Source organism: Spea bombifrons, chromosome 4 (genome assembly GCF_027358695.1).
Source record: "Spea bombifrons isolate aSpeBom1 chromosome 4, aSpeBom1.2.pri, whole genome shotgun sequence".
NCBI classification, from domain to species: domain Eukaryota; kingdom Metazoa; phylum Chordata; class Amphibia; order Anura; family Pelobatidae; genus Spea; species Spea bombifrons.
This window is the reverse complement of record NC_071090.1, coordinates 100,954,111-101,240,785: the sequence shown is the minus strand read 5'-3', so window position 1 is coordinate 101,240,785 and position 286,675 is coordinate 100,954,111. Positions and strand designations below refer to the sequence as shown.

General features: G+C 44.2%; 17 protein-coding genes and 1 non-coding gene across 30 annotated transcripts; 5 read left to right on the top strand and 13 right to left on the bottom strand.

The window, feature by feature from the left end:
- Positions 1–15,566: 15,566 nt before the first annotated feature.
- PDLIM2 (PDZ and LIM domain 2) lies at positions 15,567–19,117 on the bottom strand. Its single transcript, XM_053463086.1, has 4 exons — positions 18,971–19,117; positions 18,617–18,776; positions 17,350–17,461; positions 15,567–16,717 (listed from the first exon to the last, which is right to left on the bottom strand). Exons 2-4 carry the CDS (start codon positions 18,741–18,743, stop codon positions 16,552–16,554), a joined length of 405 nt encoding a protein of 134 aa, XP_053319061.1. The 5' UTR covers positions 18,744–18,776; positions 18,971–19,117; the 3' UTR covers positions 15,567–16,551.
- A 7,042-nt stretch (positions 19,118–26,159) lies between these two features.
- Positions 26,160–42,213, bottom strand: SORBS3 (sorbin and SH3 domain containing 3). 4 transcript variants are annotated; one of them, XM_053463051.1, is made up of 16 exons: positions 41,954–42,213; positions 39,195–39,299; positions 38,880–39,029; positions 38,740–38,800; positions 38,265–38,349; positions 37,649–38,126; positions 36,857–36,949; positions 35,588–35,621; positions 35,126–35,202; positions 32,163–32,209; positions 31,598–31,712; positions 29,766–29,870; positions 29,050–29,217; positions 26,916–26,983; positions 26,399–26,505; positions 26,160–26,307 (listed from the first exon to the last, which is right to left on the bottom strand). In XM_053463051.1, exons 2-16 carry the CDS (start codon positions 39,297–39,299, stop codon positions 26,204–26,206), a joined length of 1,797 nt encoding a protein of 598 aa, XP_053319026.1. In that variant the 5' UTR covers positions 41,954–42,213; the 3' UTR covers positions 26,160–26,203. The 4 variants fall into 4 exon arrangements, with proteins under 4 accessions (XP_053319026.1, XP_053319025.1, XP_053319027.1 ...); XM_053463050.1 differs by lacking the exon at positions 41,954–42,213 and adding an exon at positions 39,587–39,699; XM_053463052.1 differs by lacking the exon at positions 41,954–42,213 and adding an exon at positions 39,419–39,561.
- Positions 42,214–47,771: 5,558 nt separating this feature from the next.
- Positions 47,772–63,970, bottom strand: PPP3CC (protein phosphatase 3 catalytic subunit gamma). The gene is made up of 14 exons (XM_053463054.1): positions 63,219–63,970; positions 56,651–56,848; positions 56,388–56,512; positions 56,074–56,185; positions 54,867–55,012; positions 54,509–54,648; positions 54,142–54,219; positions 53,498–53,592; positions 52,808–52,933; positions 51,732–51,809; positions 51,173–51,254; positions 50,380–50,477; positions 49,506–49,535; positions 47,772–48,609 (listed from the first exon to the last, which is right to left on the bottom strand). Exons 1-14 carry the CDS (start codon positions 63,271–63,273, stop codon positions 48,443–48,445), a joined length of 1,530 nt encoding a protein of 509 aa, XP_053319029.1. The 5' UTR covers positions 63,274–63,970; the 3' UTR covers positions 47,772–48,442.
- A 3,225-nt stretch (positions 63,971–67,195) lies between these two features.
- SLC39A14 (solute carrier family 39 member 14) lies at positions 67,196–79,369 on the bottom strand. 2 transcript variants are annotated; one of them, XM_053463059.1, is made up of 9 exons: positions 79,239–79,369; positions 77,185–77,435; positions 75,832–76,012; positions 74,413–74,582; positions 71,381–71,503; positions 70,651–70,827; positions 70,160–70,367; positions 69,109–69,293; positions 67,196–68,137 (listed from the first exon to the last, which is right to left on the bottom strand). In XM_053463059.1, the coding sequence occupies exons 2-9, from the start codon at positions 77,425–77,427 to the stop codon at positions 67,991–67,993; spliced, it is 1,434 nt and encodes a 477-aa protein (XP_053319034.1). In that variant the 5' UTR covers positions 77,428–77,435; positions 79,239–79,369; the 3' UTR covers positions 67,196–67,990. The 2 variants fall into 2 exon arrangements, with proteins under 2 accessions (XP_053319034.1, XP_053319035.1); XM_053463060.1 differs by lacking the exon at positions 74,413–74,582 and adding an exon at positions 72,441–72,610.
- Positions 79,370–89,432: 10,063 nt separating this feature from the next.
- On the bottom strand, positions 89,433–115,817 carry PIWIL2 (piwi like RNA-mediated gene silencing 2). The gene is made up of 22 exons (XM_053463842.1): positions 115,662–115,817; positions 115,461–115,560; positions 114,477–114,618; positions 112,970–113,119; positions 107,297–107,407; positions 106,915–107,032; positions 106,655–106,779; positions 105,987–106,067; positions 105,225–105,338; positions 104,779–104,967; positions 103,278–103,362; positions 102,244–102,330; positions 100,162–100,302; positions 99,716–99,829; positions 97,828–98,016; positions 94,209–94,310; positions 93,749–93,865; positions 93,174–93,262; positions 92,179–92,284; positions 91,820–92,073; positions 91,092–91,199; positions 89,433–89,634 (listed from the first exon to the last, which is right to left on the bottom strand). The coding sequence occupies exons 1-22, from the start codon at positions 115,815–115,817 to the stop codon at positions 89,478–89,480; spliced, it is 2,835 nt and encodes a 944-aa protein (XP_053319817.1). The 3' UTR covers positions 89,433–89,477.
- A 3,588-nt stretch (positions 115,818–119,405) lies between these two features.
- On the bottom strand, positions 119,406–119,597 carry LOC128492997 (U2 spliceosomal RNA). Its single transcript, XR_008354198.1, has one exon. It is a non-coding gene; the product is annotated as a U2 spliceosomal RNA (small nuclear RNA).
- Positions 119,598–122,086: 2,489 nt separating this feature from the next.
- POLR3D (RNA polymerase III subunit D) lies at positions 122,087–127,778 on the bottom strand. Its single transcript, XM_053462626.1, has 9 exons — positions 127,692–127,778; positions 127,208–127,364; positions 125,260–125,303; positions 124,696–124,847; positions 124,459–124,583; positions 124,154–124,334; positions 123,791–124,062; positions 123,013–123,165; positions 122,087–122,753 (listed from the first exon to the last, which is right to left on the bottom strand). Exons 2-9 carry the CDS (start codon positions 127,361–127,363, stop codon positions 122,631–122,633), a joined length of 1,206 nt encoding a protein of 401 aa, XP_053318601.1. The 5' UTR covers position 127,364; positions 127,692–127,778; the 3' UTR covers positions 122,087–122,630.
- A 2,873-nt stretch (positions 127,779–130,651) lies between these two features.
- Positions 130,652–136,132, top strand: PHYHIP (phytanoyl-CoA 2-hydroxylase interacting protein). The gene is made up of 5 exons (XM_053464638.1): positions 130,652–130,748; positions 131,889–132,094; positions 132,800–132,974; positions 134,247–134,364; positions 135,473–136,132. The coding sequence occupies exons 2-5, from the start codon at positions 131,927–131,929 to the stop codon at positions 135,996–135,998; spliced, it is 987 nt and encodes a 328-aa protein (XP_053320613.1). The 5' UTR covers positions 130,652–130,748; positions 131,889–131,926; the 3' UTR covers positions 135,999–136,132.
- A 4,306-nt stretch (positions 136,133–140,438) lies between these two features.
- On the bottom strand, positions 140,439–170,014 carry BMP1 (bone morphogenetic protein 1). Its single transcript, XM_053462168.1, has 20 exons — positions 169,626–170,014; positions 160,842–160,937; positions 155,172–155,321; positions 154,632–154,749; positions 154,293–154,471; positions 153,758–153,863; positions 153,409–153,533; positions 150,206–150,321; positions 149,658–149,760; positions 149,055–149,171; positions 148,670–148,815; positions 148,331–148,526; positions 147,512–147,637; positions 147,029–147,189; positions 146,338–146,518; positions 143,896–144,021; positions 143,363–143,490; positions 142,965–143,178; positions 142,208–142,458; positions 140,439–141,452 (listed from the first exon to the last, which is right to left on the bottom strand). Exons 1-20 carry the CDS (start codon positions 169,783–169,785, stop codon positions 141,318–141,320), a joined length of 2,934 nt encoding a protein of 977 aa, XP_053318143.1. The 5' UTR covers positions 169,786–170,014; the 3' UTR covers positions 140,439–141,317.
- A 3,387-nt stretch (positions 170,015–173,401) lies between these two features.
- SFTPC (surfactant protein C) lies at positions 173,402–175,861 on the bottom strand. The gene is made up of 5 exons (XM_053463252.1): positions 175,819–175,861; positions 175,503–175,655; positions 174,751–174,870; positions 174,530–174,637; positions 173,402–174,094 (listed from the first exon to the last, which is right to left on the bottom strand). The coding sequence occupies exons 1-5, from the start codon at positions 175,855–175,857 to the stop codon at positions 173,990–173,992; spliced, it is 525 nt and encodes a 174-aa protein (XP_053319227.1). The 5' UTR covers positions 175,858–175,861; the 3' UTR covers positions 173,402–173,989.
- Positions 175,862–186,621: 10,760 nt separating this feature from the next.
- REEP4 (receptor accessory protein 4) lies at positions 186,622–194,400 on the top strand. The gene is made up of 8 exons (XM_053463194.1): positions 186,622–186,713; positions 188,497–188,569; positions 189,111–189,187; positions 189,399–189,519; positions 191,215–191,328; positions 192,745–192,877; positions 193,144–193,313; positions 193,655–194,400. Exons 1-8 carry the CDS (start codon positions 186,682–186,684, stop codon positions 193,718–193,720), a joined length of 786 nt encoding a protein of 261 aa, XP_053319169.1. The 5' UTR covers positions 186,622–186,681; the 3' UTR covers positions 193,721–194,400.
- Positions 194,401–198,256: 3,856 nt separating this feature from the next.
- Positions 198,257–200,847, top strand: NUDT18 (nudix hydrolase 18). Its single transcript, XM_053464180.1, has 5 exons — positions 198,257–198,292; positions 198,522–198,589; positions 199,202–199,359; positions 199,458–199,671; positions 199,993–200,847. The coding sequence occupies exons 3-5, from the start codon at positions 199,204–199,206 to the stop codon at positions 200,535–200,537; spliced, it is 915 nt and encodes a 304-aa protein (XP_053320155.1). The 5' UTR covers positions 198,257–198,292; positions 198,522–198,589; positions 199,202–199,203; the 3' UTR covers positions 200,538–200,847.
- Positions 200,848–203,618: 2,771 nt separating this feature from the next.
- FHIP2B (FHF complex subunit HOOK interacting protein 2B) lies at positions 203,619–212,056 on the bottom strand. Its single transcript, XM_053465520.1, has 17 exons — positions 211,827–212,056; positions 210,474–210,552; positions 210,076–210,275; positions 209,357–209,461; positions 209,103–209,222; positions 208,496–208,615; positions 207,751–207,953; positions 207,539–207,647; positions 207,123–207,199; positions 206,686–206,875; positions 206,187–206,347; positions 205,983–206,099; positions 205,730–205,808; positions 205,498–205,641; positions 205,216–205,356; positions 204,028–204,128; positions 203,619–203,799 (listed from the first exon to the last, which is right to left on the bottom strand). Exons 1-17 carry the CDS (start codon positions 211,869–211,871, stop codon positions 203,697–203,699), a joined length of 2,094 nt encoding a protein of 697 aa, XP_053321495.1. The 5' UTR covers positions 211,872–212,056; the 3' UTR covers positions 203,619–203,696.
- Positions 212,057–213,812: 1,756 nt separating this feature from the next.
- DMTN (dematin actin binding protein) lies at positions 213,813–231,180 on the bottom strand. 6 transcript variants are annotated; one of them, XM_053465527.1, is made up of 16 exons: positions 228,427–228,573; positions 226,684–226,780; positions 224,589–224,647; positions 224,085–224,159; positions 223,829–223,984; positions 220,528–220,572; positions 220,331–220,442; positions 218,812–218,862; positions 218,001–218,141; positions 217,532–217,638; positions 217,300–217,405; positions 216,882–216,919; positions 216,745–216,793; positions 215,362–215,523; positions 215,199–215,279; positions 213,813–215,117 (listed from the first exon to the last, which is right to left on the bottom strand). In XM_053465527.1, the coding sequence occupies exons 3-15, from the start codon at positions 224,604–224,606 to the stop codon at positions 215,212–215,214; spliced, it is 1,128 nt and encodes a 375-aa protein (XP_053321502.1). In that variant the 5' UTR covers positions 224,607–224,647; positions 226,684–226,780; positions 228,427–228,573; the 3' UTR covers positions 213,813–215,117; positions 215,199–215,211. The 6 variants fall into 6 exon arrangements, with proteins under 6 accessions (XP_053321502.1, XP_053321507.1, XP_053321504.1 ...); XM_053465532.1 differs by having other exon boundaries at positions 215,362–215,427; positions 228,427–228,445; XM_053465529.1 differs by lacking the exons at positions 226,684–226,780; positions 228,427–228,573 and adding an exon at positions 231,161–231,180.
- Positions 231,181–234,043: 2,863 nt separating this feature from the next.
- On the bottom strand, positions 234,044–236,827 carry NPM2 (nucleophosmin/nucleoplasmin 2). The gene is made up of 9 exons (XM_053465533.1): positions 236,770–236,827; positions 236,313–236,398; positions 235,524–235,643; positions 235,354–235,447; positions 234,905–235,044; positions 234,761–234,786; positions 234,631–234,661; positions 234,461–234,516; positions 234,044–234,291 (listed from the first exon to the last, which is right to left on the bottom strand). Exons 1-8 carry the CDS (start codon positions 236,825–236,827, stop codon positions 234,472–234,474), a joined length of 600 nt encoding a protein of 199 aa, XP_053321508.1. The 3' UTR covers positions 234,044–234,291; positions 234,461–234,471.
- A 2,166-nt stretch (positions 236,828–238,993) lies between these two features.
- PBDC1 (polysaccharide biosynthesis domain containing 1) lies at positions 238,994–242,098 on the top strand. The gene is made up of 6 exons (XM_053465534.1): positions 238,994–239,117; positions 239,689–239,754; positions 240,273–240,332; positions 240,457–240,597; positions 240,821–240,932; positions 241,737–242,098. Exons 1-6 carry the CDS (start codon positions 239,058–239,060, stop codon positions 241,829–241,831), a joined length of 534 nt encoding a protein of 177 aa, XP_053321509.1. The 5' UTR covers positions 238,994–239,057; the 3' UTR covers positions 241,832–242,098.
- Positions 242,099–244,212: 2,114 nt separating this feature from the next.
- On the bottom strand, positions 244,213–261,987 carry XPO7 (exportin 7). The gene is made up of 28 exons (XM_053465535.1): positions 261,949–261,987; positions 256,686–256,832; positions 256,218–256,311; positions 255,042–255,208; positions 254,702–254,767; positions 253,842–253,946; positions 253,415–253,580; positions 253,201–253,274; positions 252,832–252,951; positions 252,165–252,311; positions 251,728–251,900; positions 251,410–251,603; positions 251,063–251,168; positions 250,679–250,814; positions 249,833–249,906; positions 249,507–249,587; positions 249,181–249,244; positions 248,635–248,743; positions 248,430–248,536; positions 248,200–248,288; positions 247,899–248,006; positions 247,716–247,798; positions 246,901–247,115; positions 246,115–246,253; positions 245,850–246,010; positions 245,471–245,569; positions 245,239–245,366; positions 244,213–244,736 (listed from the first exon to the last, which is right to left on the bottom strand). Exons 1-28 carry the CDS (start codon positions 261,964–261,966, stop codon positions 244,643–244,645), a joined length of 3,264 nt encoding a protein of 1,087 aa, XP_053321510.1. The 5' UTR covers positions 261,967–261,987; the 3' UTR covers positions 244,213–244,642.
- A 6,901-nt stretch (positions 261,988–268,888) lies between these two features.
- DOK2 (docking protein 2) lies at positions 268,889–276,074 on the top strand. Of its 4 annotated transcripts, none has more exons than XM_053465526.1 (6): positions 268,889–268,984; positions 269,584–269,713; positions 271,744–272,031; positions 273,590–273,692; positions 274,208–274,380; positions 275,024–276,074. In XM_053465526.1, the coding sequence occupies exons 2-6, from the start codon at positions 269,651–269,653 to the stop codon at positions 275,684–275,686; spliced, it is 1,290 nt and encodes a 429-aa protein (XP_053321501.1). In that variant the 5' UTR covers positions 268,889–268,984; positions 269,584–269,650; the 3' UTR covers positions 275,687–276,074. The 4 variants fall into 4 exon arrangements, with proteins under 4 accessions (XP_053321501.1, XP_053321499.1, XP_053321497.1 ...); XM_053465524.1 differs by having other exon boundaries at positions 268,889–269,068; XM_053465522.1 differs by having other exon boundaries at positions 268,889–269,072.
- The last annotated feature ends 10,601 nt before the right edge of the window (positions 276,075–286,675 follow it).

The window sequence follows — 286,675 nt, the reverse complement described above, 5'->3', positions numbered from 1 at the left end:
TGAGACTAAGATCCAGATCCCCCGCACCGCTGCAGGGGACCTGGATCCTCCTGCCCCCCCCCATTTAACACCCCCCCAAACACACACACTTACCGGTGCTTCCTGCTGTATTGCCGGGGCAGCGGGTTGACGTCTACGCGATCCGCGTAGACAACGTCCGCTGCAGCCGGAAGGAGGTGTGGCTAGCAGCGGGGGTTGTCTGCGTCCGTCGCGCATACCTTCCCGGACTGTCAGAGATCAGAGTTTCGGTGCGGCACCGGTGCGGGGAACTCTGATCTCTGACAGCCGGGGAAAGTATGCGCAGTACGGACGCAGACAAACCCCCGCTGCCAACTCCACCTGACGTTTTATACATAAATGTAACGTAATATAATGTATTAGTGGTTTATTAGAACAATATATAGCGAGGACTCCATTGCATTGTATTCATAGATGGAACAAAGAATATGCCGCTACTGAAACAGGGACACGCGACTGGTCCGACCAGGGCCTGGATGTTAATGCGATCCCCACCTATATTTGTCAGCCGTGGGTCCATTAGCATACGTTTTGCCCCTATGTCAGGGTGAAGGGACAGATCACAGTCTGGAACCGACTCCTTCCTATTCTACGCCCATGGGATCATAATGAAAAACTTGCTTGAGGAGTCCCAGTTTCAGGGAAGTTGCAGTGAGATGAAACTCACTCAATTGGCTAATCTCTGCTTCTTCGCAATGCAAAATAAAGCGCCAGAGTCCTTTCCCCTTCCTCGTCTGAGCATAGACGCAGTTTAACCTCACATCCGGGCACCAGAGCCGTGTTGTATGGAGTGATATGGTGGGAGCTCCTTGCAGTGGACCTATCTTCACCAGGCCTAGACTGGCCACCTGGCCAACATTACTCCATACCCACCTAGCGTGCAGCCGATGTCTGTAAATGTCGGCCACACGCTATATGAGCATAAACACACATAGCCGCCAGCTACACTAATGGCACCAGGAGGCAGCTGGCCTTAAAGCGCCAGCGCCAACTCGTCATCTCCAGTCTGACCCTGATCTGCATGGTGGAGACAGAGTCGGCATCCGTACCACCATGTAGATAAGTTACCTCACATACGGATGGCATTTAACCCCTTCACGGCCAAGCCCGCACATGTAAGGGCTCACAATGCATTGTCATTAATGGGTTTAGGGACAACCCATTGTCCTTAAGGGGTTAATGCAATTATTGCGAGTCTGGATCTATATGGGGTGAGCCGACACATCTGATCATCTTGTACCATTCCGTTGTTTGCCTAACATTTCGCAATCTATTTCTTACGCTATTCTGTAAGAATCTAAATTATGATAATAATTTAAGGTGCTGACAAAAAAAAACAGAAAACACAACCCAAACTGCTATTTTTAGCAAGCGTTCCAAGCGGAATATTTTTGTTGTCAAAGCCCAGTCTGCCTTGAATTCTTTGCTCCGAGAGCACGTAGCCAGCTGTCTGCATATCGAGGGAATGTTTACAGAATGTAGTATTTTTTATAATATTGGTGTCTTTTCTAGGGCATATAAAAGTCATGTAACATGGAGGACTCGTGGTAAACCTTTGTTAACCACAGGGTCGTCCTCTTGTGGGGTTATACCCCAAGTGGAAAAAATAAAATAAAAATGGAAGAAAAAAAACCCACTGAGGTTGGGAGGTTTGATATAGCGACCTCATGGCTGGGTGAAAGGAGGTGTGAGAGAAGGAGCCTTAATGTGTATGTGTGTATGTAAGTGTGTATGTTAGTGTGTGTGTTAGTGTGTGTGTTAATATGAATATGTATGTGTGAGTGTGTGTATGTGAGCGTGTGTGTATGAGTGTGTAAGTGAGCGTGTGTGTTTGCGTGTGTAGCCAAGTGAGTGTGTATGTTACATGGTGGAGGCAAGGGGCCATAGGGCCACAAGGTGCCAGCCGTCCGCTGTCCAAATGCCAACCTCCAGGTATGAAGTCCCATAAGAGCTGGAGGAAGCAGTGCTGTGAAACAACCATAAATCTGCTTTTCCGAGTCTAATTACCCTGCTGCAATTTGTTACGCCGCGATTTAAAGTGGCCTTTCCACAAGTAGCTCTTTAATGAAAGCCTTTTCTCCTAAATCTCCCCTCCGCGTTTCTGTAGCTCGCAGGAAAAACGTACGTTAACGATAATTAGGTCGTTGCTTTGCAGGCCATAAAATGCCAATTACATGTTTCACGGCAAGCTCTCCACATAAGAAGTCACGCTACGATCATTTCAGAAATGAATGCGGTGAAAACATTCCTTAGATCCGGGCTGATAGCAAAACGTTTCATCTGAAATATAGATATTTAGTACGCGTCACTATAGTCTTTTTTTTTAGAATAATATTTCTGCTGGGCTGGGACATGCCAGGAGATACGGTATACCATAACCACCAGGCCCGGACTGGCCATCGGGCACACCGGGCATTTGCCCGGTGGGCCGGGCCACGGCAGGGCTGCATTGATTTAGGGGCTGATGGAGCTGCAGCTCCAGGCCCCTACCCTACCTACCGGGTCCGCCACTCTAAGGGGCCGGGAAGTCCCCACCAAGGCCGGCCTTACAGGTCTGCGGCCGCACAGGGTATAAATTAAAACATCGGGTTTTTTTTTTTTACTTTATTTAACATCCTCCATGTTATATAAAGTTTTTTTTTTTACTTTATTTAACATGGAGGATGTTAAATAAAGTTGAAAAAAAACCCCGATGTTTTAATTTAAACCCTGTGCGGCCGCAGACCCCTAAGGCCGGCCCTGGTGGGGGCTTCCCGGCCCCTTAGAGCAGGACCGGCCTTTGGGGTGTGCGACCGCACAGGGCGTCACACTCTAGGGGGCAGGGGGCGGTCCGCACCGGGTGCCGCTCATCAGAGGGTGCCAACTTGCGGCACCCGGCACCCCTCCAGAGACGGACAGTAATGTCCGCCGCTGGAGGAGCAGGTTCGCAAGGGAGCGGTATCGGAGGTCTTTAACAGACCTCCCGTTCCCTTGAGTGATTTTAAGCCGGGTTCAACCCGGCTTAAAATCACTCAAGGGAGCCGGAGGTCTGTTAAAGACCTCCGATACCGCTCCCTTGTGATCTGCACGGCAACAGCTGCTGTGCGCCGGGATCTGACAACAAACCCCGGCGCACAGCAGCTGTTGCCCTCTGAACCGGAAGAAGACAGAGAAGACAGAAGAACTGAAGAAGAGGAGCGAAGAGGAGGAAAATGAGCTGTAAGGAGAAAAGAGGAAAGGTAGGAAAATATTCAGTGAGAGTGGATTGGTATATATGTGTGGATTGGTGTATGTGTGGATTGGTATATATGTGTGGATTGGTGTATATGTGGATTGGTATATATGTGTGGATTGGTATATATGTGTGGCTTGGTATATATGTGTGGATTGGTATATATGTGTGGATTGGTGTATGTGGGGATTGGTATATATGTGTGGATTGGTATACATGTGGATTGGTATACGTGTGGATTGGCATACGTGTGGATTGGCATACGTGTGGATTGGTATACGTGTGGATTGGTATACGTGTGGATTGGTATATATGTGTGGATTGGTATAGGTGTGGATTGGTATACGTGTGGATTGGTATATATGTGTGGATTGGTATATATGTGTGGATTGGTAAGTGTGTGAGAGTGATGGGTGTTATGCTGTACCATTTCCAATGTCTTTTTCATGATCTAATTATGCTCTAAAAGTACATCATAACTCCCATCACTCTATACTGTTCCATACAGTGGCAGAGCTGGGAGGCAGAGGCCTTGCACCCCCACCGCAGGACTCCTGAAAGGTAAGTGAACTTCAAAGAGGGAGAGGGTAGATAGTTAGGAGGGGGTAGATAGGGAAAAGGGCGTGAGACGGGGGAAAGAGGGTAGATAGGGAGAAGGGGTAGATAGGGGAGAAGGGAGTGAGAAGGGGTAGATGGGGCAGAAGGGAGTGAGAAGGGGTAGATAGGGCAATCATACTCCTATCATGCCAAGTCTGCGAGTACATCCTGGAATCTGGGTATGCCTGGGCATGATAGGAATGTGATTGCTGTTAACAATCATATATATATACATATAATATTGTTTTTTAATTGTTTTGTCCTATTTTGGTGTGTTACTTACTTTAAATAAAAGTGTTAGATTTTTTTATGGTGTGGGGAGGTCATATTCGGTTTCGGACAGGTAAATGCTGCATTTTCGGTTTCAGTCCAGAATTCGTTTCGGTGCATCCCTACTACTAAGCCAGACAATGAAGTGGTAGGCCTACACCACATCAATGTTTGGCGTAGTATATAGTGATTGGTGTTATGCTGCACTATTGTCAATGTCTGGCTCAATGTATAGTGATAGGGATTACGCTGTACCACTGTCAATGTGTGCCTCAGTATATAGTGATAGGTGTTACGCTGTACCACCGTCATTGTCTGCCTCAGTATATAGTGGTAGGTGTTATGCTGTACCACCGTCAATTTCTGCCTCAGTATATAGTGATAAGTATTATGCTGTACCACCGTCAATGTCTGCCTCAGTATATAATGATAACAGTGAGAAGAGGCAGAGGTGGTAGATAGTGATACAGGGGGATAGATAGTGAGAAAGGGGAGTTTTGTTACAAGTTTTTATTCCTTTCTTTTTTTGGGATGGGGGGCACCAGAGGAGTAGTCCGCACAGGGCGCCAGAACACCTAAGGCCGGCTCTGCCTTAGAGTGGCGGACCCGGTTGCAGTTGCGGCGGGCTTAAGGGGCTCTGCCTTAATGCGGCCATATTTTAAGGTACTAGCCTGGAGCTGCAGCTCCATCAGCCCCTAAGTCAATCCTGCCCTGCCACAGGCGCGGTCGCAGTTGCTGCTTGCTCTGGCAACAAGGTAAGTAGGGTGAGGGAGGGGGCTGCAGTGAGAAGGGGCAGAGGGGGGGTTAGGTAGTGAGAAAGGGGGAGAGGGGATAGATAGAGGCGGTACATATTGATAAGTGGGGAAGGGGGTTACATAGTGAAAAGGGGGAACATAGTGAGAAGGGGCAGATAAGATGATGAGAGGGGGTAGTGTGAATGCGTATGAGAATGAATGAATAAATGTGTGGATGAATTGTGTGAATGCGTATGACAATTAATGAATTCATGTGTGGATGAATTGCTTGAATGATTTGTGAGACTGCATTAATGAATGTGTTAATGATTTGTGTGAATGATTAAATGCAAAGATGGTACATGAAGGGTGGGCTTCAACAATAAATAAATAAATAAATAAATATGGGCTGCTCAGGCTTAAATGCCCGGGCCTATTTTTTGTCCCAGTCCGGGCCTGATAACCACTAATGTTATCCCATTGTACAGCGCCGCGGAATATGATGGCGATATACAAATCAATCAGTAAGTAATAATACACACCAGAGCCACTTCTCTATTGGTCTTTAGTTGTCTGATCTAGAACACCAACAGATCTACAAAGCCTGGCCTTGTTTTGATCTAGAATCCAGAACTCTCTGATCTTCTCTTAATCAGACAGTGGCCCTCAAAGGGAGCAAAGTGCCCTCACCTCCCTCCGGGTGACATGAAGTATCATACTTGGTATCTTCACCCTTAGCATTGTGATGGCTGAATTGACGAGGGGAGGGTTGACAGGGCCTGAGGACCTCATCCTAGAATTCCCGGTTCCACCGGTGTCTTCGCCACCATTCCTGCGACTTCTCGACCCGAGGGTCACGCGGAAAATGAGCGACCTCAGGGCAATTGGTAATTGCACTTTATAAACTGGTAATGCCACTTTCAGAAAGCCTTCATTCCCAAGAACTGCTACTCCGATTCCACAGCTTCCAGGAGGGGTTTGAATAAACAACAAGGGGGTAGCCTGCAGCGGGGATTTAAAGGAACCGGCCATTTGTTTACAGTAATTTAATGTGAAAAAAAAAAGAATAATGAGCGCTCAGTGCATGGCAGGAGGTTTGGATGAGACGGGGAGGGCATGGATTCATTACTGAACTCTGCGCATGCGCAGATGACATCATATACTGGTACTCTGATGCGTGGTGACATGACGCGGTAGGGTGGGGTTAGGGAGCTGCTGCCCTGGGTCAGGCTTTAATAAATGACATCACAATGGATGGATGGATGAATGGAAGATCTTTAGTCTCTTTTTTAACCCAGGGCTTAGGGTTTCGGCACTGTATCCCCTGTTGTGGTAAAATATATATTGCTTTAATATTTAAATAAAAGAGCAAGCTATCTGAGAGTGTTAGATAAGTGGAACAGCTTCCCAGCAGAGGTACTAGAGGCTAAAACAGTAAGGGAACTTAAACATGCATGGGCCAAGCATTAATCTATCCTGAATCTTAAAGGAGACCAAGGATTGATTAAGGTCCCAACATCAAGAATATTGGGCAGACTAGATGGACCAAATGGGTCTGAACTGCCTTCAGCTATTTGCTGCCCTCTACTGGTAAATTACAATCACTGCAGCTTCTTGATTGTCCTGTCTTTCCATGCAACAACCAAGTGACAAACCCGACCCTCCTGCTGATTATAGGATTTCTTCGAAACATCATCTGTTAATAACTGGGGCATTAATTACAGGTCTTAAGGGAGGAGAGTATTTAAACATGCTCAGCCATGCAATGAATGCACGCTAATCTCCTTATTATTTGTAAGGGTCTCCTTTAAACCGACTCACTAAATCCTGACTCACGTCTCACTGCACTGATATAAAAACTCAATATATGACTTTTATTAAATTACAAATGACAAGAAACCAAAAATAATGAAAATAGCAAAAAGATGGTCCAGTATACTATATAGGTGATGACGGGACTCGCTACTTTTTCAAGACCTAAATTATATATTGCCCCTTACATGCATTGCTTTAGGCATCTGAACTATTATCACGCTGCATTTATGTATATAGCGCCCGCAGATTCCGTAGTGCTGTTACAATAGGGGATAATAACGCAACCTGAAACTTAATCTACCCAAAACTGAACTCATCTTCTCCTCTCCTTCCATCTCCACCCCAATACCTGAATTCTCTACCTCCATTAACAAAGCGACTACCTCTCCTACTAACCAGGCCGATGCCTTTGGGTCATCTTTAACTCAACCCTCCCAGATCCTCCCATCTCCCCGACCTCCTCACCCCAGAAGCCACAGGACCCCTGGTTCATTTCCTTATCATTCCCCGCTTTGACTATTGCAACACTCTTCCGCTTGGCCTTCCTCTGTCTAGGCTCTCTCCTCTCGAGGTTACTGCCCTCCATACATTTCTCCCCTTATCACAAAATACTCTTGCTGTAGGGTAAGGCTTTCCTCCTCGCTTATCACCTCTTCCTTTTCCCTCTTTACTCGTGCTGCCCCGTACCTCTAGGACTCACTTCCACCCAACCTCCAGCTTCCCCTCTCCCTAAAAAAAATCTCAAAACCCACTTCTTCAGAGAAGCCAATACAATCCCACACTACTTCTCTTTCTAAAGGGTAAGCTTTACAGTGACCACATAAGCCACGTTTCCCAGGACGTATATAACCTATTGCTGACCAGCACAGGAAAAGTGCTGCCCCCTACAGTACGCGGGATTATTACAGTAACTCATGGAGGGGAATTACATAGTTATACATCCCACATACTGCAGGGGGCAGCACTGTGCGGGTCAGCAACACCTGAAAATTACATGTGGAACTTTCTCCTGCAGGAGGGTTAAACTGGCCCTACATAATGCATAGCTTAATATATGTCCTTCCAGAAATCCCCTGATATTACACAGCACCCATTCAACCCAAACTCACTGGGGGCCCTTCACAATGCATAACAACATAAAAAACAATCCATCTTACTTTTAATCATAGTTTAGTAAACAAGGCCCTTACAGTCATTACATTAGGGAGAAATTATCGAGGCGTTGGAGGTTCTCACCTGGAAAGGGATATTATCCGAGTTAAAGGAACACTTCAGCCATCAAAGTGCGTGATAACTGAGACTCCCATTTCCATGGGACTTTTAACCACCTTGGGGTGTATGAACTTCGCTGAAGTTAGCGCCAACTTGGAGCAAATGAGGTTTCCCTGCAAGAAGACCTTTTTTCCTGTAGGAGCTCATAGTATCCCCTCCTGTATTGGGCCACATTCCGCGCTTTAAGAACTGATCAGGCCAGTTTTGATGTCCGGCCAATAACATTATTTATTCCAGCCCATACCGGACATTCATCAAAAGGCTCGGTACTGAACTTCTGGAACGGACCAGAGGCCAGACCAGTTATCTAGTGTCGGCCAGCTATTTGGAGGTCAGAGACATTTATATTTAGCATCACAAACATTCCTCCCCTATGAAGTCTGTCGCTCTGGAACAGTCCGGGCTGATTCCTTTATATGGTAAATTTAAAACTAAAGGGAAAACACGCATTTGCTCCAACGTTGCACTTATATGTTCAGATGTCCGTGTGAAACGTGATTGAATATCGTACGTGTCACTGAATCTCATTGTAATGTTTAAACAGGTACTTAACAGGTGATGGAAGCTGCCTTTTGGAATTCTGACACACGTGGGTGTAAGCTGATTGCGAAACCACCATTTTTCAAAGATGTATAGAGAACACTGGAGTTAAAAGAGCAAGAGATAAACTGTACAAATAGAAAGAAAACTCAAAGAACTGAGAGTGGCTGTGCATCAGAATTCCAGTGGTCAGTGGCAGCTGCATTACCTAACAGTCTGTGATTTTGTGCTTGCTTGTATTAAACAAAAAAAAAAAACAGATAAAGCATATTTGTTTTTTGTTTTTTTTTACTCCTTTCTTGTCTCGCACCCCAGGAGAAACAGTATATTTGGTACGGTTGCCATAGCAGCATAAATGTTTTTGACCTTTTCTTTGTGTTGAAGACTACTAGAGCTGGGTGGAAAGTTCAGATATACAGGTATACAGATACCTGCTGCTCTCGCTTGCTTCTGCCGCAACTCCTACAGGAGCAAAGACCAGAGCGAGAGCTGGTGACCAAATTACGCCTGCTGATGTCACGATTCGCACAACCTTTTCTGAAACGACACGGTGCTTAAAGGTAAATAAAGTTATAGGCGGCCATACAGACCAACGCCGATCACTGAGCCATGTCCGTGAACCACGTGTTCACCATACAGCCAGACGCGGAGGGACATGTCTTTAAATTGAGTTTATCTCTGGGCAGTAGGGGGCGCTCCAGCACCTACACAACTTTGCTATTGAGAACCTACAGCTGGTGGTTGGTTTCAGTAACGTAATCCATGAAATGATTGGTTATTTGGTGTGCCCGGCGCTTGTGTGAATTTGTATAATACCATCAGATAAGTGCAGCTCTGGGTTATGATGATGCTGCAGTTCCACTTACTCTGCAGAATTTCACAAACTAAACTCTACACTGTAAGCTCGTTTTGGAGCAGGGCCCTCCTCCCTTGTTGTAAGTGTAAGTCATATTGTTATATACTACTTGTTATGTCCTGTCTACGGAATATGATGGTGCTTTATTAAATTATAACTAATCATAATAAATTCCACATTAAAAATCATTGCTAGTGCATCTAAATGCCCAACCTCTTCCCAAAATGTTTTCTTAAAAAAGTAAAATGTTTTGTTTACAACTTTTTTCCAATGCAGTTCTTAAAAGTTTATTTGCGCAGTGCACTAAAGTTTTTTTTAATTATTTCATGTCTAAGTGGAACAGCAGCTTTAAGAAAGGTCTTTACATTATATACAGACTCTATGACTCTTTAGATGTTACGGAGCACCTGTCACCATACAGGAGACATGGGGTCACTCGATTCCACCAATACATTACTACAGCAACTTTGCTTGCAAATGTATAGGTGAAATGTTCTCTCACCTAAAAGTTTCCAGCCTTTATCTCTACGCTGTCTTCTGAAATGCTGGCAAAGACGTTGATCAAAGCTACAAATACACAACTGGGTGGACTGCCAGCAAGCATGCGCGCGGACACAACCCTTTCTATACAGCATGCTATGAGAGAGTGTTATCTACCCCTAGGCGCGCTCCCCATCACTCCGCAGCTCACCAAAAAGTCTTCAAATCCATACCTAAGAGTGGGAAAAGCTACATTTGGGATTCTTAAACAACATCAATCAGAAAGAGTATGAAGGACCCAGAGAATCTGCTTGTGCTCCATGAGACGCGGGGCTCAAAAACTAAAAACGCTATCAATTTCCAGGAACGGTTTTATACATTTGGTGCTGCAACTGGCATCCAGCAATGTATCTATGGAGGTCACTGCCCTGGATCCATTGGGGTCCAAAGACAGCCCCTACAGACCTTTACCAAATTACCTGTAAGCCACAACAGGTTAAACCCCTTCAGAACTACCCTAGTCCTTCTCCACGTGCTGAGTTAGCAGAAGATGCTATGGAGGACTTCTCAGACCTGGGGAGTACAACTGATCTCCCCAACCATCCCATTGAGAGGTGCGGCACCCTAGTGAGTCCAATAGGGATACGATTCCCTAATGAACTGGCCCAGGGGCCAGCAATGTGACACTTAAAGCCTTAACAAAAAACCCAGCACCAATGGTATTTCTGTGTTATTTACTCTGGAGATAGATGTCTATTTAAGTTACATTGTATTTAAGTTACGTTGTATTTAAGTTACATTGTATTTAAGTAACATTGTATTTAAGTAACATTGTATTTAAGTTACATTGTATTTAAGTTACATTGTATTTAAGTTACATTGTCATGTTAACTTGTGTTAAATATGCTGACACAAGCGTGGAAAATGTTTAAAAACCAAAACATTTCCTTCCAAACTTCCTGTCTGAATCATGAATGTGTGATTTAAAAGTCTTTCCAGTTAGAAGGAAACTCCAACCAACGGACAGAATGTTCCACTTAAAAACAGCACCCTGGACCCAACCCCTCATCCTCCGCAAAAAAACCCCCCCAATGTTATTATTACCCCTTCCAGAGTAAAACATCATTAAAACGCGAGCCTTTATTCCCCAACATTGTTAAAGGGACGCTCCAGCCACTTTATTGCTTACGATAGCCCAGTGGCCCCTTTCTCCCGGGTTTTTGGAGGGCAGGAGATGCGTTGGGCCAAACATCTTCTCCATGTGGTCCATGGAGTTAATCCTGGAGTTCCAGAAGTTGTACAATGCATTGCTTGTTCCATCATACAATTATCAGGCTAATTGGAATTGTCCCTTTTTTAAACCCAAAAGTGGCAATCATATTTAGGATGGTCCTTCTTTCCCTCTTTTAACATCCCTCTTTAGTAGGAGCTTAGAATGTTTGCTGGGGTTTAGGAGCCCTAAAAGTCACCTTAATGCGTACACATAGTAAACAACATGGTCAAAATGTTCAACGCATTTACAAACTACCAGCAGAGCAAATAAACCCTATAGACACGGCCAATCTGTCTTGCTGGGACCTTAAATGACACTTTTTTGTTTTTTTTTTCACTTTGTACACCGCACTATTTTGTTTTCACTTCATTTATTGACAAAACCCGCATATGCTGAAAATGCCACAGTGGAGTCAGGTCCCTGAATACTTTTTGGTGTGGGGTGTGCAGGTTGACCTTCTGGATCACATGTGTCATTGAGAACTTCAGTAGTTCTCCTCTTCAGAGGGGGTTCAAGAGGATCTAGCCCTCCCTTGGTTTTTAATAGGAAGGGGCTACATATCCATTTGAGTGTGGCCTCAGAAGAATACGATTGAGGACCCGGTGCTCTTCTGTGACCCTACAACATCATCTTCACCATCTTCACTGACGTGGTCACTTAAATCACATTTTGCTTGGCAGTGTTATTTATTGATTGAACGGCACATAGCAAGTAATGCATAACATATGAAAAATGGTAAGGAGGGCCCTGCTCAAACCAGGTATGATAGCCCAGGTCTGAACTGGCCACCTGGCAGCCCAGGCAAATGCTGGATATACCAGGTCCCAAGCCACGCTAGCAGAAAAAAGTAGCCTGACCACCTCCATTTCTGTCCTGGATAGGTATGTCTTGCGTTGCTATCACTAGAACATTTGACTGGGTTTGCCACCTGGATGGAAGTTGACAGGCCTCCCGAGACAAAGTCATCACTGAATCGACACTGGTAGTATCCAGGTTAATACTTTCCAACGCTCCAACTTCCTACTTGGTGCTCATGTGATAACATGCATGACTTTGCCCGCTACACACGACTCTCCATCTCCACCCATTTCCCAGCATGCACCAGATCTGCCGACAGTCCCGATAAACAGGACATAATCCCAGCAGTGGTACTTTCTAGTTGGTGAGCAGGGGCTCATTTTCATTTTGGTGGCCAGGTTTGCCTTGAAGGATCATCTTGGCTGTCAGTCTAAGCGTTAGTTAAGTGGACCCCATTGTGTTGTGCTACAACGACTCTGGGGTTCTGATGCTAGGGGCAAAAAAGAACATCCCTGGGGGGCCAAAAATGTTGCACCTGGCTGCTGTTGGGATTCTAGAAGTAAGAATTCCAACATTCTCTGACCTGTAGGCTAAAATCAGACTCTCAAGAGACCATTTCTCTGCGAGTCTTCATTCTTCTAAGACAGCTCCTGCTCACAGAGCCCTAATAGCAATAAATCTGTAATCAAGTCAAGGAGCATGCTATGGAATTAACCCTTTCTGCAATACTAATGCGGAAGGAAGTAGTTCCTTAAACCATCCCTTGAGATATAGCATGGGTTTCTATTAACATAAATTATTTATACCCAATATTACTTTCACCATGAAATCGATTTAATGTGGGATTAAGGACTGAGCTGAAACAACGGTAACTCCCCACCCCATATAAAAACACAAAGTGCGAAATACGAACTATATAAACAAACAAGTACGATTTTCCCCACTGAAAATAAATATCACAATGGAATGTCACTTGCTAAGCAGGAAGTGGGTCTGGGTGAAAGTGTGTGTCACTGACCTACTACATACCCCGGAATGTCATCTGATCCTAAAACGATGTCAAAATGTAAAAAACATACGTTTTTAGAATCTTGCCTCTCCCTCGCTGATCGCCTCACTTGGAACTGGGTCAGTAACAGCTGGGATCTCACCAGTCTCAAAGCACACAGATTCTGCCTTAGCTTTGGCCCACAGCCTGGTGTCCTGTCCTTTCTTTCCAAATTCCATGTGGTTTTAGGACAAATGCTCGTGGTCACTATCATTATCTAAGAACGTATTATTCTGTATGATAACAACATAAGTTTGGTAATTGGAGAGTTTTGTTTCTGGAATCCTAAATATCTTATTTATGGAATAGTAACCCTTAACAGCAATATACGTTTAGCCAAAATATATTTTTCATTATTTTATTAAATGTCTAAATGTTGGTGTCCCGCCTTGTGATCTGACTCGTGTTTCTATGAAAAATATATAATATTGGCTTCAATGGATTGGCAGCGTGTGACTGATGGTGACTCAAACAGGACAGGTCGACCTGAGAAAGCAGCCTAAAGTACGAGCTTTCCCCCCTTTCCCCTGTCCCTGCCCAATTCCTGCCTACTAAGGGATTTTTGAAGCTAGCCCCACCCTATACATGGATAGCCCCACCCATATCCAAAGCCACTCCCCCAAGGAAGAGGGAGAGCTCTGTGTAGCCTAATCCAATCCACCACTGAGGTCTGACCCCAGACAGAAAGCTTATACAGGGCTCCATGATACTTCATTTTGGCCTTTAAAGACGGGTCATTGCCCAACCCCGCACTAGGGGACAATGCCATGGGACCACCTAGGAACTCCCTGCCTATGGCCACCTGTAGCCCCCCTTGCGGGATGGGGGTAGGAGGGCCCCCTGATGTTGCAGGACATGACCCATAGTTTCCCCACAGTGACCAGGATATATATAAATATCTTTCAATATATTCATCTAATGCATACATTGAGGATGTGTTTTCTGTGGGATTTAGGTGTCAATGTATGACATATAAATGTATATATTTTAGCACAAGCCTGTAAGTTAGAGACCTTCGCACATTCGCCACATTTCCAGAACTTTCTGTTTTTCTATCTTTTTGGACGTGCTCTGCGTTGGGCCCCTGCCACTCGGAAACCTCAGTGCCGGAGCAGACTGCATTCCTGAGCGGTGGAACGCGAGGTCAGTCTCGCGGCTCCATTCATGTTCACGGCTCCATTGCTGGCACAGGCAGCCCTTAATACCCCAGCTGCTGCCAGCAGCCACTCCCATGATGCTTAGCCAGCAGAGGGTGGCGGCAGCATTGTTGGCGTTGAAGTCTGCAGCAGCTTGTGGGCCGAACGTTTTCCGTCCCAACCACGGGGGCCTCTTGCAGAAACATGAGTGTGACGGGACGAATTGGTTATTACCGACATGCTGATACAAACATTCTTTTCAAATACCATTCAAGGCTGTTATTTATCCAACATGACAAACATCCGTGACGCGCGGCTTCTGAAATGAGGTCGGCTTGTCCCTGCTTCATGTGGCTTCTGTCAGAATTGGGTCCTGCAGACCCCAGCTACGTCCCCCCCGTTCAGCCCCTCATCAGAAGCTTTGCTCATTAGGATACCTTAATCAGTTCTTGGTCTCGTCAGGACCCAAATCCCTACCCCATGCATGTTTCAATTCCCTTACTGTAATAGCCTCTACCACATCTGCTGGCAAGCTGTTTCACTTATCTACCACCCTCTCAGTCAAGTAAAAACAGCACTTAGAGGCTAGATTCTAGCACTGCTTTCTCATTCAGTTTCAGAGCCAGCTGGTATGCATAAATCTTGTAGGGTGGTCAGTCTTATGGAGATAAGAGTGGGGCACTATATGACCAAAAGTATGTGGACGCCCCTCCTAATTATTGAGTTTCGGTATTTCTGCCGGACCCTCTGCTAACAGGCGTATAAAATCAAGCACATAGGCAGCCATCTCCTGAGACGTCGGCAGTAAAACGCGTCGTACTGAGGAGCTCAGTGGCTTTATACGTGGCACTGTTATGGGATGCCACCACTGCCACAAATCCCGTTGGTGAAAGTTCTGCCCTGCTGGGTATGCCCGTTCACTATAAGTGCTATTATTAAGAGGTGGAAGCATCTAGGAGTCATAACAGCGGCGCCACCGCCGAGTGCTGAAGTGCAGAAAATCACCTGTCCTCTGTGGTGTGGAAGAGGTTGACCGGCCGCACAGAGCCCCGACCTCAACCCCATCGAGCACCTTCGGGATGAATTGGAATGGAGGTTTTCGTCCAACATCAGTGTCTGACCTCAAAAACGCTCTACTGGATGACTGGGCTACAGAAGAGTGGAGGCTGCCACAAGGGGGGCAACTCCACATTAAAGTCCATGGTTTTGGAATGGGATGTCCAACAATCTCATAAAGGTGTGATGGTCAGGTGTCCACATACTTTTGGTGATATAGTTTATAGTATAGTATCCAATAAGACGTTTAAGACATTTAAAAATTGTTCTCCTACAGAAGGTGACGACGGATACTTCAGGCGTTGTGGAACTACAACTCCCGCAACGTTCCGGCTAGCATATCCACAGCCATTGTCTTTTATGGTGCTGGCTGAGAGCCGCTGAGGTTGTGCTTCTGCATTAGTTGGCGAGGTTCTCCTCGTTGTAGCTCACACCCCTTTCATAATAATCATCACACCAGTAGATAATGTAAATATAACTTTAATGACATAGAAAATATTTATAAAACACACTTTGGCAATAAGAGCTGGAGGGAGCTCTGTGACGCCCTAGGAACACCATGTAGTGCAAAGAAAGGATAAGAGGGTTTTCGGAAAGGCCACACGTTGACCGCATCTGCTCCTTAAGTGCGGCTTCATGCACTTAATAGTAGGCGATGGGTGAGGGCTGTTTCTATCACAAGATGTTCCCATGAGAGGGTAAGAGAGGGTTACAGGAGCTGTGAGGAACATGTCTAGAGGCACACTCCAGAATGCTGAAACACTTCTTGATGGCAGACAAGAGCAAACTAATGTCATCTGCCCGTTCCTTTCCTAAAAAGCACAAACCTTCATCTCTCCAGCCTACAACAGCAACCTTCCAGAACTCTCCCCGCCATCTTCAGCAAAATTCCATGTATAAAATAAAAAAAGGAATCTCAGATTGTTATCCTTAACTCACACTCCTCAAACTTTGGACTTGGCCTCATGTCTTGCCCACCCTTTTTTGTGCCAAAGGGTTTCCATCTAAGTTGCTTTCATGGAGATGATGAGATATAACAGCAGTGGTTGAAGGTGTCTGCATGGTGGGTTATGATGTCATTGTCACTCTGGATGAAGTATTATCATGGAGGTGTCTGTTACCATGGCAATAGTATAACTGCTTTAACAATCGGATAGAACACACGGCGGTCACCAAACTAACTGCTTTAACAATCGGATAGAACACACGGCGGTCACCAAACTAACTGCTGTTCTAACCACATCCTGCCTTCCGGATAGAGGTCCCTGACACACACCCGGCAGAAGCCACCACCTTTACAAGCAGCGTTACTGAAGCCGTCTAGAGACCTGCCCTGTATAGATATGGAGAGGTGGATTGTGGGGGCAATAATATAATATGAGGGGGAAAGATATGCCCCCCCCCCACCCCCTGCAGAGTTTTGGGTGGAATGTCCTTCCATGGTTCCTCATGAGCGCGGGGATCCGGTGTGGCGCGCACGAGCATGCTTTTCGCACACCAGTTCATCCCCCGCCCAAAAGTGTCCCCTCATGCGCAAGTTGAGGCCGCAGTCTGTGCAGATGTAGCACGCTGGGTGGCGGTACCGTCCCTCCGTGATCTTCACTGCCACGTCACTGCACGGAAGACAGGAAATAGCGTGTCACATACATGTAATGCACAGATCACACACAGAATGTCCCCGTAACATGCAAGTGTGACATAACTCAATGGAACTTATATGTGACACACATGGTCACTACGACATCACGGGAGCAAAACAAAGTGACAGAGGAGTAAATCACTCGATATTGGAAGTGAAGCGCATGACTTAGAGATCTCAATATGTCCAATATTTATTTAAAAAGAGGAAAAATGTTTGCACAAAAGGCTATAATCTAAAACTGGGGGATCAGGTTGTGATGTTTTACTTTACTGAGGGTGGTAGATAAATGGAACAGCCACCCAGCAGAAGTGGCAGAGGCTAACACAATTTAAACATGCATTGGATAAGCATAGAGTCTGGTGAAGGTCTGATTTGTTACATCAGGAAAAGAATGGATCTTATCTGCCGTCTACGTTTCTGTATTAACCCCTTAAGCACAATGGGGGTCCCTAAACCCATTGAAAACAATGCATTTTGAGCTCGTACATGTACGGCTTTGTCATTAAGGGGTTAAGTTCCTCTGTTATGCTATATGAAGTCTCAGACACACGCATTACTGCGACTAGTCACGCTAATCACACACGTGACCCAGGCCACACTCACCAGATGCCCGCGTGACACCTTTCACACTCTCGCAGTGGAGGTGGCGGACTTTTTGCAACAGGTTTCTGGATGTTGGGAGACAATCTGCTGGGCAGAGCCGCAGGAATGGCAGCTATAACACAAGAAGCACATCAGACAGTTTTTTATTCTCCAGGACACGTATGCATTAATCATCAACACATGTAAAGTTTAGCCATCGACTTTACTGAGAGGGTGGTAGATACATGGAGCAGCCTCCCAGCAGAAACAGTAAAAGCTAATGCTAGCGAGAGATTTTTAACATGCATGGGACCGGCATATGGCTCCTGACCAAGGACCAGGTGGGCTGAACGGATCTGATCTGGTGAAGCCAGTTTATATACATCGCATTGTAACGTATATTATAGATGTTCCTCCAGCAGGAAAGGGCTGAGCTGGCCCTGCATAATGTATATTTTAAGGCAAATGAAGTAATCTCAATGATTTAGCTATACATTACACAGGGCCAGCCGAGCCCCTTCTGCAGAAGAGTCCAATTGGCATTGGCTCTTCATGATCTATAGTGAGGAAAGGAAGCTCTCCTGCCAACTCTGCCAAAAGGCATTCTATGTAAATAAGGACATGTTCACGGAAGTATTACGAACAAATCACATGACACAAATCTTAAAATTTCAGGGCACTCTGGAATCCGTACCACCCTATCAGGGCGAGAGCTGGAGAAATCTCCACCCGTAATTGCACAGGAGCTTACGTTCACCCGAGTGATAACCTATGTAGGTGTGACTGCCAGAAATCAGGACATGAGACCGAGACGGGGCCGTGTCTACTCAGCGGCACCCTCCTCCAGTACGGGCTCATCTCTACGGTGCCGGCCCGAACTGCCACCATATGTAGGGCGCCCAGCCCATCCCGACCACAAAACTCAATTAGGTGTGAACTTTAAACGTTGGATTTTAACCCTTCAGTGCCCACGCTATCACATGCTCAATGCCCTGGTGTTCTGAAATCACGACCCCAACTCGCTAGGACTTTACAGATATAATGAGTTGGGTCACCGAGAATTCATCCGGCGGACGCCTTTTGGCCGCAGAGCAGAATATTTGCCCTGGAATCCATCAAATGGCTGATGTGGCCCCCAAGTGTGCACCAGTCCTCCCCGCTCCGTGCCAGTCTCCAATACTATGGTGTCATCGTCCATCCTAACGGTGGTCTATGCCGGTGGTCTGGTTCTACCTGCCCCCCTCCCCCCGGTTCTGGAGCCAGGTCCAGTATGTGCTCCAAGCCATACCTCCGGAGCTGCCCTCCAGGGCCTCCTGCAGGAGTCGGAAGCTGTTGGACTGCCTTGGGGGGGTCTTTGTCTCCTGGTTCCCCTGCAGCATCTTATACACCTCGGAGTCTTCGTGCAGCCAGCTCATCGTGCAGGACTAGTGCTTCCCAGACCTCTAGGACTGAAAACAGGCAGACTTTAGGACTCAAGCATCAGAAACCCCCCTCTTGTCGCTCTTCCCATTATCTGCTTCTCTTTTTATCGTCGCCCCTTCCTTCTCTGACTTTTTCACTTTCCTCCCTTCCTCTGCGCTCTCACTTCCCCAATGACCTCTCTCTCTTTCTACCCCACTCCCTGCCCCAGATCCTCACTCACTTGCCGTCAGACGTCTCTCAGCTGCTGGCACTCGCTGACAGAGTCTTCTGCGCTCCTCACGATCTATCCCTCTGTCCCTTCTGTCTTAAGGACACACCTGTCTCTGTCTTTGCCCCGCCTGTCTCTTTCCCCTCCTCTTATAATAGGCACACCTCTCTGTCTCTTCACACTCATCCTCTCCACCCCTCCGTCTCTCCCTCTCTCTGTCATCTGTATCTGCCATCAGCCCCGTGTTTGTTTGTAGCTCTTGTTGCCTGGGGAACGAGGCACTTCAGGAGTTGGGTTGTTTTCCATCCAGATCTGTCTCGCCCGCTCTCGCTCTCTGCCTCAGGTCTCCCCCGTGTACGCCTCTCACATCTGCTTGTAGTTAGAGTCCCAAAGACTGCCTCGAGACTGCTATGGTTTGGATGTAATGAGACAGAGACAACAATAAAGAGAGAGAGAGAGACATGCAGGGTCTTGTGACGGTCCTAATCATATGGCTGACTGTCATGGGTACACAGACATTCTAAAAGAGACCCATTAGGAATATCCAGAGAGACAGACAGAAAAAAAGAGACAGACAGAGAAAGAGACAGACAGAGAAAGAGACAGGCTGCACTGGAGGCAGCAGGATTTCACGGGACTGCAGCAGCAATCTTGTAATTTTTAACCCTTTAGCTGCTGTGAACTACAACACCCATCATACAGGTCCTACTGTGCCTGAGCATGATATGAGTTACAGGTGACAGCAAATTTGTCAAATTACCGCTGGCACCAGGGAACTCTTAGAACTTTCTGAGCATAATGGGAGTTGTAGTTCCGCTGATGAGCCAGAATACTCCATTACCGGCCCTCATTGGATCTGGGAACCGTTCAAATTCCTGCGGCTGGAGGCCATGGGAGTCGCAGTCCCTGGCAGTGCTAAAGGTTGTGTTTGTCTATCTGCTCACACGGTTCTCCCTGTCCCGGCAGCGTGTAGGCAAACATATCACCGACACACTGGAGATCCGACACATTCTTTCCCAAGCACACATCAGTGGGAGACTCGCATGGTTCTCATCTGAAACCGAGGGGCTGAAGGAGCATCCTCCATGGATGTCACAGTCCCTGAGAACAAGCAGGGCCGCCCCATGGGGGAGAAGGAATGCGCCAGGGAAGCAGAGGAGACGCGGGATCTGGTGCTTGGAATGAATCCAAAGTGATGGATTTTGGGCCACCGTCTCAAAACTATACATATTTATATATACAGTATATATACACACAGTATATACACACTACCGTTCAAAAGCTACTCAGAAATGTCTTTGTTTGTGAAAGAAAAGCCCATTTTGTCCATTAAAATAATATGAAATGGATGAGAAATCCAGCACAGACGGGGTTAATGTTGTAAATGATTATTGTAGCTGGAAACGACTGATTTTTAATGGAATCTCTTCATAGGCGTACAGAGGCCCTTTATCACTCCCATCACTCCCATCACTCCTGTGTTCCAATGACCCTCTATCACTCCCATCACTCCTGTGTTCCAATGACCCTTTATCACTCCCATCACGCCTTTATCACTCCCATCACTCCTGTGTTCCAATGGCCCTTTATCACTCCCATCACGCCTTTATCACTCCCATCACTCCTTTATCACTCCCATCATGCCTTTATCACTCCCATCATGCCCTTATCACTCCTTTATCACTCCCATCACTCCTTTATCACTCCCATCATGCCTTTATCACTCCTTTATCACTCCCATCACTCCTGTGTTCCAATGGCCCTTTATCACTCCCATCACGCCTTTATCACTCCTTTATCACTCCCATCACTCCTTTATCACTCCCATCATGCCTTTATCACTCTCATCACTCCTGTGTTCCAATGGCCCTTTATCACTCCCATCACACCTTTATCACTCCCATCACTCCTTTATCACTCTCATCACTCTTTTATCACTCCCATCACTCCTGTGTTCCAATGGCACGTTGGGTTCGCTGATCCAAGATTATGCTTAAAAGGCTGCCGTCTGGCAGCTAATGTTTTGGAAGGACGATCAAAAGGAAGATGGGATTTCTCCCAAGATTCGCCGGGGGTTTGGACTCTCGGACTCTACTGTTTGGCTTAATGTGTTATACAGATTAACCAAACCGCCAAACAACAGCTTTCTGTGTCGCACAGAGGGATTTATTCACTAATGCACCGAATCCACTAAGCATTAGAAAGACCCGATACCCGGCAGTATCACATACAAGGGGCATTCACAAAACCTCACCAACTCACATTATGCAGGGCCGACTCTCCCCGCTGGGAAAATCCATCTGACCAGGTGGGGCGGATTCAGTAAATGAAAGGCTCCAGCTCTCCGGCATTCATATGCGAACGCGATTTAGTGAATAAAGCCCTTAGTTATTCTAACAAGCTTGCGGGTCCGTGTATAGCCAAATACGGTTTCAGAGACCTCAGAGGTCCCTTTCTCAGATGGTAGAGACTTCTTCTATACTTTTCTAGATTGCCCCAATAAAAGGTATCAACTTTGACTTAAGTGAAAGTATATGCTGCGGAATGAGAGTATCTGCAATAAAAGAACGGTAACCAGATCTAAACCTGTTCTGAGATGAAAGCATAACTTACATTTTTTAGCACATTTGGCTTCCCGACATTATTCTTATAATAGCAGCCGGTAAAATAAATCGGCTGATGGGGATTTCTAGAATGCAGCTTTAATGGTATTTAAAGCAAAAACAAAGTTCCCTTTGATCTATAATTTATCTCAACTGAAGAAGAAGATTATTCCGGGGATAATAATAATGATCCAGCGAGAGAAGGACTGTCCCCTGAAACTGTCATCCGATCACCCTAATATATATATATAAATAAATGTACTGTATATACGGTATATATAAATGTACAGTATATATATATATATATATAAATATAGAGTCCCTATGTATATATATCTATACAGTATATATACGTACGTGGATACATGTTTTATTGTTAAAAATTGTTAGTTATTCATTTAAAACAATAGTCCAAGTTACTTTATCATAGAAAGATAAGAAACACCAGCAGGTAAGACCCATTGGCCCGTCTGGAACACAGGAGTGATGGGAGTGATAAAGGGCCATTGGAACACAGGAGTGATGGGAGTGATAAAGGGCCATTGGAACACAGGAGTGATGGGAGTGATAAAGGGCCATTGGAACACAGGAGTGATGGGAGTGATAAAGGAGTGATGGGAGTGATAAAGGGCCTCTGTACGCCTATGAAGATATTCCATTAAAAATCAGCTGTTTCCAGCTACAATAGTCATTAACAACATTAACCCCGTCTGCGCTGGATTTCTGATCCATTTCATGTTCTTTTAGTGGACAAAATGAGGGTTTCTTTCACAAACAAGTACATTCCTTAGTGACCCCAAACTTTTGAACGGTAGTGTATATAATGATGTAACTGCATAAAAAGCTCATCAGATCTCCTTTACACAAAGAGTTAAAACAAATACTCAAGAGAGGTTCCAGTGACCCTTCCTGACCCAAAGAGACAACTGTGGCAGAAGTCTCTGGGCTGCCGTGTCCTGGAACTGCGGCCGCCGTAAAGATTCTTCCAGTTTTTGTAATAAAAGCCCCCAAAAATGCGCCAGGTAACAAAGGGGGAAAACCGGTAAACCTTACCGGTAAACCTTATGGCATAAAACACCCTGTACTTAAAGGATGGACATTCCTTCCGTTGTATGAATAAGGGAGGGACCGCCGTACTTAAACACAATTCTTTCACACATACTCACCTGTGTACACTCACATTACACACAGCCGCCAGGAATTCTAATCCAAATGTTGTCATTCAGCGGGACCACCCTCGCTAGGCAACCAGTGCTTAACCCACTGAGCACCAGAACGCATGCTGTATGCGGTAGGGGTTAATACAGTAAGGGGATTTAATCACGCACGGGACGGGCATAAAGCTATCCTGAATCTAAGACGAGACCGAGAACTGATCAGGGTCCGAGGCTTCACAGCAGGGAAAATGGGCCGAATAGCTGGCCGAATGGGGCTGATCTGCCGTCAGACTCCATGTTTTTTAATCAGCCACAGTGTTTTTTGTATTAATCTCCCCATCTAGGTTTCGGTGTGCGGGGTGTGACCTGGCGGTGACGTTACCCGCAGAATCTCAAGGTTCATACTCCACGGTTGTAAAAATACCTGTTACTGGATCACCGAAACTGCCGTTTTTGGACACTTTACAGTTTTATGTAGATAAAAGGAGGGCAGATTCCGTTAAACAAAAGGTAGCAGCTCACCCTTTCTTTATTGCATAGACCTAAGTTCGCTGCTCGCTTATTCATGTCCTATGTACAGTGAGGCAGCGGCATATTCACCCCTAGGCCTACAGCGATGGTTTCAGCTGGACGGCAGTACCTCCGGCACATAACCTACTGGGCAATCCGGCTCCCCGCCGCTCCACTTCTCCGTGGGCCCTTTGGGGAGATCAGAGATCTCCCTTATAATCAATCCATATACACTATATAGCTCAGCACAGCCTCCATAGTGACCCTACTCCATGCCACTTGGGATCTGCTGGTGAAGTGGTGGGGGGCCGCTGGGTCAGGTCTAGGGCAGTGCCCCAGCCAAGCTACGTCTCTGCAGAAGGATCTGATGTCTTTTGAGGGGGTCACACATGGATTTCTATCTGGGTGGAAGACAAAGGAACTGAGATCCTTCAACCGCAGCCCATGCCGGTTGTCCCTGTTGGAAACCAGGTTGTCATCATGGAGTGACCAGTGGAGTTACCTTCAGAAACAGGTCACCCAAATCAAAGATCTCAAAGGGTCAGGGAGTAGGGGGATGTGTATGAAGATATTTTATAATAAGAGGGCTAAATCATTCTATTATATTGCATATATATATATAGTGGACAGCCTCTACACTGGGCCCATAACACCTTAGGGTGCTGCTTAGCTAAAGACAACATCTACCCACTCACTGTCCTTAAGGGTCTTGCTGAATTTCTAATGTTTCTCTTTCCTTCACGTGTTTCCAGCCCCCCCCCCCCGTCAGCCGCACTCCAACTCTCAGGCCACTCTCTGTTTGCAGACACAGCCGTGCAGAGTACAAAGATGCGTAAAGAACAAAGAAATAATAAAAACCTACATGTCATAAAGCGAGACCTTGGAGGGGCAAAGGGTGCGGACACCGTACTGTATATATATATATATATATATATATATCCACTCATACATACACACATATAGGCATATTATATACAATGATACATGCATTAAATATGGGGAGCCTGTAAATTATTTCATTTATTTAACAGCCCTGGCATTGGGGTAGCTTTAATAATGATTCTACCTGTAGAAGGATACTCTCCAGACATTAAGATTACACGTTTTGATATAATTAAAATAAGTGTATATAAATTCTACATAGTACTGGGTTTTAAACATTAATTATGGTCATTAGCATGCCTAGCAAATAAATGTTACCAATCTGGATTCTGGAAGGGACTCGTGACTTGGTCACCTATTTTAAGCCACCCATCCATTAAGCCTGCTCTTAACTGGTCAACGGTGGGGAACGTTACAATGTTGCAGGCCAGCAGTGTGCTCCGGCTTGTCCACCCATGGAACCTTGCTTGTTCTTTTGTATTTTATGTGGTCACGGCTACAGAGGGGTGTACCTGGGCAACGTTCCTTGGTTGTCTTAGATGCTTTGGAGATCCAAGTTCTGGAAGTGGTTGAAGGCATCTCAGAATAAGGGCTTGATATGGTGTAAGCATCTGCTTGTGGGATATAAGCCCTGCATCCGGCGGGATGTGTATACATTATAGCTTTCTGTTATACTAAATAGAACAGTTCATAATTATCAAGATGAGGCCGCTGTCCTCAAATCCCCACTTGGTGTTTGTGTCATATGGCGTAGGTCAATCATGATTCACAGAAGCCATGGGCTGAAGTCGCCATGATGTTCCTAATGGTGCTGCCCAAACCAGATGACAGACTGTCATAAACTCGGAGAACTTGTTTTTAATTGATATCATTTTCATAGAAACAAATATATTTATATACATTGTGTATGTACACGCACGCTTACACGATGATTATTCTCACGCTTACTAACTTTAAGGTTCCGATGCCTGGATCCTCAAACACTTGTCATGTCAAAGCTAGTAATGGGAGGTTGTCGTGGAACACATTGTCCGGGGCATCTGGGACATCATTTTAATTGTCGGGATTCTTGGTAGCTATACAATTTGAGGTGTTTGAACAACATCTTGCTAAGCATTCAGAAACGCTAGTCCACACGGGATGAAAAAAGTTGACCAACACTAACAAATACATGCACATAGGCCACGGTTTCTTGATATGCTTGCTTGACCACAGATCAAGGCATCTGTGCTCAAGCACAGGTCGGTTTGGAGTCCAATATTTCTGCATTGGAAGTAGAAGGGGGGGGTGAAATCTATCTAATGATGTCACGCAGCAAGGCTGGGGCAGATGCCTCAGGCATGGAAAGGATCAATACGTCTGCACAACGTCACTGCCCTGTCCCCAAATCAAGGAGCAGCTATTTGATTCATTCTGCCGAGGATATGGAATGTAGGCAGACATCTAGATTATTACCACCTCTCCCCACAACTCAGCCCCGGGGCGACGGGCGACGTTCCAGGTATAGACAGAGCGGTTATATAAGGATCAGCAGTGGCACCACACCCAGGGGAGGGCACGGGGAACGAGAAGAGGGAGAGAGAAGTGTGACAAGTAAACGAGACCAGGTCCATCAGGGAAAGTAAACACAGGACAAGGCACGGGGGCGAGGAAAAGTAACTAGAAAATAAAGAACAGAAGTGAAAGGGAAAAGAACATTGGAAAAAAGGAAAAGAGGGAGATAAGCGAGCCGAGCCGTGTAGTGTCTGGACGGTCACTGACCGATCCTGGCCTCGGAAACATCCTTATGTGAAACTATACTGAGATATTGCTTTCTCCTACACAAAGAGCGTTCTGATACGCTAATTATAATGCATTATGCGGCTGACTGGAGGAAGCCGTTTTCCCGCTCACCCCGTTTCCCAGTATATCTTAGGAAGTGGAAAATCCTTATTTCTTGGAAAAAAAAAACTGGGCGGCTTTGGTAGGAAAATAAATCTAATGTCAAGTCCTGCCGGGTTTCTTAGGGCCCACCAGGCTTTACTCATAACACTTCCGGAAGCTTTAGCATTTTTCTTTGATGGGGGAGGTACATTTGTTTTTAATTATTCTTGCTACAATATCCTTTTTAAAGCAAGCATTGGGTCGGCAGAGCTCTTGGCGGGGACTACAAAATTTCCCGGGAAGGTTCCGAATTTCTGGGTCCTCCAGCAGACACCTGCGAGATACATGGAAAGGATGTCATCACGCGTGCGTCAGGAACTCTTTCCCACCCTGTTTACTGTAACCTCGCCCCTTGGGTCACTTACCTACATACCAGCCGTCATCACAGCGCTGAGTTACCGTCACGGTGTCTCCTGTGATCAGTTCCAGCTCGTCGAAGTTCTTGGGAGAGAAGTCAAAAAGAACTCGGTACCTGTGGGCATGGATCGAAACAGTTAGAGAGAACAAGACTTCCCCCTGCAATAGTTGAGTTGTGTTTACTGTCTTTATAAAAAAAAGAAGATAATAATAATAATTAGTCTAAGCTTTAAATAGAGGCGATTGTGAAATTCTAACAAGACCGAGCGGTAGATGTCTTGCTGACACAGCAGAAAGAGTCCCAGACGTATTAGGAAATCATTAGGAGAGTCGAGAGATAGGAAAGCGAGATAAGAGCAGCATTTCACCCGCTTATTATCCAGATTATTGCACTGAATGCAATGTTATTGTAATTGGGTGAAATTTACCATTTTTCCTGTTAAAGAAGTGAAAGTTTATTCCTAAACTCACCCTAAAGGCACGTGTTTTCTCTAGCCCTAATCACAGGTGCGCTCCTATACTCACACAGCGCCTGCCGGGTCACATAGTTTCACAGGTTCAGATGCCTCTGGGTTAGATTTGTTCCCCGGGACCTGCGAAGGAAAGTGTCGGGTTACAGGAGTTTAATGGTGCTGGGAATACTGGAAAGCAGTCTATGAGTGGGTTCTGGGATGTGTTAGGTCAGAGTGCTGGGTTCTTGGATGTGTTAGGCCAGAGCGCTGGGTTCTGGGATGTGTTAGGCCAGAGCGCTGGGTTCTAGGATGTGTTAGGCAAGAGCGCTGGGTTCTTGGATGTGTTAGGCCAGAGCGCTGGGTTCTTGGATGTGTTAGGCCAGAGCGCTGGGTTCTGGGATGTGTTAGGCAAGAGCGCTGGGTTCTTGGATGTGTTAGGCCAGAGCGCTGGGTTCTGGGATGTGTTAGGCCAGAGCGCTGGGTTCTAGGATGTGTTAGGCAAGAGTGCTGGGTTCTTGGATGTGTTAGGCCAGAGTGCTGGGTTCTGGGATGTGTTAGGCCAGAGTGCTGGGTTCTGGGATGTGTTAGGCCAGAGCACTGGGTTCTAGGATGTGTTAGGCAAGAGTGCTGGGTTCTTGGATGTGTTAGGCCAGGGCGCTGGGTTCTGGGATGTGTTAGGTCAGAGCGCTGGGTTCTTGGATAAGCTAGGCCAGAGCGCTCAGTTGTTGGATGTGTTAGGTTAGAGTGCTGGGTTCTGGATGAGTTAGCTCAGAGTGCTGGGTTCTTTGATGTGTTAGGTTAGAGTGCTGGGTTCTGGATGAGTTAGCTCAGAGTGCTGGGTTCTTTGATGTGTTAGGTTAGAGTGTTGGGTTCTTGGATGTGCTTGGTCATAGTGCTGGGTTCTTGGATGAGGTAGCTCAGAGTTCTGGGTTCTTGGATGTGCTAGGTCAGAGTGTTGGGTTCTTACGTGAACTAGGCCAGAGCACTGGGTTCTGGGATGTGTTAGGTCAGAGCACTGGGTTCTTGGATGTGTTAGGTCAGAGCGCTGGGTTCTTGGATGTGTTAGGTCAGAGCGCTGGGTTCTTGGATATGTTAGGCAAGAGTGCTGGGTTCTTGGATGTGTTAGGCCAGAGCGCTGGGTTCTGGGATGTGTTAGGCCAGAGCGCTGGGTTCTTGGATATGTTAGGCAAGAGTGCTGGGTTCTTGGATGTGTTAGGCCAGAGCGCTGGGTTCTAGGATGTGTTCGCCAAGAGTGCTGGGTTCTTGGATGTGTTAGGCCAGAGCGCCGGGTTCTGGGATGTGTTAGGCCAGAGCGCTGGGTTCTAGGATGTGTTAGGCAAGAGTGCTGGGTTCTTGGATGTGTTAGGCCAGAGCGCTGGGTTCTGGGATGTGTTAGTCCAGAGCGCTGGGTTCTTGGATGAGGTAGCTCAGAGTTCTGGGTTCTTGGATGTGCTAGGTCAGAGTGTTGGGTTCTTACGTGAACTAGGTTAGAGTGCTGGGTTCTTGGATGAGGTAGCTCACAGTACTGAGTTCTTGGATGTGCTAGGTTGGAGTGGTGGGTTCTTGGATGTGCTAGGTCAGAGTGCTGGGGTCTTATATGAGCTAGGTTAGAGTGCTCAGTTCTTAGATGGGCTAGGCCCAAACATTGGGCTCTTGGGTGAGCTAGATCAGGGCACTGAGTTCATGGATGAGCTAGGCAAGAGTCCCAGGGCCTTAGGTGACCTCTGTCAGGTTCCTGAGTTTTCAAGGGTTAAGCATCGTCACAGCTCCTGGCTGAGTATGGCCACCAGCCGCTGACAAGAGATCATTAGTATCAGATCGGTGTGGGTTAGGTGTGTAAAGATCATACAACCTCAATATAAAAGTAATAAGTGATGAATGCAATGTAATGAGGTGGAAGTAGAGGGGGAGATGAGTGTCTGTTCTCAATTATCAAAAAATCTCAGTGCACCCTTTAAATCAAATATAAAATTGGTTATTCCTATAATACCGGTATTTGTCTCGAGGAAGACCAAACAAGCCAAAGCATTGGTTTGTTATTAATGGTGTGGAAATATAACCAGGATTCTAGTCACGTGGAACGGTGTTAGACAGTTGTCAGGTATCGTCATGTGTTAGTGAAAGCCGTGTGGGGTACAGTCGTGCAAATACTGTGGGCCGATTGTTACAAAATACATAGTAAGGGGAAGGGGGTTGTTAGCACTGACCTGCTCGGCAGGGGTTCCGCCGGTTTTGGGTAAACCTTTAATTTCTTGCATAGTCTCGCCTCCGACCTGCACATAACTTGCCGGAAACAGCGCAAGACGCTCAGAACCTTCGACTCGACCCTCAAACCAATTGCCACCAACCCTCCGAGTAATGAGAACACGCTGACCCTGAGACAATGCAACAAAGACACAGCGACAAACATTGTGACGTGGAGACCGCAAGGCAACACAATGACACAACAGCTCCATTTATAAAAGAGAATATCACCTGGAGACTCCATTAGAAGGTGAGTGGAAGACTAAGACATGAAGATACCATGTCTCCAGATACACACACCTTCTATATGGCGTCTACACATGGAAACTGTGGTTGTATGTAACACAGTAATCCCGTGCACACGGTAACTGCACTGCATTTCATCGGGCGGTAGGACCAGAAACCCAGATGATCACCGCTTGGCCAAACCAACGGAAACTCAAAGCATTAAAAACGTACACAAAGACAAAGAAAATCCTCACTTTTCTTAAACCGATATAGTCCAAACTTGTTCCGTCTTGTTTCCATGGACACGGGTGCGTTAGTTTGGAAGTACACCAAAGATTTGGCAAATATACTAATAAAAAACCCATGGATGAAACACAGAATTTCACAGTCTACAGTTGTTCCCAGAGGAGGGGGGTTTTAGATTTATTTTAATTATCCTATAAGGGCTCACCTTACACAGAGACAGTTCAGCATCGGAGTCCGCCTTAAAGTCATAGAGAGCGACTCCTGACATCTGAGAGGTGGGATTAGGAGCAGCCTGGCCAGGGGGCAGAACCTGCAGAAACAGGTACGCAGATGTCACGCTGGGGGCTCACAACATGCTTTGAGAGACAAACTAGAATTTCGTTTTATATATTAGCACATTCTTCACGGTTATTAACTATAGACTGTATGGACAAATAGTATTGGGACACCTGACCGTAACACCAACAGGGACTTTGATGACATCACATTCTAAATACATAGACATTAATATGAAGTTGGTCCCACAACCCAGCAGTTATAACGGCTTCCACTCTTCTGGGAAGGATTTCCACAAGATTTTGGAGAGTTTCTGTGGGATTTTTTGCCCATTCATCCGGTAGAGCATTTGTGAGGTCAGACACTGATGTTGGAGGAGAAGGCCAGGCTCCAGTTCATCCCAAAGGTGTTGGATGGGGTTGAGGTCAGGGCTCTGTGCGGCCGGTCAGGTTCTTCCACACCAAACTCACCCAGCCATGTCTTTATGGAGCTTGCTTTGTGCGCTGGGGCAGAGTCATGCTGGAATAGAGAAGAGTCTTCCCCAAACTGGAGCCACAAAGTTGGAAGCAGAGGATCGTCCAAAATGTCTTGGTATGTCCTCACAAATGCTCTACTGGATGAATGGGCGGAAAATCTCCAAAATCTTGTGTTAAGCCTTCCCAGAAGAGTAAAGCTGTTATAGCTGCAAAGGGGGGCCAACTTCTTATTAATGCCTATGTGTTTAGAATGTGATGTCATCAAAGTCCCTGTTGGTGTCCCAATACTTTTGTCCATATAATGTATATTGGAACCTAAGATATCTAGCAGGAGACATTTGGTTTTCTGCCGCCCGGCGATCTTCCTCTTCTATCGCAGAACTTCCCCAATACAGAGGTTGCTCCAAAAACCCACCAGCATTTATATATATTTATATACGGTATATATATTCCTGAGACCGTTTCCATGAATAAAGCACAGACAGCTTGTGGGTTCTTTTGATGTTTGTAGCCGGAATGTTTTGTTAAGTACAAAGTCTTAAATAGTTTTAGTTTCTAGCAGACGGCAACCAAGTTATTTTAAATCAGGTAATCTCGTTTGGGAATCCTCGTTAAGCGCTGTATAAACACGAGAGATGTGAGTATTAACCCGGAACGCACACATAACCAGCGAGCGTGGATTTACCTTCAAAGAAAGGATTCACCGTTACTGTATTATCAAAGCACTGCCGCGTTCCATAACATAAATACGTTACGAATACCCAAATTAAGGCAAGAAAGAAGAAAACGCCATTACTGCGATACACAAAAATAAGTTCAGAAATATATTAACAAAAAAAAAAAGGTTCATGTGCAAGAGCAACTTTACTGAAAAGGTGGTAGATAAGTGTAACAGCCTCCCAGCAGAGGTGGTAGAGGCTAAACAGTGAGGAAATTTAAACATGCATGGGGCAGGCATATGGCTCCTGAATTGAAGACGATACCAACGACTGATTATGGTTCGAGTCAGGCTGATTAAACGGTGTTATGTGCCGTCATATTCTATGTTTCTATGTATAAAGAGCATTTCATCACAGTGATGATGTCATGCACACGCTGACTGCACCATTCCATTGGTTGCTAGCATTGGACCACCTTTTAAACTTTGCCCCATAATCACTCCTTCTGCACACAGCTACCAAGAGCCCTGGTTTTGCCAGAACAGTCCCGGCAGCAGAAATGTTCTGTAGTGGAGAGATATTTAAACAGATAGAAGATGTGCTGCGCTGGCGCTCTGATGACAGACCTTGACATAGCTGTCCGGGAACAGGCCCCTCTGGCCAGCGTGCTCTCCCAGAAGCCAGTTCTTGTCGACTCTCTTCAGTATGCTGACAGCGCCTCCCCGCTGTAGTGATAATTCTCTGCAACAGATGAAAGGGTTAAATGTCACATGGGGGGAGACTGTAACGGACAAGTAAGTTGTTGGGGTCTTAAATGGGGGGGTTATAGTGATGGAGGGTTTTAGGAGACGGCGATACTCTAGTGCAGAAAGATCAATACACAGCTAACATACCTCCCAAGTGTCCCTTTTTAGGGACACAGTCCCTATTTTCGGGATCCGAATCCTAATGCCTCTCCATGCCAGTGCCTTTATATGAATATTCTTATAATAGTAAAAAAAGAGGCTTTCTGTCTGAATATATTAGTGATCGGCGATGACAGTTCCAGTGTACGACCATCGATTAGCTCTGTTGGTATTAGCGCTAAAGAGGTACCCATACCGGGGCCGGGTTTAGGCAGAGGCTTTAGTGATTTAAGTTGAATATAAAGAAGAAGGGAACGTGTAATATAGAGGTAGACGGAATACTCACTTTGGTGATTCAGCCTGAAAATCAAACTTTGCCACAGCTCGGGCTATCTGAAAGAGAGCGAGACAGTGATAGTCAGCGAGACTCAGACAGTCAGCTAAGAGACCGCTGGGGGTATGAGAGAGACCCCTGGGGTATGAGAGAGACCGCTGGGGGTATGAGAGAGACCGCTGGAGGTATAACCGCTCTCTTAGTTCAAATAAGTCAGGGAAGTGAAACGTTTGTATTATTAGGTGGCGCAGAGACTCCACCTGCTGGTTAGGAGACGCCATAGAATCCCGCAAAGAAAATAAATGTCACTCAGCCGCGTCCTGCAGCCTCCTCTTATGGGAGAACGCACTGCTGTCTCAGATTTAGAGAGAGGAGTAACTTCCATAAAACAGGTAAAAATACAAAGTAACGGCTAGATGAGGTTTAGGGGTTTCACGTTCTTTGATTTTTCTTAAGGCTTAATCTGAAATCTCATACGGCTTCCCAAAAACGTCCGGTGGAATATGATGGCGCTATATAAAACAATAAATAATAATAATAAACTGCACACTAAATCTATTATCATTTTTAGCTGTAAAAGGGAACTGCAGCCCACGGCATACACTCAAGGAGGGCTGGCCTAAGGGTTATGTAAAGTCTATTGGCCCCTTTACAGACGCGTTGGCACACATATGTACACACTTTCACACTAATGCTAACACACAATTACACTCATACATACATACACACTCACGCTAATACACGCTCCCTCACACATACCTACACATTCATGCTCACATACACATTCATGCTCACACACACATTCATGTTAACGTACAACGTGCACTCATACGTGTTAGGTGACCACGCTGCGTTCCCTCTTACCTGGGACGGTCCAAAATTGATCACAAAAGGCTGGTCCTAGCTGAATTGCCCCCTGCTCACTGGGCCGGCCCAGCCCTGCACCCTGCGATGATGTTTGCTACAAGCAAATTTACTCCCTGGGTGTAGCTGCCTCCTGTTACTGTTTGTATCACGCAACATATTGTTAAGAAATACAAAATCATTTAAGGCTTAATTGCATTTTAATTTATGCTTATGTTTCGGAATGACACTTTACCGAAAGAAAGCTATAGAGGTGGATAGTGGGGAGAGGTGGAGCAGCCGATCTGATTCTCTCCTGTGTAAGCAGATGGATGCATAGGGGGCTCTGAAGACACAGTTTGCCTAGGGAGCTAGAAACGTTAGTGCTGGTCGCTGCAGTCCCTGTGAAGGAGTAGTGGGAGCAGTGCATGCCTCTGGGACTGAAGTGGTACTTAAACCATGGCAGATACTCAAGAGAGGTGCAGGGGTGAGATGGGTGCCCAAGGGGCATGTAGCGAAGATACTTTAAAACTGGTGACCCAAGTTGGATAATAACAAACCAGTATTTCTGCTGATTAAAAGCTTTATATTTTATTTACTGTTGTGCCGAGAGATGCGCATCGCCCTCCTGCCATTTCACTTTTAAAGAGAGAGTTATGCACCAAATCTCTCTGTTTTCTAGGCATTTAGAATGTTTTTAAGATGTATCGATGTTCTTCACAATTAGGTGCATAGAAACCCCAATGGGACATAAAGTCACCGCGCATGCATCCACACACACACACATCCACACACACATCCACACATACACACACATCTACAAACACATCCACCCACACACATCCACGCACACATCCACACACACACACACACACACATCCACACATACATCCACACACACACATCCACGCACACATCCACACACACATCCACACATCCACACACACATCCACGCACACATACACATCCACGCACACATCTACACACACACACATCCACACACACATCCACACACACACATCCACACACACACATCCACACACACACACATCCACACACACACACATCCACGCACACATCTACACACACACATCCACACACACATCCGCACACACACATCCACACATCCTCACACACATACACATCCACACACACACATCCACACACATTTCTCCCTTTGCAGCTGGCGTCCATTGGCTTAAGCAGTGGGGTTTGTTCACTAAAGGGAGCGTTGTCAGGAGAGTTCTGGCTCCTTCCCTTCACTATTCATTATGAAGGGCCTCAGCCGGTCCTGAAGAACGTTTGAAGAACTCGCTGGATTACCTATACATAATACAGGGCCAGCCAGGCGCTCCCTGCTGCAGAAGCTCACTAGGGTTGGTTATTGATCATATTTAGTCAAGTGAATGAGCTGAAACCCAGCTCTCCCGTAAACTCGTAATTATTAAGAAATAAAATTTATAAATATAAACGTTAACAGTCTCTTGAAGGAGACAGCAGCATTGGCGTGTTAAAGTCCCTTTATCTAATTGCTCTGTAACGCTGTTTCTTCCTACGTTTACGAGCCCCGCTGACTCATCTCCCTGGGAAGTTTATTTCTTTTGATTTCTGGTTTTACAGTCTGGGATCCTGTGATCCGTAATAATAATTCCTGGAAAGAACGGCTATTTATTGGAGTGAAAAGATGGAGCGACCATGAGAGTAATGGCCACACAGGCTGGAAGGACCAACCTAGTACTCAGTGCTAGACCAAGCGAACATGCCTATGATCTGGCTTTAATGGGCAAAGCAGATGTTTCCAGCCCCATTCAGGGGGGGCAATTTATCAGAACCACCTGCATGGGGTAGCCAAATATTTACCCTTTAAAGGGAAAGCCCCCTTACCCTTACGCTTTTAATTTATAGGCTACCTGCTCATCTCTTTTAAATGCCATAAAGGTATTCAGAGACATAGAATTTGATGGCGTCATCAGACGGCTGCCGGCCTTAAAGTGCCAGAGCAGCCTCATCATTGCCAGTCCGGCCCTGCAGGGTTAGTGAATGAATATCAGGGGTGGATGGGTGAGAGTTGGGTCCAGATATAGACGGGAGACTTTTTAGACAAGACGGACGAAAGACTCGGCCCCACTCACCTCTCTCAGCTGTGTCTGACCTTTGGCGGGTGCTTTATTGGGGGGATCTGCCTCATGGCCGCCATCTGCTGGAGAGACTGAGACAGTGCAAGTAAATGCCACCCTGGCGCTTCCAACACGGCGCAACCTCCCTCTGCACTAATGTGCCGCAGTGCGTGATAATGTTACTGTCCATTTTCACTTGTCTTTTGCCAAATATTTTCAGTGTCTCCCATGGCAACAGCGCTACGGAATCTGGGGGCACTATATAAATAAAAGTAATTTTTTTACCACGTTTTTTCCCTTTCATTGCTTTTATTTACCCGCCGCACGCCTGCTGGGAAGGCTCCAGCGCATTGTACCGGGCTGGATATCGGGTCTGTTTGACTTGGCCGCCAGCCTGCCCTGCCTGACAATATACCTTTGTACCGCGGACATCCTCATTTCTATTAACCCTTGGCGCGGGCACACATTTTTACTTACCCGGCCGCGGGGACGTTCTGTACGTTGGGGCGTCCTGTTGGGACATTAAAAGGTTTTGTGAGAGACGTATTGTGACATTACCCAGTATTTATGCACACAGTGGGATTTATCAATTTAGGTATTTAGTGGATTTATGATTATAGCAACATGATGACCCCCGTAAAGGGGTAGAGAATAGAGAAAGATTAAAATCTTTCTGTGGAAGATGCATACCACCCAACTGTCCTTTTGACAGGACTGTCGCCCATTGACACCTCTGTTCCTCTATCCTTCCCTAATGTTTTATTGCCTTAAAAGCCAGAAATGTATAAGTTTATACTTTATACTTTTTTAAACGGTGTGTATAAAATGCCTTCATTTATAGTCAGTTTGGTAGATTTATTGTCAGAGCGTCACATTGTTTTAGAGCTTCGTGTGTATACTCCAAATATCCAGAGCCTCTACAATGTGTTCATCAATAGCAATAAAGAAACCAGGGACTGGGGTGAAAAAAACTGACACATGGGAGGTATGTGTTTGCAGCTACATGCCCACAGTTCTGCTTACTGAGCAGATCAGGCCCAGGGTTTCACTATGACATCATCTAAATGAATGCCAGGATAAGACATGTTATTTGCCCTGGAATTCTGTCTTTTTCATGTTTTTCATCGCCATCAGCGTCCTATAACATGATGTCACTCTGTATAAATCATGCTGCTTTTATTCCATTCTTCGGAAAGAGAATCATCGCTGGAAATGGCATAATTATTACCTCTACACTAAAATCCATACAATTTGGAAAGTTTGGAAAGGAAATGGACGATATATGTGATATCTGATACGCTGCTGCTATAAAAGCGCATATTCACTAAACGGTAAATGGGTGCTTTGTAGTAAGATGAGACGTCCCACCTGTTTGTATGAACTATGCATTATGAAGGGCTTGTCTCGGTGAGTTTATTTCGTGAGACGGACAAGGTTGGGCTTCATAAAGTGCGATCAATGCGGTGGATAAACCTCACGGAGGTGTGATAACGGTGCTGCGGTCACCGGATGAACCATCCTCTGTCCATGGTGCTGACCGGTGGGATGGGACATCCATGTCCAGATGCTTTACTCCACCCAAAGACGCGTGAGATTCCATGAATCCCTCCCGTTTATATGTAACACGCTACATGTCCAGGATTACTAGTCATGGGTTTCATAAAATACTTAATATTATACCCAGACCTCCGTATGCTGCAGTATTTTTCTTGGCGGAACCGGTATTAGGAAGCGTTCCATACTCACTGCATGTAGCAGATTCTCGGATGTCTCCGTCTGAACCCGCAGGTCTCTGTCCAGCTCCTCGGTGAATTCTCGGATTTCTGTCTCCAACTGCTCCTGTAGTTATAATGTGCATACGTTATTTCTGACATATATACTGTGCCTATGTATACTGTACTTTAGTAAAAGGGTGGTAGGTAAGTGGGGCAGCCTTCCAGCAGAAGTGGTAGATAATAATACAGTATGGGGAATGTATACATGCATAGGCATATGGCTGCCATCTGAAGAAGCTTTCTCTGTTTCTGTGGCAAGAACCTATCTGTAGCCGCCTTTGTGTCACATGACAATAAAACATTCCCAGAAAAAAATATGGATGAGGTGGCATTTCCCCAGAATTCTTTCAACGGTAGCAGAGACGATGTTTGTAAAGCTGTATTTAATTACACAAATGTTACGTCCTCTTTAAAGGTGGGACTGCAGCTTTAAGAGGATAAGAGGATATCTGGTTCAATTTAAGGAACAGCTAGTAAAATGTGCCAAATTTAACCTAAAAACATACATTTGTCTCGACCTGCATTCCAAATAAATATAAAGGAATTCATACGCATACATACATTACATGCTATAAATATTCAAGATTTGATGAAAAATATAATATTAAATAACCACAAGCTGGGCTCATATATATTCACCGGATTCACACAAATACTATATGGAGAAGTGCCAGTGACTGTTGCTGGAACGCTGTCTCCACTACTAACATATACATGTAAGCAGAAGTCCATTCAATATGTATTTCTTTTCTCTGTTACTTACCAAGACCTTGGAAGTAAATCCATGTTTATGATGATGTTGCTCCTCGGAACCTGAAGAGCTTGTATCTTTCAGAGGGCTTACATTCTGAACCAGACCTGGGGCTTCTTCTGGTTGGCGCGGTGGTCCATTGGTGCCGTTGGTTAGTACTGGGGATCTCTCCATTGGAAAAGTGCTTGATGATGACTTTGAGACGCTATAGGATGAGCCCAAAGTACGGTCCGATCGTTTAGAAGAAGGGCTGCCATTTAGTCGATATTCTGTCGATCCCCTACGAGGAGACGAGCCGGTTGCATATAGGTGTGATGTGTTGCTGGTTTTGCTTGGTGGCGGGTTGTGTCCTTTAAGGTTGTGGGTTAGAGTGCTTTGAGGACTGGCGGAGGTCCTGGTTAGGGATTGTTCTGGCTCCTTAGGGGTAGGACTGGCACTCAGTGACATTCCCTTCAGCTTATAATGTTTGGGCTGTGGATTCTCCAGAACCCTTAAAAGAAGAGAGCAAAGTCTTTTTAATATCTTTAGAAGGTATCTAGATTTCATGGTTATGGAACACAACGGGTGATATACTGAAAGACAGGGCAGGAGGAACGGAAGCATGGACTATCCCCATGCAGGTACTCACCCTGACTTACTTGGTGATGCGGGAGTCTCAGTTTTTTGGTTTGGATGCCGCAGGTCGTCATCCTCTTTATCGCTGTCATCCGAATCTAGAATACAAAGAAAATCATTATTATAGGATCCTCTCCAGTCACTACCTTTACTACACTGGGTGAGATTAATAAAGATGGACACAGTTCTAGATCCCTCTTCCTGCTACATGTCTACATGTCATTTTTTATTGTGTAAGATTCTTTTGTTATTATTTTATAATTTTGATTATAGTTCTATTAAGCCACCTGCAACATGGTACATTTTGGTGAATACATAGATCACTGAGCAATTTCTTAATCGGGATTTTGGGGTCACACTTCTATGTCTAGTTTTTCTTCTGTATACCCCCAAAGTGACCACCCCGCCGAAGTGACCTCCTCCCTCCTTAGGCTAGTTGCCCCATGACCTTTAATTCCCACCATGTGTTTAGGAACGGGATGACTGACCTGTCTGTCGGTGCAGGACTCTAAACATGTTCTTGTACCACTCTCGAGGTTTGTCCACACTCTGCAAACACAGAGAAGAACGACCATCATCCAGTGACATCATAATGGAACTCATTTTGGGTGCCTTATTGCAGACTTACAGATCTAGAAGCAAAGGGCATCCCATTTTCATCTGTGGGCCCAATGCCATTGTAGCGAATCCAGAACCTCTCCTTGCGGCCACCTGGGCTGTCCCATGGGTCCTCTTCAGGAGGGAGTTCAGGGGTCCTGGTGGGAGGCAGCATCCAGTGCTGAAATAACGCAGGGAGGCATTAGACGACAATGTGAAGGGGAGTAAAGCTGGTGTGACAATGATCTGCAGCTTGTCATACCATAAGATGCCACAGGATGAATAAACCGCGGGGTCCTAGCACTGGTTGGGGGCATTTAAAGCATTCCATTCATAGAAGTCTTACCGCGTCATCCAAATGGTTCTGTGCCGGTGACCTTTTCTGCAGGTGGGGGGGGATAAAGTCATCTAGAGACAAGTCCAGGTCTATCTTCAGACCCTGCGGCTCCATCTGCATGAAGTGACACGGTGCATAAGTCAATGTCTTGCTTAACCCTCAGTCCATAGAACAGCGGCAAACAGATCATCATGGCTCAGCGGAGGCGTAGAGTGTCAGCTCCCATGTCTCACCTGCGCTGGGCAAGTCCCCTTCCTTGATAGCCTCAGTAGCCTCTCTCACCCAGCACTCATACACCAATAAATGAAGTCACCAAGGCACGCAAGAGGCAATCGATTTAGGCGTACAGCGCTGAGTATACACCTTCACAATCCTACAGATCTATGCTACACAACACATACCTACTGGTGCCCACGACCAATACAGTCACCCAACTTCTACAATCCCGAGGCAGAAAATGACGGCACTTCTGCACATTTATGCTGAACAAGTCTATTCTTCCAAGGCTCGGCACACACCCTGCATCAGTACAGCGAACACACACACACACAGACACACACGCACACACCCCTTCTGCTTTTTCCATGGCTAATACACATACACACCCTGCTCCACATGCCCCGCGTGTGACACACACCCAGCCACCTTCTGAACTCTGCCCTTCAAACCCAGATAAATGTTTAACAGCAGAACAGCTCATCCAACAAAAGGACTGCAAGATAAAAGCCGGAGGAAAGTGAAGAAAGTATGTGAGCAGAGTCTGGGAACGTAGATAGAGAAAAGAGGGGAGGGTGGAAAAAAAGGGGCAAGGGTGGAGAAAAAATGGGGATAAAAGAAAGTCAGAGGCAGAAGGGAAGCAGTGAAAGGGTAAAGAAGCCATGGGCAATGGGGCAAGGGAGGGCAGGGAGGGATGGAGAGACAGGAGTGGGAGAGTGACGGAATGTGAGAGAGGAGGAGGAAAGGAAAGTATGAGACAGGCAGACACAGTAATGCCAGAGAGAAAGAATGAGCGACTCTGCGAAGCCAAAGCACAGCCTACGACTTCATAAATATATTAATGGAGAAAAAAGGGAACCCATTCTAATGTAATAATCTCCTAATCTACTAATTCAACCCCCCCCCCCGACGTCGCTCTTCTCTATTATCTCAGAATGCTGGGTACGAGGGCATTGCGATGTTCTACAGCCATAAAAGTAATGTGCTGAGAAAAAAGTAAATTGTGCCCGTACCTTCTTCTTCTCAGCTGAATAACGTAAATAGCCGTTAATATCTTGCAAAGTCATAGAAAAAATCTTCAAAAGTCCCCCAAACTCACCTCTATCCACAGCCCCTAAACCACGAGAGTCCCTCCTCAGCCATTTGAAATGTTGGAATGATTTTAATGCTAGGAGCAACGAATGAGCGTCACATAAAGAGTCCTGAACAGCCCTACCTCTAGCCTCACCACAACCCATACAAAGGAACTTTCTAAATGAGCGGACACTTCAAGTATTAACCCTTTCATAGTCCGTCACGGAAATGGCTTTTTAATGTTGGCATCCAAATGGTTCTATTAATGGTCCTCATAAAAACCCAACTGTATGGATACCGGGATCAGCTGGGGTTATATATAAAGGAGTCAGCTCCGGACTGTGTGACCCTGAGGATCTGCCCCTTCACCCTGAGATGGAGGCAGAAATGGTGAGACTCCCACTTTGGCCATTTGGAATGGTGGGAAGTTGCCTTGGGCCAACTCGGCGTATAAAACCATCAGTCACTGATCCATATGGTTATATTCTAAGGTGGCGATTGCCACATCCCATGGGCATAAACCCCAGCACTGTATAGAGTAATATAGGTCGGCATTGACAATAACCTGGTTTTCTCTCCTTTTGTTCCAATGAACTTTCTTTATCTGCAGATCTGGAGGCCGCCATTGTTGTTGGTTGTTATATTCTGAGTAATTCGCCCGGAATATAACGACTGACAACAATTCCTGCTCAAACACAACACTGAGCCGATTCTTTATGGCAACGCAAATTAAGTCCAACCCTCCATAGACTTCCATTACTCCAGCCAGGTGGTTAACACCGAGCCATTCTACCACAAGGCACCACTTCACTAAACTTCACACCAATGGTGGGAGCTCCGCATTAATACATAGGTAGGGGGTTGGTAATTGGAATCCTGCCACGTATTCCACTTTGTAGGAAAAGTGGTAACCAGTCATTATTATAATCATTTCGTGATATTTTGTACTTTGAGTCTAGTGCTGGCCGCTCCTGGTCGATCCCGTGTGATTTAATGCTGGATTTCCAATATGTAGCACGATGGCCACCTAGCGGCGATTTACAACAGCAATACATATATATCAGTGTCTTTTAATTATTGAATGTGTAATACACCAGGATGAAAATATACAAGGGTGAAGCAATCGATTCATTTTCACAGATTTTTCCAATGCCAACATAGGTTTAAGCAGCCTGATACCAAGGACATTGCGTGCGGTCTTTGTAACGATAGACGCACTTTAATGACCCCAGAATACGAGAGTTTAGAGGGGGGGGTGAGAGGAAAGAAAAGAGATGGAGGGAAAGGAGGAAAGAGGCAATAAAAAGAAAGGGATTAAAAGAGTGAATGAGGAGAGGAGAACAGAGGAAAGGAACAGGAGTGAAAACCACAAAAAATACAGTGAAAGGAACCGAACAGATAAAAAACACGCATATCAAAAGAATCCAGGATACAAACACTTGTGTGCTGCCTGTGTGAGATGGGAGTTATAACCTCACCTGTAAGGAGGCAGCTGCACAGAAGAAGGTAAAAGGAAACCTGTAGAAAAGCGAGACTGCATGTGGTGTGACATCGGAGATGTGGAAACAGAGACGCACCGCACAACACGCAGACAGGTACCGGACACGGGACACACTTACTGTCACACCGCACAACACGCAGACAGGTACCGTACACGGGACACACTTACTGTCACACCGCACAACACGCAGACAGGTACCGGACACGGGACACACTTACTGTCACACCGTAGCGCACACACACACAGGTACCGGACATGGGATACATACCTAGAAAAATATGCGTGCTCCTTGAGGAAGAGCAGAAGAACCACTAGAGATCTCCCTGATGCTGAGACGTCATCCACACCGATCCACACCGATCCACACCGATCCACACCGATCCACGCCGATCCACGCCGATCCACGCCGATCCACACCGATCCACGCCGATCCACTCCGATCCACACCGATCCACGACTACACATCAACTAAACACAGCAGCGATACACAGCTCCCGCTGAACGTTGTTTCCTCCAAACTCTTCCATCTGCCGGGGTTCGTTGTCCTTTTTGTTTTGCCCTAAACATCTAAGCATTGGAGACACGGAGGCATTACATGGAGACATTACACGGAGGCATTACACGGAGGCATTACATGGAGACATTACACGGAGGCATTACACGGAGACATTACACGGAGGCGTTACATGGAGGCATTACATGGAGACATTACATGGAGGCGTTACACGGAGACATTACACGGAAGCATTACATGGAGGCATTACATGGAGACATTACATGGAGGCGTTACACGGAGACATTACACGGAAGCATTACATGGAGGCATTACATGGAGACATTACATGGAGGCGTTACACGGAGACATTACACGGAGGCATTACACGGAGGCATTACATGGAGACATTACACGGAGGCATTACACGGAGACATTACACGGAGGCATTACATGGAGGCATTACACGGAGACATTACACGGAAGCATTACATGGAGACATTACATGGAGGCGTTACATGGAGATATTACATGGAGACATTACATGGAGACATTACATGGAGACATTACATGGAGGCATTACATGGAGACATTACACGGAGACATTACACGGAGACATTACATGGAGGCATTACATGGAGATATTACATGGAGACATCGTGTGACGGGTAACCGTGTGCAGGGTACGCTGCGTGTCGCCTCCTCCCTCTCCGGTGACTCCACGTTGTTAAAGCAGCACAGTGAAGCGTGTAACCGGCTGCCCTCCTTCCCGTTACCCGTCACAAGCCGGGCGGTTCTGGATTCTCCGCACTTCTCGGTATTTCCCGGAATAAACGTTTCTGTTATTGCGTAACTTTTACTATTAGCTGGAACGTCAGAAGCGACCCCAAGAAGCGGGGGGGGGGGTGTATTGGGGGGGTTAGTAGATTGGAATATCCCGTTTTACGTCAAACCTCTCCCCTCTTTCTGGCGGCCCAAGAAAAATTTACAATCTTGGAACTCCTTAAATAAGCTGATTCTGAGACTCTTGGAACATTAACCCTTTAACAGCCCATTGTGAACATTCTATGTAGTGAATACACCAAATGTGTTACCCAAACGGCTCCAATACCGGTCGGTCCTCATGGAGACTCTGACTTGTCATTATTTAAAGATACACTTGATTCAGTCACCTGCATTCAAGCAGGAATATCGACCATAACATGCTGGTAGCAAAAGCACCAAGTATTATGTAAGCTCACTGCAGCGTCAGATTGTGTGAACCTGGTGTGCCTATGGGAAAAACAGTCCTGAAAACATATACATTAAAGTAAGCATTGCATGTGGTATAGAAGCTGCCCTACACATCAGTATACCGGTAGGAGCTTTAACTCCCTGTCCACATGATTTACATAATTATTCCTCCCTACTAGTTTGTAACACTCCTTTGGTAACGGAAAATGGGTTACATTGTGACCTGAAACAATGATTGTAAACGACGCATTGAAATTGATGCTAATTGTTAAGATGAGTGCAGACATTACAGGGTTTGTATATATATATATATATATATATATATATATATATATATATACTATACCCATATACTAGATCCATATACTATATACATATACTATATCCATGTACTATATCCATATACTATATCCATGTACTATATACATGTACTATATACATATACTATATGCATATACTATATACATATACTAAATACATGTACTATATACATGCACTATATCCATATACTATATACATGTACTATGTACATGTACTATATACATGCACTATATCCATATACTATATACATGTACTATATCCATATACTATATACATATACTATATCCATATACTATATCCATAAACTATGTACATGTACTATATACATATACTATATACATGTACTATATCCATATACTATATCCATATACTATACATGTACTATATACATATGATATACTATATACATGTACTATATATATATATATATATATATATATTCATTGACTTTATTATAAGGGACTGACCTTTAACCAGCTAATCACGTCCCTGTCATTAAGAGACTGTTGTATTTTGTACTAAAAGCCATTAGTGTCACTTCGTTGGGGCTAATCTTTTAACCCGTTCCGCGTCTCCCTGTCACAGTCTGTGTGCACTCAGGTAGAACCAGCCCTTTAAACAGTTTCAAAGGAACCAGCCATACGGCCACACTGTCCCTACACCAGCCTGAAAGTCACGCTGCCACTTATATATGGTAAGGACCAGTGACTCTTTAACCCATTAAGTAAATATTAGTACACCTTACTTGTAAACAGGAATGACCCTAGGCAGGGCCACAAGGTCGCTTTGTCCCAATGGAGGGCTGACAGCTGGGGGTTTAACCAGTAGAGCCAAGCAGCCATTAGGGCCGATCATTTAAATGGTTAGCCAAGGAAACTTAGTGCAGAAGATGAGACATATCATGCTTACAGCATTTTTTCATTCACACACACACACACATACGCACTCACACACACTCTCATTCACACGCACTCACAGACAAAACTACGATGATTCCAACATAATTCCTGCCAACGGGAAGACATAAGGTCTGCAGACTATCTCATCTCTGGTCACTGTAACTGTTTATTAGTGTAGCAGATCTCGGTAACACTACAGTAACTGCTACAATAAAACAGCCTCAACACAAATATATATATATACATCAGAACGAGAGAGTTTGGGCAATTTCAGTTCTGTTCGGAATAGGCAGCCAGTCAGTAGCAAGAATAGTTTTATTTGTTTGCTTTATTTGTATTTTGTTTGTTTTGGAAGCATGTAAAAGTATTCATAAAGTACGTTAATATGCAGTCTTCGCTAGACGGGGTTTCAGGGACGTTAGACTGTCTCTTTAAGAGCCTCTCTACGGATTTGGGTAACAATAGGATCGCTCCATGCCGGAACAGCGAATTACTGTTGGCAACTGGGTCAGCGCTGGAGAAAACTGCCCGTTCCGTCCAGCGTCCGCGCTGCCTTCTCATCATTTTGGGGGGATATTGAAAAAAAACACACTTTTAGCTGCTTTTAAAGTTTCCACTTTATCGAGAGCTGTCATCATCATTAATAATGCACGACTAATAGAAAAATGGCAGCTTGGATTGTTTTCGCAGAGAACAGACCTTTGTGTTTTGTGCGCATTCTTTATACAAACACTAATTATGAACGGACAATGGGGGTCATTGTGAAGGTCGGCCCAGCATGCATTCTTTCTGTTGATTTAACGTATAAATGTATTGTAATATAATAAAGTATACGCTTTAGGAGTTAATGAATGTGATCCGTAGGTGTGCACACATTATAGAAAACAGCAGGGGTGGTAATCAGAACCAGCAGAGGAATTTATAAAACATCTGCTTTCTATTGAATGGAACCAGTGTGGTGGTTGACGGCTCGGCATGAATTACCCTGCTTGAGAGCAGGTTATTGTTGGACAGTAAATCCCAGCACAGATGATTAATTCCACCAGTGCCCTGACGTGGGCAATTACGCGCATGCCGGGGAACTTCCCAGGGAAAGCTACCGGGAGATCTCCCCTTCTGGATGAGTGGCTTTGGATAGGACTACATCTCCCATAATGCTCTTTCAGCTAAGGGGCTGGCTGAGGAGTTGTAGTCAGACGTAGAACCTGTTCATAGACATCGGGTTCCGGGTAATAGCGGGGGGACTGGGGTAGTAAGAGGCATCGAGCTCCAATCATCCCTTGACTCGTGGGGGGTTTCTTTGTGTATTTTGGGGAATCTTTTATACCTTTTATTATTAGTATAGACACTATGTGACCCCAAAGCCACCCCTATACACAGGATAGCGCTGCTTGGCAAAATCTTTTCATAGCTGAAAGGGGTGCCACCCAAGGGCCTGGTGACCTAAACATGGCTATCACGATGACCTATATGAAACGTAATGGGGTAATCGTCTGCCCAAAGACTCATGGAAGCAGGCTAGAACAAAAAAAAACCCCAAAGCTTGCAATCTCATGCTCCGGTCCCAAGAACGTGACATCTTTCACGAACGCTGCCCTCCTGGCATAGTGCGATTCTCCATATTTACCCCACTCGACGACAGAGCTTTCTCTCCCTGCTGAAATCAGGACTGCTCCTCAAAATCAGGAAATTTGGGAGGTATGCTATGTCCATAGTAGGCACTGATGTTTACCCCCTCAGCCCCATGAGCCGCTAAATCCCCTGCAAGCCGCAGCGCCCACCCCATTCAGAATGATAACGCCACGGACACACGCTTTAACTATTTTCATGTTTAATCTGAACAGTTGTTTTTCCATTTTCTTGTGGAAAAGAAGTTTATATATTTTTTTTAAAAACATTTTTCTTTTTTTAATACAAGACAACTCAGCAAATAATTCAATGAAGGGGGTGGGGGAGGAGAGGAGAGAGAGAGATGGGGGGCATAAAATATGCAAATCAGTGTGTCAAAGGAAACAGGGCAATGAAAAGGTTAATTATTGTGCTATTTCTCACTAGAAAGCCCCCCCAGGAGATGCGTTTCCATTACAAAGCCGGCGCCCCCTTCTCCTTCGGTGGCTTCAGTCTGCTGAAATGGGAAGATTGTCAGAAGGTAACCCACCTCCCGAGTGCCTTTATCTTCATGGCAGAACTAGTCCTTCAGCCATAAAGGGGTAGATAATACCGATCGGTAACCCGGTATTTGTGCCGTGACAACGTAACAGCTGTGTGTCGCCCCAAGCCCTTGTTTCACAAAGGGTTTCTGGATAGATAGCCCTAAAAACAACCCCCCGATACCGACTGATGCCGTATGATTGCGGGTCCGACACCGGGGTAGGAGGAGGTCGGTCATATTGCAAGTCTACCCTCCAGCGGCCCAAAAAATATAAAGCGGGGGCAAAAAGGGATCTGAGCCCACTTTATCTTGGAGCGATAGTCACCGAATCGCCCAGACCAAGGACAGCTCAGCGGCCAGCGGTGGGCTTGTAAAGTAACCCCACGGCATCAGAGCACTGTGTTTATAACCAGAGCGCTTTCCGCGCATGCGCACCGCATAGCACCCCGCAGAGCTAGCGAGGGGAGTCTATCACACGCAGGGGAGGGATGTGTTTGGCCAAACACGGCTCCTGCACGGGACACTGCTTGGGGGGGCGCACAAAGGAGCAAACGCATACGGTGGCATTCTGCAGAATCCCCCCCCCGCGCAATTCAAAGGAGCGAAACACAAACAGTTAAAAGGGCCCACACGGCTATCGTATGCAATAAAGTGCACAGGATGGCACGAGTGCCCCTTCAAGATATGGACGCCAGTAAATTGTTATATATATATATACGTATGCAATCAGCAATTCCTGACAGAAACAGATTGTTTTTCTTTTTTAACCGTTTCCATGCAGGGCTGCGTACCACAGAAGTACAGAGAAGGGGGCAAAACATCCGCCCCACGTTATGGTACAATACTGCAGCTGCTGCGGCGGCAGCGGCTAGACGAACCCTACATTAAAAAAACAGGTTCTTTATATTACACATGTATAAATATATATATATGTATATAGAACGCAAATAACATTTACAAAGAGAATACAAACTGCAGGACACACCAGCCCTGTGTGTGTGTTGTGTTGCTGAGTGTGAGTGTGTGCTCACAGTGCTTGCATGGGGTGGACGTGTGGTTGCAATGAGCGTGCGCAGTTATTTCCTCAGCTCTGGGTGATAATGTCAATTATTTATATATTCAGTATCCAGTGTGTGCATACACCGCTCCTACATAACCAGATGTATTTAATGTATGCACCTGGATACACTGATGGTTCCAGTATGGGTGTAACGCGTTCCCGTCGGTATATCACATGTGTGTTTATGTGTGCGCACACTCTGCGACAGTGAGCCTGGCTGTGAGAGTCCTGCCCTCAGACACGCAATTGTCATGGATGATGATGGCAAGAGTCTGTGCCAGGAGTCACGGGTACCGTCGGTGGATCCGTCACTGCGGGCTTTTGTTGGTGTTGTTCTTGTCGGTGGAGATGATGTTGGGGTCCTGGGCGGATGAGGGGCGGCGTGGGGGCATGCGTTCATTGATGCGATCGAGCCCCCTGGCTTCCTCAAAGTTGCGGATCTTATGCTGGGGAGAGAATCCACGCGTGGCGCCACCTGGAGGCAAAAAGAAAGAGAGGAGAGGACAAAGGAGCGGGGGAATTAAATCAAATTATGTAAGAAAGAGGACATTCCACAATGGAATAGGATAAGACATATATGGCGATTAAAAAGAAGATATTGGTACAGGACACGCGTTCCATTCAAAGATAAACAGACATGAGAAAATAAAAGAAAATTGAACAAGATAGAGTTAATAATATTCCTATCTAAGTTAAACCTGTTTAGCAGTAGGGAGGGAATACACACGGGCAGATCCGCTACGCTGGCATGAACAGAATGAGTACGATTATACAGCGCTGCGGGATATGACAGCGCTATGTACTGCGATAAATAATAGTGATAATAAAGTTAGTTGTAATAAAGTTATCGGGACAGCTCTGGCGCCCCCGTGCGTTCACTCAGGAAACTGCAGCCTGTATCGGAACAAAAATCAACGCAGTTCCAACAGCAGCGGAAAGAAAGATGAAAAATCTCACTATATTCCTGCTGCAGACAAAGTGCTTTTGTGTTTTCCTTGTTCAGTGAAAAGAAGTGGCTTATTAAATAAAGCGTCGTATCTCATAAGAACTATGCACTCAAATATCATCCAACTGCGCTTGACGTTACTATGGTAACTTGAAATATCCGGCAATTAACGATATTTAAGCAAAGAACAATTACATTATTAGTAGATCCCTAGCTATTTAAAACTTGTAAACATTGCCAGTATTGATTTTTACTAAAGCCAGTCTCTGAAGCTTGGCTCTGGTAAAAATGCTGTGCATTAGATAATGTTTATATATATTATTTTATTATATATATAATTTTATAATGTATATATATATATAATTTTATATACAGACAGAGTTGAAGCCGTCCGATACAGATCATGGAGCAGACATAGAACTTACCTTCCTGAGCCTCGACCGCTTCAACAGTGGCTGCATGAGAAAACCAAAGAGCAGACGTCAGTCGTGCAGCCGAAAACCTGAGCATCCGTAACCCCCCCCCTTCTACTTCCCAGAACCCATTCGCAACATGTTATTATTTTATCTGAAGGTTTAATCACAAAACCACAGAAAGAAGCACTTTCCATTTCCCTGGCAACAACCTATGAATGCCTGCTTAGTTGTCACGAGACAATTAAGTGTTCCCGGCGGAAATCACGAACCAGGCTCGCATTTATTTGATTAAAGATGCATTTCTAGTGAGGCTTTGGACACGAAATTATTTATGTAATGCGGAATTTAGTTAGAGAATTGTTACAAATAAGGTGGCCCGCTTTATAAAGGTGTATAGTCGGACTGGCACTCAATACCTTGCGGGGTGTGCGGTTACTCCAGCATGGCTGACCTAATTCTATTGTTACTTTATCTCCGCTGCTAGGTAGCCGTCCAGATATAAGATTCACATCACGTCCTGTTTATCTAATACACTAAATAAGGTTTCCTCACTTTATATAAGACGCTCAATTGACATTTTGACCCTAAAATATAAAGATAAGAAATTCTGTGATACAATCTAGAAGTTATTGCGAGATTACGGAGCGCCACTGAATATTTTTTATTCCCCCCCCCCCGCGCATTTCACGAAAACAGGAAAATACACCTGCTGGACGGACACATTTAAAAATCAACCTTATTGGAACGACGTTCTTTCCGAAGTATGCATCAGTTGTAAATAACACCTCTGTGTCTAAAATACTCCAACAGGATTTAAAAAAGCATCTCAGTGAAGCCCACCTCCCTCAAAGATCTGCACCTCCACCCCATCGCTGCCACTTACCGCTCTCCAGAGTCTGTCGCCCTCCAGACAGCACCCCCTGGGGCAGCGTTCCGGTGGGGGTCAGCCCTTTCAGCGTTAGGACGCTCTCACTTTCCTCCCTAGAAAACCCAAACTCAAAGGTTAGGAGAAGACCAGGCGATAGGTGGGTCGGAAGCCCCAAAGCTGGGAATGGGGATTGGTCTATTGGTTCTATTATAGGAAAAAGATAATAAGCTACATTTATATTATTTACAAAGATAATTCTGATGCTCCCGTTGACTAGAGCAGTCAGATCGTGGTTGGGTTCACATGTCCTCAGCAGGTCTGACATGCACAGCAAATTTGTATGTTGTTAAAGCGGATGAGATCACACATGGTACGTACACACGCTTACTCCGTGACCAGATAGTCACGACACTATTCCATTCTACAACACGGGTTAAGGTGAACGGCTTTCCCCTGTACCGGGTAGATAAGAACCCGCTGTGAGTTCACACGGACAGGAGGGACTTCTCTTACTCTGGTAAGGAGAGTGTAGCCTGCTGGTGAAGACCTTAGGGATCACTACTTCAGAGGAGTGATGGATCCCAATGTGACCGAGGAGCTGTAGATTATATTGACTTTAAATGGCATCTAGCCCAACCTAACTCATGATTCCCAATGGAATGCGCTTGGAATGGTCGTAAAACCCATTGCCCCTTCTTAAATAGGTCCTGGAAAAAGCCTGTGTGTTAAGCCCATTTTAACCTTTACCTAACCTTGACAATATGGCAGAGGAGTGGGAAAAGAAAGATGACCGAGAAGAAGACATCACCTGAGCACAGAGAAAACCCGCGCCATCTTCCCAATCGCCCGGATTTTGTTTCTTATAATCTCTTTACGTACAGAAGCACCAGCTGGAGAAATAAAATTAATATATACAGCGATGGATAGAGAGAAAGAATACAGTTCATGTAAAACATTACATAAATTATGGCGGGTAAAGGTGATGGAAAACCCTTCCACTAAACCACAAGTGATTCTGTGTAGGCGCATGCAAATAAGGTCAACAACAATCACCTTTTGCCTCTATAGCCACTTTATGCATATATTTATATAGAGGCAAAAGGTGATTGTTGTTGACCTTATTTGCATGCGCCTACCCAGAATCCCTTGTGGTTGTGGCAGCACCATGAGATTTCTGTGTAAAACATTAAACCGAAGACAGGGAAGAAACCAAACATATTTGAGAGAAGAGATTTCAGAAGTGGAGGGGCGAGACGGATAAAGACAGAGGAAGAAATATAATGGACGTCTCGGACAGCGAAAGGAACACAGGGCCGATATACAGAATAAAGTAGCTAAAACAAGCATGTTGCGTTGTGGATACTAACTTTCCAGAGGGTCTTCCCCGTCAGAGATCAGCTCGTCATCGGAACAGATGCTCAGGATGTTCATTAACATCTCTGTGACTGTGGATCAAGACAGAATACATGTCAGCAATGTCAGCAAAGACAAACCACAGGCGTCCGCGGATCACTTTCAAAGAAATAAAAATCACACGACGCGTCGCAAATCTATAATCAATCAAAGCTTAAAAGCAAAGTGCCGCGCGGAGTGACCGCTTACCAGCGGAGGATGGGAGAATTGCACAAACACGTGATTTACAAAGAAACCGGTAGACCTGAAACAGCCCTGAAGGGGATGCAGCAGAACTCCATGATCTTTAAAATGGACGGGGAGGACCGAGGTACAATTGCCTGCGTTATAACTTGCCAAAAACCGGGTTAGGGCTTGACAAATCTGTTAAACAGCAGACACTTCTACTGCATTGATTCACATAAGGATCTGGCTGGCTGGAAAGGATGTTTGGCACACGAGCAAAGCCGATAGCGGCAACATCCCAAACAGTTATATACAGCTTCTGATCCGGGGCCCAAAAGGTAACATGACATCACAAGATCGCATCATAACTATAGGAATTAAAACATGTAACTTTGCATAAAAAAAAAAAAATACTCCATGGTTCCTGAAATTAAAATGGAGAAGATCTCAGGGGGGGTCGTGTTCCTGCTCAAGGTGTTACTTTAAGGGACTTCAGAAGCTAATTCCATACCCAGAGAAATTAGCAGAAAGGAAATTCCATATTATCCGGTATCGTTGAAAACAACCTATGTTCCAAAATAAGAAGTGAACGGACCGCTTCGTACAGACGCCCCCAAGAGGTTCTGTGATGGCTCTAGAGAACGAAAGCCTGGACCTTGGCTACTATCAATGGCCGTCTAGGTTCAGTTCACCAGTCATGACTCCATCCGCCATGTAATAGATGGACTGAGAGCCAAGATGGGTTTATTAGGCGGCCGGTGTACTCTTTAAAAACTCCAAGTGGAACGAGGGAACACTTTTTATTTTCTTGCCCAGGGCGATGTGCACATTACATAGAACGTTATGTCCGAGCTGTGCTTTTTACCTTTCTCCCCAACAAAGGGCAGAGACCAGGTGAACACGTCCATAAAGTTTGGCAGCCAGTAGGGGTGCGGAGAACAATTAAACTGACGAATATTCATCACGTTATTCTCATACTTCAACACTGCAGCTGCAAAGAGAGGAGAGGATGAATGTAGATGAATGACAGAAGAGAGCGCAGCCTCTTTTACCCCGCGACCATCCGCATACACGCCGGTGACCCCTCGCCACATATAATAGAGACGCCATGCTGTAACATCCGTGTTTCTTCTAACCCAGGTACACACATCACACACAGCAACATACAACAGGCCGTGACCTTCTCCCCTATACGCAAAGTGAAGGAGCGCAGCGGTATAGCCAGCTTCTCCCTCAAAAAGACGTGATGCCATGCGAAGGGAAGACCTTCATCAGGACAATAAATAACAAAGCTTGGCCATTTAAATAGCAGAATGTCCAGCTGCCTTCCACCCACCACTTTCCATCCCACCCTCCACACACACACACACACACACACACACACACACACACACACACACACATATATATACATGCACAATATAGACAGCGGCAGAGACAACTACCCACTCAAACTATAAGGAATGGGGGCCGCATTGCCCATCAGTGAGAACATGAAACTACGCCACCTCTGCCCGGCTCGGCTAGCCTTTAGGTGTCAGCCGCCGCGTCTCACCTTTATTGTTGTATACATCAAGGTAATTTGGTGCAGAGAAGATGGTGATGAGGGAGGGAAACCCGGTGGTCTGGCTCTTGCGGTACATGCGATACCTAGAGATGAAGATGAAGTTCAGCAGGTGGGTCTTGGGGAAACGCTAATCCATTTCTAATGGTCTTCTGTGAACCAGTAGAATCACCTCCGCCATGATCAGCCTCGCCCCATATATTATATTATATATATATATATATATATATATATATATATATATATATATATATATATATATATTTCATTAACTTCTATTTAAGAGCCACCGGGAGAGATCAAAGGATGGACCATCTGTAATTCTAGCATCTCCGCTTCGAGGAAACACCAGTTTACTAGCTTTACATTTCTGCTTAAACACAACCCACAAGTCACTTTGTATGCGCCTATGCTGAAAAAAGATGGGATTTGTGCCATCATTACGTTACAGAGAGGGTGGTCTACAGGTGGAACTGCCTCCCAGCAGAAGTGTTAGAGGGGCTAATGCAGGGAGGGAATCCTTCTACCATCAGGCGCTACTCCGAGATCTGTCGACACAGAGAAGCGGGTCCCAAAGACACGCAATCTTTGAGCACAAAGCCATAGGAATAACCACAAAGCGAGATAATAATTACCCAGCGTCCTGTGCTTCATGGGCCCGGATCACCGACAGGAGGTTGTTGCTCTGCAGAAACTCACAGACGGCAGGATAGCTGAAAACGACAAGGAGGTTAACGGTCCCGCCGAAAACAAATGATTCCCAAAATTAACTATTAACTAAACTTTTCACAGCTCAGTTTGCAGAAAGGGCAGGGGCGGTGAAACACGTTGTCCGTTTGTCTCATTGAGCTTTACCAATCAACAATAGAAAGAAAAAAAAATATTAGGAGAAAAAAGTATTAGTTATAAAAAAAAAAAAAAAAAAAAAAAAAAAAAAAAAAAAAAAAACACCTTACGGTGACTATAGAAAAAGAAATCTTAAGGAAAGCTGTTAAACGTTACCTATAGAAGTAGGAGCAGCCCCGCACGGTGTTGTGGGTGAAGTGTTCTAATGTCTTTTCATTCCCATAATCCTCAGCCGGATCGGACCACAGCAGGTCACACATGGGGCCGAAGGCAGGGGGCTCCTTAAATCTATCTAACTGAGGAGGGGGAGAGAAAAGGCAGTTGTAGGAATGTATCAACCAGACAACGATCTGCTTCACGCTTACAGACACGACGACCCAGATCTACGGGAGCATTACACGCAGTTACACGTAACCATTTACACCCCACAACACATTGTCATATGAGTCGTATCCACCGGCCATATCATTGTGTTAAGGAGAGTAACGTCGCTGGGGTTCTATGAGCGTCTCACCTTCCTGATGTCATCCAAGCACGTTATTTCGGGCGACAGGCCCCCGTGGACACAGAGGAACTGCTGGTTGAGTAGAGCTGCCAGTGGGAGGCAGTCAAAGGCATCCATACACGCGTCGTACACTCGCTCTGAATACTTAATCTTACCTGAGGGAAAGCAGAGGGGAGTCAGACGAAAAGTCAACATTATAGAGACGGAGGAGGTGATAGCCACACATTCGTGAATCAGACACGCTGCTTTATAGACATGCAGCTCAGCGTGTTTTATACACAAGCACATATCCCTGTGTGCGGCTTTCAAAACCTACATATGATCAATTCTCTGCGGAACCCTCCTTATGCCTAAACAGCTTTGCGAGGGCCAACATGGACAGTTCTCTGGCAGGTCACCACCATGACCACCAAGCACACGATCCACAGGTCCTAGCCCCGGTCAGTTCTCCAGATGGCTATATAATGAAAGCCCTTAGGTGCGGAGGATGAGATTCTCATAGGCCTTGGCATCAGTCGAGAGCATTAAACAAGAACGACCGCAAAAAAAATTCCTGTCTGGGAATCATATTTGGTTCTTTACTGCTTAGTAGGTTCCTGACAGGCAGCTGAAGAATAGCAGGTAAATCATGACTTCCAACCGGTCACAAGCTGTGGGTTAATGTGGCAGCTGCCACTCAGGACACTCACATGGGCTTTAAATGTCTTTGAAGCGGTCTGTGGGATTGCCACAGCAGTAAACGGTGAGGAATAGAAAGTGGATGCGGTTTGGCCCAAAAGGGTGGAATATAGGCCGGGATTTGTGGGCTGCTGATGAGCCCCTCGCCTTCTGCCTACAAAGGAACCTAAAAAGTACAGCGCTCCAGATCTAATTTATATGCTTCGGTAAAGAAGAGGAGACTGCAGCTCCAACAAGATGGCCGACAAAAGGGGCGACCAAGTTCAAACATAACACAAAGGACCACAAAGTCACCCTATACAGTCCTCCATGAGTGTTCCAGAACCTTGCTCAAATGGAATAGATAAAAGGAGTCTAATAAATATGGAGGGATGAGGTGGAGACGTGGCAGAGTACAACATGGAGTAGCATGGAGACGAGGTTTATTTATAAGTGGAGAGGAAAGAGGACCGTGCAATTCACAGACAGATGAAGCTGAAGACAGGGGAGCCGTGGTGAAGCATGACACAGACTGACGCCTGCACAGCTGGATACTCACATTCTTGCTTGAAGGTGAAGTACTCGGTTAGATGTCGGCACTCATGGTTCCCTCGTAGAAGGAACAGGGTCTTGGGGTGAATGATTTTTAGGCTCCAGAGATACAGGACACACTATAGAGAAAAACAAGACAACGTTTCTACAGCTGCCGTGTGCCACATGACAGAGGTCCCTCTCTGGTGAAGCTTCTGCCAGGGTGACACATACTGTAGATGTCACCTCTGACCTATCCATGGACATTGAACGTTCTTGGGCAACCCTGTTGATAACATAAGCATCTATTTTGTCTACACAACAAAGAGATGAAAGACTGACCTCAATACTGAAGTATCCTCGGTCCACATAGTCCCCCAAAAAGAGGTAGCGTGTAGTATGAGGGGAGCCGCCAACCTCAAACAACTTCATAAGGTCAAAGAACTGTCCATGAATGTCACCACATACTGAAGAAAGAAAACAAAACAGGGAATGGGGCAAGAGCCAACGTTCTGACCATGGGAATGATTGCTGATGCGATAAGGATAAGAGGAACTAAGATATCAGACAAGATATCATACAAAGGTTGTAATATAGCAAGTAACCTGTGATTGGGGCCTCCACCTCCAGCATAGTCTTCTCATGGCGCAGGATGGCCGCACCCTCTCTTATAATACGTAGGGCGGCTTCCTCCTCCAGTCGTCCTTCCTTAATCAGATGATTTTTTAGGGTCTCCAGCTGCGGGCGTCCTTCTACAAACACCTCATTCACGGACAGGCGGCGCGTGGGAGGGAAAGGAACGGCTGGAAGGTAAGGAGAGAGTTGGACAGCAAGTGAAGACCAAGGTGGTCAATTATGGTCAACTACAAAAGATGGCGCGGAGGAATGTATGGGGGATATACAGGGGACCCACCCTATACACAAGAGAAAAGTGCCGCTGTATGAACGAGGATCCGTACCAAAACCCCCATAATAAACGGTTTGTAAACCCAGTTCAAGTCCCCGCAGGACCCGGCACGCCGGGCGCCTCGGTGGCTCGCGCAGCCTGCGTCAGACCCAGATCCGGTTTCAGGAGGCGGCTTTCTCCCCGCTGAGCAGGTCAGCCTGTATAAAATACCTCCCGTGTGAGGTTTTCGGCCGGCACACCTGTCTTCCCTGCTAATCACCATGTAAATTTATGTGGACTGCGCATGCTGTATGTAAAACCGCAAAGATAACACGCAACTGTCACGGCACGACCCAAATTTAAAGGGATTTAAACAAAAGTACCCAAGGGAAGTTTCTTTCAAAAGAAATGTTAGAACAAAGGTTCCTGATCTAAATCTAGAGGTTCAGAGGCTTCAGGAAGTTTTACTTTACAGAAAGGGTGCTAGATAAACGGAACAGCCTCCCAGCCGAGGTGGTAGAGGCTAATACAGTGACAGAACTTAAAAACACATGGGACAGGCATGAAGCTATCCTGAATCCGAGAAGAAACCAAGGACTGAATGAGTCTTATCTGTCGTCTAATCTTGTCTAAATGAAGTTATTAAAGATAAAATCTGCACTTCGGTGCCTTCCATGATTTCATTTCTCCTCCGTTTAATCCAATTTGTTAGATGAAGACATCTGGGTGCCTCCCTTTTGTATATATTTTTCCGCGATCAGCATTTTTTTTGTTGAAAGCAGGCGTCTGGATATATTATAAAGAGCTGAGAGTCACGCATGGAAATGTATTTTATACGCATCACTAATCCTCGCAGCTACTCAAAGCCATTCTTCGCACGGAGACGCGCATCTACACGAAAGCCAAAGCCGCACGCAGAGGAACGCCGCGTTCCCAAATATAGGGTATGTCTGTGCAGTTTCTGTGGCAATGCCAAGGGGCTGTCAGCGTGCGAGGAGCAGGGGGCTAATTACATGGCAGGAAGAGAATCAGCCCACAGAAGACATGGCCGCCTGCACCGAACCAGCGTACGTGTGTGGGGGGGGGGGATTAGAGGAGAGTGCAGCCGAGGAACAGAACGCTGCGCGGAAACTGCGTGTGTAATAAAACGCGTGTGCCGGACGTGGCACCACGGGCTCAGGACACGCACCGGCCCAGGTCCCAAGGACATGATTCGGGATTCTCATTACATGTCCTATATGGGACCAGCCATAGTCAGGTGCAACAGCAAGGGATAAAACATACAGCCATGTACAGCTGGGTGACATCATAAGTTACATACAGCCAGACATGACATCATACAAAGAAGGAATGTGAAGCGTGCAAGCGACATAATCCAGTATGTGTCTTATTAGCGTGTGTTATTCAGCTGCTTGGAAGAGCCCATGATGGTGGCCTGAGAGGGTCAAGCGCTTGGGAGTTATCACCGGAGGCCTTACTAAAGAATACCCTAAATACCCTAATGCTGCATTATCCATAGTAGAATCAAAAACAGGATTTATCTGCCAAAAGAGGTATATATCTAGCATGATTATGTATGTATGTATGTATGTATGTATGTATGTATGTATGTATATATATATATATATATATATATATATATATATATATATATATATATATATACATATATACACACACACACACACACACACATACATATATAGATACATACACATATTGCAGCAATTAATGAAAGAAATGTTGCTAATCAGGAGGGGAGGGGGACATTAATACACATTTTTTTTTTTACGGGATCTGGTGAGATTTCATGTGATGTTGAGGATCACTAATAGGCATTTCTTTAAGAAGAAAAATATTGGGATTTTATGACAATCTTATTCATAAACCCATCCTGCTGTTTTTATAGACGTTATGGTGACCCCTGCGGCTCCTTCATACCCAGAACGATGCTGCTTCCGACAGCAGTTTAAGGTATAAATACTAGAGGCCTGTGATGGAATTTGCGATACATTCCTTTAAATATAATGTTCTAGAATCTAATTAGGTTGCCGTCTAAATATCATATTTTTAGCCTTTTAAAGATGGTGCCCAAAAATGGTGCAGCTTTGGACCTCACAGGTACATGAAAATAATCGGGTCTCCTATGGCTTCCGGCTCGGGGGGGGACATCACTCTCGCAAGCCTCCACTTTTCAACCTGGGGGGGCATCAGCTCATTAAATGTAGGAATCATAAATACGATGATTCTTTCATATGCCCCGTACACAATGACATGTATAGTATATATATATATATTCTATATGTACGCAGCTGTGCACGCAGATCCATGCGGTTGTATTCGCGCCGCTCTCTCTCTCTCTGGTGATCCCAGTAATTGGGGCATGTCAGCGGATTTCACCTGGTCAGAGGTGCCATAATCCAGCTTCATTCTTACACCCATGCTAATTACATTCATACACCCCTTCATAGACGGGGATGACAGAAACGAACGCTAGATCTCTGCAGCCCTAGTTTAAACGGCCCTACCACACCCAGCAGAGGTCAACGCATAGTATCCACAACCCTTTAGTGGCTCAGATATCACGGTGTAAGATGAATGGGATTTAATTTAACCATTCAAAGGTTATAGTGAGACCGAGAAACACAACTGATTTTACCGCAGTGGAAGCAGAACCTCCATGAAAAGGGCCACATCCCGGACGCACATAAAACACTCAAACTCGCTGCCCCCGCTCTTCTAACATCGTACGAGCCCTGGGAGGTCTGCCCAATGCTGGGGAAAGGGGGCACAAATTGGGAAAAAGCTCCCGCAATTAATGAAGAAGGGCTTTCTGCGAGCAAAGGACGTAGCTATTCCAAATAATAAATTTAACCAACATAAAGAGGCTCGTGTTTGGGTAACGGGCTTCTGAAAATTGTCCATTGCGGACATCGATGATTGATCCAGTGCCGTATCAAACTTGCAGCTGGTACTGAGTGGCGGATTCAACCCAAACGGGCCAGAATCAGGTACCAACGGGTGAACGGGCCAGCCTGGCGCTGCAGCCAACTGATCCGGTACTATGGGTAGTTCCAACGGGATGTGACACACACAACGGGCCAAAGGGCCAGTCAGAAAGACCCCTAATATTACATAGTTCCAGGATCCCCCTCTTGTAATTAATAACAGACAGAACAACAACTGAAGCTGTAGCTGATGGACCTGGGCTAAAAACCCACACATCTAGGGGTACTAGAAACCGGGGGGCAAAATGACCACCTGAACTTCTGTAGTTCATCCAAACTTGCACGGAGTTAAGCGGTCCCGCACTTAATGTTGACGGCGCCCAACTTTTACGGACTCTTTTCTCCCACAAAAAAAAACAAACAATAAAAACTCTACGCTTGCTTGTCTGGCCCTTATCGTTTACGTAGATTGGTCCAACCTAAAGATACAATCCCATATAGGAACAAAGTGACCAAATCCAGTAAAGTATGTCAAGAGTTAAAGAGTCTGTACCAGCTGCCCCCCCCCCGTCATTAAACCCCTGAGCATTTATCCTATTAGATCAATCGCTAACACAAGACAAACGGCTGGTCCCCGCGTACAGCGGCCAGGTTACAGTAAACGGTTTCAAAAGACTGCCCCAAGTGGGGGCAAAGAAGGTTTTGATGGAATAAGGTGAATTTGATTGGGTAACGGATAGGAAAGGTAGGTCCTGGGGATCTATCAGAAAATCAGATCCCGGCCATGAAACGGTCACTTTCACCCGAAGCGAAGACGGCAACCTTCCCGCAGCCTGGGGATGGTACGTTCATAACCAAAGCGTTATTCACTACTTATACACCCCATCCAATGTTTCCATGGCAACGTGATTGTATTATTTCCATTAGAACAGTTGACGCTCTTCTTGCACGGACAGGCGAAACAAAGCACTTTGTGTAGACCTGAATGCGCTGAGAATGCCCCACCTGCACAAGTCACCTATAGGAACAATAGGGAGCGGGGACGTCGGCAATATACCCAAGGTGTGTCAGCGTTAGCGTCAGGGCTAAACACGAGCTCGTCCTACGGCCACCGGTACTGATAACGGCAGACCTAAAATCTCAATAACCGGCCTTTATTCTTACCACAGCGGCCGGCTGTACCCCGATATAAAGAACATGGCGACACACATGGCGACACACGGCCAACGGGCTCATCACCCGGACCGACGTCCTCGTCTTTAATTGACCAATTACCCTACATTGTCAGCGACCTACGGAGTGTTAGTCCCGGGAACAGAACGTTCTACGGACAGGTATCCGTTACCGTGCGTCGCTCCCGGGTCCCGAGTGCAACAACCACCGAAGTGATAGCAACTTATCAACACATTGTTTTGTACACAACATCAGGAGACAACGTGCTTGGGTGCAGGAAGACTAAGCTACACCATACTATCTACCCAACTGCCCTAAGAACTACCCCATACCGATTGCACCCCCTGCTGCTTCTGGGGGCACGGGCGGCGGAGTTACAAGGATTCTCTCTTCTTCTTCCACAGACTTTGCCCCCGGGGTGGCGTCCCTGTCATGGGTGGGCTGGCTGTTACCTGTTCCCATGCTTCATCCGTCCCACCAGACGGAGGATTATACAGGGACGGAGTCGGTGTAATGCGGCGAGCGCACACACCTCGCAGAAAAGCCTGCGAGTGGGGGAGGAGGAGGGCAGGAAATCCTATTAGTGAGGAGGAGGAGGAGGAGGGGGAGAGAGATTCCCCTGATCAGGAGCTCGGAGATGATCGCCTACCCTGCGCACAACTGTCTTTAAGGCAAGGTCCTTAACGTACGCCCGCTCGGGGGTCTTTAACACATTTACCGGTTCCCTTCTACAGCGCTAAGATTCTAAGGCACCGGGAGAGGAGGAAGCACTCGGGTTCTAAGGCACCGGGTACACAAATACCGTAGCGTCAATCCGCCATATAACATCTCACACGACGGGTCTAAGAGACGACGACCCGTCAGCCTGTCGAAATAGTTGTGTGAAGGCACAGGTGCGCGATTCGGTCAGCGGGAAGGATTGTTACCCGGCCCTGACCTTATCCTATGTATAACTACAGGCACTCAAATAACCGAACGCGCGGAGTAACAGTGACAGCTTACAACACTATCTATGTCACCGTCACATGCCACGGGAAAGACAGCCTGCAAAACATATAGATATCCGCTGCCTATGTCACCGGGCATAGACCACTCCGGCCAAGTCACCTTCAAGAAGGGTCTCTTTGGACTGCGTGGCCATGCGTGGGAAGCGCTCCATCCCATAATATTTCCCCATGGATTATCACTGTCGCTACACCAGACTTCAAGCAGCATCATCCCTTCCGGTTCCACCGCTGGTGGATGGACTGCGTTTCTATCTATATGGCAGAGTCATATGGTTACACTAAGGGTGTTATTCACTAAAGCGAGTGGGCAGGTGGCATGAAGTTCCATCTCACTTTACATTATGAAGGGCCAACCGTGGTGAGCTTCTGCTCCAAGAATCGCTTGGATGGATGGCCCTGTATAAATCATATTAGCGGTATTTATCGGACGTCACTGATTGATCCATACATTATGCAGGTGACCTCAGAAACTTGCCCGGGATGGCCCTTTATAATGCATAGTTAATTCAGGGAATGGAAACTCCAGCTCTCCTGCCATCTACTGCTTTAGTGAATAAACCCCAAAGACAAAGCGTATCGGCCTCAGGTCAAGAAGAATCGTTCCAGATCTTCTGACCTCCTGTAGGAAGAGAGACACACAACGTACTTCCTACGGCCTCCATCCGGACATAGAGACCATCCGCCGGCTCCAATCACCCGATCGCCCCGGAATTATAACGTACGGGTGGGCTTTAGAGACCACCACTGGCAGCCCAGATGGCTGCCGGACTCAGGCAGCCAAAGGCTGGGAGTTGTAATCCCCGGCGGCCGGCGTGACAGAAGTTGTCTCTCCCAGGGTGTGGTGCGGGCGACGCTGAAGTCGGAATAACGCGCTCGCCCGTTATTCATTATGTATTAGAATTCCGGTTATCTGCATCAGGTGTACGTTACGTACGGCCGACGGTACCGCAGCATGCACTATGCCCAGCAGGGGTAATGTGGGGGGCACATTTTTAGGAAAATGGCCTGGGGGGGCACGGCGGTGGTGGCGGCGACGGCACCATGTGTAAGGTTACGCTATGTGTCCGTGTGACGGGGTCAAATCGTGGAGGCATTAGTGGTGCAGGGGGGCGGCGGGGAACGGGGGGGGTACGTGGCCATGGAAGGGATGCTTTAGTACCTCTGACAGGGCGCTCTGTGCTGGACAGCTTGGTCTGGACCTGGGGTGCCGACATGATGCCCTCTGCCCACGGATGTCTCGCTGGCGGGTTGGGCAGGTGGCAGTCGTGCTGTCAGTCCTCTGTCACTTCCTCTCCATTTCCTGCTGTCTCCTTGGTTACCTCAAAACCTTAGTTGACAGATAATAGATGGCAGGCTGTCTCACTCTCCAGGCCTCTGGTTGTCTATGTCTCTCTCAAAGGCTGTGTTGCTCACTAACCTCCTGACTCTCACAAGCTGTCTCTTTTTATCCAAGGGGATGTCTTTACATCTGTCACTGTCATTCCCCACATGCCACCCTCTCTCAGCTAATCCACAGCCCTGCCAAGTTCTCTCTCCAGACTGTCTCTTTGAGAATCTCTATGTCATGCTCTTCCTGTCTGTCTCGTTTGCTCTCACATTTACCTATGTGCCCCGGCTTCGCTGGCTCTCTAGGAAGTCTGCTTCTGCCCAAAGAATGATCTCACCTTAGAACCGTCTCTCTCGCAGGCTGTCTCTTTCCTTGCTTGGCTGTCTCTCGCATAATCTGACTGCCTCTCCCTATCGGCCCTATTTCTCAGCCTCGTCCCTGCTGGTGGATTCTCTATCGCTCTTTATTCCCCAGCACCGCTCACAAGCTGTCTCTTTATCCCCTTTTCTGCCTCTGACTGTCTCTCTCTCGGTCGCGCGCTCCCGCCCACCTGCCGGCGTCGGGCCTGCGCTCACAAGCCACGCCTCATCGTCGTCACGAATCCAGCATGCGAACTACAATTCCCTACATGCAAGGCAAGGCAGTGCGTCATTGCGATTAGAAAAGGGCAGGGGCGCAAAGGACGACGGGAAGTGTAGTTCTCTTATAGTTTCCAGCATATGTCATCGGGATAATCACAAGATGTGACAGTTCTCATTGGCTAAATAACCGTATTTTTACACTGTCAGTGTGCTCCATGACTATAACATTACTTGGCTGCCCCAAGGCTGCTATTTTGCCATAAAAAAAACAAGGCATTTAGTAGACACGGCGGATAAACTCCATACAATAATTCCAGGTTACCAAGGTGCGCAGTCTTAGTGGTAGTCACAATGTTATACAGTCCGAAATGTCAACATAAATGTGCTTATAAATTAGTGTAAATACATCACACCCTTCTAAATGATTACAGAAACAGCTATTCAGAGGTCACGGGGTCACATAAGTCTCTCTTCCTTTGTGTCATCAGTCTAAAAACACATCCCTCTTCAGTCATTTGATATGCCGGGTTGTGTATCTTGTTGCTGATGGGGTGTTGCCGGGTTCAGTCCTCAATGAATTACCCCGTTACCACAAGCCTGGGCTGCCCATCCAAATAGCTTGGTGGTATAACAGTCCATGGCACGTTTGGACGGCACAGTGGACAATGCACACAATCCACTAACCACAACCTAAAGTATTCCACTGACTGTGCGGACAACTGCAGGTGTATGCTCATCATACCCGCCAACTCTCTCGGTCAAAAACTGCAGGTGTAACGTGTTCATCATACCCGCCAACTCTCTCGGTCAACAACTGCAGGTGTAACATGCTCATCATACCTGCCAACTCTCTCGGTCAACAACTGCAGGTGTAACATGCTCATCATGCCTGCCAACTCCGGGTGATTCCCTACTTCTATGGGCCAGTTTCTTCTTCCTCTGGGGGGACCGCTGTATTTGGCCGCGCTCACCCCCATTACAGTTTTCACCTGCACAAACCCACTAATTCCCACTAAAGTGGGTCCCTATGATGAGACATTGAAAATTCTGAGGATTACAAATAAACATCTGCCTGAAACCACAATCGTAAAATATATAACTAACAACTGTCTTAAATTACTCAGGACAGTCCTGATTACCTGGCTGATGTTCCAGTAACTCTCCTGTTTAATGCAAAAACAAAGAAAAGGGTATGGAGGTAGAAGTCACCTCCCCATAAAGAACGGAGGGCCGAGTGTTTTGTGTGTTTTTGTTTATTATTATAGAGGTCCCTTAATTTTTTGCAGATTCTGCACATCCCAAACACCCCCAAAACATTCCAAACGGCCCAGGAGGTACATCTGATTTAGGAGGTCTATTTTTGGAATTAGGGATTTCTAAAGGCTATTACGTCATCTTTCAATAGACATTTAGAAGAAGCCTGCATTTCACACTATACAGAAACACGTTTTTTTTCTCTTTTATCGTATTATATTGTATTTTATTGTATTATATGTATTATTGTGGGATTTAGCGCTGAAGCACACGGTGATAGCTTCCTACCCAGCAAACGTTCCGAGCCCCCTAAACTATAGGATTGGAAATGGAGGGCTTTGGGTCTGAAAGAGGGACAATGCTTTTTAAAATCGGGACACTTGGGAGGTATTCCTCATTGGAACCACATTGATACATTGTGTCTTATTCATTTTATTTTTAAATAAACGTATCATTGGCTCTCAGTTTCTCAGATCCAACGTAAAAGACGATGTTTGATGGGACGCAGCATTTCGTTACCGAGCCGTCAAATTTATATGTTTTTTTTATTCTTTGTTAAAAAAAAAAACCCAGTAATTATCCAAAACGAGAGAGAATTAATTTAGGTTAGAGAGAGCTGCTGCCGGTGCATCCATCCCCCATCGGCCTCCCCCTCCCGTTACATACACCCACACAGACGCAGAGCAGGCCGCATCCAAACCGTTATTTTATTGTCAGAACCTGAGAAGGGAATTTCAGAGGAAGAAGAGAACAAAAATTCAAATATAATTTATAATAATAATAAAAAAAAATAATAATAAAAAAATACAATGAATGACGTGTCGCCATTGCACGCTTGCTGTTTTAGCACCAAACCCCTGAACGGGAACGTCTCGGGGTTTATGCGCAGTAAACATCATGGCAGACGATGCAAGGGTTTTTCTTTTTCGGGGATAGAAAGTTGTTATTAAAACCTCGAGCAATCTGTTTATCGAGCTGCGACATAATGAGGAGAAGAAAAAAACACCCACAAAAAAAACAAGACACACAAAAGGGGTTTTAAAACACTTCCTTATCTATCTCCATCTATATATTAGGAAGCAGATCTACACTACTTTGGTCCGTAAGGAGTTAATGTTTTGGGGCTGCAGTAAAAGTAATGTTATTTTGCGTATTTTTCGATATTTTTTTTTTTTTAGTTTTTAAATTTTTGCGATGCTTCTAATAAGCTTATCACTCGGAAATGGGAGGAATAATGGGTTAATCCTCCCACTGTGAACTAAAATCCCCATAGGTGGAGGGGGCAGTTAATATTTTATTATTTTTTCACCCCACTATTTGCACAAACTGTTACAGGAAAGATACCGGTTATTTTCAGGCCGGGATGACCTTCTATGGCTTCAAAGGAAAATTGCCACCTTCACGGCTTTTAGCCAAAATAAATAAAATTTATTAACGCTATCTAAACATTGTGCTTTTTGGTTTTCAGTCGGTTTGAAAGAGATTTGGTTCAAGTGTAAATTAACGTTTTAGCTCAGGGAGGCCAAGATCTGTGACAAAACTAGTATTTTTTAGTGTCCTGTTCTGAAATCATCTCCTTTCTCCTCTGCCACCTTGAAAAAGTCGGTCTGAGCCAATCAGCTGCCATCATAGGGGAGGAATAATCTAGCAGAACTGGAAATCAAAATGGCCGCTCCCATACTATACACACACAAGGGGGGGGTTGTTAATTCAGATAATCACCTATTGTGATCTGTAAACACCACTGCACAGATTTACTTACACAGAATACAATATACAGAAGCGTAAAATGTAATATTTCAGAACAGCAACAGAATTGCTTTAAATCTGGACGTAAACGTACGGCATTCGCGTCATAAGCAACATCCAACTAGGGTTGGTATCTGGCAGTGAAAACGGTACGGTCTCATACACTTCCATACGAAATGTTTTACTACCCCCTTCGTAATAAAAATATGCCAATGGCTGGTGGTATTTTCTTTTTTGCATATATTTCCCCACAATACATAGTCGTTTGCAAATCACAGTCCACGCGCACACACTTACACACGCTCGACCACACTTACACACACAGCATGTTTCAGTTCTCTTCCTCCTAATTCCAGAAAGAAAAAACAAACCTATGAAACAAAACAAAAAAAAACAACACTTTTTGGGTTTTAAAGGAAGCAGCAACCGAACTCATGAGCTTGCATGGCGTGGTCAGTGCAGGAGGCGCAGTCCGCTCCGTTTCAGCTTATTAATGAGGAATATCGCAGCGTGGTAACATGCTGCAGGAGACAGAGCATCCTGCCGTCGGGCTGGTAGCAGGTAAGGATAGAACTTTGCCCGCGTAGGGCAGAGATTTCAGTCCGTTGTAAAGGGAATATAATCAGAGCCACTTATCAATATGATAAGATAAACCTTCCAGGGACGGTTCCTTTCGCTTTAGTCCTTTGATTTTCTTCGTTATCAAACTGCTTAGAGCTCGATAGACGTGGGAGGGTGCCAAGGAACACTGAGAAAACATTGAAAGAACCTGAAGGAACTTCATGACGAGGGCAGAAGGTCAGTTGAATGCCAGGAGAAAGTGTGTGTGTGTTAAGTCTACGTATGATGCACTTTTCCACCTGTTTGTCTAGTAGCAGGGAGATGAGGCTGTGGTTTGTTCATAGGATAAGTAGCAGCAGTCAGCAACTCCGGCCCTTGGTATGTTCAGTCGGCGGGGAGGAATAAAAACACTGCACAATCTTCCCCTCACAGTCTATTAACGGGGTGGTCAACGTCCCGCTACCCTAGCTGTATCTGGCCAGAGAAGGTGGTCAATAGCAGCATAATGGAGAAGCCAGTGAGCAGGCCGGCATTCTGAATCAGGAAAGCGGTAAGCGGGCGGCCTCCTTCCTCATCTTCTTTACTGACCTCATTCATCTCTGGGAACTGGGGAGAGAGAGGAACAGAATCAGCCTCAAAAGGAGTGCCTTCAAAAAGGAGGCCACGTGATAAATGTACAGGAAAAACGCTGTTGGGGTTTTTTTTTTTTTTTGCTTCTAAACATAATAGTTTCAGATCCTTTAACTATTTTGGGGATGTATTTTCACAAATTCCAGGTTCTTAATTCACAAATTATGGCATTATTAGAAGAATTTAGTTTAAGTGAGTGTGACCTGATGAGGTCAAGTAAAGTTGGACAGTGGACCACTGAAAACGGCACTGGCTGGAGAAGAAGTGTCATCTGCCTTGGGATCGTTAAAGCGGAAGTCCCACGGAGAAAACGTTTTTTCTCCTTAGGCATAACCCCCAGTGATTCCAAAAAACCGCCATTGGTGTCGGTCATGTGATATTCTGGGTGACTGTTCCTGCTCAACACAACACTGAGCTGATTATTTACGGCAATGCTAATGAACTTTCATTAATCAAAGTGTCCAGGTGATTAACACTGAGTCATTCTATTGTTTATCACAAGGTGGTGTCAGAAGGAGTTTTTGTCTAGTAGACTGGGCTATGATGATGGAGCTGGAATACATACAAAGTGGCTACTTTCATTCTGATACTAGTAATAATTATTTATACAGTATCAATCAAAGGTTCATTAATTTGTTTTATTTGGGTTTGAAAGGTAACAGGACTATTTTACACCATTTACCCATCGTGAGGGAGGGGGTAGCTAAAAGTTAGCCACAATCATTCAGGTCATGAGAACACGAAGATCCCCACTTGCATGGTACAAACATAAGCCAGGCGTTCTTCTAGCTGGGATGTGACATCTTGTAGGACCTAAATTTCCTTCACAACCAACAAACTGAATTAAATAGATGATCGCGGTAACCCTAGTTGCTTTACTAAATGATCCTAATGGGGAAAAAGGAGTTAGGAAAAGGAAAGACTTTAACAGCTACACTTCTACTCACCATGTCAGCAAGTGCTATGTAGAGGAACATGCCGCCTGCCAGGCCAAAGATCCAGCTAGACGAGAAGTGACTCCCGGCGAGGATGCCAAAGGCCAGCCCGAGATAACAGCAGCACGCCGAGAGAAAGTTAAAAAACAGAGCCTGGGGGATACTCATCCCTGCATTCAACAGGATGACAAAGTCACCTACAGAGAGACGGCAGAGAAGACCAGAATAAGAAACAACTCACGGAGTCGTTACAATACCTACATAAAACGTCTTCTGAAGTTATTGCTGACCAGGCAGGGTCCCAAAAGGGTCACAAAAAGTGACTCTCGTACAAAGTCTGGGAAGTTGTCTGCCGGCAGACTATTCAGCTGGTTCCTACTGTGACGATCACCATTCAGACTCCGCACCAGAATCACTTTTTACACAGAACCCTCACTCTGTTCCCCCAACGGTTCCATCATCTGTTACCCGCTGCTCCCGCGTGATCATCATCCCAAACTCCTAAGGTGACCAGGACCAAAACTCGAACGGCTCAGGATGAAATATAACATCATACCAGGAGAAGACATCTTTTGTGTGTATTGTGACCCTGTGTGTGAGGTGTTGGTCTACATATTACGTGTTAATTTATATAGCTCCATCATATTCCGTAGCGCTGTACTGTGGCTAAACAGGACATAACAAGTAGCGCATCATAAATTGGACGTACAGAAACAAAAAGGTGAGGAGGGCCCTGGTCAAAGGAGCTTACAATATAGAAGACATATGGAGTGCGTTTATTAACTTGAATTAAGCAAGAGTTCAAGGAAACATGTGTTATAATTAGACGCAGTGACATTAATGTTCAGGTAAAATTATTATTAAACCATGTGATTGTTATTGGAATATAAGATGACGGCCTGTTAGTTACATATGTTTATCATGCTATCTTGGACCGACTGTTACCATCACACAGTTCCCAGGGTTGATTTGGCCAACTATATATAGCTTTCAACATACAGCATAGCCAGTTTAGAAGAAATATATATATTATAAAATAAATATTGAGGCAATAGATCCTTACCGAGCTCGTGGGGGAATTCCTCACACAGGATGGCGATGGAGGTGCTAACCCCTTGAAAGACAGATACTGTAAACGAGGCTCCGATCGCCAAACCATCGATGAAGTTATGAAGCCCATCACTTAGGGTGATCATCCACGCTAGCGTCCCGATGTCAGAGTAGCGGATCCCTTTGAGCCAGTAACAGGAGCTCTGCTGCCCCGGGAGATCCTGTGAAGTGATCACCATTCCCAATTAAATGAACACGGAATGCTAGAACACGGAATGCTAGAACACGGAATGCTAGAACACGGAATGCTAGAACACGGAATGCTAGAACACATCAGTGCAGCCGTACCTGAAGATTATATCACCATGCCCTCTAGGAAGACGGCATAAAGATGCAACCCTAGAAAACGTTAGCGCTTTGGACGTTGTTACATCAGTGCATTTATGGTAGGTTCTCCTATCTCTCATCGTTTACAAGCCACAGATACATCTCTACGAGACTCACCTGTACAGCTAGTGATCCAACTACAACTTTCTCATCCCCGAGGTGTGTGCGCAGGTCCGGCTCGCTGCCCCCTGGTGGAGGGATCATGTGATCTAGGTCACCGTTCTGTAGCTTCTCCGTCACCCCTTCCTCCGCGTCCCGTTTCGTAGTGTCCGAAGCGTAGTGACTGTGTCCATGCTGCGGAGAGAAGCCAGAGGAGTGAAGCCCCCTTTGCTAATAAACCCTTATCCGCCTTGATAGATAAACGGCAATATTTGGAGGAATTACCCATATACACGGGGGGGGGATGAGCACTTTGAGACACAGGTATGAGAATTACCTCAGAAACGTATTCAAAAAAGATCAGCATTTACGTCTCACAAAGAACAAATCCTATAAATTAGGATCATAACAAAAAGAGAGATGTGAAGATGTCACAGAGACATCAGGAACATCTAGTAAGGACAGCATGTGGAACTCATTTAGTCCCACCAATTCTAAATTACAAGTACCCTTCATATCAGGACATAAACAGTGCATCAAGAATGGGCTCAAATTATTTCACAGTCTACGTCTCCACATTTAAGATGATGTAGGAAATATAGAATTTGACGGCAGATAAGAACCATTCGGCGGTCTACTGTAGTCTGATTTGGGGATTCAGGATAACCATACACCTATCCCATGACTGTATAGAATTCATAAATGCATACATAATTTCACAGCAGACAAGAGACAGAGCAGGGGGTACCTCATGCTTCTGTTTGAGGATCATCTTCAGAACCTTCTCTGTAAAGAAGAAGAGGTAGAAGCCACCAAACACCACAGCAGACGTGGAGACGTAGGAGTCTTCTAGCGGGTTGAAGCCGAAAGCCTGTGGTAAAACGACGAGGTGCGGGTACAGCGAGTTAGGTTTCCTCTACAACCTAAATAAAGGCTCCCAGAGACAAATTAGATCCCTAGTTATCTGCTAAAGACACAACGCAGTCACCGCTACAGAGACGGCAAAACGGGAAGGGAGAGTGAAACGGACAGGTTAAAGATGGGAGCCCCGATTAGAAGACATTAAAGAGACAGGATAGGTAGTCTGTACACACAAATAACACAACACCCCCGTACCTCCACATTATCTACACAAATAGCCACATCCAAAACACACACATACACTCAGCGGTCACTGTATTAGGTACATAAAGTGTCATCTAAGAGACGACAATGGATCTATAAAACACCTCAAAACATTTTTGATTGGTGGTTCTCGAGGTAGTGGTCTATAATACTCATTGTATAGCGATGCGGAATAGGATGACGCTATATAAAACAATACATAATAATTTGATTGGTGGCGCTTGAAGTAGTGGTTCCAGCATCTCAGAAACAGCTGAGCTGCCCCCCCATACTATAGTCTCTGGAGCAGGGGTATTAAACGCCAGGCCTTGAGGGTCAGAATCAGGGCAGATTTAATTGATTTCCCAGCATGAGATCTGGCAGCTCAAGCAAAACGTTATAAAACCCAATGTAATCACTTGCGTTCTAAGAAATAATTTATCCCGGTTTGTTTGTAGCTCTCGAGGCCTGGGGTTTGATAACCCTATCCTAGAGTTTACACAAGCAGGCCGATAAACAAAAAGACTTTCGAGCGGCAAATTGTGGGAGAAAGCACCTTGGCTAATGAGAGAGCTCAGAGGAGAACCTGACATTTACTGAACGGGGAGGTGAAAAAAAGACCTCATAAAGTGGCCACTGAGTGTACATCCAAGCAGCTTATGTTATAGAACAGATCATGTGCCAATGACAGTGTGTCCCCATACCTCGGGGATGAGCTGAAAGAGGGCGTTGGAATATAAAGTCCCAATGGCGAGAGCAATGAAGAAGAGGAGTAGACGCTTGTAACAGGCCTTCTTCATGAATGGGACCACGCCAGCTCCCAGGAGGGAGCACAGAGAGATGACGGTGACACATAGGAATCCATAACCCCATACTGAAGAAGCCATGGGCCGGAGAGCCAAGGTACAAAGAAAGCATATAGCAGGACAGGGGGGAGACAAACACAACAATGAAACAAGAGGCGGAAGAGATACACACAGCGAGAAGAAGCGTGGGGATAAGATTGAAGGATGAACATAAGTGGCAAGTATGAGGAAAACAGGGAGAACAGACATAACCACAGAGAATTTTAGTGAAGGAGATGAATGAAGCATGACGGACAGGTGTGAATAGCGATACAGAGGACAGATGAAAGATCAAAAATGTGAGGAAGATAAGGGAAGCATGTATAGATATTAGTGAAGAAGAGATGAATGGAGTGAAACAGACAATGTTAAATGGAGTGTAGAACGAAAAGGCCAAAAAGTAAAGGGATGGCAAAGAGAGAGAGAGACAAATTGGGGATAGGGGAGTGGAGAAAGGAGAAAGACAACCAATTAGTGATTTTGATCATCCCAGATATCCATCTGACCATTCTAATGGATTAGCAGAAAGGAGAGCCTGTGGCAGCCGGAAGCCGTGTGTCACCCTGACATTGTTATGCAGCAGTAAAGCAGCATGGAGGCTCCTCTGGTGGCCACATCCCAACGTAATCACCCACGACATGTCACGCGATAACGGGCAGAGCACAGACTGCCAATAAATGATCGATTTATTTCTCTAATCTCACGTTCTTTGGCAGCCGTTTCTCACTGTACTCATTCACTTACCTTTACAACTAAGGCAGGCATGACCCAAGAGGGAGTACAGTCAAAGGCTCCAACCTACTTAAGCTGAATCAAGCTCTACGTCCCTTAATGCCCACAGTCCATGGATCTCATTTTACAACAATACGTACTCATGGACCTATAGGGCCACCTAGGGGTTATCTGCAGCAAGCCGTTACTCTAAGACACTAAGTCTAAAGCTCTTTAAGACTTGGTGAAGACAAATGTAAAGTGATTAAGTTGGAGTGGGAGGCAAAACAGAGCCCCCTCCGGGGGAAAGGGGTAACCCACGGCTTGTGTGCCAAGACTCTCCTGAATTAGTCACCCGTACTGGTGTATCTGAGCCACGAGTGCTCCAGACACAGCAGTAGGGGTATCGACATTAAGAGGATTAAGTATAACCATAACGTAAACCCATCCAACTGTCAGATCAAACAGGTGAGCAGAAGGTAGAGAACCAGGGATGGTTATTCTGCTGGAGAAGGCATCAATCAAATATATCATGGCCATCCACAGCAGAACTCACAGCCAATAATTGCACCCTGAAAACAAGAGAGTTAATTAGAGAGGTAAATTAACCTGCTGGATTAAATGGACCTTTATAAATCAAACCCCATCATCACACGTGTCCATCCTGCAGAGGATGAAGATGAGCAACTCTATGCATGAGAAGCCGTGCTTGTTACGGATACACACTGCAGTATGAACACAACGAACGTGGTAGATTGCATACAAGATATCATTTTAAATCAAAGCAACGCAAACCAGAGAAAATGGAAACTCATTGTTAGTGTCAGGAGAAGAGAGAGGGATCATGGAAAGAGCCCCAAATGAGACCAGGGGACATACTACTGCTGCAGGTGAAGAATGGCGTGTGTGTCAGGGATTTAACTGCACTGAGGTCCAGGGCCCACCACCAAAAAGTGTCCTATGGTAACCCAAACGATCAGACACCAAAGTGCGACCTCCCCTAGCGGGAAACATAGTATCGTGTAAACAACCTTTGTATGACAAATACATAAAATGATGCATTGATTGTGTAGTGCTTTTATAATAGGAATGCCTTAAGTGTGGCGGGCAGGTACTGCACCTCTGGGATCAACTGCAGGAGAGCGTTAGACAGCAGGGTACCGATGGACAGGGCGATGAAAAAGGTGAGTAGCCGGCGGAAGACGGGCCTCTCTACGCAGGGGGCAAAAAAGACGCCCAAGAGAGAGGCCATGCTGATCAGGGTGACGGCCAGGAACCCAAAACCCCAGACTGCGGGACAAGAGCACAGCGTGAGGAAACCGTGGGAGCACCGAGGAGGAACAGTGCGGAAAGAAGACATTAGGTAGGAACAACAAATTGAACAGGAAGGAAATAAAAGCAAATACGTTGTCAAAAATATTGCTTTTTTTTTTTTTAAACAGTTCTAGTTTTTGCATAATACAATGTTTTCAGGCAGTTGCATATTAGCTATTTGTATGTGTTCTAGTCATCTTACAATATTCTAAACAAACACCCCGAGTCCTCATCATACTGTTTGAGGTAAACAGTGGAATGGCTCTGTCTTAATCAACCAGGTCTGGCCTGGTGTTTGAGCCGGGAAAGTCAACCAAAATATCACATGACTCACAACAATGGCGGCCTCCAGGTCTGCAGATAAAGGAAGTTTAAAATGTCAACGCTCGCTGGATTTCATGCTCAAGGAGAAAACCTTTTTCTCTGTGGGATTTCACCTCTAATGACCTTCACCAATCCCTGGTATATCCGACTCAGTCAAACATCGATATTAAAAATAGCGACTGTGGCGGATAGTTGGGCGACCCTACTTTCTGAAGATGCATTCCTTAAAACCAGCATTATTTTTTTCCTCCCGTTTGTTCCAATATGTACAAAAGCCTGAGAGACAGGCCCTGCCTGATAATATAAGGTATTCATGAATGAGGAGATCATAATACACGTATTACGATAGGTATTTGTGAGGCTCTCTTCTAGAGTATTGCTTCTCAGAATTGTTCCAGCCCTCACCTGGATCTACTCAAAATGAGGAAAGGTGGATTAATCAGAGTCTCGATCTACCTCGCAGATCCACCTTTACTCACGCAAAGACATTGAAAACATTCACAGGAGGTGAGCCCTGAGGACAGACAGATAACGTAGAATCCAGCCAGGGAGGAGTAGAAACAAAGTTCATAAGCGCCAGAAAGTTCAAAAAGCACCAGGTCCTACAACACAGAACGAGAAGGCAAAGAAGGGAAAAAGAACAGAGGTGGAAGTGCGCAAACCCTCCGCTGCCATCATTCTCAGCCAACGTGCCAAATAAAAACTGAGCTAAACAGCTGGAGGCTTTGTTGGTATGGACAATATACAATGGAACACTTAGAAATGGAGATCTGTCAGAACATTCCACGCAAGAAAACGGTAACACGGCAGGTGCGTAAAAGGACCAGAAGCAAGTTGATTATCACCTAACAAGCGCCTGGTGGCTTTGGGAGCGGACAGGAGGAGGAGTGCGTAGTCTTACCTTCAGCAGGGCTTGGTCGCCCCTCCGCAACGGTCTCGTTTTGGGAAACAGGGCTTCCATGACAGGCCCCAGTCTCCAGCTGCTGCAGGATGGTGGGGCAGAAGCTCTGGAGACCCTCTGCGTCCACCACAGACTCGGACGTCAAATTGTGAGCAGCGAAAAGGACCGAGGAGCTTAGACACTGCAGAAATAACAGGGTTAGAGAAGAGCAGAGCATTTTATTAATGGAAAAATGAATATTTCAGTTAGCATAGTTTTATGCTATCTTGTGCTCTATAAATAATTATGTTTATTTCATGTAAGGGAGTTTATTAAACACAAACATCAAGCTAAAGGGTTGCTAGTGTGGGTCATATTCTTGATATGTATAAAAACCCATTCAAAACACTTTGAACATGTCAAAATTAGAAAAAAAAGAAAAAACAAAAAAAATATATATATATTATATATATTATATATATATATATATATATATATATATATATATATATATATATATACACACACACACACACACACACACACACACACACTTCCCATAAGATCTCTACAGATCACATGCTACGGATATTCAAGTAAAACATGTCAGACAAGGTATGCTATAAGATATAAAACCATTTATTTTTTGCAACAGCTATACATTCATTTACTATAAAGTATTAATTTAGTGTGACATTAAAAAAAAGATTGTGGAAAACTCTTGTGCCGTTTTTTGTTTTTTTTCACCCAAAAAGCACAATATGTTTTCAGGCTGCTGTAGTTCTAGCTCTGGAATTTTACCCAATCTACTAGACAAACACCCTGACCCGTTATCATGCTGCCCTTGGTAAACGAATGATTACGTCCTAATCACCCGGACACTCTGACTAATGAGAGCAAAGGAAAGGGTTTCATTGTACGAGCAGGACTTCATTAGCATTGCCATAAAGCATCAGCTCAGCGTGGTGTTTGAGCAGGAAATATCACATGACTGACAACGCTGGCGGCCTCCGGGTCTTTGAATTGAATTAAGACGCACATACACCACAGTGTAATATCCCGTCACTTTAGTGGTTAAACATGGGCTGGACTCTCAGAACTAATGTTAAAATGTCCTAGTTTTCAGTCTTTTCCAAGGTTACAAGCCTTTCACCTCTCAAGAGAGCGCGTATGCTAACCCTCCGAGTGCCAAAGCCAGAGGAAGACTACTAACCTCCTAGCTATGAGACGGCATCTCTTATTCCACCAGTATTTTCAGAATATCCGATTCACTCAACACTGCATATGCTTCTTGCTTAAGTGGATAGTGGACTCTGGTACTCAAACAGGTCAATGGAGGTCCAAAAGCAGTAAACAAAAAGGTCTCCTTCTCACCTGGGACATGTTTGTGGAGCCGCTCTCCCCTCTTCCCACTTCCAGTTTCTCCAGCAGTGACTGCAGCTGTGGCAGGGACAGGGTCTCATTTTCACCGTACCGGTGGAGAATATCTTGGAGGAAGGAAGCGGCACTCAGCGCATGGCCTGAGCCGGCGAGGGCATCCTCTGCCAGAGAAAATGGCAGCACGGCCATGGTGAAGACCAGAGACCGGAGAAGTGCCCATAATGTCTCATGAGTCATGACAATATCTAGAAGAAAAATGGAGAAAGTAAGAGTAAAGGCTAAACGGGACACTAATACACCTTAACTCGAGTGGAGCATCTCACAAGGGGCCCTGCCACCTAAACAGTACTTATAGAGCACAACCTGAATGGACTCTGGAGCAATGGAAGCCTGTTCTACGTAGGGATAAATCACGCTTCACTATCTGGATGGCTGATGGAGAAATGTTGGTTTGGTGGATGCCAGTAGAACGCCCCCTACCAGAACAATGGGTACTGTAAAGTTTGGTGGAGGAGGGATAATGGTCTGGGGTGTTTTTCAGGGTTTGGGTCCCTTAGTACAGTGAATGGAAATCTTAATGCTTCAGTGTACCAAGACATTTTGGACAATGCTTCCAACTTCGTGGGAACAATTTGGGGAAGACCCTTTTATATTCCAGCATGACTGTGCCCCCCAGTGCACTAAACAAGGCCTATAAAGACGTGGTTGGATGAGTTTGGGGTGGAAGAACTTGACCAGCCGCACAAAGCCCTGAACTCAACCCCATCCAACAGTGTTTGGATGAAGTGGAATTGAGATTGTCAGCCGGGGGTCTCGTCCATCATCAGTGTCTGACCTCACGAATGCCCTACTGGGTGAATAGGCAAAAATACCCACAAACTCTCCAAAGCCTTCCCAGAAGAGTGGGAGCCGTTACAGCTGCAAAGGGGAGACCAACTCAACATTAACGCCCATGGTTTGAAACCGGGATGTCCAGCAAATATGCAATAATCGTGTTTCACAGCTTGTTTTAAAGAACATATGCATCGTAGAGATATAATTTTATGTGCATCCGGTTTCACTGGTCCCCGTATTCCATGAGGGGCCCCATAAGCCCAGCGGGCCCCTGAGCCATTGCTTAATCTTCCTATACAGTAGCACCATGTCTGGCCATAAACTAACGTACAGATTATTTTCAACGCGCTGCACTGCATAACTCACAATAACCGCGCTGAGCTCGCAGAACGTGCGCTAAACAGGATAACAAGTTAACAACATTCGGAATAATAGCCAAATTATGTTTTTTTGTATAAAGGCATCAGTATGTAAAAGACTAAAGCCATCTTACAGCGTTTCTCTCTTACATCGTGCCGCAGCTTCAGGTTTGATTGTGAGTTCTGGTGGTTGCACAGACAGGTAAAATAGATACACAAGTTTCTAGAACGCAACGCTTAGCGGGGCCCATATTCTTCATCTACGGTTACAGTTTATAGTAAATAAATCACCATCAGAGAGCACAGAGGGGCTCCGCACAGAGAGACGAGGGGAGACCCTCGCCTCCAGCAGGGCTCCGCACACAGAGACCCTCGCCTCCAGCAGGGCTCCGCACACAGAGACCCTCGCCTCCAGAAGGGCTCCACACACAGAGACCCTCGCCTCCAGCAGGGCTCCGCACACAGAGACCCTCGCCTCCAGCAGGGCTCCGCACACAGAGACCCTCGCCTCCAGCAGGGCTCCGCACAGAGACCCTCGCCTCCAGCAGGGCTCCGCACAGAGACCCTCGCCTCCAGCAGGGCTCCGCACACAGACCCTCGCCTCCAGCAGGGCTCCGCACACAGACCCTCGCCTCCAGCAGGGCTCCGCAGAGACGTGGGCTGCCCTTCACTGACAGAGGGCATTGACAGCCATACAAACCAGCACACATTTGTTTGACAGACACACTGACTCTGCAGGTAGAGTGAGTGCAGTCAGTAACACACCGGCCACACAGCCCGCAGGGAGACAGTCCCATCACAGTCGTTAAGGCGACCGGTTATTAGCGAGGAGGATAAGGTGACAGACGGACTTACAGTGATCGCAGCGCAGATAGCAATCGGCAAATCCGGGACTGTAGCAGCAATCCGTGCCCAAACAGCCTACACTCCGCCGGTTCGCACACTGCTCACGATGCGCACCCGACGCACCTCATCACGGCCTCTCGTTCTTCTAGCAACGTGGAGATCAGGAGCTGCTTCTTTAAGCCTTGACGTCACAGCCCGTATAACCCCACCTACATTCCGTGACGTCTCCAAAGGGGGCGGGTACATGGTCACCTGTACAGCAATGAATGGAGCAGAGAGCGTGAGCCGCCCACTTAGCTCTCACCTTCTCATTGGCCAAAGTAAAGCACATGATGCAGAACGCGCATAAAGATTTATTGATGGTATTCTGAGAACGGATTTCTGCGGGAAAACACAGAAGGGAAACCGGCGCGTCTCTCCGTTCTTTTTCAGCATTCTAATCGCCCATCGGTTTTTTTTTTTAAACCTGAGGATTGCCACACAGCGCCGAAGAGTAAAAACCGGCAAACATTCTTACTGCGAGAGCGTACACTCTACTGCTCCATATCCCTAAATACACACACACTATATATATATATATATATATATATATATATATATATATATAGCACACCATTCAAAAGTCTGGGGTCACCGAGCTGCTTTAATGGAGACCACGAACTTTTCTGGCTATAACATAATTTGCAAAAGGGTTTCTAACCATCAGTTAGCCTTTTAAACATAAACTTGGATCAGCGAACACAACGTGCCATTGAAACACAGGAGTGATGGGAGTGATAAAGGGCCATTGGAACACAGGAGTGATGGGAGTGATAAAGGGCCATTGGAACACAGGAGTGATGGGAGTGATAAAGGGCCATTGGAACACAGGAGTGATGGGAGTGATAAAGGGCCATTGGAACACAGGAGTGATGGGAGTCATAAAGGGCCATTGGAGCACAGGAGTGATGGGAGTGATAAAGGGCCATTGGAACACAGGAGTGATAAAGGGCCATTGGAACACAGGAGTGATGGGAGTCATAAAGGGCCACTGGAACACAGGAGTGATGGGAGTCATAAAGGGCCATTGGAACACAGGAGTGATGGGAGTCATAAAGGGCCATTGGAACACAGGAGTGATGGGAGTCATAAAGGGCCACTGGAACACAGGAGTGATGGGAGTCATAAAGGGCCATTGGAACACAGGAGTGATGGGAGTCATAAAGGGCCTCTGTACACCTATGAAGATATTCCATTAAAAATCAGCTACAAAAGTCATTTACAACATTAACCCTGTCTGCGCTGGGTTTCTGATCCATTTCATCTTATTTTAAGGGAGAAAAAAAAAGTACAATTTCTACGTGACCCCAAACTTTTGAAAGCTAGTGCATATGTATTTTATAAATTATACGCGCACACCCAGCAAATACTATAATAACATTAAAAGCGTCTGGATAACTGTGTTATATATAGGGTGGTATATATGTGGGGAAAATAAACGTGGGTAACGGTATAAATATAAACTTGAATTGTGATCGCCGCCCCCCCTCAGGAAACGCACTCAATTAAAAATCAATAGCGGCTCAAGTGCGTTGGATATTTCTTACAGATTTGGTTATTTTGTTGTATCGGGAATGGATGAGTATAACGCTATGAAGTTTCTCCGTGTCTCGGCTGGAGATGGCAGCCCCTCGGAGATCCTCCATTATCTTTTAGTTGTATTGAGGGCTTCAAGTCTCTCCTTTCCCCTCCCGTCTGTGCAGGCGCCGGCGCGTTTCACCCAGGATTGGCTTTATTTATTTATTATAAATCCTGCCCCACGGGAGCCTCATTCATGAAGTCCAGAGAAGGGTTTAAATTCTCCTTAAAAGCTCCTTGGTAATATATAGCCATTAAAATTAGATGGGAGTCACCAAAGTTGGGGTTCTTTGATGATATATGGTCGTATAGTGACGGCCTCCCCAATATTATGCCTCAGAAGGTGCTTGTAAGTAGTATCTGCTGGGTGTGTGCAGCTATTGCTGGTTTCTGCATCACCCTGGAATCTGTATAAATATATATATATATATATATATATATATATATATATATATATATATATATATATATATATATATATATATATACTGGTTAGGGTGTGCTCCCCTTTCAGCATTTTGTTCTATATATACACATGCATACAGGTTTAGTGGGCCGCTAGCCAACACCGCTCCATGCTTACACATCAGACCGGGTCCTGCAGAGCGCGATCACCGGCCGGATACCGCTGAGCAAAAAACTCAACGGCTGGCCACAGGTGCCATGATGTGGCCGCTGGTCTTAAAGTGCCAGGTCCGGCCCGCTATCACCAGCCCTAAATATATATATATATATATATACACACACATAAATACACACATACTGTCAGTGGCCTGAAAGGGTTGCAATTCCACATAAAAGCTGTCTGCTGACCTCTGCATCCTAATAACAGAGCGCTGCGGCAGCCGGACCCTCTAATTACCGAGCAATCACCGTAACACTCTACCTTTATCTATATGAATTGGTGCACCGAGCGTATGAACGCGCGGACTGGAGCTAAGCAATCCTTTCATGTTACGCGACAATCCTGCTGCTGCCGTACTGGATAACAATTCTCTGCTTTCTATGAAAAATTCATATTTTAATTATTTATATTCAGCGGAATGAATATAACTGAGTCGCAATCATTTCACATATCCAGCTGTGTAGTATGATAAAACTATATATGGAAAATAAAGATATTATTAATTGAAGGGTCTTTCCTGGCATTATATATGCGTTTAATGCATATGGTAGCTGGGGTCCTTTTGTGGTGTCCCCCTTGCATGTGCGTGGGGTGGGTCTGCGGAACCCCTCCACACGCATCTAACCTTTTCCGTCGCCCCAGCTATTCGCTGTACAGAAGACACGCGGGATACTTACCTCCTGTCCGCTCCAATGCTGTGTTTTGCTCCGGAGTTCCCAGGTATATCCAGGGACTGGCTGTGTTCTATTTTATTTGCTCAGTAAGTAGAACCTGACAGCAGAGCGGTGAATTCCAGACCAGGTAGAAGTTATGGAGCATGTCTCGGCACACAGCACGGCACACTTTAAAGATGGTTACGTGTCGAGATAAATGTAGCGATTTAAAGTACTTTAAAACACACTCCTTTTCTTTAGGTCCCTGCTCGACCCTCTACTCTCTGGTTCCATCCACACTGCGAGAGTCCTCACCAAAACTGCTGATGACCTCATCGCGCTAAAACAAAAGCTCACTTCTCCCCGCTTATACTCTTTTCCCCTCTCTGCAGCCCCTGACACCTCTGACTACCCCCCCTCCATTTGCAAAAACCTTCAATCTCATGACATCCGGAACATGTCTCATGGCTCATCTGGCGTGGAGCTAATACAGCATTCTAGAATAAGAACCCAATACCAACACTCAAACATGGCGGTGAGAGTGTAACGGTCTGGGGATGATTTGATGCTTCAGAATCTGGACTACTATTGATGGAACCATGAATTCTGCTCTCTACCAGAAAAACCTGAAGGAGATTATCCAGCCATCAGTTAGTGACATAACGATCAAGAGCAGTTGGGTTCTGCAGCCGGACGATCACCTGAAGCATGCAATAATATTTAATGAATAGATTTTGGGTATTTGTCGCATTGGCTCTAGCTGTGTACAACCTATATACCGTACGTATAAAAAAACACATTTTAATAAAAAAAAGTTATTCATACAAAATAAAAAGTAAAATTGTCCGGTAAAAGTGTAAAAAAAAAAAAGCTCCGGAACTTAAAGGGTTAAACACTAAATTATATGGTGTGTATGTGGAAAGGTTTTGATACACAAAGATGATTTGTCGCCTTGATGGGTAAAGCTGGACAAGGAGCAGCTAGAGAATGTACCGAGTCTGCCTCTGTGTTTACAGCCCTGCTATATAGTGATTTGTATATACGTTGCTGCCGTGACTGCGTATAATACCCCTATGCTAATCATATAACGCTAGCGTGTAATTGCCGCCGATCCCTGGTATGTGAAGTGGGTGTATAGGGTGAGGGCACAGGGTGTACTCCAGAAGTAGAACGTGTTGCAGGATGTGCCTGGGGAGTAATGTCAACACTCTATATATAGAGCCGCGCGGCTGCACTGTCCACGGGGCGAGCTTTGTGTATCCCGCATTGTGCAACAAGAAGTGACTCACTTTTATCCCAAAGGAAGTGGGTCAATAACAAAACAAAATGTGCCTTTTCCACTTTTCCAAAGAGTGTTGTGTCTACAGTTACATCAGTGAGATCCCTTTCAATGTCCCCTAATTTAGCCGTGCATTACATACCTCCCAAGTGTCCCCCTTAATAGAGGTCAGTCCTGCTTTGGGACCAAAATCCACTCATTCCTCCTCTGAGCTCAGAATGTTTGCTGGGTGTGAGGGTATCTCAGTGTTCTACAGCCATAAAATCATACTTACCAATTCCAATTACCAAATAATTAGCCAAATTGTGGCTAATAATACACAATTATGCCCCCCATACATATATAAGGATATTAGGTGATTGCAGAAAATTATGCTGACTACTGTTTTGCTTCATGTAAAATATTTTTAGGATGAGCTCAGTTCAGCCGTTTATCAGTTTCCTTCCTTATCTTCCAGGAAAACACTTTGAAACGAGTGTTTTTGGCCGAATGCGATGTTTTTGCTAGATTTCCAAGCTTTTGAAAGTATCTATTTGCATTTACTGTTTCCATGACAATGTCACACAGCGAGGGTGTAAGCTATGAGCAGTCCCTGCCTGGTTATCCCCCGGCCCAGTGTTATTTGCTCCAGAGCCCCCAGCTGGTGTACTGGGATGGGGGGACTGGACCGTGCAGCTGCCTATGTAGACCTCTCCCCACGCGTTCCATTCCTCATTCATGGACTGTGCATCACATGATAGCGGGTTATGAATTATGACTTTACTCAGCAACATCCGGGCTTGCACAGCCCACAAAACAGGAATAGATAGTCCATTATTTTTAATGAAGCAGTATTGCCTACATTTGCTTCACCCCATTTTCATCCAACCAGTGTCATACCGCGTACTGTGTGGGCACCAGTTGCCTCCTGGCAGCCGGCGGCTCAGGGTCTGTGCATTCACATTCCCAGCACATTCTTCTCAAGTAGGTTGGGTCAGGACTGAACCCAGTTGTAACCCATCAGTGATCCCGATCATACCGCCCAATATTTCACATCGCCAAACACTGTTTTAGGTGGGGTGGGGCGGGGTATTATTAACTTTTATTTATTACAACTTTTTACGTATGGTTGCGGCCTTCTTACTGTGGTTTACAAGGTTTTTTTTTATTTTTAAGAAAAACCTTCCCTGCTGTTTATATACACATTATTGTGACTTTTATGGCAGTAGAACCCTGTGGTACCCTCCTACCCAGCAAAACATATCGAGCTCCTAGAAAAATTGGGATATCAGGGAACGGAAAGAAAAACAGATTTCGCTCCAAAAGAGGGACCCTTGCGATGAATGCTTGACAATTTAGCTTGCTAGAAATGGGAGGGGGCTCGTAGTGATTCACATAGTTTACAGGGTTCATATAGGACTTTAGCACCAGTAAGAGACAAAACAGACAAGTTCCACAACATACTTACACGCCTCAACCACTCTGTGTCATTCCTTTTAGTTTACAAACATGTTTTAAAGTGACACTGCAGCCATAATAATTCATCCACATGATCTCTGTGTGGTCCAATGCATGGGAGAATTCTGCAGAATCCCCCATAAGCAGTTGCCCCTTTTCCCACCCCCTGCTCCCGACACATGGTGTACTTAGCACTGGGATTTCAGTCCCAATAAGGTGATCTCGTCTTAGTAAAGTTTTCCAGAGGCTGGGAAGCCTGGGGATATGATCATCCATGTTCTCGCCCTAATGCATTGTCCACATAGTGGGACCATTTCATGAAAGTTCCGCTTTCTGCTGAGCCAGCTCAGTGCCACCTTTCCGTGCCATTCATTCATTCATTCATTCACGCTAACCTCGTATGTCACACAACACAGATTAATATTCTTGTACAGAGGCTTGCAGTTGCCATCCAGTGCCTGTGTCCAAAGTTACATTCTAACCTATCCCTTCTCTGAATTTGTTACACCCATTTCACTTGAAAACATACCTTTGGTAACAGAGGGGTTAACTCACCAGTTAACTTCCTATATGATGTTGATGAAACTGCTACTTAATCTCTGGCTCCTTCACTTTCTCTGATAACAGCACCACATCTGTTATACAGGGTATGGGGCCCAGGGAATGCACAGGTAACAGATGCATAATGTTGACTGTCCGTGTTGATATATCTGGGAATAAAAGTACTTATGAAACAGCAGACGTGCGATTTATCACAGACCGCTCACGGTTAAGCAGACCGTACCGCTCGCCCACGGAAGGCAGCTTGTAACGTCTACAACGTCTCTCTCAAATACCCTGGGACTATTTTAAAAGTTTGACAACGCTGGACCTACACCATTCCTTAACATTTTATCGTAGATTTTTGTTACACAGCCAGTCTTGAAAAAAATTGCAATCCAAGAACCTATAGTGGCAGCTATTAATCCCGTTTCCGAGCAGCAGCAGCTATTAATGCCGTTTAGGAGACTGCGCCCCCCGCACATTGCACGAATGCTTTGTTGCTTAAAGGGATATTTTAGTGCCCCACCAATGGTGAATGCATACTAACGTAAGCGCTTTTTATGAAAAAAAAACCTTGGTAAAGCACTCCTTCTTACAAGGAAAGGCCTTTCCCTGAAATCAGCACATTGCTGAGCAGATTAGGGAGCAGATTTATTTGAAGGAACATATATCCTGCAAGGCAAGGAACTGGAGGATGGGTAAGGAGGCCAGAAACAGAGAGGGTTCTGATTAATCTGCTAAGCATTCGAATGCAACAAGGGGTAACACTCATTTATCAGGTGCAGAAGATGGCTGGGCTGCACCTCATGCCACATGAATAACGTAAAGAAATAATCGGTAAGATAGTAACGAACGTTCCCAAGCTGCTGGGAAGTTTAGGTTACCTTTAATCCTATTCTGACAAACATGACGGCAAATATTATCCTGTCGTGTCTCAAATACTAGGAAGCTGAATATTCCATTCAGGGCCATGTTTATTGCACGGTGATAACGGGAAGCTGCCCCGGGTCCAGCCATTCCTTGGGGGCCCAAAGCAGCCGTCCCTCGAGCAGCAGTCAGCAAGGCGTCCTCCACGCGAACCACCAGAAAATGAAAAGCTGCCTTCTGCGTCTCGACGACCTAATCTGCTTCTGAGTTATGGTCTTTTTTTAAGGAAGTCTTCTTGCTACGTCGCGTGTCATTTACGGCACGCAGGGCAGCGAGGGAGATAGCCGACTGCTAGGCTGCGAGTAGGACGACCTTGGAGGCAGTAAGCAGTGGTGGCGGCTTTTTCTGGGGTAAAGGAAATTGTTAAGATTGAAGCAGAATAAAATGTACAGAAGAAAATGGGAGAGGGAAAAGAAAGGTAGAAGTCAAAAAAAGAGGAATCAAGGGGAAGAGAGCCTGCAAGTACTCTATGTCTCTGATTATGGTACAGTTTAGTAATTTACATGGTAACAGTTATTTAGGCAATTTCTTTTGCCATATCTCTTTTGCATCTCAATGAGCTCTTCGAGACCCTCTCCCCCTTTCCGCCTACTTCTTGCAGTCTCTTTTCAGGAGGGGGAAAGACCCCATGGACTCTCACAGTCACGTCCTGTACACGCAACCCCCACATTGAGTGCCGGGGGCCCCATGTAAATTCCTGCTAAGGGCCCACTCAATATTATAACACTGCCCTGATTCCATTGAGAGAGAGCGCGAGTGCAAGCAAAGCCTGAGGATAGAATAGAACTATCTTTACCGGCAGTTTGTGTAACGCCAAACCGGTCAAGACTGGTCCATTACAGCTAGATCTACCGCCTAGAAAACAAATTACCAAGGCACTGACGGAACGCACACCTCCTCCCCTTACAATCCGCCACTTATTACCAAGTAACGCCCCATGATTATTTTCAGATATTAGCGGAGCTTCAGTCACCTAAACAGAATCACCGTGCCGGGGTATGACAATATATGGGGTTGGGGGTCCCTAGTAAATTCATTACTGGTCTCGTGCCTAGTAAATGAGCACCGATGTTTGCCTAGCTTCAATGTTCACAATGGGACTGCAACGGCCGACGTCATTTTGTAACTCCAAGTAAAGAACGCACGCTCTGATTTGCACACAGCAAAACACTTTGATTGGAAAATGAACTTCATACAATAAAACTAAAAATCCTAATTTGTGGACTTATTTTTTTTTTTACATTAACCAAGTATTTTAGGTAAATGTATTCAGTAACTAGAATTGTAAAGTCGTCACTAACCCTTTAAAGATAATATTGGTGAAACCCATAGTTTTATATGCTCTACTGGTTAATGTAAAGCTCGGTTAGCGTTTCACGGTGGTTTAAACGCCAATCAGCTGCTGGGTTTTAGTTAAAGTATATTCACGAAACAAAAACAGTATTTTGAAGAGCTATAAAGTAGCGTCACGCACGTATTTTAATACTGAACCAAACAGAACACAAAAGGTAAAAAACAGACAAACAGTAATACTATGGCAATGTATAGCAGATCCGGTAACCGGAATGGTATTTTGCTCAGTCTTCTTCCTACTTACAAACCACACGTTCTATTCTATGCCATTATAAGTACACTCCATCGGTCATATGGACTTTAATGCATTTGACAGCTCAGTGGTCCCCCCTTGCCAAGGTATTGTGGGCTTCTGCAGAATCCCCACCCCATGCATTTCATTCCCTGGCTACTTCGCTTACAGGAGAAGTGTTGATCTCGCTCACCCTGCGCCCACGTGGTATACTCACCGCCAGTAAACTCCAAAGCTGGCCCAGTTACAGTCCAGCACATGAATGCATCTTAAAATACTTTAACATTCGTTATCTGCTGGCAAAGCTGCATGAGACATCACAAAACTGAAGTATGACAATACACAATGTTCACACTGCATGCGCTCTTAGACACGGATGTCCCCCATAATGTTAAAGCAGCCCACATTCTCACCGGGGCATTTGGGGTTCTGATCAGCGCGACATGAACCGGGTACACTATAAGATATACGAGGGAGAAGCATCAGAACGCCCAGTGTAAAGATATCCAAGCGACAAGGGCTGGCCCCAGGATTTTGTATCTTTTATAGTAAGTTCTTCTACTGTCTACGTAGGTTGCTAACAGGGGAAAGGACGTCATGATGGCACCCCCCCTATCAGCCTTGTTTTTCATTATAGTGGGGTTGGCCCCAAGCAGGTCTCAGCTATAGCCTACAGTCATAACGGTGTTTTATATAAAGATAAATATAAAATGTGTATTCAGCACGGAAAAACCTCTACAAATCAGATCAAAGGGATCTTACCAAAAAAAAAAAAAGGAAGACAACCTCTACCTAACTGCCTCCAAATAAATTGCCGAGCTTGCCTTACGAGAAACCCAGCATTTGGCCAATGTACAGACTGGGGGGCAGCGTCATTGTCAGTGACCCCAATTATGTAAAATGTATCTGCAGTAACATACGGGGGTCGCACAGTCATCCTAACAAGGTTTATTTCACCCCACTGCTTTTACATCATTAAAGGCCAACCCGAGTAAGCTTGCGCGCTAAGAATAGATAAGGCGGCTGGTAATAAACCATATTTACCTACATGAGATCTCATTCTACATTCGTCAAAAGGCCATATTTTGCACCGGTTACAGAGATGTAAACAAAAGTTGAATGCAAGTAAGACATTTGAGTTATATGGAGATGTTTAATAAGAACAGTGTGGCTGCGGTAAATGAATCTTCCCATAACACGGCGTTCGCGTCACTACTATGTGAAGGAACCCATATCATCAATTAAATAGTAACAGGCGCTCGCGAGAAATCCCCCGACGCAGAGAGCCTGTGATTATTTAATTCTCTCGGTTTTCCAAATAATGTGCGGAGTGGATTGTTCCTACTCAAACGCGGAGTGAGTTTTACTCCTAACAAACTAAACATGGAAATTATCATAAAAATAAAACAGATTTACACTAAATTTCTACGCTAAAGACAGAAATCATAGGCATGATTTCAGAAAGTAATCTGATAAAAACAAAATAAGTGGCGAATTTGTAAAGCTAAACGTGTGAGGGCCGGCTGAACTGCGCGGGCCGGGGGCCGCTCTCTTCTGGGATGGTGTCCACCAGGCCGCTCGCTCACAGGAAGAAGAGCTTGTCGCAGAGCTGGATGGATGGCTCGTGGTGAAGGAACTGCCCAGAGAGAAATGCCAGTTTATGGGCGTATTTGCACGGAGCCGGGACCCGGATGGTGCCAGGCCAGTTCCAGTAAATGTGGCACAGCTTGAAGGTTAATCTGGAAAATGAACACAGCGCATGAGTATGTGAAGTCTGTGGAAAATACACAGCATTTGCCATCTACAGCTCGAGAGATCAAGCTGGATCTAGTAAAAGGGTTGAGAGTTACCTGCATTTCTGAAACCCATTCTACAAATGCTAGGTACCTAGCTGCCAGAAGAACTGGAAGTAAAGCCTTTCCTTCATAAAGTATATCACTAATCCACTTAAAATGTATTTAAAGTGCAATACAAGTGAAGATCGGCTAGCGAGCAAGCCCCTCTGGACAGCAACTCACTTCCTTACCTTAAAATTCTGTCAATAAAACATGAACAATTATGTACTTTAGTAAACAAACTAAACCAGCTGTGTGTTAGTAGCCCTGTGCCCCAGAAGCGCACCTAGGAAAGAAAATCCATTCACCTCTGGCTTGACCTTGAAGATGCTGCTGTACGAGGAAGGGGAGTTAGCGGGTTTAGAGAACGTCCCACTTACCTGGAGCTACCCCGGTCTCCTGTGTCTAACACCACTCACTATAGACCATAATTATAGTTCAACATTTTCCCCACGCTAAAGGGCAGTATAGAAAGGATGAAAAGACCATTGTACAGCAGGTCCCAGATTGTACAGATTTATCCGAGTGCAGCGGCAGCTCAGCAGTGCATATATGTGAAGTAGAGAGCTGCAGTACAAGTCTGCGAGTTCACTTTGAATCGCGATAGAGAAGAATGCCGATCAGAAATTGTCTACATATAAGACATACTAGGAGCTTTGGGGTGGCTGCGCAAGGAGCAGGGAGACGGATCTGAATAGTGAACAGTGTTAACTGTCAGGGAAGATGTGGATACTCAATGAAGATGGAAGGAGGGATCATTTTAATTCTCGGGTTAACAGTCAAATATAGATACAGCACGGGGTGACGTAGGGCTGCTTTTCGGATTGTGAGGGGTGTGCTGCGCTGGAGACCGGCAGAACATGGAGGGTGCTGCCAATGCCCGGACCGACTAACATCGGAGCGTCTTTGCTGGTTCTACCTCCGCCTGTGGGCAGAGATGCCTGTGCCAATTCCCACAGCTAAAATAAAGAAACATTACCAGTACTCGGTACCAAGGTTTTTTTATCTCTATTTAAACCAACTAGTAGATTTTATAGAAAACTGTGACAGCAGCTGGGGGACAATTTTGTTAAAATATATATCAGAAGGCTACAGACTTGTACATACAAGAAGTGACAGAAAATATTACATGCTTAAAAAAATAAAGACAGTTCATTTTTTAATGTAATTAATCTTGAAGGACAAATCAGGTTATATCACCTTGGAATTATGTGAATTCATTACAGAGATATAAAAATGTAAATATCTGGTGTCCATTAGAAAGAAGCCATTACTACAAAAGTGTCTTCATGAACAACAATCTAACCGGATACATTACTGGTGCTAGAAAGAAATCCTTGATCAATGATGGATCTACTTACCTCTGTAAATGGTCGGGACTCAGGTTAGTGGTGTTTAGAACACATATGTAGTGTGTTGGGATCCCACATCCCTGCCTCACGTGGTGAGAGAGTAAGAAGAAATCAATGCTGCAGGAGAGCATAGAAAGGGGTGTAAAGCTTGTGAGCAGAGGCCTCTGTCAGACCAGCAAACTTCTAAAACTTTGGCCTTTATAGAGGTGATCACACATGGTGTTGAATCAATCAACGGCATTTGATTAGCAGTACCTGTCAGCTACTTAGCATCTTAATTCCTATGGAAGCAGTAAGGTTGTACTTAGTTTTTCAAACATGGCTTCTTCATTTTGGCTTTATTTTTGTTGACTGAATCATGACATGGTGTAATATGTAAATTGTTGTTGTTCATCTGAAGTTATATTTACCTAGTTTTAAGACCTGCTAAGGAACAGATGATTCTTATTATGTACCATTATTGTGTACTTTCTTTTTCACATGACTGTAACTGATGGAAAAGTAGCTAGTATAGTGAATAATATAGCACTAGATAGTAAGGCAGATCTTTATGCTTATTTAACCACACACTATTAGCTAGTGGGAGCATGTCGGAAAGAGGTAAAAAGCCATTATACTATATAATGTTAATCATTTTCAAAAGAAAAAAGAAACAGGTCTGTTTGCGTGTGGACGTGCTTAGTATTGAGTGCAATGCAAGAATTCAGCGGTATGATATGCACTGTGCAGAGTCTCACCGGTCACGATTGGTCACTGTGTGATCCAAGAGCGTCCCTGGAGCAGGAGTGACAAACTGCCCTGTGCTTGTGGAGTACATGTTGGTGCTGACCCTTTTCTGCACTACAATGACCACCATGCGTGGAGAGTAATTCTCAAACGTCTGAAAACATGTTTGCAGCTGCGGGATCTCATAATTCTCAACTGCACTCAGCTGTCCATCCGACACACCATCTCGATACACCACAATTTTCTCTGGTAGCCGGTGATTCACCTACAGTGTAAAAAAATTAGAAGCCACGTACCAGTTCACCATGAAAGAACAAGATGGTCCGTACAACATAATTGGTGGTACTACACACCAGCTACCTTCACTCACCTCGTAGAATTTTTGTAGGGCAGCTACCAGACAAAGTTTCAAGCTGTCCATGATCTCCTGATGGGGGAGCTGGAAGACTACACGGGAGTACCACTGGGTCAGGTGACTGCAAGTCAGATAATGGAAACGTTTTTCTAGACATGCTAGACTTGTTCTATATATTTAAGCCTTGAATATATACTCCGAGCAGTGAATACGTTGGCAATAAAGTTTAACTCCGTTCTTATTGATGAACATTTGTTTAAAAAAATCACCCACAGAACTTTCCACAATTCATTAAACACTACATTGATGTTTCAGTCACGCATGACCACTTATTTTCAGGTGATATTAGGTCTCCAAAGATACAGCGAATAAAAATATTACTATCCACACTTGCGAGTGGCGTTGAGATCCTGCTCATGCATAGTAACCTTACTACATCCACACCCAAGAAATCATCTTTTTCTGTCTTATTTCTCCTGCAACCACTCAATAGATTGCAAGCTCCTGAGAGCAGGGCCCTCTTCTTTTTGTTTTAACACGTGTTAAAGTTATTTTCAATTTTATATTGTCTTTGTTAAATATTTTCACTGCCCCTTATTGTAACAGCGCTACAGAATCTGCCGGTGCTATATAAAAAAAAATGTAAATATAACAAAGTTCTTTACGGTGACGGCCATGAGTATCGCGTTTAGAACACATTCCGGAGATATAAGCTGCTTTTATTGGCCATCAGTTTGATACGTAAAGTGAAAATAAACATTTCTCATTGCGGGTGAGAGGAAATTGCTTAGCCAGTCTTGTGTTCCATGTGACCAGCAGATATGGTCATGTCTGGAGCAGAAAACTTAATTTTATGATATTTGCTCAGTGACAGCATTTGCAACACGACTATAGTCAAGTAGACTGAGATGTTAGCGGTAAACATGCAGTTGACACAATATGCGTATCATATGCCGAGTGCTGGTGGCACTACTCTTGTAAAGGTTTCAGAGCGTTGGTATTGAACTCACTGGTTGATGCTGGCCACAAACCCAAGGACAGAACGCAGGCCCCGACTGGGGTCATGATAAACATCCATTCCAATCACCATCAGATTTTTCTTGTTGGGGGAAAAAAACAATGAGAGAGACAGGTAAGAAATGGATAGAAGAAAGGACAAAAGCTTTAATCTAGAGACACATAGGGTTTCTAAATGGCTCTTTCATATTATAAGTGCATAGCAGTAAATACCTATCCCTCAAATTGCTCTGAGAGTAAATGCTCTCTTCCTTTGATCACTTAATTGAGTGCTTACAATCATCTCAGACTGTGATCATCTGCTTATCAGGTTTTTTTCTTGGGGTGAGTGATCACAGGCTTACTCACACAACATAGTAACTTCCATAATGACCAAGAAGGGTAGAAATCACTGTGAGCACTTGCTTAGACATCCAAGTGACCGCTCATTCGCATCACATAGTACCTGTTGTTCCCCAATGTGGAGATGATTGCTTACTAATGAGTAAGCTCTTTGGCTCTTTACCCCGCATGAATAATTATCAGCTAGGAACCGGCTTGACAAAAGTGCAACTGAAGGGATACATACAAGTGGGATGTCCACACTCCACAGCTCCCCTCCAAGTTTGCTATTCATCTGCAGAAGGATTTTCTGTGCGATACTCCTCAACTTCTGGGGTTGAGAGATGGTTTTTGTGTTGATCACCTGGGGAGGAAATACAGGGATGGAAACACAGACACTAGATTTTCTTGACATGGTTTTCAGACTGCCTGATAGACGGCGATAGTACAGAAGGAACTCATTTATTCTGGAAAGCACTGCACATTAATAGTCAGAATACAATCAGGAGACCCAGAGTTGCATCCATCAATATCTTTTTGGCTAACGGGAATAAATGGAAGCTTGGTAGGAATATTAAACTTGATGTTCAGACAAGAGAACAAGTGTACAAGAGAACAGCAGTCCTTACACCTCATCTTCATGTAACATTTAATAGAACCTCCGCAGGGGCCATTACATTCCAACATAGCTTAGGAAGGATTCTGACCTGCGATGGAACAGGGGTCTGGACGCAACACAGCTTTTTGATGGCACCATACAGGTCATCTCTGTTTCCGGATATAATACATACGAGCAGCTGTACTTTATCCTGCGAGGAGACACGCATTTGGCAATGAATACCTTCATTCATGGCCCGACATTCCCGCTGCTGCCTATAAAACAGATTTTGCTTCTCCTATATGAACAAATTTTTAGTTACAGTAGGGCTAAATGTTTTTGTTATATACTTTCTAGGGAATCATGAGGGAAACATGAGCAAGGTTAGTTACACCTAAGGAAGAGTTTTGCATAGAGGAGCACCATTCTTATTTATAAATGCAGCAGGACCCATAAGGAATTGGAATGATAACAATATTGCAAAACAATTCAAATGGTGGCTTGATATGGAAACGGAATGCAATGACTTTAGGACAGAGCAGAAATACTTTGATACTAATGGATCACTTAACATGTGAACCACAACCTCACCTCGGACTGCTCTTATTAGTTCTGAATCGCATTGCCGTAAGGGGATCAGACTCAAACTTATATATATATATATATAGGGGCTGCAGACGTGTGTGTATATATATATATATATATATATATATATATATATATATATCACTATATGATCTTGCTTAATCTTTCATATGACTTAGATAGAGAGGACATTACAGGAAATTATAAAGATTTGTAAAGGTATTTATATCACAATCAATAATATTACCGGCCAGACTACATCAGGTGTTGGCTGCAAAAGGAGCAGGATGATTTTTGATGATGTTTCCCAGAGTGATGATTCTTACCTTTTCTTCCAATAAACAGTCCGTTCCATTGCTTAATACTTTAACAGCCAATATACTTTTCATATTGCATACAACGAAACATTTCGCCAACAGTAAATGGCACATTCCAGGGTGCAGACAGATTAGAAAAGATTAGAATCACCTGACTGCGGTCATAAAACGACAAGCAGACATTTACAGCAAAAAAAAAATACTACATAACTCTTTAGGGGACAAACGCCAAAGCCACGCGACCTTGCTGTGCTGCCTGTCCGGATCGGACGGGCAGACCTTGATACAGACAATACTTTCCATCGCTCGATTATTACAAACAATGGCATGACGGAAAAACCCTATTAATCTACAAAATATTTAGAAAAGGCCTAAAAATCTGACCAGTTAGACTATTACAGTAGCTTTGAGAAGAAAATGATCTTGATAATATGCGATTCAGGGGTTATTCAACAGGCGCCGCTCCCCGCAGACGTACAGAAAGCACGGTTCCCATAGACGAGTGTATATGTCCCTATGTAATTCAAAGTCCCCTGCCACAGTCTAGGTTTGTTTCATTAAGCTACTAATAAGTAACATGAAGCTTTTCAATCTGCACAGCTACGTCGCCATCGTTACCTGCAGAGAAGGACCCGTTTATGTCATTCTGTCCCGTTTTCTCCTACAGGTACAGAAGGGTCACATTTCCATCCCTCCATTTAGGTCGTTTCTCTTTCTCCAATACCGTAACCGTATTGAGATAATTAGCTTGAAACTATATTTAATAATTCCCTGTCCTCCAGTTCTCTCCCTTGCCCCCAACCCACCCAATGCGAAGTCTACACGACCCACTCAACAACCACAAAAACAATAAGCGGATGATATCCTGACGTCTCATGTCCTTCCTCAGGTATCAGTTAAAGCGAAGTCTTGCACGATTGCTTCTACGCAAGTGACTTCCCCCTAGAAAGGCTCTGTTTGTGGGACACCCAATGCTGCTGAACGATAACCAGAGTCTGAAAAGCTCTTAAAATAGTCAAATTAATCAAACAAATGCAATGGATTATTACAGAATTTAATCCTATTTATTGCACTGTAAATAGATATTGTGACAGATCCATTCAGATGGACAGTTTGGCTGTTTGCGATGCTCTCATTAGTTATATATTTGAGCCGCTTGTATACTTTTATAATAACGCTATAAAAACGGTTAATGCACTGATTTACAGCTCGAGACTTGTCTATGTGCCAGTACACAAACTACTTAGCCTCACGAATTGGAAAGTTCAGGAGGTACAATCGCGATGAGAGTCATAAACTGTATCACGATCTAAGCTAAGGAAATACACGAGGTAGGAACGTTATCTCCTGTACCAGGTCAAAGGACCGGTGGTAATCTTCACACCCGACAGGTTTGGGGAGACATTGGAAGCGGCTGTAAAACGTTGCCTGATCTAGAAGGGCGACCCGTAATTGCCGTGTGATTTTTGCTGTACTGAAAGATTCTGGGCTGTTTTGAAGTGATTAAAGTTCAGGAGAAAGGTTTTTATGTGGTTACATTTTCAGCATAAAACAACAAAAAAATTTGCTAAAGTTTGCTTAACCTGTCAAAGTGCTCAATTAAGACTTTGGATAATAATAATAATAAAAATAAAATTCATTATTATGTAGATTATGAGATTTTTCTGGCAGGGCTGTAGTCAGTGCTGCACTACTTGGCTATTATCTCTTGTAGGACAAAATACTTTTCTTGCTCCCCACCTGCTCGCAGGGAGAATAGATCACATCCCCATGGCTGTGGAGAAGGGGCACGAGAGGAGCAAGAAACCCCCTTGTCCTGCACTGACGGGGCACTTGAGAGAAACTCATGGCGATAACACGGCAATAAACACGAAACACCATGTAAGAAACCAGGTGTACGAGAATAATGGCTTCCAGTAATCTGTACGGGTTTGTAAGTACATAACATCTGGCACCAGATAATTTAAACGTGGCATTGCTGAAGAAGGGCAACTGCTTCCCTTCGGATCTGTATAAATGTCCGTTGACCATTCCACCAGCACATCATCTTACATCGTTTCCCAAACCCCAGCACCAATACTGGAGGATATTTGGCAATATGGTTTTCACAAGGTATACAAGAAACAAAAACTGTCTGCGTTTGGGTTGTTGGCTCCTCATCAGTCTGGTTGCAGCTTGCTGTCCAAGGGTTAATAGGGAGGAGGTTTAAATGCACCTCCCCCAACACATTAATAAGGTTTTGGTAGCAGTATAAACTGCTTTGTGTGCCCACTACGTAGGAGGTGAGAGTAGGTTCTCACCCTATTGAGAGTGTGCCTTGACGTGGCGGGTGAGCTTAATTATGCTTTGGCCAATTCATATAACCAAAACCTCTCATTTATATTATGTTTATATATTTGTTGCCAACTTTATTAGGGTAAGAAGCGCAGACAGTTTTTGTTTCTTGTATACATTGTACAGCCAATACACTGTTTCTTGCAGCATGCTTACACCTGTTTGGTAGGCCTCATATTATACATTTGCATTATTTGAGCCTGTGACTAGCTTAGCGCACCGACATTTTTTCTTTTCCCCGTTTTCACAAGGTAGCCTGCCATTCGATGGACCCTGGCTTCCTTATAACAAGCAATACACACACGTATATGCATTTATACATACTTCCGGAGGTGCAGAAACTGTACCGGTCTCTGACAGCCGGGGGTGGGTTACTAGTCCACCTAATGCTATGTTACAGAAAATGTTGGTTATTTGGCAGGATCCACGGGATGTGCGGTTTGGGGGGAAATGTCTTAGTAAATAGAGTTTGTGCCTGGTGTTGCATCTTACCTCGCCATCCAGCAGCGACCTGATGCTCCGGGCGTAAGTCTCTATGCGGTCGTCCCGGAGCTCCACACAGTTGGGTTGGTTCACCTGCATACCGATAGGACCGGCAATCTTTGCAAACATACTGAAAAGCTCGCGGGCCTGGGGCGCAGCACGCTTTGGGTAGAGCATAGCCCAATAATGTAGAGGGACCTAGGTGAAAAGAAGCGATCATTTCAATAAATCACACCCCCCTGCACGAAATATATAAAGTTAAAAAACCAAAAACTTAAAAACATTTTTATCAATGCTCTATTATACTTTTATACTGTGTTAGTGGAAGACAAAAAATGCTTACTATATACAGTATGTGTGCTTAACCCCTTAATGACAAAGCCCGTACATGTATGGGCTCAAAATGCATTGCTTTCAATGGGTTTAGGGACCGCCCATTGTCCTTAAGGGGTTAAAGAATGAGAGACATTAGAATCATGTAATAACAGTGAAACACAAGAGGATTATTTTGTCCGCTGCGAACCTTTACAAATTAATAGCATAAAAAGGTAAAAACCCACAAGCGTGGACCAGTTTTTTCTTTTCGAATGACTTCTGTTGGCAGATACAGATAGACTATAATGTGCAGGTTATTGAGAAGATTGGAAAGTTCAAGAACATATAAAAGGGAATTATAACCGGTTATGTTCTATTTAGTTTCATTATTATACATTAACAGAGTTATCATGCAAAAGAAAAACCAGCACTATGTGAATGAAACACAGGACAATCATTAGCGCAATCCAATAATAAAAGTCACCTTTGTTCTAGGATCGAACAGCTGCTTCTGGGCCTAGTATCTTAATACACATGAATTAAAACGCCTCCAATATATACCCGCGGCCTGATTTGGTTAAATAAATATTGTAGATGATAAAAAGGCTAAGCTTATAGACAAATTCTTAGTTTGAGGAAGCAGACCCTTAAGACCATCAGTCGCATCGTGAAATTTACTAGCAAGAAACCCCATTGTTTGATGAAAACCACATAATCTGTATCTTTAATTTTTTTCATTTCCTTACAGGTGGTCGTTTCTGCTATTAGAGTGCAAACGCCGTGTTCTTTTGTTCTGTTTGAGGAGCGCACTGTGATTGTGTTGCGGTGACAGAAAATACAAACTTTTTAGAGGTGAAAAGCAATACTACAAAGATGAAATGATTGATTAATAGTGAAAGCAGTAATATGTTGACAGTAAACCGTTCATTTTATGGCGAGAGGCAATACTAACCCGCTTAAAGCAGCTTCGCTTTACGTTACCGCAAACACCTGCCTTAATATGTGGTTGCGGGGCAGGTAGGGAATTCACAGGTATCTTCAAAACTGCAAACTACATAAGGCTGGCTAAATGTTCCTTGAGATTGCGCTTGGAAGTTGTGTGGCTAAACTAGATTGCCACAAGATATAGCTATTGTGCTATTTACTGATATACTTCAATGCCACAAACACACCTGATTGCATTAGACAGTAGCTGTGAATGCTTTTACTCTGTTGGGTATATTTAACGAGCCAGGAGTTTGCACAGGAGCTGAACATTTCAAAAATATGAACGGTTCAAAAATATGGTAATATAATGAGGAAGAAAAGAACAAATTACAAGTCCTCTAGGGACCAATGTTAATCAAATAGAACAATGATCAATTCATAAAAAAAGAAGAAGAAATAACCCTCCTAGAAAGTCACACAGGATTTCCTGAAAGCAGGCTAATTTATGTATGCATTATAAAGGGCCAGCTAAGCCATGCGATAGCCTCTTAATACATAGTAATGTCAGTTAGCCGAGATGTTCAACTGGCCTTTAACACGCACCAACGACAGGGTAAATTCTATAGGTTAGATGGGTAAGTGAGCCAGCGCTTACCGAAGAGATTGAAGGCTCGCGCGTCACTTCCCGGGTCCAACTGAGATCTTCCCCCGGTGGAAAGGACAGGCTTCTCAGGTTGATCTTCTCCAGAGGAAGGACCCTGCCAGATGTCTGCAGGAAAAAAGATGTATGGCATAACACCGACCCCACTCCTCTCTGGAAATCAGTTACTCTGAGCTACTCTTAGACTATTTACTAAAAAGTAATACTTTGTATCGGTAAGCGGCATCTCCCAGCGAGTTTCTATTGCAAAGAGTCGCGTTAGCCCTTCGCAAAGTTGACCCAATGAAACCCAGCAGAAAGACTTAAAAATGGAATTCCCAGATTATGGCATTTGATGAAAGCAAGAACCGGTAATCCCATTACGGGGACTCAGCACGACGGTACTTTTACAGACACGTCGGTACTTTTACAGACACGTCGGTACTTTTACAGACACGTACCATGTGTATGTCAGAGTCTAGCTGTAAGCCCCAGCGCTGAAGTTCTGTTTGTGCCTGTTCACTGGTCTCGATTCTCTTCAGCATCTTTCCCAATGAGATGTAGTGCTGCTTCGGGCTCAGATGGATCTGCTGGGTTAAATCCTGAAAGGAAGAGGCATGCAAAAGACCAAATCTCACATAGCTGTCCACAAAGTTCCTCATCTAAGGTTTCTATTCACCAAATGGTGAGCTGACAGGAGAGTTTGCAGAATAGTTGTGGTTTCAACTCCTTGACTTTACTACAGGTATGGAGGTCCACCTCCAATGAGCTTCCACTGCAGTAAGAGTATGGCTGGCCCTGTATAATGTATATTTCAATGAGCAATATTTCCTCAGGCTCCCCACTTTGTCCTTTGTGATGGAGAAACTCGCTGCCAGTATTTACACTTCATAATAAATAGTGTCGTAGGGAGGATGAAATGCCCAACTCTCCCCTTGGTGAATAAACCCCTCTATATCTGACTATATCTAAAAACTACAATGGCTGCGACCAACAAGGCTGCAGTTTTTAACCCCTTCAATCCCAGGGGTTTTTGGTACCTCAAAGCCCAGAGCAATTTTGCCATTTTTGGGGTATGTCTGTTTAGCGATGATTCTCTTTTCCTGTGAGTAGTGTACCCATATAAACTATATATCGTTTTTTCAAGGAGAGAGAGCTTTCGTTTGATACCATAGTTGGATGATTAGCTGGAAATTTAGAATGAGAAATTTAGTAAAAACTAGCGAAGATTAGAAAATTAAACTAATTTTTTTTTACATTTTCCCTCTGAATCCTCACAAAATTAGATAAAGTGATGGAAAATCCCCTCCAAGTTTATTAATTCAGGTGTCCTGATTTCAGAAATACCTAATTTATATAGATTTTCCAGACTTTCCCAGCACCAGGGAGCGTTCTAGGTGTACAATTTTGTATAATTTTTATGCCTATGGCTTAACGGGTTTGGGGGTTGTGAACGGGGGCAGGAGGGTTATACTGGCTAGATGTTATGCTAGGGCAATGGGAAGTAAGGTTTTTTAATATTTTTTTTATTATCTTTTTTTATATATTTTTTTTAATTTTAATTTTTTAACATTTTTTTTTTTAATATATTATTTTTACACAGTAATGGTTAGAGGTCCTCCTAGGGACCTCCTGAACATGCCATTGATGTCACAATGACATCACAGCCCACATTATAATTTTTTTTGTATTATTTATATTAATATTTTAATGATTTATTTAATATTATTTTTAAATGACTAACCGTTTTTTAGGGGTCGTCCATAGGGGTTTCTTTGTGGGCGTTTTTTGGACGTCCTGGTACGTCTATAGGGGAACTAAGGGGTTAAGGAAGTCTTTGTGGTCTTCCAAAAAATAAAATAAAATATGAACGGCTAAGGCTACCATTTCCTTTTTTTTTTTTTTTCTTACACAACTTTTGAAAACGGACTTTTCCGATAACTAGAAACACAAGCTAGAGCCGCACCAAAGATCACAAATAATTATGGCTTTTGACCATACTTTGGAGTAACTCCACCATATAATGAACCAATTCAGTTGTTTTGATACACAGAGATTAAAATTGCAGTTGTATTTTCATTCTTGGGCCACCTTGACCCGAGCAAATATCCACATTAAGATGGAACACGAGAGAAAGGTGAATTCTCTCAAATTAATGGTTTCTTTACACAAGACACCAAAATAATAATGCATTCCCTTGTGTTATACACAGTTCCATCTGAATTATTCCCAACTCCTTCCTACTCAGCCTTATCCTCTCACAACTTGCACATCTCCAACCCCCCCTGAATCATATTCTGCTGTCCCCATATACTGTGTAGAAGAGGACAGAGTCTTCTTATCCTTCTGCACCAGGAGATATTAATATTAGTGTTCATCTTATTGTATATTGTTGATTTTAATGTTACTGTCAATTTTGCCCCTATTATAATATCGCTACAGAATCTGTTGGTGCCATATAAATGTAACCATGGAAGAATCACAATGGGAAATAAGCACGAATCTCAACGTCCTTGGCACCAGGAGACAAGACCATTAGGTACCTTCATTGCCCGAAAGTCTTTTCTCATTTTGTCAGGAATCCCAGTCATAAAAGAAAGTTCAGGGAGAAGGAGCACTACCCCTTGTATCTGAAAGGAACATTAAAATAAGGAAGAAATAAAAGCTCTGTAAACCACAATTTATTATGTTGGCATAGTGCCTCCGTTTATGTGATCGCTTGCGGCGGATGCAGCTTTGTTATGTGTTGCACAAAAACCAGGCTCCTGGTAAGACATTCCATTTCTTAAATCCCAATCGAGGCATATACATGTGTGAATAATAACGTAAGCACATGTACAGCACGATACAGTAAACTTTAGTTAAACCAGGCAATGTAGACACGGAATGACACAATATTACTCGACCCTGTAGAACACTGCGGGTAGAAACGGCGCTTTGAGAACATTCATTCTAAGATGAACCTACAGTTATTAATCGTTCTTCAGGTGCAATGAATTGCTAACCCAGCAATTTACACTTTATGCATATATATATATATATATATATACATATATACATACATACATATATTACACATAAACAAATAGGTTGAGTGGGAACGGACACAATCACAGCTTTTAGTATAAGTAAATTAATTAATTTAAACTATATGTTTTTTTTAGCAATATAGAAAGAATGTTTTCAGGATCTGTGAAAACAATATAATAGTAAAAATGTTTAGAAAATATTTCGTCCCGATGTCAAACTAAGTAATCAATGTAATAAGTAATTTGTTTAACAGCACCAATGCCCGTAGTAAAATGAAATATTCTGCAGGGATCAGGCACAATGTCTGATTCCTGCAAAAAAGCCTGGATATTTTTTCTAGTTATAGACCAGCTGTCGGCATGTAAGAACCTCTTGTTTTTTTTTTTTGTTTTTAGAAGTTGCCATGGAAATAGCAACTACACTAAGGGATTCACTCATTTATTCACTCAATCACTGACAGCATTATCCCTTGTGTTTTTACCCCCCAGGTGTGGAATGCAGATGAAATCTACCATTTACTACTGTACACACTTCGACTAAACCTTACTTTGCTCTGCGCAACCTTCCTTTCTTTAGGCCTGTGAACGAGCAAAGGCTGGTCCTCTTCTTTCACGGTGATACCGTAGTTCTTACTAAAGGGAAAAACAAACAGGAAACCAAGACTGGTCTACTGGACCACGGAAAACTCATTTAAATAAAAGACAACAGTTTCATTCATCCTTAGCGTGGAGAAAGGGACGCTTTCTAATTGAGTGGTACATTTCCTGGCATGAGTTAATAGCATCGACCTAAAGTTACTACCATGCAACGGCTTTCAAACTGGGGTATTCCTGACCATGACAACATCCATCAACTTTTACTCCAGCAAATAGCCAGGCAAAGCTGCCTTCCTTAAATTCCATTGTAGAAGCTCGTAAAATGTCTCAACGCTGCCCTCTCTCTTCACCACGCGTTGTAATGAAAGCCGAGGACAAGTAATCCACTAGGTAAGTGGATCATTTATGATTCCCAAGGTTCGTGGCAACTTCATATGAGCCGTCATGGTCACTGGCAGACTTTTGCTGATAGATATCTGATTTACCAGGTGAATTGCATTTTCACAAAGACCATAAATTACTTCTATCCAGTAAGCAGCTTAACCCAACAGTTGAGTTAGACACCCCCTATCAAAAGTAAACTGAAAACATCAAGTTATTCCAGACTTCTAACCATTCTACTTCCCGCGTGGAGCTGTGGGCATTAAGACACTTTGCAGACACTGTAAATCTGTATATGTAAGATTAGTATAACTATATGGACAAACTAAGGAGAGCCGCATTCTCACAATGCTTATGCAACAAGACATTGGTTTACTTGTCTGCATCGATGAGTTAGGATAAAGAATCCCTCAGACATTTCACACTTTGTGAAGAATCCATCAGAATCTGAACCAGGTGGGATAAGCGAGTGTAAAGAGTAAACGCACCTCAGACACCCCTACACCACATCAAGAACTTATCACAGGAAAAGAGAGAGAAAGGATAACCTGCCCACGTGAAAACAAAACCAGAAAGGAAGGAAGAATAGCGCATGTGGATTGGAGCTGCCAGGTAACGGCTAAATGCCTTCCATGCGCAGATGCTAAGGATTAACGCATTTGGGATGCTGTGCGGTTGGAAGACCGTGGAATATATTCAGCCATTTGTAATATTTCCTTTTTCAAACAATTAATGGGATGATAAAAGTGAAGCCTTAATTATTTACATAAATTTCCATGTGTGAAAAATGACAAGACTTTGTGAATGGCAGCGCGCTGTGGACTGTAGGTTATTACGGGTACAAAGCCTTTCAATAATGGGATTAGTGTGTACGCCAGACAGAAAATGAGTCTTTTCCTCTCTTGGAAGTGTGACATGGGGATGAAAAAAATGTAGTGACAAAACTATTAACCTCATCCCCTCAGGTGCTTCTTATATATGGTAAACCTACAAGAATTGAACCCTCTTTACCAGTATGACATGATGTGGTCAGAACATCCGTGTTCATCTAGATTCCTGAAAAGACACTACCTGTAATATTCTAGGAAGGTGATATTGGTTCCATCTGTCATGGTGAACGTATCCTTGGGGCTCTTGCTCCACTCAATGTCATCAATGCGGTAGGTGCGGTTGTTGTATCGAGTAATTACTATGTTGCCGAGAAGCTGCTTTGTCACTTCATCCTGGAAGTTTTCTGGGTTCTGCTGGTACAAGACATGCCTGTGACAGAGCAGATAGGGGAAAGCGGGGAGAGTCACCAAAGAACCAAACACACCTCTGTCTTATATTAAAATATTGTTTAATTCTTTATAAGATAAAACCTGCAATGTTCATGTTCTAATTATATTAAGAAAACCATTTAAGACATGCCTTACTTAAAATAAAACACATTTAACAGTTCCATGTGCAAAGCTTCAGAAAAACTCAGATACCGCCAAAAAAAAAGTGGGTGATGGTGTACAAGGGTAAAGACTTACATGATGTCCAGCACAGAATCATTGCGGATTATCTTGTGGGTGATATCTGCTAGGAGGAAAAGACCCCCGTCTGTTCTGCGTATACTGGCAACAAATCCTGGCCACACCTGAAGCCTAAATCAAGAGAGCTTGTATTACAAAGTTGCGCAGCTAGCATTGCATGGGTTAAAAAGGTTTCCTCCCCATTAACACGAGTATAAAGGCAACCTGCCTGGGTCCAAGCTAATCTTAGGGCCTATGACAGATGTCCCACCATACCCTAGAGGCCTGTGCAACCGCCGTCACAGCCCTCTCTGAAAGAGCTTCGCACCAGAACGCAGAAATCAGATCAAAGATTTAATACAGATTGGGATACATATAAAAAGTAATTCTGGTACAAAGTATTAAAAGTAGTCATTTCGCCATAGCATCCAATTTTACGGCAATAAGACCACTTGTAAAACTTTGCTCCAGAATCATGTATTATACACAGACAATTTTAACCCCTGGTATTTGTTGATGCACTTTTTTTTTAATTAAGTTGCTGTTAGTGGGCTGTTAGTCCACTGAATTAAAGACTCTACTATGTACCAATACATTTCTTCAAGAGGAAAGGGGGTTTAAGGGAACCAAAGGCACTAAACAAACGGTTATTTCAGATTTATGAACATAGTTTACATGGCTCATATGAATGCGGTATACCGTGGGGCCTATAGTTACATGCATCGTTTGCGTCTCACTACCCCATTGTTGGTCATTACAATACAGCATCAGCAAACTCACCTGTACTGCTGCAGCACAGTAGCACTCGACGGGTCAAAGAAATTCCTGCCAACCAGTTTCATGTCAAGGATTTTCATCACCCTGAAACAAACGCGATCACCGAAATATAGCAGGCTGCACGGAATAGCGCCGCCTTACACTATAGAGAGGCATGGACGGCATAGCATTTTCCTTCTGGAGTTTAGAGACGTGTACAGGAGAAAATAGAACACATTTCTAAAAAGCAAATCTGGGGCTGGAGACAATCAGCAGAAATCTTTCCACCAGTGATTTTTAAACATTCAGAACTGCGCCCCGCAACTGCCCTTTAAAAAAGGGTCCAATATATTCGAAAAGGCTCACCGAGCACACGCAAAACTGTTGTCATTTTGGAAGAGTCGCCGTATTCACACTGCTAAACCATTACATAAAAACACAAATACAAACAGTTGCCGAATGCCTCAATATCCAGGCAATGAACACTGGCCGAGCGATGATTGATCGCTTTCTGAACTCATTTAACCCCACGACGTGCCTGGCATGTCAATTTTCACTAACTGCAAGCATTTCCGTGACATGTATGGCACGTCGATTGTCATGAAGGGGTTCAAGATGCCTATGACCAAGTTTGAGATTTGTTTGCAGCCCTTCGGGGGCTGGCGTTATTGTAAAATCTTATATGAGCTTACCTCCGAATTACTACATTGTAGAAGGGAATGCAAAGGTCGGAACTGGGATCCAAGATCTTGGTCATCTGAATGGTGATTTTGATCTTCTGTCCATCAGTCCGCCGTTCACTCTCCAGTTCCACTACCTATAGAATACAGTCCACATTAAACAATTAAAACTCAAAAAAAACATATCTACTCAGGGATCGAATACTGTTTGGGGAAGCCAACCATGTGTAACAGTAACAGTGGAGATGGGAAAGTGCATGCCCTCCACCTACCTGTGCTAGTTTAACAGGTAGGTAAAGAATGGATCCATCAAAGGCAGAAACCTCTCCTGTTACAGAGCGATGATCCTTCATCATCCCAAATCGCATACCGCGGCACTCCACATTGGGACTGAAAGGATAATAGTAACAAACAGAAGATAAAGAACGCGGTAATCCTTACTCTACCTCGGCCTAAATGGTTTTTTTTAGAATTCCGTACACCAAACATGGTTATCATACATAAACTAATCCGTTATTTACTAGCTGTAACTAATGATATCATCTCACTGCGCAATTTCACAATAAAATAGAAAATGTTTTAGACAAACAAGCAGAGTAAATGGGAAAAAAGGACAGAAAACAAAAATGTATCTGATGGACACAAGCTGCTCACGTGTAGGAGACATGGTACTGATACACAGCCTCATTCTTGCAGTAGATCTTAACGAGGTTCAGACCAAGTGGACAAGGCATCCCTTTGCAGCCCTGCTTGTCAAGTGGTTCTCTAAAATGGAAACATAAAAACAGACAGATGACAATAGGCGACATGGCGGTTTAGCATATTTTTGTGCCATTTACTTATAAAATGGGGTGATCTCAGTAGAAACCCATGTAACCCATGCAATTTTTTAGTATTGATTTAACACAACAGAAGCTGGCTGACCAGTTTGGGTATTCAAAAATATAAAATATAAAAATAAGTACCACTCACAAGTGGACTGCAAATGTGTGCTCGTCAAAAATTCCTATTTTCAGGTCTTTAGTGCTGCAGAGAAATAGAAGTGGACAAATGGTGCAATATCTTCAGTAATCGGATGTAAATAAGACGAATTTACACTTACAATTATGGTGGCACCACTCAAATAGAATAGTGCATATGCATGTAAATAAAACTCCACCGGAATCTTGGAAAAAAATGGTTTATTAGATCCCTCGACGCGTTTCGCCGATCGCACGTCGGCTTCTTCAGGAGTAGATTAAAATACAATAAAATACATGTATTTTATTGTATTTTAATCTACTCCTGAAGAAGCCGACGTGCGATCGGCGAAACGCGTCGAGGGATCTAATAAACCATTTTTTTCCAAGATTCCGGTGGAGTTTTATTTACATGCATATGCACTATTCTATTTGAGTGGTGCCACCATAATTGTAAGTGTAAATTCGTCTTATTTACATCCGATTACTGAAGATATTGCACCATTTGTCCACTTCTATTTCTCTGCAGCACTAAAGACCTGAAAATAGGAATTTTTGACGAGCACACATTTGCAGTCCACTTGTGAGTGGTACTTATTTTTATATTTTATATTTTTGAATATACATATTGCACTATTGTGTTGTATTTTTGTTTTCTCCCTCATGTACATGCGCTCCATCTTGTGCTATTTGGTTGTCTCTACACTATAAGGAAGAGTGTTCTTGGAAGCTGCAGTCTTGAGGGAGGTATTATATTATATTGATTCACACACGTGTTATTTTGGGGTTTTTTCAGTTCTTGACCAGTTTGGGTGCAAGAACCCATAATTATGAAAACAATAAACGGCCCCCACGGCAAAGATATTACTAAACCAAGGGAAATGGCTTTTTAATGCATCCAAATAATGTCAACAATGATCACATTTTGCCTCTATATCCACTTTATACATTAGGACAAAACAGCTGTCGATGAGCGGTGATCTGGCTACTGCACCTCTTACCCGAGTTTTGTCTAAAGGCTGTCTTGTACAGCGGGCAATTACTTTCCAGGGATCCATGTATAAAGTGGATATAGAGGCAAAAGGTGATGATTGTTGACCTTATTTGCATGAGCCTACCCAGAATCCCTTGTGGTTGTGGCAGCACCATGAGGTTTCTGAGGGAAGCCTTCTGGCTTGTCTGGTAGATGAGTGTTTAATAATACTTCTACTACCACCTTAATTTTAAGTGGAAGAGTTTTCCATCACCTTTACCCGCCACAACTTTTGTTATTGGTATTCCAAATAATCATATAGAGTAAAATGCAGAGCCCATTCAGAGCGCCAGCAGAATTCTACATACGGGTGTTAAATGCGACAGCCAGGTCCGATATGCTACACATCGCTTTTGAAAGTTCACATGAGCGTGAAAGCACTCGGCGCTTGCAGTTACCAACGGCCCGCAAAGAAATACGTTCTGGCAGGAATGCTGACGAAAACATTTCCGCATTATACGAGCCACGCGAGACTGATCTTTAACTCAATCTTCATACAAATGAATCATTTGCCACTATACAAAGTAATTCAGTCATGTTTTCTTCTTGTACATGACCATGGTTACCAGTATCTATGAAAAAACAAAAAAGAATTCCTCAAACTAAAAAAAACTCCCATCGACACGACTCCTGCCAAGACTACCCCTCTTATCTCCAACACTGTTCCTTTACTATATATATATATGCCGAATTTCCACTAGATGTCAGCGCATTGCCAAAAACCATACATGAGGGCGCGAGGACACGACAGCGACGTTTAAACCAGCCAGTCCCACCTGCTCAAACATACGAGTGTTAGAGGCAATTTTGCCTTTCAGTTGCACGCATCACAAGTAAAACTGGGCACTCCAGTAATCATATGTACTTTAACACACACGACAGCTGCGGGTCCCTTAAATCTTCGTCATGTCCCCTTGCGAATGCATATTTTTCATGCAGGAGACATGTTCACGATGCACCCGATATATTTACATCCACGTCCGCTCTGGGAACGCTGCCGGGGGATGTCTGATTCACTCCGCTCATGCGTGGAAAGCGCTGCTATTGATGTCGATACAGAAGCTTTCCTGACATGATTGCTTCAAACAGCCAATCAGTTGAAACACAGAGGAGACGGGCGCTTTAAATCTGATTCGGAAGAATTCAGAGTACTTACAGCATACTGTCAGAGGCAGTAAACAAAGAAAAAGTGTATGTGTGAGAACAAATGTAGTTTCCCGAAGTGGAAAAGCCCTCCAAATTTTTGTCTGAAGCAAAGGGACAGAAAACAAAACTTGTCTGAAAATGAATGGACCACAAATGGTCAGGCTGCGGGATTTCTTAGGCAAATATCACACACACTGACAGACTAACATATACCGACATGCAAGTCACTGTCACCCCCGCAAACTACCCCCAGACAGATCACTTTACAGCATGTTGTCCCCAACAGCCCCTGTCATGGCCACCGCAGCACCTATAATCCCCCCAACTTGCCTACCATTTTTCGTGAGAGGAGCGCCGTTAGCGTATGGTCTGGACGCTGCGGCTCTATCATTAGCGCCGGATGTGACGACATCGCACCAAGCCCTTCCGATGCAGTCAGGCCGGTGAAGGGAGATCTCACGATGGTGCGGGGCCCTTTCTAAGCTTAGCGTGCTTCTGTCTAAATCGTTTTGATCAATGCGCACAAGCCTAGCGTGACTTAATATCTCCAATTTGTATAACGCCAATAGATTTTATCATTCGTTTTCACTGTGCCCCTATTGTATGCTACGGAACCTGCAGCTGCTTTATACGTTCGTTTATTACAGCAATATTCAATATAAAGGAATGTCAAATGTCAATAAAATAAGTTATGTTAACCGTAACTGTGGGAATAAAAACAGACGGACAATTTAATGCTCTCTAGAAATTGTGATCTTCTACTTGAAATATGAGTAAAACGGCACAGAAAGGCGCACACCCTGTGAATCACATATAATAAAGAGAAAGCTTCTCAATGATTGCCGCCAATCTGTTTTCCCAATAGGAAAGGACATATTTTCATAGTTAACCTATTTCTCCACTTAAACAAGTTATCGGGGTCGCAGATCAACAATTATAGTACAGCAGGAAATATATATATAATATATATAAATAAAATCATGGTTAGAGGAAGGGTAAAAAGTAAACAGCTCCCTAGTATGTTAGACAGTGGAAAGGGTTAATGCCTCTATAAAAAAACTTCACAAACCAAAAAACTATCTTCTAATGCTATAAAACATCAGAAACGTGTCTAAGGAATTCAAGGGAATTTGGTGTAATCTCCAAGGTCGCTTGCGTCTCCCAGATCGTCACTGGTGTTACCGTATCAGCGGCACCAAGCAGGCCAAGGAGAGGCTCGCAGTCGCAGGCCAGACAAACTTCTAGAACACGGTGTCCATGTCTGCGTCACGTTACAGCCGGGGAGTCAGTAGCCTTCAGTGTCTCTGCTGGCGCCACGGGGGCTATTTGGATTTTGAGTTTGTAGGTTGTAGTCGTGGTTCTAGCTCCCTCTCTTTACTATTCCCAGCAAGAAGGGCCGAGCAAGCCCTGCGTAATGCTGAATGAGATGTGCCAGGAGATTTTGCTGATTTAACTACACATTGTACAGGGCCAGGTCTATGCCACTGTCAGACAACACCCCAGTATGTGCTCAGCAACATCTCCCGAGTACAGCGATACCCCACATGCACGGATCTGTCGGGTTGTTTGGGAGGTAAAACGCCACATTTGGGAAGTGCACATTTTTTAACTTGGAACTTTTACATCTGGTCCTACGGCCCCCATGTCCTAACAGGGCCATCTTTGAAGCCAGCTAATTCAGTTTACCCCATCACACCATATATTTTTGAAAACTAGACACCCCAGGGTATTTCAAAAGGCAGTATTTTAACCCTTTCCATGCACTAATTTTACCACCATTTTTTGGTATTTATTATCACACAAATTGTACTTCTGGTATATGTCACTGTCAAACATCCCCGCAATTTGTGTTCAGAAACATATTTTGATTACAGTGACCCCCCCCCCATGCTTGGGGTTGTTTGGGGGCTACACAGGCCACATTTGGGAAGTGCGCTTTTTCCCATAGTTGTCAGTCTGTGCTTATGCCCTATCTTTGAGGCTGGCCACTCCAATTTTTGGGAAGATACCACGTAGATCACTTTCTAAGCTTGTTTAATGCTATGACATGCCCGGCACGTCATTGGTCGTTAACTGAACATTTTTGCGTGACGTGCCTGAACCGCCATAGGTCGTTATGGGGGGTTAAACATGGCACTGTTATAGGATGCCACCTTTCCCACAAGCCATCTTGTGAAATGTCTCCCCTCTAAGTGCTATTACTGTGAAGTATAAGCATTTAGTAGCAACAACTGCCACAGCAGACCACGCATACTCACAGAGCAGGGCTGCCGAGTGCTGAAGCGTGAGGCACATAACAAAAAAAAAAAACCACCAGTCCTCTGTGGCATCTCTCTACACTACAACATCGGCACAAGCACTGTGTGTCGGGAACTTGAAATGGGTTTCCATGCTCTGAATAGATGTGCATAGTACCGAGATCACTGTGAGCAATGCCAAGCGTCAGCTGGGGTGGTGTAAAGCACACTGCCACTGGACTCCGGAGCAATGGAAACCTGTCCTCTGCAGGGAAGAATCACGCTTTACTATGGAGAAGCGTGATGGATGAATCTGGGTTTGGTGGATGCCAGGAGAACGCTACCTAGCGGAATGTATACTGTCTACTGTAAAGTTTGGTGGAGGAGAGATAATGGCCCGAGGACATTTCTCAGTGATGGACCTCTTAGTTCCATTAAAGGGTAATGTTAATACTACAGCATACAAAAACATTTTAGAATTGGAACTCCAATTGTGAGCCAGGCCTTTTCGGCCAACATCAGTGCCTGACATCACTAATACTCTTTTTCTTGAACGGGCATATTGCCACAGAAACACTCCAAAACCATGTGGAAAGCCTTCACAGAAGAGCCGAGGCTGTTATAGCCGCATAAATGGGGGCAACTCCATATTAATGCACATGGTTTTGTCCAACAAGCTTGTATACGTGTCATACGTGGTCAGGTATCCACATACACCACATGACCAAAATATTGCATTTTTTTTGCCAGATCGCAGGCTGGGATTCCTACCCACAATGGATTTTTCTCTGTTGATGATACCTGAAGGCATTCACAAAATAGCATTTACTTTAAATGACTCTTCACTTATGCATTTCCTTATGGATTTGCCTTTTGCCAATACATAGGTTACGTTGCTCACACTACAAAGTTACAATAAGTTTTTTATTACAGATGCAGTACACCTCCTCACCTCCTCTCCTCTTTCTGCACGGTCACCTCCAGGGTAGGACTCTCCACAGCTTTTTGTTCAACACTTGAGGGAGGAGATATTTGCGCACTCATAATACCCCTGCCACGGTGGGCAGGCGGCATTTCCGCACCCACGGGAGGGATTGAGGATCTGTAAAAGGGAGTAAAAAATACCACCATAAAAACTACTACAAATTCAGTCACTCATAAATAATATGGTAGATTAAATTTTCAATGCGGCCTCTAAATAAAATTAAAAACGGTACGCTAAAAGTGAAACTTCAGAATTAGCAAAATATGAAGAGAAACAAAATTCTTATTACAGTTGATTTATTAAACTGAAGGAGAGGAAAGGATATTACAGGGGAAATACCCGACTGTAATAGGCATAGGTAAATCAGTCAAGTGACTGTATTCAATACACCGGGAAAGCTCAGCTCAGCAAAGCTGATAAGAATCCGTAAACCCCTAACCGAAACTAAGACTCAAAAGTCAAAAAACGGAAAGAATAAGTACAAACATAGGCTGCTAATATTTACTGATTTACTTACAAAAAAAACCTGAAAGCGTCACACAAGGCCCCTGCCAGTGACATTTACCTTTTGCACTGCCCAAGGTCCGACAACAGCCAGCAGCCTCATCATATCAAAGACGCGCCGTGTGTTGGGGGCTTGATTGTCCAAGAGGGCGCCCCCCCCCCCCGGTTTTTGCCTCCCTGGACCTTCCGACCTACACAGCGTAAAATCTACTTAACAGTAAACAATATCTAAATATAATTGTGACATCCACTGATATACGGGCATGTCATTTTAAGTGTATTCAAATATTGGTCGTATGTCTACAGCCTGCATGCAATGCAGAAATGATCCAGCAGGCCTGGAAAGGGGGCAAGGGTTGCTTGGTCCGATCTGATATAAAGACTTTCGGCAATTGAGATATTCTACTGCTACTGTTATTTGGTGCTTTACTTGTGATTCCACACATTGCCACAATGGGGGGCTAGGGTAACTTATAATTACACTGTGATTGTGACTTAATCAGCCAAACAATGGCAGAAAAGTGTTCCCAAGTAAATCCATAAGAGCACTTTCTGCACATGCACAAGGAGGGTCTCAGCAGACCTCCCCAGGAACGCTTGCTTTGCCAGTTCCGGAGCCAACTGGCAGCGAGTATATAACGTAAGTGCAGCCAGCAGGAGATGGGTTTCCATATACAAATCTCCTGCAGGTTAACTAGCTTGGGTGGGGAAAGGGAATCTCTCCATGTGTTTGCAAGGAGCACTAGAAGAACATTTATAGGAACCATTCAGCTAATATATGCATCATGTGATGACTGGAGAATCTCTTTAAGAAAGCAATATTGCTCTGGGATGCAAGAACATTCATTACCCACTAGGTTGTTAGGTACAGCGGCTCTTTCTTCCATAATAAGCATAACTAATAATGCAATGCCTGGATATTTCACAAAAGTAACACGTCTCGGGTACAGACATCACTTTCCTCGCTCACCTGGCTCTTCCAGTTGTCACTCTCCCACCATCATCACCAGCTGCCATAGCTTCGGGCAATGTAGTCACTTTATGAGCAGGAGGAGGTGAAGAGAGTCGGCCATCACCCTCTCCCAAATTGAGAGTAGCAAGGATCCCCCTGCCTGGATAAAAACAGCAACCTTAAAGAAAGTACCTATGTGCAAACACTTAATATGAAGGCCAAAAGACAAGTCACTTCCAAGTCACTTGGAAAGTCTGGTTAATGACCAAGACAAGCTCCCAAATGATGACATAACCAAAGTAGATTCCCATTCTACTAGGAAAATGGCCAGGAATTCATAACACAATGTCCAATCCTTACAGTTTCTTTTATAGAACAACCCAAGTTCCTAGTAATAAACATCAGAAGAGAAAACGATTTGGGGGATCTTGGGAGCCAAGGGCTTATTAAAAAATGGCATGGAAATTAATACTTAATTACATATAATATATGCTAGAATATATTTTTCAAAATGCTTCTTACTACATTAAAGCAATTGTTTAATTTGAAAACGTGTCAGAAAAGTAACCTTTGTTGTTTCTCCGAACATGTCCATAACACTACAAACATCAGAACTAATTAGGACTATATAGGCAGAAATGTTTGGTCATCATTTGAAGAAGAAGAAGAAAAAAAAAAAAGACTTTTCCTAGAAAACAGAGCTGCTAAATTACTAGTTTTACCCCAAATAAGGGCATGACACGAAATACATTTGAACATTGAAATAATCCGATCTGATGCATTACCCCTGTATAGTAATGTATAAAACTAGATAGATAACAGGCTGCCTCTGTCAACACATACAGAGGCAAACTTTTATATATATAACCGATGCCCAGCAACATTCTATCTGTTCGTACTGGTTCTTGATTATTAGTCATATGGCAATATAAAGAATGTAAACAAGTAACAAGCTACATATGGCAAACAGAAGCGTGCTATTCCTGGGAACCAATAACTCACCCATGACGTGCATCCCTCTGCCAGGGACAGCAGGAGGTTTCGTTTCAAACCCCAGTCCACGGAAGAGATGAGGCAGCACAGTCCTCGTGTCCACTGGGCTCTGAAGAGGGAATGAGGGAAATGGAAAGTAAATTGACGCTACCATGTAGGGTTCAAGAAGCGTCACGAAAGATATGCAGGGTTGGTGATCTCACTCAATACCTTTTGAGAGGGGTCAGAAGATGGTGGAGAAGCTGTTCCAATTGCGCGGCCTCTTGTTAGAGGGACAGGTCTTTCATGGGACGCCTCTTCCTTAGAGTCAAGGCCAAAAGGGAGGCGTAAGGGAGAGCCCCTAAACGGGTGCCTGGGGGGATCCATTCTAGGAAACAAAAACAGATGCAATAACCTGAACTTACTTTCAATACACCTCTGCCTTAAATCACCTGGGCAAGGTTTAATTTAATTGGTCAATTCTAGATTAAAAATGGTATAATTACCAAATGCTGATGCTTCTCCGCTGCTTCTCTGTCCAGCTCTCATTCTTCAGTACATTTTACACATTACATTTTAAGTGATTTGCCAGCTCTTGGTTTGAGAGCCTCAAATAAACTGCAGCAAGTCCCATTATACAATAAAATAGTTTTAACTAAAAATTAAGATGGTAGCGACATCACTTCCTCATAAATCTGGGCTTTAACCCTTTTAATGCTGGGACATTTTTTTTTGCCAAGGGAGGCCAGGACACTTGCCATAGTTTGGCTATAATTATATTAAGGCGGCAATCTTATAAATATCTCAGAATTTACCTTTTCATCAGACGATATAATGGAAACGCAAAGAAACCTAGTATTCTCCCATTATTTCCCTATATAAGCCAACAATTAAAATGTATACCCAATTATATTTATTTAAAAAACTATCCAACACACGCCGCTGCAGGTACGGACAGAACGCACACAAAGCCCGTATGCCAGTATCCAATATATCTCTGCTTAAAGACAGGAGTCAAATCTCTAATTATGGAACTTGAGTTCACAAAAGCTCAATAGCTCATTTATTTTATAGTTGAAACAAGTATATTAATATAACCTTATGACTATTCGTTTTGCTTTTTTCCCCCTTTACAGTGGTGGGGCACCTATGACATCATTTTGCGCAGAACTCACTTTGTGCACTTTTTAAAGTCCTCAAAGAGCATACAGCTACTAGCGTTTTGGAATAGATACAAAGCACCTAAATGCGAAGAAACTTACTTTCTGGAAAATAAACAGCGCGTGCTACCAACAAAACCTTCTTACACAACAACACAGGAAAGCCGGCCACCCACTACTCCCTGCAGGGCTTGCAGCTAAAACGGCACTTTTTTTCACAGGATATAAATGGATGGAGAGAGCTAGGGATCAGTGAAAAATCGGGAGTCTGAGAGAGTAGTTAGCGTGCAGAATTTAGGAATGGAAATCAGGTGCAGACGGGCCATCCGGCACAGCGAGCTGCTAGCCGCCAGCGCCACACACTTACCCGATCCACGACTCCAGCAGCAGATCAGGTGGCCGGATATGCCAGGTAAGCACAAGAAGGTAGTGTGCAGCCACGCATGTACACACGCTGGCCGCACTTATGCCACCAGGCAGCCGCTGGCCTTAAAAGTGCCAGGACCCTCTTCTTATCACCAGTCCATGATGGAAATTTATTAAATTAGTGAATCTCCAGTCGTGGGATGTACTTAAGTATGCATTTTTCTTCGGTGTGATTGTCCCTTTAAGAAGCTCTCCCCTCTATTAACACATTCAGGTTTATTGCTACGGCACTTGTGCTTAACGTTACAAATTAAGAAGAGAAGACCTGAATTACTTCATGTTGCATTCAAAATCTTACATAGAAGTGCATGGTATTTTCCCAAAATACATTTCTCATTCATATGAGATATTTCAGTTTTAGATAGTAACAAAAGCCCAGACATAGAAGTTCCCTCAGACCCTTAACTCAACATTAACGTCGTTGGGTGTCTGGAATAGGACAATGCAAAATGCGCATATTCTGTCCAGGGCAAAAATGGCACATATTCAATATCACACGGCAGGCAAATCAGAGAGGCCGGGGTTGTAGCATTTTAAATTGCCCTTTAGAGACACATCCCTTCATGGATCCTAAGATATCCCATTTTATATTTCACACACACACACACACATATATATATATACATATATATATGTCACACACACACAATACATGTATATATACACGCATGCTTCATTCATCCTTTAGGTGGTCAATATTTTAGTCAAAGCTCTCTGCTATCCCTACTCGCTGGATACAAACTCCTATCATCCTCAGAAAAGCAGAGGGTGGCATCACTTTTTTATCACTCTTGCTTGTCAGGAGAAGTAAATAGACCTACAGCATATCATAATCCTGAAAATGCTATTCCATTCAGCAGTGGATAAGGCCACCCTTCCCACAGAATTATACCAAACAGTTCCACACAACGTGCTTAGCAACCAGCCGTCTATGGACACGTTTTATATACATATATAAATGTGTGTCATATTTACATTATATAAAAGATTTACTAAAATAAACATATTTATTGGCGTATTATATGGTGTACGTGACTAAAATCCTACAATGTTTAATCGCACACTGTATCCACACTCATTACCTTCCACACAGCAACTTCCGTCTACTTCCTCAAAAGTCTGCGCTCTCAATCACGCGACGCTTGTGCAAACCCCGCCCACGCGCGGCTACCATTGGCCGCCTCTCGTGTCAGTCAAGTCCGGCGCCTCTGTCCATTGGTCCGCGGGGGCGTATGCGTAAGCTCTACAACTGACAGGGCTTCCAGGGGACGAACGAGAGCCTAGAGAATTGGCTCGAGCGGTATTGTCACGTCGCGCGATGGGTTGCGCGGGAAACCCTCATCAGCGGCCAGCGTATACAGTACGGTGGATTCGTAGGCTCGCGCGCGATACATACACATCAGAGCAAGGGCAGAGCGACCGTTAAGATTTAAAAAAAAAAAAAAAACACAAAACAAAACAATAATATATTTGGGGAAAATGGCACCCTTCCTGCAGCCTCCTCTGCTGAGTTGGTTATATGAAGAAAGAAATACCTTCTGTCAGGAAGAAATGCCGTTTTAGTAAAAATGTGAATTAATATATATTAATAGGAAATAAATTGCATAATTTTCCTGGAATGGCTTCTATAGTCAGGAAATTATTTTCGCTTTTAAAACTTTTTTTTATCCCATTAGCCACCCTTATGGGTCCTTGGGCCCTAAAATCATGTAATAGGTAGCCTCATGCTCTGCTCTGCACAGGGGAGCCTGGTGATGGCTTCCCCTTTAAAACCTACCTTTTAATTAAACCATAATTAAAATTAACTACAACACACAATGTGCAATGCAATTAGTACAACTAGCTATAGAAGGCATTATCTATAATAGTCTTGTTTTAGCTCTACCTATAGGTGGATTAAGGAAGACCTCATAAAAGGTACTGTTCCACCTAGACGCTTTTCCCCACTTTTCCAAAATACTGTAATTATTATGTACCGCTTTTCGATACATATTAAATAAACTTGTTCCTGTCTTAAAATAATGTACCGTTTTTTTGTAGTTTCTTGTTCAAAACCTTTCAACCGAGCCTTTTAACTTGTCCCCACTGCACTGCACTGCACTGCACTGCTCTGCTCTTGCTGCCACAGAAGGGACATTTGCTTGAGGGTCTACTAGTTTAAAGAAGACTGGGAGTGGCTGCATGAGGTCAGACTGCTTTGATGTAATACAAGGAGGCGGGCTTTGGAAGAGTGACAGCACTCTGCTGCTAAGCAGCTCCAGTATCTCAATAACTCTTTGGATGTTGTTTTTAAGCGAGTAATTAAAAGTCATGCTATATGAGGGTTAGATTCAAGCTTTTCCTGGTGGATACTATTTCTTAACTATATTGCGTTCTATGAGATAATTTTTTTTTTTGCACCAGTCCTGGAGGCACTACAATACCAGGTCAATGCACGAGGTGGACAGATCAAGCTCTTCTTTCAGCTCCCTGTTCTAAAACTCCATATAACGAATGTTCCTCATATAAAGGGACGTATCAGATATTAAACTCATAAGAACAGATACTATACTTGATCTTAGCCAAATGGCAGAGATGAGATGAGAATTGCCATTCTTTTGCCAGGAGTACATTTTTTCATGACTATAGAATCCAGAACCTCTTGAGTTTGCATAGCCGTGCTGGTGGCTCCTGGGTTATGATATGGGTTCCCAGGCTTGTTGACTTGTTTGATGCCTCTGAAGCATTTATTAAGATGTCTTCTATAAACTTTATATAGAACATGAAAGGACCTCCCATCCTCTCGGGACTATGTCCCTCTCTAATGTTCTTCTCATATAAGATCCTGACATCCAGAGTTGTTTTCAACACTGTTAAATTTTAAGTGTTTCCACACTAACTGTACTTTGTTTCAATGAGTTACAAAAAACAATGCAGAGGCCCTGATTTGTCTTTATGGTAAGCAATGCACCCATGTAAGCATCAGATAGGACTCACAAAGATACTTTGACAGAGGTGGGCTAAGCATTATATAGCCATATAGTATGTTTCAGATAGGTGCTTGCCAGGTGACAGAAGTACCGACGTGATTGAGGGAAGTGCAAGAAGTGAGCCGTGCCACCAGTTCATGAGCATTGCATAAACCTTTGCTAGAACACAACCCCAAGTTTGAGGAACTCTAGTCTAGCTCACCTCTGTGATAGGACTGGCCCATTTAAAAATTCATGCCAGCAACCGATCTTGTATTTGGTCTTCGTCCTGGCCATTTAATGTTAGGATGTGTCCATTCAAAGCGTTTCTTGGTCGCTCTATTGTCAGTAACCATTTCAGGTGGTTAGTTTATTGAAAGATCTATTGTGAGATCGTGAAATATAATCTAGACATACAATGTATTTTACCCGTATCATGCCCCCCACCTGTTTTTTTGCACCGTTCGGGCAGAAGCTTCCGTGGGTTACAGCTCAGATGACCTTTGCCTTCTTTTTGCCCAGGAGCTTTAATGGGCAAGATTAAAATAGAAATATATTTCTATCAGTTTATGTTTTTATTTACCAGCGGTTGACTTTTGTGAGGGGGGAATCTGTGATATCTTAATATCAGATTCTGATATGAAAGCAGGATCAGACTGTTTTTACAAATTAGTACATTGATCTAACAAATCAACTGTGATTTCTTTTTATTGTTACCATGGTAACCAGCATCTTAGTGGAGCATGTAGAATACATCAACCCCTGCTTACAGGAAGGGATCATAATGTTTTACGTCACACATTATAAAAGGTAATGGAGGTTTCACAGCTGTGTTAATTTGGATATAGACAAAGATCATAACTTTCACAAAAAAAAAAAACTCGCTCAGAGAAGGTTCTTAATATGAAGTCAAGAATCCTCGAGATATAGTATAAAACATAACTTTTAATGCATAATTAAAAATCCACTGATTGCCAAAATATCACATGACCCTGCAATCACCTAACACACTTAATTCATCAGCATGGACTTACTTTTTAGCTATCCTGCTACCCATGGATTTTTAATTTTGGATTAAAAGTTACATATTATACAATACCCCGTGGATTCTTGATTTCATATTAAGAACTTTACGTTTTTCGAAAGTTTACCGTTTAGCGGGTGGTTGGGGGCGATTTCAGAGCGTAGCAAGGGTACATTCCCCGTTTAAGTATCGGATTATAGACAAAGAGCATACCGACATACATACAGCACGTGGACGGGTTTGCCGTGAGAGCCTAAGCTGATAAAGCACATGGTGCGATCCAGGTCTACAATCCATCACCGCACCGATCGCTGCAGCATCAGCGTTACAGACATGGAGGGCAACGCTTTATTTTTCTTGTGTGTTCTGGGCAAGTTTAGCTATTCAAAGATTCCTTGGTTAAGGCAAACCGCGCAACGGATCACATGATACAAAAAAAAATGTAAATTCACCCCATTAATGCAACCTCCTACTAAATGTATCCAACAGGGCTGTATGTACATGCAGATTTCACAGAAGGTAACGTAATACATCACATAGCTACAAAACACATCTACCAGCATGCTGCAAATGTACCGCATGAACACCTGTTTTTGGTGGCTACTGCCATCACGTTCACAATTATGGCTGAGGGTAGTGGGAGTCACAATCCAAAAAGGCTAATCAGTCTTTCATGTTATTTTTTTGTTTTTCAATGTATTTATGGAGGATTGGGAGTTTAGGTGAGGGGACACCTGTGATGCCACGATAAGAAATCCCTGCTTAGTGGCAAGCTTTTTTTGCCAGTAAACAGGGGTTAGATGTTCTTGTGTAACTTTACTAGCGTCAGCTCCCAAGTCTGACATCATTAGGTCTCCAAAATGATTTCTTACCCAAACATGCTGTAAAGATGAATGATATAGAACATCTTTCTACCTCCATTACTCAGTCACAGCACTCATAATCACCAACATTAAACCAAGACGCAATGAGTGAAGCAGCTTGTTTAATAAATATTACACACACGTACTTCTGACAGAGCACCACATTGATAGGTACACAATAATTCCAGCCAAGTGTTTAAAGTTCATTTTTCACTATATATATATATAATATATATAAAAAAGAAGACATACTGCGCTGAAACACAAATAAATGTTGAGGGATCCAGAAATGAATTTTATTACTTTAAAGATGGAATTATAGCCAAGCACTTTGGAGTAAGAAGCTCATCTCAAGTCATGCCGACCATGTAAAAACTCTTACTGTATGCAAACTGCGCCTGGCGTGTCCGAAGCACCAAAATGCATTGCTCAGGTCCTACTGTACCCTCCATCCTCAGCAACACTTTATAACCCGTGGGCTATTCATGTCTCAAAGGTAAACTTCATGGGGAAGCGATACAATTATTATAATGGCTGGAAAACCGATCATACTGTATTGACGCGGGTATGTATCCTACTGCACTGGTTTCAAACAGGTACAAGATGATCTGACACCTGGTGAAAGAAGTGTCTTCAGGTGTCCACGTTTGATGCTGCATGTCTCCTTCGAATGGCCACACGCTAAAGCGGTCCTACCAGTCTTTGCAGGTTAAGTCCCATAGCCGATGCGATTTTAAGAAGAAACATAGCCGATGTCTGTGGAGAGCGGGTGAGACGCCTCAACGGTGCCGGCCCTCCAGTAAAGATTCAAAGTCTGGGGAACACACGAGCTTGTGCTGGACATGACCCAGGACCATCATGTCGCCACTACGGGCTTCACCAACATTAACGGACACGAGCTCCTTCAAGACAAAATTAAGATGCAACATATATACAGTATTTAAACAAGACACCTCAAGGTAAAGCTGCATAGGGCCTGATGGAGGTCAACAGCATGTCTTACCGGTTTTCTCAAACTCTCTACGATGTAGACGGACAGAACAGTTTATCTCCAGAAAGAAAGACACGCCACAATGTTATAATGTGAAGAAAAAAATCCCCATGAAGGGCATAATCATGGCTAGCCTGGTCTATTCAAGACAAACAGCCTTTAAGACTCACCTGCAGAAATGTGCATGTTGTCCCCATTGTGACATCGAGGGTTACCTTGCCAAGTACCAGCTGCACCTTGCCAGACTTGCGCACGATTAGCTTCCCAATCTGGCCCTCTGACACATCCCGTAGGGAGCAGCTGTCATCTCCTGCCTGCGCCTCCTGAAAACAACGAAAGAGAGGACATCAGGAGCCCCTTCCAACCATATTACATCCCAAAAGCAAGAAGAACCGACAGCCGCCACAGTATCGATCACAACAATTCCTCTCGCTATATTAACACAAACTTACGAGCAACACACAAATGCAACAAAATAGCACGTTAGCGATACACATCTTTCTGCACAAGCGACGCGTAACACACGGCTAACCAATTCACTCAGATGCTGAAAAGGCTCCGGGATGTGTGTTTGGCTTAGTACCCTGTAACATGCGGTGTTTCCTGTCAACATGATCCAAATGGAGGGAGGCGTATTGCTACAAAAGGTGGTGGTTACGATAAAATGCTTCACAAGAGAGGTGTAAGAAGAACACACAAGTGCCATGTGGTTCTAACACAATATTAGGCAACAAGTTAACTATTTTATTTCTGTTCAGGACAGGACAGATCTGAGACACGTTTGTTGTTTTTGGTTCTCTTTAGCACTCCTTAAAAAGCAATGAAAACTAGTTGGATAAACGTCCCCACTATATAGAAGGCTTTCAGATAACCTGACCTGCTGTAAAGCAGGGTAATAATGGGACAATATTAGTAGTGGCAGGTGTAGGTACCCCCCCCCCCACTTACTTGGCCTTTGTCCTTCACCAGGAACGTTTGTCCATCCTCGTTCTGCACTTCAGTCTTGACGGGCCGGGTGTCCTGCGTGGGTCGCTGACCTGGAAGGGTGTCAGGCAGTTGTAGGAAAAGGAGAGTCTCCTCTCCAGAAACCTTTAGTGATTCCAGTAACTCCGGCAGGGTCACATCTTTCCTCTCAGGAGGCTTCCTTATTACAGGAGCTTTACAAGGAGGAAGTCCAGGTTTACATTCTTGATCTTCATCTTCCATTGGTTCTTCCTTCACTAGGAGGAAAACGCAAAGCCAATAGCACAAAACTGACAAAGCCCATGAATATGTTCATACCCTTCCATGATTTAATCAGCTTTCACCAACCTTTAACTTGAGTAGAATCCACGTCCATCATTTCCTCCTTGGGGGCTCCTAATACAGGCTTTGTCTCCTCCTCGTCGTCGTCTTCTTCTTCTTCTTCTCTGAAAAGCCACCCAGAATGTACAAGTGGCAGCTGCACAGGGTGATTCCGTGCATCATTTCTGAGCCCAGGGTCATCCAGGAACTGGAATAAGAAAGACAGAAGGGACAACATTAAGGGGTGTGAGACAGCTGGATTTGGTAAGAGAGGAAAGCAAACAAAGACCAATTTTGATTAAAACATCAATGTACGAAAGGACATCATTTACCTTGTCATTCTCCAACCTGCGCAGGATCTCCTTTGTTTCCTCCTCAGTCTCCCTTTTTTCTTTTTTAATATTTATAATGTGCGATGGGCCAAGGTCTGCCGATTGTGAAGGCGCGTCCCATCCACCTAACGGAAGGTAAAAAAGCTCACAATCAGGATTCATCACTAAATGTATTTACTTGTTGAATCCAAATGACTTTTAGGGTCAGCCCTCCCACGCCCAACAACGATTGATTACTTTTCTTCTTGAGCTGCTCTGCTGGTCCTTGCTCGAAAATGGAGTGACTTTGAATAACTTGCGGCCTTCCACGCCCTCTGCCCGGTCCATCTCCTCGGCGGTCCCTTCCACGGTCCGTCCGTTCCACCTTCACCGACACCTCCTCCTTTGGTCTGTTAACAGATACATTAGCGGTGAGAGAGAGAAGGACACAGTCCCAGGTATTCCACCAGAATCAAGAGGGGGAGATGGAAGACGTACGAGCTCACTAGAAGAATACAACGCAAAATGCTACACTGAGAAAGAGAGACACAAAGCAAAGAACTGAACAAGGGGATAACACAAAAGAGATAAAATGATACTACAGAGGGGAATACATAAGCTAATAGCGGCAGAAGAGCCAAACGGAAGCTAGCGAGCGGAGATACATCAAGCAAGGAAAGAGAAATGGAGTTGATAAGAAGATAGGAGACGCTGACAGCAAAATCCAAACAGAAGACGCCAGGCAGGAAGATGGAATTCTAAATATATAGATCAGACTGGAAGGTGGATACAGAGGTAAAGACAAAGTAGAAATATCCTCACTCTTCTTTTATCTTCCTGCTGATTATATTTGGAGCAAAGGTTTTCTGGAAAATAAAAACAGACATTAAAGGTTAGTGTGCAATATCCAGCAAGTTTATAACAGCATCAACCTACAGCTTAACAACCGGGGGAAATAATATAATGGGGAGGGATATTTAGATTAGGGCTGCAACTAACGATTATTTTAATAATCGATTAGTTGGCCGATTATTTTTTCGATTAATCGGATAAAAAAAAACAATATGCAAATTTTTCGTTTATTTAAAAGAATTTAATGAACTGGATGTTAAAAAACAACTTAAAATTTACATTAACATTCTTATTTTGTTATGATGTAATAAAAAACAATATTTTCAAAGTACAAGAACCCAAACACAATATTTATGAAACAAAATAACCCCAAACATTCTGAAAAGAGGTGGACTATTACTGTTCAAGAAACTTTGCCCCAGCACTTTGCACCCAGCACTTTGCACCCAGCCCTGGCACTTTGCACCCAGCACTTTGCCCCCAGCACTTTGCCCCAGCCCTGGCACTTTGCATCCAGCACTTTGCACCCAGCATTCAGCACTTTGCACCAGCACTTTGCACTTTGCACCCAGCCCTGGCACTTTGCACCCAGCACTTTGTACCCAGCACTCAGCACCCAGCACTTTGCCCCAGCCCTGGCACTTTGCATCCAGCACTTTGCACCCAGCACTTTGCACCCAGCACTTTGCACCCAGCACTTTGCACCCAGCACTTTGTACCCAGCACTCAGCACTTTGCGCCCAGCACTTTGCCCCAGCCCTGGCACTTTGCACCCAGCACTTTGCACCCAGCCCTGGCACTTTGCACCCAGCACTGGCACTTTGCACCCAGCACTTTGCACTGTGCCCCTGCACCCAGTCTCCAACTCTGCCCTGCACCCAGCCCTGCCCCCACATTCTGCCCTGCCCCCACACTCACACTCTGCCCTGCACCCACTCTGCCCTGCACCCACTCTGCCCTGCACCCACACTCACACCCTGCCCTGCATCCCCACCCCCACTCTGCCCTGCACCCAGTCTCCCACTCTGCTCTGCACCCACACTCACACCCTGCATCCCCACCCCCACTCTGCCCTGCACCCAGTCTCCTGCCCTGCACCCCCCACCCCCACTCTGCCCTGCACCCCCACCCCCACTCTGCCCTGCACCCCCACCCCGCCCTGCACCCACACCCTGCCCTGCATCCCCTGAAACCCCACTCCCACCCCGCCGTGGACCCCCACCCCCGCGAATCGCTCTGTGCGAATGGAGCCACTCGCACAGAGCGAACCGCTCTGTGCGAATGGAGCCACTCGCACAGAGCGAACCGCTCTGTGCGAATGGAGCCACTCGCACAGAGCGAACCGCTCTGTGCGAATGGAGCCACTCGCACAGAGCGAACCGCTCTGTGCGAATGGAGCCACTCGCACAGAGCGAACCGCTCTGTGCGAGTGGAGCCACTCGCACAGAGCGAACCGCTCTGTGCGAGTGGAGCCACTCGCACAGAGCGAACCGCTCTGTGCGAGTGGCTCCATTCGCACAGAGCGATTCGCTCTGTGCGAGTGGCTCTGTGCGATCCGTGCACATAGACATGAAGAATACTTACCTCCGGAACACGTCACATCCGTCACGTAGCTAAAAGAAGGCGGAGACTGCAGAGCGTGTAGCAGAAGCGGGGAACGCTCGCGGAGGTAAGTAAAAGGAGCCGAGTGCTCCAACAACGAATCGATCACTCGATTAATCGATAACAGAAATCGTCGGCAACGATTTCCGTTATCGATTATTATCGATTTTATCGATTCGTTGTTTCAGCTCTAATTTAGATCATAATAAAATAAAGGTGGGTTTGTTGTATGTTGCCTATCAATATCATTATATGTTATATTTAGTGGACTGAAACATAGGATTTATGATAAGCGACAGATGCACTTTAAACTCACCTTCCGTACACCTCCAAGAGTGAGATCACGAGAGCGAATGGAGGGAAGGCGCCCCGGTGTTAGCGGAGCGGATGGCCTGCGGCCCACCAGTCCTCGCCCCCCACCAACCGGGGGGCGAGGGGCTCCTTGAGCAGAATTTGCATTTCCTTCAGACATCCTGCAGATAGAGACACACGTTAGCAACAACACAGACCCCAGGGGGAGAACCAAACCCACTGGGCAGAAAAAGCACCCGAGTACTGAGAGTCAGATGTATATCGGGTACCAGAGCATCATCAGAGAAGACATTAAATCACTATGAACACAAGCACGTAACTATTGTGCAATGTGTATACACACTTTACATTAGGCAGAGGTGGTATGCTTATGTTTACCTCTTGAAATAACCCGTATATCCGTGCCAGACACGAAGTTTATTGATATGCACACAGTATACCGGCACATTTATATATGTATACACAGATACCCCTCTATACCGACTCACCTAACGCTTATTACAGCCGCATGTCACTTCCACCGAATACACGCCGGTCACCACTCATATGACAACACTTCCGGATGCGAACAGAGCATGCCGGGAGTTGTGGTTCAGTGTATGTGGCCAGAAGCAAGAAGGGGCGGGGCGGTTTCGTGAAGTGCGTGGTGGTTACCGCGGTGAGGTTTATCAGATAGTGATGAACTCGGCGCATTTATTGACAGTGCATTTCCTCTCAGTGTGTATCGCTGTATTGATGTCATTATTGATAAATAGCAACATAATGTGCACACAGAAGGGGGGCACGTTTACTTTATTTTCATTCATTTATTTTTGCTAAATTCCTTTTTATTGGTTTGTATTATTTCCATTTACATTAGTCATTTGGTGTTACAACATTAACAACGTATGGAATAAATATTAAAATGAACCTGTCTCTCCTGTCTACGCTCTCTGGAGATTATATATCTAGGGAGGAAATAATACTACATTGTCACAATCTTTTGTACAGCGCTACAGGATATGATGGCGCTATATAAACAATAATCTTTTGTGTTCAGCGTTGTGTGTGATATAAAGAAAAAAATAGAAAATAACAGAGTAGGCATCGCCACAATGGCCCTCCCATTCGCACCCTGGCGTGCTTCTGGCAAAACCCTCACCACAAAATCGCTGGGGGATTATTGTGACTTCCCTGGCGTGTCGTCCTCCGATGCTCCTTCGTCTCTCGTGATGAGTTGGGTGAGTCGGGAAACAAAGTGCCCATGTAAGTATTATGATTTAAATAGACCGATAATCTCCCTAATCCCTTGTGCCCCTGCTTTTCCCACATTTGAAGCTGACCCATGCTGTATAGAGAACTGTATGCTGGGCCATCTTGGACACCAGGTGTCTTAAAGGTGCTCGCTCCCAGGCAGTCCCTCTCTAGTTCCTGGCGATCATCTCCCTGCATCATGGACTGAAAATGATCAGAAGAAAGACAAAGCCCAAGGGACCCAACATAGCTCATGCTGACAGTAACCCCCCCCCCCCCGGGGTATATAATAGGTCTTCCATGTTTAATACATTTTACTTACCCATTCTAACAATTTGGGGGGGTCAGATGAACTGGGATTATAGAATATGCAGCATTCAGGTAATGTATCGTTACAATCAGCATCTACCATAATGACTGGTTTATATCATGGGGAAACCATACATGGAAGTGATCCCCTGAAAAAAGGGGGATCCAGGATTATTTACAGACTTTGTAGAAGACATGCGGAACGAGACCTCCGACCTCCGCAGACTTATGGTTATTGGACAGCCAGTGGAATTTAGCCAGATACTGATAGTTTTCTGGTTAATAAATTATAGTCCGTTAAGGGGCCGGTATCGAGATGCTTTTCTGGATTATGTTTAAAATGTGACATCAATCACAACACTTGTGCAGTTTGGGGTATTAATGTCTATCGCGTGTCATTGTATTAAATAAATAATGTGTCCACATCAAACTCTAACCTCTGCGTCTGTCTTTATTTTGCGGGTAAGGCGACGAGATGAATGTTCCTGGCGTTCAGGAGCGGCCCCTGCCCAGGTGAGGTGATTTTCAGGATTTACCCTTTTGCCCCAAAAGCAGGTTCAAAGGTCGCTGAGCGGCAGGGTGACATTGAAGCGTAAAAAGAGTTTAACTAATTACAAAGCAGACCCTATTGAGGAGCTTAATCTCTCGGTTACAAGCCAACTCCATTGCTGGGAGGCACTTTTCACTCAATATGTGTAAAGACAGTCACTTTGGGAGCTCTGGTTCCATCGGAAGGCATGTTGGCTAGTGCACCCATAGCCAAACTCACTGCGTCAATGAGGGGTAGGGCCTCTGTTTAGTTGTAGTCCACCGTGGATAGTTGTCTCATTCATCGCGGTGCAGCCGGGAAACTAAATAATGGATAGACACATAGTCATCGGGACTGATAGGGAACATCAGCCTTTTCCCAGACCGCGCATGCATACGGTATCTAGAATGTATAAACTCACAAGCGAATCAAATAGTTATACCTATTGCCAGGTAGCACGTTAGACGCGCTGGTCATGTGAAAGATGAAATGACCAATGTCATCTGGTCAGGACGCAGGTTGCTCATTGCTAGGTGTATCGGATCTGCTTTTGAAAGAATGTGGTCCATATGTTCAATACATTCCAAATGTTATCACCCATGACCCCGGCATTCTAATCACTTTGTATCTCCTGCTGGATTGCATCTGATTGACGGTGCTCATCCGGATGGTCCGCGGGATGCTTCCATTCATCATTGAGCCCTACCCTCCAACCTATGTTTGGGAGCCATTATACCGGCCTCCGCATTAAACACTTCCGCGCCGCCGGATGACATCACTGCTTCTACCCGCGCCCAGCGTGAAAAGTCTAAAATATAGAAATCCCACACAACGGAAGAGCTGGACGGAGCTAATGCATACGACGAGTCTGGCACATTTTATTCCTGGCAGGTGACAAGGAGCTAGCAGATAAATCTCATCATTCTTTTAGTTTTTTCGCCCCTCTATTAATGGGCTATGACTCCGTGGGCATTGAAAGCTAATGACTGCGTGTGTCATTTATATTAACACTTTGACTGCCAGACCGCAAATAAGCTGTAATCAGTTGATGCACATGTGACGTCATGTTGGCAGCAGAGTCCTTAACACTTTCACTGCCGGAATGTTGGGATCTGCATTATAGCAAGTGGATGAATGTATATATATATTTTTTAAATATTGGGGTGCTATTCGGTGACCTGGGATATTAGGCTTTAAAAATGCAGTCTCTTAAATGTGTTCCCTGTCTCATTCTGTCTCATGATCCCTCATTTAAATTTTCCATGTCTAATTCTGTACTCTCACTTCTGCCTCCCCCATGCCACGCTCTCTCTCTCTCTCTCTTTCTTTCTAACAGCTTTGCTGTTTCCCTCCTACTCAATCTCCTTTTCCCTCTCTCTCACCCTCGCTCTCTCTTCTTTCCTTCCTTCCTTCCATCCCATCTTGTTCCTTCGCTCCCTCTTTGCTCTGTGAGGTACGCAACCTATCAGAAAAGGTATGTCTCACCTGAACCCCCTTTATATAGCACCACGTGGCTGTCTCTTTTCTCCTATGTCTTTGATCCCGTGGTTGTCTCTCTCCTTATAGTGTAGGCTCTCTCTGTGGACAGTGAAGGTCTAGCGTGGTACGCAGAGCGCGGATCTTTCTGTACAGTTGAATGTCCACTTGTTTGACGTGGTCCTCAGTATTTGATGCTCAGCAATGCATGTAATATTATGCAAGATTTAGAATGTTTTTCATGTTTTCTTTTAAAACTTAAATATGGAAAAATGCTCTGCCAATGATAGGGACATAAATTTGGGTTATATAATGTGTCTATATATATATATATATTGTAGAATTATAGAGATGTTGTCCTGAGGATCTCTGATATTATTATTATTGTCTGAGCAGTTCTGTACATGTTGAAACAGGCAGGGGATGTGGAGAACCCTGGTCCTTAGAGCTTACGATCTAAAGGGAACGTTGGAACAGATACACGAGGGACAAGCAAGACAGGTCGATGTTTGTGAAAGGAATGAGCCTTGGTAAAGCAGGGGGCACACGGGGCAGGAATTAGGCCAGCTGTGTGTATGGCACCAGTGTGGGTGGTGTGCAAGCACAGATAGAGAGGGATTAATGCGAGACATCCTTCCACAGAGTGATTTACAAGAAAGGGGAGTACACGGGAGAGAGAGGAATCCGAAGGTACGGAAGCAGGTTGGAAGGGGCTGTGGAACCTAAAGAAAGGTGTAGAGAGAGAATAAGGCTAGTCCCAGGGAGAGCATCAGGGGCACAACTCAGATCCAGGTAATTGGTTTTCTAATTTTACTCAGACCGCAAATTCTGTCATCTGTGTCATCATATCAATGTTACCTCTCATGAAACAACGTAGCATTGGTGAGCGTGCCCACCCAACACAGCCATTTGGAGGTACAATACTACAATACATAAGACAACACCAGACTTCCTTGCACAGGATGGGCAGCAGTCATGTTCTGCACAGAAGACGAGTAGCAGTGATATTAATTTGGTTATTATTTGGTTAAAGTTAGTAGTTCCAGTCTTTTTGACATAGGATGGAGGTGGCCATCTTTTCTCAATGCTTTTGATGTTGATAAGTCTCCAGACGTGATTTTCTTTCCCTTACACGCAGCAGCCCCTCTACCGACCCTGAACACCATCCAAGAGGTCATGGAGCCCCCTCTTTCTGCTCCTCACGGGATCCAGATCAGTGATATCACCTGCGACTCGTTCCGTGTCTCGTGGGAGATGCCGCCTTATGACATCCAGAGAGTGACGCACTACTTCATAGACCTGAACAAGACAGGAGGACAGAAGGAGAATAAGTTCAAACACAGGGTGAGCCAGGAAATCCTGTACGATGATGAATGTTTCGGACCTTTCTCCTCGCCATATTGCCCCGTAAATACGCTCTGTGACATGGAGATAATTGGCTACATATTTCTCAAGTTGCCTATTCAGGGCCAGATTTACATTCTGTGCACATTTAGGCTCTGTAATCACTGACTCCCTTGTGGTTTATTAAATAATGGAATAATAAATTGGTATACAGGAGCTGGGTCAATCGTGCACAAAAGGTGATGGACATTCTTCCCAGGTATGGTCCCTGCCCAACCCCCATACCATAGAGAAGTCAGGAAAGGGTAGCGGCAGAGGAAGGAGGGTCTGGTACATTGAGGGGTGTATGGCTACCCCAAGAAGCTGTTACATGCCCCCCCCTTACAGTACCAGAGATCAGAGACTGCTCCAGGTGGGATTACCTAATTTTTATACCTGGAGCCTCAAGGGGAAAAGCAAACACTTCCCTGTTATGCTGATGGGGCAATCACTCAATCTCACCCTTTCACATGCCTTATGGCATTCTACTTAAATGTGAACCCCCAATTGACATCACCTTTACTCCCCACCTTATCTCCATTGCATTGGTATTTATTGGTATTGCCCCAAGGATCTAATAACATCCCAGGTCACCTCTTTTAGTGAGGTTGTAATTAAAGTGCAACCGGAGATTTGTCTTGATTCTAAAAATCCCCTTTTGCAAAGGATGTACCAACCAAGCTGGTTGCGAAGGCAGTGGCTCTCCCCATGACGGTTCGCGGTCACTGGTTCCTGAGTCCACGTACCAAGTACACACTGGCTGTGCAGACTGCGGTGAAACGCGCCGACGGGGAGTACAGCGTGTCCGGCTGGAGCGAAACAGTCAGTTTCTGCACAGGGGGTGAGAAATGCACGTGGACATCCAATATACACAACAAAGTGCACATATATATTGTGCAGGTACACACATACAGACACGTATACACACATACAGACACGTATACACACATACAGACACGTATACACACACATACAGACACATATACACACATACAGACACGTATACACACATACAGACACGTATACACACATACAGACACGAATACACACATACAGACACGAATACATACAAGATATAAACCTGAATATTACACACCTTTAAGCAATGGAAACTGTATCATCAATGTGGCTACGGGAAACAGTTAACAGAATAATTTATACAAACAGGTGGCCAAGGATAAAAGGTAAAATCAAAGACATAGACTGTATATAATGTATAAGGTGCAGTTCTAGTGCAAAGTGGTAAGCAATCACCATAGCAACCAATGTAATGTTCTTCTTGATAGATCCACTTAGCTCTCCAACCCCTATAGTCTTTCCTTCTTCAAGCTAACACTCATTATGCCGTCTCGGTAAAATGACCCCCGTCACGGCTATGCTTGCCAACTAAAAATAATATTGGCCAAAATAAATGATTCTGATCCAGTCTACGTCTTTTAGAGACAAAGCTGCAGCGAGGAGGCAGAATTCATCTGTCTGCTGCTTCATGGATAAACGATCGATCAAATAAACTAGTTTGAGTTTTGACAAGATCACCTTTATGATTATCTTCATTCACCTTCATCCAATCCCCCACCTGCTTAGTTTCACCCCCATCCCCGTACACACACGCTCACACACACACACACGCTCACACACACGCACACACACACGCACACACACACGCTCACACGCTCACACACGCGCTCTCATACACACACCACCCACTCCCTGGATTTGGCAGTAATTCACATTTGGCACGGAGAAGATTGCAGAATCTGTTTTCTTTAACTGATGATAATAATTCAAGGACCCCTCGGGTATGACTCTCCGTGTAACTGTTTTCCTCCCATCTCAAGTTGAAATGACGTTTGAGCTACGAAGGGTATAGGATAGAAAGGCTATAGTGTACAGCGTAATCATATCTGTTATCAGAGACAATGACAATGGATACAATTCTAATAGAAGAAGCAGTTGTCATGCCTTATCTCATCCGGTAGATGACAATATAGAATAGTCAACAGTAATGATGAAAATATACAAAGCAGTAAATGTGAGAGAGGATACGGGTAGAGAAACGATGTGATACAGCCGATATGGCACACAGCAAGGGTGACCTCTGAATCCTTTGCAGATTATGCCATGGAGCAGGTGAGGCAGCTGCAGGAGAAGGCAGAGGGGATCGCAGGACGCATGTTACCGTTTCAAGTCTTCTACAGGAACCAGGCCGCAGAGTACTTCCAGCATGTCAGGTGCCTGAAAGCTCTTACCTAGGAAGTGGGTCTTGAACTTCTTGTCCCTGAGGGCCAGAAAGGCACTATGTATTCTGGCCTAGGCCAAATGGACCAAGAGCCGTGGGCCTGGGGGCCACATTACCAGAGCTCCCATGTGCATTGCAGTAGGCCGGTTATGGTGCTGCCTGATTTTCTGAGATGGATTCCAAGCTATGAAGTCAAATCTAAGTGCTCCATTTTAGAAGATCTGAGGAGGACCTGCTCACTGAAGTCAGGTCCTGGGGGAGGTAGAGCAGACCAAGTGCAGCGTTCCACGTAAATACATTAGTGCCAAGGACCGCATATCAGGGAGAAGTGGGGAGGATCCATGGAAGGTCCTTTATGCCATTTGCATTTGTCAAAATCAAAGAACAAACATATAGAAATAACTTAAGTTGAATACAAAACCTTAAAGCTGTAGCCCTCACTTCCATGTGCCTGGTATATAATAAGAGAGAACAGTATATAATAAGAGAGAAACGTATATAATAAGAAAGTTTTTTTCTGCCACTAGTGGCCTGCAGACCACAGTTTGAGAACCACTAACCTGGTGAATCTTAAGCATATTCTCTATCTCAATAATAATAATAAAAAACAATCTTACTTTTTTGAAACCTATTAATCATTTTGTTCATTTAATTGGATTGAATTATTCGATTGGTAAATAATTAATAAAGGTATTATGGCAAACATTACTTTTCAACATGACAAAAGCAAGAAACCGAGCAAAATACATAAGGGCGAATGAAGTTGGAAGATGGCTTGGGTTTCATTTCCCGTATAGGTTTTTCACTTTATTTTTCTTTACTGGTAAGTCTACATACAGCCATGGGTGAAATCTATAATATTATATAGCCATACCATTCTTCCCAGTACCTCATAATAGTAACTATTAGTATTATTATACCCGTCTTCCACATGATAGATCCATCTTTGTCAGCTGGCCTATTGAGTAAGAACATTATTAGAGCATAGATAGCACTGGGGTAGTTCTGGCGAACATACTTTCAATTTCTACCATCACAATCCCTGTCGGTTTGCGGCACGGCGGTCACGTTTTGATACCCGTCTTCTTGTGTTTGATCAGGGAGAAGTGGGGAGATGTGATGCTCCCGTCCCTTAAAGATCAGAGTGGAAGCCATGGATCACCCATCAGCGGGACCCTCCATGGCGTGTTTTTCAGCTGCAATACCGAGTTCAACACGGGTCTTCCTCCCAACGACTCGCCTTACGGCAGGTGGCGGGTGACCATACCTGCAGGGCACCTCTTTAATGAGGGCACACACCTCTACTTTGCCGATTTCTATTGCATGTACAGCGCCTATCACTACGCCGTTCTGGTCCTGGCACCTCGAGGTTCTCAAGGAGATGTCTTCTGCAGCGCCCGTCTGCCTCTGCTGGACCCGCACAACAACCCTTTCCTGACTCGGGGGGAGCAGGGCAGATACTGGCACGCGCAAGATCTGATTTTGGAGGTGCTATACACGGAGCCTTTGCCCCTGGGTTTGGGGCAACTGGCAGAAATCAAAGGGCACCAACTGATGAGCCTCTCCACTGCTAATGCCAAGAAAGACCCCAGCTGCAAAGTGTGCAACATCATCGGGGGGCGTTAGGGATGTCGGAGGGTTTGCTGGAGGGTATAGTCGGGCAGCATATTCCAGACTCTGGATTCAGAGCACACACTCCAATCTAGTCGTTTAAGGGCACTGACTCGCTTTGTTGTCATAGCTGCAGAAACATCTTTGTAAAGCTTTCTGTAATTCTTATGTGTTTGAAGCCGCAGGGGAAAACAAGATGGATCTGTATTTTTGTTGTAGCTTAACATTTGCAGGAGAGTTGCAGTTTCAGCTCACATCACTGTGCATTATACGCTGAGCTTCTGCTGCTGGAAGAGCTTATAAGCCCTGTATCATGTATAGTTAAATGCGGTTATCCTGGCCGGGCGAGCTCAGTCCCTGTGGTGGCGAAGCTTATTTGGTCTTCAGCCTATCCTAAAGCATAATGAAGCTGGGTACCTGAAAGCACAAATGTCCTGCAAATTCCCTATTTAGTGAATAAACCCTCACGTTGATATGGATTATGGGGACATGCGGTCACATGGTGGCTATATTTACTCACATGTATTTCTATATGTATACAGTACAACTATCAGCAATCTTGGGACTGAGAAGTCCATATTGAGCTGCGAGTGCACGGTAGAGTAAAACGTCCACAAATATATTGGTTATGGAGACAGTCTATGTAACTGGTGTATAGGTGAGTAGGTGGATGATGATAGGAAGCGGTAGAAGATCTCCCTCATCTTCTACTAGAACACCAGGGATAGCTGACCCAGTTCCTCCGCATTCCCTCAATGTGTTAGGACAGGGACAGTGGATCCCAAAAACCCATAGAACATGGAGCCTTCTTCTGTAATAATTTACAGCTCCGCCTTAACACGACCCGGCATCAAATAATGTGATGTCATAACAAAAGAAGGGTGAGCATCGCTCTATATAACTGCTTCTTCTGGAGTGAGGTCCGTGTCTAGCAATAGCAATTGAGGGTGTTTATTATTTAATATGTGCTGTCGCAGTGTCATTAGTTCTCGCAAATGTAAGTATTATGCTTCTGTCGTGGAAAATCCTTGCTCGTGAGAATATATTTGTTCCTGTAAAATAAAGTACAAATTATACAACTAAGCAGTTTTATCCTTTCTCGTGATATATTAACCCTCAAGATTCTACAAATGGGAAAAGGTTCATGCATGATGATAAGGTGGGACAAGCGTGTCATTTCACATTGTATGGATTCTGAAAGCAAGAGAATGGCAGACAAAATATTCAAGCTTTCTGTGTCCAACAACAAAGGCCTCCAATAAGAACACAATTTTGGGGACTAAACTGCTCCTTTTCTAAAAACCATTGGGCAGAGCTCATTATTATTTGGCACAAAAAGCGTAACCACTTCCCCTGTCCTGGTTTGGCCATCAGTTTGGAAATAAGTTACAAAAGTGTTAAAAGACACAAAATAATTAAGATGAAGAGGCCAGGTGCATGCAGAATGTGTATTAAATTTAAAAAGATGTTAAAGGGACAGTACAGCCGGCATTGCTCCTTAATGCATGTGATAGAGGTCCCTTTAAATGAACATGGCGTCCGCCGGTCCCGACAGTCACCTCTATCACTGGCGCACTTTATTTTTACGCTAAAAAACATTAATTAATAAACATCTCAATGATTTTATAGTTATGGTGTTCTAACCTGATCGGACATGGGCTTATACGTTCTGTACCGTTATCTACATGGCAATGTAGTTGCAACTTGATGCATACCTACAAAGTGTGCTGTTTTGTGCAGGACAGTGGGGATGATGGGCTGGTTGGAGAGATCAGAGGAAACCCCCTGACCGGCCCAGGGGGCTGTAAAATCGACCAAGGATAACAATCCCAGCTCTCACGTGATCACTTTGTAATGTACGAACGCAGGATGGTATATAAACACGCGCGCACACGCGCATACACGCACACGCGCACATACAATATAGCAATGAATTTTAATACTTCTGACATTTATGTTTTTCTTAGAAACTGGCTTTAGATTTATGACACATCGTAATTATTGCTCAGCCTGCGCCTCCAGATCCGTTTCCGGAAAGAGAATAACTTCCAGGAATGGAAAGACGGGAACCCACCCACCTGATGTGCACACACGGAAAAAACACAATTCTGTCGTCTGCTAACCCACAACAGCATCCTGATCCTTACTCATTGCTTTTTTACATTACACAAGCGGGTACACAAGAGAGTTACAAGATCATGGACCTTTGATGACATCATGGAAGAAAACTTCCGTTGATGGTTTCACAGGAGCATCACTATGTTTGATGACATCACAGTGCAACACGATGGTTAACCTCTTCATACAAATATTCTAATCACGTGGTTCATAGGGCTGTACATACTTAAGGAATAGTTTGGAGAGCGGCTGAATGGGAAGCTACATGCATAATGCTGACAGTTTATAATGTACCGATCTTCTAAGCAGAGCTTTGGTATAATTATGGTTCCAGGGCTTTAAATTGCAGCATCCTATAGTATACACTTCAATATAGTAAACAAACTTAAGCACTGGTACACCATTCACCTAATCACTCGCTAGAAGACAGGGGAGACTCGGCAGGGTTTTTCTAGACTCCTGAAAGGATTTTTGTTTGCTCCCCCCTGTTGGCTGATTGTATGCATTGCAATCAGCATTGCAGGGCGATGGAGCCCTGCCTGCTGATCACAGTGTGATAAGCACAGACAGATCAGATCAAAACAAAATAAGTTTAACAAAAATAAGGGAAAATTGAAATATAAATAAAATAATTAAAAGGAAAATACAATTTATTGGGAGCCCAGTGATGTCACAAAAAACACCAAAAAATGAAAATATTGTTTTTCCCCCTATTTTAGTATTTTGCATATTATCATTTATTATTATTATTATTATTATGTTTTTTTTTTAATATTTTTAAAAGAATGCTCTACTTCTCCGGAACACAAAGTAGAATTTGTGCAGGTACAGTATGTTAAAAATGACAGCAGCTAATTTTATTCTTTGCTAACGGCCGGGAGCGGAACGGTCTTATTAGAAATAGAGGGTCTTGCGGTGCTCCGGTGTAGAGAGAGGTTGTTCTGCGCTGTGTTCTCTGCTTCCTCTTGGCACATTGCGGGGTAAAGTGGCGAGATTTTGGGATGTGCGCCTATAATTGTTCCGGGGAACATCCAGACATAGTAATAACGCCCCCCCTCGTTCCCACGGGAAGTCTGGATAGCCACAAATTAGAATACAGTCTGAGGTTACAATGCATACCCCGGAACTTCCCACGTCATGCAGCCAGGCCGGGCTAACTGTGTGATGCATGGTTGGCTAGTCAAGGGGCTAGTGCTGGATAACATTAAATGTGTTAGGAGAAGTAGTAGGGAAAAGGTACTTCACCTGGAGACGGGTCAAACAAGGTGAGTTCTCAGGTATATGCATTAGGCGCCCAATAATTGTTATATTCAGACAAAAAAAACCTTGTGGTTTAATGGATAATAAAACATACTTAGCATAACTGACCAAATTACCCCTTTTACCATATATATATAGATATATATATATAATGGGCATTTTATGGGCTGAGTGCACACTCACTAACATTGCAGTGTTAGAGGAGAGTCATAGATGGGCAACACCAGAAATGGAGGATCTCTTCAATAAGCCCATGATCCCCGGGGCCTGCGGCAGCGGGTTGGAGGGGCAGCTGCCCTGGAAAGTGGGACGGTGCTCAAAAAAACAGGACTGTAGGGAGCTAAGTGAGTGCGCAGCCGTTCAGTCATATTGAAGCGCGGGGCCGGGTAAACAGCGAAGCACACGGGGCAAATGCTCCACGGTCCCGGAGTCCCTCAAAGCGGCAACCTCACTGACACCGCGTGCCCGGAAATCATATCACTTCTCAGCTAGCGGTGTCAGTGAGGGGGGGGGTGACTGCTGCACCTGGCGGGACCCGATCGGATCGCTGAACAGAACAGAAGGAAAGAAGACCGCAAGAGGCAGAAAACGCCGGCTAAAGGCTGGTAATTCAGAGAAGAGACTCTTCCTGTTGGTCCGGGGCCCAAAACTCCTTGTTGAAGTGTTGCAAATGTAATAATATTTTGTGCTTTTTGTACCTGCAGGCGTCCGCACGCCATGTAGGAAGTGTGTAACCATACACAAAGTTACATTATTTTACAAAGTTTACACTATTGAACATGTTCAGGATTCAGAGTTCCTCTATGGCGATAGGAACATCATTCCTACTACTTTTGAATTCTAAAACCCTGGCCAGAAAAAAAATCATACCAAGTTCTGCCCCACCGATATATTCCGCGAGCCAGATTAATTCCTGGCTATGGTCATGTGACACAAGGAGAAGGCAACGATAGGTTGAAAGGCTTTGATGCCACATAATAGCATCTCTCACTCATAACAGCCATCGACATGCCCATTGTGGCCCAACTGCTGACCCACGCCAGCCCATCGTCATCACAGCAAGTTACCGACACTCGGTTTCACAGTGGTGGTCGTTTTTAATGAGTCCGCAGTTTTACACATTTTTGACGAAGACTGTCGTTGAGGTTTATGCATTCAAGACCGAGGATAAAATGTTGATACTTGGAGACCACTTCAAAGGAACTGTGTCTTTACATGGGAAGAATGGGGGATAGAGGCAAGGTCATCATAGGCGAGAATGAAAGAGAATAGGGGCTTATAGTGGCATTGAAAAGACAACAGTGTTTATAAAGTGGCCTGATGCGATCGGCGGGAGAGATCGGCAGCGTCACTTAACCCGGCAGAGAAGACAGATCATTAAGGCTGTTACGGAGCCAGATGAAAGGTGAAGAGTAAGGGCTAATAGGTTATCCGGAAGGATTAAGTTAGAACGAAAAGTGCAAATATTTAGAGAAATGTGTATTATAGCACGGCTGGGTCATGGCAGCCATTGTTGGAATAGTGTTGCATTGTTACAGAGGTGCATATAACTAATATAATGAGACAAAGGGTTTAAGGTAAGTTTTGAACAATAGTATTACTATTTACCAAAAGTTGCCACAGATCCTACACGGAGAAATGTGAGCCGTGTTTGCGTGTGTCCGGAAATACACGCAATGTAGAGTGTGTGAGTGTACAAAATGGCGTTTGTTGAGAAATGTTGTTACATTTATTTTGGCGCCTCTATCACAGAGGGGGGAGTTTGAGTTTCGTGTGAGTGTGCATCAGGTAAATGTTGTGTGTGCCGACATATGACTGCACCCTTGATTATCCCTGAGGCTCTTGCTTGTCCCTTTTTCTGCGCCCACCCTTAAGGTTTTGGGGTCCAGCAGTTCGGAGGCTGTCTCCATTGGCAGACACGGTCCCAGACGAGTCAGAGGACAGACGGCTGTGGTATCATTTCCGAGAATGTAGAGTGTCCTGGAATTTGGTGCTAGTGTATCGCACATGGAATCCTTTCTTGTTAATGGTGTCGTCGGAGTGAAACTTGATAGTCAGAGAGTCACCTGAGGAATACACCTCCTCTGGGGGCTGCAGGTGAGAGCAAGAGAGACGGTTACAGGTAACACAAGACTAGAACGTTAATGGATGTTACAAGTTGGTGGGGTTAAAACAGGAATGAGAAAAAAATGAGTAAATGATAAATTATTGTTATATGTCAGAAGACATCTAGATAAGAAGTAGAACATCTCTAGGTGATATAAGATAAGATACGTTCTTTTACAACTGAGTTACACTAATAGAAAGGAATGTGATGGATTTGTGGGGACCATGTCATAAAGGCAGATGTTTGTCTAGGTTCCAGAACATCTATTGTCAAAAAAAAAGAAATTTCTACAATATTTTGTACTTGTGGGCCCCGGGATAAGATAGATTTGGGTTACGTGACATTTGCTTGATAAGGAGAACAAAACAAATGGATGTGAGAGATGCCACAAGGGCAACCAGGAAAAGGAAAGAAGGTGGTCATCGTTCTCTATATCTTATGATTAGTTTTTAAGATCCACCAAAAATGTGCATTGGTTTTATTTGCTGACATTAATCACATCAACAGAAACAACAAATAACTGATTTCAAAATGTTCATGAATATTAATGTGCTACTAAAAATAAACACTAATAGTAGTCATTAATTTGTCGAGGTTATACTTTCTCCCCAAAATCATGGGATGACAATCCTCCCACAGGGTGACCTCCTACTTGGTCAGCCGCTTTATACTAAAGAAGACTTGGGATATTTGGTAAGATATGGGGAAATGTGCAAATTCCTCCATAGTGTTTACCTACCCCTGACCCGCAGAATCTCCCCAGACGGGGGGCTCCTTCATCCGGCCCGTCGTACAGCTCCATGTAATCATATCCACACTCTGGCTCTTCCTCCAACTCGAAGCTCTGGAAGACTAACTCCACTCCGTAACCCGGCTCCGACACCACATGCCAAACACACTCTGAAGCCGTGGGGTGAGTGTCATCTCCGAATTTGGCATGGGAATACAGGTCCTTAGTACGAACTTCTGCATGCAGTGTCCCTCCACACACTGTGAGAGGGAAACGCAATGCTACACAACCATACGGCCATCTACACAACAACATTTTAACTCACAAAATGTTAGCTACGTGGCACCGCCCAATAGGAAAAGCAGAGAAATGCCGATACCAAACAAGTTGGAACCCAAAAACCTTGTGTGTTCTCACCACTATAGAGTTGTGAGCTATGTGATCAACCGATGAACGGTACAGTAAACCTTTGTGGTGGCTCTAGGTAACTGGTAACATTGTGAGTGTGTTGCAGGCCTGGGCTGGCCATCTGCCACACCGGGCAAATGCCCCATGGGCCGCTGGCCAACGCTCCACGGGCAGATCAGGTGCTGCAGTGTGTGGCTGCTAGCTGGATATGCCTGGCCATATACTAAGTGAGCATAAAAACATAATATCCAGGGAGCGGCCGCTCCTACATCATAAAGCAGCTGCCAGCCTTAAAGTGCCAGTACCACCTCGTCATTGCTAGCCCTGAGGTGTTGCGTGGTGTTGAGGGGTACATCACCTGTTGAGAGTTCTCCTAGGAATCCCCTCTTCTGCACTGAATTGTCAGACACAAACTTCAAGAACATGGTATTGTTGGGGGTGATGATGGGATCCGGGATTTTGCTGCCACAGAAGCGCGTGACGGCCGGAGACTGTGCGTCGGTGCCCGAGTAGACCTCTACGTGATCGTACAGACATTCCTGATGGGACTCAAGGTCCAGCTCGGTGACAGTCTAGTGTGAGAGGTAACGCGAAAGAGTTAGCCAGGCATGGAGAGGCGATGTAAGATTACTAAGGAAATCGGTGAAAGCAGAATGGGAATATGTGCGTAATATGTGATTTACACTAGCAACAAACCAAGGGTAACATAAAAAAACATAGAATCCCAGATCAATACATGATTGAAAATAGACTTACTAGTCGTGGACGGTGGCCTGCCGTGGCTGTAATCTGCCAGGTGCAGACTTTCTTGCTGGGGTATTTGTCGGGCCAGTTTGGGCTAGAGATGGTCCCAGTACTGCTGGTAAGTTTATGGTCGCAGCCGGCTGTTAGCAGAAGTCAGGGAGAAAGAGAAGATTTTACAAACTGAGACTTTCTAAAGCAAAGACGGCAACAGACAATAGGACGGAACGAGTAGTTTTATCGCGGTTGCCTGGTGTCTAGAAGCAGCGCTATGTGAAATGCCGCCTCCCTAAAATACTGGTTAGGAAAAATGGATTAGCCATATTGATCCAAGATGGATGCTTTGGTTAAAGTACTAGGTCATACATGGACAAAGTTTATATAATACATGGCTTTTGGTGCCCAGTACTGGGGCACACATGTATGAAGTGTAGATGGCTTTAGGAGCCCTGTAGCAGGGTAGATATGGAAGTATTATAAATAATATGAAGCCTCAGTACACATGGAGGCGGTATACATGGAACGGGGCAGACAGATGGCAACGTTACCCTCCTTGCAGTCATGCTTGTTCTCGTGCAGGATGAACCCGCTGCGGCACTGGCACAGATAGCTGCCCATTGTGTTGGTACACTCATGCTGGCAGCCTCCATTATCGTGAGAACACTCGTCCTTATCTGAAATAGATTGACAGACGCACATGAGCATGGGGGGGGTGATGACGCCCATGGTACAGAAACTTATTCGGAGGTACAGGTAAGATTCTCTTCCACCACCCCATCCCAGCAGACAGAGACCACCACCATTACCTGAGAGACAGAGGGGGCATTCCATATACACCGGGTGTATAAAGTGGGGAGGTAGAGAGGGCCAAGATTGAAGATATTCAGTGGTAACAATACTCAAAATGTTCACGGACACCTTGCTTTACCTGAAAAGCGTGACATGTTCTGCCACTTAAAAAAAGGAGCAGGAGAAGTGGACAGACTTTACCTTAATGTACCCAGCCCCATCCCCATTTTAGTTTGTCCTCCCTCCTCTGGTTTTTAATTATGACATACGGATGCTGCGGGTTAAAAAAACCAATAAAAATAGATATTTATTAGCTAAATTATAAAAAAAACCACAATAACAAAACAGTTAATTGACAAGGCAGACTCCCCAACAAACCCAAATGTCTCTGAAGTGGGGAGCACCTAGATCCCCAGTCGGGGAAGTTTGTAATTGGTAGCTGGGGGGGGGTGGATGTATAAGAGCGTAGGGGTTGGGATTGGAGGGTAGGGAGGGCAGAACAAAGAGGAGTGTTGGGGTATTCAAGGTGAAGAAGACAGAGTGGGGGGTTCTCGTTAAGGGGTTCGAATCTTTTTCGTTGTCCGGACTCTCATTCGTGGCCGGCTCCTACGTGGAGCCTGTTGCTGCTGCTGCTGCTGCGTCTTGCTCACTTCATTCAACTGTGTTAGCTTCTGTTGGTTCTTCTTCTCTGTAATGAGAGAGGGTTGGGGATAGAGGAGAGGTCGGGGAGGAAGAGAGGTAGAGCAGTTGGGATGGAGATTCAGTATAGGAGGATAACAGGATCAGGAGGGACATTATAATGGAGATATGAGTAGAGGAAGAGAGAGGGTGTAAAAAATGTAAGATGGGAGCAGAATGGGGATAAAATGAAAAGAGTAAGGAACAGTAAGGAGGGGAGCCAAAAAAAAAAAAGTAGATGATGATGTAGAGACAAGATGTGAGAAAGGAATAGACGTACAGAAGGTTGGGGGGGATGCATAGAGGAAGGAGACAGGAAAGGCATTTCAGGGGAGAAGGGGGAGAGACGGGGAGAGACAGACAGAGAGAGGAGTGAGCGGGGATGGGGGGAGGTAATGCTTTCCTTGCACTGGTCCAGGATGCAGAGCTAGGGCCAAGAAGCCCTATTAAAGTTAAGCAAGGGAAGGGGGGATGCAGGGTGGTCATGCAGCCCACATGCCAAGCTCCCCATGCAACCACACCAAAGGGTGTTACCCTACTACAGTATGTTCTTCAGGGGAAGGAGGTTATTCAGTTAAGCTCATCTTTAGTGTCTCCATGTGACTGCGCTGCTCTAGTCTGCTGGGTAATAGTCATTACATCATAACAACCCTCTGTGTCAGGCAAGCGGGGCTATACCCATGGCCTACAAAACCGTATGTTTCTGCTTGTTGTCCGTTCACATTGTCACACACTTGTTTGTCATTGCGTCACTCGAGGGTGTTGTGTGGGCCATTTTACCCTGTTGTGCTGTGAGCATGAAAGTAATACAACCTCATTTGGCCACAATCATCTCTCTTAGTGTGACATTCACCTCTTCTTTTCTAGTCTGACACTCGCAGCGATGTCCTATGTGTATGGTGATGGATACAATGTAACCGTGACAGATATTATCCACGTAACTCCACAGGAGCAGATTATACGGTGCGAGAAACACGGAAAGTGAAGGAAACGGGCATAATAAGTCACAGGGACATTAATATACATGACTAAGTTTATAAAAGCGATAGAAATCTGTATTAGTAAATCTCCCTAAAAAAACTAAAGCAATTTGTGTATTTGTCATTAAATTAGAATTACTAATATTAGTTTCTTGTTTAACTGTTCATCAAGATATAACATAGCAGCCCTTGTAAATTTGTGGAGAGATACATAGATAATATCTATCAACGATACGCCTTTTCTCTTTTTCATCCGGGAGGGGAAGGCAGAAACTTCTATTCAATCCAGAGGTGACCTTTCCCATACATAATATGTCCCATTTGGCTCAGTATTCACAACCACCCTTATATGTAACTTTGTGTTATAGGAGAAAAGGGAAAATGATGACATGACCAAGCAATGCAGGCATATGACCAAAATGTTGTCATCATGCCATGTCATCATTCTTTCCATAGAGCATTCAAAACATCTCCTCGGTGGAAGATGAGAGAAAGGGGAAGAAGAAAAAAAAAAAAAAGAGCAACATGCTAGTAGGAGCTCACCTGAGAAGAAATGAGCCCGGAAGCCCTTCTTGGAAACCGTGTTATCAGATTTAAACTCAATCCGCATGTTGTTGTACTGAGAGGTGATCACAGAGGGGAGCTCCGAGCCGCAGAATTTCCCGTGCAGCTTGGAGTCTGATGTCAGACCGCTGCGGACTTCCACAAAATCGTATTTACAGACCTGATTGAAGAAGAGGGGAATGGGTTAGAGGTGGTGAAAGAGTAGGAGCAACCTCTGGTTCAAAGCCAAAAGAAAACTAGGGATAAATGTGGCTTCCGCCATATCCCGTGCCCATGCGCTGAATCAAAATGTAACCATATAGTATCATTTGGCGAACGTCAGATTGCAATTATATTATGAAAACATTTCTGAATCGTTCAATATTTTTAAATGCGTTTAGAATGATACATCTACCCTTACAACAGCTCGCTCCCCTTAAAACCTTTTAATATGGTAATATAATATATGTGTAATTCTAATTTTTTCAAATGTGATTGCCCCTAGTGTTAATTCTTACACTTAATAAAATATTTTATTTTTGCCATCAATTGCTGTACTATGGTATTGGTGCTAATTTCTGTCCTGTTCCAATCTCTCCAGCTTTTATTCACAGCTAATTAGTATTTTTTCCCCTTTGGCAGCTGATCTGGTTTCATGTGCAAACAGATAAATAATAATGTTAATACTCACATCATTGCCTTCTGTTTCGAACTGATCAAATCGGAGTGAGATTCGATACTGCGTGGGGGCCACCAGCTGCCAGACACAGTTCTTGTTTGGTGGGTACTCCTTGGGCCAGCCCGGACTGGTAAGGGAGCCATTTAGTTTGGTCAGAAATCCGCCACAGGCCGCTAGATCAAAAAAAAGTAAACCTTTTTCTATGCATGGAGTGATACGCACAGCATGGAAGAAGCTAATGGGGTGGGGTGAATGAGATGATATGGCTGCTCTCTCCCAAGGAGTATTGGTGGTCATTTAGCAGCTATGGGAATAAAGACACCAAGGTCATTATTTCAGGTGGAAACCGTTTTCATAGAGAAACGTACGTTGGGGGGGGCTATTAAATAAGTGATGATGTAATACAGCAGAACCTATGAGGTTTTAGACAGCATGGTGTGACCATAGATTAAAAAAAAACAAGGCAGACATTAAGTGATGCTTTTCAGGACTTACCTTCACATTTTTTCTTGTCTGGACCCAGCTCATATCCTGGATCACATGCGCACTTGTAACTGCCCAAGGTGTTCACGCAGCGCTGCTCGCAGCCCCCACTGTTGGGACGTGAACACTCGTCCACCTCTGTTGTGGAAGAAGCAGGGAGACGTGAGAAAGACATAGAGGGGAATTCAAAAGAAACGTGGGGAGAACTAGTAGACCTAAATAAAGACTGGGATCTAACAACATGAGGACCCCCAGCTGACAGTGAATTTGTAGTTCACCAAAAGATGGAGGGATGCCCATCACTGAGATGGATCTAAACAACATGGAACGACAAGAAGAAAAAAACAATTCCAATATAATACTGTTCATGGATAGTCAAAGGTGATTCATATTTAGTTTTGAGGCCCAAAACACTATTAATGAGGTAATACAATAAAAGCCAGTGAGTTTTTTAGGCAGTGCAATGGATGTACTGAAGATATTGAGAGACGCAAGCACCGTGGCCTAAGAGCAACATATTTGCGTTCCTATTGGAATTCTAGGAACTTGAACATTCTTGTATAAATACAAGTGACTGTGAATGAATGAGCTGTTATATTAGGACAACTGGAAATGTAAACTGTTGCTGCCCTGCCGACCTTGTATATAATGTACATTTTGTGGGCTTATTATGTGTAGACTGCCATGATGAACTCATGTCTGGAATTGTCTGCTCACCTTTGAAGTGGTAAAAAAGGTTTGCTGACCTTGTAAGCAGTGACATCTGCTGACCTCTGCTGTATTGAGAGGGTGTGCTCTGCTACCCTTTGATGTGGCGGGAGCTTTACTGACCTTTGAAGTAGTTGAGAGAAAAGCCAGCCTTGTTGATGGAGCCGTCAGATACAAATTTAATCCACAACTGGTTCGTCGAACTCTTGATGTCATCCGGTTTGTCATAGCCGCAGAATCGGCCAATGAGAGGACTGCTCTCCGTGTTGCCATCCCTGATTTCCAGATAGTCGTAAGCACAGCTGTCATGGCGCTCAATCTGTGGAAGAGGGATGTGTCAACTTCAACTGGCAGGTCATTCCAGCAGTGGGCACCATAACCCTCTATCCGCTACAGCACAACAGACTATTGTACCAACACCCAGAAATCTGAACCAAATTAGTGCCAGTATACTGCACTGACCTCAAAGGATTGGAATGAGATTCCAACATGGAATCCATCTGCCACACTGAGTCGCCACACACACGCCTTGTTAGGTCTATAATCATCGGGGTAGTTAGGGGACTGGATGTGTCCAGAGTCCTTCTTCACTTCCCCTCCACACAGTGCTGTAGAAAGGAAGAGACAATAGAATGAGCGCAAGAATGAATAAAAAAAAAACACGACGGGAGGACAGGTGAACTAGAGAAAGCCAAACACAACAAGTGAATAACATTTACAGTTATTTCCAGAGAAGTGGTGATAGGGACCAGTCTTAAGATATGAAAAAGTATAGAAAAAATCAAAAAGATCAGGGATCCAGAGAAAACCGATCCGCTGTAAATGGATTTTGTGACGTTGCACATACCTTCATACACTGCCTGGAATCCCTTTCCCACCCAGTTGCTGCTGCTCCGGAACTCAATCCACAACCTGCTCTCTGTAGATATGATGGGTTCTGGAATCTTATCCCCGCAGTATCTTCCTGTAATTAGGAAAACCCATTCATTCCACATTGTTCATACTACAGCAGAAAAATGTGTCCATTTACTCTATTTACACTAAACTCTCCAGCTATGATTACACATTTTACCCATGTTAGAGGATTTGTTAATGCTCCAGACGAATTAAGTATTGGTTATTAGTCATCTTTTGGTTCATTGCATATTTCTTAACACCAAAGAGGGCTCAAAAGTATCCATTTTTATCTATTAATTATCCTGATAGTCTATGAAAAGTAGATGGGAACGTTAAGGTCATTTATAGGAGCCATGAGTGGAAATATCAAGGGACCCCCCATTCATTACCTTCTTCAAGGTGCCTGGTGTTGAAAGTCTATATTAGGTTGTACACCCGACTAATCAACTTTAAAACTCATGAGTTTTACTACTTTTCACAAAGCTCCTGATGTAATTGTTATAAGGGGATCGTAAGTTTTTATTTTACAAATTCCACATTTCCACGTCGGTACCTCGGAGTGGGGCTTTTTTCCAGAAACCGTCCCTGACTTCGATGTAGTCGTACCAGCAGAGGCGACTGCGGTACAAATCCAAAGAGGTAAAATTCAGCATAATCTACAACAGAGATGTTAGAAAGAGCATGAGGCAAGAGCGGAGATCATTTACGCTCGATCATGATGGGGCTAATGGAAACCAGTCCATGGAGGGAGCAGCAACTTACCTTTGTACTCAATAGAATTGAGAAGGAACTTTTCCTTGTACTCAATGGGACCATATTACCCTTACTTGGGGTCTTTAAATAGGGGGTCTGGGAGGGGAGGAGCTTACTCTGGAGGAGTGGCTAGCTAAGCATGTGGGTATAGTTAGCTTCTATAATGTGAGGAGCGGTGATGGAAATGCTCAGGGAAGGGGCCAAAACTACTCACCCACCCCACCTAAAGACTAAAGCGGCCCAGTATTGGGATGTGGTACCAGAAGCCGCGGTATCTGGAGATTTCCGAGATGTGATTCAAATGCTCAGAGCTATAATGAGTAGGTATAGAATAGATGGTATAGATACCTTCTCCCCGGGCGTGACAGAGAGCCTCCATACGCAGTGCACATATGCAGAGTATCCGTTAGGGAAACCCGGAGAAGAGAAATTCCCTTGACTGTCCTGGAGTGTCTCACCACAAGCTGCCGATATAAGACAAGATAATGAGAGCTAAACCGAGGTGATTTATTTACTAAACTGTGAATACCAGGTGAGTGGCAGGGAACAGAGGAAATATTCTCTAAAAGATCACACAAAAAAAACACGGAAGTAAGCAATTCCACTCCCACGGTACATTAAGAGAATGCAGCATTCGAGGTCTAAACCACCACCGATAATGTCAAGGATAAACTTCTGATTTTAGCACAGGATGTTGCCACAGCTGAAGCTCATTACAGGCTGAGAATAAGAGGGCACAGTCTAAAACTGGAGGGTCAGAGGCATTGCTGTAACGTAAGGAAGATTTATTTTGGTGATGGTAGATAAATGGAGCAGTCTCCCAGCAGAAGTGGTAAAGGCAGTGAGGGAATTAAAACATGCATGGGATGGGCATAAAGTTTTTCGGAATGTATGACAAGACAAAGGACTGATTAAGGTCGAGTCTCTTCATTAGGAAAAACAGGCAGACTAGACGAGCCGAAACTTATCTGCAGTCAAATTCAAATTTCCGTGAGTTAAATTATTTACTTTATTCTGCAACTAATAAAATGTATCAACTTATATAATTAAGCATTTGCATTTAAGTGTCAAATATTAAGACGAAAGCAAACTATATAATTGGTTAAGAAGCGATCCCTATAGAAGTGACGCTGAATTAAATACATGTTACTTCCAAATCAGAGGAATATAATTCAGTGTAGGGATGTTGCTATAGACACTTTCTTTGTTTTTAAGAAATAATATTCTAGAATTCATTATTGCTACTTTTTGATTAGTTGGTTTGTCGGAGCGCAAACCGTGCATTTTCAGTTAAGGTTTCGCCGGGTCACTGAATCGAGCCCACTGGCCACGTTCTGAAGTCATTGAGCGGCTCCATATGCCAAATCAATGTTGATCTCTCAAGGAGGATCGTAAAAGCCTTTTTATCACTACCCGCCATCACCATGCTTTTTTTATGGTCCCGCTGTAAATACCGTTTAGACTCTTTTAGCACCGAGGCGAAGCTAAAGCTGTCCAAAATATACAAGGCTATGAGCAACCAGACAAGTCTTCTGTGTATGGAGGGACGGCGCAGGCTGGGTGGGCCCAGTGGCTTATAAAATGACCAGTGACCTTTAAATTATACATTCCCTGCGGTATTTCTCTATCCTTCCTTTTTATGTCGTCTTTCCTCCCTCGCCACCCTCTGTCCTGCAATTGCATGTTCCTTTTCCCCTCTCCTCCTTCCCTTCTTGATGATGTCATCGTCATGTGACCTCCAGATGTGACACAGATGTTCTGAGGTTATATGTGGACAACACGCCGGTGCTACTTAAGGCCAAAAAAACACATTCAAAGTCTCTTGGCCCTGAAGGGTTAGGGACCGAGAATCTGCCTGGCATTGACAGGGTTAAAGAAGCAGAATTCTTTGTGTCAGTTCCATGTTCGAACTCTTTGTTAAAAAAAAAACGTTGGCTGGCAGGGGAGTTAATGAAACACGGGGTTTACACGGCTTAGATCGGGAAGGGGATAATGGCACACAGCTGATCACGATGGTAAACAAACGTCCCGGTCGTCACGGAAACGGAGGAGACTTTCATTTAGCACACACACACACAAAAAAAAAGAAAAGAACGGGGAAAAAAAAGAATGAAAGGGTTGTTTGGGGAGTGACTGACCAGTAGTGATGGGAGAAAAGAACTAAAGAAACCAGGAGGAATGCTATGGATGGTGGGAAATGCAACAAAGCGGAGTGAGAAAGGGCAGCTCCGAACAAAGAGAGGCTAAACACACACATAGTCCAATCATGCGCTCCTGGCCTGGAAGTTTTCCCATGCTTTTAATTAGGATTTCAACCCGCTGAGGCAGGGGGTGACAGAATCTAAAATTTAGGAGCCTGGTAGACACATTTTTGAGCCAACCTTCCATTGGTAGGAGCCAGAAAAGAGGACCCGCTACGGGCTCCTATATAAAACACCTCAGAGGGTTCCCGGCGGTAATATGTTCCTCGGGGATGGCAATTTTTCCCTCCAAAAAATGTCAGTCGAGGCCCTGGCACTTATAGATATATTTTTACCTTGTTGATGGTAAAATACCGGCTAGGCGGTAACCCTACTCCATAAACCTGTTTCTGAAGCCAGGATTTGCCAGGCACCACATACATCGCTCTAAAGTTCATACCGTGGGAGTTATTTTAAAAAAGTAATTTTGGTTGAAAGTTCCAAAAGTTGTAGCAGCCAATAGATTGGGCCAATCAGAACAGACATTGCTATTGCTATGCTGATAAGACTCTTTACTTTTTATGCATAGCACCCGGTGTGTCCTGTAACAGAATAATCCCTTATATCCTTCTCTTTAATTAATATTGGGCCACCAATATTAATGAATTAATTTAATGAGGTGTGCATGTTCTGGACAGTTGATCTTTTGATCTAGGACCAGGTTACAAAACATGGTTGTAGATCATCATATTAGTAACAGCCAACTGGAAAATGTCAATATTTGTATGGTTCCATTTGTATGATAATATTAATACAATAAAGTGTTATTCCCAAATAGCATTAACGTACATAAAGACCAACTCTAGTGCAAAGTGTACAATGTGTAATCAGCACAAACATTCCATTGGTTACTATGGTGATTGTTCCACATTCACAACTTTCTTCCAGAAATGTGCTTTATAAATATGTACAAATGCGTTAGTTCTTGTTGAAACCAGTACTGCCAGCGACCTGTTTCTGCTCGACACAGCCCTAGGCATGACCTACGGCAACGCCTCAGCAACTCCATCCCTGGCCACTGTCCCTACTGCTGAGCACCGGGATATGGCATCGTATCCCACTGGTTTGTCTTTTAAGGGTGTGTGGCGCTGGGTACAGTGTGCTATGGTGGCTGTGTCAACTAGACCCTGTCCTTCTATACTATAAATGGGACGGTTGGGGAGATCAGTGGTCTGCGTTATAACTGGATCAATCAGCTATCTGTACCATAAGGACTATTGTATAACAATAACTACAACTTTACTTCCATGGCAATAAGGCCCAGAGGACTAATACCAACAAGCGCAATACATATTTGCATGCCTCTTATACCTGGGCATTTGTACAGTTTTCGGGCTTGTGCAATGTCACCAGCGCTGAGCCGTGTCCTCTGCCCTATTGGAGGTCTAACTCCATTCACATCATATTTCGGAAGAATGGTGTCCAGAAAAATCCCCCTATGACAAACCAAAGTTGGAACAGAATAAGTAACAACACGAGGAAATTGTATGAGACAAAACTCAAACATTTATCTTTCCACGGCACAACATTCCCCAACAAACAAATACTACTTATAAATAAACAGTACGTGTGTCATAAACAGACCAATATGACAGTAACTACCCCAGAACACAGCTGTTTTGCTCATACACAACACACAAGGACCAGACAAAAACCTGACCTGGAGAAAGTGTTCCGTGCATAGTGCATAATACTGTCAAAATCGTAAGTTTCTCCAAGGGACTCCACCTCCTCTGGCTCCATCTTCAGGAAGTTATACTCCTGTCCTGAGGGAACAGCAGTCAATCAGAGAACAATATCATAAAGACCCGCCCCCGAGGAGCTCGAGAATGATGATATACACACAAATTATTTTAATAAATAAAATCAGGCATTCAAATTCTTTGGAAAAAGCATAACTGGGTACTCTGGTTATCAATTTAAGGTATGTTCCAGGTAAGGGCCTGTTTTGGGAAAAGTTGTTTCTTCAATAGCTTATACAATAGAGTTATGGCTGACACTGCCATGGAGTAGTCACTCTCATTAATCAGGTATCCTTTTAAGCACATGTTCCTCCTGAGACTCAATACATTTTTCCTCTGTTCTTCTTAAACTCTCAACTGCCTAGATATCCTCTCATATCTTATGGGAATGTTCACCTTAAGCTTACAAACCAGCTAGGTTTTGATATAATTACCCTCCATCTCCCCAAGTACCTGGTTGGATGTTCTCTCTGATGATAGATACATGGTCGTCCCTGTCTGGTCTTGTGTGTTCATGCCAGAATCCGATGACATGGCCTAACTCGTGAACCACAATCCCAAACTTGTCACAGTTCTTTCCAATGGAGATGGCTTGAGGGCCACCCCCACGCCGTCCCACGTATGAGCAGCATCTGCATTGGGGTAATACTCTACATCAGCTCTGAATCAGCAGAGGCGCTGCAGTAGTAGTCAAGCTGTAGGTGCAAGAAGTTAGTGCTGGAATAGCAGTGATTTGCAGTGTTAGACCCGTGTGGCATTAAATGCATAGTTTATGATATAGTGAAACGTTACCCGCACGGTCTGTAAGTGAACACTATGTAACTGTCCTCATCGGTCCTTTCCAAGAAGGTGACGCAAGTATTCTTCTCCCAGTGCCGCATAGCCTGACGAAATATTGCTCTCTGACTGCCTGTGGCATGTGGGTTAAGGAATTAGTGGGAGGTCGGATGATTGTTTAGGTTAGAAAGGTGGGAGAAGAAGGTGCGAAGAAAGTTTATAGTAAGATTAACAGAAGGATATTAAGGAATCAAGATGTAGGTGAGAGTCAAACGTGAGAGGACATAGGATGAAATTTTATCCACAAAAGGCAAGTGGCAAAGGAGTAAAAATATTTTCATTAATTTAATGTCATAGTGAGAAGCATTGGAGAACAAACCAGGACACACAAATGTCAAGAAAGAGGGCGATTCAGACACGGGGAGAAAAATAAAGGAAGGTCAAATATTTTTATATATGAAATGTATACAACCCCATGGGTTTCTATTAGAGTGCTTTCACAGTTTTAACAGCCTTCTTTACTTGTAGTCACCCACTTGTCTTCAACGTACTCACCGCTGAAATTTCCGCTGATGACGTAAGGAATAACTCCATCTGGCCAAACCCGTTCAAGCCGAGAAGTTGCTGCACGCTTACCACGGATGACAATTCTGCCTGTTCGCCCTTGGCTCTCCGTCTGTAGTAAGGAGCCATTTGTTGCAGAACCTGAGATTAAAAAAAGGGAAATAATACCATAAATGTGTGGTGCACAGACCCACATGTGACATATAAACACTGTGACCCCAAAACAAGTGCCTTTTATAGGTGAATGAGTGATTTTTCACAGTTGGGCCTGCTGCACACATGTGCATCAACATACTTTCTCCTGAACCCTGCCAGGATCCATCTGTTCCAATATCCTGCTTCTTTAACCCATTTAATCCTGGGCATACTGTGATACAGGAATGGCTTAAAGAGAGCTAGGGGACAGGAGCCATTCTTGAGCGTTGGTACTGAGAAAGGGAGATCAGAAGGTCTCCCTCAACTGGCCCATGATCCCTACTGTCCGCAAAAGTGGTACAATGTGGCAGCTACCTGGAACAATGCTCGAAAAATGGGACAACAGGGCAAGTGTTTAACCCTTCGGTGAAGACACAGAGAAAATAAAGACAATGATGCTCCATGTGTTTTGCTGATGAAGCAACTACAGGAGATGAGCTTGTGTGTTTTCTGTCGCTGTCAGTCTGCCATAACCTTTCTTATCAGGACAGGATTAGAACACTAAGCTCAGGAAGAACTCCTGGAAAAAACACTCGGAGCTGCAACGTGTTTCCTGCTGCTGTATCACACAAATGGACCCCACCACACAGCAACAAAAACATTTCAAAGCATGTATTACAGGCGAAGCGCCAAGCAAAAGTTTTCAGTTACTAGAGACCTCCACAGACTGGACTTATGCCCGATATAACATAAAAGGGAGGAATGTGATCCGTTGAGTACTACTTTCAAGAAAAAAAATGGTTGAATGACCATACCAACTAGTGGAATGTTCCCACTGATTCCCTCCATTCCATTGGTTACTATGGCGATAAGACCCCTGACAATATTTTCTGTATTTTTTATATATATATATATATAGAGAGAGAGAGTGTATATCTTTGTACATTAAAATGGTCTCACCAACTCCATACCTGGGAATCACGCCATCAGACAAATGTGAGAACCAAACAACTCAACTACCCTACAGAAAGCCCTACTGGCCATATGAAAACGAGATTACCGGTATTTAGACAGGGAATTCATTTATTCTGTTCACCAGTAGACGGACACTTCTTCCTCTATGTCCCTGTTACACACCCTTTATCTCCAACATGCCCCTTTTTACAAATTGAATCAATATGGTCCTTAATGTATCACCTTCACTGCTGTCTATTCTCCATGAGACAAATTACTTTAGATGTTAAGTGAATATGTCACTATCTCCTCGTGATTGTCTCTCGTCTGAACTCTTACTTCTACCACGGTTCATTTTCTTGGTCCAAGAACGCAGCCAGCTGGTGACCTTCTCTTATCGGCCTCCTCTCTGACCACTTACTCCTTTGACCTTATTTCCTCTGATTTCCTTGAAATAATTGCCCTAGTCCTGGACTGTACTCCGAATTATATCTTTAGCTCTTCTTTATCTCCTGGCACCTTCCCAGTTTCTCCCAAGCATGCAAGCTGTCACGCCAATGCTCCACGCTTCACCCCTTTCTCTACCGAGCTGCGGACTTGACTTGTGTTTACCTCTGGCCTCTAAATTTGCAGATGCAGCTTCTTCTCCACATTCTTCACTATCTCGTTCCGAACAACCCTCCAGAAGCTCTCCAATCCCGTCTTTAATCTCCCAAATTGCCAAAACGAAATAAATTGTATATGCTATAGTTGGGTTTTTTAATCTATATCCTCATTTGTACTCGTATTTTCTAATGGAGATGAAAACTACTTTATAAGATATTTATTTCAGTACTGCTGGTATTATATATATTTTTAAACATATGTCCAAAGTTAAAGTGGCCACCTGACCATCCAACTTTCCTGGGTTATGCTTTCCCTAAAAAATCTCCACTAATTTGCTCCCTATTAGTAAAGCAAACGTCCTTACATTGCATAGAAACCTCAAACCCTCCAGTTTTAGACTATGACCTCTTGTTCTAACATTTCTCCTACGAAACCAACTTCCCACTTGTACATTGTTCTCTAGTACTTTTGGATATGATGCTGTGAGTAGTTTTAGCGTGTGTATACGAGTGAAAGAGGCAATGTAAGCGTGTGTGCACGTCTTACATTGTATAAGTGTGTGTATGTGTTATATCCAGTGTGTGTGTGAACGTTAGTTACTGGGGAGGGGCAAAGGGCCATGGGCCACTCAGATATACCTGCCCCATGGGTGCCAGTCCTCCCCTGCTCTAGACTCTTTAACCCCTTAATGACAAAGCCCGTACATGTACGAGCATAAAATGCATTGTTTTCAATGGGTTTAGGGATCGCCCATTGTCTTTAAGGGGTTAAAAACACAACAAAATATTTGTAAACAGGGGCACGTCTTAGATAAAAGGAACACGGAGAAGCAGAAGACATTGCAAAGTCACTACCAGGAAAAGACCGGAAGGTTTTTGGGTTCTACTCAACGTCGTTGCGTTGGTTGTAGACTTTCGCGCTGTGTCTTTGCTGCAGCGTATTGTTATTATTTGCTATACGGCGGCAGTCATCGCCTCCAAGTAACTGCTGACCTTAAATGTTTGCAAACACTGGAGCAGGGGGTGGGGGGCTGTGTTCAAAACAAGTCTATGTATTCATTCTTATGGCGGCTTAATTGTTACTGTTATTTTAGTAAACACAATGCACACTGTGTGTCATAAAAATACATTACGCGTTCATATCAACTGGTTATAAACATGTTTTCCAGGACAGCCCTGAATAACTATTTGACCTGTATGTGAATATGTTAAGTGTCTAAAACAGGTCCAGACTGGCCGTAGGGCAAATGCATAGGGGTCCTCCCTTGGCTTTAAGTTTAGAGGGTCTAATAACAACTGGGCTGGCAGGGTTTGTTCTTGAATCCTTCTTAGGGTGCCTACGTTTTCCATGTTGCCGGCTGCTAGATGTTAAAGGCTATCCTGCAGCATGTTGGACGTAGAGTATAACTGAGTAACTTATTCCCTTCTGTGTGTTTATATATCCGACATACTGCAGGGCAGCACTGAGTTGGTTGGAGTGTTGTGTGCATGTACAGTGTCATGAATGCATGCGCAGCAGATACAGTGGCGCTGCCTGCTAGGTGGACAACAGCTGGAGGAGAGCACTCCAATGGGAGCTCTTTCCTACCACTGATGGGGGGCTTCAAGCGGTGAATGGGGGAGCTAGTAAGGGTGACAGATGGCCCCTGGGCTGCTCTGACTTTGGGCCACTATTCTATTTATAATTCCATATATATATATATATATATATGGGGTGTCTGGAGTCCAGGGACTTGAGACAATATTTACATGATTGGATCCTTTTTATGCTTATTAGTTTGCAATGCAATACCTTTCTGTATACGTGTTTAGTACATATTAAGTGTGATGTCAGCCAAATGTGTCTTCTGATGCTTGATTACTGGTTCTCTTGCCTGGATCTGCCCCAGGGCTTAATGTAATCAGCCCCCCCTCCCAGAAAAACCCCCCAAAAATGAATGTAAGGGACGTGTTTTGTTCCTTTAAGTTGATATAATGTGCTTGGTCAGGACTTCACAAATCAGCAAGTGAATTACAAAATGCTGCATGCACGTCTGTAAAGAATGTCAGATTCCTTGACTATTAAAAACACATTGCTGTAACATTTTCTAGCATTATAATGGTTTGGTAACACGATGTGCGGGTTGTCTTGCTTTTTAGCTCTATTGCTGATGTGGAATTTGGAATAGGTTTGCAAGAATTTCACAAAAGGTTTCAGGCAGCCAAGAAAGTTATTTAACATTATTCAAAACACAAATCAATCACAAAAAAAAAATAAATGAAAAAACATCCTGGAAAAAGCCATAATCAGTCATTTTCCCCCTATCTTTTAGGCTGTTTATGAACTACATCACCCACAATGCTAAAGTAGCAATGGAATAAAAAAAGAATAAAAAGTGATTCTTCTGCAAAGTTTAAAAAATTGTCTTCTTCCCGTTGTGTTCCGTGTTATTTCATAATAATTTATTATAATTCAGAACAAAATTAAGGTGCTGTAATTAAAAATACTTTTTCACCTAGCTAGAAGTATGATGCTTAGTAATGCTGAATGGCCAAACTTTCACAGAGTCAAAAGTTTGTTTCGCTGAAATTTTTTTTCGGGAATGCTTAATTATCATGTGGAACAAAAGCAGACAGTAATGGCTTCTTTTGTTCCACATGATAATTAAGCATTCCCGAAAAAAATTTCAGGGAAACAAACTTTTGACTCAGTGACTCATAGAAATGAAAAAAAAACTTCAGTGTTGTTTTCATATAATTACGCCTGAAGAGGAAAGAAAGAAATGGAAGATCTCCTAGGTCTGTGTTTATGTTGGAGAATACTGTAGCAGGACCTGGTTCTGGTAACGTGTGCTTATTGTTATTATACATGTGTTGTTATATTTTCTCCATTTGTTCTGTTGTTAATATATTGTTTTAGGCATAGTTATAATGCATTTTTCTGGCCCGATTGTAGTTGTGTCCCACACCCGATTAACCGTTTCCCATACTCCTGTGAGTCCCCTTGGAGTCCCACTTGCATGTAAGTGACAGATGTGAGAATTATTGGTCAAGCATACTAGAGGGTTCAAATAAGGATTTGCCCAAGTGGAACAGCACCTTTAATACATCAAAAATTCCAAGCCTGGCGTTTACACACTATAACTCATACGAAGGAGTCTGGAAGAGAGAGGAGCTAAGAAAAGCGTGGGATAGAAACTGTTCACAACAGGATGGAGGAGTATTATTTGTATACATGGGACGGGAAGAGGCTGTATTTATATAATGTGATTGATATGAGGACTACCGGAGAGATAAATTGTGGTTTAATGCAGGAGCCAACATGTCTGATCGCACTTATAATACCATTTTTCCTTAATTTAGGACGCAGAGAGTGGATGCTCATTATGGTGGTGTACAGAATAACCTGACCTGTATATACATGTTTCCTCCAAAATTAATGTTAAGAAGACACTCGAGCCATCATACGCACTTTAATGCATATAATTGAGAGGACCTTTAACTTTAAGTGGTATCCCACTATTAGTGGTGTATATTGGGGTATTATGCAGAACCCCCATAAGCAATGGCCCTTTTTCACACGCCAGTTAATTTTTGACACATGATATCCTTGGATATTCCTTCCAAGTAAGTATGTGAGCCACCCAAGTTCTTCTGTATGTAATGACCGCTTGCTTAGGCCATCAAGCTTAGTGAGGGATTCCTGTAGGACTATTTGCACCAGGCCACAAACATGTTCAAAATAAAACCCATAAAGGAGCACAAAAACAATCCAACCAGGGGGTAAATGCTGCCTGGGGTGTTCATTTTGACACTCTGCTGGTTATGTGTGGAATTGCACAGAAAATACACAAAAAAGCTTCATACAGTGGCCAACAATTTTCACATCAGAGCAGCCCAGGCGGACACCTGCTCCTCATCTGGCGGAGACTCAGGAGTAATATGGGAACACGCAGATAAATCAAATATCACAATTGAGAAGCTTCACCTGGAGAGACTGAATGCTTTGTGGAATGCCCGCTCCAATCCACCTTGAAATGTTTCAGATCTTCTTTGTCCAGAGCGATGTCTCCCCAGAAAGCATCTGTAGGCGAGAGTAGAACATACAGTGAGAATTTATTCCAGCAGGGGACACAATAGAGAGTCATTGTGATGGAGAAAATAACATGATTATATTTTATGCTTTTAAAAAAACATATTTTAATCAAAAGGATTAATAAATTGTGCTCGTATCCTTCCTCCTCCACCAGCTTCTCTCTATCCACCCCAATAATAACCATTAAAGTCTTGTTGACATGATGAACTAATGAAAATACACTCAGTTTTTTGTGGAAACATTGATTTGAGGGTTGAGTTCACGGGCCTGCAGGAAGCTGCCATTTTGTTTTCTTTGAGGCCTCTGCTGAGGTTACACACATATTAGACAGCCTCTAATGTGTTGTAAACAAAAAAAAGAGATGAGATTCAAACGCTCATCTAAGCTGGTTTTATTTTTTTAATAGGATAATTGTTTGGCATGCGTTGTTCTGAATGAGATCGCGCTTCAGCCATTGGATTGAGTCACGTAAGGTCACTCCAGTAGCCGCCATTCTAGCCCTTGATAAGACTAGGAGTCGGAGAAGCATGTGACTGCTGGTACGTTATCTGGGAAATCTCAGGGTTTTCACCCCACTCTTAGGGTCACACCGTCTATAGCCATCCAGTCGTCATACCTGGGAACTCAATGAGTTTCACCCGGAGGCTCCGGGTGAAGCATTGCTTCTCTGGGTCACATGCTCTGTCTCTGGGTTGTGGGAACAGCAATTAGGCATAACTAGTTCCCGCCCAATTCCCCTCCCACTGCCGTACAGATTTTAGCTATCTGAGGTTAGCCCCACCTCTAAATGTGACTCCACCCCTTGATTAGCCACTCCCCCCTGAAGAGGGGAGCTCCGAGTATTCTGACTTGGGAAGTTCTGAGATATGCCAATCATCGCAACTGGTATTGGTATATCAAACTTGAGATCCCTGCTTGAATACAGGTGACTTCATTCAGATTATCAGAAACATTTGTTGCCACCATTAGGGGGTCTTTGGGGTGGACTATTAATAGATTAATATTTAAAGAGCTTCAGGGTCAGCTCACTTAGAGAGTCCCAAGAATGAATTCTGGCATGTTTATCGGTAACATAACGGACCCCGACATGCATTTTACATCTCATTTTAGCGACTTTATCAGCAACGAAGTGAATAATTAATGGGCAGGTAATATTTTGCCGCCAATATCTGGGTTTACTTTATTGGTGGTGTGATTTGTTCTTCTCGATATACTGAGTCCGAATATTTTCTGTTAGCCAAAAATAAGGTAAAAAGTATTTTGTGGAGACGCGGTAACAGTACATTCCTTTAGCTATTTACTAAAGCCACGGGGCTGCTCCACTCCGGTCCTTGAGGGCTGCAAACAGGCCAGGAATTCTGTGTATTCTTGCCTATGGACAAGCAGCTTAATGAATGTTTGATTGATATGCCGTGAGTTGGGGTGTCCTGTGGCCTGTTTCCAGCCTTGGAGGACTGGAGTTATGCAGCTCCGCACACAAGCCGTACCGACACGAATCACCAAATCTCAGAGGTTTTGGTGCAAGAAGCTCTTTTTTTGCATTTTGATGATTGAACTTAGACTGCATGAGTGCTGGGGTCATGAGATCATAGCTGTTTTTATTTTGCTGTTAACACCGGGGCGATGTGCTCTTGACCCCTGTAAACAGTACAGTTTGTGCGTGTCAGCACAGATGTCATAGCCGCGGGCAGAAGTCATGAGAAAATCTCTTTCCCAGTAGACTTCCCCGAGTTCAGCGATCTCACAGAACATAACGTGTGCTTACACATGAGAAGACGATCGTCGTCTAACCAGACACTTTTTGCACCTGGATGGTGTGCTTGAGTAATCCTACTGAGAAAAGAGACCTTTCTTTTGCTCCCTCCCTCTCTCTCTCTCTCTCTCTCTCTCTCTCTTTCTCTCACTCTCTCTCTCCCTCCCTCTCTCTCTTCTCTCACTCCTTTTCTTGCTTTCTTTCTCTCTTTTCCTTGCGGTCTCTTTTTTCTTTTCCTCTCGTTTCTTTCCCTTTCTATTTTCTAAAATCAAAACATGGGTGGCAAGATATACTGTTGTGTTTTTCTCCCTCTCTGTTTTCTCTCACTCCTTTTTTTTATTTCTCTCTCTTTTTTCTCATTTTCTTTCTCCTTTTCTTGCTTTCTTTCTCTCCTTTTCTTTCGGTCTCTTTTTTCTTTTCCTCTCTAGTTTCTTTACCTTTCTATCTTCTAAAATAAAGCATGGGTGGCAAGATGTAGTGTTGTGCTTATCTCCTCTCTTTTCTCTCACTCCTTTTTTTATTTCTTTTTCTCATTTTTCTTGCATTATTTTTCTCTTTTTCTTTCTCTTTTCTTCTCTCTATTTTCTTTCCCTTTCTATCTTCTAAAATAAAAGCATGAGTGGCAAGATGTAGTGTTGTGCTTATCTCCTCTCTTTTCTCTCACTCCTTTTTTATTTCTTTTTCTCATTTTTCTTGCGTTATTTTTCTCTTTTTCTTTCTCTTTTCTTCTCTCTATTTTCTTTCCCTTTCTATCTTCTAAAATAAAAGCATGAGTGGCAAGATGTAGTGTTGTGTTTCTTCGTGTTGCTGGATTCACCAAAAAAGTTGGTAACAATTCACTTTGACACCCACTCCTAACATACCAAGTAGGCCACCGATAAAGGAGAGACGGGTTCTGTGTATCCCAGAGACTATCGCGTACTAAGCACAAAATAAAAGATACAAGTGTGCAAACATGTTACTAAAAACATCTTGCAACCTGCTGAGCCATGCTACAAATTTCAAAACAACAGACAGGTTTCAGTTCTGCTGGAGCGGCAGCCCTTTCATAGACTTTTGATGATAAACATTATCGGTGTTCGAAGTGAGGGCATGTGAAGCGAATACATTATTAAAGGTTCAAGTAAAAAGTTGTGGTCCCCTTAGATTTTTCCATTTGTTTTATTGAAATTTCTAGTATAATAGTAACTGATTTTGCAGCAGATGACCTCCCACCCTAGGCCTAGTCAGTCTAGGCCTGAATATGCCAATGGCTGGTTGGGAGATAAGAGATCCTCCTTGAAAGCAGCCCAATATATCCTGCTGTGCAGGCCTCCACAGTAGCTGTTCCGCACAACCTAATGCTGAGCAACAGGATGTGACATCACATCCCAAATACAAGGACGAGAAAATGGCAGCGCACATCTATGAGGTATCCATACATTTCCCCTAGGAGCTCAGGATTGAGCCGAGCTCCAGCTCCTCCATGCCGTTGTCACCCAAATGGCGCACACACAAGTGTCCAACTCGGAACTGCAGAGGCCCAGACATCTAGCAGTGTCACAGCTAGCTGGGCCGGTCAGGGACCGCACGCTACAGCACCGAATCTGCCTCTGGAGAGGCTAGAGTGATGCCGGGCGGTGGCCCACCGGGCATTTACTTGGTGTGCCAGATGGCCAGTCTGGTCATGCGCTCTACTATAGCCATTCATATCTTATGGTTAGTTTCAGGTTTTTCCTCCCATGGCCCCATGACCACAGACAGGTTTATTCATATAAATAAAAGAAATAATAAAGCCGGAGCAGTAACCATAGAACCTGGTGGAGTGCTCCTGCTGATTGGACCTCTTGGTTCTAGAACAGATTCTTACATAAGTCTCAGTAACTCCAGGAAGCCTCTCTGTCTTTTTTGGACCAAAGTTCAGCAGATCAGGAGCAGAGGGAGCTCTATTCCCGGATCGTTCAGCTGATCCGCCGCGAGGCGACTGCCGATGTTGGCAGCTCACACCTCCAGCTGATCTACTGTGAAGGAGCAGATGGAAAATCTCAGTGGAGCTGAAAAAAAAGCCCCTTTTCTATTTTTTTTTCCAGAAAAAGGTTCTGGTATAAACTTTAGGCTCTTCTGAACCTGCTTCAGTGTTAGAATTAGTTGCATCGCCACCAATATGCTGCAGATGATCTCCCTTCCCCAAAAGGAAAACACACCGCGTGGCCTGTTTTTGTGCTTATGCAAGCTTTTTACAGAAGTGATAAAATCTGAAAGTGCTAATTATTCCAACGTTAGACTCCTTCGCTGCCTGCCGCATACTTATGGAGAAGCAGCTTTCCAGCACCCTCAATAGATATTCCTAAGGCTCGAGTATGTGCCAAGTGGCCACGACACGACAGGACTGTCCCGATTGGGGACTCTCCATCCCCATATACTGATTCAGTGTCCAGAAACTAGAAAATTGGATGAATTGAAGCAGATTGCAAGTGTCAGTTTAGTAACCAAGCTCATCAATTCCCCACCTAAACCCACGTTCCCAAGTCCATCAACAGGGTCTTCTACCACTGAGAGGCATGGGCTGCCCAACTGTCCTGTTTTGCATGTGACAGTCCCAGTTTTGCCACTCTATGCCGCTGTCTGACCGAGCTCTACCTCTGTCCCGTTGGGACACTAGAGAATGCATACTGCCCGGGGGGGTAAAAGTTGGAAGGTATGGAAGGGGGAAACAAATAATTAATTCATTCTTAATATTCTGTATCCCTACTTTGGATTACTGTTCTTAGAAAAAGTCCATCTGAAGAAGAGACCTCTGAGGTCCCTAAAGCTTATGTAATTTTACATATTTTTAAGATTCCATTTCCTCTTGGAGTAATACAGCTAGATCTCTTTCTATCATGTAGATTGTAAAAAAGGGACCAAACTAGGGTCAAGGGTCTGACCCTGAGAATAACGGGAACCCACAATCTTTGGTCGGGTGCTTTGCTTTCTTTCGTTTTTCATGACCTTTACATAGTAGGATTTTCAGTGATTTTTGTTCTTCCCCAAAAAATACATTAGCATTTTTTTCCGTGGAAAGAAACCTTTGGTCCTGTACAGATACTGTTACGTGGTGGTCAGGGATCTAACGGAGGTCAGCCACCGTCCTGTGTGTAAAAAGCTCCATCATAAAGGAGATCCGGGTGCTGCACACTGCTGAGTTCAGCTGCATAATCCAGCCCTCAGCGAGTTTAGTTGCCATTGTCTGTTTATGACGAGTGCTGTGCCTATGATAACTGTGTATTAGGAGTCCATGTCCCTGGTGCCTACTTCTCTGTTTCCTATATACTGGGGGCCTGTGTAACTAATGCCTGTGTATTAGGATCACGTGTCACCGGTGATGCCTGTGTATTAGGATCATGTGTCCCTGATGCCTGTGTTTTAGGAGTCCAATGTCCCCGATATCTGTGTATTAGCAGCCCCTGTCCCTGATTTATGTGTATTAGGAGCCGCTAGTCCCAGATGCCTGTGTATAAGGTGCCTATGTCCCTGATGCCTGTGTATTAAGAGCCTATAAGCCTGATGCCCGTGTATAAGGCACCTGTGTCTCTGATGCCTGTGTATTAGGAGCCCATGTGCCTAATGCCTGTGCATAAGATACCTTTATCCATGATGCTCATTAAATAGGAGCCTGTGTGCCTGATGGCTGTGTATTAGGAGCTCCTGTACCAGAACCTTGTGTATTAGGAGCCCCTGTGCCTGATGCCTGTGTATTAGGAGCTGCTGTGCCTGTGTATTAGGAGCACCTGTACCCGATGCCTGTGTATTAGGAGCCCCTGTGCCTGATCCCTGTGTATTAGGAGCCCCTGTGCCTGATGCCTGTGTATTAGGAGCCCCTGTACGCGATGCCTGTGTATTAGGAGCCCCTGTGTCTGATGCCTGTGTATTAGGAGCCCCTGTGCCCGATGCCTGTGTATTAGGAGCCCCTGTGCCTGATGCCTGTGTATAAGAAGCGGCACTGTCTAGTGAGCCTGTTAACACAATGTGTGTGTCTGTGTCGGAGAACAGACTTTGCTATGTGAGCGGCAGACAGAGTGCGCTGTGTAAACCAACCTCCCCTTCAACACACACAGGCTGGACACAAGCACATACACTATATACACTGAGTACACTCATCGTACACAAACACACAGACCACACGCGTGTGCTAAACAGCCTCACACAGACATGTGCTGTGCACGCCTGTCTAAAACAGAAACCCACACAATCTCTTTATCATCCACTCGCGCATTCTGCTTGATACAGGTAATCTGGGTCCTCTGCGGACTATAACTCCCATCAGCCAACATGATTGCTGTAGACTACCCAATAATGAGCTAGTTATGTCTAATACAGGGCTAGGATGAGGTTAATGTGAGTTGTAGTTCAACAATGCCTGGACTGCCTTAGGTAGCCAAGCCCAGCGTAATGCAGCATACCATGCATACCATGCGCACACCGAAGCCCCCCCCAGTCCTCATATAAATGACACGTGTGTTTATTGTGTGCAAGTACACGGGGCCAACATGAGTCAGTGAGTGTGATTCACTGCATTATGTATGAATGAGTGTGTCAGAGTGCGTGTGTCTGCGTGTCTGCCTTTGTGTTTATGTGGCAGAGAATCTTTCTGCATGTGTGGGGAGGGGTGAGGAAAACTGTCTATGTGTCAGTGAGTGTGAGAGAGAGTGCGTGATTGCGAGTGTTCGTGTAAAAAAATGGACTATACACCCGCAACAAAGTGTTGGTGATGCAAAGTGCGTACGCGTGCAGCAGATCATAGGATCTGAGAAAGCAGGTAAAAGGATCAGCGGCAGCAGCGTGCCCGCTCCTGTGCATGGCGCAGTAGCCAAGTTCATGCAAACAAAGTGGGGCTAATATGGAGGTTCCAGCGGCAGAGAAGGCAGAGGAGTAGAGGCCAGCGGCAGAGAAGGCAGAGGAGTAGAAGCCAGCGGCAGAGAAGGCAGAGGAGTAGAAGCCAGCGGCAGAGAAGGCAGAGGAGTAGAGGCCGGCGGCAGAGAAGGCAGAGGAGTAGAGACCAGCAGCAAAGAAGGCAGAGGAGTAGAGGCCGGCGGCAGAGAAGGCAGAGGAGTAGAGGCCGGCGGCAGAGAAGAGAGGAGTAGAGGCCGGCAGCAGAGAAGGCAGAGGAGTAGAGGCCAGCAGCAGAGAAGGCAGAGGAGTAGAGGCCGGCGGCAGAGAAGAGAGGAGTAGAGGCCAGCAGCAGAGAAGGCAGAGGAGTAGAGGCCAGCAGCAGAGAAGGCAGAGGAGTAGAGGCCAGCAGCAGTACAGAGATGAGATCCAGCAGCCAGCGGCAGTCACAGTAAAGGCTCAGCAGCCGGCCGCAGCGCTCTGCAGAGACACGCAGGCAGTGAGTCTGAAAGCAGCAGAAATGTATCCAGAGGTGAAGCAACAAGGTGTGAAGAGCAAGTGACAGACAGCTTCAGTGCACTAAAACTCCCAGCATTCTGAGCCAATGAGCACAAAAGAGTCCTCACTCCCAGGCATTATCTTTTATTTCTATAGCGCCAACAATTTCGGCAGCACTCCTTACAGTCCCTACATTCAAAGGGTCTGACAGACAAAGACGATGCAGTACATTAGGGAACGAGGGTCCTGCTCGATGTGTTACATTGCAGCATATATTTCACTTTTAAACGTCTTTGATGTTAACACCCCCCCCCGCTTCAAAGCACATTTCATGCCGCCCTCCTCTCGTATCTGTCTGTCTGTTATCAATATTATTATTTTATTTATATAGCGGCAACATACTGTGCAGCGCTGTACAGCCCAGAGCACAGAACCGCCATCGCATCGCATCGAACTGCCTGTCCATCCATATACATGAAGCAAGAGGCAGCGATTAGGAAGCACAACAGCTCACACGTGTCACAGTCGGTGATTCGCACAGCTGAGAAGTTTACCGACATAATACACAACAGTCACACTCCCGCTGCACGAAACACAGGCCTAGTGCCACATACACATAAAGACACAGTGTGTAAAGACACAATCTGTAAAGACACAACGTGTAAAGACACAATGTGTAAAGACGCAATCTGTAAAGACACAACGTGTAAAGACACAATCTGTAAAGACACAATCTGTAAAGACACAACGTGTAAAGACACAATCTGTAAAGACACAACGTGTAAAGTCACAACGTTTAAAGACACAAAGTGTAAAGACGCAACGTGTAAAGACGCAATGTGTAAAGACGCAACGTGTAAAGACGCAATGTGTAAAGACGCGACGTGTAAAGACGCAATGTGTAAAGACGCAACGTGTAAAGACGCAATGTGTAAAGACACAAAGTGTAAAGACGCAATGTGTAAAGACACAATCTGTAAAGACGCAACGTGTAAAGACGCAATGTGTAAAGACGCAATGTGTAAAGACACAGTGTGTAATCTGTAAAGACGCAACGTGTAAAGACACAGTGTGTAATCTGTAAAGACGCAACGTGTAAAGACACAGTGTGTAAAGACGCAATGTGTTAAGACGCAATGTGTTAAGACATATTCTGTAAAGACACAAAGTGTAAAGACAAAGTGTAAAGACACAATGTGTAAAGGTGTAACGTGTAAAGACACAATGTGTAAAGATACAATGTGTAAAGACACAGTGTGTAAAGAAACAGTGTGTAAAGACGCAATCTGTAAAGACACAATCTGTAAAGACACAACGTGTAAAGACACAAAGTCCACACTGCTTGTATACAAACACTTTACGAAATGAATACATAATTGCAATATATTTGTATATTCCTTTGGAAGTCTACACAATTGTCACAGGTAACACACAGTTTGCACAAAGTAAAACTCTCTGCTGAACTGTCCAAAGTTCTCCTTCCTCCCCTGTTCCCTGCATCCCTTCCCCCTTCTCCTTTTCACTATCCCCCACTTTCTCTCCTTCCCAGCCCCTCCTCCAACTTCCCCCCCTCTTACCAGCCTTGCAGGGGTCCTTGTAATCTATGTGTTCTTCCAGCACCCCGTCCGCCTCCTCATCATATAAATAGTCTAGGAAGTTCGGTTGCCCCTGTCCCAAAAGGAGCATCTCCGCTATTAGCACCCATAGCAGCAGCATGGGGCTGTCTAACCAGGGCATCCCGGCTGGACAGCTGTCTCTCTCTCTGGGCTCTCCGCAGCCTTTGCTCTCCCTCTTTCTCCCTCTTTCTTTCTTTCTCTCTTTTTTTTTGGGGATGTGATGTTTCAGAGGCGGGATTCTTCTAGATCAGCCCCCTACAGCCCGTGGGATATCATTGTGTCCCTGGGAAAGAGCCAGCCTGATGGGGAGGGGGGAGAGAGAGGACGAGGCAACTCTCACCTCCTTTCAAAGAGTTGAGTTGGTGGCAGTCGTCGGGGGGTTTCTATAACCCACCGTGAAGGTTGTCTCTCATATATGTTCCCGGAACTATCTAACCCTAAAGACAAAACATGGGAAACCGACGGCGATTTGTGCTGCAGGGCATTATTCTGCGAGAGAGCTGCAGATTATTGCGTAATAACCCAGTGAGGGCATTTAAACCTCCACAGGGCGGGCGTAAAGCTATCACGAATCTAAGACGAGACCGACCAACGATTAAGGCTTAGCGGGTAACGTAACCGGGCAGTCCCGCTCTGACCTGCCCCTCCTCGACTCCAGCAAACCCCCCTACCCCGACATCTAGCGATGGAATTCTGGTGCTAAGCGTGGAAAGAAATGGTGTTATCGCCATAGCAACCAAGGAATGATCATGCAGAGAATACTGTTCAAACTCTACTAAAATTACTTTTAATACATTGAATACATTCAATTCAATATAGATTCAGGATAGCTTTATGCCTATACCATGTATGTTTAAATTCCTTCGCTGTATTAATCTCTACTACCTCAGCAGGGAGTCTGTTCCACTTATCTACCACCCCCTCAGTAAAGTAAAACTTCCTTACATCACCCCTGGCTCCGTGTTGATGCCCGTGGCTGTTCATAATTCCGCTGGACTGGAAGTGATGTCATATTTAATGTGTAATTAGCCGTAATTTGGGTTCATGTTAAAAAATAAATAAATTAAAAAAAAACAGCACAGTTAATTTAGGGCTTTTTAATGTCAATTTTTATATATTTACAGATTGGTATGAGTTATGTGTTAATAAATAGAGAAAATAGGGAAAAAACCTGCATTCTTCATGATTTTTCCTATGTAAATAGTCATTAAACTTACATTGACAAAAATACCCCAAAAATGCATAAATGTAAGTGTCTTGATTTCGGAATTCTCTTGTATATATAGAATTTCTATATGTTCCTGGTAATTACAGGGTAAATATAAGAAGTTGTTTCAAATCCGGTGTTTTTTATACATTTAGAATGCTGGGTTTTTAACTTTAATATTGAATAAAAATTTGCCGGCAGATCCGACCCATTCGGCCCATTTTTCCCACCGTAAAGACTCTGACCTTAATCAGTGCTTGGTTGCTTCTTAGATCCGGGATGCCAACCCCATGCATGTTTAAATTCCCCTCATTGTGTTAGCCTCTAACACTTCTGCTGGGAGACTGTTCCACTTATCTACCACCCTCTTAGTAAAGAAAAAGTATAAAAGAAGAGTATTTCGATATAACAAGACGCTTCTCTATCATCTCATAGGGAGAACATTATTTCTATTTATTTGATCGGTAGACCACAGTTTGGGGTATGTTCATAAATGTAATGATCTGTCATTCAAAGCTAAGCAACTCTGCAGAGGAGGCTGCGGAGATCCCTATATTTCTACCACTTTACTGGAGTGGTTTGGGGTGCAGAACGAGCATACTTGGCCATAGCAAAAGGTATACTGTCCAGATTGCCAGGAGCCAAAGTTGACTTGTGGTTAATAACTTTTTCTCTTCCAAGAAAGGACCTACGTGGTCACCAAAACCAATTTCTTGCCCCCTCCCCAGCGCTAATTTGGTTATTACAGCTGCGCCGGAGAGCAGGCAGAGGTGTGTGTTCTCCTTACATCTCCCCCATCTACTCCCCAGGCCTGTAACAGGACTCGGCATGCACAACTGGGTCACGCATATACCCCACGGGGAATCTGAGCCCTGCGAATAACTTAGAAATTAATGCCCTCGAGGTCAAGCGATTAAGCCTGACGAATCATAACATCTGGCATCAATTTACCAGAAATGTGTAAGGTGTCCCTCCTATATTATATGAAATGATGGAGCAATTCTCTACACCCACAATATATTTTCTTAAACATCTCAAACTGGGGTTACGAGAACATTGGAGAAGTCCCTGAATCTGCTAATGAACGAGGACAGCGCCACCAAGTGTTTAGAACTGGCATTACTAATAAAAAAAAGAAGAAAAAGCCTAATGTAAGAGAGAGAATTAAATCCTCAAATATAACTAATAATAGCTACAATGTAAAAACAATGTATGCTCTTGGTGCCTGAGGCAGGGTTGGAAGTCCTGCCTTGTGACATAACGACAAGGCCGTGCCTCTAGGGGGCCCGGTGCGACCCCTTCTTCCTGCCCCCCCCCCCCGTGCCGGTTCAAAATTATTAAGAATGGGTCCTTCCGACCTGGACCGCAACTGAAGTTGGGAGGCCCCGGGGCAATTTACGCACCAGGGCCTCGTGGTTTCTAGTCACGCCCCTGCTTAACATCCTCTTCTGGAAGTGGAAGGCAGCAGAAGAAAGCGCAGGAGCTTTTCCGCTGGGCGGCTGAAGTGTGCCCCTCGCCTTCCGGCGTCTGTGGCTGCAACCACCACCCCTGCCCCAATGAAACTTGTAGAATCCAGTGTGTGCCTTCATTTGTTTCTCACTAGGGCGTAGGTGTACCAAAGTGAGAGACAGTTAGAGTCCTATAGGTGGATGCCTGAACTATAACGACTATAGCTTTTATAATAATGTCTGGCTGAGAATCATGGGAGTTATAGTTCAACAACAGCCAATGAGCCACTCTCTCCGTCTTGATGAAAAACGGCTCTATACGATGTGCGGGATAAAGTCTTACATTACTAGAAGCGGCTGTATGTACAGTTTTCTCCGCCAAAGTCAGTAACAAAGTCATCAGTATAGCGACCGATTATAATTTATAGTCTTCGGTGGGAAGAACAATAACCTTAACGCTCCTTCGTTTCCGGCACTCAGCATTTTCCCAGGTTTCATACCTTCCCAAATCACATCTGCCCATTGTTCTCATATCCTCTGCCGGAAAAACCAACCCCACCTCTGTGACTCCGGCTCTCCACTACCAGACGCGCCTTAAAGGGGAACCAGCGACATTATTTCCACCGCGTGTCTTTTCTCACAAGAGTTACGTTTGACTGCTTGGTCCCGTAAATCATCTTTTTCAGACACCCATGTGCATACACGAAAAGGGCTCCCATCTATTATAATGGGGCCCTTTCATACTGCTGATTGGCTGCTTCAAGCAGCCAATCAGTGGCATGGAACATTAGGGCATGGGGGGCTGCAGCTCTGAAGGGAAATTATAACAAACCCTTAACAATAACTTGAAACAATATATCCCCCTGACAAACAGCACTTTAACCCTTTCAGGTCAGGTGCTTGGTATAGCCCCCTGGCTATGAATGGGTAACCATGATCTCCATCAACCAAGGCACATGTTTAGACATTACATTTATTGTGTTAATATGTATTGTGTTGTATCTGTGTGTGTGATCCATGTTGCATTGAAACCATACAGTTCATAAAATCAGTTTACACATTAACAGACGCCAAGCCCACCGTGAATGCGGAATATTTTATTTTTCAGAAACGTGATTTTCATTAAAAGTTTCCATTATACAATCAGAGATAAAGAAACCCCGAAACCATTATGAATACACCTGTATTTACAGCACCCGGGAGACAGTCTACGATCGTGGGGGGGTCTGTCTTTAGGTAGCGAACAAAGACGGGTATTGGAATCACACAAGGAAGTCACAGGAAGGATGGATGGGCATTGACTGATGAGAAGACCTCCTAATTCTACGGAATAGGGTAGAAGCACCATAGGAGAACAGGACACACGGGGTTTACATCGTCTTTGGGACCAAAGACAGTCTATGGATGGTCAACGCTTATAATCTGTCTGTTTGTGACGGTCTCACTAGTATTGTGTCAGCATTTGTGAGACGTGGTCTCAGGTCAGGAGAAAATGAAGGTGTGTGTGGAGGTAACAGCTCATACCCTGCATGTGGAGGTTCTGGGTATTTACACAGTGTGTGCGTGTGTGTGTGGAGGTATCATCATGTAAAGAGGTCCCGTGGGGTAATCAGGTCACACTGCATACGGGTCACACTAGATTTGGAAGCAGAAATAGCGAAGCCCAGCTCTCAGGCCCAGTACACGGGGAGCTGCCCACACAACACCCGAATGGAGGTACCCAACATGGACAAGTCAGACATCAGCTCTAGGGAGGCACCTTCTTTCTGTCCAACCTGGGTGAAAGGAGAAAGGGAAGCGGTTACATGGAGTAGTCTTCCAGTGGAGGAAGTTATGGAATTAAACATTTTGTAAGATATGCCTAAAGCTATTCTTAGAAACAAATAAGCATGAGGCTCAAATACAAAACAACAGAAACATACAGGGTATTGCCGCTACAACGGATCGCTTCGGGTCATATTATTGGGTGACCCAGTGTCCCCTTGATGGAGATTTCTGTCTCTAGTTATTATTGCATATGTTCACAAAAAGCTTGACTCGGGTGTAATAACCTCCTGTTGTAACTCCCCTCTGGATCTTATTCAATGTTTAATATCAAAATCACAAAAATTTATGTTTTTTTTGTGTGAAAATCAAACACATAGGAAAAAAGTATTTAATCAGCCTAATTCATCAAATCAGCGGTTGGACGTTTCTTGCCCCCGTCTTACCTTGCTGAGCACATTCTCGGCAATGCTCTGAAGGCTTTGCACCTGATCTGGATCCATACGTGTGATGTAACATGCGCGTCCGGGGTGGGGACGGGTGCAGATCAGCAACTGGACAGAAACAGAACATATTCATCATCTCTTGCCATGACTTTCACATTCCTTAGACCATATTCCCCCCACCACCACCACCCCAACCCATCCAAATCCTCACACACGTGTACCTTGTTGTAATCGTAAACCACGCTAGCTGAGTTATTGATGCCGGTATCCAAGTGAAAAGTAGCGACACCTTCCCTTCGGAGAGCGCCTTCAGTTCCCTCATGCAGAGACATTTGGAAAATCTGAAAGAATATAATGTTACAAGTTTTATTTCATACAACCCAACCCTGGAATCCTCCAGAGCCTATGCCGGTGTTTTTAGAGCCTTAGGAGACCTGTTTCTCCAGAGCCTTCTCCTGCGTGCACTTGCTTGAGAACATAGAAGAGAACTCAACATTATTGTTGGACCTTGAAACTACCTAAGCATGTGAAATGTATGATGTGATGACATAGAAGACACCCCGACAGTAGTGTTGGACCTTGAAGCTACCTTTCCAAACTCCTGCTTAGGTAGGAGTCCCATCAACCTTTGGGCTGTAACCCATAATTTGAATTTCAGTCCCTAAGCATTAAAAGGACATGGGAATCACATAAAATTAACTCCAACAATATTATTTTCCAGAAAAGGTGGCAGTCAACTGTGGTGAGACAGACAGTTCTAGAATTTTAGAATATAGTTTATCACCGAACACACACGCTAGGTGATATCTGCTGGCTTCATAGGCTTATGATCCGTTCCCTAATATTCCTTCTATGTAAGTAAAACATAGCGAAGAGATCTTTACAACTTGAACCACTGGTGGGTCCTAAGAGCAGACACTAAAAATCTAAATGTTATTGCTAGCTCTAAATCTGTAAGGTGCTGAATCCTTACTGTCTCTGTGTGCTTCTGGCTCATGTGCAGCCCCATCAGAAGGACTCCAAGTAGAACCACGACCAAGACGACTACCACCAGGACCACGCACAAGAGCTTCTTGAAGCTGCCGAGACACGGGATGCCAGGAAGGGGCAACAACTCAGAGTACACCTGGAAGGAACAGAGGAAAGGGCATAGAATCCAACCTGCTAACTATGTCTTCATTATAGTTTTAGACCAAGCCCCAGACTGACTTGATGCTACCCCCAGATAGAAATTCACAAAGCGACATTTAACTGAACCCTCCCGCCCAGTTAAATCCCATAAGAATTACCGGTGGCCGGTCCATCAAGACAGTTTTGCTCTGGTCCATGGTTGAGATTTTCGTCGGAGGTGCTGGAGCTGTATATTTTTACAAAGCTGGTCCGAGGTATATATAGTGATATCTGCCACAAACTAATTGCTTTGAAGTGCTCTCCACCTCTTTTGCAAAGTGTTTGTTGATACTCTACAAATGTTTAAAGAACAGACATACTTCTGGATTTCTTAATGATTTCTTAATGAGTAACCAATTCTGTGCCGGATCCCAGCAGAACATTCTTTATTCAGACACAGACTCCAGAATATTTTGCAGTAGGATGAGATGATCCCCGACTCCAAGCATTCACACAATTTAAGACAATGTATGCCTTTGTTAATCCCACACATCTCATACTACAGAGCTTTGCTCCCCCAAAACCTCGTGTCCAATTTGCTTTTTCAAATGTGGCCTTGCCTGTCATTGCAGGTGTCAGAACATAACTCTCTGAAAATTGTTGTGAAAAGTATTGAGTTGCTTTTCACCAAACAGGGAAAATAGAATTATTAGAAAGGATTTTTAGGCAGCAGCTGTATCTGGACTGATTTTAATGGATTCTTTCTGTGATCCTGCTATGTTTCTGTCTAATGATGTTGTTGTGTTACTCTTGGTTAGCATGTATTAAAAGGTCATCCATGACCCAATATTTTTTTTCAGGGATTAGCAGGGGTAGGTTGGCCAGGAGGGCAGTCATCGCCGCATGCGTCAGGTGCCGGAGTGGGTATATGGTTGTATTTTTGGCATAAGGTTTAGCTAGACATGCAGTAGGAGCCACTTGCCCCCCAGGCCAAAATGTGTCAGCCCTCAACTGTGGATCACCGAAGCTACCAGTGACCTCTGAGCAGCTGATACCATATCATGGAAGGGCTAGGGATGGCAAACAGCTCTCCAGAGTGTTTCACCCTGCCAATAGTCTATATAATAAGGCCATGCTTGCCCCTTGGGTTGAAATATACCATTTTGTACCTGGCCCACACTAGCAATTTAGTTCATGCACAAATTGGTCCTTTGGATTTATCTAGACTAAGGAACTTTATGACACTAAGCCTTCACTTTGTTCAATTTAAGACACTGTTAAAAGCCCCCTTATCACTGACTGCAGAATATTGCTCCAATAAGTCCTCATTTGCAATATAGCAGAGGATCTCTCCATTGCCGACTTTGGAATTTCATGTGTCATTACGTTGAGTAATACAATTACGCTGTAAGGCCACACTGGGATTGCAAAGTTTTTATTTCTAATGGAAGATTGTATTTGCTTTCAGTAATTATTATTTTTATTATTAGTTGATCTGATATTTGGAATAATGGTGTCCGGCTCCACCTACACCGTTTGGACTGTTTCTGCTAACGAGCTGTCTATGTGTCCATTCGGTTTGACGCTGCCCCTCCCCTGAGGATCCCTTCCAGCCATTCTATCATTGAAGGAGGGTGAGAACCCAGTCAAGGGCAATTGTGAATGGGTCTCCAATTTAAATTTTGGACCTTTGAACATTTCTATTAATGAGTCATGCCAATGCATTTGTGTTTTTAATCTTTGATTAAATATGTACTTTTATATTGATTTTAAATGTATTGCTCTGTGTGTTTTTGTTTCTTCTTTTCATTTATTGTATACGAGGAGCATTATACACTTTGCAATCCTGCCTTTCTCATCGTTTAATTATATTGGGAGATCTCTTGAGGCTCAATAATCATAAACGGAATTTCCATTATGATTTTAAGTGACGTATCTTCTTATTTTCATTGTTTTTATACTATTGTGTCTTTTGCTTCACCTCAGTTACATAGCCAGAAAGCCATTGACCATGTCTTGGTCATCTGGAGGAAATACAGTTCCTGTGAAGTGATGTCTCCTTTTTTCTAGTTGTGTTTGGCAAACTTGCTTAAGAATATATCAGAACCATCAGTATTTATACATTCTGAGAAGTTGTATGAATCGTAGGATGGTGCTTCTAAAAATAACAAGCTAAGAATCAGCGCAAACACAATGTTTATGGATGTGCCTCTTGTTTCGGCTTCTACACCACCCCACGCCAACAAAGGCCTTCTTTGATGCACGCGATGCGTAGAGATGGTCAGAATTTTCCCTCAAAATATGAAACACAAAAAAAAACTCTACCCTGGTATAGAAAACTGTGAAACCATTTAAAAACAAGCAGAAAATGAGTTTTTTAAATTGGAGTTTCTTGCATGTCTTCATGGTGTGGTATAAAAGGTGATACTGATAGTTGGCTTAGTGGAAAAAAAACAGATATTTGGTCAGATATTTTTCATATTTCTCTGAAGTCCAGTGAGGAAAAGACGGTTATTAGCAGTGCACAGGGAGAGCCTGGGGGGACCAAGGCTAACTCTCAGAACGATTAACTTCTCTTGCACCTGGAATTCTAGAAGGGTTGTCTTGTAAGATTGTCTTCAGAAGGCAGAGGCCCTCTGGCTCTGAGAAAACAGTGAGTGATATCGCAATACGGTAGATACCGCGGTCTTCGACAGTTAGGCGTCTTTTTGGAGCTAAAATATGCACCATGGCTCTCAATTCGGTCTGTTTACTAAACTGCGAGTTCTTGATGTAGAAATGCGGCACAGTCCGACTCGCAAATTCACTAAAACCAACTCAAATTACGTGCGAGTTCCAAATGTGTGTTGAAAAACTCACAATGATTAATCCCATCCCACACACAACAAATTCAATATAATACTTACACGTAAGGACGGAAATGTTTTACTTAGAATTAAATAATGTTTGTGAGAAATGTGTCAAGTGTGAACTCCTTAAACTCACGAATAAAGTAGAAGTCCCTTAGAAACATTTTTTTTTCTCCTTAAGTATATAATTCAGCGCTGTATACAGTAATGTAGGTTGGCATTGGCAAAAACCTGGTTTTATCTCAGTAAACTTCCTTTATCTGTAGATCTGGGGGCGGCCATTGTTGTCGGTCATGTGACATGGGTGACTTTCCCTGCTCAAACACCACACAGAGCTGATTCTTTATGGCGATGCTAATGAGATCTGTTCCTCTATAGATTTTCATTAGCCAGAGAGGCCGTGGGCGATTAGCCATTCTACGGTTTCAAAGGCACGCAAAAGGATTTAGTATTTAGGAACCCTGATTTGGGTAAACAGAGCTTACAGAGAATAATATTTGTTTGACGCATTTGGAAGTAAATCTTACACAATTCTTTTTTATTAGAACGAACCACAATGATGAAGTAGCTATATATATAAAAAAACTTAGATACTTGAGATTTCTTTCACCTGAAGCAGTTTTGAACCCAAGACAGGAGATCAACATTGTCATATTATGAATACAGAGATGAAGGCATGTAGATATTGCTCAAGAGATTATTTATTCTTGCAGCGCATTGTTGTTGAGAAGAAACTAAGACTCAACAAGAACTAGAAAATAAAAATACATGTGCAAAATTACCTTAAGTGGAACTCTGGGGGTACCTGGAACACATGGCATTTCCTTCCAAAAGACAGATGTGAACCTCCAAGTCCAATAAGATATTGGTTGGACTACTTACTTTCAAAATGTATTCTAAAAACTTCCATATAGAACTGGCCTGGGGGGAGGGGGTTCCACAATAAGTAATCTGGAAAACATCCACTTCCCATACATATATTAGTTGCATTATTATTATTATTACTATTATTATGAATTCCTTTCCTATATCAACTTGGTGAATATTGATCTCCAGCCACTTCATGGGACTCAATATTTTCCCAGATGTCCCTTAAATACTGCATACTGATCACGTGGACCGAAGGTTGAACTAAAAGGAAAGCTGGCCAGGACTCAACCACGTCTTTTTCCACAGCTGGCCTTTTTTCTCAGCAACCATTTGGCAGATTAATAGAAGGAAAGTAGGAATATTCTTTTAAAATGGGAATTTGAAGAATATTAATTATGGGCTCATCCGGTCTTATTGTCTGCACACAGCTCATTCTTACACAGTAGGAATAATTTTGAAAAACGGCCCTCTCCTCAAAATCTTTTAATGCCGTGCATACCTCCCAAGTGTCACATTTTTGCAGGCAGAGGGGATTATGGACCAACTGGGAAGATACTCTTCTTTGTCCGATGCGAGTAGGAGGTCCAGCTGGTCCATTGGTGGGTGGTGTCGCGGAGCGGCCCACCACGTTCCTGGAGTTGCCCTGCTGTGACCTCGAGACTCTGAGAAGCTGTGCTTCACCTGAGGTGCCCAGGTAAAACCCGAAGAGTTCCCAGGTATGCGGATCTCCCTTGACCAGCCCAGGGAGCTGTAAAATCTATAGAGGTCTCTATTATTGCAGCACAGACCACCATTGCAACTCCCATCTTTGTTCCAAACAAGGGGCCACTACTTCACTCTACTGTCTTTCCAAATGAAGCTCATTCATACGATTCAAATCAGAGGGAAAGGATACATATGGGGCATAGGGAAGAGAAAGTTTGAAAAAAAACGAATGTAGAAAGTGCTGGCAGGTTGAAAACAATAACAAATAGGAAAGATGAAAAAAGGATGGGAATAAAAGGAGAAAAAGGGAATCTGTAAGCGTTGATGCTTGAGGAGAAAATAGATGTAACGTCCAAGGGATCAGATAGAATACGGACCCCAGAACTGGTCATGTAGATGCTGGAAACTTGGGATTGTCCTGCAGTGAAAGTGTTAAATCCTTTCCCAGTATTTCTTGGAGAGCATCGTTTTCTTGCTTAATGCTCAGTGACCAGGAGAGTTGTGCAAATGGTTCACGAGTGGTTTAAATGCTCCTGAGTGTTCTGCAAATACTCGGCTAGGATTCTATTTGCTATTCTATGGGCACTCTACAGAGAGAGATATCCATCATCACTCCAATCTGTGTTATTGCCTTAACTACATTCCTGAGGACACGGGCAGGCCCAAAATCATTTCAATAAATATTTCTTTTTTTTTTTAAAATATCTTTATTTTGCAGAGTAGTACAACGTGCTGGAGATGATATCAACATAGGAATAAAATTTTACCTACCCTTAAGCCAAACCTACCCCTGAGTCTGCACATGTAGCTATGAACCATATATATATATATATATATATATATATATATACACAAGCTAATATGTAAATAAAATAAAATATAAATGATCCTGAAGATAGTTACCCAAGAGGTGACAGGTGGCACCTGCCGTGGAGTCCTCTCGTATAAGTCACAGTGATTAACACTTATTTCAGGCGTTATCTAAAGTTACACTTTGGCTGACGCAGACTAATGGAAGACTGCTCTTAAATCTATTTGATAAATGTTCTGCTGCCATCTTGAACGCAGAAACATAGAATTGGCAGATCAGACCCATTCGGCCCCATCTAGTCTGCCCATTTTTCCTGATGTAGAGACTCAAACCTCAATCAGTCCTTCGTCTTGTTTTAGATTAATGATAGCTTTATGCCTATTCCATTTTACTCCATTACTCTCTATCACTTTGGATGGGAGGTTATTCCATTTAAACCTTCTTGGTACACTAAAATATATATATATATATATATATATATATAGAATGTTTAGTGTTTTGTTGTTTTTTTTGGCAACTCGCTAAAAATGGTGGAAAAAAGATAATGTCAAAATAGTCACCTCTATTTTAATTTATCCTAGAATTTATGCAGAATACAGAATATTTTTTCTAACAAAATGTTTCCTTCAAAACCAGGTCTGGGAAGCAGCGCATTTAGTAATGAATGACCCATCGATGGCAACATACTGGAACAAGTGTTCACTTTCAACGATCCTTGACATTTGTGTGGCATTTGATTGCCTGACACTTGGGAGTTTAATAGGATACTTGAAGGCGTTTTGTGGAATCATTGGCACCGCTTTTGGCTTTTGTCACAAATCCTCCCTGATTGGGTGATTATTGAGACTCCTCAAGAGAACACATTCGCTGGTGCCACATAAAACTATTCCATGAGATTCCATGTTATCACAGTGTTGTGTGGGATCTACATGTTCATATGATTATGTCGTAAGACAACAAGTCCTAGACCATATGTTTTCACTGATAATCAGTAGATGTGGGCGAAATGGCTGGTGGAATTAGGCAAGCTGGACCATCAACATAAGGAAATACTAACCCAAAAGAAGCATTTCAGCCGGCTTAAGCCAATGAAGGCATCTGATTTACTAGAGGATGCTCAGTTGTGTAGAGCTCAGCATTTAAACCTCTGACGCCAAGTCCTTTCTCCTGCTCCTGTGTCCATTCTCCTGGTCATTGCTCCCAGTACCTGTTAGCTGCCCTTCCCCGTCTGGTACCTGGCTACCTATCTACCTTGACCCCCCCGGCCACTGATCTCGGCTAGTCCTGACTATGCTTTACCCTGCGTCTGACCTTGGCTGCCTTGACATGGTTACTATCCACCACTCTCCCAGTCCATATTCCTGTGTGCCAGTTCTAAAAGCGCGGTCCTGCTGGGGAGATAGAGGTGGAGGCATGTCTGCTAGTGTGATCCTGATTTACTGCATTTGCTGTTTTATTCCTGAAGTTCAGTTATTGACCCTGGGCTTGGCTGACTACCCTCCTGTGATTCTGGACTTGGCTGTTCTGACCTGTGCACCATACCTGGCTTGTCTGACTACCTGCTCTGTGTACTGACCTTGGCTAGTATGACTACCCGTTTAGTGTACTGAACCCGACATTGGAATACTACCTGCTCTACGCGCCTGGCCTAGCTTTCTGTGGCACCTGTCCTGGCATTTACCTTTTGCATCACCTGCACAGGTATCCCGCTACTCAAGTGATACTTTGCTACCTGCACTCAGAGACTATTTCTTTGTTTCTTTGTTCATTTATCTAAAGGCCCAACCCTTTGCTAGGTGTTTCGGGGTGAAGAACTCCTGCAGTGGGTGCTCCTGGTTCAAATCAGTCGTGACACATATCCTTTATGCTGGTAATATGGTTTACTAAACATTGTCTGCATGGTTATTTCTAGATGAAAACCTGGTAGCAGTTCACATGGAGTGGGATGATTCTCAGCTATGATAAAATTATGTTTTTTTAAAGCGTGTTGCCTGGTGAATGGATTGTCAGCCTGTTATGGGTTAAAGAAAGGCTCTTGCGTCTTAGCTGCACAGAGTCTTCTGAACACCTGGTTTGGTAATTAGGAAGTAGCCTGTTTATCCCGTCCAGCCGCAGGGGTTGATTCCGTCTGGGAGCTTGTGTAATGGAGAAATGTTTTTATTGAAACTATACCAGACCCTGGCTGCTGCTTAAATGGTCTCCGAGGGGCCCGACTGTTTTGTATTCAATAAAACTGTTATTTATTTGCTGAAGGAATCATATAAAGGCCAAAGATATGTGCGAGGAATCTGCCTGCCTGTCTTTGCAGGGACCTGTTTGGGGTTCTGCTGAAGGCCTCCTGTGGCCACCGTCTGCTCACGTCTCCTGTGGACTCCCACAAACATATGGATGGAAGCGGCTAAAGCAGCTGTGCTAGAAAACCACATTTCTCCTTTCATTGTTGATGCTGTAACCCGTTCCATTTTTCATTATGTATGTTGGGATATCAGAGATCCCTACTTGGGAACTTTCCAGGTTTCACCCGAAGCCTCCAGGTAAAGAGCTGCTTCTTCTGGATTTCCTGGTTAGTATCTTCATTTCCCAAGCAAAGGATTGGTACCATCCAGGTTCCATCCACTTCCAGTCTCTTTAAAAAATCTAACTGGGGCTAGCCTCACCCCAATACATGGCTAGCCTCACCCTCTATTGGGCATTCACAGTAGGGAAGAAGGGCTATCAGTAGCCAGCCCTTGGACGCTCCCAGCTATACAGACATCATAACTCACACCTGTCCATCTTTCCTTTTTTTGAAGGAGCTCAGAATATTTGCAGAGTCTAAGTGTATCACGGCATTCTGTAACCCTAACAATATGCAGAAAAAGTGCTTTTTTAAGTTATGTAAGTAAATAGTTTTTAACAACCCCTTAGGGCAGAACTGTACTTCTCTGTCCATTTCAGATGTTGAGAGGTATAGCAGAAGATCCATCATAGAAATACAAAAAAATAGTAGACGTGCACCGAAATGGCCCAAGAGTCATTCATTTATTACTATTTAGAAAAGCGACAATGCTTGCATCAGAACACGCATGGAATATAGATACTTAATATGTCCTTTTAGGCTGCTTTATTATTGAGTCACTTCCCTGGACTTGCTGAATAATGCATGCCCAGTGGTTTTGGTCATCAAGGTCCACACGGTGGGTTTCTCATTACTCTGGGTTTGCCCCATAGCCTTCAGACATCAGAGCCGAGGGTGCGGGGAATGGAGTCTAGATCAAACTGCTTCCCACCGCTTTCCTGCGCTTTCACCACTATTTGGCACGGCTAGTCGGAGCTCTTCCTGTAAAGGCGATATAATTTCCTATATTAATGTAGATCTTTGTGTTGCCGGATTCCACCATAGAAAAAATGGGAACAGGAATTTTACCAATAATTTCCCAAGCAAAAAAAGAAACAATTTTAAGCCGCAGATCTTAAGGAAAGACCAGCACCCTGAACATTCATACTCCCAACATCAGGTCTCCAAAGACCATTGTTGGAAGGGGGAATAGAAAGAGGTGTGGTGGGCATGGTTTGAGGTGGGGCTGGAGCTTGACCATGCATCTACCTTACCACTCCATGATGTATTGAAGCAGAACACCAAAATGTTATTTCATATTGCGGCCATCTTGAGGTTGATCATGAGGTGGCCACATGAGAAGTGGGATTGAAGTGAGTGCCGCAAACCTCAATGGGCCACTCAAGGAGATTCTGTGATCTCCGCACAAACCAATGATCCCTTCTACCCGCAAATGTCGGACAATTGGGCAGCTCGGTGGCACGATGCCTGAAAATGGGGCAGTCCCCTGCAAAATGGAACACTTGTGAGCATATTCACCGGGGGAACAAACATAAGTCAGAAGTTCCAGGATGTTTTTCATTTTATATATAGTTTTTATTAACAGTTTGCCACGCTGTAATCCCTTGGTTTGGATTGTTTTTTTCTTAGTTTTATTGAATTAAAAACATATAGGTCTATTGTTTTTTGCGGTTATATTAGTTATGGCAATCATAATGCTTTGTCTAGAAAGGTGACAACCCTAGGGAAGGTCTGCTGAGGTAAACTAGTTCACAATTTTGACTGAGATGCTATTAAACATTAAAGCTCGACATCATAAAAGCCTCGGAAGGGAGTATAGAGCTTTAACCCAATAAACAATACTATAAACAATGCATCGACTCACAAAGACTTTTTGTGTGGATTGAAGACTGGTTGCCAGAACATGATTAATGAACCATGTACTATGTTACCCACACACTTATCTACTTATTGAGTAGAATGTATTTTATTACTGTCAGTAGTAAAGTTAGAATTGTGTAGTTATATTCATATAGTATATATATATATATCAATGTGTTTTTAAAGGGAAAGTAAAGTTTTATATCAGTATAACTGGTAATAATGCAATATATTTCTTTTATAAAACCATATTGCAAAGGTAGTTCAGATCTATATGAGTTCAAACTTGTAACTTTGTAAGCCTAACCCTAAAAGCATGAAGAAATCTTGTGTCCTGGTCTCTGGATGCCCATGAGGTCCAAACTTTTTCATGTAATGTATAAAACTTTTTCAATGACGTATAAAATGTGATAGTGGTGGCCCCAGACCCACACATACCTGGGAACTTATGGGTTTGGGCTACCTGGAGCCTACCCTTGTGGGACACGACCACGGTTGCCCACTGACGGTGGTAGGCGGTCCCGATGACGTCACGGGAAACCCCCCTATTTAAAGGGGAAATGTGTGGGGAGCGTCAAAACCCCACTCCTGTGACCCGGATGATTGGGGTCTTGACCTGGAGAAGTGGCGCATCTCCCGGTGTTTTCCGGCTATACCCGGAGAGTTCCAGGTATGCCCACCTATAGTGTGGTGCAATCAGAAGAGACCACTTGTAACAATTTGCACCTGGATAACAATGTATACATAATCCTTAAGACTCAGATTGCCCAACCATTAATTATATTATTAAAATTAACTGAAACATCATTGTGTATAACAACAATAGTAACTACTAATAACGCATTTATAACACACTGGCCATTTTTCTGCACCGTGACCTTAACTGAGAATTTTTTTTCTTCAACTAAATGGTTCTATTACTGGCCCTCATGGGAACCCCTCATTCAGTCACCTGCATTTAAGCAGGGATATGGACCATAACACGCTGGTAGTATAAGCTGCAATTAGCAGTCTTATAGATGATCACAGATGATCACAGATGATCACAGTAGAATAAGAAGGAATCAGCTCCAGACTGCGTGACCCTGATTATCTGCCCCTTCACCCTAAGATTGGGGCATTAACCCTTAGTTTCAGGGTCAGACCATTAGAGTTCCAAGGTATGGATACAAGATTTAGCAGCTAGTTTTCTAAACCCTTTTCTGCCCAACGTCCTCAATTGGGAGGCAGAAGAAAAAAGCCAACTATGTGATACTTTGTATCCAGAATTTATTATGTTTTGTCTCCCCAAACTTCTGCACCATGATTCCAACAAATAGTTAAAGGCGACAATATATGTCCAACTCTAGCGCTGCGCACACGATACAGAAGCCGGCATACAAATAAAATACGGTTGTCAGGTTAGGATTGTTTCCTTTTTATAATGCAGCCATGACGCATTCCCATGGTAACAGAAGGCAGGTATGCAAGGCGTGGCCTCTGACTGCTCTTCGCTGATTGGTTAACAATTGTTTTCATCCAAGTTTGAGCTGCTGAGGGCTGCGCCTCCCGGAAGCGGAAGTGTAACGAGTTTCTCGGGCGAGTGAGAGTCTGAGAGAGAGGGAGCAGGATGGTTTCCTGGATGATTTCCCGAGCTGTGGTGTGAGTATCAAACGCGTCAAATCGGGGCATGTATTGACTTAACAGCACAAGGGCTGCCGTGTCTCGCTAACAAGCGCGGTATATCTCCGCGTTATAACTTTATTTGACGTGATTACTGTTAGATTGAGTAGAATATACAGTTGATATGGAGGTTACCGGTAATCTGCCCGGCACCTAAAGGGTTTGTGTGTATGTACGTTTTGTGTAATAATTCGGGAGTTGTGTTTAACCGACGTTGCTGCTCATATATGTGCCACAGCTTCCCATGCAGCTGCTCGTTCCTGTCTGTGGCATAACATGTCACAGTCTGTATAAGGCCCGTGGCCCTGTAATTACTGGCTTTAGACTAGTAGCAGCATGCGTGGCAGAGGACAGGTGTGGATTTTATTGGGGTTTTTTTTTTCTGTCAGATGGCTGACTGATGAATTACGTCCACTGGGATTCAGCATTCTCAGTGTGTCGGTCACTTCCAGTCACTGGCCGTATAACAGGAGGGTATCCTGATTTAGACCAGGCCTCTTAAAGGGACTGTTTATTGCCCATGAATATACATTCATCAAAAATGAACTACATTCTTCTTCTGTGGACCAATGATTCTTTCCTATGTCTGATTGGCTGCTTCAAGCAGCCAATCAGTAGCAGGAAATCCCTCCCATTGACATTGATGGGTGCGCGTTCCGCACGGGGCACTAAATAGACAGCACTGAAGGTGATGTGTTTATGTCCTGCATGGAAAATACCGTAGCTGGGGGTCGGGGGAATGGCTAATGCATATGGCGAGAATCTGCAGAATCATCTCCATTCATTTGCAAAAGGCACACGATGTAAATTGAAATGGACCCTCAGCTGTGAAATGCGTTGAGGTGCGTATGATGGCTCGAGCGGCCCTTTAAGTTCCCTCTGGCGCTGCGACTACTTGTCTGTTACTGGCCCTTGCGCGGAGGTTTGTGCTGCCGGGGTTTGCTGCGGGCCTGACTCTATTTGGGCATAAACATGAGATTTGGCAGTAGACGCCCTGGGTGCTGGATACACAAAGTCCTTGTCTAACAATAAACAGCGTGTTTCTGTGAGTCACCAGAAAGCTTAAAGTGGGAAGGCCACGTTTTAGATAATCCCCGATCGTTATTCATATGAACACATCGCTGTATGCAGGAGCTGCCATCATAAGCAGATGGATCGATTCTCTGCTGTCAGATAGTTATAATTAGTTTTCCGAGGAGCTATAAGCAATCTTGGGGACTATGTTGCCCTCCCTCAAACCCTACTATATATCACAGGTACTCATAATACCCGTTTACCTGTCCGGAGCCTGGCCCCATTCCTGGCCCTGCATGGTGCCAGCCATTGCACTGCCAGTGTTGGGTCAAAACTTTGTATTACGTAGTCCTGCTGAGCACAGATAATTCTGATTGGCCAGGGGGTTTCTGTGCACCCCCCCCACACACACAGCTGTTGCCCAAGAGATATGCAATGACTTTTTTCTTTAGCAGATAATAAGGATGCCAATACAGTCTTCTGCGAGGGAGTATTAAAGACAATTTACACAAAATATCATGGTTTTGCTTGTTGAGAAAATATAAATCGGAATTTTAAATTAAATACAATAAAAAAACAGAAATAGTTTAAGTGCTGGGCATAATTATGTTTCTTTGATATGATGTGATTTCCGTCTATTCCCTGAGCCAGAGTATGGCATGATTCTGGGTCTGTACGTTAGCCACGTCACGTCGTCTCATCATGGTGTGAATGACTGAGTCTTATTCAGAGATCTGTTCTGTTACAGGCTTGTATTCGGGCTCTTGTATCCTGCATATTCATCTTACAAAGCTGTGAAAACAAAGAACGTGCGGGAGTATGTAAGTACCTGGCATCGTACCCCCAGTGATAATACCCATCTGCAGAAATACATCACTCTGACCACACCGGACTCCCTGTTGCACCTCCCGGTCCTTTCTCCTGTAGGAGTGCCAGACGTCAATACGACCTCCAATATCTTCCACGCCCCAGTAAATCACCAATTACCCCGCCGCTCTATCCCCACTTACAATCTATTGCTTGTATATTCTATGATCATATTCCTCCCTGGTATCTGTATAAATCCATTGGTTTCCGAAAAGCTTTCCGATCCTGCTTGACCCTCGCAGCTCGATACCCCACGCGTTTCTACCGTATACAGCTCACGTGCCAAAATCCTCATGTATATCGTGTTTATGCCAAACGCTGATAATGACACTGGTTGTATGTCTTTTTTTATTCACTTTCCACTGGATTATTCCATTTGTGAATTTGAACGCAGACCTTCGTATTTTATTTTTTTTATATATAGTGTGAACGTTGCCACCAAATTACCGTTTTATTAAACGCCATCCTTCCCGTGTCCCTGATTTCCCTTCCTAGGTACGATGGATGATGTACTGGATCGTCTTCGCACTCTTCATGACAGTGGAAACCTTTACAGACATCTTTGTTTCCTGGTGAATCTCCCAATACCGTTCTGTTTGTCGGTCACCATTTATCTCTCTGTGTTCACGCAAACCCTCTGCCTTCCTCTTCTTTAGCCCTGTCAGGTTCTTTTCCGGCGACATCTTTCTCTCCGTCTTCGATTCACAATCTCTCTGTTTATCCCCCTCCTTGTTAATCTGTTTTGTTTGTTTTTGCTCTCTCTCACATTCTGTCTTTCCGCAGGTTTCCGTTTTATTATGAGATTAAGATGGCTTTTGTGATCTGGCTCTTGTCTCCATACACACGCGGAGCCAGCCTCCTCTATAGGAAGTGCATCCATCCCGCGCTTTCGCTAAGGGAGAAGGTATGTACCGTGTTACTTATGTGCCAATAATAACCCGGGAAATAACCCGCGTTATATTATATTGGTTATTTTAACATCTTTTAATTTATATTTTTTAAATAAAAAGTATTGAAAATAAAAACTGTAACAAAAAAATATATATTTCCCTTGTTTGTAAACGCTTCATTGAAATGATGTCCTAACTGAAGCACCCCACGTAGAATCATACGAGAAGAACATGCGTACGGCATGTAATGGTCTCTCCTGCAGAAAGCGTGATCTGCCCCGCATAGCGTGCGATTCCGTTCGCGATTTTGAAGGAATCTCACTTATTTTAACTATGCGTTACCCAAGCTCCTCTTTCAGCAAAAGCTCCCTGGGGCTGGCCCTCCGTAGTCCACGGTAAAGTCAGGGAGTTGAAATTGCGACTCTAATACAGATTCCTGGGCTGGTAAATAAAGTAGGAATTTAGACATGGCTGCTTCTTTTAAATATATTCTCGTCGTATAAATGGTACTTGATACAGCGTAGGTTATATCGTTTTCTTTTGTGCTTCCGTCCTGGCCACCTAGAGCGTCCTTTCTGTTCAATAGCAGCCCCCTATAACGTTAGTCACAGTTTTATTGGAGGTCACCTGCGCAGGTTTATTATGATTAATACTTATTACGCGTAGTCATTCCGACAAACAGGAAATAAGTAAATTATAGTCTAGGAGTAATTATCTGCCTTCGCGTTCATCCGTGTCTTTTTATTTTCACCTTTTAATAATAAGCTTGTAGCTTCCTGGCTAGCGCCGTGCGTTCAAGTTACGGCTTTATGGCAGGTATAGAGAAAGGGAGATTTTTACTTTTTTTTTATGGAAGTGGAACAGCCTCACAGCAGATGTGGTAGCGGCTAATACAGTGAGGGAATTTAAACATACATGGGGTAGTCCTATGGTTATCCTGAGTCTAAGGTGAGACCAAAGACTGACTTGGAAGTGTTTACAGCAGGAAAAAGACTAGACCTGTCGTCATATCATATGAAGAGCGCTTGTAGGTAACACGTGGACAGTAATTGAAACGCTAGATCAGCCGTTTTTTGCCACAGGTCTCGGTTCCCGTAACGAAAGACAGTGCTTTATTTTTTTATAATAGGCAAAAATGTAGTAGATATTAAATAGGGGGTTGGTAAATGAAGCGTAGGATTGGATAGCAAGAGAAGACAAACATTACGTAGAAAGCTTTTCACGTTATTTCTGTAGTGGGGATGTTTTCATTTTCATTCAGATCTTGTACTGATTAAATAACATAATAATATAATATATTACAAATATATATATGATATATTGCTGCGAGGCATTAGTCTGTGTGTGATCTCTGCGTACACCGCTTTCCTGGTGCACGGACCTGTTTGTGCGCCAGCAGATTCAGTAGTCGGTAGGATACATTTTTAAAATCACAAGCAATAAAACCGGTACAAAAGGAGAAGAGAGCCCTGCTCTTGCCCCTGTCCTGTTAAGTAATGCCCCCCTCCGGCTCTGTGCAGGTATATGCAGCTGCCCCCCCAGGCTGTGTGGAGCAACCATTCCACCAGCTGCCCCGACGTGTTTTTATTTATTTATTCATCAGGAAAGTACAGATTGTGATGCTGCAGAAGGGATCCGACGCTCTTTCTTGCGGTTAACTTTTTTTTTTTATAGGTCGTCTCTAAATCTCTTTTTTCTGTTCTTATCAGGAAATCGATTCCTACATTTCCCAGGCAAAGGAGCGAAGTTATGAATCCGTCGTGAGCATCGGGCGCAAAGGCCTTAACATCGCAGCCACCGCCGCTGTTCAAGCTGCCGCCAAGGTACTGCTGTTTAATAATTCCGTTTAATAACAGGTGCCATGACTACGCTTTGTCGTGGAATGTGATAATTGGAGAGAGTATATCATCCGGTTAGTGAATCATTCTCAGTGTCCCTCCCGTGTCCAGCGATTTCCTGCTCTCATCTCCTCCTATATGTTTCATAAATCACGTTCCAAGTCAGGCATCATTTCCCTTTCCTGGAATAGTGTATTGAAGTCGGTGACTACACAGCGATTAACTCTTGAGATTAACACAATCTTCCCATAACATTGGCATCCCCCCCCCCATTTCAATTCTGCATATTTTTCTAGTTTTTGGTCCATGTCGGTATCTTGATGTTATAATAAAGCAGGTGTCCCATCAATGGATTTATTTTAATTTAATCACAGGAACAATATTTTAATATATTTACTAGGAAATACGGAATAAAACGGTCTGTCTGTTGTGTTTATGGAGGATCAGAGGTTTAGTAATACATTTCAACCTACGTGTGTTGAAACTCTTAATGACCGGTTTATTAGGCTTCACATATAATCCACTTCATCGCTACTCGTTTTTGCCTCTATCATTATTTGTAATTTCAAACATTTACAAATAGAGCGATACATCAATAGCCGGAGCATAGTGATGAGGGAACACTAAAGCAGAGGAGTAGTGTATGTATGTGTGTGTTTGTAAGCTGGTGTGTGTATGTGCGTATGTGTAAGGGCAGGGTATGTGTTTATGGGCAGGTGGGTGTAAGGGCAGTGTATGTGTATGCGTGTTTATGGGCAGGTGCCTGTAAGGGCAGTGTATGTATACATGTGTGTGAGGGCAGTGTATGTGTGTTTATGGACAGGTGTGTGTGAGGGCAGTGTGTATGGGCAGTCGTGTGTAAGGGCAATGTATGCGTGTTTATGGGCAGGTGTCTGTAAGGGCAGTGTGTGTATGGGCAGACGTGTGTGGGGGCAGTGTATGTGTATATGTGTGTTCATGGGCAAGTGTGTGTAAAATAGCCTCTGTAAAAAAAAAAAAAATTAAAAAAAAAAAGCTGGGGGGCACAATTTTCCATTCTTGCCTCGGGCGCAAAAGATGCTAGCTACGGCTCTACACTGGGGATATATTTTATTTGTTGGATTATTATATTATATAATATTGCCTTTAGAAAAACAGTACCAGTCTGTCTGCGTTACTCCTTGTGATGCAATATGATGTCACCATTGATGACTCCTGCATCTGGAAATAGATTACCTGGAGATTTCAACCAACCCTATAGTTTGGTTGAAATGGTGGCATAGAGTATTATACATAATAATAAGGCGAGGCACGGACTTCATTAGATAATGAATAGGATTACGTGTTATATCTTGTACTCAATGAAATAGGGTTCGGGGCATGATCTTATACTTAGTGCTTTTTTTTTTTTCTTCTCCACAGAGCCAAGGCGCACTGGTGGGCCGCCTCCGCAGTTTCAGCATGCAGGACTTGCGCGCACTCCCAGATGATGCCCCCATACACTACAGAGACCCCCTGTATCCAGATGCACCAGAACTGCACCGCAGGCCAATCGGTGAGTATCACCAAATGAGGAAGAAAAATGATATACATGATAAATTAGATTATTTACTTGGAAAACATTTCCATTATTACTAAATGGAAACGAGTGAGTAGAATTCCCATTTCTGAAAAAGTCATCAGGATGTCCAAGTAATCGCGCAAGAAATTGTGCCAGACCCCCAACGTGTAGGGAATTGCTATGCATTTAGATGATCACCTTGGGGCTTTATCTGCATTGTTTTAGTAAATGTTATGTCTACTTCCCTTTCACTATTTCAGGTTACCCGGCCCCTTCCCAGAATGACAGCGACTCTATGGACGAGCGATGGTCAGACTCGGAGGTGTCGGAGACCAGGACGTCGGCACGAACGCGGGGGGGTCTTCCACCCAAACCCTTACAGAGGAGTCAGAGTCTAAGGGTAAACAAGAAGAAGGTGCTGACCCGAGAGGTGAGGGGCTGTGACCTGCACAGTAGTTGGCCACACGGCAAGTTATGCGTAAGGTCAAAATTTAGGAGAGAGGAATGATATTTTTTTAAGAAGCCATAGGGGGGGGGGGTGCTGTAGGAATTTATAATACAAAATGTTAGGTAGCTGCTGTAAAACCATGGAAGGCCCCTGGTGGAGGGCTTAACGCTGGCAACATGGATCTTGTAGACGCCGTCCCACAGCGCTGAGCCAGCTGGTTGACTTAGTGTTTTATAATCTGGGGGCAATAAGAACGCTAGAAGCCAGACATGAGAGGCATATCGGGACACGCAGCTCTAACCCGTACCTCTTCTTTATTTCAGGGCTCTACAAAAACTGTCAAACCCAGAGCCAAGAAGAAGGCTGTGCAGTCCGAGCCCGAGAACTAGCGTGTGGACGAAGAACGAGGAAAGCTGCCTTTAATACAGCCCAAAAACACTGAATTTTCACACGGACCGCGTGTTACAATCTCTGTATATATTTAAATGTCTAGGAAAGCACAAGTCTGTTTGTATGCATCAATGAACCCACGTTATGGTGCAGGATCAGATATCTTCCTCTGTCCTGGAGGATATCTTGGCTCCAGATACCTTCCGAAAGACCACCTTTCTCTCTCATTACACTTTTCCTTTTTAGAACATCTTCCTTTGCATCTTTCTCCTCTCTCTCTTCCCAATATGTTTCCTGTGGCACTTCTTCCCTGCCCGTTCGGTTTGGGCAGACCGCCTGGTAGCGGGTGGAAGGGGTTAGAGGGAGATTGCCTGGCGCCGTGCCCTGGGTAGGAGTAGTTGGCACAGACTGATTTTTATGTACTGGTTGTGCAGGTTAGGGATAAAGTGCCTGGCGATACATACTCAATGGGGTGGGGGTGGGGGGTTGTGAATAAAGTGCCTGGTATTAAGTAATGGCAGGATGGGGGTACGTCTGAGATGCCATCAAGTAACCCTAAAATGTTTATTGTATAATATTCTCTCCCACTAAGCTCAGTACAGCTTCACCCCTACCACACTCTTCATGTTATCCTCTGAAGCTTGGTCCGATATGGTAGTTCATGCTTTAAATCCTGATTGTGTGATTTGCCCCCGGCTGTTGACCTCAGTGTATATGTCTGTGTATTATATGTGTGTATATATATATATATATGGCAGGAGGTGCACTCGAAAATCTCACTGGCCATGGTCTAAAACGAATCACTTTAAAATGCACTGAGGAGGCAACCTTGTTGCATATCTACAAGAAGGTTGTTAATCCCAACCCGGTGCAAAGCCGTAAGGCATCGAGAAGGATCGGTTCTCTTGATTCCTTGTGGTTTTGCCGGTCGTTGCGCCTGCACTCTCGCCGTCTCTGTGTCTTGACGCTTTCGGTAATTAATCTTCCAGTAGGACTTCTCCGTCGTAAGGTGGGATGTATGCATCTGCGAGGCCGGGGGGCCGAGCCGTTGTACATCGCCAAGGCGCAGTGCGGCATCGAATCTCCTGCTCGGTGCCGTTCGAGGCTTAGTGTCACAGTGGCTGCGAGTAAAGACCGTCTTATGGTTTTATGCTGTGCGGTGGATCCGGGATGGAATACTACTTACACGTTTCTCATCGCGCATGTGACGTGTCTTTCGTGGGAAGTCCTGGTTCTTATTTTGGTGGTGGATACACTAATTTTAATAGCTTTTTTTTTAATAATTAACATAATTTATGGTTGATGTGCTGTTTTATTTCTTAAAAAGAAAAACATGTTTTGTTACTTGGATGTAAAAATGTGTATAAACTCCTGTTTTCTTTCTCTTCTCTTCAGAAGTCAGGGTGACCGTGTTTGCGTTAAACTGGAAAATATATACGCTGCCCCGCGTGACGCATTTTTTTTAGGAATCTCCAATTAAAACGTAGATTTGGTCACTCTGTTATACAGCGCTAGATGTTTCTTACACTTTGAGTTTTAAGCAAAGCTTTTAGCGAATCCCCCAGGATATAGTCCTGTTTTCATAAGGGAATAGTCAACGTTTTGTCTGTCCGGTATAAGTGAATGCCGTGAGACTACGCGGTTTTATGATCCCTTCGTGTTACATCTTTAAAGTCCTTTAGTCAAAGTTGATCGGTTTTATTGGGCCAGCATGGAAAAAGAAGCCAAAGTTACGTAAGCCTTTTGGACCTCAGGGGTCTCTTCTTCAGATGGGATGAAAAAAAGAGACCTGAAGTCCTGGAGGTTTAGGTCATTTTCTCTGTCGACCCAATAAAAGATATCAACTTCAACGCTAAAGATCCAACGCAACTGGACCAAGAGGAATAGTCTGAATACAAGCCAAACATTTCACCTGTGATAAGCAGAGCGCGTAACGCGCGAGGCTTCTCTCTCTCTACAGTTCCATTAACGTGTTCCGTTAGCGTGTCCCGTTAGCGTGTTCTGGAGGATTTTTAGGGCCAGGAGACAGGAGGGAGAGGACTGATCGCCCCCTAGTGGCGTTTTTGTATCTTTTATGATTTCAGGGTTTAGAGTCTGTGATGATCGTGATGATTATGGCTGGGGGGAGATTATTGACCCCCCCCTGTATAGGAGCCGAGATATTGTCCCGCACGCGCATTCTAAGCATCTGCTGTGCCAAACGCGTGTCGTATGAGCTCTGTGTAACTCGTATCAGAATGTATATGCACTGGGTGTTTATCGCTGTATAAAACGGTTGTTAATATTTAATACATCGGTGCAGCAGTCTTCTGTGACGTGGTAAAGACCTCTTCAGACTCATAGATGCCGTCTAATATGTGCCAGAGTTTGGCTGCGGCACAGCACATGCTCCGAGTGGTCTCTGGCAGCCCGGTGCTAGAGAGATGCCGGTTATACCGTCAGACTTTGATACAATGCTCTCCTTGTCGATCCTATCGCATCCCAAAGTGCCTGATATTTTCAAACAGTTTGTATAGTTTTGGGGAAATTTTCTGTAAATTTTGATATGCTAAAAAATAAACTTTCTTTTTTTGTGCTAAAGCAAAGTTTCTTTAAGGCGGGGGCTCGTGGGCAAGAGTGGGGCCCGTTGGCCATTGGGCTGGTAGGCAAGGGTAGAGCCTATTGGGCTGGTGGGCAAGGTTAGGGCCTATTGTGTACTTACACCGAAGTCATAGTATATCAAAGCTCTAAATATAACAAGCAGGGCTATAGGGTACTAATCAGGGGCGGTCTATATGGCAGGGAAACGGGGAAGAAATTCACACAACGTATGGACGGGGAGGAATGCAAATGGAAATTCGAGGGATCAAGGAAGGATAGTTTGATGGAGCGGCTATCATATCTGGAGGTGGGATGCTTGGGAAACCTGTGGCAACTACAATCAAAGGCTTTCAAGGCACTTTAATAGCCGTGTGTCCCCTTCCCATTCCCGTTCCCACCTTCCCAGGTGAAAAGAATAGATATTAAACACCAGGTTGTGCTATTCCATCCTCTAAAACATGCTGTAGATGATGGAGGACGTAGTAGTACGTCGGGGTGTCATCCGACAGCCCGAGGTCTCCCCTGTCGGCAGTTGCCGGCTTCCTGCTGCCTGATCCGGTGTAATGTGGCTTTGCGTGCGCGCCGGTTACACCGGAATAATAGAGAATGAATAGAAGAATGGTAGACTAGACTGATTAGACCCGGTGGGGCGGCACAGAAAGTAAATACATCTCTGCCTATACTGTATGTCGCTTATAGAAATTCACAGACACCGTTTCATGGACTTAGTGTGTAAAACACGGAGGAATTGCGGATGGACAGATCCACTTGTAAGTATTTTTCATGGCCAATCTCAGGATGAAGAGGCAGATTCTCAGAATCATAATCTCAAAACGATCCTTCCTAATCTACAGTGCTGTGATCAAGTATGGGACCAGTATTTTATGGTTGATATCCCTGCTTGAATGCAGGTGACTCAAGTGCATCTTTAAATAATGACACGCATTAAGTGATACACTATTTGGAGATCCTATACAGTCTCAATATGTCTGGCTTGCAGATGAGAAGAGAGGGAATTTAAATGCTTAAATAGATTTAATAAAACACACGGGGTGAAGTTTATTTCAAAGTAGGAGAAATATATACAGATGATTGGGGCGCAGGTACATATAGGGAAGAGAAAAACAAATATATAGTGTAAATCTTATGGACACTGAAAAGTGTATGGAAGTATGAATGCACTCACAAACGAACAGAATGCTTCAGGCCTCTCAAATGTTGTAAATAGTTGAATCTTTAATTGATCTTCATATAAGATCTAGAAAATAAAACTGGACATAGTGCAGTATCTTAATAAAAGCAAAAGTACTTCTTTAGATTGCACTCACAGTTTATCCATGCACGGAGTGCATTTAAAAGCAAATGAAGTCCACCAAAAGGGGGGGGAGTCCCGTATGATGTTTTCTTCGTAAATAAAATAATAAATAAATAATATAAATAATAAATCCGCTGTAGTAGGAGAAATGTTAGAAGAAGAGACCATAATTTAAACCTAGAGACTTAGGTGTAATGCAAAGACGTTTCACCTTGCTGGTATGGTGGTAGATAAGTGGAACAGCCTCCCAGCAGAAGTGGTATTTAACCATTCATAGGATAGGCTATCGTGAATGTAAGATGGGGCCAAGGATTTAAGGTCTGTGTATTTAAATCAGGAAAATGGGCAGACTAGACGGGCCGAATGAGTCTGCTGTCAGATTCTGTGTTTCTTTAAGATTTATCCAAAGGCAGCTTTCAGCCCGGGTACCAGCATATAGATTAATGAAATATCACTACACCAATATGGCTCAGGGAATAGGGACATATAATGAATCGGATTTATATCTCGTGTGATTAGAGCTCAATGTACTATACTAGTAAGAACCTTATGAGCCGTCTTCCGCTCTTGTACTCTAATGGGACGCAGAGGCTCGGCAGGCAGTAACCAATCACTGGAGGGAAGGAGACACTTCCGGGTTCTCGGGCCGGAAGTGGGCGACAATGTTGTGATAATGGTAATATTACGGGATAGCAGTTCCTGGATAGAATGTGTAACGATAGACCCGCTCAATTCATTCACACAGCTGTGTGCTGATGAGATAAGGGATATATTTATTATCATTATTAATAATATTATATATGGCTATTCATTAATATTATATTGTTAACTATTATTATATATTGCTATTCATTCATTAATATTATATTGTTATTAATTATTATAATTTTTATTTATGTACGCAGCGCTTCTTACATATATTCCAAGGGTCTGACACAACTAGAATCGACAGACTGACGGATCGATACATTAGGTAAAGAGGGCTGTCCCCGCAAGCTTACACTCTAGAGGAATATATAGAGTAATAATGTGATCGGCTGATATTTCATAATAATGTGATATCGGCTGTGTGTTTTATCTGGTTATATCACAGCAAATAGAGATTTATTCAGAATTTAGCAACTACCAAAAAGAAGAAAAAACTAATAATAATGCGAGGTTCAAAAGTTTAATCAGTAACTTTGCTTTAGTCGGAGGAAGTCCCCTTTAACACAGCTCTATACTATGGGGGGGCGCTATACGTTTCCCATAATGCCGTGGGCTCGCTGACCTACGAACTCTGCGATCCAAGGGAAGGGAGTAGAGTGAGCCGCTCACCAGTGACTGGGATAACATCATGGGGAGGAATAATCACATAGATCTTGAGAACAGGAAGTTAAGATACCCTTCCCTGTGTCAGACATATAAGATGAGCTCCATTACTGAGCCCCATCTGGATTAGTGACAGAATGTTCTTCCCTCGGGCAAAATTCTAAAGAGTGAGACGACCATAAGGAAAGAACTTTCAGAATGAAGTAAAATGTGACATCACTATGTTCTGATGTCATTTTCATGTTCATGTTCACCCTTAATTGGAATGTTCTAGGTATGTCCTCCGCCTTGGAGGAAGAGCTGAAGACCCTTCTGTCTGGAGGTGCTATCCCGGCTCCTGAGACATTTGATGTGGCCCCTGGGAATCCCCAGCCTCTGAGACTGAGACACAATGTCTGCTACATCGTCATGGGGGTGATACTGAATGAACAGGTGAGACAGCCATGTCCTGCAGGGCTGGGTTACTGATCACGTGAACACGTGACATGAACACTTGGCGTGTGCGGAGTAGCATTGTGAATTCTTCGCAGGATGAGGTGTTGATGATGCAGGAGGCGAAGGCTGAGTGTCGGGGGAGCTGGTACCTCCCGGCCGGGAGGCTGGAGAAGGGGGAGACCCTGGTAGAGGGCGTCTGTCGAGAGGTGAAGGAGGAAACCGGACTGGTTTGCCAGCCTCTGACTCTGCTGGCCGTGGAGGAGAGAGGAACTGCCTGGGTTCGATTTGTGTTCCTGGCTCAACACACAGGTATCCGTGATAATTATTGTGTCGTTTGTCTGAAGACCTCCATGGGCAGAAGAACGGAGTTGCAGCTATTTATCAAGCATCCTGACATCTGAAATAGTGGAAGAAGACCACTGTTAGGCTAATCTGTAACTTTTAACAGCTGATCACAGGCCCGGGTCCTGTCTGTAGACACAGTGAGATGCTTGTCTGTACTATGCCATATCCAGTGTTTTTGGGCCGTCCTCATACGTTCATCCACGTTAACCAAACAAAGTCCCTTATTCCTCGCTTTCATCCCTATAGTCACCCTAACCTGCTGTCTGCGTCTTCCTTCCTTCCCAGGTGGATCGCTGAAGACTTCCCTCTCTGCAGACGCGGAGTCGCTGCAGGCTGCATGGTGGGACACGGTCTCAGTCATGCCTCTTCGTTGCAAAGATATTGTCCCCCTCATCCAGCTGGCTAAATCTTACCACCACCGACCCTCGCACCCCCTGACTCTGCCAGCGCTCCTCCCTTGCCCCCACCTCGCCATCCGTTTGCTTCTTCTGTGCCTTGGTCCCTGCGGGGAAATGTGGGTCCTGCAGAGCTCCGCTGAGCCTCCCCACCTTCCGGTTACGGTGTGTGGGCCGCGTAGGGGAAGCATCCTTACCCCTCTGCGAAACATGCTGGAGGAGCCTCCTCTGCACTTCGGCATTTTGGGGTTACAGCACCAGGGTGGGGAAGGCGCAGATGGGGTTTGCTTCAATATCATGGCTGGACTTCATGCCTCACAACCCCCTTTAATCACAACAGAGGCCCTTTGCTGGGGACTTGTACAGGATGAAGAACTGAAGGTAAAACTTGGACATATTCTGAAGGAAAAGACTCTACTACCTCTGTATAGCTGATTATGAGAGCTATAACTATACACAAGGGTTTATTCACTAAAGAGGGAGTTGGCAGGAGAGTTGCAGTTTCATCTTCCTGACCTTCACTTATATTATGAAGGACCAACCCCTGTGAGTTTCTGCCCCAGGAATAGCTTGGACGGCCGTGTAGAAAACATATTTAAATCAGTGAGGTTTCTTGAAAGTCACTTCACTGATTAAACTATGCATTATACAGGGCCGACTTAACACTTCTAGTAGGGAAACCTGCCTAGGATGGCCCTTTTCACTGCAAAGTGAATTCAGGGAATTTACCCAAGTTTCATAGGTTTCCTATAGTTAGGTTTTATTATAGATGTAGGGGATAATCATTAACACGTTACGTTTTATTGAGAGAAAAAATTTATCTATATATATATATATATATATAACACCAATTCAGGCAAATCGTACACCTGATCACACGGTACAAAAATACCCACATATTTCAAATGAAATAGTAAAAGTAATGAAAAATAATTTTCTAAATAGGCCCCTGCAGAACAGTTCTCATATCTATGTCATGGTGCATACCCGTAGATGGCACACAGAGCCAACGTAGGTCATATACCAATCTGGCTGATGGTTATGGGAGTTGTAATCCACAAGGCTATTGGTCCATTTTTATTTAACGAAAATATATAAAACTTTATTTGTGGGGAAGGGGACGGCAGCGGGGATCAGGCTTTTTTGTTAACATGCCAGCTTATCACACAGTAGATCAGTAAGCAGTTCGCTGGCACATTAATTCCCGTCTCCCAGGAAGCCATGCGGTTTAACTGTTAAATACGCAAGACTTCCTCTGGGCCTGGGTAAGCTGGCACTGACAAGGTTAAACTACAACCCTCCTGCCAACGCCTAGTTTAGTGAATAAAACCTACTGAGCATGTGCCATATAAATACAAATATAGATAAATTATATTATCTGCATTATAAACAAAAATATGATGGTTTCACTGTGATGTACATATCGTGGGACTTCCCAGCGCAGGCTATCCAGGCAGCCTTTAGTGAGTGGGGAGGGAAGTGCCGCTCCTCTGCGCAGAGGGGGAAAAAGAAACCGCCCCCGCGGAGCCAAGGCCAATCCCAGAGATGATAGTGTGTTCCACCTGATGCTTAGCATCCAAGCGTTGGTATTATCTAGGAGTCATCTGCTAATGTTTTGTTATAGCTGCCTCTGTGATAAATGAGGAAGAAGAGTGTGTTCAGCATAGACCTGATGTACTAACGGGACATTATATGCATGGAATAAACGCAATGACGCGGATAAAGGAGCTCTCTGGCCTTATTTTCATGTTAAATGAATATTTATGAATATTTTAAGGTGTCTTTAGTTATTTAGTTACTGTCTCATTTAACTCCCCCACAGCTGTGACAGGGGCTCTAACATTAATAAATAAAAACACCATTTTGAGGACCCCTTAATGTCAGACACGTCATGCAAAAACGGTCAGGTGACATCCAATGATGTGCCGGGGCACGCCATTTCATTAAACAAGCTTAGAAAGTGATCTACGATTACTTTCTTTGCTTAAACTGTGTTGCTGTAATGCCTCGATGGCGAAGCATTCAGCAACATCGAGATCGACGTCAGGGGCCACTGTATGGCGGCGGACGCCCGTTTCAAAAGAGTTTAGGAGGGGAGCAACGATTGCCTCCTAAGCTTCAATGGTGTAGCTGAGTGCCTCGATAACGAGCCTCAGTCCCAAAGGGTACAAAAAGTAGAAAAACAGCCTGTTCCTTAAGCGGTTCAACAAAATGTACATTGGTCCCCCCCCCTTCTGCAGCTCAACTTTCTACTGTAGATCAGCTCTAAAATACACATGTATATATAATATATATATTAAATACAACCTACCTTGAGTGAAATTCCAGTATTTTAATTAAAATTAGCTAAATTTTTATACTAGCGATCTTTTGGTATATTGTTTATAAAATAGCAGATTATAAAAGTCCGTTAACTCTCGTGTTATAAATCCCAATTTTTATTATACTGAACCAATGTCCTTTTTACCCTCTCTGTGCATAGCATGGCGCTATATAAAGCAAATAAAAAAAATAGCACCATAGCACAATATTAATAATTACTGCAACATGGAAAGATCACCAGTGACTGGTTTTATTCTGCGGAAATCACTATATAGACGTTAAAAGCCAGTTTGTCACTTAAATGTGATAAATTACATATTAATATAAAACATTAAAACAGTCAATAAACCACATTCATCTTCCAGTGATGATTTGTCTTCTGCGCATGAACAGCCTAATAAGATTCTCAGAGGCCTCCAAAGACCGCCTTTAAGAAATAAACTCTCACCGGTTTCTCTACTCCGCGTATCCGCTTTACGCCGTTTATAGGGAATCCGTCACCTAAGGTGCGTGGGGGACGTGGCTCTACAGTAAAAAAGCTCTTATTAACCGAAGCAAAAACATAAATAAAAGGGCAGGTTTGCAGTTATGAGTTAATTAGGATGAGGCCACGCTGTGACATCACATACAAGGTGACTCAATGGACCCAAGAGTATTTAATAAACACTCTGTTGCTGCTGCGTTACGGAGTGCAGAGATATGACATCATAATTTCGCGCTCTACCGCAAGGACAGCGATCGGGGTAAATATACGTCACTGCGTCTTATGCTTGTGTGATGTAACGCGAGGGGTTAAAAACGGTTGCAATATTATTGAAAACCTCATATTTTGTACCAAAAAAATAAAAAAAAAGGGTTTTTTTTTTTTGGGATAATCACAGAGATGGATGATCTGTGACAAGATATCTCTTGTATATGAGGAAGAAGAAGCAGGAAGGTATTCTCTGCCACGACGGGGTCTCGGAGGTCTGATCTATGGCAGGAGTGATGGGAGTGGGTCAGGTAACCACAACTTAAATTTAAGATCAAATAGGGATCAGCTTCCTTTATAAGAGCAGAAATAACCAACATAAAAGACTCCAAGAGGGGTAAAAATATTCCGGGAAGCTGCAGCAGCATTAAGGCACAAAGTTGGTGAAAAAGCGATCCACTGCGATAAAGTTCTGGGACTGAGAAAAACTTCCGATATTGCACTTTTCTTTTTGTTTGTTTGTTCCTTTTTGTTGCCGCCGGGGTATTTGAGTATTTTGCACCCCGTTAAGATCGCCCTCATCAGTTTGGAAGAGGGTGGTGGGTCACGCAAGCTGCCGCCGCCAGCTCTTTGCAGAACTCCTCCAGGACAACAACTCCGCGACACAGGGTCGTGTGACTCAACCTAACAAAGAACAAAAGGGGGCTCATATCACAGATTACACAGACTGAAAAATAAAAACCTCTAAAAAGAATGTATTCTGCTGTTTTAGATCAGGTTATTTCACAAGAAAAAAAATGAATGACGATTATCAAAATATTCATTCAAAATACGCATTCTTCCACCTTATCACTTATCTTAAAGAAAAGCTGCAAACCACCGCTCCTGGTCCCGTTTTCTTTATATACTCACTGCACGTCAGGCGAGTCCCCCAATAGCTGACGCTTCACGAGGCACAGAGTTTCTTGGAAACGAGACACCCGGAGCGATCGCTGGGCGAGATCTGCGACCACCTGAAGGACAGCGAGAAGCATTAAGTCAATAAGAGAGTAGAGTGCCGGCCGTCAAACAATAGCCACATTATAAGAGGCTGGAGCAGCGCCCGACGGAGATGAAGCCGCCACTGAATCTATGAACTGGAAACAAAGGACAGTCCGGATTTACTAATGGAACCGGGAGAACATGCGGGGGGTGCAACGGAGAAAATATCTGATCGCATGTATTGGGAAGTTCCTTTCCTCGAGGACTGCATCGATAAGCATGTTTATATCCTAAAATTATTCTGTATGTAGATCATTACGGGCCGTACAGCCAACATCTTGTTATTTTTACACTATGTTTAGTAGTAAAAAAAAAATAAAAATAATAAAAAAAAAGCCGGCATTTAAATGGTGCGAGACCGCATCCTTCTCGACAAACGCCACGTTATCTGCCGTGGGATCCGAACACAACTGTGGCTCTGCGATGGTACAGACATAGCTCGGCGTGTCTCTTGGCATTTGCTGCCTCACCCAAAGCATGTTGTCTATCATGTCGAAAAATAATCAAGAAAAAGGGTTTTGGATCACGCATATCAAATTGTAGCCCATTGTACGTGTATCGTGCAGGTTATTTCGCTTACTAGGTTTTGTTAAAAAAGGGGAGTTAAGAAACGGTCAGAAAGTAATCCCCTGACAGGTAAGTCAATTTATGAACATTTTTATTTAGGATGGGATGCCCCTGACCCATAGAGCTTACAGTCTAAGCGTCGAGTGATTAATCAGAATTTAAACCTAATCGAGATCAGGGGCCGGTGGGGTCAGCCAGACTAGCGATAATATAACATCTGGAGAGATGGCTGGGAGACATTACGGGAAGAACCAGGGGATGGCGCTACAACCTTCTGCTACTGAATCATTACGGAGGAGTACTGCATAATTAGACTGTAAGCTCTACGGGTCAGGAGCATCCCATCCTTAATAAAAATATTCATACATTTACTTACCTGTATTTTTTTTAAATGATCTTTTCTGTTACAAAACACAATGACTCTAAAAGATTAAAGGAACCCCAGATTTAAGTAACCGCGATTAATGTATCGGCGTTCCCGTGTCGTCTCACCCTGACAAGGACAGAGAAGAGGGAGCGAGCCCCGGGAGCCAGGCTGATGAAGGGATCGAGCAGATACTCCTGGAGGTGCGGGTGCGGGAACAGGGCGAGACGCCCCAGCAAAGACGTGGCGAGGAGATTCATTTCGTAGGGCTGATAAAACAGGGAAGAAACACTAATGGTATTAGAATAGTAATACTCTGGGGGGCAACAAGTTTATGGTCTCATGCAAGAAGTATAGAGGGACCATGAATGTGGTTCATTTATTATTAGGGAAGGATACTTGATAAGTACCTGGTCCAAGATCCCCCCTAGGCGATCAAACAGAACTTCCAGAAAATGCCCCTCGTAAAATTCCTGCCCTTGGTGACCGGCTAGCAAAGGATGTGGGGTCAGTGGCCATTTCCAGCGAGAAGTCACCTTACAGAGCACCTGGTACTGTGAGAAAACATACAGAACGATTATTAAAGTCACGTTTTATGGGGAAATGTCCAAGCGACGTACACAAAAGGGGCGGCTGCGTCACCTGCACCAGGGCATCCTGCAGGTAAGAGTCATAGCCGGAGTCTGAAGACTTCATCTCCTCGGGTACAAGTGAAAGGAAACTGACGAGGACAAGAAAAAGAAAAAGAGTGATAATCACTACGGCTCTCCATTTTTCCCTGCGCGGGATTATTTTGCCAGGTTTGCGGAGACCGCAGCGCTCCAATTCTTTCCCTCTCCTCCCCAGCGATCTCATTGCTCTTTCTTGGGTTTATCGCAGTCTCTTCTCCACTTACCTCCTCACACTCTGCTCTCTCCCTGCCGGTTCTGCCCTCTGCTTTGGGTTTCGCTCGGTCAGTCGCAGCTCATTATCCGAGAAGCCCTCCGTAAAATAGGGATCCTCCTCCAGCTCTCTGCACGGACACGCCATTAGAGAATTTTAACACATGTATCTGCATTACTCTCAGTAACAGTCGCATGCGGATAAATGAATTACTTACTCTGTGCCCTCCCAGGCGTCTCCGTCTAGCCCCTTGCTCTCATCTTGTGCCCCACTTAGATATCCTCGTGTTTCCAGGTTCCGGGTCACGAGATTATGGAGGGCAATTTCCGACGGCAGCTGGAGAATCACCTCAAAAAGTCGCAGCGAAGCTAGGCTTATCTGACCAAGAGACAATGGTGCGTGTCAATGCCAGGCAGCTGTGTATAAGCCAAAGTGTGCACAACAGGGGGTAGCTTCGGCCAGGGGAGGACTGGCAACTGCCCCTGGGCTGCTCTTATCTGAAGGTTTTGGGTCAGTGTGTCTACAGTTGTAAGGCAGGATTTACACCCGAACCCAGTCCTTTCTGGGCTACTTTCATCGTTTCCCCCCCAGTCTCAGTGGATGTATATTGGGTAAGATGTGCCCGTTTTTAGCACCGTGCCTTAGGCCTTCACTTGCCCCGCTCGCTGAAGGTTGCCAATACTCCCCTGACTGCCGTGCGAGTTAGTGATGGATACCTCATCGGACAGGTGGTTGCACCTCTGGATAAGCTGGGCCCGGAGCGGTGGGCGCCGGTCATTCCTCTTCTCTGGGTCGGTATCCTCTCCGAGTACGAAGCTCAGCAGCTGCTGCAGTAGCGGGGAGGCAGCGAGGTGCTGGAACAGGGCAGTAAGTAGAGCTGTGCTGCGCAGGATGCTCAGTTCCGATCTGTCCGGGAGCAAAAGGAAACCATAATCTGATGTTCCCCGACATATAGACAGTTCTGTCCCGACTACCGCTAGTACCGAAAGATCTCTACCGCCCCTCAACTCCTTCTAGTGGCAGCCAATGCAACGTCTGTGAGTGGAAGCACGCTCCTCAGCATCACAACTCCCTCGCTATTCTAGAACTTTCTCACTACTTGTTTGGGGTGAAACCACAACTATTTCTATATACATACACCGGGGTTACTCACACCTCCAGTAGTTCTGGCTGCAGCACGCCGAGCAGGTATTTCTCTGCTACGGACCTGGATATCGCCGTGCCAATCACCTGCGACAAAGATAGAAAATCTTTAAAATCAGAAAAACATTAAAACGTTATTGCTGGTTGTGGCCTTCAGAGCACAAGAGGCCATACATTGTCTAAAACTAGAGTGTCCGTGGCTTACATGTAACGCGAGGTAGATTTATTTCACCAAGAGGGTGGTAGAGGTTAATACAGTAAGGGGATTTAAACACGCATGGGATAGATATACGGCTATCCTAAATCTAACACAAGACCGAGGGCCAGTTAAGGTTTAAGTCTCTACAGGAGGCATAAATGGCCACCACATTCTACGCTTCTACGATTAATTCCCGCTATAGTTAAGCGATGCGGGAGACGTCTCACCTCGTGCGATTCCCGTACCAACCAGTCGCAATATTCCACCCAACAGAAGAACCTCCTTAAGGCTGCGTGCTCACCGATGTTGTCCTTATCCTCTGTGCCCAACTCTGTCCTGCATATCGGGGAAACAAGTCGGATATTCAATGCTGCGCTCAAACACGGTCAATAGCAACACCCTCTAACGCCGAACCGCATGTTCCCCCCGTTCCTCTGACCTCCAGCCCGTGTCTTCCTGGATGGTGATGTCGTAGGGGTGAGTGGTCGCGGGAATACACGCACTCAGCTCACACAGATGCTCAGCCACAAGTGTGCTCAGGTCGCTCCGTGCGATGAGGTTCACTGGGCCTTCCTCCTGCGCGGCTCGGAGCACCGCTAATAGCGCTTCCCTCGCTTTCACCGCCAGCTTCCCTTTCTGTGACTGAGAGACGAAATGAACTTTTCATTCACGGAATCGCACTCTCCCCCTTTACGTTACATTGTTGTCTGCTGCAGAAACAGTCCTTATGCCTGGTTGCCACATGTTCATAACGACTTAAAGGATACATGGTGTCCAAAAAAGGTCCCCCCACCAAAAAAAAAAAATCTAATAACAGTGTGCAGCAAAAAAAACCAAACAAACAAAAAAACCACATTTTTTTAACCCCTTTTTTATTTTTTACAGAGACTGACGTCTGGGTCTTAAATTGTCTACCTGACCTGCAGGGGGTTATGGGAGATGTAGTTTCAGCAGTCACAGGTCATCATCATGGCAAAGGCCAGGTCTGTAGTTAAGTAAAAGCTGGGGGTCCACCCAAAACTAGATCTGCTTTCCTCCTTTTCTTCCCCCTTTCCTCTACATCTTCTATAGCACCGCACTGTGAATGAGCTGCTGCTCTATAAATAAAGTGTAACGTAATCACGTAATGCTTCTATCTCCTACACTCTGCGTTGTTTATTCCCCCCGGCCATGCCTCCATTTACCCGGCAGTTACACAGTCTGAGCAGAGCTTTGAACAGGTTCTGTCTGGGTTTGCGTTTGGGTGCCGCAGATGATCCCTCATCTTCCTGCTCCGCACCTCCGGATCTGCCCCCGGCCTCTGCCTAAAGAAAGAAAACATATATATATATATATATATATTTTATCCACTCTTTTGGGCGCATTATTTTACGCAGTAGAATTACAGTTCAAAGCAGAAGTAAAGGAGAATAAAGTACTACAGCGGGGTGAGCGGCTGTGGGCTCGGGCCAAATGCCTGCTTGATCCAGCTCATTAGATCCGCAGGGTCTCCACGGGGGGGATTCTCGGGGACCGGGTTATCGGGAAGGCGGTTTGTCGGAGGGCTGCCCACCTCCATGAAGTACCGCGAGAACAGGATTTTATACTGGGGTTACTTGTGTGCCCTGACCCAACTGATAGCAGCTGTGACAGCTTTGGGGACTTAACAGGCAACAGGCAGGTGCAGGACTCCTCGCTCACAGACGTGATGAGTTTCTGCCTTAATAGAACGCTACACATCTGACTTGTAGTTTCTGGTTCATGTTCTGTGTAACGGTTTTGGTTACAGACAGGCTGTATGGAGTCACGTACCTCTAGGACATGGATGAGCAGCGAGGGGTCCTTCTCCAGCTTGGCGCACACAGCACTCAGAAACTGCAGCTCTTCTTTGCGATCAGTAACACCGGGTTGTCCGGCCAGAGAGATCAGCTTCTGCGGGCGGCGGAAACCATAGTAATAATATTAATAATAATAAATAATAACAATAAATAATAATAGTAAACCCCGTGTCACATCCCCCACTTTACTCCCAATTCCTCTACACTTACCCACCGCCCGGCACTTACCTGCACAGGCCGATGGACGCTCAGGTAGTGCAGCAGCGGCCGCTGAACCTTGGTAAGCAGACGGCTGTAGAAGAGGAGGACCTGCTGCCTCATCCCAGGAGGATACTAGAAATAAGGAGACACGAGCCTCATGTAACAGCCACCTTCTGCAACGTCCCCGCTCTCGGGGGTTTATTCACGAAAAAGGAGAGCGTGCAGGAGAGTTACCATCTTCACTATAGTGACAGTAACTCAGGCTGAAAAGATGTATATGTTTATATATGTTATAAAACCTTTATAAAAGCTTGGCAGCAAGACAATGTATGGTCAGCCCTTCACTACGGAGGAAGTTACCAGTTTTTTTTTTAGTAAATAAACTTATTCCGGAGATAAATGAAATTACTCCCCATATTGACTTATCAATCTACACTAAAAGCCAAAAAGCTCTATTTATTCACAATGGCAGCGAAAATCGGTATAGCCAGGAGCTGGAAGAAGCGCGGCCCGATAAGTGGGTTAGAAGTTCGGAACCAAATCAGCTATCAATATAAAAAGGGAAAGAAGTTTCCTCCCCGCGACAGGGAAATGTGAGTTTTATAAAGAAATCTGGGCTCCTTACGTGAAATTGCTAATTGACTTATTTTAACTCCAGGCTCCCTTATCTTCTTTATATTGACATATTATTTTGTATCCGTTTCTATTGTTTCCTTTTTTTTTACATTTCTAAAGCCAGCGGGTACCTCTGCTTTTGCCAGGGTGCATAGCGTCTCGAGTATCTTATGCTGCAGCAGGTACTCCATGCAGGGCCCAGCAGGGTCTCCAACCCCAGCAGGGTCTCCATTCTCTCCGTTCTTCAGTTCCCTCTCTTCGTACACCAGGATATCCAGCAGCTGGCGGAGGCGCCATGGGATGTCTGTGTCGCGTGCGTTGCGAGACTCATCTGCGGAGACAAAGGCCGTCACATCGCATTTAGTGCCACTCAGTAATGAAGCAAGCCTCAGGTATAGTGAGCCGGCACTCACTAATCGTCTACTATCCCACTGAGCATCCCCCTTACAGCAGCCTTCCAGCCATCCCCTGCTAATCAGATAAAACAGACATAACGAGGACATTAAAGGTCGTCACGGATGCCTCTCACCTGTGGTCTCGAGATAATACTGAGTGACCCCCCTCCAGTGCTGTACGAAGGACTGCAGCAGGTCCTGCGCCGGCTCTCGCTGGGTGGGAAATAAAATACAGGAGATAGAAACGCATCCTCTGATAACCAAGCACTGTAATCACTACTTATTAAACAAATCTCAACTTTAATCCCCAATTGTTTATACATGGACCTCCTTAGATCACAAGCTTTGGTGTGTTGGAGGAAGACCCTCATTCCTAATCCAGTTTCCAGAACGCTTTAAATACTCGGCACGCGAGCAGCCTTGGTTTGACTACTGGGTCACATGACCCCGGAACGGTTCTGGCTCCCAGTGCCGGTTCAAAATAGTTTAGAAAGGGCCAGGTCGGAAACTATTTTGAACCGGTACTAGGAGACAGGAACAAGGGGTCACAGGGGTCGCACCGGGACCCCTGTAATTACTCCAGTGGTATCTACTTTTAATAAAGATTACATCTAATAAAAAAGATGGTCAGTACACTTCTCGCACATGCTCAGTAGAGCTTATATTGAAATCAATGGGAGCAGCAGCAGCCAATCACATGTATACAATCCAAACAATTGTTTTGCTAGAATACACGTGATTGGCTGCAGCTACTCCGATTCAACAGAAGTGTTACTGAGCAAGTGCAGGAAGTGTACACACTAATACTTCCTGTCTCCATCAGAGGAAGCCAGGGGAGGAGTTAAAGACATTACATTTATTTATATAGCGCCAGCAGACTCCATAGCGCTGTTACACCTCCAACACACATTAAAAATAGAGAATAGACTGTTTGCTACATATGAAAGTATAAAATCCTCAGCGGTGCCGTGTTGTAAGCCGCAGTGCTTTACTGTTATTGAATAGGTATGCACAAGTCGCTACTTGATGAGCGTCTTAATAGAAGATAGTGGGGTCTTTGGGGGGCTATGTTACGCCAACTTCTTCCTCTGTTATGTGCATGAACACCTGGATCTATACGCTATATGTATTTATAAACGCCTGTGAGTACGCGGTAATGCAACACTGACCGGAACGAAAGGTTTCACGAGAAACGTGTAGAACTATGTGCTCGGGTTTAGGTAGTTACCATGGATACCCTTACTTTAAAGTATATAAGTTGAGAGTTATTGCTCAGTAGGACACTTGCTGATCTCCATTAGTGGCCCTATTATAAGAGTATACTAAGCGGTTGGTGAGGGAACCTTATCTCATGGCAGCATTAGCTGAAGGGGTTAAACAGACGGGGTATATTACTGGCTGCAGCTTCCATGCTTTATACAGACACGTCTCCTCTCGGCCTGTAAAGCCTCGGACTGAATTGGTCCGCGGTGTCCCAAGACACTCACCGATTCCACGGCCTGCTGCAGGAGAGCTCCGAGGCGGCTCCACATGGCCCCGGGACACACACCTCATCGGCCTGCGGGCTGTCCGGTTGACTCAACCCAAAAGGGGTGGGGGGATGTCCCTGGTAAACTGCCTGCTACCCACTGCCGCCCGAATACAAATACACATATACCACGCTCTGCCTTCCCGGTGCCAGGCCTCACCAAATCCCCGGTATTTCCTGGGTGCTACCCCACGCCCGCCCTCTCCCGCTCCGCCCCCTGCACACGGCTGATCCGCCTGGGGGATAGGGAGGGTGATGTCTCCGGCAAGGTGGCGCCTAAACAGCGCCTGGTAACCCCATAGAGACCTGCATACAATGCCCAAATCGTGACGGTTATTACTATAGGGGCAGTGAAAATACATTAACGCAAGAGGGCCCTGACCCTGGGAGCTTACACTCTATTGATACTGACTGAAGACACTAGAGCGTTCCTAAACTTCACCATGAGGCTTATTCACTAAACGGAGAGCTGCGGCTTTTAACACCTCGACTTTACTGTACGTCGTGAAGGACCAACACTAGCAAGGAGGGCTGAGCTGGCCCTGTGCAATGTATAGTTTAATGGGTAAGGCCCTGGTGTAACCTTATACAAGGGCAGGAGCTCACTGGGCTTGGACCTTCGTAATGTATAGTGAAGGGAGTGAGATCGCAACTCTCCATTTAGTGAATAGGCCCCTCTCCAATGATATGGTATTGTGAATCTGGATGGTGTGCAGCGCGCTCCCTTAACGGGTAACAGTTTGTGATCGCGTAGGCACGATTCCAGACGTGACACTCGTGGTGCGGGGTTACATCTTCATGGAATTACCGGCCTTAATACATAATTATGTTAAGGATTTAGCGCTGCCGCTTTTAATGAGCAGCATGAGGATGGCGTAGGGTCTGTGTATTTACCAAACTTCAGCCCGTCCCCAACCTCTGTGTATGGACGATTGGGGATTGAAGATGGAATTTGTTGTTTAATAAGTAGTGACTACTGTGCCTGGTTATCAGAGGATGCGGTTCTATCTCCTGTATTTTATTTCCCACCCAGCGAGCGGCCGCGCAGGACCTGCACTGGAGGGGGGTCACTCGGTATTATGTGGAGACCCCAGGTGAACGCGCGTCTCCACATGTCCTCTTTAGTGTATTATTATTTACTGGTTATGTCCCGGGTTTTTACCTCTTGGCTGGAATTCACTCCATAAGACTTTCCTCTTCTCATTCTGACACTAAATACCCCGCTGTGCCGAAGAGCATACGATCTATCCTCCCAATACCCGCAACCTGCATTCGGAAAAAACAAACCAGCAATTCTCCCTGCTTTCAAGATCTCCAGGCCGCCGACTCACCTTCATCCAAGCAGTCCTTCACCTTCTGTCTCTTTCATCTGCCTCACAGATTGCAAGCTCACAAGATCAGGGCCGCCTTCTCCTTCTGTACCAACATGTCTGTACGTGTACTAACAGCGCTACGGAATCTGTTGGCGCTCTTTACATAAAATGTAACGATGGTGTCATTCTGGATCTTTTTAAACCCAAATCATTTAGCCGCTGCTGGGAGTTTTGCGGTATTTCCCTTACAAAAAATTACTGCAGTTTTTTGGACATGAAAAAACTGCAATACTGCACTTTTACTGCAGTTTTACTGCATTTGTACTTCACTGTACTGCAGTTTTACTGCACATTTAGTGCACTTTTTTTTTATATTGCAAACCTACAGTTGTACTTCAATGTACTGCAGCTTTATTGCATTTGTACTTCCGTACAAAAATAACTGCAGTACAATGAAGTACAAATGCAGTAAAACTGCATGTAAATGTGCAGTAATACGGCAGTAAAAGTGCAGTATTGCAGTTTTTTCATGCCCAAAAAACTGCAGTAATTTTTTCGTAAGGGTTAGTCCAACTTTTTGGCCCCTGGTTTAGAAATCCCCTCTACAGCGAGAAAAAGAACACGAAACCAGCGAGGATATCCAATTACCTTTAATAATATTAATAATAATAATACATCAGAAGCCAAAAATAATAATAATAAAAGCTTCCACACAAAGGGGGGGACACAGGACACATGTACACGGAGCGTTGTATGTGAAATATTTCAGGGGGGGCACGTAAGGGAAGGAAATAGTTTTGGGGGACACATAAACGACAGGTTGTGAAAGGTCACGTGACAGGCTGATATATATGTATGTGCGTTAGAGAGAAGTCGGGTGCGTATATGTGTAGGGGATGCGATGAGTTGGTTTGGGGGGGGCATTGAAGTGACAGGACGAGTGACGAGAATGACGTAGGGGGGTACATGTGTACCAAAATCCAGCATGTCACAAACCACACACACACAGCACGGGGCTATAATAACTGCCCTCGGAGGCGCATGGTGAACGTGGGAGAGATCTGCCCGGCTGTCGCTTAGACGGTCATTAAAGATAGAGCCGCGTTTTGTGGCAAAGTGAAAGCACTCACCCATTGAACACACGCACACACACACACGCATCGCCGGCAGCTTATAACGTCAGGAGATAGCACCGCGGCCTCTACTCACTAAACGGGTCGTCATCTCAAGGCCTGTATCCTGGTTCTATATCTAGGTGTTAATGCTAAAAAGTATGTGGTCATCGGCTAAATATTCTGGTGATTTCAGGATGAGTGATTATTATATGAGATATATAGAATATCTGTTGCGTGGGGTATAGGACGCTAGAGGCTATGGAATATAATATGTGTTTTAGAATTATATAGTGTTATGGAGGTAAAGACGAGTCCTTAGACAACGGGTTCCTCGAGACAGAATGAACCTTCGGAGAGTGAACCTCTGATGGGTGCTCGTGATTTTACACCATTTTTGGTTGGTATAGAAAGAGGTGGGTGACGGCTAGAGATGGGTCCAGGGTACCGAATATGGTCAGGGACTGATCCTATAGAAGAGTTTGACGTATATGAATATATAGGTGAATGTTATAGAAGGGCGAGCAGTATCTGATCTGAGAGCGAGCCTTTGGGGTGGTTTCCTGGTCATACAGGGTCTCTCCTGTGAAACACTAAGTCATCTTCCCTAGCCCTCTGATTTCTTAGAGATTGAGGGCTCTCTCCCCGAATGTAAGTCAAACAGCCCCGCTCTTCCCTAATGTGGAAAGGACAGTTATAGCCCCCGCAGTATTAGAAGAGAAGCAGTTTCCGCTTGAGTTCATTTCTTCTCCAGAGAGGCAGCTTCACAAAATCATCCACGGGCATGGAGAAGAGACGCTGGAACTCTTCAGGGGAGAGGTATCTCTGAAAAACACGGGCAGACAGAGGTGAGATAAAAGAATTTCTAATAGCCCCTCCGCTTGCATCATTAAGGACTCGTCTTACCTCCAGTTGCGTCTTATCTACTCCTGGAGGCAGTTTCTGGCGCCCTCTGTTGGTCACAATGAGCATTTCGTAGGGAAAAATCTATTTGAAGAAAATAACAATTATTAGGTATAATTTGCAGACGGGTCAGCTAAGCCTAGACCCGCAGTCACTAGACACACACCTTCTGCTCCAGCATGCTCGGGAGAGAGTTCCCTCGGTCCATCCGTGACCTCTGACCTTCCCCGTTCTGCAGGATAAAAAGACACTGCCATAGAGGATGTGTGTCCCAGCGGAGAACAGCTTCTCACAAATAACCCCGTGTATGGAGACCTTACCTGGAACCCTGTGGATAAAGGGTAAAAACGTGTAAATGACACTACGCAGTCAGCCCACAGCTTTCCGGGTGAGATACGCTACCGTTCACTTTGGGGGTCACTCAGCTGTTTTCATGAAAAACAAGGATATTTCTATAACATAATTACAAAATGCTTTTCAATTAGCCTTTTAAACTTAAACTTGGATCAGCGAACACAACGTGCCATTGGAACACAGGAGTGATGGGAGTGATAAAGGAGTGATGGGAGTGATAAAGGAGTGATGGGAGTGATAAAGGAGTGATGGGAGTGATAAAGGGCCTCTGTATGCCTATGAAGATTTTCCATTAAAAATCAGCCGTTTCCAGCTGCAATAGTCATTTACATTTCTCATCTATTTCCTGTAATCTTAATGGACAACAAGTGCTTTTCTTTAAAAACCAAGAGAACTTCTAAGTGACCCCAAACTTTTGAACCGTAGCGTATAGAGCTCCAACCGGGGCGTTTGCTTTATCTCAAAACATCCCCCATTCGAATTTCAACTGCCAGAATATAGTATGTCTAGAGATGTAAAATTTACAGAAATTTTGAAGCCATGAAAAAAAATATGTTTTTTTTTTCCGGAAAAATAGAAATTTTCAGAAAAATTGAAAAAAAAAAATGCAGAGCGGAGTCGTTTTACAAATGTAAAACGATTTAGTCACACTGGGAACATAAAATGCAGTCTATATAGAAGTATCATGCTTGAAATTAAAAGTACAGCTTATTCAGCAAATAATAAACGAAATCTGCTTTTTCAAACTTTATTTTTTGTTGTAAATAGAACGAGGTCTGTATATGTTAAGAACATACATGAGAACAGGTAACCCCCCCATTTCCCTCAAATGCAAGAAAATAAATGAAGAAAACGTCAACTAATCCTCCTCCATGGATTGGACGGGGACAGCGACCACAGTCGCCCAATCAGATTTGCCCCTTAGCAAAATTAAGTTACTGGCATCTTTCATAAAGGTCTTCCTGTAATATAGTTTGAATGCCATGTCATAAACATATTATTTATCATTGGAAAAGAAGACATTCCACGCTCCATTATGTTTAATTTTTTTTTTTACAAAAAAACACAAAATGGCTTTGGAAAAAAATGTAAATAAACAGTTTTTTCCCCAATTTTTCCCATCTCTAATTGTGACTACTAACCCATCCCTTCCTAAAGTGCCCCGGACAGTAAAATGGCGTTAACTCGTTCTCACCTGAACTTTCTCTCTGCCGGTCCGGGGCTGGAAACTCTGCAGACCGCAGCTAAAGGGAGTAAGATAGATGGTTGCCGTAAGCGCATTCACAACGGGGCCACAGCAGTATCACTAAAGTACGTTTACTTGTCACATACCCGTGTCAAGCTGCTCCGTCCGTAACCGCCATGCACCGCTGGAGATAGAGACATTGTGGAAAAAAAATGAATGATACGAGAACGCAAAGAATGGGGAGGAAGTATTGCGGTAAGAATGGTTTGGGGGAAAAAAAGAATGGAGAACATGCAGACTTGAAGGGGGAAAAATGGTGAAAACCTGAAATGAGTGTGAGCTCGCTGGGTGTGCGATGGAAGCGGTATGAGAACCATGTTTGTATTGTTAGGATGCCGGATGGGAAGGTGAACATGCGCGAGAACACACTGTAGGATGCCTAGAATGCTCATGTTGGGTTTGTCGTGAGATCGCTAGATATATGAAAAGGGGAACATAGGAGCTCTTGGTAATGCTGTAAATAAGAAAGCAGCATGGAGGGCATGTGAAGACAGGCATACGCACGCGTGTAGATGGTGGTCCGGTCAGGAAGGGACCGTGTTTTCCTTCTCCGGGTTCCTATCTTCTGCATTTCTTCTTTTAATATTAGTTTTCCCAGGTTGGACTGGATCTGTAAGTGAAGCAAATGTTTGTGTGAAGAAGTACAGAATATAAAAAGCGCTGCGGAGTTAAGGTCTCATTGTTATTATTTATCTTTATATACATAGCTACATTCGCTGATCACTGGATCACGTACCTTGCTTAGCTCTTGTATGTGCAGCTCCCTCATCTCTCTCACATCCTCGCCTTCCTCGCCCTCCTCATCCCCCTGCGTAGACTCCCTCCTGTGACGTCTCTCAGACTCTAGAGGCAATGGGTGAGTATAGGAGTTAGGAAGGAACTTCTTCTAGTGCAGACCTAACATACATGAAAAGTAGCCATACATCCATAGACACCACCGGCGATGCGTATCTCCACCAAGCGCCATTAATGCTGTAATGTACCTTCTCACTCACAATATCGTGGGACAAGAGTTAAAGCAACTATTCAATAAGACAATGATACAAAAAAGAGTAATGTAAAGGTCATTCTTGATAGCCGGATCAAAACATCAATCCTGACCATTCGTGGTGGCCCTGATTCTCACTCGGGTCCAGCTTGTCTATGTCCCATGGAAACAATCGGGCGTGTCCTAACACAGGTCATTTGGATCTTGTCTCTCATACCTACTACTGCCAGGGAAGGGGGGCACGGCCAGTAATCGGTCTCAATCTTTGCAGGCTGATTGGGGTCTGGAGGCCGCGCGGCCGGGAACTTGGAGGATTCAACGATGGGGTCGTCAGATAATCGATGGTATGCTGCAGAGTCTTAGACATAGTAAGGAACAGCGTTACAAAGTGTCTAAAGCAAGACAACAATCGGGCCACATTTATAAAGCCTGAAATGGACCAGTTCTGGGGTGGACTTGAAATAATTACTGATGATTTATTCCAGGTGATTGTCCCAAATTTAACATTTCAATATTCATTTGTTTATCATAATGGAGAGTCAGAGCTATGCTATCATGGAAAGTGAGTGTGATGTGTTAGTGAGTGTGATGTGTTAGCGACAGTTTCCAAACCGAAGCAGGACCCCCAGCCGCTCCCTCCATGGCTACCACCCTTACCGCTGAGCACTGGGATATGGTATCATATACCGGAGCTCTTCCTATTAAGAATATATGACGCCTGGGAACAACATGTTATGGTGGCTGTGCCAGCTTGGCTTTCCATAGTGTTAATGGTCTGGCTAGGAGGATCTTCTTTGTACTTGCCCCACTGAGTACCCAAAAGGGTGAGTTGCCCCCTAGTTTGGTGGCAGAGGAGCTGCTGATCCTCCAGGACCTTCCCATCCTAGTTGGCTTAGGTCAGAATACACTACTACCAGCTAGTGGGAAAAACAAGAACATGCACTAACATGGTGTGAACGCTCATATAAATTACTTCTATAATTATCCAAGTAAGTACTTTATTTTTTAATCGCGGAGTCAACACTCACCCCTCTGTTTGTAGATGGGGGGCTTCTTGTACAGATTGGGCTCCGCCAGATCTAGAGAACATGATAATAAAAAAATAAATATTCAAGTAAAACAAACTAACTTAATTTCAGAATATAGTAAAGTCAGAAATGGTGGTGGAACAGAAAGGAAAGTGCCATCTGTCCAGCTGAAGAGGGCACAAAGTCTATCCTACAGAGATTATATGACATTAAAAACTAAAATCTTCAGGTCAGGGTAGCGCATCTCCTTTTCAGGGGTCCTCTTTCTAACTCTGTGCATCCTCTTTGTATGTAATTTCATATCCCAGCAAACCTCATTGTGATTGTGAAGGCAGAAAGGATCTGAAGATGTCACGTCACTAGTCCTGTCACATCTGGAGTACAAGGACACCCTATACGTGGGCACGGCAGATGACCCCTTCTCCGCACTACGAGATCCAGAATCCTCTCTGGGAAAAGTTTCATCACATATCTGGTGAACTGAGGAAACTACTGGTGGGACACCGGGTACTACGTAAAAGTGGACCATTATATTTACAGGAGATGTACACCCTCCCCCCAGAGTCCTTCGCTTCTCCTCAACTGCTCTTGCAACAAGCAAGACATACAGCAAGGAAAAACAAGAAGGCCATTCACCTTCTGAACTCGTTTCATGGCTCTGGTACTCCATGCTTCCACCTATCAGCACGACAGAAAACCACCCCTCATTCACGCCAAAACTAAAAACTAGGACCTTTATGGGGGCATTCCCAACCAGCACCTCCTAATCCCTCTTGGCTTTCCCTGACAATCCACCCCCTACTCTCTTTCCCTGTCTGACATACTTAAGAGCATAGAAGCAGGGTATGCTGTGTACCATGCAAGCTCATAGATAGATAGATAGGTAGATAGAGAGAGATAGAGAGATAGATAGATAGATATAGAGAGATAGAGAGAGAGATATAGATAGATAGATATAGATAGAGAGATAGATATAGAGAGATAGAGAGAGAGATAGATAGATATAGAGAGATAGAGAGAGAGAGAGACAGATAGAGAGACAGATAGAGAGATAGATAGAGAGATAGATAGAGAGATGGATAGATAGATAGATAGAGAGATAGATAGGCCCCACTCCCTGCCCATTTCGACTCCGATCCCCATACAAATACATAAAGTTGGGGCTGGCCTTGCCCAAAAACATCATCAGTCCCGTAGAAGGGTTTCAGGTAGCTGGAGCCTGGACGTTCCTGGTAAGTAAGAGACCAGATCTAGGAGCTTGCCAGGTTTAACCCCTGCTACCTTGGGGATCCGGGTTAGTATGACCTATCTATGGGCAGGACGTGGTGTTTGGTCCCCCCCGCTCCTATCCCATCTCTGAAAAATCTAACTAGGGGCTAATCCTGCGCCTGATCTCCAGGAGAGGGGCAGCTCTGGGTAGCCAGCGGTGGGAAGTTGGCAGGTATGTGAAACACAAAGTGCTCCCCGGCATTGTTGAACTCCTTGGTGTTCCATTCTTATGCTTGAGGTTGGTTAATACCTGGGCAGTGGAAATGATGGACACCTCCCTTGGGTGAGCATGTTCCTCCTCGGGTCCCTTGTATAATGGAGCCACTAGTTGTAGATTTTGTTTCAGCCCAGAGTGCAGAAACCTATTGAAAGACAATATTGGAATGGTTTCCACTAAACAGCCTCCATTCAGGGTCTTTTATTAACCAAGGCACCGGTTCTACTTACCTCAGGGGAGGGAGGGGGTGATATGGACTTTGGAGAGAGAGAGCGCTGAAAGAGAACACAAATGGCCAACCATGAGAAAACAATAGCAAGCGCCAAAGTCACGCCATAGTCTAATGAGACGAAAGAAACGTAAACCAATCCCTGTAGCAACCGATAAAGTATTAGTTTTGTTGTTTCACTTTTACTACTTGTCACCAATACAAAGAAGAAAGTATGAGTTGTGCACTTTTTGGAATATAATGGATTTTAGTCGCTCTACCCCAAAACATGCTCTTCTAGCACAAAAACTCCAAGACACAACAACCTGGTTCTTTTTGAAGGATAACTGTAGACAAGCCAAGGATCGGCCAAATAAAAAGTTTCACTACCACATACTGTATAGTTTCTTTTTATGTTTGAAAGAGAAAGCTGACCTACCTTGGATCGAAATAAAACCGGACTTGTAATAATGTCATTCAAAGATCAAAATTGACACAAAGATTTACGCCTGAATCGCTCAAAAAAAATTCCTCAAACCTCTGTGGATCTTAAGCTTATACTATAAAATATGATCTGCACGACCTGCTTCGGGGGGGGGGGGGCAGAAAAAGATTCCCCCAAAATAACAAACAAAAGCAAGCAGGCAAAGATAATGCTAACCCAACACAATACACTGCCATTAAATATAAATCCCACCTGACTGCAAGAGAAGATCCAACAACAGGGACCTCAATCATTGAATATATTGAAACAAAACCATAAGCCCTAGTAGCATTTTCCATCGATCATCACGGCTTCATCGATGGATTCAGTGTAAGGGGACATTGAGCATCAAGCTTTATTTTGATCCAAGGTAGGATTTTTTCAGTATAGATACTTTTCAGCCAACTAACTTTTCCCATGTTAATGTTTTTAAGTCCCAGCAGCAGGTGATGGGTCTGTTCCTCTTGGTCGGCCCCAGGCACAAGGTGTTATTAGTGACGTGTTTTCTCTGGGAAGCTCTCTGAATGACGCTTTTCACGGTGCGGGGCCAGGAGACGTGAACATCCATGAAACGCATGATTGTTTGCCATGGGGCAGCGAAACTCAATGGAAATCGCTTGTGCATTATGCTTAAACAATGTGCGATTTAAGCATTGTCAGTCGGAGATTCCCTGGAAGGCTGCCGTTCCAATTAGACAAAATGATTAACTGCGCTCTACTGCAAGCTCAGCAAATAGACCCGATCTGTCATTTTATTCTTCCCTCTGACGTCACATAAAAACAGAACGGTAAACTTTAAACGTGTGTGTGTCATGTGACAATTAATACGCCAAAACACTGAATTTTTCACATAAATAAATAAATAACACATTGGCATTCCAAAAAGAATTATGGTGTGGGGGGGCCAAGTTACACAAACACACTATAACATATTTATACACGGGGGTTCGGCCGTGATGAGGGGGCTGCATGTTTCTAATGCTGCATTAAAGTGTTAAATCCAGCAGTAAGTGGAACAGCACCTTTAAATGCCGTGCATTCTTTGGTTTTAAGAAGAAGGCAGGCAAGCGCTGGCACTGAATAGTACGTATTAAAAAGAAAATGATCACAGTCCAGATTCTAGAACGAGGTGGACAGTCCCTCCGCTACAAACACTCTCTTTAATTGATTCATAAACAAATGCTTTATTTGATCCACTAACGAGAGGAAATAGCCGGGGAAATTGAGTCTCCTTTTAATTAAATGCCAGCGGCGAATCAGCAATTGGCAAAATGAAGAAGAAAGACAGAACAGATATTACGTTACGAGATTGGAAGAGCGGCTGAGATGTGCAGTACATGCAGCGTAGTTACAAGGCGATTACATTGGGAAAAGAAAATCATTTTTGATGTTTCCTGAATAAATGAGGGACGGAGCAAAACAGATGTATGAGTGTCCCAGTGTTTTGGAGCCTGGATTGATGCCAGCGCAGGGCTCGGTCTTGAACCTTCCCTGGAGAAGGGAAAAGGCTTGGGATGCATTAGCGGATGCACATGGACAGTACACAGTGCCGGCTATACCGGGCGGGTTGAGCTGGGACGGGGTAATAATACACATCCAGTAGACTCCAAACTTGCTGAATACGTTTCTGTGTCAGTAGAATAGCAAAGCGATACAGTATGTCTGATAAACAGTCTCTGAGAAGCCATCAACGTAATGGATTTTCTACATACGGAAAAAACGGCGAGGCCACTGACTATCCGCTTCCAACATATCCTTCCCAAAGAAGGAGGAAAAAAAAGCATGATAAACAAATAATAAATAAGGTCTTACTGTCCGTGTCGCTCAAGCACCAAAAAAATCATCAAATAATGGTGCCATGGAAGCATCTTTCTGCTTTATTTCCAAAAGCTGCAGACCAGGGGTGGATCGTAACAGAACCCCGATGTCTGTCTATTAATTCGGAGTCCATTATATACAATTTAATATAACCCCCAGCAACCTACAGCAAACCACCTCCTCGTCCTCCTCTACCTTGATAAGCCTTTTCTCATTCATTCACCTAAAGCTTAATTCATGTGTCTGAAACAATATTGCGGTCGTAGTTTTCTGGGTTTTATGCCTGAAAAGTATCTCTACTCAATTAACATAACCACATCAAAGTTATCTTAATTGAACTGCCTGCTACAAATGCATCGTTTTTGAGCATCTTGACAGAAGACCGTGGACATTTTATGCATTTTTACTAGTGTGGGCTTCATGCCAGAAATGTATTAATCTTAATTGGTGAAATCAACTTCAAGAAGAAAATGTACCTGGATTTCTGTCAATGTGATACATTTGTTACATTTGTATCAAGCAGTTCAATCAGACAACTTTAATGTGGTTATATTAATTGAGTAGAGATACTAGAAAGTACGGAAAATATATCAAAACTCTTTACCTTAAACACAGTCTGGTGATAATAAGACTAACTTAAAGAGGATCGCTGCACATTCTTACAGCTTATTTAACTAAATTAAGCTTTATTTGTCAATTACATTGATCTCATTGGATGATAAGAGGTTTGCTTTGATTTTATTAGCCTTGCAGGCATTGGAGTCTTGGAATCAGATACATAGATTTTTTCAGCTAGCAGTCAGTTTCATGCCTGGGGGTTGACTTGCTTAGTGGTGATTATATATATATATATATATATATATACACACACATATATGTGAAGCATATGATTGGCTTTTTATGCAAAATTCTAGATTTTAGGAGGCTCATTGAATCCAGATCCATGTAAGCCAATATAAAGTTCTGTAAATAAAGGTCAAGTATTGTAGGATGACAGACAGATGTCTGTAAGGTGACTTACCTCTCGGCTTCGCAAGGTATCTGTGTGTTCTAAAAGGGTGTAAGTAAAATGCGGTTCGTAAATCATCAGATCTGGGCGCTCGATATCCAGTATGGCCTTATCACGAGGGAGGGCAGCCAGATCCTTGTACCCCAGCACATGACTGTCCATCCGGGCCTAGGGAGACAAAAATACACATGGGCTTATGAAGAACCTGAGGTTTGTGGCAGGTAAGTGCTGCAAGGTCATGCAGTAAGGCAAAGAAAGGGTTACTCACAGTAATAGAAGAGGGGGAACCCGGCACGCTCGGCCCTCTGGAGCAAGTGACACTGCCAGGAGACGTAAGGGGGGTCTGCAGAAAGGGGGCACGTTACTAACAGACACATATTTACAATCACAATAGCTTATAAAGTGTCTATCATACGGTGGGTTTCCTATCTTTCAGGCCTACGACTGATGGTGATCCACTGCCTAGGGGCATGCCACGGGATACGTGTTAAGTGTAAGGTTGTCCCAATTATTCATAATAACCCAAATATTTTGTGTTTGTTTGTTATAGCATGTTAAATACTTAAATATAACATTTAAATGAAATGCCTATAATACCAGTTCCATGTCCCATCCCCTCACTCCATCCTTACGCAGGCAGCGTGGAGCGTGAAGGAAGGTTATGAGGGTCCGCATATCTGGAAGGCAAGCCGGGCTCAGTCTGCGGGTGGGCTCGCTGCCACAGCCGGCTGGCCCACCTCGAAAAATATTATACTATACTACAGAATGTTACCTTCGAAAGTTTTTCCATTCAGCCGCTGTGTATCAGTGTCCCGTGCGCATGCCTGGAATCTAGAGGGGATCAAAAATAGATGAAGGATTATTAGAGTGTGGGCTGATTAAGGCCCGTTGGATGTGACAGTCGGCAGATTAATCTGCTTCTGGGATCCCTTGTCTCAGGGGGCAGAAGGCGTCACTCTTTCTGTGATTAATGACCATCACGGCTACTAGCATCAACGCTATAAAGACACCCGGTCCCTGGGAGCCAAGGCAAGCACTGGCCCCTGTATCCGGATGCAATACTCTGCATGGATCTAACAGACTAATGCTTTACAGGGAGACCAGCCTGCAATCATTTGTGGCAAATCCTGGCACGAGGCAGGACTGCTATGGATGTGATGCTCTCGAGGCTTCCATGAACCAGATGCTATGGTTCACCAGTCAACATGTTGCTCTGCATCACGTGACTTCCCAGATTCTGCTCCAGCACTGCTGGGAGAGCAAAACAGAGTGATGTGATTGGACGATGGGTAACCAATCACAGTATAAACCCAAAGCTGGCTGTAAGTACACAAGGAAGCAATAAACGAAAAAAAGAAGAATGCGCCATAAAAGAAATAGATGAATTGAAAGAACACTGACGTGAGTGGGAAGCGCAGACGCAGAGAGTCGCACCGGTGTGACCGCCTGGCCTCTAATTCCTGGTCTGTCCTGTCCTCTGCTTCCTCCTTGACTCATAAAACACTTCCCAGCTTGTATCATACAGAGCCGAGACAAGCCCGGCTGTCTAATACACAGGATCCGTCCTAAAACCTTATTTACAGACTAGAGAACACCAGATAGACAGAGATCCAGACCGCGTCACTCCTTATTCTATACAATGGGGGATTGCGCATGTGCTGGCGGTTTTGTCCTACAGAGACCTACCAAGACCTGAAAGAGTACCATGTACTCGGAACATGTGTTTACTGGGTTGACGGGCGGCACGTGATCCCGTGTTCCTTATCTGTACACACAAGCAGCTGCACCCCACCCACCACAGCGTATCTCCATGGAAACCATCAACCCAGCCCATCTGGGAAACAGCACGGGTTATATAGCGGCGTCTTCATGGAAGGAAACGGGGGCATTACCGAACACGTGTATGACTGAAGGGGTTAATGACGGAATGTAAGCAACTCCATTAAACGAAGATCTGGAAATCAAGCGTCTTGAAGATTATATGAAAAAGAAAAGAAAGCCCTCCTACCCATAGCTATCCATTTACTACACACGGCTGGTGATGGGGGGGGCTTTCTAAATCCATCCACGGAGCGGTCATTTAACTCAACAAAGTGTCTTTTAACCCTTCACACACAGGTATGGCATGTCATCTCAGCCTGTCCTCTGCACAGGGGTACGGCATTTCACCAGGGCATGTCCACCGGCCCTCCACACACAGGTGTTCACGGCAAATATCACTTTATCACGCACAGGTATTCACGGCATATATCACTTTATCACGCACAGGTATTCACGGCATATATCACTTTATCACGCACAGGTGTTCACGGCATATATCACTTTATCACGCACAGGTATATCACGACTCCCCATCCTCACATTGCCATGAAGATGCCCTTTAACATGCTTATTTCATAAGCCCTCCAACCCTCCATTCATCACCGTCGCTGCCTCCTGTATTCCCATACAGCACCCGCCGGCTTTTCTTCTAGCTCATCTCTGTCTCTACGGAGACATCTCCGGGCATGTGAATCCCTGTACACGCGTGTTATGCTTTCTGAACGGCATATGCACTCATACAGCATTTCCATAGCTACAGAAGTCCCCTCTGCAGTAATATCATGTAATATTATTGCTGCCGTTACGTATCCTCTATAATGATTCTAGGACCCCTTCCACATTCAGCGTACATTAAATAACATAAATCTGCACCTCGCAGGTTAGCAGCTCAGTACCACACACGCTAAACGATCCCAGTATTGCCCTCCGTAACTGCCCACCTCTAGACCTCCACGTACAGACTGATTATCCGTGTATCCCGTGCCAGACCAACACACATCATTCTTATTACAGACCCCCAAACACCCTCTCCTCCAATAAAGCACCTCATTCAGGCTGCATGATGTCTCTTTCCGAGAGTGCTGCGGTCACATCTGTGTTAGGAGATATCCAGACTCCCTCTCGCTGCCACGCTGCTCCTCCCTGCACATGGAGCAAAATGCTGCAGAGAACTCTCCCAAACTGAGGAGGAGATAAGTGGAGAGCACGGGGTGTCTCTTTAGAGCGCTCATTATTCTAAAGACAGATCACACACAGAGACGCCGGCGGCATGACACGAAAGTGCAACAGGTAGAAGAATACGCATGAGACTGCGCAACAGTCAAGAAAAGAGGGGAGTCTTCATAGGAGACAATTAAGGAGAGAGGGACGAATTATTAGTGGTATCTTTCTTTGTTTAAATGTACTTTAACTCTTTTATGGCTGAGAAGCAGCACATTACCGTAAAGAGGGTACAAGTGCAGGTCTATATCCTTGTCTTGTTTTCAGGATAGCCTCATGTCTGCCCCATGCATGCTATATTTTTCTCATTGTATTGACGTCTACCACCTTTGCTTGAAGGCTGCTCCACTTATCTACCACCCTCTGATAAGAGAAGCTACTTTCTAGTCTGAGAACATTGCTTCTATGTATACCTCAAGCCCTCTGAAAGCCGCCATCCTTACACAAACATGTACACACACACAGATTCATCCTAACACACAAAACAATTAAACATACACGGTCATACTACCACACAAACACACATTCCTGCTCACACACACACATATACTCATGCTAAAATACAAACACTTACACATACACATGCATTCTAGCACACACACATACACATTCATGCTCACACACGCATAGACATTCATGATAATACACAACACAAAACAGACACGCACTTTTACATTCATGCTAGCATACATAAATATTCCCTCCCTTAGAAGGGGGGCTTTTTTTCTGACTGTCACACTTTTTACCGCGGGGTCATGTAACATTGTGTTACGTGGCACCGCTGCATTCCCACCTCCACGGTCAAGTCCTCAGAAAGAATTCACTGACAGAATAGTAACCCCAGTGCTACGTTTTGTCTCTGGATTTTTATGACCCAAGTGCATTATTTTACATTTATCAACATGAAACTACAACTGCCCACTCTAATAATTTACCTAACGCATTAGCCATTTGGTTTATTCTGCCAGGAATGGCTACCCTGTTGCAAACCTTTGCATCATCTGCAAAAATACAAAAGGAGACAGGAATACAAGACAAATGATAGAGAGGAGACGGAATTAGTAGTAGGACTACCTTGAGCATAGATTGTAAACAAAAATAAGATTGAAGTAAAGACATGGCGTGAGTAGAGTATGTATGGAAATGCAACTAGAGAGAATGGAAGTAGATTTATAAATGGGTTTTGTTATTAAATGCTGTGTTTGTGACAGTTTCTTAACATGATAAGGGAAGAACAAGAAAAAAGGCTGAATAAAGGTCTGAGAATAGCGGGAAGAAAACTAAAGGAGGATGGAAAATGATGTCATAAACACTACACCTAGAAAATAGAGAGGACACGTCAGGAGAGTAGGCAGGTCAGCAACGTACTTCGAAAGAAGATAGGGACGCATGGGAGGAAAAAAGCAAGGAGTGATGAAAGAAGGGAAAATAGCTAAAGGAGAAAAAGGAGGAGAGGTCACCGGTACGATACGGAGTGGGCTGTGGGAAGAGATGACACTTTTTAGTAATGATAATCTCAGGTATCAGGTCCAACACAGCCAAGCTTGGGGTCTGAAGTCTGAACTGACCTGAGTCGCTGAACTTGAATGTCCACAAAACATTTTCTGCCATCTTGGGATCAGCAGGCTCCTTCACGTTCAGCTTCTGAGCAAATTAATATCTACGGGGACTCATCTTGAGAATCTTAGACCCACTTGGGGACTCGCTGTCTCAATGGCGCTGAAACGTTGCCATTTATTAAGAAAAATACCTCTAGGTACTCATATTAACGACAGGAGAAAGGTAGTCAAAAGAGGAGAACTACACGTAAGATGGTAGAAGGAGAGATACAGGGGAAGATTACTTGGTTGGTGGGATGGATACGGGTGAGGAGAAACTATTAAATAGGCAGCGTAGCTATGTGGGGATATGATGAAGATAAACAGAGGAAACGAGCAGGCAGTGAAAGAATGGAGATACAGCTGAAAGGAACACTAGGACCGGAGCAGGCGCTTTGAAGAAAAAGGCGAAGGAGGCAAAATACGACCAGGACAGAGACTGAAGGAGACACATGAAGCAGCGTGTGCACCTGTCTCAGCCGGCTATCTGTCTGCGCTGTTCTCGGTGCGTTCTGCTCAGTTTTGCAGCCAGGAATGAAGAGCAGTGGATTCCAATTCAGGGCGAGGGCCTTCCTGCCCAACCCAGGACATCGAGCATCAGCTCAGCGGGTCAGGACCTTCCAGACAGATCGTTGAGTTCTGCTTTGTAACTATATATATATGCCACCACCCAGATCCAGCTCCCAAAAACAAGACTGCGCAGAGGCATATAGGATGTATGACAAACTTTTATCTGTTTTAGTGTATGTTAAAATATACACGTAGCTTGCAACAGCAAGGACTTCATCCACAAGATGATGAGTGATGAACAATGTAACATGACTCCATTAACTATGCATAGGCAAATACAAAAAGGGAATGAGCGTACAAATACAGATTTTGTGGCGCTGCTGGAATAATCAAGGACTCAGCAAGCACCCAGCAGATACATACTAACTAATGTTATAGATGTTATATAAAATCATGGCGCTGCCTTAATAGCATTTGCAGTATGTATGGGCTGATGAGTCCTTATTCTATTGGATGTTCCACTTACTATGCAGGGCAGAGCTGTCTTTCAGGCAGGGCAAACGGGCATCTGTCTATGGTCTAAACACTCATTGGGGTCTATAGAAGGCTGTCCTAGTGTCTGATTGAGGTGAAGGGAATGAAGACCAAAGGGACAGAGATAGAAATTAAAAAGAAGAGATGCTGTTAGGAGGGAAGGGATACTGAACTATGGGTGTAATGGGAACCCTGGTGGTGTTTGGGTAATATAAAGGAAGAGGCACAAGCGGAGGACAGATCACAGTCCTATTAAAATTAAAGATGGCCCTGATTCGGAACCAACTTAACTCATCGTCATAACAAAAATGTTCCGGATCATATAGGGCATGGGGTGCCACTTGGCGGGATGTTCTCCCCAGGCCAAAGCATAGCAACCATCCCAGGTACACAGCCACCGAGGTTGTACAAATGATGTTGTACACACTGTTATCGACGTATAGTGAAGAAAACACAAGATTTCTTGCACCAAAGTGCAACAGACATTCACGAGAAGTATTAAAAGACATGGAACTTGACATTGACCTGGTTGAGAATTTGACCGGGTCTGTGAGGGAGTCTGAAGGTGGCCATACTGACTTCTGACATGTTATCTCATTGCTAAGTAAAGTTTCGGACTCCCAACACCCATTGCATTTTTCTCGGAACCTCTAGCTAATGGTTTGTTTCCAGCTCGTACATCTTCAAGACATACAGACGTTGGGCTGCCACGGACGGCGTATCATTAGTACAGAATCCGTAATGGTGAATCTTTCTGCATTGGGTACGACTCGTGGGAAATATTTCCCATAAGCTCTTACTGTTCCGCATAACCTACATCTGATATTGTTTCCCGACGTACCTCGTTCAGTCTCTTCTGGTAACGCACATGCGGTAATTAAAGGTTTTATGATATATAATACAAGACATAGAACATGCGGCCTCCCTGATGGAGGCTCAGAAAGGACCCAACATGTAACCCACAAGCTGCCTAAACATCCAATCATTGATATTATAATACATCATCATTTTTAACAAAAAAATGTAACATTTGGGATGCACTGATCTAGACAGAAGAAAAACCAAAACATCTTTTATAATAGAACAGTCGCACATGTCAGTCACACATGCACATACAAACACGCATGTAAAAATCTCACTACATTTTATGTATGAGGTCACAGTGACCGATCATACACAATTATAGCAAAATCAAATTCTAGGCACCGTTTCTGACCTAAACGTATGGTATTCCCAGAGCCACACGGAAGGAACGGCCGCGTAACACGCAGGCGGTATCAGGAACAGACAAGCACCTGTATGAAGAGCCGCACACACCCCTCCATGCCATATATACTGAGGTAAATGAAAATAAATGGCAACTTTACGGTCATATAAATAGGAATTTACAAATCTCTCCACAGCTGTTAACACTGTACACACACACACACTGTTAGGGATACATATATTGTGCGCACACCTATAAATATACGTACTCAATGACCAGGCCCAGGTCCCTGTTACGCAGTCACAAGATGCACAGTCACTAATACTCCTCCTACCCCCCTTACTGCCCCCTCCTCCCCCCTACACACCCTTCAGCCTCCGCTATTCCTCCCCAGCACCCCCTGCCCCCCCACCCAACTTCTCATGCACCCTTTCCCTCCCGCAGTTGTGTTACCGTTGGATCCTGTGCTGTACAGGCAGTGTCAGCATCATCCGCTGCTCCTGACTCCTGTAACCATGGTAACGGTTAATCCTCAGCATCACTAGGGAGCTAGTCGGTCCCCTCCCTGCATGCAGAGCATCATCAGCCCCTCCCTGCAGCCTATCAGCATACAACCCTCCTACCCTGCAGAGCATTACCCTGCAGAATATCACGGAGGGACGATATACGCAGTCGCTCCCTGTAGTATCTCCAGACTCGGCCTCCCTGCCTCCATCGCATCACGGAGTCCATCCCTACCGTATGACACAATAGCAGCAGCATTATAGAACATGCTCTGCGTCGTTTGCTTCTATCGTCAGAGCTCCATCAGAACAATATGCAATTAAAATGTATTAAAAGAAAACAAAAAGCCCTAATAAAGCCTCCTTTTGCACTATTTGCCACCTACGCGCATGTCTAAATCCAGCAACGACCAAAAAAAAAAAAAGATACTCTGGTTTCCAAGACGACAACTTTTTTTGTTAAAGGCCGTTATTTTCTTTTCATGGGAAAATTAAGGGCTTTTGCTTATTTTTTTTTTACCTATTCTCTGTCTGCTTAGTCTTGGCGTTTAATCCACTAGCCATCTATCCACATCTCACGAAACAACCGAAAATGGCCCTTCTACGTTTCTGGTGAAATAGCAGCAAACAGTGTTTGGAGGTTACGATGTACAAAGTCAGCAAATACCAGAGAGAGAACGGGAAAGCTAACGGGAGGGGGGGAGATTAACCTGACTCTGTACACATCAGCTGTATTGTATAAATGGGATATTCTCCTGATCCGTCCTATAAACGGAGACACAGACCTCTTATTTAATGAATTGTGATACCGTGTACCGGCTGCAGTCCCCAACAGCTAACGTTATATACAGTATATATATATATATATATATATATACATACATACACATATGTGCTATTAGATATGATACGCTACACAGAATTGGAATTGCCACGTTAGGAGTTAGATTTTCCTATCCTTGCCTGCCATTTTTCACTTGGAGTCAGTGATCCCTGTTCATTAGGTATATTTTACAGTCAAGCGCATGTCACTATGTCCTACACATCCCTGGTTGTTCCGTGTTACCCCAGCTCTATCACCTGACCGGGTCCCAGCTGCGATTTCCGGGGACTGTTTAGCGGCCGGGCCCCGCAGGAATGCCCACTGAAACCTGGGCACGATTGCTAAATGGCTGTAGTCCTGTTAGTCCGCTGTTCTGGGGATATGCGAGACTCACGATGGCGCACAGCCTGTGCTGGTTCCCGAGAGAGAGCCCACTTGGGAACCCTGGTTTTCTTCATGTCATCTGGAGACCAGGGTTCGGTAACCGCGGTCGTTGAACTTTCGCCTGGCTAGACCTCGGACTGCACAAGGGGACCTTTTCACCGCTGTGGTTCAGGGTCCAGCTCACAAATCAGGGAGTTTTTTTTGACTGGGACCCCAAGCTATCCATCGCTACCCCAGGATTGCAACGCCTTTGTGTCGTTCGGGTATTGCTGCCTTAATTATGCTCTTAATCAAGATCTGCATATGGATATAAGTCGGCCTCAAGTTTTACCTCAACAACGGTTCTGTCTGATGTTTGGGGTAATTTGCTATAATCGCTATTTTCCCATTAGCGCCGTACTTCAACTCTGTGTATACAGGGGACCCGGTTCCTGTCCTGGGCTCAAGGAGCAGCTTCTGAAGCCACCTTAGAAGTGCAACGAGATGCCTTTATAACAAACATATGGAATGGCGAGCAAGTAATGTACCGTATTTGCTTGAGTACGAGTTTCTTTTCCCCCAGAAAATCTGAAACCGCAGACCTTGCAAGGTCACCTGTTTAGAAATTACAGGGAAAAAAATGTTAACGTAAAACCGATGTAGCGTGGAAAAAATCCACACCCAGGAGAGGCATACACTGAGGTCAAGTATACGCTGCAGCCGTTTGTCTATAGATGAGTCTTGCCAACGAAAAACTTGGTCTGAAGAGAGACCACGTATTTAATACAGAAGGAGCTGGTGTTGAGGCACGTATGGCCAGGTATGTTGCACCATAAATGGGAACAGGTCATAATGGAAGAGTGTCCAAAAAGCAGGCGTTGGAGGTTGAGTGATTAGATAGAAGTGCTGAAATGTAGCACCCTAAAATCGACCCTGAACTGGCGTAAGGACATTGTTATCAGCACTCGAACCCAAGGGAAATGAGCTTTGTCACCTTTAGATTTGGCTCTAATGTATCCGTTTGGATTGTAGGAAGCACTGTGTCACCTGTTGGGAGCCCAAACATTCCTTAGGTTAATGTGGCCTTCATAATTCAACACAACTAGTACATAATAGGCTTAGAGACAACTTTTGAAGGTGAGGGCTACCAGAACCTCCAGTGTTCTTTTATAGTATCTCCAACAATTTTAAATTTGCCCCCTTTGTTGCTTAACCTGCTGATGAATTGCTTCTTCGTTTCCAAACAATCTTTGTCTTAATACTATTTAAATCCACTGTGTGCTGGCAGATCAGCTCCTGGACAAAAGCTACATATTGACTTATGTGCTATATTTACAGTCCAACTCAGGTGCTCTACACACACACCAATACTATCCTACTGACAATATAACCACTAGATGTTGCATCCCCATCGTTCCATGGATCAGGAATGGATACAATTGTTACCTTTTAGCATGAGTTGTGTGATGGTATGGCACTAGCCTGTGGCATGCTGTGGTTTCTGGTAGAAGCTGTGCTCTCACACACATCTTAATACAGAAAAACAAAGATGGGCCAACGTCAAGACAGAAGAGGAAAAAACCCCAAAGCACTAAATCATTCCCATAGAAACAAGAACTTTTATTCTGTAGAGCATGAAACAGATGGCAATACGTTTAGTCCATTAGAGTATCGAGCATTAGAGAATGCAAACATAGCTCGTTCAGGTTGTCCACTGATAATACTGCCTCTGTTGAAACAGTACCAAGGTAAGAGTCATGTCTCTCCGCCCCATGTGTCCAGATGATTGTAGCGCAAGGTTTGCACACTGGTAAGTTTAAGCGACTGGTGGTAGTGACCATCAGGTAGACAAAGTTGAAAGCAGGGATGAGGTGGGAGACCAGGAAAAGCTGGACCTGCAGAGAGACATGCAAGTTAAATATTGTATATATTAGGAGGTCTACGGAAACCTTAGGTTAGCGGTAAGAATAGGACTACAGAATACAACTGTAGTTGTAGCCATTATGGCTTTTAGTGTTTACAGGACTTTGACAGGTATGGAGGAAGGGGTGAGGGGGCATTTACCTTACACATCTTCATTTCTTAGCAGCTGGCTTCCTGCCTCTTCCAGCACCTTTGCCCTAAACAGAAACAAATAATTACACTGACTGCAAAACCTTTATGTCCCATTTGGACTGTGTTCAGAAGTTAGGTCAAAACCAGATTTAATGCATGGACGGACGGAATGAATGTACCTTTTTAGCTGGACTCTCTTCTTCAGAGCTCCTGGGACAATAGGGTGGGAAGAGAAGGGGGGAAAAAAACATTAGGAAATAGGGGTTGGCCTAAAATCTCATGCATTTGTGAACAAGGAAAGACACTTACTCTTCCTCTTTATCCATTTTCTTCTTCTAGGACAAAAAGACAACAGTTACCCAAAAGCTAAACCTGGGGCCAGCGTTGACTGGACCATTCCATGCAGCAAGCTCTACATACGGAGAAGGAATTTTGGTCAACTGGTACTTGTACCTTCGCCTGGGCTCCTTTCTTTGTGGCAGCCGGTCTTTTCACGGCTTTGGGAGGAGATTCCGGGTCTTCTTCCACTTCCTCCTCCTCGCCCTCTTCCTCTTCTTCTCCCTCTTCTTCTGCCCAAGAGTAATCTTCTTCCACTTTAAGTTAAAGGGAAATCCCATGGAAAAGGTTGAGTATTAAGTGACTTCCGATGCTTGTACACCACACTGAGCCAATTCTTTATGACTATGCTAATTTACACTTTAGTGCATAGACGTTCGTAGGCCACAGCGATTGGCTCAGTTTTATATCGCCCATTCGATTCTTTTCGAATATTCGAATATACAAATAGGCAGCTCTCTGCGATCACCATGTAAAACCTAGATTTGTTCCAACAATATTCTGGAAACCTCATTTTAAAGCAATAGTAAAAAATAAAGTTACGTGTCCACAGACAATGTACTTACATGCGATGTGTTGACCACTGATAAAAACTGGGCCAGACCCGGCTTTTAACCGGAACGTGATTGGGGGAGTAAGTTCCAGGCCAACCATAGTAGCCTGCGAAAAGAAGGACATTTATCCGTCGTGCCACCGGCCAGCGTAGCAATCCAGATTAATGGGACCGAGTACTTACCATGGGCAGAATAGAAGGTTTTAGGGTGGCAATCGGTACTGGTTTTGCATCAGCCCCCTCCTCCTCTGGCACTATCTCTACAATGTGAAATTCATCCTTGGCTTTTTCGCCTAGACAGACCTGGTGTATAAAAGCCCCATCATAAAATATAGATAAAACCTGGCATGAAAAGGATATGCAAGGATACCCCGCACATAGTCATAAGAGGTTTTTCCCAAGGTGTTCCTCGGTCTTAAGGAGAAGCTGTATGGAGAATGGAAGTTTTTCACCTTAAAAAAGATACAGTATCATAGGCGGTCATAAATGTGTTTTTTTGTTCCAATAAACCCCCTTTATCCGCAGACCCGGAGGCCGCAGTTTTTGTCGGTCATTTTGTGGGTGACTTTCCCGGCTCAAACACCACTGAGCCGATTCTTTATGGCAGTGCCAATGAAATCCACCCCTCCATAGACTTTCAATAGCCAGAGTGTCCGGTTGGGTAATTAAGACTAAGCAGTTCTATTGTTTTCCCAGAGACAGCATGAGAAGGAGTCAAGGTGTTTTGTCTGGGCTAAAATAACAGACCTAGAACACGTAAATGGCTATAACGCCTCCTTTAACCTAAATGAAATGTGGTGTGACTTCCCCTTTAACCCTTGTTAAAAGGAGCGGGTTTAAAAACAAAGAAAAAAAACAAGCCACTATTATCGGCCCCTCCACTAGCAGATTTCCCTTCCGTTTTCATTTTAAACTAATAGTTTCTTGCAGGACCTCATTCTCTATGACTCGACGTACAAACGAGGGACTAACCGTTCTCAGAGCCAGCTGGTGTTCACACTTGTCTTCGTCTGACACTTTAAACACAAATGTTTTATTCTGGTCACTCAGCTCACACCCTGTAGAATAAGGGCAGAGGTTACCCGGCCGGTACAGACTACACAGACCCCCCCCGCGCATGTTTTGTGGCAGCGCCCAGTATTATACACCTGGCAGGGAGGGCACCCATGATTGTGTAACGTCAGTGTTAGAAAGAGCTATGGTTTCCTCACAAGGTTCCACAGCCACAGATAAGGGGTAACCAAGACCACTGAGGCTCAAGCCACTGACCGCAGGGACATAACCAAATGAAGTTTGCCCCACAAACATTTCCACCCTACCATGAAATAACAGTTTTGTACATGAGCGACTCAAGTGGACACCAAAAGCTCAAGACAAGCAACGCCATATTTCCTTTTCAGAAATAAAAGCCTATAATCGCCCCTCTTACCCCATATAAGAGACACGGGTTTCTCAAGCTTGCTGGTGTTACTGACAGTAGAAGCCATGTTAACAGATCACACTCTGCATGAGACAAGAGAACAAAGGATAAGGAACAAGACCGATCGCATCTAATAACCCATCCACATTCACCGACCAGCGGGCCAGGTATACCCATTGTACAGCACTGCAGAATATGACAGCGCTATATAAAGCAAATACAATAATTAACATGCACTAGCATTAAGACATCTACCCAGATCAAGCTCATTAACCGACCATTAAATATCTAACGCTCTCAAACCAAAGCAATGAGGGCAGAGACTAAAACACCTATTTTCTGGATAACATATTATATATGTCACATATTATATATCATCACACTATTAACACAGACCCTCTCTCACAGGGCCGCTGACTACACACCACCCAAGCTGTCAGATCACAGGAGAAGGAGGCAGGTGAAGGCTGCTTTATAAAGGTGAAGAACCACATGAGGCTGATTAGCGTTTAACGTAAAGGTGTGTGGCCGTCCCCGCGGGCCGAATCAAGCTGTTTGGGAAGCCTTTAACCTCTAAGTTACCCCATATTCTTATTTAATTTCTGATCTGTACCATGTATTTCTAATAACCCAGGTAAAAGAACATAAGGTCACCTAACCTATAGGGAAGATTCACAGGCTACACACTGATCCCTGGTGCGGAGAGGTATAGGATTATATATTGATTAGCCCCAAAAATATGCCGGGGGTTAACCTATGCTACGATATAAATCGTGTGTCCTCCTGTCCCGGTTTAAAGGAGTGAAGCATAAAAATCTGCGCACGTTCACTAAACATGTCACTCGAATTATTTGTCGATAAGTATAATTGGAGATAATTGGTTTAAAAGTCCATCCCATGGAAGCTGAGACTGGCGGCAGCCTGTGGCAAAACCAGCATTATCTAATTCATTTCTTCGCTTCTCTGCACCCAATATTACAAAGGCTGCCTGAACCAATCAATAACAATAGTTGAGAGATGGTGTACTGGGGAGGAATAATCCCATGAAAGATCCTGAGAAAAGAAAGTTAAGATAGCTGCCCTATGGTATGCAAACTACGTATTTATATATATATATATTTATATATATATATATATATATACTAAGGATTTATATGTATAATAATATATATAATATTCTTACACAGGTGTATCCACTTTAAGGATGGGACCCAGCGGTGCCCTTATGTAAAGCAAAGGCACAACTTAATAGCCAATGCGTTTTGTGCTTGGGTTCTTAATATTTTAATTAATTAGGAGATTTTTCTGCTGGTACGGCAACAAAGCAGCTTAATATATCCATGCCCTTTGGGCCATTCAGGGTTTCCCATCATTCATTTGGGTGATATTACTGTATTTGCTTGATTATAAGACAAGGTTTTGTTCAGAGCAAATGCTCTGGAAAATAACCATCATCTTATATTCGAAGTCATCTTCTAATCAGACCTCAAATAGATGTCTGACTACAAGACTACGATCCAGATCCCCCGCAGCGCTGCAGGGACTTGGATCCTCCTCTCCAACAGCCGGTGGGCGTCTGCAACCTCCAATTCTGCCAGGGCTTCTATGACGGAGCACCAGCATGACCTTCCGGTGCTCATTCATAGAAGCTCCGGGGGAGTGGCAAATAGGGGGTTAAAATGTATATCAGGGAGACAGAGTGGTATGGGGGGGGTATAAGGCAAATCTGGGGACAGATGTGCATAACTGGGGGCAGGTTGGCAAGTAAATGGAGATGAAAAACAAAGAATGCATTTTCTCAATCATAGTTTTTATTAAATATGAAAAAATAGTTTTATTTACAAGTAAACCTTTTTTTCTCATAAGGTCGCCATAATAAGAGCTAGCAGCGGTTAAAGTGGTCTTATCACCATAGCAACCACGCTTAATGTTACTGTCCTACCCCAAAAGCCCTAAAGAATATTTTTTATAATTTCGGGTGCTATTGGAACTAGAAGCTCTCCGAAGATTTGAAGCCATAAGACTCTTAGCTATGTGTTTCGGGTCAGACAAGTAATGCTGCGACCTTATTAATTCTCCTAACACATTATATTCCACCTGCAACAACCTGGTTTCCATGGTAACTGTCTCTCGGCCTTTACGTAGAACCATATCATTCATTGGCTACATGACTCACGACTCCACCCATCAACCAGAGGGAAACGTTACCCAGAATCCCAATGGGCGGGACAGTAAAGATGGCGGAGCAGGATTCATTGGCTCAAGAAGTCATAGGATTTTCATAGGTGGGAGGTCAGATGTCAAAGGTGAACACAATGGCGGCGCCTGGTGAAGCGATGGGAGGCCTGGGGTCCCTGGTAAGTGGGCATAAAGCGTGGGTGGCATTGAATGCTTAATATGGTTATGGACATTTTCGGGCGTTTGCCATGTTTTCCTGTATTTACCCCTCTGACGGGGTGACCGGGCGGGGTTAATGCACCGCGGGCTCCGTTTGCCATGTGGCAGGGTGTTCAGGAAGGTGTGCTGCTGGTATTACTCTGTGTGTATGAATGCCCATAAAACACGTGGCTTACTTGTTTTACTTCATTTTGGGGTAAATACAGATTTTCTTATGTTATTAAATATTAAATTGTTTACTTTTCTTGCTTTAACCAATTTATTTAGGGTCTTGCTTTATTATTTATGCCCTTCAGTGAGTTTGTCCAAAGATCGCAGTAGGATAAAAATGTCATACTTTCATTTAAAACATCAATAAATTGCCCGTAAACACTCCCGGGTAATATACTGCTTTCATGTAATTTATTTCCAGTATCTAAGGGGTTACTTCGAATATTCTGCTTCTAAAATACCAGCAGCGAGGAAACAAAGCTAAAAAATACAGAAATTATAGAATATTCCATATCTCAGTCCGTGACCTTTCTGTTCCAGGGGGCCGCCGAAGCTCTATCCGTGGCTCAAGCGTTGTCCTTACCGGCGGAGGCTTACGGAAATGATGTAAGTACAACCGTTTGCAACTTTTAAGAATTGGGTGTTGTGGATAAATAGTAACGCTGTTGGAAAGTTTGAAAATGGTACTCGGTTGCTATGGCAACAAGACCACAGTGAGCCGTCATAACGCTATGGTACGCAATAAGGCGATAACTAAGCAGCGGGGCTGTGGAATATGATGGTGTTCTATAAATCCATAATAAAAATAACCTGTATTTATTTATATATATATATATATATATATACATATATCGCATATGCTTAATTATATTTCAGATGACTGCTAATTAAAGCACTTCATTATTTTAAATGATTAGGTTAAAGCCTAGACATCTTCTCTGACATGTATATGACTATTATGTAGATATCATGAATATAGGAACCTAAAAATATACATTGTTTGTAAAATTGCAAACCAGTAAGTCGAGAGAAAGTGGTAATTCAGTATTTTGGCCGTAGTGGTATTATAGGAAATATAAAAATAAAAAAACTCCAATGCAAAAATTCTTTATTTTTTTTTATAGCCCAATGTGGAGATGATTTGGGCAATGAAGGCCTATCAACACGCAGAGGTATATTTTAATGTAAGTATGTCTAAGAGGTGAGATCTGTTAACCCCTCTACTCCTCCTAAATAAATAATAAAAAAATATGTATATATATAAATATGTGTGATAACTGAACTCCACTGACGTCCCTCCTCCATTAGCTGATCTCCTCGGTGGATCCCCGTATCCTAAAGCTGACCAAGACGGATGACCTGATTTACAAAACGTTTAGAGAAGACTTTCCAGACCTTCGTATCGACAAGATAGACGCGGAGGAGCTGAAGTCTGCAGAAGCCAAAGAGGTGAGGCCGCTGAAAGCCTCCTTGGTCCCGTACATCTTTAATGTATACATCTCCTCCTTACATAGACCCCCATTGTATGATGGCGTTTTTACAGCTATGCTGGGAAATCCCCCTAAACCGAAATACTATTTATTATCGCCGTTGCTCCCGGTTGTCTAATTTAGCGTTTTGTTTCTATGACTTGTATCTGTAACGCGCTGCCGCGTTGTTTTCTGTCTCGAAGAGATGGCGACCCTTTTGCATGAAGTTTGAGAAGCTGGTAGAGGACTTTAACTACGGGACCTTGTTGAGACTGGACAGCAGCTGCGACTATACAGAGGAGAACACCATCTTCTGTGAGTGATACACCCGGCCAGATGTTTGCATGAGAAACACGTCGCTAAACGGCGGTCAGGGTATAATTTCGGTCTCCTTAGCCATTGGGGGGTGGTGGGAAAGGGAGCGCATGGAGCCCAATTATTAGAAGAAGAGAGACGAGTATATAAATATATACTTAGATCCTTCCAAGCACTGAGGGGTTGGGGCTTAAAAAACATAATTTCAGTAACACTTTAGTTAAAGGTTATAGGAAATACCATTTTTCAGCCCCTGCAATAAAGCCCGGTGGGCGAATCCATACGGTGTAACATATTGGTTGGATCCATCCCTGTCCGTGTGGGATGGTTCACACGTGTGTGGGATGGTTCACACGTGTGTGGGATGGTTCACACGTGTGTGGGATGGTTCACACGTGTGTGGTGTGCGGCTTGGATATTTTCTATATCCATTCATTAAAGTTTTACTGAAATGATGTTATAAGTGTTAAGAGAAACATTTTTTTTACCATGAAGTGGCAGTCGATTACCATAACGTTTCCCTTTATACTGGTTGAGATGTCGTCTATTCAGTGATAATGGTACGGTTTAGGCATGCAGGGTCTCATTAGGCAGCGAGGGTTTAAGGTCCGTTGTAATTGCTGCTGCGGGGCATGGATCTGTTTATTTCAGAACGCTCGTTTTTCGCGATTTTGTATTTTCTGCAGTGCCCCCCCCCCGAATCACAGCCTTGCGTTGCGGTGGAATTAGGGCTGGTGTTTTAGGCTCTGCTGGTTATTGCTTACTGTGGGAAGTGTAATAAGGCCTTGTTGTTTTATTTTATAGCGACCCGAATCCAGTTTTTTGCTATTGAAATCGCACGGAACCGGGAAGGATGTAACGATAAAGTCTTTCAGCGCAGAGCCGCAGAGGGCAAATAATGAAAGTGGAAGCCGGATAACCCAACGGATGGAGACAAACGGGGTCATGCAGGGTGGCAGCTTAAAAAACGCTTGGGAACGGTGATGGCTTCCTGCTAACGGCGAATCCGCGGTGGTGTCCCCCTCATCTCCTTCTATGCCTCACTTACAAGCTTTTAACAATTTGCAGCCGCGATGGCGGCAGAATCACAAAGCCGCTTATGGACTTATTCAGAGAGCCCTCTAAAGTATTTGTTTTCAATAAAACACGCCTTTAGTGGTAGGGCCGCCTCGTCATGTATGTAAACCGTCACTGTAATCCCAAACTGGGAAAGGGTTTCCACCGTATAGAAGGCGGAGGCGCCAACTTTTCCACTTACTTTATGTGTGTGTTAATGTTTCCTCTACGTGCTGGTGGAGGGTGGTCCTCTTTGGGGCTGGAGGGTATACCGTACGTATTATGGGACGGTCTCGGTGTATTCAGGCCTGATGGACTTTATTCAAAACAAATAGATGGAGATTCCCCCAAGGTGTTTTTGTGCCGGCTGCAACCGGAAGGTCGGGGGTAATCCTGTAAGGGGTTAGCGTAATGATCGGTGGGTAACAGCGTGGTCGTTCTTCGCCCTTGTGACGCGGCCGGCTGCTGGGCTGGGTTTATGAGCACGCAAACTACCAAATACACTTGCTTCTGAAATTTTTAGGCAGGAAAACACCGATTACTGCCACACGTATTTAAAAAGCACAGCCTCTGTGTCCCCTCTCACCTTACTGCAGAAATATCTACCTGCAGGGTAATTGTGACCATTACACCATCCAGACAGGGGCTAACTTATAGCGCAATAATAAACTAAAATCAAACGCCGTACATCTGGGCCGTCTACCATTTACAACAGAGACCGGCTTCTCCAGTGATGCAGATGGCAAGTCCACGTCCCTGAGCCTGTGATAAACTCTCAGCGATGCAGTTCATTACATCAGGAAGTTTTCAAATGGATTAAATCAATCATCTTACTATAGGAACTGGGCCTTATACACAACCAGCTCAACCTACATCCCTCAGCTAACAAAAAAATACACACATGCTGCACTAACACCATACGCTTAACACACTATATATACCTACACACACTATCTCCTTCCTCTCCCTTGCACGCCTAACCAAAGGCTCACCTGACACTTGATACCATACAGTAACCTGCCAACTACTTACATTAATGCTAACACTACATACATACATTCATACACACACTCAATTCCTCCTTCAATTATTCTTGCAGCTCACACACCACTCTCTCACATTTTTATGTATATATGTGTTAGACCCCTCGGAACTCTTTCATGGAGCTGTTGGGGAATACGTATTGGTACGCATGCAACCCAAGGCGCTTGGGGGCAGTGTAAGAGGGCAAATGCAAAGGGGCGATTCTGATAAACCGCTTCATTCATCTTTAAAGGGAAAACACAAAACATAACTTAAAGTGATATAAATATGGTGACCGGAGCACCCCTATAGATATGCTTTATCCAGGGCCATCCAAGCCATTCTTGGAGAAGAAACTCACTTGGTTTGACCCTTCGTAATGTCAAGCGAAGTTGGTGAGATGAAACTGCAGCTCCCCTGTTAATTCCCTCCTCATTAAGTAAACCCCTAGTGTGCTCACAGTGCATTGTGGGACGACATCCCAGGGTTCCAGATGCACCCAAAATAATGTATTAAAACAAAAAAAAACAAAGACTTATAAAAACACTAGTAATTTAGCACAATGTTGAGCGCATAAGATTTGCTCCACACAAACATTCTATCTTCCATATATAAAATCATCTTGATCTGGGGATAACAGTCGTCACTTTAAAGTATAATGCTCTCCAAACGGTCTTCTTAGCTGCCAGTCCCTTTACCTTATTCTTGGTACGTCGAGGACGTCTGCAAGCGGGATAGAAAACCAAACATTCTTAGGTTTCGGTATTAAATTTGTTGTTCTGCAGTGTCTGATACTTTTTGTCGAAGGAGAAGAGACTGGGTTAAGCTCTCCGGCATCACCGACATGAGGGCTCTCCCGAAAACCTCGGGTTAGTAAATTGCCTGCAGTGCTCAGCCACCTTTTGTAACAGGGCTGCAGTCCCAGCACTATTAAACTAAAGAGGTCCCAGCCCGGAATGGCCTTCACGCTGGGGATTTGGGTAAGAGGTATCTTCATAGCAGGGGCCTAGTTTAGTAACATAAGTGAGGAAGCGAACCAACCACAGAACCAAGATTGGAATGATCTTCAGAAGTCCTAACTCGGCTTATCTCTATAAACTCCCCCCGATCTCCCTATCGGAGTTAAGAGTTTCAAACCAAATCTGAGCTTGTCCCGTTATCATGTACCCCCCCCAATAAAAAGAGGAAGAGGGCAGCGTCCCTCAGTAAAGAGGATTATTTATTACAAAACGTCCTTGCAGAACCTGCTTCACTCTTTCAGTGCATTCTCCGCAGAGCATCGAAACCACAGCACAATACTCCGCCAATCCTCCGTACATCCACGCCAATGGGGCAGGGGAGCGGGGGTGGGCATACTGGTCACTCAGAATGACACATACATACATATATATATCTATATATATTTGTAATTTGGTAGGGGCTCAGTCCAGGTGAACAGGTGTCTCTCTTGCATTAGCTTGTAAGCACACTACCCACCTCCATTCTGTGGGGAGGAGGAGGAGGAGATCCACACGCCAAATCATTCCCCCTTCCGTAGAAAGAATTCAAAATGTTACCAAAAAAATGTGCAGGGTTTTGTACAGGGGAAGGGAGACGGTGGGGACATAAGGTGGTTCTGGTGGTCGGAGAGGTCAGCTCATCATCTCATTACTGTTGGGGGCACAGGAGGAGTTTTTCATCGACTCGTTTACTTCTCGTCTGAAGGCGGAGAGATTCTGCGTAAACCTGAACGAGGGGGAAGACGACGGTTACAACAATGGCCTTTCCGGATGGGATTTTATATCGTTCTCTATGTAAAGATATACAACTGAAAAACCCAGCCAGCCACAAACCCCGGAAAGCCTGACGACAGTTGGGGCAAGCCACCAACATCGAGTTGGTCACTGGAACATGCGTATGAATGAATATAGCACCTCACACTTTTGGGTGGAGAACTCTTTTTCTAACGCTGTAAGAGCTGCCTGTCTGATAATATGTGGTTTGATAAAACTAGGCATGGAATATTGGCATTCTTGCTATATCCAAGCTACGTGACATTCCAGGAGGCCTTCTCTTCTAGATGTGTGGTACATCCCGTGCACTGATCGTTGCTATTGTATTGGCCCATGGGGTCTACAGTAACACGCAGGGCTTATAAATGCTATAAGATGTAGCTGGTTAATGCAAAAGACCCCCCCCTGTGCACCTCATCGGTCTCCAAGTCACCCTCATCATGTAAGAACCGCACCTGTCCCTGTTCTTGGTGAGCAGGTTCCTTTCGATCCCCTCCATCAAGTTTTCGAAGCACAGGTGCATGGCTTGCTGCTTTTCGGGCGGCTGGCTGCTCACAATGCTACCCCGTAAATCTGAGAAATACTGAGAAACAAGGGGCAGTAAACGATCTGACCAAGAGGAATACAGGACAGGGCGCACAATGGGGGCTCTCGATTAGAAAGAGCGGGGCCAAAAAAGACTGGTACCTTCTCATTAAGGAGGATCAGACCCAGCAAAGGTCTGCTCATCGACCACTGATTTCGACAGTCTTCAAATATAATGATGTTCAGAACCGTGGAAAGCATCTGAGAAAGTACAGGAGGGAAAAAAGGGAATGAACGGGACATGGAGACATAAGAACCAAGCATCATCACCACCATAATAATAATAATAATGATAATAATAATACACACAAACAGTAACACTCTCCTCCATCGCACAGTCCCACTGAGACACTCCTATACTGTGTTTATTGAGTGTGTTAATAACTGATACCATAAGTGTTTCATGATGATCTGATTACATTTATCAGTGTGTATCAGGGGTGGGGGGTTTATTTTAGAAGACAAACGTTTTGGGTATTACCTGCTGGATCATTTCGGGGTGTTGCTGCATGATGTGTAGGAAGCGCTCGCTCTCTTGCGGCGGCGGAGCTCCTCGTTTCTTACCGGTACGGGATAATTGCTTGAAGAGGTACGTGACGATGTGGTCCAGGCAGGAGCAGCAGCCTGTGCACACCATGGTATCTTTTGGAAGGGGGCACACCGTTAAGAGAGGAAACAACGGCACCGACAGGAGATGAGCCAAAAACACAGCAAGCAATGGGCTACTGGAGCAGGCAGTTACTCACCCAGAGCTGTGAGCCCCTCAGAGATGGAGGACAGAATGTACATGATGACATGCGGCTCGAGGCTGGCGATGAAAGACATGTGATCCTGAGTCAACACCTCCAGAAGCGAGTAATAGGACTGACTTAGCTTGGGGTAATCCTGCAACCAAAGGGGGCAACACTTAGCGTTACCGATTATGAAATCAAAAGTAGGGGCGTAAACAGTAACAGAACAGTCTGAGCTCGGTGTAATACAAACGCCCTACTGGGTACACATACACAGGACTGACAGAACACGGACTATCACACTAAAAGTGATCCAAAAGCAGCACAATGGACTCGGTTTGTGGCTATATCCAAGCTGCAGGAGGGCGTAAGAGGGGTCCGTACACTGTAACAGAACCAACAGCTTTAGGGTAACTAAATAAACGGGCCACAGGGACTGACCGCGTCCGAAACCATGGTTATATGCGCCTGATGAAAATGAGATACACATAATCTAACGGGCCTGGTTATGCCTGCGACAGACACAGCTGCCATCCTATCAGACAATGAAACAGCAGTAATGAAACTGAATGCGATGCAATAAAAGGCAGCAGACACAGAACAAACATTCACATGAAACACAATTACACAGAATATATATAATATATATATATATATATATATTATATATATTATATATAGCACACAAATGTCAGATATGGACAGGGAGGAAAGTCAGAGCGGGTGTACAAACCAGCAGGTGAACACGTGACACGGACGCACAGCACACATGATACATATGTCTAGAACGCGTCTACATACCAGCAGGTCACTGTGTGGCACAGACAGCAGCAGCTTTACGAACGTCTGGAGGGCATTATCCAGGGCCTCGTCCCCATACAAACGGAAGACCCCAAAGTTCACGTAGCTCCCGCTCAGAGCCGCCTTTAGCACAGAGAAACAGATGGAGATTCCCTTCAGCTTCAGCACATAAAGCTGTTCTTTCGGGAGCTCCCCCAAAGTCAAAATTCTGTTACCTGGGAAGGAAAAGAAACAAAGTTTGGTATAAAATGCAATGCTAATCGGGTGCGTCGCGTGCATAGGCGATACACACTGCCCGAAAGTATTTTCTAACAAAAGCAACATAGACATTTATATTATAAATATATAATATATTATGTAGTATTTACAATACACTGACATTAAAAAAAAATATATATATCACACACACACACACACACACACACACTAATGTGCAAAAGGTTTAGGCAGGTGTGATATAATGTTGTAAAGTAGGAATTCTTAAACAAATAGGCATGTTAATAGTTTATTTTCATCATTTAACTAAATGCAAAGTTAGTGAACAGAAGAAAAATCTTAAATCAGTATTTGGTGCGACCGGCCTTCAAAAACAGCCTCAGTTCTTACACAGCACTAAATGATATCAGCTTATGTTGCTTCCCTGCTAATAAGAAACCTTTTCCATCTCACCAGTCAGATCTCCCGAGAACCTTATGATCCTGGCCATCGCAATAACTACGGAGGATTAGGCTAATGTGCGCCGTTTAAAAACACTTTGTTCATTTTGGGCAATAGCCAGATTCTAGCAATGCCATAAAAGATCGGTCCGCGCTTACCATACGTCGTGATCATTTTACTAGTTTCTCGGAAAAGGAGAATTCCATTAGGAGACGAGACATCAAATTGTAACCTCTGTGACCTGCAGGAGCGACAGAACATGAGCCTGGGGGGTAACGCAAAGGAAAACGGGGACAACAAGAAATAAATGCCTATAGAAAAGGAATGACAGAAAGCGTGACCTGTTATGCACCAGTTCTGCCATCAGTTTGAGAATAGGGGTAGTACAGGCTGGATCATGGAACCAGAGCTCCAACGCCCTCTGCAGGATAGGCATGTAGGCTGGGTATCTGGGAAGGGTTAAGGGCTTACACAAAGCCAGCACTTCTGTATGGTTTCAGCCCCCACCCTCTTCCACAAGACCCCTCCCCAGTAATATACTTTTATATTATAATATACTTATTATATTAAGTGTATTATATTACTTCAGATTAGTGAATTGGCACTCTGTTACACCCCACCCCAGCGCCACTCTTAGGATACATCCAGTCGAAGAGCATCATGAAGCTGCTTTTAGCGTTGAACGCAAAGGCGATCCCTCTGAGGTCTCTCACCAACCCGACCAGGCTCCTCTGTTTATATAAAGAAAAAAGTACCCCGATGTCACACAGAGCGCCACGCACCTCTAGGACTGTTAACAGCGCAGCTGAGGCGACAATAACCAATCAATAGGAAATGAACACAGATCTGCGGCCTCTACCCGGGTCTCTCACCTTGGCCTCCTGCTCGTTGAAGCTGTTGGTGCTGAACATTTGGGCCATGGATTCAAAGGCAGCTGTGAGCGGCAGCATGAACTGAGCAAACTGCTCTTCATCCTCCCCTAATGCGAGACAGAGAGAATGAAATGAGTGGCACTTACAGAATACAGGGAACGCTCCCTCAGTATATACCCCCTAACCAATGGATAGCTCACCGTACCTAGATCCACCATGAGAAGCCGACCTAGCGCAGTGTAGAAAGTAGTACGGCAGCGCATGTCCGACAGGTTCGACTGGCTGTTAATGCCCAGGAAGGAGAAGTGCTCGCTCTGTAACATATCACATTGTCACGTTACATGCTTGCTATGCATTCAGCTCACGGATAGTGTGCTTTATTTACGGAATGGTGGTTGCAGGGACATTTCGGTGGAATGGAACATCTCTTCGCTCCATCACAACTAGTTACGAAGAAAACTGCAAGAAGCAGCTCAACCGGCCATCCGTAATGCATCGTCAAATCAGCGAGAGGAAACGTAACCGTGCTTCATGTGGGAGAATCTCTCCTTCATAAAACATAATCAATGTGGATTATAGGGGCAACTTGGCCCAACCCACTGTTGAATGAATGAGTTATCGGCCAACTAAGCAACCCAATGGCAAAGCGAAACAATTAGCCTGAATTAGTAGCCATGGCGATTACTTTCCTTAGCACCCGTATTGACAGCCTCCATGCGGTTTTGGGGAAACTCTGGATAAATGTACTTACCGTATGATTGTTTAACATGAACTGAACAGCACTCAGCTTCACCAGCTTCCGGACACTGCTGTACGTGCAGGGGGTTAAGGATAATCTCTGAATTCATGGATAATAACTCGCCTTTCATCAAAAACCCACAGATGACGGCAGCCGACGGGAGAGACTGACACAAACGCAGCTACGTTGATCACCCTCCACGTCCCCCCATATTACATGACGTTACTAAAGTAGGTATGGGCCTTACTGTAAGTATTAGAGGGATCTCCAAACCCATGCCCAAGTACTAATCTCCACCAAAGCCCCCCAACTCTAGGATGACCATCATGTCAGGATATCCTATGGACAAATCGTTCAGCAGCTGCAGGGTCTTGGACGTTATGGGCTCACAGCGGCCCCAGTACTTTAGATTCGTGATTCTGCGGGAAACACAAAAGAAAGAGTGAATGCTCTACAGCCATTTATTGCGGTATAATATACTACATCTCTATCTCATGCAGTACACATGCTACTTAAGGCAGGTAGACAGTGCTAGGACAGAAGAGGAGTGAGAAGCAAAAAGGGAACCAGCCGGCACAGATATTAAACGGAATTTGGAAAAATTAAAGGGTCACCAAAAACTCGTCAATGGCAGTTATTAAGATAGGTGAGCCATGAGCCTTACATTTTACCGATGAAGATGCTCAACACCATAGTCTCATCATTCAGGCCCAGAACATCCGAAAGACGCCTGTAGAGCTACAAAACAATAAAATCAGAGAGATGGAAAAAAGGGACAATAAAGAAAGTTGATAAAACAACAAACCCTGTGTTTCCACTGACATCCTTCATCACCCAAATAAACTTGTATCTACACCAAAATCAACGCCGCATCAAGCAGAACAAACCACTTGTCCTGACAGTCTGTGTTGGTTGAAATAATGGTCGAATTCTCCTCAGAAAGAGTTTTCCTTTATTTAGATCACGCGCATAATCGAGACAAGGCACACAACAAACAAATGTCGAAGCGTTGTCTGATTACATGTGTGAATTACATGGTTTATATAACCTCTTATCTACTTCAAATAGCATGCATCATTATGATTGGTTACCTTCCAGGCAAGTTACACCTCTTTAAGCTGCATAATTAAGAATGGCCTAGATTTGACCCTTTGCACATATATATATAGAACAACAGAGTAGACGTGTTGGCGGGAACTCGTACATATATCATAGACTAGACATTCCCTGCTTTCTTATGTCTTTGTCTGCAATAATATTTACTATAACATAAGCATTTTTCTAACAGTCTGTCTCCACATTCTCAAACATGCATTTTGGACAGAGGTGGACAGGTTGTTGGGAGGAACTGGTGATGTCCCAGTAGCTTTGGGACTAATTTGGGACTAATTAATATGTCTTAGTTCTCTCTGGATGAAGGGTGCTGAAAATCATGTTGGAATTAATCTGCAGGTCTAAAAGAAGGTTCCTCCACAAGTACTTTCCTAAATATTATACGTGACAGTCTCACCTTAGAGGACTTTTGCACCTGGTCTCCAATGTAAATTTTCCTGAATTGTTCAAAGAAGCTCAGCATGGAGAGTTCCAGCTTCTCGTTGCCAGCCTGGGCCAGTCGGGAATCGGTGAGGTTCATAAGCTGTAAAACTCTGCAAAGCAGTAAGGGACGCGGACAACAAGGTCAGCTATAGTTTAGTCGACAGATTCGTTATCTCCCCTACACTTGTCCCCACCATGCAGCAAACCCAGTGTGGTTTAAGCTCAGATTCAGAACCTCGCTAAGGGCATCTCAGTTTGGTGTAAAATGGAGCCTCAATCCCCTTTTTGACGCAGTCTGTCCACATTATATGAGTTCCACGATGTAACCTGCGCAAAGATTTCATCATGTTCTCCTTACCGACAAACCAGTTCCCCATCCATGGCGTCCTGTTCGTCTGTGCTAGCGAAGGAGACTCTTCCTCCGATCACCGCACCAATAATGTACACTAACCAGGTGAGGCGGCCTGTGGATAAAGCGGGAGACAAGGCGACGTGTAAATGTTAGCGGAATGAAAAATAAGATCTCACAAATTCCAAAATTAGGTCAGAGAGAGGAGGTGGTCTGCAGGGAAACGTAAAATAAGGAATTAGTGATATTCAGACATCACTTAAAGCAACCTACAGCGCAAAGAGAAGCTGAAGGTCAGTTCCAACGACAAAGAAGATATCTTACGGCCCTCGCTTTTATCGAGGCACGGCACTCACCTTCTTGCACAGCGAGCTCCATACTGGGGGCTGAGCCGCTCTGCAGCAGCTCCTGGTAGGTTTGGGCCGACTGGTCGAAGAGTTGCACCAAAAGAGCGCAGGTCTTATCGTACTCGCATCGCCCGATGGTCGAGAGCTGGTCTAGCTGCTGCTGTACCAGCCCCGTGTCCTCAAGCGGGTCTTCCAACCCATCCCTGCAAACAGACCGCATGCTGACTTTGGACCAGAATCAGCTACTAAACGAGATTTCTATGAGCTAACTGCGACATTGTGTTATTGCAGCAAAAGAGCATTAAATCCCCCAAAACATAGAGGTACCTGAGGATGATGTGCACCGACTCGAGGCGAGACGTGACGTACGCTTTCGTCACTTCCGGTGTGTACGTCTCCAGTAAGTGCGGCTCAGTCGCCTTCACGTAGGGAACAGACGCTGCAAGACGCTGCCACAGGCTCAGGAGGTAATGCACAGAGTTAGGGGCAAATTCCCAGTGCTGCGGGCAACAAACAGGGTAAAACGATTTCTATTACAAACTTCAGAACCACCCGTGTTTATGTTCATCGGCAAAGAAAACAGTCAATGCTCCCACAGGTCTAAGTTCGTCAGATTAGTGCCTCTCTGGATCGAGTCTGAATCTGCAACACCACCGTACCCATAGACGTGTCTTTGTATGTTCAGATCTGAGCTCATCTTATTCCTATACCCAAAGTGTGACTATGAATACACATCATTGTGAACGCAGAAACATTCCCTGTACCTGCAGACTGGTGACTGTGAAGTTGGCGATTAGTCGGATGACCTCGGGGTAATTCTCCACTTTCACCAGTTCTCCAAGCTGGTAATTGCTCTTCAGGCGCGCTAGAAGCCGGCAGAATTCATGGTAATTGTTGGGGTCAGACAGGCTCTGTGGGTAAATTAGCCAGTAGTAAAATCAAAAAGATGCTCCAGCACTAGAAACTTGGCTTCCCTCTGTATGATTTTGCTATTAGGAACATTATTAAAACGTCAGAAAAGCAGCACTCTTGGACACACATACGGTGGTGGGCATGCGCATAAAGCTTTCCCAGGGCCATGAATAATAAAGAAAATCATACTGAGTAACACGTTGAATTTAACACATTTGTATCATACTGGGCTTCTATAAGTCTGGATCTCATTAAAAACATTCACAAGTGCAAATCACAAACATTCAGAAATAGAGAGGGTTCCTGGAGGCATAACAGAGCTGTACTGGGGGGCATACAAGTTACAAAATGTCAACAATTTAGTAATTACCCTCACTCCATTCCAATAGAGAATAACACACATATATATATATATATATATATATATTTTCCATTGAGGACTAGGTTGGGATCCACTGTTGTATCCCCTCAAGTAGTATGTTGTTCATTCCAGCAAATTCGATTGAAGCAATTCCCTACCTGGGGGTTTTCTAATATCCTTTTGACTCCATCCACCAGGTGGGAAAGAAACTTGGCTCTTTCTGCGTTATTAAACAGGGAGCGACGTACAGAGGCAATCTGCACTAGACAAGATAGGACCTAGGGGGAAGAGAGGGTTACAATTTAAGCCACGAAAGGGAAGAGAGAAGGGAGAGAGTCCGAAATGAAGAGGAAATGAGGAGAAAAAGGTAAAAGATGATAAATGAGAGAGAAGATGACTAGATGTCAGGATGACTTTGTAGAAAATAAAATAGATTAGGATACGTAATATTAGGAAGGACTTAGAGGAGAATAGCTAGAGGTTGTTAAGTAAAATTGATCAGTCACTCATCCTGAGTTATCACTCACCAGTGGGGAGAAGCTTGGGGGGATGGAATGATACAGGTCGAAGAAGAGCTGTAGTGTGGAGGAGTCCAGAAAGGCTACGGAAACATGGACACCATTAATATGTACCAATTCCCCATCTTATTTGTAATTTCATTCAAATTTCAGGTGGATCTACGCTATACCAACAACTTAGGACCTTTTGCGACCCTTTCCCTAATGGTTTCATACAACTAACCTGAGCGCCAGCTTGTAGGGATCTGAACTGTGCAGAGGTCATCCGAGGACTCGTCTGTAGAAGTGCCGATGAAGTCAAAGTTCAGACAGTTGTGAGTGAGTTTGAGAAGCTGCATGAGGAGGTCATGCTGAGACCCATCTGAGAGCAGTAGAGACTTCCCTGAGGCCTACAAAAATAATTAGCCCCCGCACGGAACCCATTCAAACACTGCATATATTTGTATGTGACATCATGTTTTTAAATTCAACCTCTCAGAGACATATAGTACATCGGGTTCTCAGTTATCTATATGGTGCTCTTTATGACAAGGCTGACCTCAAGGCAACTTGGCCAGTAACATAAAGGGAGGGTGCTGCTATACATTAAACATTATTATGACGTTGTAGGTGCAGATTTAGTAATAAAGTACACATTAAAAATTGCGTACCTGTTTCAGTAGGTTGCAGGACAGCGTGAAGATATCAAAAAGCGAGGAGTCTCTGAACGAGGAGGCAATTTTGCGGTGCTTCGTCAGAGGATGCGTGGCATCTGCCTGCAGAGACACAAATTAACCACGGTGTGAAAAGACGCTCGCGAGACAGAGAACCTATCAGAAATTCAAGTTATTTCATACACACAACTTCATTTTCTGGATTAGCAGATATCCGTTCTGCACCGAGTACCAGGAAGTCGTCTTCTGCGCATTTTATAGCCAATTGGGTATTCTTTCAAAATTAATATTTTTTTCACCCTCCCTCCGGTGTAATAGGACTACAGAACCTGCTGGTGCTCTATAAATCTAATATAACTTTAACTCTAAACAGTCTTCCTCCAGATACTCAATAAAATATGATAGAAGACACTTCTATAATTCTCCTGTATTGCACACCTATAGAACAGCATATGTTTGCAGTCTCCACTCAGAGGGAGGATTTAACTTCTATACATCTAAAAGATATGTATAGTAAAACAAAAAGGTACTGATGACCAACACAAAAAGTATTTGTATCTATATCTATGTATATGCAATACAATGTCGCTATTTCAGTTATTAAGGGAGACACCGAGCACATGCGGAATACCCTCGGCTGTGGGTATTGGGAAGGTGCTAAACATGGAAAGGTACAAGGTACTCAGGAACTTTGTTTAAAGAAGCCAAGTAAACATTAGCTCGATGAATTTGCTGCCGCCTTAAAAATCCAGCTTGTGCCCAGCCACAGCACGTTAACGATTCTGAAGAAAGGGTAAGAGTCCCGCTTCTGTTTTGGCGCCCGTGTTCACGCAGACGCTATGATGCTGGCCACTCACCTGGTTGATTTCGTTGGTCAGTTGCGACAAAATGCTAACACCAATGACGCAGTAATCCACGCTGTCCTGGGGAGAGAAGGGAAGCTATTAGCCCCGCGACACCGAAGAACCTAAATGTACGTGAATTCGCGAATGATGGGCTTGCATTTGATGGTTGGTTGAAACCAATCCACGATAATGTTCCTTCTGCTGGCTACAGGTATGGCTAGAGAAGGGTTAACGGAGAAATGTTTCTAGCGACGAGCAGTGGAGCGAGCGGGGTAATACTCTGCGAGGCGGTCAGGAGACAGGTTAGCAGACAAATAATAGCCAGAGACGCGTCTGGACGGTGAGCTCTGACCTGCAGGAAGCGCGTCACGTCGACGATCACGCTCCTGAACACGTATTCCTCTTTCTGGCAGTCGAACCAGCCGAGTTTGGTGATCCGGGCGTACAGCTGGATCAGAGCCTGCGTTACAAAGGAGGCGAGCTTCGGCCTCGTAGCCAAGTACGTCAGCACATAGTTTCCTGGGAAAAACCAAAAAAAACCACAAATATCAAAAAACTTGCACCTGAGAAGATTAGTTTAACACCCAGCCTTCAGTATACATATAAGAAAAAATACGCAATATGGAGTACTTGGCAGTTTATACCTGGAAGGGTAATATAACTCATTTTGTAACAGACCAGCCACAAAAATCTGTTCAAATTAAGAGTCCAAATAAATAGTAAGAGTAGCGCCAAGTCACACGATATAAATCCACGAGGATTCACAATCCCTCTTTTGGTTAATATAAGGTTTTTTTCTTATAAGTTACCAGTCTTTCTTCCTCAAATGCGTGGAAACTATAGTTCGGATAAGGTCCTAGCAGTCAGTAGACATTTGTAATGTCTAAGTATATAAAATAGAGCTTCTTTTACTACGCGTTTGGGTTTTAATGCATTTATAGCTTTTTATATGCTTGCATTCTATTAGAAGGTAGAGCTTAACTACAAAAGTAGAAAGTTACTAATATGTTAAAAAGTTAACGTTCACTTAAATGAACCCCTAGGAACGCCGAGAGCCGATTCCTATTCTATACGGTTGCTTTGTAGCTTGAAGTTACGAATTTGATTTCCCAATATACACGGGGGTCAGCACTGAGAGACCGTGGGGGGTGGTTTGGGGATTAAAAAATGTACATTGTGCTAAACGGTGAACCCAGAGATTGAAAAAAACATGCTGAAACCGTTTCGCTAGACGAACCTGGTCTGTATTTTTAACCATTTCAAGCTAAGCAAGCAGTATAGAAAAGGAATCAACATTCTTATGGGTTAATTTAAATAAAAAGTTAACTTTTAATACATTAGTAACTTTCTACTTTTGTTCTCTTTTCTGTATTGTTATTATATTGATTCATCTCTGGGATTAAACGCCCAAACGAGCGGGGAACTTCTTGTTCCTTTTAAATACAACAAATCCATAAGGTCGCTGCTTAGCTTTGAGCACAGCCCTGAAAACACGAGAAACCCTTTGAAGGACGCGGCTCGTACTTACGAATATCGATCCTTTGCTCCAGGGGGAGAGGGTTGCTGCTCCTTGACACCAGTTTGGTCAGGCAGGTGGCGGCCAGTAACTGGGAGTACGAAGACTGGGGGGGAAACAGGCAAGAATTGTACGTCAGAGAGTATAAAAGAGGTCAAAAGTCCCACCGCGTCCTATTACTACCTACCTTTATCCTGAGGTCCATCGCTTCAGCACCATACTTACCCTTTTTGTCACACAATTCCTGTTATTGTCTCCCCTGGGGCCATCAGCATACTCACGCTAATGCCAGTTATGGTGATCCCCTGGTGTTTACCCTCCAGCACGCATACTCACACTACATTGTACCCACTCCAATCCCAGCTATGGTGAGCCCCTGGGGTTTATGGGTCCAGCCCCTCGCACTACTACTGACTCGATCCCCGGTTATGGAGTTAATGCCCCCCCCCCAAGGGGTTACCCACTCAGGCCCGTACTCACACTGCCTCTCTCCAGCAGCAGCTGGCACTTGCTCAGACACTCCGGGCTGTTGGTGAACTCCACGAGCGCCTTCTCTGCCTGCAGCCGGGTGCTGGTGTCTGTGGTCTCATACAGCTGCTTGCACAGGATCTCTAGCTGAGCTAGACTCTAAAAAACACAACAAATATTACATATAAAAATACATATAATAATAATAATACTGTCCAGCAACAGGGAGGACTAACAGTGAAATTAAGGACAGTCTCGTTGGGGTAGGAAGAGCATACAACAGGTGAGAAGAGAGGGCCCATCATATATTCATTTTATTTGGTAACAATTTATAAGATACGGATGATCACCCGCTGATGTAAAACGGGCTAGTGCATAAAAAAACATTTCTGCTCCTATCTAAATAGAAAGGAACAAAAGTGATGTTATTACTAAAACGGCAACAAAGCGTATTAACAGACTTTCCTCATTATAATTATCCATAAGGAGACCAGTCACAGAGAACATACGCGCGTCACTTGTATATGAAATAGGTCTTAGAATTCCACCTGAAGACAAGGTAATATTACGTATTTCTCTCGATACACAAGACCCGAGGCTGCCAGCGGCAGGGTTACCGCTTCTTACCCGTCAATACATACTAACTCCTGTACCTGGATTTAATGGGCATACTATACCAAGGCCTCTATTTAACCCTTACAGTACCAGCTGGAGACGCCACACGTAGCTGGCAAGTCGGCCTCAGAACGCCATCTATATACGTGAAGCAGTGGCACTCAGAGGACTCCCTGCGGCAAATGCCAGCATTCATCTCCATGTCGCGGTAGGACTGCGAGGTGATGGCGGCCTCCTCCTGCCTCCCGTGATGGAAACCTTGCGTTTAAGCGAAGAAGCAAGACTTATACGAGACGCAGCTCAGCCCGGGAAAGAGAACGCAGCCGATGGGTAAGCCGGCCAGCATGCAGAGGGAAAAACGTCTGATTCCTGCTAACAGGCATGGATCGGTTACTGGTGTTGCGTAATCCCCCAGTATATTTTTTAAACTTTACATTTTGTAAAGATTTTTCATGAGCTACAACTCCAATCACCTTCAGCCAGAACGATGATGAAGTTTGTAGCACTCACGTGTGCAAAAACAGCACCGTACTTGTGGCCATCTCTACCTACATTTGGCATAATTACGCAATTCAACCTAAACGTGCCTACCCTGTATTGCGTACGGTTACCCGGGTGGCAGTTCAATGTATATACCACCACAAAACAAATTAACCAAATTAAAACTAAACTGGAAATAAATGTTCGGAAAAGTCCCCATCCCCTATATTGGACGGTATTCACACATAAGAAGCGGTTTCATTCTAAACTAGACTATTTTTCTACAAAAAAAACACATGCATATGTAGAAGCTTTTCCATAAGCATGCCAGGCGCTCTGCACTTCTATTGAGGACACAACTCCCATCACCACTGAGGGGGAACGGAGTTGCAGAAGACATTCATGGTCCAATTATGGGGAATAAAGTCCATATTCTTATTTTTTTACATTTTTATCTGGTGGCCGGGGCACTGTAAGCAGCAGTGTGTTTTCCGGCGTGCACGGCAGCGGATTCCGGATCAGATGGCAGATCTACCTTTTTATAATCCCCATAGGTTTCCATGTCTGCAGCCGTATTAGGATTCCTAATCCATGGATCGATTGAAGCAATCACTTTTATTCCGTTCATTAATCACTCATAGATTGTTGACACCAAGAGGGTTAAACACGATATCTGAATAAGGTAACTTTAAGGTGCTTTTTTTTTTTTAAAGACCCCAAAACATAGCTTTCCCTATACAGTGCAAGCCGTTTAGAAGGTTGTCACCTAAACATAACTATAGCAAGTCTACTAAAATTGGCCCGTCATCCCAAGGGGAGAGAAGGGACCCGGCCCCTGGCGGTCAGGTCTGGTTTCGGGAAAGTAAACCAGGTTTATTTTACTGTCCTCGGTCTCGGTGTGGCCCGCTCTGCTGTGTTCCTTGGGCAGCGTACACAGTGAGGTCTATTCACTAAACTGATGTCGTATGAAGGACCAACTCTGGTGGGCTTGTTCTGCCAAATCCAACGTTAATGTTAATGCAAGGCCATTTATCACACGTTATTCCATTAACTTTAGCTCAGCCTTTCTTGCAAGTCCATAAAGTTGGCCCTTTGTAATGTTTAGTGAATGCACCTCCGGAAGGGAATGCTTGCTCCCGGCCTTTTCCTCCCCGTGGTCGGGCTCGGAAGCCATTGGCATGGAAGCCTGCGGAACCCAAACGGGGGCAGCAACCCTGCGTATCGGCTAGAAAGACGATGCGAGGCGCTGGCGCGATGGCTTCAATCATTCTACACGCATAATCGTAAGACGAGCAGACTGCGACGGTCCCTTAAAATAAAGTTGCCAAAAGCGCATGAATGGCTGAACTTTTAACCTCTTCGCAGCTGCTTAGGTTTGAATTTGGCCCCGGCCGTGCATCATAGTAAGGGGTCAGGGTTGATATTTGGGTACACCGAGGGTGTGCGATCGTTTGATAAGGAGGGAGCGGCGTCCACGGGAGCGCTGCACACCCGAGATAAGAGTAAAAGCTGCGGCAGGGTGACGCAGCACTCCAAACAATGCCCCTTCATAATGCATACATGCCGAGTTATACACATAACGCAGGAATGCGGGGCTCGGGGGGCACGCGGCTTTACTACTAAACGGAGACAAATGCGCAGGCTGGGAGATAGTCCCATGTTATCTACGGTGCCTGCTCACAAGCCCAAAAATAATGCCCCAAAAAACATTTTACTAGTTGGTAGATCCCACTACCCCCCGTTGAGTTTGTTCAATGGACTGACCTCCCATCACGCATTCTCTCTAACTCTTGATGCATTTACTGTCCCGTCAGCACAACCGGCAGCCACATCTCACCCAACACCTTAAACTGCAGCAATTTACAGCATTTTAACCCATTCACTGCCAAGTCGCTAAACATTCTAGCGACAGCCCCCCTTTAAGGGTATTTAATACGATCGGCCAACCTGAATAACTGAAGCGTTAAACAGGGTTTGTCAGGCGCTGACTTAGGCAACTTTACCAACACGTACCGTACTTCATTTCCCTCCAACGGCAGGCTAGCCTATGAGCTGAACTGGGATCCGTTATACTAAAGGAGAAATCCAACCATCGTTTAGAACTTTTTGTTACTGCCCTATGGCTTTTACCTTAGTGAGAAGGTGGTAGATAAATGGAACAGCCTCCCAGCAGAAATGGTAGTGGCTAATACAGTGAGGGAATCTGACCATGCGTGGGACAGGCATAAAGCTATAAGACGAGACTGAGGTCTAGACGGGGCTGAAATGTTACTATCTACCATCATATTCTATGTTTATTCTATGTTTCCGTGCTTGTAAGGAACACGTATGTAACTTATTTTGATGTTTTATGCATCTAGTCATCTACTAAGGTCACCGCGCTATTTCAGAGGCTATTCTCCCAACCGGGAACCTCTTGGACATTGTAACCGGGTATGATTGTGTCACACGCCGAGTACAACGGAATCCTGTAAATATTAGTGCTGAGAAGGGCATCAAATGCCCGTATATAACCCACATATATATGACAATACCAACGGACTCGGCACTTCTGCCACCACCTGCGGTTAGTCTGGCCACCCTATGCCAAATAATATAATGGCGGGGGGGGGGTGAACATCCCACCCCATGGTAGAAGATCACAGAAGGGTTGGTTCCTTGACAGCTCGAGTCACGACAGTCCAATCCCTTACCCTACTTGTGGAATAGAGCAGCGGGGCTAACCTCTCATTCACAAACCGAATTACCACTCATTCATTCCTCCGCACAGCATGCAGCAATAATCAGTGAAATATGAATATATTATTACACCGCAGCAGTACGGAAGCTATAATGTCATGTGCGTATGTAAACGGCTCTATATGGAGACAAGAGCCTATAGAATAAAAAACGTCCCACGAGTATACTAAGCAGTACTAGTGCACTCGCAATGTAGCGTACACCTCTGTGTTAACATCTTATAGACACTGAGACAGCAATATATGCAACACACTTCAATAATAATATCACAAAATCATAAATGCAATTAACCCCTTAATATTTTATGAGATAAAAAAAAAATTTCTCTAATCAGAATGACAATTTAAGAGTTAATCAGGGGATATATATATTTCACCCCTGCCAGGGGTTAAAGGGGTATTTCATGAGAAATACAGATGTTTTTGCATCGTACCGAAGGGGTTAAAAACCATGTTCATGTAGGCACAATGGAGTCTATTCACTAAAGGGAGAGGCGGCAGGAGAATTTAAGGTGTCAACTCCATGAATTCACTATACATTAGGAAGGTCCAGCTCCAGAGAGCTTCTGCTGCAGGCAGACCTTGATTGGCCCTGTATAATGTATAGTTAAATCAGTGAGATTTCTCTTTCACCATTAAGTGACACATTATACAGGGCCAGCTTCCTGGAGACAGCAGCCTTCAGGAGTAGTGATGTGAGAGGGCTGAGACCAGAACTCTGTGGCAAACTCTCCATTTAGCGGATAAGCCCCGAAATCTCAGCAATATGTTAAGACACAGCTATATACACAAACATATATATATATATATATATATAGATATATATATATATATATAGATATATATATATATATATACTATCAGAGATCAGTGTGTGAATGCTTCATCACATGCTGCCCCATCCTCTTCATCACATGCAGACAGATACAAATCCATAAATCCAACAACACGTCGGTAAACATCACACGGAAGCTTCATGTGGCCGGTGCATGTGGACTCATTTCTAGACCCGGACTCCATGTTTAATGTATATGAATGTATACAAACACGCACAGCTGCACAGACACACAGAAACTGACAGCCCCAAAGTATCCTCACGCCCCCCGGGCACACATCTGCAGACACACAAGCATCATGGACACGAGACACACAGGCTGTGCACATACATGCAAAACAACCAATTCTTGCTGCATGTATGCATCATCCGTGCATGTGTAAACATTGATATTTGTATGCGCGCACACGTCACATTCACGCTCCCTCTCTGTTTATATAGACACCAGGCCTCAGGCTTTTGCCCAGCATCTTATATACACTCTGCAGCTACGTGGAGTCTCGGGCGTCACACAGCTATACACGCCGGAGCTGACGCCTCTCTGCTCGGGCACGGTTTCCCTTTTACATTACGAAACGCTCCCCCAGATCGTCAGGATCCCCCTCACCTGCACAGGGTCCGCCATCTTGCTCCATTCATGCTCCTCTGTCCCCCGAGGAACGTAGGACGCAAGCGCAAGCCCTCATCCGACCGACTACGCATGCGCAACTAGGGATCCCCGCAACCATAGACAACAGAGGCGGAGCCAAAGTTGACGCCATCTTGGTAAAGGAGGAAGCTTGCGGGACGTCATGTTGGTGGCGTGGAGCTGGTAGCGAGCGGACATGTTAGTGGAGGGACGAAAGATGTAGGCTGTCATCTTGGTGAAGGGAAGACGGTTCGGGCGGCTGTAAGCAAAGCAAGTGTCAAAGTACACTGAAAGAGGTACTGTGCAGGCAGCCATTTTGTTAAAGGGCGAATGCGCTTAAAGCGGACGTTCCATGAGAAAAATAAATATTTTACGTTGTTTACCTCAACAGTACATAATAGAACATTATGAGTGTTATCTATCAACAATGATTCAAGAGCAAAGTAGCTTATCAAAGCTATGATGATAAGAAAAGTGGTCTTGTCACCATAGCAACCAATGAAATGTTGCTGATGGTACTGTTGCCTTGGTTGCTATGGCGATAAGACCACTTTTTTCCCACCAGAATCTCAGTCCACTGATGCCTGTATATAAAATTGTTTCAGATAAAGGGGTTGTATTACCATAGCCATCAACGCCTTTTTGATTTTACTTTTTTTTTTTTTTAAATTTATAATCCCTTTTTCTAGTTGATTGTGATAGAATGAAGACCACAGAGAAAAAAATATTCAGCAAATGCTGGGATCGTTAAGGACGGGGAACATAGTATTATCTCCCTGCAAAACTGCCATTTCATTCCAGGGATGTAATGTGATGTTCTGCGCATGTTTTTTTGCATTGGCAGGAAAATGTCCCTGACGGAGATCACTCAGATCAGGCTGTCTGATAAAAAATGCATCGTTTCTATGGATAAGCCAAATGCGAGGGAGGGAAAAAAATGATTCTACCGTTAGTGTAAAAAGCTGGGTCTGCCCCTAAAGGGTTAATACAAAAACTATAATTGCTTTAAAATGTGAAACAGGACCTTTTGTTAACCCTTTGTATATTATGTCCTATGCCAACAAGGCCAAGGTAGCAGGTCCAGGGAACGCTCAGGGTTTTTTTACCCAATCTCAAGGTCTCATAGAAACGTAGAATTTGATGTTAGATAAGAACCATTCTGCCCATTTCTCAAACCTTAATCAGCCGTTGGTCTCGTCTTAGATTCAGGATAACCATATGCCTATCCCATACATGTTCAAACTGCCTCTTATCGCTTCTGCTGGGAGTCTATTCCCTTTATCTACTACCCTCTCTGTAAAGCAAAAGATTATTACTTCTTGGTCCAACATTTCTCCTCCTTTCATCACATTTGGCGAGTCGCTACATACAATTTTCATGATGGGCTTTTAAAGGGTTATTATTTCAAATGTCTCAGAATCAGCATTTTTTTTTTAAAAAAAGGTTCCCGGATACCGGGGGGAGGGGCAGCTTTTGGGTGATCGGCACCTCCGCTGTGCGGCGGATCAGAGGGATGGGTACAAGGGAGATCTCTTACAGAACGTATTACAAGGAGTTGTGTTTTAACACATCGAGTGCCGGCATATGGTGGCCACAGAGGGGGCAGCTGGGGCACAAGCCTAGGGCAGTGCCCACAGTAAATATGCTGCTGATTATATATATTTATATATATTTACGTGCGTTAGACATTAGCCAGGTATTGGGAGAATTCTAAGGCGCCCCGATTCAAAGGCTGAGCTGTCATGTGGCTAATAGCCACACGGAGGAGCTTTGTTCCTGCGTTCGCAGAGATGTGTGCCGGAGGCTGCTGGCACATCCGTGTATGCAGAGGCAAGATGGCCAGATTTATGACGCTAAATCCTGAAATACTTTTTATTCAACAATTTAGGTATTTCTTATTAAAAAAACATAAATAAAAGAGAACCAGATTCGCAATTACCCCGCGGTCTACCCTTCTGCTAATTTAGGTTCCAGTGATTTATAACTGGCTGTTACACATTGGGCCACCAAGGCAAAATTACATTATTTCCTCCAACACTGAATCCTTTCATAGAAACCAGTTTAGGGATCTACAGCCAAGGCTTTCTAATTACCTTTTAGCCTACATATTCTCTGCAATTCCCTGTTCTGTCAGACTCTCCCCCATCCATTCTAACTCTATACTCTCACCTATAGAATCTGCCCTCTTCATACCCGCACCCTGCGTTCTGGCGGAAACCATCTGTTGTCCTGACCTTTGAGAGCTCCGATCACTGACTTGGGTTATTATTATTTATTGTTTTATATAGTGCCATCAAATTCCGTATCGCTGTACAATGGGAAGGACATAACAAGTAGTATGTAACATAACAATTTTACAGAAACATCAGGTAAGGAGGGCCGTGGTCCAAGGAGCTTTGGCCACGTTTCCCGGGGCACATAATTTTTGGCATGTTGTTGAGCCCATACCTGGGAACTTCTGGGCTCTGGCTACCCACACCCTTCCCTTGCGGGACGCGGCCAGGACTGCACACTGACGTCAGGGGGCGTTCCCGCTGACGTCAGTGGGCGTTCCCGCTGACGTTGGGGGCGTTCCAGGTGACATCAGTAGGAGTTCCCATTTAAAGGGAAAATAGGCGGGGGGGTTTCAAGACCCCGCGACCCGGAGGATTTGGGTCTTGACTCGGGAACCAGCAATTTCCGGATCAAGTTCCCAGGTACGGTTGAGCCATGTGGGTGAAGTGCTGTCCCCTGCAGCATGCAGAACGCACAAACTGGGTAATTCCCCTCTGTGAGTTCATACATCCTGCATACTGCAGGGGGCAGCACTTTACTAGTACTGGTCACTACTTACCCCATCAATGGGGACTAACAGCGCGCTCGTCATAAATGCGGAGGGAAGTTTTATGTTACACAGGGTGGCAGATGAGTGGAACAGCCTCCCAGATGAAGTGGTAGAGGCTAATACAGTAAGGGAATTTAAACATGCATGGCATAGGAATGTGGGGCCTGAATCTACGGGACCGACTACTGATTAGGGTTTGGGTCTTTACATCATTACTCCTTATCTGCTATGAAATTCTATATTTCTATGTTTGTAGGATATTGTGGGTATTTTGTGTCCCGTTACTGTGCCACAACTTCACACCTCATCGTGTTTTTATGCACACGAACGAACCACAAACACTTTACTCGGCAGCCCATTCTTCTTTCTCGTGAAGCGTCTATTTCTGAGTGTTCTCTTCCCCAATCTATTTATACCGCGTGCGTTTAACGGAAATAGAAGCATAACAAGATAACGTGGACGTATTCAGCGCTCTTTGGCTTCTGTCTCCGGCAACGGGCTGGATACGCTTATCGTGAGACCTTTTTTAATGTATTTATCAACAAATCACAACACAGTCCAGAACAGATTATATGAGGTCAGAATAACGTTTTGTGGGTTATTATTCCTACGTTTTATTTATAGAGCTGCGAGATGAGACATCAAAATTAACAATAACATGGACAAGCGTAAGACATGCAGGTACAGAAGGAGAAGAGGGCCCTGTTCCTGTGAGCTTACAATCTATTAGGTGGTTTGTAGGACTGCGTGGCCATGTGGTGTATGATATGGCTTAATATACATATTAAGTGAATTATTATCAAGTGTTATTTATTTATGTGAATAATAACAAAGGCAAAACTAGTTTGTAGGGACCCTTTCTGTACAGGAATGTGCCTGCAATCATGTCAACGTTCACCGGTCACAATGCCACAAATGCCCATTGTGATATAACTGCGCATATCAATAAGAAGCTTGATGTAAGTGCGGCCAATGGCTGGATATGCGCATGTTACGTACATGAGCAGATTGGGTGACCATGGGGCACAGATGACCAGGGGCCCATTGGGCCTGTGCGCCATATAGCCAATCCAGGTGTGGAAACATCCAGCGGCATATGTCTGCTTTTTGTGAGGCTGTGTAATTGGGAGTACTGAGATTATGCCCAATGGATCACATCTTGGGGAACTGGTGGAACCAAGCACAGCCCCATACCCATACCTGGGAACTCTCCGTGTCTCCAAGATTGCCGGGTGAAGCACCGCTTCTCTGGTTTTCCGGGTCAAGACCCGAATCCTCTGGGTTGTGGGAGTGGGGTCTTGACACGCCCCATTTTCCGCCCATTTTCCATTTACATGGGGGTGTTTTCCCCTGACATCAGCGGAAACGCCCCTGACGTCAGCGGAAACGTCCCGACGTCAGCTGGACCACCCACTGACGTCAGCGGGACCTCCCACCGACCTCAGGGGACCGCCCGCTGGCGTCAGTGGGCAGTCCTGGCCGCGCCCCGCAAGGGAAGGCTCTGGGTAGCTGAAGCCCAGAAGTTCCCAGGTATGCCCATACCAGGGAACTTGCGTCCCGCTGACATGATGGGCAGGCCGCTGACATCAGTGGGCAGTCTCACCGATGTCAGTGGGTGTTCCCACCAACATCGTAGGAAACACCCCCCATTTAAGGGGGGAAAAAGGCAGGGAGTGGGGTGTGTCAGAGCCTTGATCCCGCAACCCGGAGGATTTGGGTGTCGAACTGGAGAAGTGGTGTTTCTCCCGGACTTCTCTGGGCAAAATCGGTAGAGTTCCCAGCATAGGTTGCAGCAAAAGCCGCTGCATGCCTTTAAGACACAAGCCTTTTCTCTTTTTACTAATAATCTTAAAGGAGGCATTGAAAGCTGTGTCTCTGTGGCTGCATCCAACACAAAAGAAGTCATCCTGAAGATTGTGTGTCTTCTCTGCAGAGGGATCTACCGTGTTTCCCCGAAAGTAAGACAGTGTCTTACTTTCTTTTTATCCCTAAAAGCCCCACTATGTCTTACTTTCGGGGTATGTCTTATATTGGAAAAAATTGAGAGTGATGGGAGTTATGATGTACTTTTAGAGCATAATTAGATCATGAAAAAGACATTGGAAATGGTACAGCATAACACCCATCACTCTCACACACTTACCAATCAACACACCTACCAATCCACACGTATACCAATCCACACACATATACACAAATCCACACACGTATACACAAATCCACACACATATACACTAATCCACACACATATACACCAATCCACACACATATACACCAATCCACACACACATACACCAATCCACACACGTATACACAAATCCACACACATATACACTAATCCACACACATATACCAATCCACACACATATACACCAATCCACACACATATACACCAATCCACACACATATACACCAATCCACACACACATACACCAATCCACACACATATACACCAATCCACTCTCACTTAATGCTTTCCTACCTTTCCTTTCTTCTTTCAGCTTCTTTTCCTCCTCTTCGCTCCTCTTCTTCAGTTCTTCTGTCTTCTTCCTGGTTCAGAGGGCACGGACAGCGGTGGGCGCGGCTTCAGTGTTGTGCGCCGGGATCTGACAAGAAACCCCGGCGCACAACAGCTGTTGCCGCGCAGATCACAAGGGAGCGGTATCGGAGGTCATTAACAGACCTCCGGCTCCCTTGAGTGATTTTAAGCCGGGTTGAACCCGGCTTAAAATCACTCAAGGGAGCCGGAGGTCTGTTAAAGACCTCCGATACCGCTCCCTTGCGAGCCTGCTCCTCCAGCGGCGGACATTACTGTCCGTCTCTGGAGGGGTGCCGGGTGCCGCAGGTTGGCACCCCCTGGAGTGTGGCGCCCTGTGCGGTCGCACACCCCAAAGGTCGGCCCTGCTCTAAGGGGCCGGCCTTAGGGGTCTGCGGCCGCACAGGGTTTAAATAAAAACATCGGGGTTTTTTTTCAACTTTATTTAACATCCTCCATGTTAAATAAAGTTAAAAAAACTTTATTTAACATGGAGGATGTTAAATAAAGTTAAAAAAAAACCCCGATGTTTTAATTTAAATCCTGTGCGGCCGCAGACACGTAAGGCCGGCCTTGGTGGGGACTTCCCGGCCCCTTAGAGTGGCGGACCCGGCAAATCCCCCGTGTTTCCCCGAAAGTAAGACATATGTCTTACTTTCGGGGTACGGCTTATATTAGCCGACCCCTCTGAAACCCCCGATACGTCTTACTATCGGGGGTGTCTTACTATCGGGGAAACACGGTAGACAAATTGAAGAATCGACAAGCAAGAGGCTGATGATTGCTGGTCAGAAACACGTGACGTGTCCTGGAGAAAATGTCCAATATGGTTACCTGAGGGGTGGAAGGAGAAGGAAGGATATTTTCTAGACAGAACATTGATTACATATGATAGATTGCCAAATTTTGCCACAAATCTTCCTCCAGGTAAAAGTTGAAAACAGATGTCTCTCCATTAAGCTGACAGCAAACGTAATTATAGATGTGATAAGCGGGGTGGAAGAGGCTGGTGACAGGAGCTGGAGAACATGGCGGGGAATTCTAACCTTATACTAATATGTCCATGGCCGTGGAAAATCTCTGTGGATCTGTTATAACATCCGTGTATTCGCAGGGCCAGAGGAGGCCCCTGCAGGCGACCAATAGAGTCCCTCGCACGGCTCTTTAACTCCTGACGGCGAGCCTACAGATTTTCGCTCCCGTTAACCCCTGCGATGCTGCATAGATAAGGTAGGCTAGATAAGGAAATGACCAGGGAGATCGGTAAATGAAGACGAACACGAAGATTTTTCGTGTTGTATGTCTTCGTCTTCGTATACGTTTTGCCGCCGTCATGAATGAAGTAGCGTCCAGTATAGACATCCATACACACATGCAGCATGGATTACACACAAAAGCATACAAATACATACAAGATGTCACATGCATGTAATCAGGTGAAGTTTGTAAAAATGCTCAATTAAACCCATGACCACAATTCATATAATCCAAAAATACATAGAATAGATTAACACGGATGTATGTATAAAAACGTATAACGCACCAAGATACACACATGACAATGTGGTTTTCAAACGGAAGTAAGGAAGGAACTAAGACACAGCTAGACAGAAAGAGAGCGAGCTTGCAAGAGTAAGAGAGAGAGAGGCTAAGAGGTAGGGTGCGTGAGACAGAGCAGGAGTTGTTCTGTGAGACTGCAACAAACAAACTGAAAAGAGAGAGACTGCTGAAGGAGACAAGTATGTGAGTAATTGTGAGTGAATGTGACACGGAGAGAGTGACTGAATTGAACATTCTCTTCTGTAATGAACTCTTGGGAGGCGTATGAATGGAAGGCTGGAGTTAAGCAGGGAAGCTGGGTGAGTTAAAAGGTGTAAAGAGAGTACCTGGCTATTAATTGGAATGGGGTTTAAGGACTAAAGGGGGTTTCTTTTAAGAGTACACAGGGGAGTGTGTGTGTTTACAGAGGGGACTGTGTTATTCGCACAGAGAGGGGTGTGTGTTGATAGAGAAAGAGGAAAGTGTGTTAGGAGCAGAGAGAGAGAAGTACAGAGAAGCAGTGTGTTAATGGGAGAGAAAAGAGCGTGTGTTACTTGCGAACAGATAGAAGACAGTAGGAGAGTATGTAAATGTGATACGAGATGAAAGAGATAACGTGTACCAGCTAAGTGGCAGCAGTAATTAGAGAGGAGCGTGTAGAGTATATGCAGAAAGCGGCCCTATAAACATTTCTTCTAACTTTTAATCTTAATAGTTTCACATACTCATGTTAGTAGAAGGGATATTTTGCTCAGACTGAGTTAAGAAGAGAAAAGAGGCAGATGGAAGGAAGTATAGTGAAACAAGGCTCTCTGTACTTCCAGCATCAGCAGAGGTTCGGGAAGGTGAGTCCATTAAAAAGTACCATTTGTGTAACTCGTTGTTTTGCATTTTCCCGTTCTACGGGTTTCCGTCCCAACACATGGTCTATGCTGGTACAACAATGCGTGTCTTGTAGGCGTTGTGTATAAAAAGGGATTCTATGAAATGCGGCCTTTTCACCTTGATATCAATGGGATGTTTATGCTGATTGGACCATTCTATTGGTTACTATGGTGATTAGACTGCTTTTCAAACCACATCAGAATCACTTTTTTTTCTACATAACATTAAAGTGTATTGGCTTTCCAGCCCTATCCGATACCCTGATTTGAAACATTTACTGTGTTAAAAGCACTTATTATTTACTATTATTATATTTACTATTATATATATATTTTTTTTTTAGTATTTTATTTTATATTTTTATTATATTCTGTCATAGTTGATACATTATTGGTGCATTACGTGAAGATTTAGGGTGTTCCATCATTGCACAGGGTCTCCGAGCCCCCCGATAGCTGTGGCAGCATAGACCTACATTGTCTATAAAGAGTTAAAAAATATAAGCGCCAGCCTATCCATGATATACAAGCATGCTTCACATTTAGGGAAGTATCTGCTTATCTCTATGTTACAAACAAACCAAATTAGCCTCAACAAATTTACAGCTACCCGCTACGAATAAACGTTCATTGTATTTGCACAACATACAAGGAGAAAAATATTTTTTTCAATATTTTTTTTTCTCTTTAAAAACTTTTGTATGATCAGGGCAGACATAAGCACGTCCTTTCCTGGAAGGTCATACCCACAAGCATTTCAGAGAAGTAATACTATGCTACATCTAATCGTTTGCTTTTAAACCACACGATCATAGTAATACGAGCAAATAAAGGAAAAAAATTAAGGAACAACTTAACTCGGCCTTCACATGGGGGGGGTAAGACCTTCAAGAATGTCTGTGGATAATCTTCCCAGGAAGGGTCTCAGCGTCCAGGTGTAGAAAGGATATATGGAGACAGGGTCAGTGTAACATATAAAGTATTTAAGAGTAAAAATAGCACATAGATACGTTACATTGAAATAAGGAAAAGTCCTCAATGACTTCACCTCTGGATCAGAGCTGCTGGAGTCAAGAAATAACCCAGAGGAAAGTCCCAATAAATGTAGTCCAATAAAAATCTAAAGTGCCAAATGTTACACGTTTCACCTATAAAAAGGCTTCATCAGCCTGGGAGCTTTCTGGATCTGCGTACCTGGAGGTCCCCCCTTGCGGGATGCGGGTAGGAGGTCCCACTAACATCGTGGGCGGCCCTGCTGACGGTGCAGGTGGTCCTGCTGAAGTCAGTGGGCGGTCCTGCTCATGGTGCGGGTGGTCCTACTGATATCAGTGGGTGGTCCTGCTCATGCTGCAGATGGTCCTACTGATGTTGTGGGCGGCCCTGCCGACGTGCGGGACACACGCTATTTTTAATGGAAAAACTGGGCCCTGACAGTTCCCAGGAATAAAGATACACTTTCTTCCTATACGTTGTTTAACCCCTTTATGGGTTCAAATGTTTCTATCATATTCCCCCATTTTCTTTCCTTTATCCTGAAAATTGTAAATATTGAGAACCTTGAAGTGCGAGCCATCCCCATTGCTTACGTTTAACGTAAAAGTATCTATTTCACCAAAAGGAAGCTAAGATTTGTGGAAAAGGATATCAACCTAGCATATTTATTCAATTTAACGTCTTGAAATGATCATTCCTTTTCCTGTCACCCCTCAGGTAACCACAGACGGCGTTTTTTCCACGTGCTGCTGGTCAGCGCTGCAGTATATCAGTGAAGTACATATGTATGGGGAAAAATGGCGGATGTGGTCAATGACTACAGGCGTGCTTAAAAAAAACAATAACGATCACAACTTATTAATAAGCAAATGGTAGTTTAATGGTAGGAATAGTAAATCAGGTAACTGGAAAATACCGAATCTGGTTAAATTTCAATAACTTTGAAGTCACTCCAAGTAACAGACATGGATAAAGAGTCTTTCTTTTATTCCTGGCAGAAATGGAAGAAGGTTTGGGCTGTCCTGCATAGACCTGCCTCCTCAGGTGTCGCGCGTCTGGAGATGCATGAAGGTTCCCAACCTCCAGAATCTGGTCGCAAATTGGAATGTTGGAAACTCATTCAGCTTAGCGATTGCGTGAGCTTGTCAGAGCGCGGCGGGGAAAACAGCCCAAAGGATACCCGCGCATTCAGCATCGAGACAGCACAGAGAGTCTTCCTGCTCGCCAGCGAGACCTCCGAGCAGCCATGCTGGGTCAGAGAGCTCTGCGCTCTTGCGTTCCCTCAGGTGAGAACACGGTGTGTAGGACAACTCCACTTAGGTCAGTTTTTTAAAGGCTTATTGACTGATTTTATCATATTGTTACAAGCAAACCGCTCACTCCAGCAGATAGAATTCCTAAAATGAGGAAGATTGAATAAAGCTGGAGTTTGCAGGAGAACCCCAACGACCACCTTCTGCAAGAATGCCTGAGTTGGCCCTTCTTACTAAAATCAGCAATGTGATTCACAAGAAATTTCCCTTTCCCCCTTACCTCTTTCTTGCGGAAAAGCGCTCATGCGTTGACCCTTTATAATGCATAATGATGTCATTAAGTTGAAGTTGCAGCATTTCTGTAGACTATTAATCAAACTGTTTAAAATGTTACTTCGGCACCCAAGGAACATCTAAAATAAAAAGGTACATTTTGATATTTTTGCATGGCTTGCATAAGGATGTTTGACATCATCCGCGCCATATGTATCTACACAGTAACGTTGCATGCTAAGTCACATGTGACACAATCAGTGTCCTGAAAAGGCTTCAGGGTGGCCAGAACTAGCTTTACAAATAGTGAAGGATCACGGGTCTGCGGGTACGGGAAACATAGAAATAAATTATAAAGTTTATATTAGTGAGACTTTTGTAGCTTTAAGCCTTGTCGGGCTTGGACTGGGCAAATGCCAGTGCTTCTCATTTACCTTTAATCACCTGTCCTATTGTGTGCTGGATACACAAAGAGTGTAGTGTGTGGCCGTGTGCAGGTGGCCAGATGTACATCCTTTATAGCCTGTTGTCTTTAAAGTGCCCGGGCGATTTTAATACCAGGTCTTTCGGTCTTAATCCATCACTTATAACTGTCCTTCAAAACAAAGCGTTTGTAGGTAAACCGCGGGACAATCACAAGACGCAGATGATTACAAACGTTAGTAGAATTAGGGAAGTTTTCTGAGTAAAGGATGAGGAACTGAAGTGTAGACTGAGGAAAGGTGAAGGCCGTTTGGAAGGAGAACTTGTGCTGCAAGAAGAAAGGAGGGTCGCTGATCATCGGCTACACAAAATAGTAACCATCACTTGGGGCAATTAATTATACATTGCCAAGTGATATAAACCAATCTTATACATGGGTTATTGTGTGGGATCCCTCTGTTAGGAAGATTCTTTCGTATAACATGGGAATGGGAGTGCGGGATTTTAAAGAGCTTTTTGGGTTATAATGGCTGAGATTTATATAATGAGGAATTCATTTTTTATTAAAAGGGACTGTGCCGCCTACCCATCAATCTCCTTAAAAAAAGGGTCTTTAGCATAAATTATGCTAATTATTTCACATGAACCAGTTTATCTAGAGAAGTGTTGGTGTTATTGTGTATTATTGTTTTAGAATTGTGGGAATTGCGGGCACTACATTGCAAAAAGGAGGAATTTCATGGTCTATTATTGTAAAATTGTAAAATTATTTATATATACACTTGTCTTCCTATAGATTTGTATAAGTCTATGCAAGTTGTATAGATTGTTGTGTATGGGGTGATCTTGCTGTGCATGGAATCTTATCCCGTATTAAAGAAGTCTCTCTCTGCAGGAGCGCTTGTTTCTGGAGAGACGTTGCAGTCAACCGCAGCAGTCTGAGGGTCTCCGGCTGCAGGAAAATGTTCTGTATAGTACTAGCAGAGAAAGCAGTCCAGGTGAGGAGATGTCGCAGGTGGAAGGAGATTAAGGGGGTCTGCAGGATTGGGGGGCTGCGAGAGGATGTGAGGGTTTACAAATTACTGAGGAATACTCTGCAAGATTAGAAGATATCGCTGTTTCAGGATTAGAAGATCACTGAAACGCTATTACGATCAGAGTAGATCACCAGGATTAGAGGTTATAGAGGGAAGTTACTGTGAGATGATCTGCAGGATTACTGAGAGATGCTCTACAGGATCAGAAGCTCTAGAGAGAGAGGTCCTGCTGTTGGACGCTCTTTGCAGAGACTGTGGGTGAGACATGGCTGAGGCATGTGACTGCGGTTCCTGGCAGGACACATCGTGTGACTGACGTAGTGTATGAGGGAAGACAGACATCCTTAGTGGTTGTATGATTCAACCTGCAAAGGAGAACTAAAACACCTAGCAGACAGCTCGGGAAAAGCACAGTAGCCGGGGATGGGAGACAAACCGAGGTGGTCACAATCTGAAGAATTATACCGTCTTTGTAGGCAATCAGTTTGTGGTCCGGATCAGACAGACGGATGCATCTTCTCGCTGCAGTCTCTCTGGGATGTACACACTCTCAGTTGACACCAACTGCCTCTCGCTGCGAGACCGTCAAAGCGGGAGCCTGTTGTACAGCTGGCCGTACCCGTTCCTGAGGAGATTTGGGAGAGACAAGGTGAGACACTTCGCATAAATGATGCATTGCCCAGTGAGGAACTGGCAACTATTGAGGATTATGGGAATTGCAGTCATCCCCCAACACAGTGAACCATTAACCTAAATACAAAGCAATTTCACATGAAAGCGCTGAGTCTTTCCCCTGCCATTATAAACGAGGGTTGTTTTCTACAGCGTCCCGCTGATTAGATCCTGTTATAAAATAGCAATCACCTAACAGCATACCTCCATAGTGTCCCTGTTTAGGAAGGACAGTCTCGCTTTGGGATTTATATCCGCTCGTCCCTCTTTTTTAGGAGCTCAGAATATGTGGGTATCAGTATTTTGCATCACTAAAAGTTACAACAATGTCTGTCCGATTTATAGTTACAAAATTATCAATTGGTCATGAAGTCACATAAAAAGGCTTGTGATTACACACCGAAGCCCCCGATTTGCCACTGCAGAGATGGTAAAGGTAGTTTTGGGTGCCACTGTTCCATCGGGCCTTTGCCCGGTTTCCCAGATGGTCAGTCCATGGCTGTATGAGGTACACTAAGTAGCAGTGTACATTTAAGTCAAGCGTTATTTTTCATACATAAAACTGTTTAACTTGGCTAACTGTGACCCTGGGGAAACTAATTTATTTTCCCTGTCTCCAGGCTATGTTCTCCTTTGAGGCTGGCCGTCGTTGCACTTCTGGTGAAGGAACTTTTGAATTTCAGACAGCCCTCGGTAGTCAGATCTTCTCGGCCATTGAAACTGCCATCAGCTCTCATCACAATGACCTTGCCGTCTCAAGTTTGCATGAATACAGTAAAATAACCAATCTTGGATCATGGCCACCAGCACCCCCATCTTCTCTTCAGAAGTCCATCTCCCAACCACCTCCTCAAGTCAATCTCCCTGGAGAAAATCATCTTCCAGAGAGTGACTATGCCATACCTTTTGATAAAGTGGCTCGTAACCTCTTGAATACAGGCTTTGTGGGTCTCCTTGGACCCGTCCCACCCGCACAGGGGAAAATCAAGAAAAGCCGCGGAGCAGAACACATATACGATGAGCCAGAGGTGCCCGTCAATCCTGTCTACGACGAACCAGAGGAGATGAAAACTGATGCTTGGAAGACTCAAGGCACTGATGCCCATGAAACTGGATATGAATATCCATATTTACCGGGGTGGGATGATTATGCTGTTCCCAGGGTTGGGGTAACAACCAGCACAAAAGGGAAACAAAAGGTAGAGGGGGATGAGTGGGGAAGCGAGGTGAACGATGATCGTGAATATGATAATATTACACTGAAGGGATCGCAGAAAAGCTGAGGGGAAAGGTACTAATGTGAGTAACTCAAGGACCAAAGACAAACTAGACCACTTAAAATCTTAATTTTTTTGTGCAGCCAAATTACTAAAAGGGATAATTTCCTTCATTGGAAGGATGTGTAAAGGCCATGTAATGAAAGTGTGACAGTGCCTCATAACCGTACAATAAAGTCCAAAAAATCAGAGGTTACTCAACCTCTAGCTATTGGCAGACTACAGATCCTATATTATATCTGTGTAGACTGTAAGCTCCGAGGGGCAGGGCTCTCACGACCTTATATTTCTTGTAATCTTTTAGTGTTTGCTACCTTGTTTAAGGCTCCGTTCCACTGTTCAGTACTGTGGAACATGTCTTAGCTTTATAAATAATAAATCATATTAATAATTACTGGCCCGCTGCATCATTTCTGGTGACTCGCTGAAGACGATAGGGTCTGGCCTATTATACTAATTCTAGAAATGAAATGTAAGGGGCAGGGAAAATGCTTGGGACAGAGGGCCATCTCCAGTCATATTCAGGGGTAGTGCTTGTGGACCATTTTGACAAAAGCCCCACAAAGCCTCCTGTAGAATAGTTCAAGACTAAATGTGGGGGTAAGTAGCAACATACATGACTGATCCGTAATCATTGGAGATCTCCTAACCAACCCACAATTTGAGTCTTGAAAAATAGGCATGAGAAGGAGTACAAGATCTCTGTCTCCATCAGTACAGACCTCCACACTGGATGCCCTCGCACTCCCTACTGCCCACCAATGGTGAGCAGAGTATCAGAATACGGGGTCATATGCAGCTGCTCTGCGCTGGTGGGCAGAGTCATAACTAGGGATCTCGGGACCTGGGGCAATATCAGACGATGTACCCCACACTGATGTAAGATCCCTTCCAGTAGCACAAGGAGCTGCAGGTGCTGTGCCAGGGGGTGGCACAAATGCTCCCCTCACTTTGCGGCACCCGAGACAGCTGCCCCCTTACCCGTTGGAAACGCACAGTAAGGGGGCCAGCTAATATGGAGGACCCAACGAGTTGTCCTTTAAAAATACGTCCTCCTGCCAGACATAAGGGAGTGGCTGAAAACTGAAGGTCATTAACGAAAAGCACCATTTGTGTAGCATGGAAACAAGATCCTACCATTACGATTTACCAGAAAAGGTTCCCAGCTGTCAGTCTGTCTCGTCCTGGAATTAAGTAAACGTGGCACAGAATGCCCTTTTAAACCTGCGTCTGGACCCCGGCTGCCGCTCATTAATTGCTGAGCTGGCTTGCAGCTTCATTCTCATATGCCAGCACCAAAGCTTCTCATTTTACTGATATTATGTTCTTTTTATTTAATGTCTGTGGCAATTTATATCATTCCACCTTTTTTGGAACATGTGCCCAAGGGCAGCGGTGTATTTACCCACCCAGGGAAGCGTCCCCCCTGCAGTCGTTATGACATGGCCCGCCGGGATATGACGTCTATGGAGGCTGCGCTGAGCCGCTGAAATAACCGTCGCCTTATTATTTTTATGTCATTAAGTTTTAGAATAATAAATTACGTCTACGGACAATTTAAATCAAGCATGTGAAGCCACCCCCACAACAGCCACACCCCTGTCAAAACCACACCCCCTTTTAAATCACAGTTATAAAATGCGGCCACCTCGCTTTATTCTCGAGCTCGCACAAAGCCTCCATCACCGAGAATGTGATGGAAAACCTCCGAAATTCTACATCCAATATTATTGTAATGAATGGATCATTATTATAAGTCTTGTAACTACATCTGTTATTGTCATCTTTTTCTTCTGAGAAAACATGCAATTTGGAGTTCAATCATTTCTATTGCTCAGTTGGCCCGTCACGGGATTCCTCCGGTTTTCCCCAAATGGCCTATGAGTGCCATTGCTTGGAAAAGTGGCAAAGCGGGGCACCTCGACAGGACAGAGCCAAAAAAATCAGGACGATCCTGTGGAAACAGCATGTAAGCTGATATATGTGAGAGAATGTAGGTATGTGCGTGCGTGTGCGTATGTACAGGGCCAACAGGTGACAGCCCTCCACTGGTGAATCCCCTTGCCATGTACTTGTTGAAGCACAATTTGTATGTACTCTTAAATGATGGGTAGTTTTAGTACCCCGACTATTGTGGCCATATTTCTACACGTGGCATGTAACAGAATTTATCAGATCTTAAATCCTAGTCCTAAAGCCAGTGATGTGAGATATGCCCTGCAGATGAGTGGAGTAAGAATCCCCTCGCTTCCCGCATTGGTAAGGACCATTTTCTACACAGATTTTCCAAACGATGCTATGCGTAAAATGATTAAATCATTTGGGTAGCAGTGTAATTTGCGCAATGTGCACTTCACAGGTGTTTCAGAAGAATGGGACATATTCCAACGTCTTGTGAATTTATCACATGTAGCTCACAGCTAGCGATTTGTATTATTACTTCAGTTCATAAAACGTTACTGGTGAACCAGTGGAAAATTAAAATTAATATCAAATAAATAATCATAGTAGTAATATTAATAATAACAGCAGCGTTAATATTACAACTTGATTTTTGCGAAAGCCAGAAATGTAGTTCTCCAAGTTACCAGCAGAAGGCAGCATTTTCCTTACATCTTTAAAATAAAATGTGAGTTTAAGTTGGTACCACAAACATCCATAACAAGCATATATATACATTAATGATATAGATACACAGGTTTCATTTTTATTTCACTTTTATTTAATTCATTTTTGTTTAATTCATAAAATAGTGAGCCACTATGGGGTGAGATTCTGGACCATAAGTTGACACCGGATATGATATGGTGCCCTGACAGCTACATGTATAAGACAAAAGGCCCCCTCAACGACATTTGGTGAGAGTTTTGTGTTAATGCGTGGAGTAATAGAAACATAGAATTTGATGGCAGATAAGAACCATTCAGCCATTCAGGTCTCTAGGGGGCCTATTCAATGAAATGCATGCTTTTTTTCTAGTGGCTACTGCTTGTCTCCTGGTAAGCAACATTTCCAGGATAACTGTGAGTGTTCTTGGCAGGATTTACCAGTGGACCATACCAAGACTTTGGTACCACCCCAGTAACGTGTGGCCTGCTTGACAGGCTAACATGTCATCAAAGGCCTACAGCAAGCTTGGTCACATAGAAATACCGTGAAGAACATGGAAGAGGCCTGAATGCTCCTTTAACACAGCTAAACAGATGCCTGGTCGGCCATGTAAGTCCTGTGCCCCATCTCCTCCGCAGGGTCTGACGTCAAAAGATCTAAAGTTTTGTAGTCTAGCATCCTTCATCAAGAGACATGATGGGGATCAGTCATGGAAAACATGCAGTGGCCCTTTGACACATTGTATTATAACACTTAGAAGAAAACCTGTTTTTTTTTAGAAAACAATTTCTTTTGTCAAAGGCATTTGATGCATTAGACACTCATTACAGAAGCTCTTTTCTCCAGCGCACGCTTAAAATCACCGCACTATCTTAGAAAGCCTTTACTTTGGTTTCACAAGAAATTCTAAACTCTGTTCCAGAATGCCCCCTAATTGCCCCTCGTGTTCTTTTCAACATCCAGAGATGCTTCCTTGACATTCACAGCAAGGTGAACGTTCTTCATCTCCATGGATACATCCAGCGTTGAGAACTTAGTCACTTTTGACATTTTTTTCAAGGCAGTCAAACCTCGTTGTTTATGATTTCGAACCCACAATGTAAGAAAGACACAGAGCCTGGACGTAAATCTGGATTTTCTAGCCCAACATAGTAAAGATAGAAACAAATAAATAAACACCAGATCAAGAGATTCTTAAAAAACATGGAGGACACTTTTCATGTTTTAATGCTAGTTTTCACCAGTAAGAATTGGAGGAAATTGTACAATAACCCACTTGCTTGATAACGCTCAGCAGAGCTGGACTGGGAATGACGAGACGTCTCTGGCACTTTAAGGCTGGTGGCCGGCAAATAACAGGAGTGCTGGCCACAGCTGCATGTTCATGTCTGGGAACCTCCAGGATGTGGCTCCCAGGAGCCCTCCGTGTTCTTGAAGGTCAATGATGTTGGTGGGCAGGGCCGACATCATCGGTAGGTGGGGCTAACTGTGTTAATGGGTGGGGTGATGTATAAGTGGGCGGAGTCTGTGAAGTTATCTTAAATATACATATTTTGCACCTTAGATTTTTTATGAAATGTGACTTTCCTGGCAAATCTTTTTCATCCTTTTTGTCCATCTTCAAATATTAGAATAAAAGCATTTAATAAAGTACAGGAGGGAAGTTTATTTCAAAGGAGGAGAAATGTTAGAACTAGAGGTCATCGTCTAAAACCAGAAGGTCAGAGGCTTTGGTGAAATGTAAGGATGCTTTACCAAAAGGGTGGTAGATAAGTCAAACAGCCTCCCAGCAGAAGCCATGGAGGTCAATACAGGAGGACATTTTACCGTGCATGGGGTGGCCATAAAGCTGTCCTGAACCTAAGAGTAGACCAAGGAATGATTAAGGTTTGAGTCTCTACATCAGGAGAAATGGGCAGACCGAATGATTCTATGGCTTGCGTTTCTACTTTAAAATGCCAAAAGTGATCTTTGGTGAAAGTTATCGCTATCTAGAACAGAGCCATGTTGAATGGATTTCTGGATTTACTTGATAACTGTAATTTTATCAATAATCACTAATAGTGAATAAGTACTCCTACGCATTCTATATGAGTCAGAGGGAGCTTCGTAGATAATCAGGTATTTCATCGTGATTAAAAGAAACCAACTCACTAATTAATTTACAGTATAACACACTGACTGTAATTGCATTTAATGTAATATATGCCATCGTCGATTGCGCAATAAATTATTCTATTCATTAAGCTTCACTAATTTATGATCTCGTCATTCCTTTCACGATATGTTTTATTTTGTTATCTTGATTGTCGTCAAACCGGAAAATAAATGATATCCTTCACACATAATTAGGGGTTAATACGGTTACAAAAATTTGAGGTAAAAATAACCACTATTTTTTTTTTTTGACGAATTTCATAAAAATATGGCTTCGGGGCATTAGTCATTTCTTCTCTCTCGCTGACTTCAGCTGAGTTTGACCAATTCCTATTTTCTCGAAGCTCATAACATTACTGGTGAAGCAATGGGAGTTGATGGATGATGTTTGATTGATGTTTACGCCGTACTTTAACCATTTTATGATCATAAAACAAAGTGCTTTATTTCACGGTGAGGAAAAATAACAACTGCTTCTACCGGTCTGTGATCTGCTTAAGGAGAAAATATTATTTTTTTTGGCTGTTTTTGCTATTTTAGTGGAAATAAATGCTAATAAATGGCAACAGTACTCATCAAAAAATAATGCAATCTCTGGGGATGCTATGTAATGACCTATATTAATGGGCTTTAACCTAACCTTGTGGTCTGTAAAGGGCAGATTCTTAAAGTGGTCTGTGAGGTCAGGGGTCATTCTTTTTGTTGCGCAAATAGCACCCTAAGCCCCCAATAGATAAGAATCGTCATAAAACCACAGAATGGGATTTATTCATTAGTTGTGAGTTGTGGTCGATTAAGTTGCATTACAATTGTGTAGGGTTAACTTGGACCTTCATGCAGGAGTAACCCACTTAGCTTGGTCCCTCATAATACTTAGTGAAGTCAGTGAGATGAAATGTTTCTTCTCATCGTAGCTTATCTATAACTCAGGGTTTAGTAAATAACCCTCTATGAGAGGCAACCTGAATTGGCTATGTGTACGTTGGGTGGCAGGGGCAAACTGGCAGTCAAGTGTACAAGATCAGCCAAATAGGCCAGTAAGACAGTGGCCCTAACCAGGGGCGTATATACAAACCACAGGGCCCCGAGTATGAAAATTGCCCTGGGGCCCCCCATCATCACCAAGCAACATGTCCCACAGTGTCACCTCTGCCCCCAAACAGCTTGTGAGTGCCACCTTTGCCCACACCATTTCATCAGTGCCATAATAAACCCCAAACAGATTATCTGTGCCATCTTTGCCCCTTACCTCTCCTGCAGCACATCATGTAAGACTGCGTTCCTGCTTGCCAGTGCCACTAAAATATTTTAGAAAAGGACCATCCAACCCGAGCCAGTGGGTAGGGACGGGCCCTGTCGCAGTTGAGACCCCTCTAATTACACTGCTAACGTGTACCACCTTGTGCTGTCCAGTGCACAAACCCACGTAAAACGAGCATGTAAAGGACGTAGTCAGGGTGTAAATAATACAAGGGCTTGTTGCTTTGTTATATTTGGATATAAATTGCTTTAACAATTGACCCAAAATCTATAATTCAGAACAGCATGGTGCGATATCCCCCCCTGCCAACCTTCATGGTGGTCTGGTCCATCATAGGGGTCTATGACACAATTGGTAACATTATTACCCAACTGCCCCTCTAACACCATAAAGTAGTGGGATTCTAAAGCAAAGTTTGAAAAGTAGTCTTATCACCATAACAACCAATGGAATCTACCTGCTGATTGGACTATTCGTTTTGGTTGTCGTGGTGATAAAACCACTTTTCAAACTCTGAACAAAAACCACACTTTGTACACTGTTTAATCCATAATCCCCAACATGCACGTGGTCCCTTCTAGTCCCTCCACCCGTAACCTCTTTAAAAATATGCAAAATAAGCAGCCATGGATGAAAAAGAGACGAGGGGCATCACGGGAGAGCGCTTAGTGCATCAGAGAAAAGTCTCAGAGCCAAGTAAGGGGAATTTATTATTAAAACCGTCTTAGAAACTGCTGAATCTTTTTACGAAAGAAAACGTTAACACGACATATAGTCTGTTTTTTATGTTCTATTGATCCTTGGAACATTATTTTTAGGTGATGGTTTTACTTTAAAAGATCAATTCTCAATATGCTTTACTGAATCCTTATCTTGTATTGTTCCCTACAAGTTGCACAATTTATTATGTTACTTTATAGATATATATAGAATAGAAGAAAGGCGGCCATGGAGGTAAGTGATGGGGGGTGGCTGAGGTGCTGCTCCGGGGTCTGGCAAGTTTCAGGGTCCGGCTACCCGGAGCCCTCCCTCTTCAGGGGGAGACTAATACTTTTGTGGGCGGGAATGATGAGATTATGGGTGTGTCTAGACTATAAAGTCATATGAAAGTGGGAGTGGAAATGGGCGGAGAGTGGAAATGGGCGGGGAGTGGGGCACACCTAGACGCCACTCCCACAACCCAAAGATTTCACGCTGAGACTCGGAGAACCAGAGAGGCGGCACTTGACCCGGAGCTCCTAGGTATGGGTCCCACCGAAAATAAGCCACTGGCTCCAACCTTCAGGGGCCATAACCCAAGGACAGGTGAATTATAAACTAATTTTGGTGCCTGTTCTACTGGCTGCGTAGTTGCCCTTATGAACAGGCTGGAAATACCCCCCCAAAAAAATATTTCCTCCCTGCACCCAACACAACAGAATTCCTTATTTTCCTTATTATTTCCTTATTTCTTCAGCTTCTTGGTACAGCAGTTACACACACGTCACATCAGCAAAATGAACTCTCTCATCTCCGTCCGAGTTCTGAAGAAATAATGGATTTATTTAGTAGCCGGCGTGTTTACTGGTCAGGAGGCAGCCACGCAGAACATCAAACAGCTTTTGTCACAGGACCCAGAACCAGGCTTCCTTTGCTGAGCCCTAAAAAAAGCAACTGGGCATAAATACCACGAAGCAATCTCTGACGGGAGGATAAATGTCTCGATGATAAATTCTGGGGTGAAATGCGTTGGGGTAGGGTCTTCATTTTTTTATTTGGAAAACTTCTTTTTTGACGTGCCAAGAAAATACACGAGAAGAGCACTTTAATATTAACTGTAAAATTTCTATATAGCCTCTGGATTTGCTAATCGCTGCTGATCAAATAGGAGAAGCAGAAAGTGTAGTAGATACCTGGGATAGACATCTAGTGGAAGCCATAAAGGCAAATGCAGAAAAGGAAGTCAAGAAGGCTTGGGATGGGCATAGAGATATGCTAAAGAATAAATAATTAATGCATATATGTAATGTTTGACCCATGCCTGTGGGCCCACCCTGGAAGTAGCAGTAGTCTATCATAGCTGGGGTGACCGAGGATGGCTGATCGTATCAATAACTTATTCCTTGTCGCAGCAAAAAAAAAAAAAGTTTAAATAGCTTCGGCTGTATTTTTTTTTTGTTTGCAGGGCTCTGGATCAGCAGGTTTGTATAGAAGATAAATTGCACTTAGGTTACCAGAATCATTAGTCGGTGGACACAGATACTCATCACCGTTATACACTCCAGCGACTTCATAATCTGCATTATAGAGAATATTGATTTAATGTATCGGGATTTTCTGTATCATTATACAATGCGGCAGGTATACCATCAGCGCGCAGACATATCGAGCACTATTACAGGGGTTTACTAATTTCATAATGTAAAAAAAGGTACTCTACACCATTATACAATGCGACGAACCCAGCGTTACTATACTGTGAACTGTATGTTTGATATATAGAGATACTCTACACCATTATACGGCGCTGCACCAGTCCATATGATGGAATTAGTAACATATGTTATACCCGCTACCTTTATACGGTGCAGCTTGTTTCAAATCACTGTATAAGTAGCGGTGTTCTAGACTTTCTTGGGAGGGAGCGGGTGGGATACCGTGCTAAGGAACGGGAGCAGAACAGACTCCGACGCTGTAAATATTTTCAGCCGCTGTAAATATTTCAAGCAGTTTTGACTTGTACTTGTGAATAATTGAGATTCGGGGGTTTGGGGGCCCAACCAAGCTGCGTCCTGAGAGCCCCGACATACGTGTTGTGAGTTGTGTTACGTTCCGTGTCGTGCTGGAGATTGAGGGGTTAGAAGGAGAGAGGGAGGGCTGGGCATCCGAGAGTCTCTCTGGTCCGGCTAATTGGGAGGACTTCAAGCTTCCCATCTGTTGTGGAATAAAACTCCTAATAAAAAGCTAAAACGGCCATTCTTACTGCAAACGGCTCTGATTATTTGCATAATAGAATGTTTTAAAGCAGCTGAATATTAGCCAACAAAATTCGTTCATTGAAACAAAATGCCCCTTCTAAACCTGGGCAGCAACACTCTAGGCCGCAAGGGCCCTTTCTAAACTATTTTGAACCCGCATGGGGAGACAGAAGCGGATCAGGGTCATGTGACGTCACGTAACCCCTCGGTGATGCCAAGCATGAGTAAGTGTGTGTTATTTGTGTAAGCGTGTCTACATATATGTGCCAGAGTATATGTTGGAAAGGGGGGGGAGGCAAAGAAGGCACAGACAAGTTGTTTGGGGGCAATGATGGCACATACCAGCTGTTGGGGGGGGATTTTTGCACCTGGGCCCTTTGGTTTCTAGTTACGCACCTGATGACAAGTATATGACTAATTCACGTAGATCTCTCCCATTCATATTTACATTGATATTACATGTATATTGACGGGAAGCCTTAAAGGGGATCTGCTGCTGTCACGGCTTTTAGAATAACTATAAAACTACCTGTATCATGAGCATAATGTTTGGCAGTCAGTGTAATTGTTTGAAAAATATTTATTTTAAAATTTTAAGAAAATCATGTTGAAGACGAGGGGCAGAAGTTAAAATCCACTTGAAGCATCTGCTTAAAATCGGTCACTTATGTGCGTTCTTAAAACGATCCCAGACTCTACCAATAATTGTAAAAATAAAGTTAATTTAAAGCAGTATTAGTGTCATAATGTCAGATGATTGACAGCTTTCGGGACTGGCCTGTCTCCTTTTGCTGGGTTCAGTTTTCCTTGATCAGCATTAAATCCATTAAATAAGAATAACACATAAATAATAATACAAGAGTCCACTCAACCTCCCCTGTGGGCCACTCAGCAGAATGGAATGAGAGCGCTCGGCACTGCGACATCAGATGATTGATAGGTAGAACAGTCCATTAATCCAAAGATCAGCTCTTCGGAAATCAATTAGGAGCAGAGTGATGTGGAGCGGATGGGGAAACGAAAGAGAGAAAGATGGAAACCCTGTAGGTGATGGTTACCCACAGGGCCGGTCTTAGTGCCAGGCAGGTGCCTGGCGTTCTACAATGGGTATGCCACACGAACAAGAGATCTATTCTTACACCGGCATTCTACATTTAATTTATTCGGGGCAATAGGTAAAGTAAGGGGTTAATGATCCAGTTTGCCCCATATCTCCTGTATCAGACACATAATAGTGCTACGCTCTGCTGGTCTCTGGATCGGGGGTGCTATGAGGCTATAAGACTTGATCATTTAAGCATTATAAATATCTAGTGTGTGTTTCTAATGCGACAAAACCAGATGTTTTTTAATTACATAAACTTTTTCTTCTTTGTAAACGTTCCAGTGCGGTTTGCGCAGGTTTTATCCGTGATCCTATCCTAGATGTCCTGATCTAGTTATGTCTGTGTTCAAAAAAACCCAAAACCCAATTATATATATATATATATATATATATATATAAGACAGGCAGTGTCTCACTACAGCAAAACTATACAAGTTGTCCCTCAAATGCTTATGCATTTATATATACGTCGTTAAAAGTATTTTTAAAAGTGTGCACCTTTTGACAATCGGCTCTAAGAGGGATTAATGGCTCATAATTTGCTGTGGATGGGTTAATGGGTGCTCTGCAGGTAACTGGCAGTAGATACACTCGGCCATCCTCTAGGAGTGTAGGGGTTAATGGACCAATGCTCTACAGATAACTGGCAGTAGATTCACTTGGCCATCCTCTAGGAGTGTAGGGGTTAATGGGCCGGTGCTCTGCAGGTAACTGGCAGTAGATACACTTGGCCATCCTCTAGGAGTGTAGGGGTTAATGGGCCGGTGCGCTGCAGGTAACTGGCAGTAGATACACTCGGCCATCCTCTAGGAGTGTAGGGGTTAATGGACCAATGCTCTACAGATAACTGGCAGTAGATTCACTCAGACATCCTCTAGGAGTGTAGGGGTTAATAGACAGATGCT

Coding starts and splice junctions, on each gene's coding strand:
- REEP4 (XM_053463194.1), top strand. CDS start 186,682: ATGGTTTCCTGGATGATTTCCCGAGCTGTGGT. Junction 186,714..188,496: donor ATGATTTCCCGAGCTGTGGT/GTGAGTATCAAA, acceptor GTTCTGTTACAG/GCTTGTATTCGGGCTCTTGT. Junction 188,570..189,110: donor CAAAGAACGTGCGGGAGTAT/GTAAGTACCTGG, acceptor TTCCCTTCCTAG/GTACGATGGATGATGTACTG.
- PHYHIP (XM_053464638.1), top strand. CDS start 131,927: ATGGAGCCCCCTCTTTCTGCTCCTCACGGGATCCAGATCAGTGATATC. Junction 132,975..134,246: donor AGTCAGTTTCTGCACAGGGG/GTGAGAAATGCA, acceptor AATCCTTTGCAG/ATTATGCCATGGAGCAGGTG. Junction 134,365..135,472: donor GAGTACTTCCAGCATGTCAG/GTGCCTGAAAGC, acceptor GTGTTTGATCAG/GGAGAAGTGGGGAGATGTGA.
- POLR3D (XM_053462626.1), bottom strand. CDS start 127,363: ATGTCTGAAGGAAATGCAAATTCTGCTCAAGGAGCCCCTCGCCCCCCG. Junction 125,304..127,207: donor CTCTTGGAGGTGTACGGAAG/GTGAGTTTAAAG, acceptor TTTATTTTCCAG/AAAACCTTTGCTCCAAATAT. Junction 124,335..124,458: donor GCAGGTTGGAGAATGACAAG/GTAAATGATGTC, acceptor TTCTTATTCCAG/TTCCTGGATGACCCTGGGCT.
- SORBS3 (XM_053463049.1), bottom strand. CDS start 39,305: ATGCAGATGGAGCCGCAGGGTCTGAAGATAGACCTGGACTTGTCTCTA. Junction 26,506..26,915: donor TGTGACCCGGCAGGCGCTGT/GTGAGTATAGGA, acceptor CCATGCCCACAG/GTACCGAGTTCTTTTTGACT. Junction 26,308..26,398: donor TGATGACGGCTGGTATGTAG/GTAAGTGACCCA, acceptor TGTATCTCGCAG/GTGTCTGCTGGAGGACCCAG.
- DMTN (XM_053465529.1), bottom strand. Junction 220,573..223,828: donor ATACCTTGCGAAGCCGAGAG/GTAAGTCACCTT, acceptor GTTCTCTTTCAG/CGCTCTCTCTCTCCAAAGTC. Junction 215,524..216,744: donor CCGGCAGAGAGAAAGTTCAG/GTGAGAACGAGT, acceptor CTTTATCCACAG/GGTTCCAGGTAAGGTCTCCA.
- PPP3CC (XM_053463054.1), bottom strand. CDS start 63,273: ATGTCGGCACCCCAGGTCCAGACCAAGCTGTCCAGCACAGAGCGCCCT. Junction 51,255..51,731: donor CGGGGAAGACCCTCTGGAAA/GTTAGTATCCAC, acceptor TTATTTCTCCAG/CTGGTGCTTCTGTACGTAAA. Junction 49,536..50,379: donor GCGACAGACTCTGGAGAGCG/GTAAGTGGCAGC, acceptor TTTCTCATGCAG/CCACTGTTGAAGCGGTCGAG.
- DOK2 (XM_053465526.1), top strand. CDS start 269,651: ATGGAAGGAAGTATAGTGAAACAAGGCTCTCTGTACTTCCAGCATCAG. Junction 269,714..271,743: donor ATCAGCAGAGGTTCGGGAAG/GTGAGTCCATTA, acceptor TATTCCTGGCAG/AAATGGAAGAAGGTTTGGGC. Junction 273,693..274,207: donor TAGCAGAGAAAGCAGTCCAG/GTGAGGAGATGT, acceptor CCGTCTTTGTAG/GCAATCAGTTTGTGGTCCGG.
- BMP1 (XM_053462168.1), bottom strand. CDS start 169,785: ATGCCCTGGTTAGACAGCCCCATGCTGCTGCTATGGGTGCTAATAGCG. Junction 155,322..160,841: donor AAAGCATTCAGTCTCTCCAG/GTGAAGCTTCTC, acceptor TTTTAATCTCAG/GTTCTGCAACAAATGGCTCC. Junction 143,491..143,895: donor CAAGCATGACTGCAAGGAGG/GTAACGTTGCCA, acceptor TTCTGCTAACAG/CCGGCTGCGACCATAAACTT.
- PIWIL2 (XM_053463842.1), bottom strand. CDS start 115,817: ATGGATCCCCCCAGGCACCCGTTTAGGGGCTCTCCCTTACGCCTCCCT. Junction 114,619..115,460: donor CAGAGGGATGCACGTCATGG/GTGAGTTATTGG, acceptor GTTTTTATCCAG/GCAGGGGGATCCTTGCTACT. Junction 92,285..93,173: donor TTTGTGGCCAGCATCAACCA/GTGAGTTCAATA, acceptor TCTGACTTGCAG/TCACCTGACCCAGTGGTACT.
- NPM2 (XM_053465533.1), bottom strand. CDS start 236,827: ATGGCTTCTACTGTCAGTAACACCAGCAAGCTTGAGAAACCCGTGTCT. Junction 236,399..236,769: donor ACCCGTGTCTCTTATATGGG/GTAAGAGGGGCG, acceptor CTTATTCTACAG/GGTGTGAGCTGAGTGACCAG. Junction 234,662..234,760: donor AAAATGGATAAAGAGGAAGA/GTAAGTGTCTTT, acceptor CTATTGTCCCAG/GAGCTCTGAAGAAGAGAGTC.
- PBDC1 (XM_053465534.1), top strand. CDS start 239,058: ATGTCAAAGGTGAACACAATGGCGGCGCCTGGTGAAGCGATGGGAGGC. Junction 240,333..240,456: donor ACGCAGAGGTATATTTTAAT/GTAAGTATGTCT, acceptor CTCCTCCATTAG/CTGATCTCCTCGGTGGATCC. Junction 240,933..241,736: donor AGAGGAGAACACCATCTTCT/GTGAGTGATACA, acceptor TTTATTTTATAG/CGACCCGAATCCAGTTTTTT.
- SFTPC (XM_053463252.1), bottom strand. CDS start 175,857: ATGGACCAGAGCAAAACTGTCTTGATGGACCGGCCACCG. Junction 175,656..175,818: donor TCTTGATGGACCGGCCACCG/GTAATTCTTATG, acceptor TGTTCCTTCCAG/GTGTACTCTGAGTTGTTGCC. Junction 174,095..174,529: donor CCGAGAATGTGCTCAGCAAG/GTAAGACGGGGG, acceptor CCTTTCACCCAG/GTTGGACAGAAAGAAGGTGC.
- SLC39A14 (XM_053463059.1), bottom strand. CDS start 77,427: ATGACTCATGAGACATTATGGGCACTTCTCCGGTCTCTGGTCTTCACC. Junction 76,013..77,184: donor GCTCCACAAACATGTCCCAG/GTGAGAAGGAGA, acceptor TTATTTCTGCAG/TGTCTAAGCTCCTCGGTCCT. Junction 71,504..74,412: donor TCCTGCAGTTGATCCCAGAG/GTGCAGTACCTG, acceptor GTTTTACCACAG/GCTTTCGGCTTCAACCCGCT.
- XPO7 (XM_053465535.1), bottom strand. Junction 248,007..248,199: donor ATGATGCTCTTCGACTGGAT/GTATCCTAAGAG, acceptor AACCCTTCCCAG/ATACCCAGCCTACATGCCTA. Junction 247,799..247,898: donor GCAGAACTGGTGCATAACAG/GTCACGCTTTCT, acceptor TCGCTCCTGCAG/GTCACAGAGGTTACAATTTG.
- PDLIM2 (XM_053463086.1), bottom strand. CDS start 18,743: ATGAGCTGGCTGCACGAAGACTCCGAGGTGTATAAGATGCTGCAGGGG. Junction 17,462..18,616: donor CCTGGAGGGCAGCTCCGGAG/GTATGGCTTGGA, acceptor CTTGTGTTATAG/CTGCCATTCCTGCGGCTCTG. Junction 16,718..17,349: donor AGGTGTCACGCGGGCATCTG/GTGAGTGTGGCC, acceptor TCTTCCGTGCAG/TGACGTGGCAGTGAAGATCA.
- FHIP2B (XM_053465520.1), bottom strand. CDS start 211,871: ATGTGGAGCCGCCTCGGAGCTCTCCTGCAGCAGGCCGTGGAATCG. Junction 210,276..210,473: donor GTATTATCTCGAGACCACAG/GTGAGAGGCATC, acceptor TTGTCTCCGCAG/ATGAGTCTCGCAACGCACGC. Junction 205,357..205,497: donor TAGGGGGGATCTTGGACCAG/GTACTTATCAAG, acceptor CTGTTTTATCAG/CCCTACGAAATGAATCTCCT.
- NUDT18 (XM_053464180.1), top strand. CDS start 199,204: ATGTCCTCCGCCTTGGAGGAAGAGCTGAAGACCCTTCTGTCTGGAGGT. Junction 199,360..199,457: donor GGGTGATACTGAATGAACAG/GTGAGACAGCCA, acceptor AATTCTTCGCAG/GATGAGGTGTTGATGATGCA. Junction 199,672..199,992: donor GTTCCTGGCTCAACACACAG/GTATCCGTGATA, acceptor CTTCCTTCCCAG/GTGGATCGCTGAAGACTTCC.